At 44.8% G+C, this 286,644-nt stretch overlaps 10 protein-coding genes across 31 annotated transcripts; 5 read left to right on the top strand and 5 right to left on the bottom strand.

Annotated features, from left to right (window-relative positions):
* Positions 1–56,822: 56,822 nt before the first annotated feature.
* Positions 56,823–83,476, top strand: SLC39A13 (solute carrier family 39 member 13). Of its 4 annotated transcripts, XR_014790097.1 has the most exons (11): positions 56,823–56,902; positions 68,431–68,733; positions 71,728–71,841; positions 74,502–74,623; positions 75,452–75,604; positions 76,594–76,683; positions 77,218–77,268; positions 78,009–78,141; positions 78,270–78,369; positions 79,270–80,092; positions 81,003–83,476. XR_014790097.1 is itself a non-coding variant. In XM_084849363.1 (10 exons), the coding sequence occupies exons 2-10, from the start codon at positions 68,466–68,468 to the stop codon at positions 79,343–79,345; spliced, it is 1,107 nt and encodes a 368-aa protein (XP_084705489.1). In that variant the 5' UTR covers positions 56,823–56,902; positions 68,431–68,465; the 3' UTR covers positions 79,346–83,476. The 4 variants fall into 4 exon arrangements, 3 of the variants coding, with proteins under 3 accessions (XP_084705489.1, XP_084705514.1, XP_084705503.1); XM_084849363.1 differs by having other exon boundaries at positions 79,270–83,476; XM_084849388.1 differs by lacking the exon at positions 76,594–76,683 and having other exon boundaries at positions 79,270–83,476.
* A 9,434-nt stretch (positions 83,477–92,910) lies between these two features.
* On the top strand, positions 92,911–112,918 carry LOC146357504 (transmembrane protein 178B-like). Its single transcript, XM_084849306.1, has 4 exons — positions 92,911–93,368; positions 102,399–102,512; positions 103,313–103,450; positions 111,314–112,918. Exons 1-4 carry the CDS (start codon positions 92,987–92,989, stop codon positions 111,556–111,558), a joined length of 879 nt encoding a protein of 292 aa, XP_084705432.1. The 5' UTR covers positions 92,911–92,986; the 3' UTR covers positions 111,559–112,918.
* Positions 112,919–113,484: 566 nt separating this feature from the next.
* On the bottom strand, positions 113,485–124,397 carry PSMC3 (proteasome 26S subunit, ATPase 3). Its single transcript, XM_084849349.1, has 12 exons — positions 124,366–124,397; positions 124,091–124,171; positions 121,923–122,048; positions 120,842–120,946; positions 119,095–119,157; positions 116,966–117,103; positions 116,594–116,737; positions 116,134–116,282; positions 114,769–114,865; positions 114,458–114,603; positions 113,887–113,968; positions 113,485–113,718 (listed from the first exon to the last, which is right to left on the bottom strand). Exons 1-12 carry the CDS (start codon positions 124,390–124,392, stop codon positions 113,608–113,610), a joined length of 1,269 nt encoding a protein of 422 aa, XP_084705475.1. The 5' UTR covers positions 124,393–124,397; the 3' UTR covers positions 113,485–113,607.
* A 5,871-nt stretch (positions 124,398–130,268) lies between these two features.
* Positions 130,269–147,298, bottom strand: RAPSN (receptor associated protein of the synapse). Its single transcript, XM_084849290.1, has 9 exons — positions 147,218–147,298; positions 145,191–145,414; positions 142,557–142,895; positions 140,316–140,474; positions 138,871–138,969; positions 138,640–138,762; positions 136,698–136,751; positions 134,285–134,484; positions 130,269–131,387 (listed from the first exon to the last, which is right to left on the bottom strand). The coding sequence occupies exons 2-9, from the start codon at positions 145,404–145,406 to the stop codon at positions 131,315–131,317; spliced, it is 1,263 nt and encodes a 420-aa protein (XP_084705416.1). The 5' UTR covers positions 145,407–145,414; positions 147,218–147,298; the 3' UTR covers positions 130,269–131,314.
* CELF1 (CUGBP Elav-like family member 1) lies at positions 147,238–205,914 on the bottom strand. 15 transcript variants are annotated; one of them, XM_084849250.1, is made up of 15 exons: positions 205,233–205,342; positions 181,840–181,953; positions 174,974–175,161; positions 172,719–172,801; positions 172,375–172,423; positions 169,830–169,964; positions 169,577–169,656; positions 169,087–169,248; positions 168,375–168,444; positions 167,049–167,177; positions 164,936–165,049; positions 164,596–164,781; positions 163,514–163,657; positions 159,955–160,123; positions 152,081–154,979 (listed from the first exon to the last, which is right to left on the bottom strand). In XM_084849250.1, exons 2-14 carry the CDS (start codon positions 181,908–181,910, stop codon positions 159,996–159,998), a joined length of 1,539 nt encoding a protein of 512 aa, XP_084705376.1. In that variant the 5' UTR covers positions 181,911–181,953; positions 205,233–205,342; the 3' UTR covers positions 152,081–154,979; positions 159,955–159,995. The 15 variants fall into 15 exon arrangements, with proteins under 15 accessions (XP_084705314.1, XP_084705308.1, XP_084705376.1 ...); XM_084849188.1 differs by lacking the exons at positions 152,081–154,979; positions 181,840–181,953 and adding an exon at positions 147,238–147,297 and having other exon boundaries at positions 168,375–168,456; XM_084849182.1 differs by lacking the exons at positions 152,081–154,979; positions 181,840–181,953 and adding an exon at positions 150,908–150,997 and having other exon boundaries at positions 168,375–168,456.
* PTPMT1 (protein tyrosine phosphatase mitochondrial 1) lies at positions 205,513–211,161 on the top strand. Its single transcript, XM_084849334.1, has 4 exons — positions 205,513–205,827; positions 207,365–207,445; positions 207,920–208,111; positions 208,997–211,161. Exons 1-4 carry the CDS (start codon positions 205,591–205,593, stop codon positions 209,237–209,239), a joined length of 753 nt encoding a protein of 250 aa, XP_084705460.1. The 5' UTR covers positions 205,513–205,590; the 3' UTR covers positions 209,240–211,161.
* Positions 209,467–219,815, bottom strand: KBTBD4 (kelch repeat and BTB domain containing 4). 4 transcript variants are annotated; one of them, XM_084849150.1, is made up of 4 exons: positions 219,769–219,815; positions 216,632–217,273; positions 212,032–212,138; positions 209,467–211,031 (listed from the first exon to the last, which is right to left on the bottom strand). In XM_084849150.1, exons 2-4 carry the CDS (start codon positions 217,242–217,244, stop codon positions 210,171–210,173), a joined length of 1,581 nt encoding a protein of 526 aa, XP_084705276.1. In that variant the 5' UTR covers positions 217,245–217,273; positions 219,769–219,815; the 3' UTR covers positions 209,467–210,170. The 4 variants fall into 4 exon arrangements, with proteins under 4 accessions (XP_084705276.1, XP_084705265.1, XP_084705256.1 ...); XM_084849139.1 differs by lacking the exon at positions 219,769–219,815 and adding an exon at positions 218,324–219,450; XM_084849130.1 differs by lacking the exon at positions 219,769–219,815 and adding an exon at positions 219,305–219,450.
* Positions 219,586–239,257, top strand: NDUFS3 (NADH:ubiquinone oxidoreductase core subunit S3). Its single transcript, XM_084849320.1, has 7 exons — positions 219,586–219,690; positions 224,145–224,210; positions 227,950–228,047; positions 228,345–228,494; positions 231,179–231,304; positions 232,869–232,988; positions 238,989–239,257. Exons 1-7 carry the CDS (start codon positions 219,648–219,650, stop codon positions 239,154–239,156), a joined length of 771 nt encoding a protein of 256 aa, XP_084705446.1. The 5' UTR covers positions 219,586–219,647; the 3' UTR covers positions 239,157–239,257.
* A 10,715-nt stretch (positions 239,258–249,972) lies between these two features.
* FAM180B (family with sequence similarity 180 member B) lies at positions 249,973–257,197 on the top strand. Its single transcript, XM_084827697.1, has 3 exons — positions 249,973–250,368; positions 253,580–253,647; positions 255,397–257,197. The coding sequence occupies exons 1-3, from the start codon at positions 250,281–250,283 to the stop codon at positions 255,862–255,864; spliced, it is 624 nt and encodes a 207-aa protein (XP_084683823.1). The 5' UTR covers positions 249,973–250,280; the 3' UTR covers positions 255,865–257,197.
* A 1,430-nt stretch (positions 257,198–258,627) lies between these two features.
* C1QTNF4 (C1q and TNF related 4) lies at positions 258,628–285,123 on the bottom strand. Of its 2 annotated transcripts, none has more exons than XM_084849117.1 (2): positions 284,996–285,123; positions 258,628–260,197 (listed from the first exon to the last, which is right to left on the bottom strand). In XM_084849117.1, exon 2 carries the CDS (start codon positions 260,193–260,195, stop codon positions 259,077–259,079), a length of 1,119 nt encoding a protein of 372 aa, XP_084705243.1. In that variant the 5' UTR covers positions 260,196–260,197; positions 284,996–285,123; the 3' UTR covers positions 258,628–259,076. The 2 variants fall into 2 exon arrangements, with proteins under 2 accessions (XP_084705243.1, XP_084705234.1); XM_084849108.1 differs by having other exon boundaries at positions 285,000–285,123.
* Positions 285,124–286,644: the final 1,521 nt, after the last annotated feature.

Genomic DNA, 286,644 nt, shown 5'->3' with positions numbered 1-286,644 from the left:
AGTACAGGATTCCTCTTAATCAGGTAGTTAAGGAAGAGCTGCTTTTCTTTGTTGCCATACTTTGTTGTTGTCGTATTCAATGATTAATAATAAAGACATTATTATTCTCCAGTCCTAGGCCTTGTCCATGCACAATGTCTACCCTCAGGCCTGGATCCAAAGAACCACATGGCTAGTTCGACGTTCCCAAGGGGGCTTTGACTTGTGTTTCTTCCTTGCGATAGAGCATGGAAAACCTCTTTTAAAACTGAAATGAATTTGTTTATTTGTTTGTTTATTTAATATGCCACCGGATGACAAAAACTTCTCAGGGCAGCTCACACAATGAGCAGTTTGTGATAAGCTGGGCCCTGGGTGTGTCTGCCACTGAAAGGGGAAAGGTCAAAAGTTGCACTTGGTCTGGCCAAGCTTTTGAATGAGTTTAAAGAAGCCTTTTTTTTTTAAACATAAAACTAAAATAAACTTTATATAACTAACAAAAACTGCTAGGTAGGCATAATGAAAACTGCTTACAAATGGTTCACCATGAGTTCTAGGATATCTGGTATCATTGTCTGGTATCTGTAATGGATTGGACACGGTTGAACGAATTGAAACTTCATCCAGACAAGAGAGAGGTGCTCCTGGCCAACGGAAAGGCAAATCAGGGAACTGGGGTTCAGCCTGTTTGGGATGGGGTTGCAATTCCCTTAAAAAATTGGATTGGTCATTTGAAGATGCTCCTGGATTCTCTCTTAGACTTGGAGGTCCAGGTTCTGATGGTGGCTAAGAGTGCTTTTGCTTAGCTGAAGCTGGTGCACCAGTGACACCTCTTCCTAGAGATGCCAGATCTGGCCATGGCGATACATGCCTTAGTTACATCTCAGATTACTGCAGTACACTCTACATGGGGCTGCTCTGAAGACTGATTGGACATTTTAGCTGGCTCAGAATGTTGCAGCCAGGATGTTGACCGGGGACAGTTATAGGGTGCACACAACTCCTAGGTTACCACAGTGACCCCAGCTGCCAGTCCATTTCCCAGCATAATTAAAAATTCTGGTTATGATGTATCAAACCCGAAACAACTTGAGACCAGCCTACTTGAAGGATCACCTCCTCCTGTATGAGCCTGCCCCTTTGAGGAATTTTGGTCAGGTTTTGGACAGGGCCAGCATCAGGAACCAGCATCCACAGACAATGATTAAGGCCACTTGAGGGCCTACTGTTGATCCCTGACTTGCCACTGAGCAACAAGACCTACCACCACCTGTGCTTTCTGTCTTTCTGATATAGGTGGTGCCTCTCTAGCCCTTTGACACTACATGGCCTAGAAAGGAGGGTGCCAGTGGCATCTTAACAGGGACACCCCCAAACCCTGGAAGTGGCCCTGATTTGGGGCCTCAGAACCCCTCATGCTCCTGTACCTCCAAACTTCCCCTCCGCTCAATCCTTAGACTTCTGCCAGATCTCCCTCTCTTTAGTGTGGGATCCTCAGGGAAATGGGGATTGCACAGTATTTTCTGTTTACATGGGTATCTTCCAAGTATATGCCTGGGCCCCTTTACAAAGTGGGCCTTGGGAAACCTGACTTCCTTTGCATAGTTCAGAAGCTCCTCACAGGCTCTGCCTGCTCAGTTATTTGTCAGATCACTATCCTGGGTCAATTTGACTGCATTTAGTGGTATGTATTCAACACAAACTCTGTTCTTCTGAAGGAAGGACATAAGGTGACAGTTATACAGCTGGGAAACTAAGATATTGTAAATTTACTCAGCCTTCTTGCTATACAAGAAGTGACTGCTTTGTACTCGTTTTGCACAACTATGTCCTGTGAGTTCCAGGATGAAGCAAGATAAGGAGTCCTCCATAACCAATGCAACAGCATAAATGTGAAATTAAGGGCTACATTCAAAATGGAAAAACCCCAAATGTTTGGTGCTCCTCCCACTTCTAGGGCCAGTTCACACAACCCACAACCTTTTTCATGAATGAGGCAGTGTGCTGGTGCACACTGCCAGATCACTCACACTGCAAGCAGGAGTGACTAACCCCCAGACCTTCTGTCCATAGTTTGTTTTGCGTTACATGCAGACTGGGAACTCTGGTTTAATTCGCCCCCAACAAGCCAGAGGCTTGTTTTTTTTTCTCTGGCTTGTCAGGAGATACAGGCAGGGCCAGAAATATTGGAACAAGGATAACTGTTTTGGCAGTTGGCCTCTGTACACCACCGCACTGAAGTTGAAAGGAAACACACCCAGATGGGAGCAAAGTCAGGACTTTCAGCTGTAATTCAAGGGGTTTGACAAAAGTGTGGCACTAACCATTCGGGATGTACAGCCAGTGGCATGCACACACACCCATCGTTGGTGGCTCATAAGTAATGGAATGAACCAACATAATTTCAAACTTAAGAATTGCCTTTAATACCTGGATGAAAATCCTTTGCAGTCAATGACTGCCTGAAGTCTGGAACCCATGGACATGACCAAATGCTGAGTTTCCTCCCTCGAGATACTTTGCCAGGCCTTTACTGCAGCTGCCTTTACTACAACTGCCTTCAGCTGCTGCTTGTTTGTGGGTCTTTCTGCCTTCAGTCTTGTCTTCAGTAAGTGAGAAGCTGAAGCATGCTCTGTTGGGTTGAGATCAGGTGACTGACTTGGTCATTGAAGAACATCCCACTTCTTTGCCTTGAGAAACTCTGGGGTAGCTTTTGCTGTATGTTTTGGGTCATTATCCATCCGCAATATGAAGCGGCGTCCTATCAGTTTGGCAGCATTCGGCTGAATCTGAGCAGAAAGTATAGCCCTATACACTTCAGAATTCATCCTGCTGCTTTTATCAGCAGTCAGGTCATCAATAAACACCAATGACCCAGTTCCATTGGCAGCCATACATGCCCATGCCATAACGCTGTCTCCACCATGTTTGACAGATGATGTGGCATGCTTTGGATCATGAGCTGTTCCTTTCCTTCTCCATACTTTTCTCTTCCCATCATTCTGGTACAAGTTAATCTTCGTCTCATCAGTCCAAAGAATCTTATTCCAGAACTGGGCAGGCTTTTTAAGGTGTTTGCTGGCAAAGGCTAATCTGGCCTTTCTGTTCTAGAGCATTAACAGTGGTTTGCACCTTGTTGTGAAGCCTCTGTATTTACATTCATAAAGCCATCTCTTGACTGTAGATGTTGACAATGACATGCCCACCTTTGCAAGAGCGTTCTTGACCTGGCTAGATGTTGTGAAAGGGTTCCTCTTCACCATGAGCAGAATTCTGCAGTCATCCACTTTAGTTGTCTTCCGTGGTCTACCAGGCCTTTTGCTGTTGCTGAGCTTGCCAGTTAATTCCTTCTTTTTTAGGATGTTCCAAACTGTTGTATTGGCCACTCCCACTGTTTTTGCTATCTCTCTGATGGGTTTATTTTGTTTCCTCAGCCTAATGATGGCCTCCTTCACTCACATGGGCACCTCTTTGGACCTCATGTTGGGAGTTCCAGTGAACAGCTACCAAATGCAAATGTAACACTCAGAACCATCTCCAGGGCTTTTATCTGCTTGATTGGTCATGGGATACCCAGGAAACAGGCCACACCTGGCCATGAAGCTGCTTGTCAGCCATTTGTTCCATTACTTATGAGCCACCAATGATGGGTGTGTGTGTATGCCATTGGCTGTACTTCCTGAATGGTTGGTGCCCCACTTTTGTCAAACCCCTTGAATTACAGCTGAAAGTCCTGACTTTGCTCCCATCGGGGTGTGTTTCCTTTCAACTTCAATGTGGTGGTGTACAGAGGCCAAATGCCAAAACAGTTATCCTTGTTCCAATATTTCTGGCCCTGACTGTAGATAGGTCAGAGTTCCTGGCTCGCATATCATGGCAAACAACCTGGGGACACTCTGTGCTAGTGGATGCTACCTTGTTCACGACAACTCACAATTTTTTAAAAAATGTAGGTTGGCATTATGTGTGAACCCGGCCCTTATTTGTAGCTTTACTGCCAAACTAGAAGTATAGGTGAAGTGGCCCTGAAGAGTGGGTGTTGTCTCAGGCCTTCTCTTCCCCAAATGCCAGAAAGTGCAGGGCAAACTTTGCATGGTCAGCTTAGGGCCAAACTAACACCCATGATAGACCTGGTTGTTTAAATATCTAAAGTAGAAGTGGGAGTGAGGTGTATGTGTGTGTTGCTTTTAAGCAATGGGAGAGCACAAGTAAGGGGAGGTGAAGTGTCCCTGTGTCAGCCATTTACCTCCATGTAGCCTGTCCTTACATGTCCTTTTCTTTCAGCCAACTTTTCTTCTGGTTTGGGGATAGGGGGATAGACTGCAGGGTTGTAAGCCATGGATGGGGCAAAGTTTAGCACCCCTAACTGGTACACCTTTTTTGCTTGACAAATCAGATCCACCCACTTTATACATCAATGAGGCAGGCCTTGGTTTAAAGTGGGGTGGGCAATTTGTAACACTCCAGATTTTTTGCCCTACAGCATCCCTCATCCCTCAGCATGGGCTAGGCTGGCTAGGGCTGAAAAGAGTTCTAAGCCAAAACACCTGGAGGGCCACAAGTTGCCCATCTCTGCTTTAAACAAGAGGATCTGCCACCATCATATATAGTTTGGCATTTACTTTAATGGACATAGATCAGGAGATTTAGGGGTTGCTTTCAGGTATCATGCCACACCATGGGCTGTTTTATGAATGAAACTGTCAGCTTACAAACCACTGTTTGTGAGGGACCACCAATCAGGTTATCAAACCAGGGTTTGATGTGCATTTGCCATTATGTAGTTTGCCATTATGTCTGAATTCACAAACTATTGACAAACCACAGTGATGGCCATTGCTCTGTCCCAAGAGGCTGCTAGACCGTGGAACTGATAGTGACATATATAAAGCAGAGTGCCGAGCGGACAAAAAGTGAAAGCAGACCAGCAGCTTTAAACTATGGTTTGTCTGTTCTATGTTTGCAAGGTCAAACCCTCGTGTGGTTCCTTAACTACGGTTAGAACAAACCATGGTTTGGCATGATGTCTGAATTGAACCAAGGTGTCTTTTAGATTATCTGTTCAAAAAAGAACAGACTGAGCAGGGATAATGTGGGTAGCAGAGATGAAGGAAGAAAAAAGCAGATATGAAGGAAGCAGTAGTCCCAAAGCAATGTTGGTTCCCTGGAATCAGAAAGCTGCTTCTTCCCAATTTTTTTTTAAAACTCCGCTAGACTGGGAAAAAACTGTTTTCAGATTCCATCTTGGGCAAGTGAGTGTGACTCAAGGTATATTCCAGATGCTTATAACAAAGGGTGCACTCAGTGGTCCCTCATCAATGGCGAGGCCACACCTAAATCAAAAAGGAGTGTCAAATGTTGAGTTGTTTAACAAGAAAACATGGACCCCAGATGTCTGATATGACGCTGGAGAATCCTATGCAAGCCCTGTATCATACTGACCCAGCAGTGGCTCATTCTGCCCTCCCCCCACCCCTGTATCATTTCTATCGGCTATGTAGATGGGGAATGGGACAGGATTAAATCATGGTGTGTCTGGCATGATGAGAATGAATGCACAGAATCTGATTGCCTCACCCCACCTTCCACCCCAAGAGCTCTATAAGCTGCTGAACCCAGCTGAACATGGAGCTTTCAACCAAGCTGACAGCAGTAGGAATCATGGTTTATAAAAAGCTACCAGCACTGCTGAGCTGGTGAAGAGAAAAGAGGAAGTGATAGCAATGAGAATGAAAAAAAACACACACCCCGCCGCCCCAGTATTGCCTTTAAATAGCCCTGATTCTGAGCTGCTTTTCTTTGGGCTCTGAAGGGCAATGATAACCCTTCCACACCCATGGTATCCAGCTGTCTTGTATGGTGATTCCCATTCCATCTTAGATTCCTGTGAAGGACTATCTGGGCAAGTATAGCTATAGTTCACAGGAGATGGAACCCGTGCTGTTGCTTAATTGTAAACACAAAGTTACCAACATTGTCAAGTGCTCCACAGTGTACTTTGCAATGTCTCAGGAGATTGTAGAAAGTGCACCTCCACTTGTGTGGGGAAACTCAGCCTCCCTCTGCCTTCTCTGCTCTCACCCTAGCCCCACTGCTCTGCACTTCACTGTCCCACCTGGTTCTGTTGCCCCATTCATCTCCTAACAAAGCTGGAGGGCAAGCTGCTTAGTGGAGAGTGCTTTAGGGCACAAGCCGATGCATGTTTAGACAGAAAAATGTCCATAGGATTGCAGCCTTAGGGTTCCTTCACACTGAGCTTTTATCCTGCGATTGAGATTGCTCCTTCATGGAAGATTGCAGGCTCTTTACATGATGCCGTGAACCTCCAAGGCGGCTCCTGCACTAAATGCCCTTTGTTCCGTTTTTAAACAGATCGCAGATAATGAGCTATCAAATTACCCCCTTCTGTTCTGCTTCAGTTTCCTCCATAAAAAGAGTAAAAGTGGCAAGAAGAGGAGCGAGATCAATGAAAGATAATGGAAGACTCAGATACGGGGAGAAGGAGGGGGAAGGGGAAGGGGTGGGGGAAAAGGAAGCACATGAAAAAGGGAGTCGTTGTGATCCTGCATTTAAAATGGAAGAAGAAAGCCCCATTTTAAATGCACAATTTTAGGCTGGTATAGATATGCCCTTAGTGAATGTGGTGAGGAGAAAGTGGAACCACATGAGGTACATGGACAGGAAGTGGGATACTCACATTCTCTCTTTTCTAGTCAGCCAGGAAGGGCCCAGGATAGGACTCAAAACATAGATGGGCACTCAACCATACTAGATACACAGTAAGCTGTTGTTGTTGCTTTTTTAAAACAGCAGAGACTGCAGAGTAAAAAAGAAAAACAGAACTTCAAAGCATTTCACATATAGTTATCACAGGACCAAACTACAATTGGCACCGAGTCCTGTGGAGCTTTCCCCCAGGTTCATATACAAAACTGCTTTTTCTACTGTGGAGACTGTAATCTGAAGCAGAAGACTGGCATGGAGGGAAAGGAACTTTTCAACCCTTTCCCCAAAAATCACATTCCCCAAACTGCTTCTCCCCTCTCTCTTCTGGGTAAAAGAAAGATGGATCTCCATCAGTCTGTCCTCTGTTATAAATATATGCATGGGTGATGTGATGTGTAAGAACATGAGAACATACGAAGAGCCATGCTGGATCAGACCAAGGGTCTATTTAGTCCAGCATTCTGTTTACACAGTGGCCAACCGAATGTTGACGAGGAAAACACAAGCAGGACACGAGTGCAACAGCACCCTCCCACCCATGTTCCCCAGCAACTGGTGTACATAGGCATATTACCTCTGGTACTGGAGGTAGCACATAGCTATTAAGCTAGTAGCCATTGATAGCCTTCTCCTCTAGGAATTTGTCTATCCCCCTTTTAAACCATCCAAGTTGGTGACCATCACTACATCCTGTGGTAGTGAATTCCATAGTCTAACTATGTGCTGTGTGAAGTACCTCCTTTTATCTGTCCTGAATCTCCCACCAATCAGCTTCATGGGATGACCCTGGGTTCTAGTATTATAAGAGAGGGAGAAATATGTCTCCCTATCCACATTCTCCACACCATGCATAATTTTGGACACCTCTGTCATGTCTCCTCTTACCCTCCTTTTTTCCAAGCTAAACAAGCCCAGTTGTTGTAACCTTCCCTCATAGGGGAGACGCCCCAGCCCTGTGACCATTTTAGTTGCCCTTTTCTGCACATATTTATTTTAAATTACTGTTTATTGGCTAGAGCCCATGGAATGGAGGTGTGCGGGTGGACTACAAATTTGAATGAATAAATAAATAAATGCTGCAAGGGTACAATCATAGCCTGCCCTTTCTCTATTCGCCTGTAATAATGTCTGTGCATGCGTAACTGTAACAACTGCATTATCCTTACCTGTTTGCCCCTGTCTCCACTTCCCTCCCCCTGGCGCATTAACAGCATGTTTTGTTCTGCTTGGATAGGCAGATATGTACCTGCAAACATCTTCCCCCAGAAAGGTCTCCATTATCACTAAGCTGACGCTAACGCCGCAGGACTTTCCCCCTCCTTTCCTGTCCCGTGCACTTCCCTTCCTCCTCAAAATCTGCTCCAGATGGTCCCCTAAGCCTTCAGAGCAGATATTGAGGACAAGCAGGGGAATGCAGGCTGGAGGGAATTGTGCCCCTCCCTGTTCCCCTGATATGAGGCGTTCTGCATTAGGCACTACTTGAACACATTCCACAGATGTTTATAACAGAATAGGGTCTGGAGGGTGCTTGCTGCAGTGCCAACTTTGATGGTAAACAGTTCTGAGCTATCCTGATCCTGCAGTGTTGCTGACTGGGAAGGGGAGGAATGTATGCCAGACTCTGAGAAAGAGCCTTTTGTTTTAATCCTTCATTTACTCTCTGTTGATCAACCCTTCTCCTTAAGAAGTCTTTTTCAGTTTGGGGGAGGTGGGGTGGCAAGTGGTACTAGAAAACCAAAAGGAAGGAAGACTTTTAATAACAGTACTCAGTTGTTTTGCGCCAAGTGCTTTCCTTTCTTTTTCTGGCCAATTTCAGTGGATGGAGGGACTGGCCGTTAATATTTTGATGGAGCTGGAGGCCTTTACCACTCCCTACTCTGGGCTCAAGACTGAATATATATCAGAGTGGTTTAGTCACACACACTACTACCCTACATGTCTTTGATACACAGGCAGGTAGCTGAGGCTCTGCACAATCTGAGGTCCAGCTCTGGAATTATTTGGGATATGTGTGTGTTTGGATGATGATGGTGATTCATTATTCCCATCTTGACTCTCACAAGGCAATCATGTAGCTCTCTGCATTTCAAAATCATCAACCCCGCCAGCTAGTCTCCATCAGTCTTGAGAAAACAGGAAGCACCATCGCCACAGGAAGCAGTGGGCTCTTACACCCTCCCAGTGAACTGAGCTGCAGAACCTGTTGCAAAATGTTAAGAGAACACTTGGCAAGCTCCAGAGAGAGCGCACAAGAGTGCATGGGGTGGGGGAGCAATGACAAATCTGCTGACCCACCAGCCTCTGTGCAATTCCAGGCATTGTGTCCCCAGACCCGTAATAATCTATGTGGTCAGGTTGTTGTTGCTTGAATGTGCTTTATTATTAATATGCTCAAGCAGTTGTCGTACATGCCCAGTATATACACTTTAACTGAATTAAAAGAATTACCATTTTCACCAAGCCTCTGGTTCCACTATGATATAAACCAGCCGTCCCCAACCTGTTGTGCTACAGATGTGTTGGACTCCACTTCCCACTATTCTAATCAGCATGGCCCTGTTGACTGCAGATGATGGATGATGTTATCCAACCTGGAGAGGAACAGGTTGGGAGAAGCTGATATAATTAAACACCATTGCTTTAGGAAATTGTTGCTCATTTCCCTTCTTGTATAAACATGAAGGGCATAATTCGCCTGGAGGTTTTGTTACCCAGGCGCCATTGAAATGTAGGGCAGCTGCACAACAGGACCCTTGGCCAGCCCCCATTAATACCAAGGATGCTTTCCAAGAAAAGCCTCTTTGATCTTACCTGGGCTTGAGTTTGCAACCCACTGGGTCAGAGGGTAAAGCAGTGTGCAAGACCGCAGACTCAAGATTCCAGTTGAAACAAATTTGTTGGTTTATTGATACAGAATGCCTGAAAATAATATGCTTTTCTTATAGGAGATAATATTATAAATGTGCATTATTGTGACTAGGCAGGGTATGGCATAAAGAAGCAATCAACAAAACAACAAATCAATATAAATGGTTTAAGAATGGCATAAGTGGTTTTAGAATGTCACTGATAAAGCAATCAATACATAATAAAGTAATCATTTGAAGCAACTCTAACTTTTACATTCCAACTGAGGATCTAGCTTCTTTGTCCTCCCTCCCTCCAGCCCATCTAGTTTTCAGAAAGCATTCCTCAGTTTTCTAGCAAATTTGTATGAAGCCATATTTATCCAGACAGTATAGTGGGGCCAGTGCCAGTGTCAAGGGTAGGCATGGCTGGGCACTTGCTGAGGGCCACACCCCAGTAGGGGCCCACTGATAACAGCCTCCTGGAATTGCTTTTCCTTTTCATCATTGCAGCCTGCTTGTTCACCTGCCTCTTGCTCAGGCCCGGACAATGGTGGTGGTGGAGAAAGAGCAGCAGATACTCACTGGCTTTCTGCCTGTCAGACAAACAAGTGGTAGCAATGATGGGAAAGAGGAGAAAGAGCAAGAGTAGATGGTGACAATGGTGGTGACAAGGTGAAAGATCCATTGAGGGTGTTTTGCCCAAGGGCTCTCAAAAACCTGGAGCTGGCAATGAGTGGGGCATAAGTTCCACGTCCCTTCAGCCCAGACATCTCAGAGAAGAGGTAGATGGAAGAAAAAGTGCCAGTAACTGTAGCAGTAATGGCAGTAATGGCAACAGCAGCAGCAACCCCACATGTGTATCCCAAAACAACTTTACATAGTGATTAGGACAGGGTCAGGGTTTGTTCTTTAGCATCAGTTTTACACATAGCTCCAGAAGTATGCATAAATGTAGATCATGGATGCCCATAATCTATCTGGGAGATGGGAGAATGGGACCAGGATCTTCCAGCTTGACAAATTTTTGCACAGCATTTTTCCATACTTCAACACATTGGTACAAACAGTCCAATAACGTGTATGATTCTTCATTCTCTGAGAACCTATGGTGGTGCCTCTTAACCTATTATTAGTTCAAGTGAGTTATTAAGGCATCACTATCAGTCAAAATACCAAGGTCTTAACTTCAGCTGACATTTAAGATTCAGCCAAACTCCAAGCAGCTTACACAGAGCCAGATTTTTCCACAAATTTTAATCCGTCATGGCTGCTCTAGAATCTGCAGAATGCAGGGGTCTCTTAACCCTAGCAGGGCCAAACCAACAAGGAGCATTTTGGGGTGGGCTGTACCCCCAATTTTTAACTAGTTCTGACCAGTAGTAAATAGCCAGTGGCTCAGATTGTTTTGACTTTAATGTTTAGTTTATTAAGATTTATGTAACAGCATTAACGTTTATGTATTATCAGTCCCAAGGAGAGAAAAAAAAGTCATTGAAAACGAAGCAATATAATATAAATGATAAAATATAAACTAATCCAAGTGCTTAATTTACATTCCTACATGGCTTGGAACCTAAATACCCGAAGGAATGTCTTCTCCCACATCAACCTGCCCATTCATTGGCTGGATCTACACTTACCACCTTTTTTCACTTCCAATGAGGTTTCACCGCCCACCTTTCACACTACGCAGTACTTGCCTCAAATTGGAACCGGAATTTCCCATTTCCATGCTCCCGCTTTCAATACCCTAATATCCCGGTATTTCTCCTTAATGTGCTCTGATTTTCCACCTTCGCTACCATATCCGGTCGTAGTCCCCTCCCCCGCCTGTTCATATATGGCAATGTTTGTATTTCCCTCCTGTCCAATCACAGCTCTCGATGGCCCCATGTCTTCTTCCGGCTACTGATCGCATAGCTTCTTCAGCAGCCCCCGTTTCCTCAGCAATATGCAAAGGGCTGGATGTGCGTGCACTTGTCTGATCTCGGAAGCTAAGCGGGGTCGGCCTTCACAACTTCGAAGCTTCGAAGATCATGCCTGAATTTTTAAAAAAAACACATCGTGGAGAAGCCCCGATTCTGCGAGGATAATGCCTTAATTTAAAAAAATACATCCTGAGTGAGGGATAGGAGGGGGTAAAACTTAGTCTCCTTTGGATAGAACAACCCCCTGCTCAGTGCAGGAAGCCTGATTCCCAGGCAGTCTCCCATCCAACTACTGACCGGGGCTGACCCCGCTTAGCATCCAAGATCAGACAAGCGTGTGCAGGAAAACAGCAAGAAAACAGCACAGTGCTCGAGTGTGAACCGAGCTCGCGCATTCGATGAATGCAACGGGGAAAATGGGTGAGTGTGAATAATCACGTTTTAATGTGAGAGCATTTAACCCAATGGGACACCGAATTCATTGTGATGGCGGGCGCAATGTAGATCGGCCCATTGTGGTCATTTTCAGAGACCATCCTCTGGGATTCTACAACCATCTGGGGTCAAGCAGGTAGTGACTGAGAGAGGACCTTCTTGAATGTGGCACCCTACTTACAGGGCATGCTCCCCAGGGAGTGTAGCTTGGTGCTTACTTTGATGTCTTTTGAACACCATCAAGACTTAAAAATAAAATAAAATCCCAGGCTTTTAACTATTGAGAAGGTTGTTCTAGTGGTGCTTTTCAAATTGTTTGATGGTGGTTTTATGATTTGATTGTTTTTAAATTATTTTTATGTATTGTAAGTCACCCTGGAAATATATTGAAGGGTGGGATAAAATATATAAAACAAATAAATATTCATGAACTCTACCAAAATATAAGGTCTATGTGCATACATTGGTCAATTAGAATAAATGTGATTTCAACATACAAGAACCAAATATCCTGAAAAGTAAGTCTCATATACATATCCCCTTTTACAGTTCTTCTTTATAATATGTTATCCTGTTATTCTCCATTAATAATCACAGAGGTCATCAGGGAATCTCCTCCTCCATGCAAAACTGTGCATTTGGGCATGGATCTCTATCAGGCTCAATGGAGCCTTTTAACCAGTTACTACCACCAAGCTGTTGGCTGGGTGGGCATACATAGTGCTGAGCGCACTACTCTGCACACACAGGCAACTCATACTTTGGACACATATAGTAGAGGATGGATCATACCACAGGATTTAACCAAGGTGGAATACATGGGGGTCTTAGGATTTGTCTAAGGGTGTGTGTGTGTGCCACCATAATCCTCATGTTAAGCAGTAATTTACCTTACAGTTCACAATATTTAGGATGAATAAAGCTCCTTAAGTAGAAGAATATTAGTGGATCCATGGGCAATTTGAATTCAGTTACATCCTCTATATGTGGTACAACGTTTTTCCAATAAGTTTTTTTTATGCTTGTACAGTATGTAGCAGCCGTCCCCTCATAATGTCATCTCCAGTGTAGATTCACACAGTGTTCTCCCCTTTGAGCTCTCTCAATTATATTTGCAGTTACCAAATTCAGTGTTACTTCTAACACCTGTCTGCGCTGTAACAATCTACTGTGAATATCCCCGACCATGATCTTTACTGGAAGTTTTAGAAAAAACCATTTGAAGTAAGGTCTGCTTCCACTACAGACTTATTTTCTTATAACCCCCACGAAATGTGCTTATAGTCAACTCCACAGACTTGATGTCTCCGCTCCAACAGTTATTCACTGAAGGTTTGGACATTTTATTTAATTTCATGGAATAATGTACCACTCTTATTCAATTTTAAAATGGTTTCCCTCTCATCATTTGTAGCATCATTAGGAAAGTTTACCATATTCACTTTCTTTTAAATGTCAGAATGAGATTTAATAGATTGGATCCAATGATGCCCATTCTGTGCAAGGAAAGAGTACTTTTGTTCACTGAAGGGCCTTCGGTCCAGCAGAGGCTTGGGGAGATGGTTTTTGCCATTCTTCCTTTCCCTGCTTGTTGGTTTGGGAGGATTATGCAACACCCTGGAGAAAATTTTTGGCAGGAGCGGGGGACTGCAGGATGAAGGAGAAAAATCACCACAGCCCAACTGATAATGGGTACCAGGAGTATCCTCTCCATGAGTGGAACCCCACTGAAGGGATCTATTAGAGATGGATGGATCAGTCTGAATGAACACATGCAAAACTGTGCAAAACACAGAAACATGGTCTGTGCCGGTTTTGCATGTGTTCATTCATAAATATATTTCCATTCCATTCCAGCCCAGCATCAATTTGCAATTTTTTAAAAAAACCCACAAAAATTCACATACATTTTTAATTTATTTTTTCACAAAATATGTATCTTTGTAAGCACTTTACCCTAAAATATGCATTTATGTATGCATCTTAACTTAAAATATGCATTTTATATGCATTTTGGTATTATTTTTGAGCCAAGAACTGTAATTCAGAGGAATGATCCACATATTAATCCGGGAAATGCAAAACAAAAATGCACTTGGAAATACATACTGAATGAAATCCTCCAGCATCCCTAATTGCTTACACATCTTAGGGCACAATTCTATGCATATTTAGATAGATGGAAGTCCTACAACATCCAGCATTCCCCAGCCAGCATGGATTTTTTTCTGTCTAAACCTGTATAGGATTGAGCCCTTAAATCCACTTAAAATACCCATTTACTTTTCTGTAGCAAAAATACTTATCTGTTTTACTAATGCAAAAATTATTACTAAATGAGGAAATTGCTATTCTTCTCTTTATACCTGTCTTGGGCTTTCAATAAAAAGAAAATTATTGGGTCTTTCTTAATTTCTTGTGGTCTACTTCTTAGTTTTACCCATAGTAACGCCTTCAACGATATTATAATTCTGTTTTGTTCCCAAAAGACTGCTTTACTAGGATGTGGTTAGTAGAAGGATCCTCAATTGTTAATTACACACTTAGCCCAACGAGAGTATTGGGTTATATTTGAAGCCCAAATGAAGTAATCTCTTGTTTGAAGAACTGATAGCATCAAACCAGAATAAATGAAATGAAGGCAATAGGGAAGAATGCTTTCTCCCTGTCTATAACAATTAACCAAGTTAATCATCTGAGGGCAACTTGTTTGCTTGTTTTAAAAAGACTCATCCTGGAGGATTGAGGGAGAGTTTGATTAATAGTGTTGGAAAGGGAGTTATCTGCAGATAGATAGAGGGAGAAAGAGAAAACACATGAAATTAGGAATAGAGGAAGGAAATTAATGAGAATTCCTAGGAGGTGTGGAATACGTTGATAGTGCGTTGAAGTGGTGTGAAGGTAAAAAGGGAATTAATGCAGGGTTTTGTGGATAGAATTCTATTCATCACAATTTTATCCTACCCTTCTTCAAAGAGACTTAGGGTGGTGTACATGGGCTGATCTGCACAACAACCTGCGGGGAAGGTTAGGCTGCGAGACTTAAGGTTATCCTTTCCTCAGGACAACCAATTAGCTTCATGACTATGTGAGGATTTAAACCTGGGACTTCCTAGTACAAGTACAACATGATACCTACTACACTACATTTTCAAGTAAAAGACTCCAGTTGCTTCTTGAATATGAGATGGGCAGTAAGTACTGACCAAACTAGAGTGGAGGAGATTATAATACTCCAAGTGGAATATAGTAAAAAAAGAAGGAATGCTTTAGTTAAGAAAAACTGGAACAATTATTAATCTCAAGGAAAGAAAATAAACTTAGGAAGGGTCTAGATGTGTGAAGATAACAAATAGGGAAGGATCAATGCTTAATTTTAACAAGAAGAATACCAGTGATGGATCATCAGGAATCTGAAGATCCTTGTTACTAAAGACAAGGTTGCATTTACACTGTCATTACCTCATTTTTTGCAACTGAATAGCAGGAGAGAACGTTGTGCAGGCCTACCACATGAAAGGGTTCAGCACAGGTTTGGCTACCCTACCAACCAGGCACTTTGAAAGACAAAAACCAAAACTTAAAATGGATATGTTGAGGGTAGTTGAAAGAACGCTGAAGTCACCCACAAATTAGGGCTGCACGTGGAACTCTCCCTTGTGGTTTCAAAAAACAGTTGCATGATTGCACCCCAGAAATCTTAAGTACGGTGAGTATTGGAATGCAATTGGCTTCAGTAAACCATAAAGGATGTTCCCACCCCTCCTGCCCCCTCAGATATAAAATGTGATTTCCTTGAAGTTATATAAGTGGGTGATGATGACTAGATGCTGAGGTAATATGACTACTTTATCAAAGGACATGTTACCTAGTACTCTTGGCAGTAGCTACATTACTGTTTCCCTTAATTCTGTATCTTAATATTCTTTTCTGCTGACCTTATTTGTCCTTATTTAGATTTGTTCTAGGTAGTTTCCACAGGATCGGATGAAGCATGTCCCTTTGTGTTAGAGCCCTATAACATTAAATCAGGGAATTACATAGTATACATAGTGCTAGTCCAAGACATGCTGCTGCCTGAAACAGCCCAGTCGGCATCCCCCCTCCCCACACTAGTGTCAACATTTTGATAAGTCTTGCTGCACCATGCAGGTACCAGTTTCTGCCTTAATCTATCTGCCTCTCTCACTCTGCTGCATGGCAGGGCTGGTCCTGGCCATAAATTATGGGGAACAACCCAACTGTGGCGAAACAGGCTTTTGGTAGAAGGGAGGAGCAACAGATTGGCTATGTGCCTTCCATTGAAAAATTATGCTGAAGACAGCTGTACCTCCCTCCAGGAACAGATGGAGTGTGTGTGTTCTGCAGCAGGCTGAGTTCTCCTTTTCCTGCCTTCGATTCTCTGTTAACAGATGTCCCTGACTCTGACTCCAGCATTGATTTTCACCCCTCTCTGTACTTCGGACGTGCTTTTGGTTTAACTTTTTTTTAAGGGGGAGGGGGGGGCTCCTGGAACATTTTCAATGTAAGTGTTTCTTGGGTGTTTCTTCTGAGAAAAAAGGGAAACATAGCTTTGAATGGATGGTAGAAAGTGATGTTATGATTGCTATAAGGGCTAGCCAATCAGCATTCTGAAAATAGGAAGAACCAATCATTCCCGAACTCCACTCAGTTTGGGCGTTAGTACATCTGTTCATAAAAGGGTGAGTGAGTGTAGATCCCCAGTGGGCTCATCACTCAAGCTATGTAAATCGGTCTCCGCCTTAAGGCTGGGACCAGACTAGATGTAACACCAGGGAAGGGGTCATTGACTACTGTGCAAAGGGAGGGAAGATTTAACTCTTCCCTCCCTGGCTGTGATCCTGATAAAAATCCCCCATGTGCCTATTATCCTTAGGAAAAAAAGCTCCCACTGGTGCCAAACACCCAGAGATGCTGTCTAATTATGTATCATCACATCTAATTTGGCCCTTTGTCAGTTTCCAGTATCAGTGCATGAGATCACGGCTGAATAGTAGTAGTGGCAGTAGTATTAGTGGTAGCTACTAATAGTGGCTCACAGAAAATAACTATTCAGGGCTCGTGCACACTATCTCATTGCAAATGGCAAATGCAATTGAATTAAATGTATTTGTTTTTATGTATTAAAAATTTCTAGCCAACCCTTTCTCAGTGCTCAAGGGTGCTTCCAGCTGAGGCTTTTAATATGCAATCACCCTGTCATATTCAAGGAATTTACAGGGGTCTAGATGTCATCGTCATCCAGTTGTAATCCATGTTTTCCCACTGCTGCTTCTGTTTTTTTTCTTTCCACAAAAATTCCATTAAAAAAGAAAAGACAGCTGCAAAATGAGTTCTGACAGTTATTTATTTATTAAAACATTTCTATCCCATCCTATCCCCTTCATGGATCACTGTCTTGTTGTGGCAAAGGGGCTTGCATAACTCAGTGAAGCCATAAGCTATGCCGTGCAGGGCCACCCAAGACGGACAGGTCATGGCAGAGAGTTCTGACAAAATGTGGTACATTGGAGAAGGAAATGGCAACCCACTCCAGTATTCTTGCCAAGAAAACCCCATGGAACGTATCACAAGGCTAAAAGAGATGACGCCGGAAGATGAGCCCCTCAGGTCGGAAGGTGTCCAATATACTACTGGGGAAGAGCAGAGGGTATTTCCAAGTAGCGCCAGAAAGAGTGAAGCGGCTGGGCCAAAGCCGAAAGGACACTCAGCTGTGGATGTGTCTGGTGGTGAAAAGAAAATCCGATGCTGTAAAGAACAAAATTGTTTAGGAACCTGGAATGTCAGATCAATGAATCAAGGTAAGCTGGAGGTGGTCAAACAGGAGATGGCAAGACTGAACATCGGCATCTTGGGAATCAGCAAACTAAAATGGACAGGCATGGGCGAATTTAATTCAGGTGACCATCATATCTACTACTGTGGGCAAGAATTCCCTAGAAGAAATGGAGTAGCACTCATAGTGAACAAAAGGGTAGGAAAAGCAGTACTGGGGTACAATCGCAAAAACGATAGAATGATCTCAGTACGAATCCAAGGCAAACCATTCAACATCACAGTAATTCAAGTCTATGCCCCAACCACTGATGCCGAAGAAGCTGAGGTTGATCGGTTCTATGAAGACCTACAACACCTTCTAGAACTGATACCAAAAAAAGATGTCCTCTTCATCATAGGGGATTGGAATGCTAAAGTAGGAAGTCAAGAAATCACCAGGATAACAGGCAGGCATGGCCCTGGTGTACAAAATGAAGCAGGACAAAAGCTAATAGAGTTTTGCCAAGAGAATATGCTGATCATAGCAAACACGCTTTTCCAACAGCACAAGAGATGACTCTACACATGGACATCACCAGATGGTCAATATCAAAATCAGATTGATTATGTCCTTTGCAGCCAAAGGTGGAGAAGCTCTATACAGTCAGTAAAAACAAGACCTGGAGCTGACTGTGGCTCAGATCATGAACTTCTTGTTGCAAAATTTCATCTTAAATTGAAGAATGTAGGGAAAACCACTAAACCATTCAGGTATGACCTAAATCACATCCCTTATGAATATACAGTGGAGGTGAGGAATAGATTTCAGGGATTAGACCTGATAGACAGAGTGCCTGAGGAACTATGGACGGAGGTCCGTAACATTGTTCAGGAGGCAGCAACTCAATCCATCCCAAAGAAAAAGAAATGCAAGAAAGCCAAGTGGCTGTCTGATGAGGCTTTACAAGTAGCTGAGGAAAGAAGGGAAGTGAAAAGCAAGGGAGAAAGGGGAAGATATATCCAACTGAATGCAGAGTTCCAGAGAATAGCAAGGAGAGACAAGAAGGCCTTCTTAAATGAACAATGCAAAGAAATCAAGGAAAACAACAGAATGGGAAAGACTAGAGATCTCTTCAAGAAAATCAGAGATCTCAAGGGAACGTTTTGTGCAAAGACGGGCATGATAAAGGACAAAGAAGGCAGGGACCTAACAGAAGCAGATGAGATTAAGAAGAGGTGGCAAGAATACACAGAAGAACTATACAGGAAAGATCTGAATGTCCCTGATAGCCATGATAGTGCGGTCACTGAACTTGAGCCGGACATCCTAGAGAGTGAAGTCAAGTGGGCCTTAGGAAGCATTAGTAACAACAAAGCTAGTGGAGTATTCTAGCTGAGCTATTTAAAATCCTAAAAGATGATGCTGTTAAAGTGCTGCACTCAATATGCCAGCAAATTTGGAACACTCAACAGTGGCCGCAAGACTGGAAAAGGTCAGTTTACATTCCAATTCCAAAGAAGGGCAACGCCAAAGAGTGTTCAAACTACCGCACAATTGTGCTCATTTCACATGCCAGCAAAGTGATGCTCAAAATCCTACAAGCTAGGCTTCAGCAGTATGCGAACCGAGAACTACCAGAAGTACAAGCTGGGTTTCGAAGAGGCAGAGGAACTAGAGATCAAATTGCCAACGTTCGCTGGATCATGGAGAAAGCAAGAGAATTCCAGAAAAATGTCTATTTCTGCTTCATTGACTACGCTAAAGCCTTTGATTGTGTGGATCACAACAAACTGTGGCAAATTCTGAAAGTGATGGGAGTACCAGACCACCTTACCTGTCTCCTGAGAAACCTGTACGAGGGTCAAGAAGCAACAGTAAGAACCAGACATGGAACAACCGATTGGTTCAAAATTGGGAAAGGAGTACGACAAGGCTGCATATTGTCGCCCTGCTTATTTAACTTATATGCAGAGTACATCATGAGAAACGCCGGGTTGGATGAATCAGAGGTCGGAATTAAGATTCCCGGGAGAATTATCAACAACCTCCGATATGCAGATGATACCACCCTAATGGCAGAAAGCGAAGAGGATCTAAAGAGCCTCTTGTTGAGGGTGAAAGAGGAGAGTGCAAAAACTGGTTTGAAACTCAACATTAAAAAACTAAGATCATGGCATCTGGCCCCATCACTTCCTGGCATATAGGAGGGGAAGAAATGGAAGCTGTGACAGATTTTATTTTCTTGGGCTCCAAGATCACCGTAGACGGTGACTGTAGCCATGAAATTAAAAGATGCTTGCTCCTTGGGAGGAAAGCTATGGCAAACCTAGACAGCATAGTAAGAAGCAGAGACATCACCTTGCCGACAAAGGTCCGTCTAATCAAAGCTATGGTTTTCCCAGTAGTAACGTATGGCTGTGAGAGCTGGACTATAAGGAAGGCTGAGCACCGAAGAATTGATGCTTTCGAACTGTGGTGCTGGAGAAGACTCTTACGAGTCCCCTGGACTGCAAGGAGGTCAAATCAGTCAATCCTAAAGGAAATCAACCCTGAGTGCTCATTGGAAGGACAGATACTGAAGCTCCAATATTTTGGCCACCTAATGCGAAGAGAAAACTCTCTGGAAAAGACCCTGATGCTGGGAAAGATTGAAGGCAAAAGGAGAAGGGGACGGCAGAGGATGAGATGGCTAGATAGCATCACCGATGCAATGAATATGAACTTGAGCACGCTCCGGGAGAGAGTGCAGGACAGGAAGGCCTGGCGTGCTATGGTCCATGGGGTCACAAAGAGTCGGACACAACTGAACGACTGAACAACAACAACAATCCCATCCTATATCACTAAGATCACAGGGCAGCGTACAGATAAAATCAATTTAAACAGTATAAAACAATAAATAATTTAAACACCTAAAAACATATTAAACAAGCTAATACCAGTTAAAATCTAAAACAATAAAACCGTTAAAACAATATGCTAGGGAATGCATTTAGCCCTCAAAGGCTTTGGTAAAAAGTCATGTTTTTACTTCGCGCCAAAACGAGACCAATGTCTGCACCAATCGGGCCTCCAAGGGGAGGGCATTCCACAACTGGGGTGCCACAGCAGAGAAGGCCCTCTTCCACGTCCCACCGTGGTGTATGTCTTGTACTGGTGGGCTGCAGAGGAGGGCCCCTCCAACAGATCTCAGTTCTCAGGCAGGCATACATAGGGAGAGGCACTCCCTCAAATATCAAGGTCCCAAGCCGCTTAGGGCTTTAAATGTCATCACCAAAACCTTGAATTCGGACCGGAAGTGTATTGGCAGCCAGTGCAATTCCTTTATAACTAGTGTTATATGGTTTTTATGAGGTGTTCCAGTCAGCAGTCTAGCTGCTGCATTTTGCACTAGCTGCAACTTCCGAGTGGTCTTCAAGGGCAGCCCCATGTAAAGTGCATCGCAATCGGGAAGTTACCAGCACGTGTACTGCTGTGGCTAGGTTATCTCTGTCCAGGAAAGGCTGTAGCTGGTGGATCAGGCAAAGCTGGCCGCAAGTACTCCAGGCCACGGAGTCCACCCAGGGCTCCAGTGACAGGGATGGGTCTAGGAGTACTCCCAAGCTACGCACCTGCTCCTTCAGCGGGAGTGCAACCCCATCCAGGACAGGTTGCTTACCCAATTCCCAGACTTAGGAACCACCAATCCACAGAGCTTTCGTCTTGTCAGGATTCAGCTTCAGTTTATTGGCCCTCATCCAGCCCATTATAGCCTCCAGGCACTGGTCCAGCACCTTTACCGCCTCAGCCGACTCCGACGACAAGGAGAAATAGAGCTGAGTATCATCAGCGCACTGGTGACACCCCAACTCCAAACTCCTAAGGACCTCACCCAACAGCTTCATATAGATGTTGAACTGCATGGGGGATAGACTAGAATCCTGTGGCACCCCACGGCTTAATAGCCATGGGGTAGAACAGGAATCCCCCAATACCACTCTCTGGAATCAGCCCTGCAGGTAGGAGCGGAACCACTGTAGCACAGTGCCCCCAGCCCCCATCCTGCAGAGCCGATCCAGTAAGACACCATGATCAATGGTGTCAAAAGCTGCTGAGAGATCTAGGAAGATCAACAGGGTAGCACTCCCCCTGTCTTTCACCCAGAGTAGGTCATCTGTCAGAGCAACCAAGTCTATTTCAGCGTCATATCCTGATCTGAAACGGGTCCTGATAATCAGTTTCCTCCAAGAATGTCTGAAGCTGCCCAGCCACCACACGCTCAAGCATCTTGCCCCAAAAGAGGATATTGGCAATGGGGCGATAGTTCTCACACACCTCTGGATCCAGGGAGGGCCTCTTCAGGAGAGGGTACACTACAGCCTCTTTCAAGGCAGCAGGAACCACCCCCTGATAGAGCGAAGCCTTTACCACCCCCTGGACCCACCTGCCAATCCACCCCTGCTAGATCATATTAGCCAAGGTGGGCAAGGATCAAGCTTACATGTAGTGGACGGGACTGATTCAAGCGTCTTGTCCACATCATCAGGCTGCAACAACTGAAACTGATCCCAGGAAACACAACCAGATGGAACACTGGACACCTCCCCAGACTCTGCGATAACTGTGGCATCAAGTTCTGAGCGAATATGAGTGACTTTCTCCTCCAAGTGCCTAGCAAATTTATCACAGCAGATGACCGAGGATTCCAATCCCAGTTTCTCTGAGCCAGAGCAAGATCCCAAAAGGCCCTTCACCACTCGGAACAATTCTGCTGGGTGACATTTCAAGGATGAAATAATAGATGCATAATAAGAATTTTTTTTTGCTATCCTCACTGCTGCATAATAGGCACAATGAAGAGTCTTTGCTAATCGTCGGTCATACTCGCTCGAAGACCTGCACCACCTGCACTCTAGCCATCGTCTGGCTTGTTTCATTGCCTGTAGATCTTCTGTAAACCAAGATGAATTACGGGCTCCATAGCACCAGAGTGGGCACTTGGGAGCGATTGTATCGATGGCCCTTCCCATCACACCAATCCATAGTGAGACCAAAGCCTCAACTGAATTGCCAGCCCTATCAGCCAGAAAATCCCCCAGAGCATTCAGGAATCCATCGGATTCCATAGGTCTCTGGGGGCAGACCATCTTAATCAGTCCCCCACCCCTGCAGGGAGAATCTGCTACCGCCAATCCAAACTTCACAAGGAAATGATCTGACCATGACAATGGGGTTGTTGAACACTCCCCCCCCCCAGATCATCCCTCATCTGCCCAACAGCAAAAACTAGGTCCTGTGTCCTGCCACATGTGTCAGGCCAGTGATGTACTGAGACAGCCCCATGGTTGTCATGAAGTCCTGAGGAGGCCCTGTCAGGATAGCCTCAGCATGGATGTTGAAGTTAGGGATGTACGAAAGTCACTTACCTTTTCGAAGGGTGACATTCGTGGTGGTGAGGAGGCGCTCCGTCCCTCCCCCCGAAATTCTGGCTGGGGGGGAGGCGCTCCATCCCTCCCCCCCGAAATTCTGGCCAGCCGGCTCCGCTCCGCAGGGATTCTGTGGAGCCGCCGGCCGGCTCCGCCAGCGGCTGGACAGCCGGCCGCTGGCTAGCAGGGACGCAAATGGCGGCGGCCGTAGCCGCCGCCGTTTGCGTCCCTGCAGTCAGCCATGATAGGCTACGTAAATGTTTATGTAGCCTATCACGGCTGATTTAAAAGAAAAAAAAATGCGTGTACACAAATGCATTTGCGTTCCTTATTTTGGCACTTCTTAGTCTACGTAAACATTTACGTAGACTAAGACGGCGAAAATTTGCCGTCTTAGTCTACGTAAATGTTTAAGTAGACTAAGACATGCCAAAATAAGGAACGCAAATGGCGGCGCCCATGGGCACCGTCATTTGCGTACATGCATTTTTTTTTCTTTTAAATCAGCCGTGATAGGCTACGTAAACATTTACGTAGCCTATCACGGTGTTTTTTAAAAATCTAGCTGTGATAGGCTACGTAAATCTTTACGTAGCCTATCACGTTTTTTTGTTTTTTTTAACTGGAAATGGCGGTGGCGGCAGCCGGTCAGAAGACCGGCTGCCGCCGCCGCCGAACCACTGCCGGAGCCGCTGCCACCAGGAAGATCCGCCCAAGGTAAGTCCCGCCCCGGGGGGGGGGGCGGGGGGGCAGACCGTTCCACCACCGATTTCAGGGGGCCAAATGCGCTGGCATTCGGTCTCCCCGAGATTCGTGGCAAAATTCTCTGACATCCCTAGTTGAAGTCCCCCAGAACCACTGCCCTAGGGTTCTCCAACACCACCTCTGAGACCATCTCAGCCAGCAAGACTGCTGGGCAGTGGGGTGGGTGGTACACCAGCAGCATACCTGTTCTGTCTCTTTGGCCCAACACAAGGTACAGCCCCTCAAAACTGGTGCTAGGATGGATGAGTTTCCTCCTGAGAGAGATGGAATCCTTATGGATGACAGCAACTCCCAACCCCCCCCCCCTCCAATCTAGGTTGGTGCTACACTGAGTACCTAGATGGACAATGCTGAGACAGATCCACCCTGCCCAGCTCATCCACTCAGGTCTCAGAAATGAACACCAGGTCAGCCCCTTCGCAATAAGCCATGGATAGTAATTGTTTTATTATGGCTGAGCTGGCATTCAAAAGCAGCACCAACAGATCAGAGGGTGGGCTGATAGGGCAACCTAGATTTTGAGGTATGGGGGAAGGACCGAAAGATGGGACAGATTTCAAATATCTGTCCAGCCTTTCCCTTACCTGACATGTCCAGCCCCCAATGCCATACCTTCCTCTGCCCCAGATTACTCCAACTGAGGCACCCCGTTTCTCCCCCCTCCTCTGAATTTCACCTAAGCAAATGTACAACCCTAAAATGATATAAAACTAATAACAAAAGGCCAGTACAGCCAGACAGCAAACCAGGCCAGTATAAAACTATAGCACCAACCTAAAATTAAAACAGGCCTACTCCCCCTCCCCCCTCAAGCACTCCACACTTATACACTCGCATAAGGCTGTCATCCAGGCTACGGCTAGCCTCTCACCCTAGGGAATTGCCCCCACCCCTCAGTGCTCACCTAAGGGATGGTTGGAACTGAGCCTCCCCAGCTATCCCATGCTTTCACCCTGGGATAGCTCACTCATGCAAAGTGTGTGTGTGTGTGTGTGTGTGTGTGTGTGTGTGTGTACACGCACAGTTACTTGAGAAAGGGGTGGTCCCCGCCCCGCAGGAGGGACCCAAAGGGGCATGCCTCCTCTGGTGTTGCCCCTGTCAACTCAGCCAGCCAGCTTATATCCAAGAAGGGACAGGTGGAGGTGGTCAGCAACAGCTGGTTCAGTACCCAGGGGCCTGGTCCTGCAGGGAATGGTTGTCTATCAGGCAGAAGTCCACAGCAGCTCTGTCTAGGCAAAAGTCCACAGAAGGGAGCAGTGCCAATAATAGTGGTGGTGGTGGTAGCAGCAAGCAGCAGCAGCAGGCACTCCCTCTTCACTGGATGGTGGCTTCTCCTCCCTCTCTAGTTAGAGCTTCACCACACCAGCGGGGTGTCTCCACGGGCAATTTGATACAAGCTGGGTGTGTTTGGAAGTTGTTCGAGGCTCATATAGGCTGCCATCCCGCAGCCACCCTGCAGCTTTTCGTGGAAAAACTGGATTTCCGGAGGCTACTTAAAGTCCAATTCTTTTCTTTCAGTTGGGTTCTCCATGCTGTAGTTGCTGTGTGCCCCAACCCCGCATTTACCTCGGGTACGTTAGCCCTGCCCAGGGGTGTGCCTTTCACCATGACCCCAGGTGTGATTCCTGTCCCTGTGTTTCCCAGCATAAACATGTGTGGCTACTCAGAAGTAACTCCCATTGTGGCCAATGAGGCTTGTTCCTGAAATGTGCACTCCTGAAGTTACTGAGATTCCCATGAATCAAAATAATGCAACTATGTCGAAGCTCTGTGTCTTTGATGTCTGCTTCCTTTCTTTTCAGAAGTAACTAATTTTCACCTTTGTTCCTTCACAGCATTGGGAGCTTCAGGGGAAAAGAGAAAGGGGATTAGAAAGGGGGCTGGTTAGAGCCATGGTGCTTCAAGTATTCAGAGGATAAGGCTCCTAAAGGCTGTGAAGCGCTCTGTCGAAGCTGCGTGTGTTTGATGTCTATTTATTTATTGACTGATTACATTTATATCCCACCTTTCTTCCATCATGGAACTCAAGTTGGCTACATGTGGTTCCCAGGTAGTCTCCCCTCCAAGCACTGACCAGACCCAAACCTGCTTAGCTTCAGCAAGGTGGCTGCCTCATGTGCCTTCAGACTATGCCCTGGGACCAGAGCATCTGCTACCTTGCTTCTTGGAAATAATTAATTCGCAGGTTCGCTTCTTCATAACCTCAGGAGCTTCAAGGGAGGGAGAAGTCTTGAGCTGTGTTTCTCTAATGTTTACTTAGCTGTAAGGAAGGACGGGTGGGGTGGGGGAGCCTCTCGCATTGGTTGATCAGCCCCTGCCAGTCTGATGATGTTCACTCTAAACTCCACACCCCATCTGGAAGTATATTACTGTGAAGCAAATTAGAATGGTACGGTGTACTTGTTCGTGGAGCCCTGCATGGACCAAAGCCAATTCCCTGAAAAATCCAGGTAATCCTACATTCTCTTCTCCTCCTGTTGTCATGGAGATCCCCCCCAGGCTAAAATCCTGCATCATTACCGGGGCTTCTGCTTCCAGATTCTTTGTGGGTTTAACATCAGCTCCTTCACATGGGATGGACATGTGCTTCTGGGGGTGGGGGGATCGGGAAGGGTGGTGTGGGGCCTCCCTGCTGCTGGGAGAGAGGGGTCTGCCGCATAGCACAAAGGACAGGTCAGTGCGCCTGCTGTCAGGCCACGCAGGACACAGTGCAGCGTGGCGGAATCTTGAGGAGGTGTCACACTGGGCGGGGGATGGGGGAGGTGCATTTTCTCTATGTTTTATTATACAGCCACTAGTTGGCACCGCCAATATATTGGATTATCTCCATGCTTTTTCAAAGCGGGATAAATGAAGAAAAGCATGCGAGACATCCTGGAGGTTGGCGTTGTCGTCTAAAGGACCCGCAAACTTCTGTGAGTGGCCAATCATGGGCATGCTATAATTGCTTGTGTAAAGAAGCTCTTCGTGCTAAGACCCCTCTGTCTGGAAGCACCACAAGATGGCTCAAATAAGGAAAGAATTTAGAGAAGAATAACTTTTTCTCAGTGACAAAGTACATGCTGGTTGGGTGCTAGGAAAAGGATATATCCTTACAAAAGAAGCAAAATCTTGAGGGAAGATGTGTGATGGTGTGCAACAAATCAGACAGAGAGATTGCCTGGAGTGGCTGTTAGCTATATAGAACCCTCTTTTGAGTTCTGCCAGCTGTTCAGGCTTCTGATTTGGAGCCAGACTCTTGTTTATACTTAAGAGAAATTTATGACAATTCTGAGAGGCTTTCCATTCCAAACTCCAGCTTTAAATAAATGATATTTGTTTTGTATAGAATCAATAATATAGGATGACTGAAATTTTCCCTCCCAATTCCACTAATTAGGCCCTTAACTGCACATGCTTTGGATTTTTTCTTGAAGTTTAATTCTCACCCCACCCACCCCAATTGTCAGCTAGTTTTAATCTGATGCACCAGAAAGTTCCAACACTGCATTCGGACTAGGAGGATGGAGTCTCTTATCTGTAGCTCCCTCTCTAGCTGCCTTACCCTGAAAACTTGACACATAACACCTATGCTATCTTGAACACTAAGACGTTAATTGAAGCACAAGCTTTTACAAGGGTTATCAGTTTTTTCTTGTGTGTATGTATACACACTCTTTCCCCTCCCTGTTTTCTTCACTCATCTGTGCCTATGAAAATTCATTCCACCAGAAAGGTGAGTCTTTGAGGGCACAACCCTATGCATGTCTAGATAGGAAAAAGGTCCTACAACTCCCAGCATTCCCCAGCAAGCATGTTTGGCTTGTCTAAGCATACATAGGATTGTGCCCTAAGGTGGTACAGTATTCTTTTTCTTACTATGGGCAGACAAGGCTACTCCTTTGGATTCCAGCAGTAATACCTTAATTGTATAAAGGGTTTGAAAGTGTACTGCTGATTGCCTCAGTGGAAGGAATTTATCAAAATAGTACTGATCTGTATCACTTAGCCACACCAAGGTTATACAGAGAGCAGCAAATCCCCTGGGGTGTAACAGTTGGTCTGTTCTTAACCTCAGCCTCTTATCTCTCACAGACAGCTTCCAGTTCCTCCCCTTGCCACAAGCATTGTGGCAATGCAATTTCACAGGGGCCCACCCCCAGTGGGTACATACAGGAGGGGATGAGGGCATACAGTGAACGCTATTCACAATTAGACTATTTATTTATTTGATTTATATCCCGCCTTTCTACCAAGAAAAATGGCACTCAAGTACACAGAACAGGCACAGAGAGGAGTGAGACAGGCTGTGGAGAGGAACTGGTTGGTCAAACTCCCACTGGGTGTTTGCCATGATCCACCATTGCAGGCTTTTAAGAAGGCCTTGAAAACATTGTTTTACTCTGGCCTTCTAATATAATTCCTGTTTTTGTTGTTGGTTTTATTAATGGTTTTATTGCTGTGTTTGTGTTTTTATTGCTCCTAATATCAGACAGTTTTATGTGTTTTATTGCTGCACACCGCCTTGGGAGGACTTCTGCCCTGAAAGGCAGCCAAGGAATATTTTAAATAAAATAAATTTAAAAAAACCAAAACTGGCCTATATTGGACCATATCAGAATCTAGGGCAGCCTTCCTTAACCTAGTGCCTTCCAGATGGATTGGTCTTGGCAACTCCCATAATCCCCAGCCAGCATGGCCATTGGCTGGGAATTATGGGAGTTGCAGTCCAACCTATCTGGAGGGCACCAGATTGGGGAAAACTGGTCTAGGGTATTACATCTTTACATGCATTCCCGTTTGATGCAAAGAAATTGGTACACCTGTTTAACAACAGGTGCACAGTGGTCTCATAATAATAAACAAGCCAAATAAACAGGACAGTGGTGCTGTTAAGGCAGGATTTGGGGGCATGAGTCCAGCAGAATGAGGAGGGGGAGGCAAATGTGGCAGGGCTAGCTTACCACATTTTGAAGTAGGTGATGTAATACGCATTCCCATCTAATGGAGGTGTGTGTGTAAGACCATTCTGTCCAGAGTCTAACATTACCTAACTCAGCCTTCCCCAACCTGGTGCCCTCCAGATATTTTGGAATACCCATACTTTTATTTATTATTTATAAATTTATTTATCTTATTTATAGTACTTATGCACTGCTTAATATTCTAACATTGTATTGTATTTATTTTTTATTTTATTTGTACCCCGCTTTTCTACCAAGAAAATGGTACTCAAGGCAGCTTACAATCATAGATAAATAAAACTTGATTGAAACAATAATAAAGTAAATACATGAAGGGTGCAGTCCTATGAATGTTTAGACAGAAAAGGGCCCACAACTGGCTGGGGAATGCTGGGAGTTGTAGGACTTTTTTCTGTCTAAACATTCATAAGACTGTGTCCTAAAACATAACTAAAAACACAACAACAGAATAAAAACAGCACCCAAACCAACAGATCAACTTATATACCAAAGTCCTGCTTAAATAAAAATGTCTTTGCCTGCTGGCGGAAGGACAGCAGAAAGGGAATCAACTTAGTCTCCCTCAATGGGGAGTTCCACAGCATGGGAGCAGTCACCGAGAAAGCCTTGTGTTGCCACCAAACATGCCTCTGAAAGTGGCGGTACTGAAAGAAGTTGTTGTTGTTCAGTCGTTCAGTCGTGTCCGACTCTTTGTGACCCCATGGACCATAGCACGCCAGGCCTTCCTGTCCTGCGCTCTCTCCCGGAGCGTGCTCAAGTTCATATTCATTGCATCCGTGATGCTATCTAGCCATCTCATCCTCTGCCGTCCCCTTCTCCTTTTGCCTTCAGTCTTTCCCAGCATCAGGGTCTTTTCCAGGGAGTTTTCTCTTCGCATTAGGTGGCCAAAATACTGGATCTTCAGCTTCATTATCTGTCCTTCCAATGAGCACTCAGGGTTGATTTCCTTTAGGATGGACTGATTTGACCTCCTTGCAGTCCAGGGGACTTGTAAGAGTCTTCTCCAGCACCACAGTTCGAAAGCATCAATTCTTCGGCGCTCAGCCTTCCTTATAGTCCAGCTCTCACAGCCATACATTACTACTGGGAAAACCATAGCTTTGATTAGACAGACCTTTGTCGGCAAGGTGATGTCTCTGCTTCTTACTATGCTGTCTAGGTTTGCCATAGCTTTCCTCCCAAGGAGCAAGCGTCTTTTAATTTCATGGCTACAGTCACCGTCTGCGGTGATCTTGGAGCCCAAGAAAGTAAAATCTGTCACTGCTTCCATTTCTTCCCCTTCTATATGCCAGGAAGTGATGGGGCCAGATGCCATGATCTTCGTTTTTTTAATGTTGAGTTTCAAACCAGTTTTTGCACTCTCCTCTTTCACCCTCAACAAGAGGCTCTTTAGATCCTCTTCGCTTTCTGCCATTAGGGTGGTATCGTCTGCATATCGGAGGTTGTTGGTAATTCTCCCAGCAATCTTAATTCCGACCTCTGATTCATCCAACCCGGCATTTCTCATGATGTACTCTGCATATAAGTTAAATAAGCAGGGTGACAATATGCAGCCTTGTTGTACTCCTTTCCCAATTTTGAACCAATCGGTTGTTCCATGTCTGGTTCTTACTGTTGCTTCTTGACCCTCGTACAGGTTTCTCAGGAGACAGGTAAGGTGGTCTGGTACTCCCATCACTTTCAGAATTTGCCACAGTTTGTTGTGATCCACACAATCAAAGGCTTTAGCGTAGTCAATGAAGCAGAAATAGACGTTTTTCTGGAATTCTCTTGCTTTCTCCATGATGCAGCGAATGTTGGCGATTTGATCTCTAGTTCCTCTGCCTCTTCGAAACCCAGCTTGTACTTCCGGTAGTTCTCGGTTCGCATACTGCTGAAGCCTAGCTTGTAGGATTTTGAGCATCACCTTGCTGGCATGTGAAATGAGCGCAATGGTGCGGTAGTTTGAACACTCTTTGGCGTTGCCCTTCTTTGGAATTGGAATGTAAACTGACCTTTTCCAGTCTTGTGGCCACTGTTGAGTGTTCCAGATTTGTTGGCATATTGAATGCAGCACTTTAACAGCATCATCTTTTAGGATTTTAAATAGCTCGGCTGGAATACTGTCATCTCCGCTAGCTTTATTGTTACTAATGCTTCCTAAGGCCCACTTGACTTCACTCTCTAGGATGTCCGGCTCAAGTTCAGTGACCGCACTATCATGGCTATCAGGGACATTCAGATCTTTCCTGTATAGTTCTTCTGTGTATTCTTGCCACCTCTTCTTAATCTCATCTGCTTCTGTTAGGTCCCTGCCTTCTTTGTCCTTTATCATGCCCATCTTTGCACAAAACGTTCCCTTGAGATCTCCAATTTTCTTGAAGAGATCTCTAGTCTTTCCCATTCTGTTGTTTTCCTCGATTTCTTTGCATTGTTCATTTAAGAAGGCCTTCTGGTCTCTCCTTGCTATTCTCTGGAACTCTGCATTCAGTTGGGTATATCTTCCCCTTTCTCCCTTGCTTTTCGCTTCCCTTCTTTCGTGAGCTACTTGTAAAGCCTCATCAGACAGCCACTTTGCTTTCTTGCATTTCTTTTTCTTTGGGATGGATTGAGTTGCTGCCTCCTGAACAATGTTAAGGACCTCCGTCCATAGTTCCTCAGGCACTCTGTCTATCAGGTCTAATCCCTGAAATCTATTCCTCACCTCCACTGTATATTCATCAGGGATATGATTTAGGTCATACCTGAACGGTTTAGTGGTTTTCCCAACGTTCTTCAATTTAAGCCGAAATTTTGCAAGAAGCAGCTCATGATCTGAGCCACAGTCAGCACCAGGTCTTGTTTTTACTGACTGTATAGAGCTTCTCCATCTTTGGCTGCAAAGGACATAATCAATCTGATTTTGATATTGACCATCTGGTGACGTCCATGTGTAGAGTCGCCTCTTGTGCTGTTGGAAAAGAGTGTTTGCTATGATCAGCATGTTCTCTTGGCAAAACTCTATTAGCTTTTGTCCTGCTTCATTTTGTACACCAAGGCCATGCCTGCCTGTTATCCTGGTGATTTCTTGACTTCCTACTTTAGCATTCCAATCCCCTATGATGAAGAGGACATCTTTGTTTGGTGTTAGTTCTAGAAGGTGTTGTAGGTCTTCATAGAACCGATCAACCTCAGCTTCTTCGGCCTCAGTGGTTGGGGCATAGACTTGAATTACTGTGATGTTGAATGGTTTGCCTTGGATTCGTACTGAGATCATTCTATCATTTTTAAGATTGTACCCCAGTACTGCTTTTCCCACCCTTTTGTTGACTATGAGTGCTACTCCATTTCTTCTAAGGGATTCTTGCCCACAATAGTAGATATGATGGTCACCTGAATTAAATTCGCCCATGCCTGTCCATTTTAGTTCGCTGATTCCCAAGATGTCGATGTTCAATCTTGCCATCTCATGTTTGACCACCTCCAGCTTACCTTGATTCATTGATCTGACATTCCAGGTTCCTAAACAATTTTGTTCTTTACAGCATCGGATTTTCTTTTCACCACTAGACACATCCACAGCTGAGTGTCCTTTCGGCTTTGGCCCAGCCGCTTCACTCTTTCTGGTGCTACTTGGAAATTCCCTCTGTTCTTCCCCAGTAGCATATTCGACACCTTCCGACCTGAGGGGCTCATCTTCCGGCATCATATCTTTTAGCCTTGTGATACGTTCCATGGGGTTTTCTTGGCAAGAATACTGGAGTGGGTTGCCATTTCCTTCTCCAGTGGACCACATTTTGTCAGAACTCTCTGCCATGACCTGTCCGTCTTGGGTGGCCCTGCACGGCATAGCTTATGGCTTCACTGAGTTACGCAAGCCCCTTCGCCACAACAAGGCAGTGATCCATGAAGGGGACTGAAAGAAGAGCCTCTCCCAAAGATGTTAAGACCCAGGCAGGCTCATAGCCTGGTCCCAAGCCATATAGGGTTTTATAGGTCATAACCAGCAGTTTGACAATCTCCAAGTGGTTCACAGTACATCTGTAATACGGTATAAAATCAATATAAAAACAGTGTAAGAACAATATAAAATAATCAGTTATTAAAATCATTGTAACAAGGAAAAGAATAAAACAAGACTAAAGCAGAGCAGTGCCACAACTCATTACAAGCCAGGGAAAGCCTGTGTCAACAAATCTCAGTCCCAGAACACTAAAATTTTTGGTCAGACAGAATAGTCAGACAGCTGCAGGAAACAGGTAAAAGGCAGCATTTTCCACAGAAAGTGACATTTACTTAAGTTCCGGTTATATCGATGGGATTGAAGCACACAGTTAAGTATCTAGAGCGCACTGATTCAATTTAAGTGTGTTTATCTATGGATTATTTGTTTCTTTATTGAAGCATTTTAACCAATCTCTGGATTGTATGAATCTCCAAGATAGCTTAACAATAACTAAAAACCCACAATAAAAATGGTAAAAAATAATATAGAAGAAACAAAACCATAGCAATAAAAATCCACAGAAGCTGAAACCCACAAACTATCAGAATATCATAACAACTAAGTGCCAGAACAATCAGATAGTCCCCAAAGTCCTCTGAAACAGTAGCAAAACCAGGCACCTAAAACCCCCCATCAGGGAGTGAAGTTAACTTCTCTAGTGAGGGAGTTCTTTCATTGTGGTGCCACCTTTGAAAAGTCCTGAGCAGTCACACACTACACTTCTGGTGGTGGGGGTACCAAGAGCAATTCCTCTGAGGAAGAGCTTAATGTGTGTTTTGGTTCATATGGGGCTTTACCATTTATGTAAGTGCATACCTTATCATAGAATCATAGAATAGTAGGGTTGGAAGAGGACTATAAGACCATCGAGTCCAACCCCCTCATCCTTACAACAGTTTGCCTAAAGCCACCTAGGGAGTTCACAGCGGAGGCAAAATATGAACCAGGGACTTCTTGGCTCACACTCTTAGCAGCTACGTTACACAGTTATGCAACTCTTTTTCTGGTTGTGCTAGCTGAGAGGAGAATCGTATTTTTCTAGCAACCACAATTTGTGGTTTGAATTATGGAACAGGGCAATTTTCCAGCAGCAGAGGCACAACTTGTGCCGGTTATGACATATAAAGCCCTATATGGCTTCGTACAAGGCTACCTGAAAGACCACCTTCCCCCATACAAGTCTGCCCAGTCCTTAAGATCTTCTGGAGAGGCCCTTCTTTTAAGACCACCAACACCAGAGGCAAGTTTGTCAGCAATGCAGCAAAGGGTCTTTTCGGTGGCTGCTCTCAAGTTGCACAATTCCCTCCCAGGGAGGCTAGGTTCGCTCCCCCTCCGCTATCCCTCCCAAGGGAGGCTAGGTTCACTCCCCCTCTGCTATCCCTCCCAAGGGAGGCTAGGTTCGCTCCCCCTCTGCTATCCCTCCCAAGGGAGGCTAGGTTCGCTCCCCCTCTGCTATCCCTCCCAAGGGAGGCTAGGTTCGCTCCCCCTCTGCTATCCCTCCCAAGGGAGGCTAGGTTCGCTCCCCCTCTGCTATCCCTCCCAAGGGAGGCTAGGTTCGCTCCCCCTCCGCTATCTTTCCCATGGCAGGCAAAGACCACTTTATTCGAGGAGGCCTTTGGCCTGTAAGTGGGTCTGTGGGTTGGATGCTGCTTTTATTCTGTAACTGTTATGTTTTAATCGGATTTTAATGTGTTTTATTGTTTTAATCGATTTCAAATTGTTTTTGTGAGCAGCCTTGAGTGCCATTTTTGGGTAGAAAGGTGGGGTACAAATAAAATAACTAGATAAATAAACTTCAGCAAGAAGATGTCCATGTCCCTTCTAACAAAGGAGTTACAATGTTGTGCTGTCTTTCTGAATGAGTAGTTCTCTATGCACATCTTAAAGTGCCCTCTCAGCAGCACGTATACAAAATGGGGTAGGGAGGTGTATGTTTCTGAAGGCAAGATCAGGCCCTCTACTTTTAGACAAAAAGGAAACTCTGAGGGGGAGTGGGAGAAAGAAGATCTCATTCCTCCAGCATAAATAACTTTTCTCACACTCTCATCTCATGATTCAGCATCGCTTGTGCCAATTTACAGTAACAAGGGAGACAAGAGGTGGCCTGTATGGGAACGAGTGTTGACAAAGCGGCTTCTTGTACAACTTCCTCTGGACTGCCTGCTGGGCTCTGTCAAGACTGGGTTAGCTGTGTAGCACAACTTCGGGGGGGGGGGTTGTTGCAATCTCTGTGAGGGCAGGAGTGGACTTGGGCCAAGGATGGGGAAGGAGGGAAGAGATCAAAAGATCGCTTTCCCTAGCCTGATGTGTTCCAGGTCTTTCACTGTCAGCGAAAGAGCGCATTCATTCACCCCCTCCCTTCTGTTATTCATGATATGTGTGAATCTGCTGTCATTAGTTCCCATGCAAAGGTCATTGCTTCTGACCAAATCAAGCAGCTACAAAACAAAAAGGAGCATGTTGGGAGCATGTCATGCATTGGCTCCTATATATCACCTGATGAGATCACTGATAGCATTCCCCCCTCCCTACAAAAAGCTCTCTCTTTTTTTTAAATCCATCTTTTTACCCAAGGCTGTTTATCCACTGTATCTCCTTTCGTTTTCGTCACAGAATTGAGATCCAAGCACTACATGAGGAGCGTATCCTTTCCTGCTTTTCCACTACATAACCTCTAGGTGGCACTGTGGTATAATGGAATAGCACAAATACACAAGAGGCAATTGCACTTTCTTTTTCTTTCATAATTAAATTTTCCCTGCTCTAAACAAACTTGCTGAAAGTGTTAGTTAGACACAGAAGTGAAACTGGAGGGTCACAGTGTTGTCTAAAGAAGCTGTAAACAACTGTGAGTAGGGAATGATGAGCACATGATAAATGCCTTATGTAGAAAAGCCCTATATCTCAGGGGACCCTGTGCTGTGACTCTCAGATTGTGTAGAGTTCATGGCCTGGAGGCTAGCAAAATGTCTTGGGCAATGCCTTCTTCCCATAACTCCAACCAAATCTGCATTGCCCAGGGAGTAATACACCCACTGTTTTCCTTTTTGTCTTTTATAGGAAAATAATACTAATTAATCATTCAAGAAAATAACATGAGTGGAAATCAATCCTCCCCAAGGCAGTTTACGAAGCAATTAAGAGGGCCTAATCAAGGGGCAGTTTATTCAACCTCAGTCTTCCCCCCTCCCAATACATACACATCAGGAAGCAATCAAATGGGCTCAGCATATAAGGAGGAAACTTTCTGGCAATCCTTGTTGGACAGAACTTACTTGAGAGTAAACATTAGAGGATGGCCTTGGTCATGGGGAAGGCATTGCTGGGTAATATATTACTGTGTGTGGAGGGCCTCCATTTTAATTCTGCTTCCTGCTAGTTGTGGAAAGACAAAACCTCAACAGTGTTAAAGGGCTCCAATGTGGAAGCAACGTGGGCAATCATTGCTAGGAAGGCAAGGGGTGAGAGAGCATAGCCTGGTGTGTGATGGGCAAGCTGTGCCATTTTCCAAAAACAACTGGATGTCTTCAGTAGAGAGGGGAAGGCACAGTTTCCAAAACTAGCCAAGAGGCTCCCTGAAGTACAGAAAACAAGAGAACCACAGTGTGTGAGAGGCGTTTTTAATACTGCTTAAGCAAGGTGAAATTAACTGAGTTTTTGCTGTTGTTCATTGACTGTGGTATTCTTTTCTGTTTCCCCAGTTGCATCTATCTCCTCTAGGATCTGGTCAATATTTTTAATCTTTGGCATTCATGTTGACTTGTCTGCTGAAGAACCCTTGAGAACTGCAGATGATTCTGAAATATATTCTAGGGCACACACTGAGCTCATAGTAGCACAGGCCTTGGTTTCACTCCATGTGAACCAGGAATGTGCCAGAGAGCACACCTAACACTCTCCTGCATTGGCACGCTGCAGGAGAAGAATGGGAGGCATGCTATCTTTCAAACAGCCTTTCTATTTTACTATCACCTAAAGCTGTTTTTTCTGTAGCATCGCTTTTTTTAGCCCCATTTATTGTGCGCAGATGGGCTAACACATTGCTGTTCCTCAAGTAGGATTTGCAGAACAATCCCAAAACAAACAAAATCAGAAAATCATATCCCTCCCCCATCAAGTATTCCCAAGGGTGGCCCATCTCACACTTCAAGCCATGAAGATTAGACAGCAATGTATGAAGCTTTGTTCGCCCCCTGGAGACTGCCCCAATCTTCATCTGGAGCAGGGACAGGGAACCTGTGACCCTCCAGATGTTGCTGGACTACAATTCCTATCAGACACAGCCAGCATGGCCAATGGTCAGATATTATGGAAGTTGTAGTCCAGTAACATCTGGAGGGTCACAGGTTTCCTGCCTCTGCTCTAGGCATCTGGAACGGCAATAGCAGCAGTGTCTTTTGTTGAAGGCCCGGTTGATCTCCAGATGTCATAGCAATTTTGGCCAGGCTGGGTTTTCAATCCTCTATTCCTACTACGCAACTTTTCTCTGGTTTAAAGAAAGCTTGACAACTGGGGGTGTTGACAATGGTGTCAAAACTGCCAAACTGATATGTTAGAAAAGCATCATGAGATTTTAAAAAATAATAACAACACACAGGATGCTCCTATGAAATTCTTTTTAATTTTCATTCACCTTTTTCACCTGCTGGAGCTCATATCGCTGGTGTTCAAGTGTTTCTCTTTGAAACCACAGAACAAGTTACTTCTGCTTTAAATGAAAGCAGAAATGCTCAGGCACTTTCATACCCTTACATCTGAAGGTCTGAGCAGATACCAAATAGCATAACGGCATATCTGTGAGGGAGTGTCTACTGAAAAACCAAAAGTATTGGAAGCAGTAGTGAGAAAAGAAAGTACAATGGGATGCAAAGTTTTGTGCACTGGCCTAACTCCTTTCCCAATCATATGGCCCTCACTAACTAGGCAAACCCTATGATTTCCTCGTGACATTCCAGAGGGGTAGCAGTGTTAGTCTGTTGCAACACAAACAGCAAAGAGGGTCATGGTACTTTGAAGATAAACAGATTTCTTGTGTCATGAGTGTTCATGGACAAAAGTTAACTTCATCAGATTGATACTTCTGATGAAATGCTCTCCAGCCCATTTAACCTTATGGCACAATAAATTTGTCTGTCTTCAAAGTGCCACAATAATCTTTCTTCCCATGGTTCCCTTTTTATTGTGATGACAACAATGCAGGCTGTGCATGGGACATTAGCTATTTAAAATAATAATATGTAGACAATCGCATATTTGTTAAATACATATTTCAATACGTATTTTTGAATGTATTTTCTCACAAAATTTCTACACATTTCTGAGAGAGAAATTTGTACACAATTCTATACTTTCCCTGGAGTGCTCTGTTCCTATTCCCTGTCAGTTCTTGTCGACAGGGAAAAAGTGTGGTGAGAGGTGGGGCTTCCTGGATTTTTTTCTCCTTCCATGGATGAAGAAAAAAATCAGTCCTTCCTATTGGGAGGGAAATATTTAGATGACCCCTTGAGCTGGTCTACATTTTCCCAGGGACAGGGGCGTGGTCAGGGGCTGAGAGAGTGTTGGATCCATTGCCTCTCCCACCCCACAACTGGCATGCGCCCAACACACCTGGGCCAGATCTACATGGCAACCAAATGTGAAGTGCTTTCATGTTTAATGTGGATTATCATGAAATCGGCTTTGGTCGGTCAGGGGCACACGAAGCAAAAAATGCGGAGTAAATACTACTTTAAAACCTGCTTTTCACAGGTCAAACTGCACTTTAATCTGCCTTACTTTGTGGTTGGATGGGCGGAGTCCTGCTAGTAGAAGTGAATGTCAGCAACCCTATAGATGCTGCTCAGCCAGTGAGAGAGGCTTGCTCCTGCCCCTGCTTAGGGAAGTTTAATGGATTAAAAGTTTAGTGATTAGTAATGTCAGATAGTTTACCCTACATATTTCCCCCTCACATCCACTAACTGTGAACCAGCAGTATTGAAGCCAAATAGTACAGATGGACGGACAGGCGGATGGATGGGTGGGCTGGCGGGCAGACAGGAGGCACCTAGGTCCTGCATGGAGGGAAAGGGCTGGAATTGCATCCCTCTACTCTGGAGTCAGCGGCAGTGGCTACTACTGCTGCTGTCTCCGCTTCCCTGACCTGAACTAAGCCTCCTTCTCTTCAACCAAAACACACAGGAAAATCACACAAACAGGGAAATATTCTGAAGGGGAGACATGCATGAATCAGAGGCTGCTATTTGTGATGGAAAAAGCAAATTGCTGCATTACTCTGAAGGGGTGATCCAATGCAATTCTGTGATTGGGGAAGCTTATTCCCAGTCTTGTCCATGCTCCCTTGCTGTATTGACCACCCTTTCTCCTTCCCCTATGTATTCCTCAGTTGTAGGTATAGTGCGCAAATGCGAAGTTGCAGGTGTATCGCGACTGCAAATACCGCAGCTGGCCACCCTTCCTTCTTCCCCCCTGTGTATTCCTTAGTTGTAGGTGTATCACACCATTGTGAAGTTGTAGGTGTATCGCAGTAATGCGACTGTGAAACAGCGGCTGCAGGCTCCTGCTATTGGCTGCCCTTTCTCCTTCAGCTCGGTGTATTCTTTATTGTGCACTACAAATAAATGGGCTACTCCACTGTTGTGAATGAAACAGTCCCACTGCAAATGGGGAAAAGGAAAGATGGGGAAGAGAAGGGGTGGCCCCACCCCTTGACCACATCACTGGCAGGTCACAGCAAGGTTAGAGAGCCATGCCCAGGATTTAATGCGGGGAGATGGAACACATTGCTGCGGAACCTCTCCGGAGCTGCATTTAAGGCAAACAATGGAGTAAAAGGACTTTCTGAAAATGTGGCTTTTCAAGAGGGAAGCTGCTGGTTGGCTGTGGATTGGCGACAATGTCATCTGTCACAAAGGACCTCAACCTGATCTCCCTCTGCACTAAATCACTCATGTAGATTGTCTCCTGTTTTCCCCTCTATGAAGTTGGGGTTCCAACCTCATAGAAGGAGCTACCATGGAAACTTCTGTGGTGGCTTGGCGAGACAGGAAGGCAGCTCCAAAATCAGAAAAAACCCTCTGAGGTCAGAGCTATGTCTAAGATCTCAGAGAGTTTTCCCCAAACTCTTTTGTTGGTGTGGGTGTGGCAATTAATCCTATGGTCCCTGGGACATTGTCTAGCAACCATAGGATTGCGGCCTAAGTATTTTCCCTCGTACAGTCGTATATGCATTTTATCCTAATAACAGCATTTTTATACGCATTTTGTTAATTTTTTGATCCAAGACCTGCACTGCAAAATTTAGAGACGTGCGCAGTCCAAAGGATAACTGCATTCTGATCCACACATTAGTCTGGAACGTGCGGATCAGGTCAGTTTGCTTCAGAATGCAGACTGAATGAAATCCTTGAGCATCCCTAGCATGGGTGTTTAGCTTAAAGGCATCTGACACACTGAATGAGTAAACTCAAGATTACACACACACACACACACACACTTGTCCCCCCAAGATTCCACAGTGTAATCTATGGAATTCTACAAGGAGCTGCTCCTCCCCCCGCCCCCAGTGAACACCAGAGATTTTTCAGTATTTCTAATATTATGTCTTGTCTTTTTCTTATCTTTGTGAGCATATTGAAATATATGCAAATAGCAGCCTGAGCACTGGAAATTAAAATTGCGGACAATGCTGATCCTCTTCTTCTGTGTGCATCAACACAGGCAGTTTATGATCGATTCAAACTGCGCTGGATGTGCTGCAGTGCACATATTAGGCTGTAATGCGTCTTATGCTGCCAGCTCAGCTCCTACATGCTCTGCAGAGTGGTTAGAGATTGGACAGTGTTACTTTACATCAACCTTCTTCAACCTGGTGCCTTCCAGATATTTTGGACTTCAATTCCCATCAGCCCCAGCCAGCATGGCCAATGGTCATGAACGCTGGTGGTTGGAGACAGGGCCGGCCCTCCCATGAGGCAGGGTGACGCTCCCACCTCAGGTGTTGGAGTGGGAGGAATTGAACCTGCCCCCACCTGCCCTTGCCAGCTCCAGCGGGTGCTTCAGAGAGCCCCACTAGCTGCTCTCCCATCATGGTAAGACAGCGGCCAGCTAGACTCTCTGGAACAGCTGGCTACCCTCTGTTTTGTCCTGAGGGGATCCTCAGAGTGAAACGCAGGACAAGTGGCTACTGTCAGCCACCTGCTCTCTGGCTCGTGCTGCGAATCCTCTCAGCAACAGCCAAATGGCAGGCAGGGTGGCTGGGTGGGCTCTGCCGAGAGCTGTGCTAGCTGCTTCTTCCAGCCATGTGGCTCTCCAGAGAGCCGATGTGGCGGTGGTGGTAAGGGGAGGGGTGTGGCAAAGTAAGGGGAAGGGAGCATGTAATGAGACAGGGGGAAGGGGGGGACATGTGACAAGGTAAGGTGGAAGGGGTGGCGGTGCGACACGGTGAAGGAAAGGGGGCATGAGGCGGCTGTGGGAAGGGGTGGGGGTATGATGCATCAGCAGCACGTGTGCTGTCGTGCCTCAGGCAGCAGGAGAGCTCATGCTGGGCCTGGTTGGAGTCCAAAGCATCTGGCGGGCATCAGGTTGGGGAAGGCTGGTTTAGGTCAATGCAGTGCGCACTGTGCAGCAGGGGTGATATAAATGTGGGTTTTTCCAACATTCCATCATTCGTTCATAAAGGGGAGAGATTTCTCTTCCCCACTCCCCCTTCCCCAGAAGGAAAAAAAAATGACATTAAGTGAAGATATGTCATACAAAAGTACAGCATGATGGAACAAAATGTAACAATAATTGAAAAATCAAGTGTCCATCATCTGATAAAACACTTTTTTTTAAAGTGCATGTTTACTCAGAAGTCCCCTTAAGCTCCATGGGGCTTACTCTCTGGAAAGTGTGCTTAGGAATGCAGCATTAGAAACTTTCAGGTACAAAAATATATGGAACAAATACAGCAATCAGTATTTTACCCTTACTACTGGTATATAAAAAAACTGAATGGTGTTGACAACTATTTTTATGATCTTACTTGTATGCTGCCCAAGGCATTTACTGCTCTCCCCTTCCAAACAATGCCTTCGCAATCTCTATAGGGAAGATATTCAAAGGGTGCTTCCAGATGAAGCTTTTATGTCAAGGTTGCCCCCACAGAATTTTATGGGAGGCCCAGACAACGAGGCCTTCTAACAAATGTTTGTTATGGTAAAGTTCCATTGACTCAAGTTAGGTTACCAAGGAGGGAGGAAGAGGAGAGCATAGCCCGGGCCAGCCTGCTCCTTTCTTCTCTCCACCCCTGCCACTCAGCAACGACTGCAGTGTGGGCCATAGTTCCTTGCACACACATGGGGCGCTGTAGCTGAATGGTCAGTGAAAGGAAGGGGCAAGAAGGAGATGGCCTGCACTGACTACTATCTCTTCCCCACTCCCATCCAGCTCACTAGGAAGGAACCCAGCATCCTAGTTCCTCCTCCTTCTCTTGAAATAGTGAGTTTAGTAGGCCTCACCATGCAAGGCCCTTACACTTTCTCCTGATAGGTGTAGTACAAGGGTGGGGAACCTGTGGCCCTTGGCCTAATTTCAGAAGCCCTCTGCACCTTGTGTAGGGTGGCCATGTGTCCTCTTTACAGAGAACACTCCTCTATTTGAAGAGCTGCCCGGTCAAATTCCAGACAGGTCACCTAGTCAGAGTCTTCCACATGATGGTGAGATGCACTGTATTTCTATTTGAATTATAATAATGTCTAAATTTGCATTTATACCTATAAATTACTATACGCAAATTATATGCAAATCAATTTCTTCTTCCTCTTTTGTGGTGACCCTATCTGCATGTGATCAGTTCAGACCTCTAGCAAGAGTGATCTGTCTCTTCCCAGGCAGCCCACTTGGCGGGTGAGGAAGAAGGAAAGGCAGAAAAGGGGATGGCAGAAAGAGAAAAGCCACAGACCTTTGACCTACCCGCTTTTGGCTCTTGCCCTGTGTACCATGGTCTTCTGCCCTGCCCACTGTGGATGTGCAGCCGCCGAAAGATTATGGGGGAATGCAGCCCTTGACAGAAAAAAGGTTACCCACCCCTGATGTACCCAGGGCTTGAAACATTGCATGTTACAACTGGAGGAGCAGAGGACTTTGCGTTGTAATGCCAAGGCCTGACATAGTGCTCTGTTTTCTTCCCTGGCAGGAACTTTTGCACCCTGCCCTTTACACATTGGCTGTACCCTAAGCCTCCAGTCCTAAGCATAATATGTAGGACGTGAATCCTGCTGAAAGCAAGGAGACCTACTTGCAAGTAAATATGTTTAGATGCAGGGCATTTCTACACCAGCCTAAAATCCTGCATTTAAAAGGGGGCTTTCTGCTTCCATTTTAAATGCAGGATCACAAGTGACTCCCTTTACACGTGCTTCCTTTCCCCCTCCTTTCTCCTCCTATCTGAGTTTTCCATTATCTTTCATTGATCTCGCTTCTCTTCTTGCCGCTTTAACTCATTTCACAGAGGAAACTGAAGCAGAACACAACAGGGTAATTTGATAGCTCATTATCGGCGATCTATGTAAAAATGGAACAAAGGGCATTTAGTGCAGCAGGGTCATGGCGTCATGTAAAGAGCCTGCAAACTTCCGTGAAGGAGCAATCTCAATCGCAGGATAAAAGCTCCGTGTGATGAAGCCCTCAGGTGCCATTCCACCGCTTTCAGTGAGAGAGGCTGCAGTCCTGTGCCCACTTCCATGGGAGTAAGCCCCATTTAACTCAATGTGATTTATTTCTGACTAGACATGTATAGGATTGTGCTGTTGACTTTTACTAGATTTTGCCTCAATTTTGTGAAACTGTTGTTTCATATTCTTATTGTAAGCTGCCTTAAGGCCATGAGTGATAGAAATGTTAAATACATACATACGAGAAGTACTTCATAGAAGACTATGCTGACATGGGGTCTTTGTGGGAACACATTTGAATAAACAGGAATTTTGGAGCTTTGTAAAAATCCCCATGAATTGATGAAATTGCCATAATTAGCATAGGACTAATTTGGAATTTAGAAAATATTTTTGCTTATTGCTGAGCCATATTTCCCTTAAAGTACTTGTCCAGTTTTACCAATGCTTGAAATGAACTGTTGCATTTTCCCAGATGAAGGGGTTTTAGGCAGAAACTAGACATGCCATGCCATGCCAAACCTCTTCAGTGGAGGAGAAGGATTTAAAATATGGGTGGGTGGGAGGCTGAAGTTGAGCCCTTCACCCACCCCACGGTTCTCTCTCAAACTGCCATTTTAAAGATCCCCCCCCCCTTCTAGCAGAGGTCACCTCTGGTCACTAAGCCCCAACTGGAGAAAAATGGCAGAGAGCTAGAGAGAGTGAGAGAGAGCGCTCAGAGCTTGCCATAGAGGGATGTAAATAGTGAGGACCCCCAAGGATCTGCAGAGGTACTTTTTGATTTGTTTATAAATGATCTGGAATTAGGGATGAGCATAAGTTTGCTGATGACAACAAATTATTTAGGCTGCTTAAAACAAAAAGGGACAATGAGTTTCAAAAGGATCTCCTCAAATGGGAGGAATGGGAATCATCAACATGGCAAGTGCATTACATCTGAACCAGATCTCGGTCTCTTTCCCATCTTCATGCACAGTCAGATGAAATGCATGACGTCATGTCATCGTGCTCAAGAATTTCCTGCTCCCACCAATGGCAGTTAATGCAGTGAAGTGGGGTGGGGGAAATTTGGGCGGTGGTGGCTGCCCTTGGTGCCCACTGTGCCCCCCAGTGCAGGCCAGTAGAATTCTAACCTGATCTCCTTTTCAGTCAGTTCAGAACACCTCACCAAAATAAACTTTCTCCCTCATCACTTTGATCATGTTACTCTCACCGAAAGTCTCCACATTGGCTTCTTATTGTGTTTCAGATCACTTTTTTAACGACTTGCTCCTCACTGGTCAGACTTGACTACATTTCCTTTATTTATAATTGTTTTTACTTTTCTCAAACACACCTCTTCTGCCCGTTTTTTAAAATCACATTCTCCACATTAATGCTCTGCCATTATGCTTCATACGCATGGAATTCCGAAACCTCTTCCGATCTATTTGTTTTCCTGCTTTCATTCTTTCTGTTAAGACTGTAAATCTGTACACAGGGTTCTTTCTTGATTTTACAGCACTTTAAGGCACAATCCTATGCATGTTTAGATGGAAAAAAAAGTCCTACAAGTCCCAGCATGCCCCAGCCAGCATGGCTGGCTGGGGCATACTGGGAGTTGTGGGCCATTTTTCTCTCTAAACATACATAGGATTGCGCCCTAAATAAATATTTTTAAATCTCTCATTTCCAGTCAGAACCTGACTGTTAGTGCCAAAGTATCTACCAACCAGTTAATCTTTCCTGAACTGCCAGTGTAATGTCACAGTTTGAGTCATGTATGTTGGAGCAGCTGTTTGATCTGTCTTTTTTTCTCCCCAAAGGGAGCTTTCTGATCATCACAGATCATAGCTTTCATATTGATTGTTTTCTCCCTTTCATAGTTACAAGAGTGGTTTCAGGACTCTATCCAAGAAAGGTCAGCCATGCTTAAGTTCCACTGAGATTCTCCTTGAGTGCCACTTTCTTTGTAAAAAGGTGAGGAACAAAACAAACAAATAACTAAAACAGGACAAGTTGTCATTTATTTCTACAGGACTTAAGCAAAATTAACTTTCTCTGGATTAGACCTTGATTCTGAGCCCAAAGAAAACCAGGGGGGATACAGAATTATTCCTTTGGATTCAGATGACACCTTTTTTATTTCATCAGCTATACTGGTAGGGTAGCAAGCCTTTGAGTAGCACAGGATCCTCCTCCAGGCAGCAAATAACGTCAGCCTGGAGAAGATTCCTGTGCAAATCAAGAGGTTTGCTACCCGATCAAAATAGCTGATCATAATCTGGACCATTTTAAAATCTCTTTTCTCTCCTATCCCATGTTCCCCATTAATGCAATAAGATGTAGTCAGCTACAGGATTTGTTTACTTGTTGTTCTCCTTGTTGTCGTCAGCCCCAGAATCACTGCTCTGATCGAATTCGGAGCCCACTTCAGCTGTTTTTAAGTAAAAATAGTTGCTAAATCATCTGCCGGAACTCCTACGTCTCACATAGGTTAGCTCTCAAAGTGTACCCAAGCACATTTCTGCTTTTGCAGGAGAGTCAAAGTCCCAATTTAGCACAAGGGGGGATGGGAGGGATAGGAGAGCCTTACTGCAGGAGAATCTTTTATTCACATTTTTCATGAAGTCCAGGGAGAAGTGCACTTCAACCCTGCAGAGTGGAAGTGCACGGCCTTTGGCCGCCGTGGCTGGGCATGATGGGAGTTGAAGTCCAACACCTCTGGAGAGCACCAGGATGAGGAAGGCTGCCCTTCATACTCCACAAAGCCAACTTATTTTCTCCTAGTGACAAAATATTATGGTTGGAGCGCAAAGGAAAATGTGATCTCCTCCTTGCAACACAAGGGCTGCCTGGAGCAAAGAGGCCTGGATTGCCCACAGCAGATGACTTCATAGCTCTTAATATCTGCTGCCCTAGCAAAGGCCCATAGATGGCAATGGGAATTATTAAGGCCTCAGCTGAATGTGGTGCACCAAACTCAAGAGTTAATGCGCTGACAGAAGGTTTGAGGTTTACATCTGAAAAACCAAATATAAAAATAATATGATGAGTAAGACTAAAATTCCCTGCTTGGGTTTCCAAGGGGCAAGCGCTCCCCCCTTCTCCGATGCCGACTTCCCCTTTTTCTGTTGTGCCTTGCAGAGCTGTATCCTGGGATGAGTCAGAGCAGCACAGCCAGGCCAAGGCCTTGCAGTGCTCTGCTCCCACAGCATCCATGGGCTCGCTCCGGCCGCCTCTGGTCCCACGTTACCTAGGAAATCCATAATCGGATCTCCCAATGTTGTCTTCTTCTTTTAAATGAAAAGCAGCTATGGGGAGGGAAACGGGCTGTGAATTGGATCACGGCGCATGGCGGGGGTGTGTGTTTAACCCTTTCCCTGCATGTGTTTTCTCAATCAAAATCATGCCCCATGAGCTGCTATTTGCCTAATAAGGGGAACAAAATATAGGTTCCTTTATTCCCCCCACCTTGGGGGGGGGGGGACAGCAGCTTCAGGGGTGCGTGATGTGATTTTAGTCAGGAAAAAGGTGCATGGGGAAAGGGTTAAACACCAACTCCCTGCCTGCTCCCCCCATCAAATTCACAGCCTCCTAGTTTCATTTCAGGTTTTTAAAAAAATCCTCTATGAAATCCAGCCATGGAGCTTCCATGTAAAGCAGGGGTGAGAAACTTGTGGCCCTCCAGATGTTTTGGCCTGCAACTCCCAGCAGCCTTCACCCACATAGCCAGTGATGTAAGCCAAAACATCTGGAGGGCCACAAGTATAGTTTTGTCATTCAGTTCCTGGCAAGCCTCTTTCCCTTCCTTGGCTTCTGAAAGTAGGCTTTACTGAGTCTGATATTATCTTCCCTTCTGGGAAAGATGCCTATTTTCTTCCCAGATCTAAAGTATTTCGCCTCCCCACCCCTAACAGATTTGCATGCCCTTTTCATAAGGTTTCCCCTTATGGGCTCTCCATACGACTACAAGCTGGTAGCATTATTTCTATTGTACAAAACAATGGACAGTTTGTGCAGTCCTGGGAAACACCATAAAAGCGACACAGAATTTGCATATATCTACCCATACAAATGACAGTGCTACAGTTTGCATATTATGTTCCACTTTGGTCATGCCATTTATTTTCAGGATGAGATTAATAATTCCTTTTTCAACCAGCTTGGGTGACTGACAGCTTTGCTCTCGCTCACCCTGGCGATTAAAAATAACTGAATCCATCAAAATTCCACAGCTGTCTCTGAAACCAACAGAGTGAAAAGACTTAATACAATTGGACATTTTATTATGAGCATTGACATTTTCTAGTCTTTAAGACAAATGATTATTCCATGTTCAAACCTTTCCCAGATTCCAACAGGGCTTGAAAAAGCTGGAAAAAATGCTTTAAAGGGGCATGTTGGGATTCTTTCCAAGAAGGGGTGACTTACTCGAGAAGCCCATTAGATCATGCAAATAGTGTTACCCACTCAAGTCTTGCTCTGACAGTTCCAAGGAAGACAGAAACATTTGAATACCATGTGGCTCCAAACAACATTCAAGATGACAGTATCAATTTATTTCCTTTCATATGTTCTATAATATGTTCCAGTCTAGTTTCCCCATACCAGTAAATTAATTTTATTTATTTATTTATTTATTGCATTTGTATCCCGCCTTTTTTCCTCTAAATTTATTTAACCAATGGTACACTGAAAGGTATTTAAGGCAAGAGGATTGGAAATGGGGACGTGTTGCTAAAGAGGACATGTGGGGGAAAGGGAACAAGAGTTTCAGCAGTGGAGAGCAGAGGACACCAATTTCCAAGGAGCACTTTTTAGCAGAGCTATCCAAATCAGTTATCAACTGTATTGCCTGCACGTGTGTGAAAAGATCAATGCCCTCACTTCATGAAAGTCACTGTCTCCAGGGCAGAGGCTATAGCTCCATGGAAGATTACATGCTTTACATATATGAGACCCCAATTTCAGTTTTGGGCAACTCTGTTTAAATAAAGCAGGGCTGTCGAACCTCTTTCAGCCCAAGGGCTAAATTCGGGTTCAGAGAAGCTCTTGTGGACTACATTCCAGTGGTGGGTGAGGCCAAAGGCAAAAGGGGTGGGACCAAAATAACAAAAAATATCAGCATATTTTAGCTTATACTGCCAGTGACTAAGCCTTCAGAGAGGCATTTCAACCTTTTAGAATGGGGAACAAAACCGTGTAAAAGCCGGGAAAACCCCAAATGGTCAGTGCCTGGGGGGGAAGGGGCTGCAGCCATCTGCAGAACCCCAGACAGCCAGACTGGGACCCTAGGAGGGCTACGTTCAGTGGAGGCTGTTGTCCCGATGTCAGTGGGGCAGTGAATCCGCTCCGGGTTTCAGTCAGAACCAGTCAGAACTGTAAAGGAGCTATCCAAACTGCTTCTGCACCTTGGATAGCTTCTTTAGAGTTCGGACTGGAACCCAGAGTGGATTCACCGCCCCGCTGACATCGGGACAACAGCCTCCACTGGCTAGATTTGGCCTGAGGTTCAACACCTTTGATTTAAAGAATATCAAACAGTTGGGCTTGGAAAGATCCTGAAGACTTGCTGCTAGCTCAGTTAGCATTAGATGAGTCAGATCACCATTCCGACTCTAAAGCAAGCCCTTAATATATGGTGGCTGACATCACACCTTTGTTTACGGGCTTTCTGTTGTGGCACTCTGCCTCTGGATCTCACCCCACACGGAAGCTCGCCGGGCACCATCTCTATTATGTCTTTGATGCAAGGTGGAGACTTTTTTTTAGAGTTCACCCAGGCCTTTTAGGATACGTCATTCTGACTGATGGGTTTATCTGGCTTTTAGTTGTTCTGCTGTTGCATGGTATAAATCCATATTGCGACTGTATTATTTTCCACATTTGTAAACTGCTTTACAAGGTTGTTTAAAACAAATAAACATTTTAATACAAATGACATACATCAGTCATATTCAGGGATCTGGATTTCACCGTTAGTGTAACTTGGCCAAATCCTGGCTACACAGGTGACATGAGAGCATCCTGACCCGTGTGGCTCTAAATATCTTTTTGCAAGCCTGGATTAATAACAAAGTCACAAAGTTGCTCCAAGAAATTTACAGAAACATCAGCTGCTCAAACGTTTGTGGATGCAGAGCTTTTCTACACAAGAAAAGTGTACATTTCTACATTTACTGTGCACTCATGGTTCCTTACTTATGGTTGTTTATGGCTTCCTTAGATGATGTCGTGATCCTCCAGTTTTGCTTCTGTTTTTTAAGAGCATTTTCCCAGGTTTTTTTAGAGCAGGAAATAGGGTCTTATTTCTGAAAGCGAAAGAAAAAGTATTTTCCTACTTGTGTATGTGTGCTATTCTGCTATAGAACAGCACCATCTAGAGATTATGTAGCAGAAAAGCAGGAAAGGAAAAGCTTGATGTGTAGAGCTAGGTTCTCAATCCTGCAATGAAACTGAAAGCAGATACAGTTATTAACAGCCTCGTGTAGAAAAGCTCATAATAAACTTGTAACTCAAACATTGATATATTCAGCATGTTGCTATTACTACTTGCAGTATTTGCGGTCCCTCCAGTGGGTCCATTACATACAGAAAAGCCCAGAAAGAGGGATACAGAGTTCCAAAGCAAACCCTGTATATCCTCTTCTTCCCTCTGAACACTGAGTGGCTCCGAGTGCTGGGAAACTGGTTCATTCAGTTGGAGCTTGGATCTGCAAACGTGCAATAAACCTGGAGACACACAAGCTCCAGGCCGCACAGCCCTCCCTTCTGTGGAATTCTCCCTTCTGTAGCTGGCTGGGGCTGACTGAGTCAGGAATTTGCTCCCTTCCCTACACAATAAGAGAAACACCCGCTATAGTATGTTTTGAACAATACGTAAACATTAAGTCCTTGTAGGCATCAACCCAGGAATCCATTTTGGTCTTTGCAACAAGAGGCTCAAAACCTCTTATCAGGGAGATCCTTCTATCAATTTCTCTTCCTTCAGGGCTCAACATATACCTGCAAACAAATTAGTAATAACCTCGATCAACAAGCCTCAGGCCTCGTGTGGTTGGCTGGGCTGACTGCAGAATCTGCCCCCAATGGGTGTTCATATGGAAGCAGCTTAAGCACACAGCACGTGCTCTGTGCCCTGCTTGGTGTGTGATGCAGATTGACCAATGCCATCTTCCAACGCACGCCTAACAGACAGGAGGCCATCTCAAAGGGACAGTAATATAGGTTACCTTAGAGTAGAGGGGGGCAACCTGTGGCAACTCCCATCTGCCCTAGCCAGTATAGCCAATGGTGATGGATGAAGGGAGATGAAGTCCAACAGCACTGAGAAGGCTACAAGATGACCGCCCCTATATTCGAGAGCTCTGGTGCGATCTGAATTCCATTGACATCCAAGCAATGCCTCCATTTTAGAAATCCCTCACCTTGAGCCAGGACAGTGAAACAATCAGTTTTATGGGTCCAAAGACCCTTCCAGTCTCACCTTAATCACTCCCATGTCTTTGGTACTTTCCTTAACAATAGCAACAAAAGTATAGGTATAATATCCGGAGGTTTTACACTTTGAGTGAGGGCCCACAAGACTTCAGCCCTGGAGCAGGCTTTTCCATGCAAAAACACTGCTCAAGAACATGTCAAGTAACAATAAATAACAACGCTTCTGAGTGTGTGGAGAGTACCTTCCTCTCAGAGCCAGGCCCCACACATATGAGAGTAAGGAGAAGGGGTTCTTCTGAATCAGAGATGCAACTGTCCATGTTGAGATGAATGCTTCATCCCACACACTATCCTCTCTTACTCTTCTCTCACTTTTCAGTGGTGGCATCTCATGACACTCCCTTTGCAGGATCGTTCGCTGTCTGCTTGCGTTGGCCTTTAGACACCAGGTAGAACCCCTGTTGGTTTTCCCTGGCTTTTGATGGCTTCTAATGTGACTGATTGACCCTGCTGCTTATTTAATTTGCTGATGGCTTTGATTTTTTATATTTTAGAATGATTTTTTCACAAAATATTTTCTTGATTTTAAATATGTTGTAAGCCGCCTTGTGAATTATGATGGAAAAGTGGGATATAAATACCTTAAAAAGAGAGAGAGAGAGAGAGAGAGAGAGAAGAAAACAGGAAGGTGTGAAAGGTCAGAGAGATATAAAACTATGTAGATAAATAGTGCCTCCATGTGGTTATTCTATGATATTACAATCCCTGATTTCCTCTTTCTCTCTAAGACTGCCTATAGGATAAAGTAATTTTACAGAAAAACTACATGGAGGGACCACCTAGCTACATGTTTCCTGTGTGGGCCTGATTTACCACATCAGCCCTTCCCCAGCCTGGTGCGCTCCATATGTTTCAGACTCAACTCCCATCTGCCATGAGTTCAATGGAGCTTACCCCTAAGTAAGCAAGCGTAAGATGACAGCCTTAAACTGGTAGTTTAGGGCACAATCCTATGCATGTGTCGACAGAAAAAAAGCCCTACACCTCCCACCATTCCCTAATCAGCAATGCTGGTTAGGAAATTGTAGGAATTGTAGGAGTTTTTCCTGTCTAAACATGTATAGGATTGTGCCCTTTCTCTGGAGCCCTTCAGGCAGTCTCCAGGCCCACCTGCCCATAATTCCTGGCTTCTGTTGTCTTTCACATAGGTCATCCCAACTTGAGGGTCCTTTTGAGGGTAGGAGTGACATAGAAAAGGAATCCCTGGGTAATGAGATGTATATGGGGGCGGTGCTGGGGAGGAAGTGTGTGCACATATGTATGTATCCCCCCAACCCACCACCTGGCACTGTATGGAGCCCTCAGAGCTCAAAAGGTTGCACACTCCTGCCTGACAGCTTCAGAACAGTATAATCGAACCCTGAGCATGAGAAGCCCCAGTGACAAAGCATCTCAGCCCACAGGACAAAAGTCAGCAAACAAGCAAGTTAAGCAACTGTGTAAAGGAAATGTAAGTGAAATTAGTTAATTATCTATTGAAGTACCCCCAGTCACCATTTAAAATGGATAAATAGCAGCTGAAGCCAAAACAGGGGAACAGCTAAATCCTACAGGGGTAACGCCTTACAAACTTATAAGAGAGAGGTAAATATCAGGGGGGAATCCCGCAAGAACTTACAGGCTGTGTATTAACAAAGACCCCTTAGTGGTTGAAAAGAACCTCAGCTGCATATTTTCAGTTAACCCCAAGCTTAGAAAGGGGCAATAAGAGTCCACTTAAAGTAGGAAAAAGTGCAGGCTAGCTTCAGTTGGGGCTCAGTTTAGGCTCAGGCTTTAGGGCTTAAAAAGCAGTTCTTTAAGGGCTGAATCATCCCTAGGGGATGAAAATGTAAATGTTTTCAGTTGCCCAAATGGGATTGTGAAGAGCTCCAAAAGGATCTCTCCAAACTGGGGCCCATCTACATGAGCCATTTACTCCGGGGCTGCTGCGATCTGACGACCTTCGGGACATATGATGCAGTTGCCACTTCGCAGCCTAACCGTGGTTTTCACTGGGAAAATGCAGATTTCCACAGAGGCGTTTTGCTGCAATTTTTTAGCTTGCTGCGGGTTTACCGTGGTTGCTGAGCTGTCTGGCCCTTCCTCGAACTGACTTCACAGTTTGTGGAGGGTGTGGGGTATTTATTTTATTTATTGCATTTATACCCCACCTTTTTTCCTCTTGCAAGGAACCCAAGGCGGCTTACATTATCCTCCTCCTCTCGATTTTATCCTCACAACAACAACCCTGTGAGGTGGGTTGGGCTGAGAGTCTGTGACTGGCCCAAAGTCACCCAGGGAGCTTCCATGGCCGAGTGGGGACTAGAACCTGGATCTCCCAGCTCCTAGTCCAACACTCTTGCCACTACACCACACTGGCTCTCTCTGTGATGCCTTTTCACTCCTCCCCATTCCTCCCTGTTCCTTTGCAGCTGTGCACTAACAGAGAGGTATCCATTTTGGAATGATGGGTAGGCATGTACCTCTCACATGGGCACGCCCCTTCACACGTGCAAACCAACTGCGAGAGTTACCATGCCAAACAGTTGGCATGGTAACAAAGGTGCAGACTACCCACATCTTACCAAAGAGGAACGGACAGACACAAAAGAACCTCTAAAATACAAAACAGCTACTAAAACCTCAAGTGTTGCACCCCCACCCTCATGTGGCTGCACATTTCAATACATATAATGGTAAAAAAAAAAAAAAGCAGTGCGACTGCCACATTTTACTTCGCTTTAACGGCCATGGCTGTGTTCCCACCAGCGTTTCACTCCAACCTGGCTGTGTGGTGAGGTCTCTGTGTTTCCATGACATCGTGGCCATTCAGTACCAGCCCCGCATTTTAACACAGAAAAAACGCTTCTTCTAAGACTGGTTGTAGTCTGACTTTTCTAGCTTACTTCGACTCCATTACTGACCTGTTTCCACAACCGTACTGGGTCCAGTATCATAGTCCTGCCCATGGGGGTGTAGCCCGGCCTTTGTGGGTGTGTTGCTCTGACCTCAGTGACCCAACCCTTTCCTGCCCTGTTTTCTGGAAGTTTCATCACCGTTTTGGAGCAGGATGCTGAGGGACCAACTTTTAAAACATAATTGAAAATAAGCACCAGAACACAGCCGATGACCCCAGTGAAGGGGTGTTTTCTCCCATTGTGCTGAATGAGGCTTGCCCTCTCAATGACCACAGAAATAACAGAGAAGCCCCTCAACTGACAGGGCACATATCAAAGCCCAATTCCTTAAATGCGATTAAGCGCGATCTTGAGGCTTCGGTCCATTGCCTTAGGACGTAACTCCTTCACAGCTTCCATATAGAGATCCTGTGCATTAAAATGGGGGCTGGTTTTGGTCTCTTTCCCACAACAAACCCATTTGGATGGGCAACATGTGGCCCCAGAAAATTTGGCCTACAACTCCCATCATACCTCACCAATGGCTATGCTGGCTAGGGCTGATAGGAGTCATAGGCCAAAATATCTGGAGGGCCACAAGTTGCCCACCACTGCCCTAGAGAGCTAACTTAGCATGTTTATTTCTATTTAATAAACAAGTACCCTGTATTAATCTTTTTGTCCCAATACACCATAAGTATTTGACCTGAAATATTTGAAGGGGAAAAGTAAAGCACACTTAGGGTGCAGTCCTATGCATGTTTAGACAGAAAAAGTCCATCCATCCTGGCTGAGGAATGCTGGGAGTTGTAGGACATTTTTCTGTCTAAACATGCATAGGATTGCACCCTTAATGTGATTTAGGGTGCAATCCTATGGGGACAGGCGGCCGCCTCCGAACTCAGAGGCAACTGCCTATCCAATGCAGGGCAGGAGAAGTGCGGAGGGGACTGTCCCCTCCGCGCTTCAGCCGCCCTGCATTTGCGGCCAGACAGCAGATTTCAGCTGTCTAGCCATGGGAAGGCAGAGCGGGGGAAGGCACATTGGCTGCCGGACAACACATAGGGTGTGTCATACTGGCATTTCCGCCTTCCCCGCCCCAAGACGCTCCCCAGAACACCCCGTTTTCCCCGCTCCATGCTCCTCTTCCGAATGCGGAGTGCAGGGCTGTTCCACACTGCCTGCAATGCAACGAGGGAGGGGGGTAGGTCGGTTCCGGGACACTGATGTATCCTATGACTAGCGGCCATAGGATTGCTCTCTTAAATGTTATATTATGTAGAGTTTTTTATTGGAATATTGTACACATTTAAAGACAATAGCATGTACTTCCCTTACATTGTTTAAACTTAAGGAAAAAAGCTAGTGAAAACTGTTGACACACTAATTTATTTTAGCAACCTAAAGAACTCAACATGATGTGCTGACAACCACTCATCTATTTCAGCAGAGTTCAACTCTTTTCCACTGAGGTTGTTAAAGGACCTTCAGTTTCACTGTGACTGCTTATTAGTTCCATTTCACACTAAGACATATATGTATTTCAGTGACATATATGTGTGCTAAGGATAATCACCTGAAAAACATTAATTACAACTTTGAAACTGCCAAGCTTGCCTTACAATTGGCATACATTCATTTTTAGTTATGAATGTATGATACCATTTTTTTCTGAGAAAAAATAAAGTGCTGGAAAATTTTCTGCCCCACATCACTGGTAGCAGCTTCTCTTGCTTAAGTCACATGCAAGTTGCCTCTGTGAGAGATAGGTGGGAGATGTGCGCTTGCCTGTCACACCACCACAGAATGGAAATGGAGAGCATTGCTTCAGGTTATACAAGTGGGGCCTGCTGCAACAAAACGTTACAGCGTGGCATGCTCCCTCTCCAGGACTCCATTCCATCTCCCACCCCCTTTTCCACCCCCACCCCCGCCAACAGCCAATCACGGTTCCATGCCCACTGAGCATGTCCTGGCATCATTGGGCTGCTTTGGGGGTTCGTCCTCACACACAGTTTTTCCCTTCGCCCTTCTCCAAAAGACATTTTGTGCGTCTGCAAACCATGGACTTCCCCTAGCCTGCTGGTTCCATGAATGGTGACATTTTGTCTAAGATAAGGAGGGCAGCCAGAGAACTGAGATCACTATTAGTATGCATGCTATATAAAACAAGCTGCTTTTCAAATGACTGGGAAAAAATGGGTTACAAATTTGGGACAATCTGGCACAGTGGACAATTTGTAAAACTAAGTTAAAAGCTAGTGAAGATATTTCTGCATTAATGATAAACAGGCCCGACCCTAACTGCCACACTGCAGTTTCTCCTTGCAGCTGCCTGCGCCGCTTGGATGAGCAATTGCTGGAAGAGGCTGCAAGGCACCGCCACTACTGGGTGCCACGGTGGGGAATATTAGGCCTGCTGGAGAGAACGATGGTGGAGACCGTGCAAAGGCTGATGGCCCGCTCAAGACCCAATGAAGAGGGAGCAAAGAAGCCAGTGGAGGCTGGTGGCTCCTATTTCAGTGGGGAGGTGAACCTGCTCTGGGTTTCAGTCAGAACTCTAAAGGAGCTATTCAAGGCACTGAACTCATTTTGGGGATAGGGTCCAGCACTTTCGATGCTCCTTTAGAGTTCTGGCTGGTTCTGACTGAAACCCAAGCCGGGTGCACCTCCCCACTGAAATAGGAGTCACCAGCCTCCACTGAAAGAAGCTACGCTATCGATGAGATTCACAAAGCGAGCTACCGTAGCGCAACGATCCCTGAGACACTTACGCACGTATTAATCTGTACGGCGGAGTAAGATCATTTCCGGTCCCCCATGGTGCCCTGACCGGAAAGGTGTCCCGTTGTTTCCCGCTCCCTTGGTGTCGCTAGGCTATCCAGTGTGCTCTGACGGTCGGTCCCCCGTAGCAGTTACGTCGGAAGTGGTGCGCAGGCTAACGTGGTCCGCCGGAGTGGCGCCTTTTGAGCCGAGGAGGATGGAACCGACGTGGCTGAGTTTGGGAGGCGGAGCTGCGGTTGAAGGGGCGGGGGAGAGTCCCGAGCGGAGACGCGGCTGGATGGCAGGGGCATCCCGGAGCTCCCCGGTGTCACACGGTAATGAACCAGCCCCCTCCCCCCGGGGCCAGGGCCCCCCGGGAGAGAGCGGAGCCACCTCTGGGGGTTGAGGGACCCCCGCTTGTCCGGGCCGGGGCTGCCTGAGAGCGCGCGGCCGGGCTTGCAGCGGGGTGGAAGAGCCCAGGCGAGCGTGGAGGGAGGTGCAGGTGGTGCCCTGAGCCCGGGCAACACAAACACGCCGGCAGTTGAGGTGCCGGAGCCCAGATGGGTCCTCTGATGCCTGGGGTCACCCTCGCTGTCCGCCTCCTGCGACCTTTAAGCATTCGCCATGGTTGCCTTGAACTTCATGATCTCTGTCATTAATTATAGCCTGGTCTTTTTCTTTCTTTTTTCAATGCTGGGCCCTTGAGACCTTGTGGCAGTGAGTTCCGTAGACATTACATCTGGCATGCTGAGTTTCCATTGTATCTGCTTCCCACAGGTGGCACATGGGATTCACGTAGTGCTCTTCTTCCCTCACAAGAGGGAATGGCCGTTGCTGGTCACCAAAGGCTTTTGCCTCCTAATTTGATTTTCAAGAGGGAAATAGCATACATGGCCATAACATAGTCGAAGTTCTGATCCAGGCTACGCATCTGTCAGATTTGGGTGCTGAGATGTCAGCTTTGCATGTATCACATCACATCACTTTTATTTTATTTATTTATTGCATTTCTATATGTCCCAATAGCTGAAGCTGTCTGGGCGGCTCACAACAGTTAAATCCATAAAATACCACACGACCAAATACAAAATAAAAGTTTAAAACTTCTGTATAAAATAAAGATAAAAATAAAAACAAAAACTAGCAACAGTGCAATGATTTAAAAATCGGTAATGGGTTTAAAACAACAGACAGTAAAAGACTAAATTGCCTGGGAAAATAAGGTCTTCACCTGGTGCTAGGAACCAGAAGAAATAGACGACTGTACAGCCCAGTCCTATGGATGTTTACTTGGAAGTTATGCAGTGGGGTTTACTCCCCTGTTAGGCATACCTAGGACTTCAACCGCAGATATTGTCCTTTGTATCTCCTAATCTTTGTTGCCTCATTTTACATCAGTGGTAGTATTAGCACGTTAGTTGAGCCTCTCAAACCCTAGCTGGCGGTTTAGACAAATTTGTGGGAGAGAAGGTTTCAGAAGCAAATTAATGGCTTAGCATATGGAGGATTGGGGCTACATTTTAGTGGCTTCCATGTGGTGGAAGTTTTATGTTTTCTTGCCATCCAGAATTGTGGGCTTTGTCAGAGGTACAATACTGGGATAAGCAACATGGAGCCCATGGAGGGTAAGTCTATCAGTGGTTTTTAGTCATGATGGATGTATATTACTTCCAATATCGGAGGCTGTATGCCTCTGAACATCAGTTGCTGGGGAATATGAATGGGTGGGTGCTGTTGGCCTCATGTCCTACGTGTGGGCTTCCTACAGGTGGCTAGGTGGCCACTGTGTGAATAGAATGCTGGATTAGATCCAGCGTGGCTCTTATGTTTTTAAAAGGGAGTATTGTGGAACCTTAAAGACAAACAAATTTATTGTAGGATAAGCTTCCATGCTTATTAGATGCGTGAAGTGTTACCCTCAGTTGGCTGGTGTACATGGGTATAGAGAAAAAATTGTAAACAGTGGGGTCAAATGGCTATGAAAAAAGTACATTCTGTGACAATTCTGTGTAAAGCTTAACTGCATACAAGATATGTAGCAGTGATAGGTGATTCCCCAATCACCCTAGCTTTGCTTTGTTAATTACTGCAGAAGTGGGACAAGAACCAGGGACAGGCAGAATGACAGAGTAGCTAACTTGTTCAAGTCATATGTGCTTATATCCTTATAAGAAATAGTGTTAGCAGTAACAGTCAACACAAGCCAGTGAGGAAAGAATCCCAATGACTTGCTATGTTTCTCTCTGAACTTTCAGCAGGAAAGCTATGTTGTAAGATTTTTAGAATCATAGAATAGTAGGGTTGGAAGGGGCCTACAAGGCCATCGAGTCCAACCCCCTGCTCAATGCAGGAATCCAAATCAGAGCATCCCTGACAGATGGCTGTCCAGCCTTGTCTTGAAAGCCTCCAGTGTGGGAGAGCCCACTACCTCCCTAGGTCATTGGTTCCATTGTCGTATTGCTCTAGCAGTCAGGACGTTTTTGGCTTCCTGTAACTTGAGCCCATTATTCCATGTCCTGCACTCCGGGATGATAGAGAAGAGATCCTGGCCTTCCTGTCTGTGACAACCTTTCAAGTACTTGAAGAGTGCTATCATATCTCCCCTAAGTCTTCTCTTCTCAAGGCTAAACATGCCCAGTTCTTTCAGTCTCTCCTCATAGGGATTTGTTTCCAGTCCCCTGATCATCTTTGTTGCCCTCCTCTGAACCCTCTCCAGTTTGTCTGCATCCTTCTTAAAATGTGGTGCCCAGAACTGGACACAGTACTCCAGATGAGGCCTAACCAGTGCTGAATAGAGGGGAACTAGTACTTCCCGGGATTTGGAAGCTATGCTTCTATTAATGCATCCCAAAAGAGCATTGGCCTTTTTTGCAGCCACATCACATTGTTCGCTCATATTCAGCTTGTGATGGACAACAATTCCAAGATCCTTCTCGCTTGTAGTGTTGTTGAGCCACATATCCCCCATCTTGTAACTGTGCATTTGGTTTCTTTTTCCTAGGTGCTGAACTTGGCATTTATCCCTATTAAATTTCATTCTGCGGTTTTCAGCCCAGCGCTCTGGTCTATCAAGATCACTTTGAATTTTGTTTCTGTCTTCCAAGGTATTAGCTACCCCGCCTGATTTTGTGTCATCTGCAAATTTGATCAGCATTCCCTGCACCTCCTCCTCCAAGTCATTAATAAAAATGTTGAAGAGCACTGGGCCCAGGACTGAGCCCTGCGGTACCCCGCTCATTACCTCTCCCCAGTTTGAGAAGATCCCATTGATAAGCACTCTTTGAGTCCGATTCTGTAGCCAACTGTGGATCCACCGGATCGTTGTTTCATCTAGCCCAGGGGTCCCCAACCCCTGGGCCGCGGACCGGTCCTGGTCCGTGGCCTGTGTGCAAAACCCCCTCATCTTGGGTCCGTGGGGGTCTGCGGGGGTGTGCGGAGGCAATCCGTCCTTCCCCCCTGGAATCCTCACTGGCCCCGGCTGGCTCCGCTCCACGGCGAGCCCACGGAGCTGCCAGCCAGCTCCGGCCGCTGGTGGACTTCCGGCTGCTGGGACACAAAGTCCCTGTTCTTCAAGTAATAGGCTACGTAAATCTTTACGTAGCCGATTACTGCAAAGAATAGGGATGCAAATGGCATCCGCTATGCGGACGCCATTTGCATCCCAGCAGCTGGAAGTCCTCCAGAGAACCCCCCCTCCCCCCGGTCCGTGGAAAAATTGTCTTCCACGAGACTGGTCCTGGCGTTAAAAAGGTTGGGGACCGCTGCCCACTTTGAGCTAGTATGCTCATCAGGATATCATGGGGCACTTTGTTGAAAGCTTTGCTGAAGTCGAGGTATATTATGTCCACAGCATTCCCACAGTCCACAAGGGAGGTTACTTGATCAAAAAATGAGATCAGATTAATCTGGCAGGATTTGTTCTTGACAAATCCATGTTGGCTTCGAGTCATCACTGCATTGTTTTCAAGGTGCTTCCAGATGGATTGCTTTATCATCTGCTCCAGAATTTTCCCAGGGATTGATGTCAGACTGACTGGTCTGTAGTTCCCAGGTTCCTCCTTTTTACCCTTTTTGAAGATAGGGACAACATTAGCCCTCCTCCAGTCATCTGGCACTTCCCCCGTCCTCTATGATTTCTCAAAGAGAATAGATTTAGATAGTGGTTCTGAGAGTTCATCTGCCAGTTCCTTTATTACTCTAGGATGCAGTTCATCTGGCCCTGGAGATTTGAACTCATTCAAAGTAATTAGGTGTTCCTTGAGCATATGCCTATCGATGTCAAGCTGCAATCCTGCCCCTTCAGCCTGTACTTCGCCTTTGCCAGGAGGGTCATAGACCCTCTTTTGGGAGAAGACTGAGCCAAAGTAGGAATTGAGCACCTCTGCCTTTTCTTTGTCATCTGTTATCATTTTGCCATCCTTATTTAATAGCTGAACCACCATTTCTTTCCTCTGTCTTTTACTATGCACGTATCTGAAGAAAGCCTTTTTGTTGCTTTTAGCATCCTTCGCTAACCTCAGCTCGTTCTCAGCTTTAGCCTTCCTGACGCCATCCCTGCAATTCTGTGCTATCTGCCTGTACTCTTCCTTTGTTGCTTGGCCTTCTTTCCACTTCCTATATGTGTCCTTTTTTGTTTTCAGGTCATCTCTAAGCTCTTTGTGAAGCCATATTGGCTTCTTCTGTTGTCTTCCACTTTTTCTTCTTGTTGGAATTGTTTGTAATTGTGCCTTGAGAATTTCCTTTTTTAAAAGCTCCCACCCATCTTGGACTTCTTTTCTCATTAAAGTCACTTGCCAGGGGACCTTACTGATCGTTGTTCTGAGTTTATTAAAATCAGCTTTCCTAAAATCCAGGGTACGCGTTTGACTACACTCAGGTTTTGCTTCCCTTAGAACCAAGAACTCAAGTATAACATGGTCACTTTCCCCCAGAGTTCCTGTAATTGCTACTTTATCTACTAAGTCATCTCTGTTGGTTAGGATCAAGTCAAGAATAGCCGATCCTCTAGTTCCTTCCTCTACTTTCTGTAGGAGGAAGTTATCCGCCACACAAGTCAGGAATTTCCTGGAGGGGCCATGTTTTGCAGAATTTGTCTCCCAACAAATATCGGGGAAAGTGAAGTCCCCCATTACTACTATGCTTCGTTGAAACATTGGCTGTTTGCTTTTCAAAAGTTTCATCCTCGTCTTCTCCTTGATTGGCTGGCTGGTAGTAGACTCCGACCACCATGTTCCTTTTATTCTTTGCTCCATTAATTTTAACCCAGATGCTCTTGGTGGGCTACCAAGCTCATCCTCCTGTATTTCTGTGCAGAGATATGTATTTTTCACATACAGTGCAACCCCACCTCCCTTTCTGTTCCTCCTGTTCTTTTTGAAGAAGTTATATCCTTCAATTGCTGTATTCCAGTCATGAGAGTCATCCCACCAAGTCTCAGTTACACCTATCAAGTCAAGAAATGAGGAATATATTGGAATATCTGAATTGAGGCGATGTAAGGACACACACAGCTAAAGGGTCTGTAACTACCTGTACCTCCAAGGAGGCTGTACGATGCTGGTGTGTGGTGGGAAGACACAGCGTGTTTTAAACAGTGAACGGCACTTAACATGGTCCTCTTTCAACCAGAAGGAAGTTCACCTGTCGGGTGCCCCATCATCATAGTGCAGGGGTGGGCAACTTGTACCCTCCAGATGTTTTGTGGGCCTCCAGATGTTTTGGCCTACAGCTTGCATGATCCCTCACCATTGACTGTTTGGCCTACAGCTTGCATGATCCCTCACCACTGACTGTGCTAATTAGGGCTGATGGGAGTTGTAGGCCAAAACATCTGGAGGGCCACAAGTTTCCCACACCTGTTATAACGGGTGATGGTATGCCAGTTTGATATCTGCTTCTTTTTAGTATAACTGGCCTAGCATAAAGGGAGACATCACTGAAGTTTATGAATGGTGTGGAGAGAGTTGATCAAAACTCTTTTCCCCATTTTCTCAACAACTTCGGTGAAATTTATCGGCAGTACATTCAGGACAGATTAAAGAAAGTGCTTCTTCAGAGCATATACATAACATGGAATTCATGGCCACAGGACAAGGTGATGACCAGTATTTTGGTGGTTTTAAAAGGGGATTAGACAAAATAATGGAGGAGGGGACTATCAATGGCTATTAGCCACATTGAGCAGGGGGTTGGACTCGATGGCCACGTAGGCCCCTTCCAACCCTACTATTCTATGATTCTATGAAAAACATGATAAAAAAGCAGCTCTGTGTGAGAGAGAAAGTCTTCTCCTGCTTGCCGGATAGGTTCAGGAATGTATTGCTCTCACAAACTGCAAGCAGCATTATTGTTCACTTAGGTGAGTTCATAGATGATACCTGCACTTGCTGAAAAATTCAGAGTGCTTAGGCAATGCTTAGTGATTAGGCAATAAAGAAGATAATTCTGCTTTTCTTGATGCAGAATTAGGATTCCCTGGGTATGGAATTTTAGTGTGTGTTTTTTAGCACAGTCCTACCTATGGTGTCTTGTGCTTTTGCTAGTTTATGATGCAGTGATGTTGGCATCTGATGTGGGCTTCAGGACAGAGTATCAGGCAAGTCCAGCTCATCTATAGAGTAACACTTGAACAAATCCAACTGTGTCTTTCCACGTTCACTTGTAAAATTGGAAAAATGACCTACCTCACAATTATATACATTTATAAGGACTGTAGCACTTTGCAAAGTTAGAGGTAATAGAAAATCAAAATAAATTTAATCTTTATATAATACAGATGGATGTTGTGTTCTTTGGCAGGAACTTGTCTTTGTAGGAATAGAAGAGTTTCTGGATGGGGCAATCCTTGGGGAAAATCCTGGGGTGGGGAATGCTGCTTCGGGTCTCTCAGTGGTGCAGCTACTGTGCCTGGGAGCAGTGAGGCCTTGTAGCTGTTGGCAGAAGGTCAGGATTTCCAGTAGGATTCTAGGCGCTTCCTGCTGGACCTGTAAAATAGCTCTAGAAGAGAGTTTGCTTGTTGCTATTTCTAGTTCTGTTGTGGGTGAATTAGATGACATTTTGTCTGGATTCACTGGCTTAATTAGAGATGAGCCCTGGGCTTCCAGCGGAATATGTCTGTAGTTATTGTTTTTAAACAGTGGCCTGGTGGTAGGATACGAGGCTGGAAAAAATGTTACAGCAGTGTGGTTAGGGCAAAGCTGCTGGCTGTCAGGGGTGGAGCAGAAGAAACTCTGACTCTGTTGCACAGAGCTTGCTGGACTCAGAGCTGAGCTGGACTTTCTGCTGGATTGGATCAAGGCCATTTCTAGACTACACTGGAAATCTCAAGAACGGGAGACTCAGCAGTTTCAGAAATGTCCCATGTAAACCATTCTGGCCTATTTCTTCCTTTGGTCTCTGTTTCTCTTTTGGCCTTGTTGCAAGTTTACATTTCGAGTAGTGCTCCCTGCAGAGCCTACGACATGAACACTGGCATGGGATTCAGTCTCTTGGTGAGAGAGGCATCAGATTTGTCACTGTATTAAACAGCACAATCCTAAGCATGTTTACTCAGAAGTAAGTATTTTTGGGATTACAGCTCAACAGTGCAATCTTGTGCGTGACCACTCAGAAGTAAGTCTTTTGAGTTCAATGGGACTTACTTACAAGCAGGTGTGTATAGCAGTCTTCCGCAAGTTGGTGCCCTTAAGAAGTTTTTAACTTCAACTCCCTGTCAGCCCCAGCCAGCATGTCCAATGGTCAGGAATGATGGGAGTTGTAGTCCAAAACATCTGGAGGGCACCTGGTTGGAGAAGGCTAGTATATAGGGTTGTGGTTGTTGTTGTTGTTGTTCAGTCGTTCAGTCGTGTCCGACTCTTCGTGACCCCATGGACCATAGCACGCCAGGCCTTCCTGTCCTCCGCTCTCTCCCAGAGCGTGCTCAAGTTCATATTCATTGCATCAGTGATGCTATCTAGCCATCTCATCCTCTGCCATCCCCTTCTCCTGTTGCCTTCAATCTTTCCCAGCATCAGGGTCTTTTCCAGTGACTTTTCGCATTAGGTGGCCAAAATATTGGAGCTTCAGCTTCAGTATCTGTCCTTCCAATGAGCAGTCAGGGTTGATTTCCTTTAGGAAGGACTGATTTGACCTCCTTGCAGTCCAGGGGACTTGTAAGAGTCTTCTCCAGCACCACAGTTCGAAGGCATCAGTTCTTTGGTGCTCAGCCTTCCTTATAGTCCAGCTCTCACAGCCATACATTGCTACTGGGAAAACCATAGCTTTGATTATACGAACCTTTGTTGGCAAGGTGATGTGTCTGCTTCTTACTAGGCTGTCTAATTTTGCCATAGCTTTCCTCCCAAGGAGCAAGCATCTTTTAATTTCATGGCTACAAGTCACTGTCTGCGGTGATCTTGGAGCCCAAGAAAATAAAATCTGTCACTGCTTCCATTTCTTCCCCTTCTATATGCCAGGAAGTATATAGGATTACAGCTCAAATAATTCCCCCCTCCCTTTACTGGTGTACCATCTGGAAAGTCTCTTTATCTCTCTTGTTTGTTCTTATGGCATCTTGTTCTTTCAGACTTGGAGAAATCTTAGCTACATTATTCATGCTCCTGACTCTTTACCAGGAGCTCTTCCCAGTTTGGCTCAGATGCCTCCAGGGAGCACAGCTGTTCTCTAGCAAGCTGCTTTTGTTCTTCTCTGAGACAGTTTTGCCTCTAGTGCTCCACTATGGAATGTGCTGTGAGTCAAGCTTTTCCATTCTGTGGTCATGACCTCAAAATGAGTCCCTGGAAATTATTAAAGGGTCACAAGGCGCAATATTTCCCCCCCCCACACACACACACACACACTGTTTCCTTGAGTTGCCACAGACTGGGTTTAAGTAGATAAGGGGATTTTTGTAGGGCTGGTTCACACACACATGTGTGAATATCTATCATCTATCTATCATCTATCTCCCCACGTACTTATATAATGCTTGATGACTCATAGCTGTTACTCCATTGAAAAGCATTGTGTATGAGATGTTCCTGTCCGCAGTCTCTGACCTAGGATGGTTCATTCACACATACAAATCATCACTTCATGCTGCAGTCACTAATGGATGAACGCACACGTGCAAACTGGCTCTAAGCTGTACATGTGTAATTAAGGTTTGGAGTATCTATTATACTTGCAATGTGGATGTGGCACCATTTCTGTTGCTGCCCAGGCTGTTGTTTTTAGGAGGTTATGGGGTGGGAGGGGGAGGGAATTTAGGGAAAGTCAGGGGCAATGCTTGTTGTGTTCATTCAGGGCTCCTTACTCCCCCCCCCCCCCCCCGCCACACAACTTGAGCTCTGTAGAGAATATACTGAAAGAGGTCCTTGTCCCGGTCATAATATATCAAACTACTGACTACCCCTTCTCCACATTCCTCGTTGCTGCTAGCAAGGTTCTGGAGACTGACAACATCATGGTGGCATTCTCAGCATAGAACACCCTTCCCAATGTAGTACCCTCCAGATGTGTTGGATCACAACACCCATCACCCCCAGCCAGCATGGTTGTTAGGCATGCTGGGAGTAATAGTCAACACATATGGAGGGCATGTGGATAGGGAGGGAGGAAGCTGTAGTCCAACAAGTCTGGAGGGGCCCAAGTTGGGAACGGCAGGCATTGGGCTTCCCACGTCCCCAAACTAAGAATGTAATAAGGGTTCTGCTGCTTTTGACTCATCCAGCCAGGACTCTGTCTGCAGAAGTGGCTAGCCAGATGTTTCTGGAGAACTTGCAAGCAGGTGATAGACATGATAAGAAATCTCCTAGTGTTTGTCCCTAAAATCTGGCTGTCAGATGTATTGCTGCCTCTGAAAATACATGTTCAGTTTTTAGCTATTATAGTAAATAACTGTTGATCGCGATCTGTCTACCATGAATTGATTAAATCCTTTTATAAACAGTAATCTTCTTGGAGGAGAAGTCTGTCAAAGTTGTGGTATCTAAAAATAATACTTCCCTGTTCCACTTTACTGCTGAACTAGTAGAGTGTGTGTGTGTGTGTGTGTGTGAGTGTGAGAGAGAGGGGGGGAGGAAAGGATCTGATGAGCTGTGGAGAAATCCTCCATTAGTTTTACACCTTGAGTGTTGCAGAATGTGTTGCCTACCACTAGCTTGGCTTTGGCCCATAGGCAGTGCAATTAGAAGAACACCAGGTATTGCATGGCTTACAGGGAACACATATTGCCCTCATGTCCTGCTTGTGGGCTTCCCTAGGAGGGCTCAGGGTTATTTATATTATCAGATGGGGACATTAGGAGGCATTTTGGTACCACAAGCATCTTAGGTTGAGATGTTTGCTGTAGGCCTCCAAAATTGATTGGCACTGACTGTAAGAAGAGCCGTGCCGGATTAGAAAGGCCTTCTAATCCAGCATTCTGTTCACGCAGTGGCCAACTAGATTCCTATGGTAAGCTCACAAGCAGGATATGAGGGCAATAGGACTCTCCTGCTCATGTTCCCCAGCAGCTGGCATACACAAGCATGCTGCTACTGAAGGTAACATATAGCCATCAGGACTAGTAGCCATTGATAGCCTTCTCCTCCATGAATTTATGTAATCCCTTTTTAAAAACATCCAAATTGGTGACCATCACTACATCCTGTGGTAGCCAATTTCCATAGTTCAACTATGCACAGTGTGAAGAAGTACTTTTATCTGTCCTGAATCTCCCACCATCCCGTTTCATGGGATGACCTCGGGTGCTAGTATTATGTACCATACATAATTTTGTATACCTCTATCATCAGTCCCCTTACTCACCTTTTTTCTAAGCTATACAGTTATAGACACTGTAGCTTTCCTTGTAGGGGAGTTGCTCTAGCTCTTGATCATTTGGTTGCCCTCTTCTGCACCTTTTCCAACTCTACAATATCCTTTTTTAGATGCACTGACCTGAACTGTACACAGTATTCCAAAGCCTATTCACTTTCCCTACACCAGCCTTCCCCAACCTGGTACCCTCCAGATGTTTTGGACTTCAACTTCCATCAGCTCCAGCCAGTATGACCAATGGTAAGGAATGCTGGGAGTTGTAGTCCAAAACATCTGGAGGGCACCAGGTTGGGGAAGGGTGCTCTAATCACTACACCTGACGTAATTTAACATTTTCTGAAACCATTGACTCTGGGCTGGTTTCACATGACCATTCTGATGAGTTTCCAGCTGGGCTGCTGTTCTTGTAGGGCTTGTCGCACTCATGCAGAAGCAAATGGCTAATGGATGTCCTCAGGATATCACCTCAAGCTATCCTGAAACTTTAGCCCTAGTGTAGTCACTTCCCATGATGAACTGGTCAGGTGACCGCTTTACCTCTGATCCCATTGTTGTCATGAGCACAGTTACTCAGTTTGTAGCTTGCCAGAAGAATGGTGTGAATTAGTCTTGGCATGGGTGGAGGAATCTTTCTGGGTCTGATTGGGCCACGTGGCCGTTTTTAAATGGACTAGCCCATGGTCACCCCAGAAAAATCCCCACCTACTCATGTGCTTGGTAGACATGGATACCTTCTGTTTTAGGAAACTGGTTCATGGTTGCACAACTCTAATGTGATGCAAGTGAGGCTCAGTCACAGAAAAGGGACTGTTAGTTGACAGATACAAGAACGAGTAGCCACCTAGGAATTGCAGGACCGTCTCATGTTATGGTGATATTTTTGTGTAAGAAAAAGAAAAAGGTGTAGGTCACCCTTGCTCCATTTGAAGTAAAACATGTAACAACTGAATGGTGGTCAGGGAATAAATTACCTTGAGGGAGCTAATTTTCATGGATAGAGATGGGGGAGAAGCACAAAAAGGTCTAGGACACAGATTGCTCACCTTTTCTCTCTTCCTTGCAGGGATTAACCAGCCAGGCTGAGGCTGCACAGCTACAATGGGGGGGAAGTTGTTTCTCCCTGGAACTCTCTCCTTCTTGTTTCTTACCGTTGCTTGCTGGGCCCATGATCTTCCGCTGAGCCAGGCCACCAGTGGGGCTAGCCCTCACTGCGAAAAGGAGGTTGAGTCCTGGGGAGCCATATTCAGTGAGGAACGCCTGGATGCCTGGGTCTGCTCTCTGATTGGTTCGGTTGTGGTTGGGCTGAGCGGGGTTCTTCCCCTGCTGATCATTCCTCTGGAGACAGGGGCAGCTCTGAAGTCAGAAGGTAGGTCAACCCCTCTGTATATATAGTGTCCCTGAGGATCTCAGATTCCTTTTCTGGCTGAACCTCTCAGCTAGCAATTGCTGGAGGTAGGGCGTATTTTTAATGCAAGAGCCGAGATCCGGCTTGCCCCAAGAAATGCTGTCTGCTGAAACGCAGGGGTAATGCACCCGTCAGGTCATCCCCTTAAGCAAGGTGGGTAGGAGCAGAGCAAATTTTCAGGTCTTGAGAATGAATGTAAGGTGTTTTCTCCAGTGGATATTCTAAAAGAGGACCATTGGCCTTCTTACTGAAATTTCTGAAGTAACTGAAATTCCATACCACAAGCAGTCGAATTCTTTGTTGTTGTTGTTTATTCGGTCAGTCGCTTCCGACTCTTCGTGACTTCATGGACCAGCCCACGCCAGAGCTTCCTGTCAGCCATCGCCACCCCCAGCTCCCTAAAGGTTGAGTCCGTCACCTCCAGAATATCATCCATCCATCTTACCCTTGGTCGGCCCCTCTTCCTTTTGCCTTCCACTTTCCCTAGCATCAGCATCTTCTCCAGGGTATCCTGTCTTCTCATGATGTGGCCAAAGTACTTCAGTTTTGCCTTTAAGATCATTCCCTCAAGTGAGCGGTCTGGCTTTATTTCCTGGAGGATGGACTGGTTTGATCTTCTTGCAGTCCAAGGCACTCAGAATTTTCCTCCACCACCACAGTTCAAAAGCATCTATCTTCCTTCACTCAGCCTTCCTTATGGTCCAGCTCTCGCAGCCATAGGTTACTATGGGGAATACCATTGCTTTAACTATGCGGACCTTTGTTGTCAGTGTGATGTCTCTGCTCTTCACTATTTTATCAAGATTCGTCATTGCTGTCCTCCCAAGAAGTAAACGTCTTCTGATTTCCTGGCTGCAGTCAGCGTCTGCAGTAATCTTTGCGCCTAGAAAGACAAAGTCTGTCACTGCCTCCACATTTTCTCCCTCTATTTGCCAGTGATCAATCAAGCTGGTTGCCATAATCTTGGTTTTTTTTAGGTTGAACTGCAACCCAGCTTTTGCACTTTCTTTTTTCACCTTCGTCATGAGACTCCTCAGCTCCTCCTCGCTTTCAGCCATCAAAGTGGTATCATCTGCATATCCGAGATTGTTAATGTTTCTTCCAGCGATTTTAACTCCAGCCTTGGCTTCATCAAGCCCAGCCTGTCGCATGATGTGTTCTGCGTACAGGTTGAATAGGTAAGGTGAGAGTATACAACCCTGCTGTACTCCTTTCCCAATCTTAAACCAGTCCGTTGATCCGTGGTCTGTTCTTACCGTTGCTACTTGGTCGTTATACAGATTCCTCAGGAGACAGACAAGAGGACTTGGTATCCCCATACCATGAAGAACTTGCCACAATTTGTTATGATCCACACAGTCAGAGGCTTTAGAATAGTCAATAAAACAGAAATAGATGTTTTTCTGAAACTCCCTGACTTTCTCCATTATCCAGCGGATACTGGCAATTTGGTCTCTAGTTCCTCTGCCTTTTCTAAACCCAGCTTGTACATCTGGCAATTCTCGTTCCATGGATTGCTGGAGTCTACCTTGCAAGATCTTGAGCATTACCTTACTGGCATGTGAAATAAGTGCCACTGTTCGACAGTTTGAACATTCTTTGGTGCTTCCCTTTTTTGGTATGGGGATATAAGTTGATTTCTTCCAATCCATTCTTGTGTTTTCCAAATTTGCTGGCATATGGCATGCATCACCTTGACAGCATCATCTTGCAAGATTTTAAACAGTTCAGCTGGGATACCGTCATCTCCTGCTGCCTTGTTCTTAGCAATGCTTCTTAAGGCCCATTCAACCTCACTCTTCAGGATGTCTGGCTCTAGCTCACTGACCACACCATCAAATCTATCCCCGATATTATTATTCTTCCTATACAGATCTTCCATATAGTCTTGCCACCTTTTCTTGATCTCTTCTGCTTCTGTTAGGTCCTTGCCATCTTTGTTTTTGATCATACCCATTTTTGCCTGGAATTTACCTCCGACGTTTCTAATTTTCTGGAAGAGGTCTCTTGTCCTTCCTATTCTATTATCTTCTTCCGCTTCCGCACATTGCTTGTTTAAAAATAATTCCTTATCTCTTCTGGCTAACCTCTGGAATTTTGCATTTAATTGGGCATATCTCCCCCAGTCGAATTCTATGACTCATGTAAATGATGCAAATAAAACAAATGTGCATATGCCTGAGTATTTGGTACAAAAAGGCCAATGTGCTAGGCAGAAAAATGAAGCTCTGCTTTCTGCAGACTTTCTCCTGTACTGCTCCCAAACTGTGGAATGCGCTCCTTCAAGAACTACGATTGGCCCCCACTCTCTTTGCTTTCGGACACATCTTTTCAATTTAGCTTTTTAAAATGTGAAGTTTTAATGATGTTTTAATGTTTTTACTATTTTTAATGTTCTTGTTTTAAATTGTTGTATACCGACTTGATGGCTTTTTAGTAGGTAAGGCAGTGTATAAATGCCAAGGATGGATGGATGGATGGATGGATGGATAGATAGATAGATAGATAGCCGCTTCCAAGCCTATCTTGCATTCATAAGAGCTAGAAGCATGCACATTCACCAGAAAATGAAAGCAGGGTATTGACTTCTGTGTCAAGTTGTGTGCTTGGGTAGCGCTTGCTCAGAACTGTGGGATACCCACGGCCCTGCTCTCTTCCCCAGATGCCAGGCAGGTTCAATCTTGCCTTCTCCCTTTCCTAGCATAGAGGGCCTGATCTCCCTGTGCGCGCATAGCTTTCCCCGCTCCCACAGGTGCCGTTGCCAAGTGCCCCTAAATGGCAGGGACAATGAAGTTGTGATTGCAAGTGGCTTCCCAGTTTCAGAGTTTCCTTGGAAGCAGAGGAAGCATCCTATGCATGTGTTAGAGCATGTGCACATCCCCTTTAGGTTTCTCATGAGTTGCACAGCAGGATGAGACGGAGCTCTGCAGTGACTGACAGCCGTTTGTCTTTCAGAGGGATCCCATCGAATGAAGCAGCTGTTGAGCTTTGCTATTGGGGGACTCCTGGGAAATGTGTTTCTGCACCTGCTCCCTGAGGCCTGGGCCTACACTTGCAGCGCCACCGCAGGTAACACCTGGAACGGGGCAAATGCCTTGAGATCCCAGAGCCAGGCACGGATGGCTGAGGCAGGCTGCAGCCATCTCTTTCCACATGGCTGTGCTGATCACCTGTGGATTCTGCGATTGGGTTTCATTTGGGGTCTCCTTTTGCCCTCTCAGAATGGACACCAGGATGCTGGAACTTGTTTGTTCTGTGCCTTGGCCCATAATAGATATTTTTTTTACATGGTTGTCCTACTTCCGAAGCTGTCTGTCCTGGCAGGGAAAAAGGATCAAGCACAGCCAGTTTGTGTCTCCGGACCAGCCTTCCCCCAATATGGCACCCTCCAGATACATTGGACTTTAACCCCCATCATTAAACATGCCCTGTACATGTTTACGGTAGTACATGCCCTGGTCTCCTCTCGTTTAGACTACTGTAATGCGCTCTACGTGGGGTTACCCTTGAAGACGGTTCGGAAACTGCAGCTGGTACAGAACGCGGTGGCTCGCCTGATTAAAGGCAGCCGCCGGCGAGATCACATCACTCCAGTGCTGAAGGAGTTGCACTGGTTACCAGTTGTTTTCCGGGCCAAATTCAAGGTGTTGGTTTTGACCTTTAAAACCCTATATGGTTCCGGCCCAGCCTACCTTAAGGAGCGCCTCCAGCAGCACCAGACAGGCCGCATAACAAGATCAGCCTCGGATGGCCTTCTCTCTGTCCCATCAGCCAGGACAGCTAGACTGGTGGGGACGAGGGAGAGGGCCTTTTCTGTGGTGGCCCCCACTCTGTGGAACTCCCTCCCTAGGGAACTCCGCCATGCCCCCTCTTTAATGAGCTTCCGTCGTGCATTAAAAACGCTGTTGTTCAGGCAGGCATTTGGGGTGGGTTAGGGTATTTTAGAAAATGTTTTTATTGTAGAATTTTATTGTTTTAAACTGTTTTTATTGTATGTTGTACATCGCCCAGAGTAGCTGGGTGACCGGTCAGATGGGCGATTAATAAATTTAATAATAAAACAAATAAATCATGTCAGGGGATAATGGGAGTTGTAGTCTGACACATCTGGAGGGACGGTGGGTGTTGTAGCCCATCACATCTGGAAGGCACCAGGTTGGGGAAGGCCAGTCCATAGATGCAAGAAAGAAAAATAGAAACCGGGAGAAAGCCAGCCCAGCTATCGTTGCTCCTGCGCCATATGTAATTGCCTCTCTGTGCTTCAGCAGCCAGGGACGAGGAGCGCTGCTGTGCCACACAGCCCTATAATTAGCTGCCTGATTGAGAGAAGGGAAGTCTTCTGACCTTGCGGTGCCGCAGAAGAGCCCGTGAGAGTGGCGCCTGTCCTTGTGTTGCTGTCTGCCTTGAGTCTGCAGGACTCCGCTCTCCTGAAAGCGTTGCCCTGGATGACTCTTCTGGAAAGTGTCTGTTTTTTCTTGGAAGCATTTCTCTGGTCTCTGGGTTTCAGAACTGCATTGCTGCATACCTGCCCATTGTTCTCGCTTGCCTCCAGGCAGCCTGAGCCGAGGCAGGCAAAAGGCATGTTTTGTGTCCTTGGGCTAAGAACTCACCAGGGTGTGGCAGAATGAGCTTTTCTGAGGTGCAGCTTTCATGCCTGTGCATGCAGTTCAGGCAGGCTCTGGGTTTGCAATGGTGAACGTGTGTGGCTGTAGCCTGAGCAGTACGTGTGTGTCTCTCTCTACCCCCCAAAATCCCAGTTTTGCTGTCAGACTAAAGCACGCTGTGTCAATCTAGCACCTCTCCTGCTTGCAGGATTAAAAAAAACGATGTTCTTTTGCAAGAACTGGATTGGCAGGGGGCCAGGTGGGTGAGGGAGTCCAGCGAGAGAGAGGTGGGAGAAGCAAGAGCAGGCATACGAGAGGGAGTTCTGCAAAGCACAGACACTCCTCTGCCTTTGCTGCCCCTTTGTCTCCTTTATTCACTGATTTTTTTCCTGCTGTAAAAATATTTTTTCAACTGAAAGCTGAGATTTTCAGGACCCCAACTCCCATACTAGATAGTAGGTCCCCAGCTTATATGTTAACACTCTATTCGACCTGGTGCAGTGATTGGTTCTCTTGCTACAAAAATGCCGTCATTTGACTCTTTTTCGAACGCGGTACATAACACTTACCTGATCCTTGGGCAATTTGACAAAAAAGGCTGTTGCCTGTGAAAGATATGCTGGCTGTGGGATTTGGGGAGCTGTAGTCCAACACATCTGGAGGGCACCAAGTTAGGGAAGGTGGCTCTACTGGAACACAGTTTGCCTTTTGTCCTAATGAACCAATGGCCTGCTTTGCATGTAATGAGAACCCAGAGTATGGGTTCAGTATGGGTTGTCATTGAACTGTGGGCTGCTGTTACATATGAACCCTGCACTATGGTTTAACTATGGCTTGTTAACCACAAACAACCCAGGAAGAGAGCCCATGATTTGTTGTTGGGTTGTGAACTCTGGGTTGTTTGTGGTTAATCACCCATAGTTAAACCATAGTGCAGGGTTCACACGTAATGATAACCCACGATTCAATGACAACCCATACACAAGCCATAATCTGGGTTGTTGTTAGGGTCAGCATTCTTTTGGTGTGCCTTAAAACTGGGGGAAACAGTCTTGGAAGCCCATGGCAGGAATTGTTTGCTCTACCACTGTCTTTCTTTCCCCCCACTCTCACCCCCCACTCAAGGAAGAGGGCAGAGTTTCCAGCAGCAGAAGCTTCTGGGGCTTTGGGTGATCATTGGCTTGCTAACCTTCCTGAGTCTGCAGAAGATGTTCCCAGACAGTGAAAAGCAAGGGAGCTCCAGCTTGGTGAGTGGACAATGAAAGGTGCACAAGAGCCTGGCATGGGGGTGGGGGTGTGCTCTTTGATCTCAGAAATGCTGCATGAAACTTTTCTTCCTGTGTCCCAGTCTCCGTCGCTTAATGGCATGAAATAAGCTCTGTGAGTGAGGGCCCAGCTGGGGAAGGGAAGGGCTCGCTCCCCAGTGCCCTGCGGCCAGTCCCTGCTGCCTACACAGTTCCACAAGCCATGCTTGTAAGAGGAGATAGATCAGGCCTATCATCTGGAGCTCCACACAGGATTTCTCTCTCCTTGCCCCTCCCCACACCTGTCTGCACTTGGCATAAATTATGCAAATATAGCAATACTTTCTAAAAGGTATTTGCATAATTTATTCAAATTACAAAGTGTGGGTTTTTCAGGATCTTGGTGTGTGTGTGTGTGTGTGTGTTAGGGTAGAGTAGGGAGGCTGGGAAGTCTGGTATTTGTTTTGCTTTTGCAGCAACCTGGGCCTCTGATAATCTGTTAGTGCTTGTCTAATACTTGTGTCTTTGCCTAAGGTAGCCTTCTCCCACCCAGTTCCCTCCAGTTGTTTTGGACTACATCTCCCTTCATTCCCAATGGCCATGCTGGCTGGGGATGCTGGAAGTTGTAGTCCAATACATCTGGAGGGCGCCGGGTCAGGGAAGGCTGAGCTAAGGCACTCCCCTAATTAAATAGTTAATATAGGGGTATCTGGGCTTCATGTAAATTTTTTGTTAGAGTTAGTTCGCTTAGGATAGGGCAATAAGAAGGGCACGAGAGAAGTCTCTGTTTGATGGACCTGGAAAAGAAACTGCCCCTTCTCCGTGATGTAGGTCGGCGATTCCAAAGCACCTGCCCAAAGGATTCCCAATGGGAGGAACATCTCTGTGCAGGAGGCAGCCAGTCCAGCCCAAAGAAAGAAGTTGAGTGCAGCTCAGTGTAATGGGTCTTCTCACTTCCCTTCGCCATCAGCCCGGAAAATCAAGGTAAACCATTTGCTGGATGGGCTTTGGAGGGGTCCGCAGGCCAGTGGCCACAATGATGGGAAAAGCTCTCCAAAGGAAGTTCAAGGCCTTCCCGAAAGCCCAGGTGGCACTGTCTAAAAGAAGGGCTGACATCCAGCTGTGGGTGGGCAGGTGCTTCACTGTTCAGCGTATGAATCTGCCTTGTCCTGAATCGGAACATTGGCTCATCCAGCCCAATCTACTCTGAAAGCTACCGGCAGTAGCTCTCTAGAGAAGTTTCCCAGCCCAGCTGCCTCCTTTAACTGGAGATGCCAGGGACTGAACCTGGGGGTGGGGGGGACCTTGGGCATGCGAAGCAGGGGCTTTCCCTGAGCTGTGGGCCCAACTCCACCTTCATGGCCCATCTGCTTGTTCCTCATCCTTTATCTTCCTTCACCTTGACTGTTTCTGAGGACAATCTGTGCCTGGATCCTGGCAACGTTCTTCAAAAGGTGTTTCAGTTGTGAAAAACAATTTATCTGTGCAATATTGCTGCCTGCCTACATGCAATGTTTCTGTGCTCTTAAAAATCTATTGACCAAAAATCTATCTATCGAAAAATCTATTTTCCAGTTCAGGAGAGGAGAGCTAGCCACCCTGCCCCTCCAGGGGCAAGCCGGGTTGCTGTGCCTCTGACCAGGCACATCTTTTAAGGCTGCGTCTGTGTGCTGAAGCAGGTTAACCCCACCTCCACTGGATTGTTAGTGAATTTGATCGCCACGTTCCTAGAGACTATCACTGAATTTAAAGATGGCTGATTTGCCCTATTACATGCCTCATTAATCATTTTCATGAATTCAAAATAAACTACCTTGGGGATAAAAATTAGCATTCCTCACTTTGTTTGTGAAAATAGCCTTCCTCTTTGATCTCCTGTGTTGCATTCATTTTTACCGTTTGATCATTGGAGGCTCTGTTTTTTCTTCTCTCTCCCTGCCGCCCCCCGCTGCCCTCCCCCATGCCCCCTGTAGATCAGTGGATACCTCAATCTTTTGGCCAACACAATAGATAATTTCACACATGGCCTAGCAGTGGCAGCCAGCTTCCTGGTTAGCAGAAAGGTAAGTTCCCTTTTTAAGAGACTTGCTTGAGCCTTCCATAATATTCAGATGCAAAAAGTTGGTGTTAAAACAGGTCTTGCTCTGTTCCCAAGTATAGGGTTTTTCTAACGCTTCCACTCTCTAGCACCGGGGTAGGGAAGCGGTGGCCCTCCAGATGTTGTTGGACTACAATTCCCATCACCCGGACCATCGGCTATGCTGGCTAGGGCTGATGGGAGCTGAAGTCCAGCAACATCTGGAGGGCCACTGGTTCCCTGCCCCTTTAGGGAACAACCTCAGCTTTCCCCTTCCACATTCTTCCTTAAAATCCAATATTAAAAGCCTTTTGCAATGGAAGTCTCCGCTGATGTCTGTGGGACTCGTTACTGTAGGTGCCTTGAGCATTGAAGCCACCCTGATCCCTGCCCAGGGAGGGTCAGCATCCTCTTTAGCTGCATGCATGCCAAGAGGATCAGGAGGAATCTTGCATTGCTGCGCTTGCCGCCCTCTTCGGCTACGTAGACTGTTTTAACTGCTTTATGTCACTGGCTGTAGGTGGGGCTCCTGACCACCATGGCGATCCTTCTGCATGAGATACCCCATGAGGTGAGTGGGGTCTGTAACATGCCTGCTGGGAAGCTAAACAGAGGCCTTGTCCTGTCAGGGCTTCGTCAGGAGGAGAAGATCTAGGCTGGGACTGGGGAGACCCGAGTTCTAGTCCCCGCTCAGCCGTGAAGCTCACTTGGTGTCTTTGGGCCAGGTGCTGACTGTCAGCCTAACCTGCCTCTCAGTAGGGTTGTAGTGAGGGTAAAATGGAGCCGGGGGAGGATCACGTACACCACCTTGGGCTCCTTGGAGGAAAGGTGGCATCTAAATGAAACAAATAAATAATATGTACGTACGTAACGGTGCCAATAATCATATACTGAACCTTTGCGGCATACCCTAAGCCCCCGCCCGCCCTGCAGAAGGTCTTATGAACTGAATGTTGACAGTGGGCAAAGGCGATGGGAGGGAAGGGATGAATGCGTCCTCATCCTTGGAGCTTCCTTTCAGCCAAAGTAGTGGTGGCGGCGGCAAATGGCAAAGGTTCCGCTTGCCTAGAATCCCTTCTCACTAACCAAAGAGCTTGGAAGAGCTGTTCCCTTCCATGAGGCTAGAACATGGGAGCTAATTCCATGCTCCTTGTCCTGACTTGTCCTCTGGTTAACTCTTGAGGCTGGGAGGTGGCTGTCTGTTCCAGAAAGGGCAGCATCGTAGGTGGTGCTGGTGGGAAAGAGCTCACTTTGGGACCGCCTTCCACTCCAGTACCTTGCTGCTGAACTCCATTTTCTGTGTCTCTGTAGGTGGGAGATTTTGTCATCCTCCTCCGTGCTGGATTTGATCGTTGGAGCGCAGCCAAGTTACAGCTCTCCACAGCCCTAGGGGGAATTCTAGGTGCTTGCTTTGCCATTTGTGCCCAGTCACCTAAAGGGACAGGTAAGACCCTTAGGATGCAGAGGGGATTGGCAAGAGGCCTGAGATCCATTGCATTGTCTCAATTTGCCCAAATGTAGTTCTCTTCTGCCACCTCTTGGTCACTGATGTGTTTCTCGCTGTCCATGCAGGGGAAACCATAGCCTGGATTCTCCCATTTACCTCTGGAGGATTCTTATACATCGCCTTGGTGAATGTCGTGCCTGATCTCTTAGAGGAGAAGAATCCTTGGTAAGTGTGTCCACCATGGTTACTTATGAAGAAAGGCTTAAGCAATCCAGAGAACAGAGAGTCCCGCAGCACCTGAAAGACTCACAAATATATTGTGGCATAAGTTTTCTGGGGTCAGAGCCCACTTCATCAGATACATGCTTTTCAGCTTAGAAAGTGAATTAACTTGTGAAAGTAGAGAGAATAAGGAAAGTTGTGTTTTTACTTTACACAATTACAGAGGAACAAGATGACTTGATTATTAGAGATGCAAGAACATTGTTTGCAAAACATAGGAGCCAATAAGGTTTTCTGGCAGCTATTTTGAGGAGAGACAGGCAGACAGTCCTGAGTGCGTGAGTGAGAGGAGGAATCACCCTTTTGTTGACTTCTTCTCGTCTGTCCTTCGTCAACTAGGATTGGTTTGGAACAGTAGAAGGTGGTACTATAGCTCTCCCAGGAAGCAAAGCCTTCTTTACCCCAGCAGCTTCCTCATGGAACGCTCTCCCTCAGGAAGTCCAAAGGGCTAGTTCCTTGGCGACCTCCAGGAAACAAACCAAAGCTTTTTAAATTAAATTTTGCCAGGCTTTGGGGGTGTGGTGTCAGGTGTTTTCCCCCACACAACCCATGCTCTGCTGTGTTTTGTTATTTTGCCTGTTTCTCAATGGTTTAATTGTTTTTACAATATTTTATTCTTATAAACCAGGTGTGGGCAACTGGTGGCCCTCTTGGCCTACATCTCCCATCAGCCAGCATAGTCAGTGGTGAGGGATCACGGGGGTTATAGGCCAAAAAAACATCTGGAGGGCTGCAAGATGCCCACCTCTGTTACGAACTGCCTTGAGGGTCCTAAGAAGGGTCAAAATAAACCCGAAATAAATATATCTCATGCCTGGTCTTCTGCCCCCCTCCCCTGCCTAGGAACTCTGTGCAACAAGTCCTCCTCCTATGTGCTGGCATCACTGTCATGGTGCTCCTCTCACTCGCTCCAGAATGAATGACTCCTGCTCAGGCCTCCTGCTGCTGCTCCCCAAAGCTGCCTTGGTTCTGAACTGTTACAAAGCAATAAGGGATACCCTTGGATTTGTCTTCATTGTGTGCCTGTGGATCTGGCTGCTGCCACGAGAGGCGAATAAGGGAAGCCTGTTTTTTTTCTTGTGGGGGCAGGCGGAAAAGCCTGGACTCCTTTTCTTGTTCTTAAAGTGTTGCAAACCAGGACTTCCAAAGTTTTGAGAAAAGTAAGTGAGTAGTGCTGTGTGTTTTTTAGGGGTGTGTGTGGTTTTTAAAAAACAATTATTTAAACAAGAAGTAGCAATGAAGAGAGGAGCGGCCTTCGGTGGCATGGGCAGTGTTGCTGATTGGACTTGGGTGTGTGTGTGTGTGCTAGAATTGGTGGGGCAAACCTCCAGAGTTGAATAAAAGGCAAGATGGCAGCATCTGCATAGAGATGAAAGAGTGATCTTCCATCCCAGGCGCAAAGGCGTAGGAAAAAGTGCTCTGAAACAGCAGCAAGATGCCTTTTTCATGATGGTTTTGGGAGCAACATAGGAAGCTGCCTTTTACCTGGTCAGACTGTATTTGTCCATCTACCCCAGTATTGTCTACTCTGGCTGGCAGTGGCTCTTTCTTTCCCCTCCCTGCATTCGGAGATCCTTTTCTGAATGGAGACAGCAGGGATTGGACCTGGGACCATCTACAGGCAAAGCCTGCGTGCTGCCACTGAGCTACGCTCCCTCCCCACAAAGTCGCTTTCCAGATCTTCTGGGAGAAGGTCTTCTCCTGCCTGATCCTCTGCTTCTTCCCAAGCTGGTAACTGATGATCACTTTGGGCTGAGCTGGTCCTTTCTTGGGCTTCTTTCATACATAGGCATTATACTGAAATCAGGATTCACATGGGAAACTTCTGGAGAGTTTGTTCAATAACTGTGCCTCTAGTGATGACCCTTTCTCCTTCCTCACCTTGGGCCCCCAGGTGCTGTAGGACTACTGCTTCCACCATCCCCAGCCAGCATGGCCAATACTTAGCAATGATGGAGGTTGTAGTCCAGCAATATCTAAGGGCCCCAAATGGCTCCTAGAGAGGTCATCATACCCTGCTTTATCTACTGCAGTGGCGCAGCTTAAATTGGGAAGAGTTTCTCATCTTTTCTGGCCATGAGGTAGCTTGAAAGTGGCAGGACCAGCCCCTGTGACACAGGGGTGGGGAACATGTGGCCCTCCCAATATTGTCGGACTGCAACTCCCATCAGCCCAGGCAGGTGGTGAGGGAGGGTAGGAGTTGCAGAGCAACACCAGCTGGAGGGCTGCACGCTCCCCATCCCTGCGGTAACATAGTTTGCTTTCCTTGTGGCTCACTTGATGGGTCCCTGAGGAATGGGCTGGGCCTGCCTTCTCCCGTGGTGGATATGAGAAAATATGTCAGTAGGGAGGTCATAGCTGAGCATACAAAGGCAATGTGAGGGAAAAAGTGTGCTCAGCCCTTTGCTAGGACATTTGGGGAGAAGAGCGGAAAAGGGGTCGGAAAATGTAGGCAGGGATGGGCAATTTGTGGCCCTCCAGATTGTTTGGCCTACAACTCCCATCGGCCCTTGCCAGTATAGCTAATGGTGAGGGATGCTGTGAGTTGTAGGCCAAAACATCTGGAGGGCCACAAGTTGCTCACCACTGGCTTAGTGGGAAAGGCGAAGGAACTATGAAATCCTGATAATGATCGGGGCTGTGCATCTATGCTCATCCTGCACCAAGAAAATATAGATTTCTGCAGCCTGTATACATTTGCATCACCCTTGTTTTCTGTTTCATAACCTTGCCTGCTTTTGCCAGTCAGGAGGAGGGCAAAGAGCTATGCAAGGACATTTGAAGCCCCACCTCAACTAAAAGATGTGTGGCTCAGGGGAGAAGGAACCAGTTTCTCCTTACGCTGGTTTCTAAGAATTCGACGCATTTTCAAGCCATTGTCTTAAGAGCTGCAAAACTGCTTTACAGCGAGAAAAGGGTGGGGGGAGTTGAGATTTTCTGGATGTGCAATTCTGCAGCCATTTCCTGTATTTGCATGTTGCCATCACCAAATTGCACCAGATAAATCCGGAGCCCTGATTGTTACCGGGCGTCTGAGGGGGAGTCTCCTTGGAGTATCTTTGGCAACCCAATGCATTTATATTATAAATCAGGGTCGGCACTGAATTAGAGTCTCCCCCTCCCCTCCACCTCCTCCTTATCAAGGGGTGGAGGGAGCGGATTTCCAGTCAGCTGGTATTACTTCAGCCTGGCATGGTGAAAAGAAACACAGGGCCAGGCAGCTACAGGCACTGCTGCTGCCTTCATTATCCCCATGCAGTGGGCCCAGGCATTTGCCCCACCGTTCTAGGGTAAATGGCACCAGGCCTGTTTTTAAAAAAATACTCCTAAACGTCCCCTGACGGTGGAGATGGCCAGTCTCTGCTGTGTCATGCGTCCTCCCTGTGTGCCCTCCTCAGCGTTTCAACACCATTTTCTACCTGAGTTGCACCAATTGCCTGAGCAGCCTCATCTTTGAATTGACTGCAGCTGTCTTGGAACAAGCAATAGCATACACCAGCCTTCCCCAGCCTGGTACCTTCCAGTTGCCCCAATTCCCCCTCAAAAACACTTCTGGAGGCTGTGCTGCTGTTCCCTGCTCCAGTTTCTCACATGGTTTAAGACTGTAGTGTAGATGCATCGTTAGACCTGAGGGAGGCGTATCCCATGTGTGTGTGTGTGGTCGTGGCAAGTCTGTCTGTCACAGAGTTTGAGAGTGCCTGCTTGAGAATGTTTAAAGGAGAGGTCAGATGGGTTAGGACTGTAATAAGCTCCTGAGGGTTTTTCCCACCCAGTTAGGACACACCTTCACTTCTCAGAGATGGCAATCCTGCGATCATTTCTTTGAGGAATTCCAGTGCAGTCTGTGTGGGGCTCTGTCCTCTGGCTGCAGTCGCTGAGACAGTTGTGTATTGGCTCTGCACTGTTGCACAATGAGTCCATAGGTCAGCCCCACGTGCAGTGCGATGGACGTGCATCTGATGTGCTAGCGGTTTGTGGGATGCAAACTCACCAGAACAATCACTGGGACAAGCACTTAGCTGCAGTCTGCATGAGCAACATCCAGTATTGGGTCACCTTATGTACCACCATCTCTGCTTAAGGAGGGATGGAGAACCACTTATGCAGCAACTTTCTGTTGTGTTACAGTGGGAACAGGGTCTTAGATCTGCTAGAATAAGAACACTGTGGATTTGGTTTTGTTTGATGACTTTAAATGAAGGATGTTTGTCTGTAGTACCCATACAGAGGAAAGTTTCGATCATCTCTCCCACAAAGCAGCGATGAATGCAGCTAATCTTGCTCATTGACTCTAATCATGAAACATGCTGCCTCTCTGTCCCTCCTTCTTTCTCTTTGCCCTTGGAAAGTTGCCTTTCCCTAACAGCTGTTCTCAGCTGTTAGGCATCCAGCTTCAGAAAAGGATTGCTCCCCAAAAGACACCCTTCCTCTCTTAGGCACCCTATGCGATTAATCACTGTTAGGCACTTAGCGATGCCCCAGAACTCCACTCCTGGTCTTGTTTCTGTGTGGACAGGGTTACTAGCAAACCTTCTTGGAGGAGGTAAAAGAGCCATGCAGGGCACAGTAGTCGATATTTTCCAAGAACATTTCTTGTCCTGAAAACTGGTTGGCATCAGAAAGGGGCTTTGGTGCATTCCCGGGATGAGTATACAGAAGCTCATGTTATTTGCATCAGGCTTGGGTCTGGCGTAGGCTGCGAACTACAGCAGGAATTCTCTGCTCACTGTTCAGGAATGCAAAGTGGGTGACATTGACTCATAAATCTGTGAGCTGTTGCTGTTGGCTTGCAGCCCCGGCCGCCTGGACAGAGTTTATAGATCTTGGGAAGCTTCACCTAAAGTGGCCGTTCAAGGGAGGAGGCCTCTGCTACATTTGGCAGCAGCCTCATGGTGTTACGCATAAGATCTGAGGGGGAGCGTGGTTAATATCTCCGCAGTAGGAAATGCAGAGAGAATCCTATTTTTCTATCTTTATTTTGCACTAGCTCTTTTGCATTCTCATTCATCTGTATTGATCTATTTTGCATGGAGGCAATAGAGATGAAATTAAAAACAACAAGAATACAACAATACGTGTGAGGACTCTTATTTATTGGCATGGATGCTTTCCTTTTTTTCATTGTGCTCCAGAACATACCTAACTGAAATATGGCAAATGGTTGAAAGAACTGGCTCTGCCTCTGGTCTGCGATGGGAAAGAACCAAAAAGGCCAGGTGGTCCAACCCCCTGCTCCAAAGCATGATCGTTCACATCTCAGTACACTTTCACCCTCCTTCCCTCCACAGAGCAGGAATTCATCCTGCAGTGCAAAACAGTGCAGAATAAGCCCATTCTGGGGTCAGGCTGCGCCTGGGGGCTGTTAAGAACAAGCACATCTTGCTGGATCAGACCAATATTCCATCTAATCCACTACCCTATTTCAAACTACTGATTATTTGATTTGACTGCCGCCGCCACCAACACCAGGCCTTCCCTGCGGACTTCTGCCTGGCAGACCGCCAGTCCCTGCAGGACCAGGCCCCCAGGTACCGAGCCAGCTGTGCTGCTTCCACCTGCCCCTTCCTGGAAGGGCTACATAAGCTGGCTGGCTGAGGTGGCCTGGGAGAGCCAGGGCCTGCAGGAGAAGCTGCCACCATTGGGGAAGAGGCGTGCCTGCTGCTGCTGCTGCCGCCACCGCCCCCACCACTGCCACCAACACCAGGCCTTCCCTGCGGACTTCTGCCTGGCAGACCGCCAGTCCCTGCAGGACCAGGCCCCCAGGTAGGGATGTCAGAGAATTCAGCCACTGATCTCGGTGAGGCCAAATGCCAGTGTGTTCGGCCCCCCGAACTCCATGGCGGAATGGCCTGCCACCCCCTTGCCCCCCCCGCAGATCCCCCCTGGGGCGAGACTTACCTGGGGCGGATGTTCCGGGCGGTGGTGGCTCCGGCGGCAGCTTTGGTGGTGGCTTCGGCAGCAGCTTTGGTGGCGGCTTCGGCGGCGGCGGCGGCTGGTCTTCCGACTGGCTGCTGCCGCTGCCATTGGCAGTCTTGTCTTTTTTTTTTTTTTTTTACAGAGACGTGAGTAAGTTTTTACGTAAGTTTTTACGTAAGTAAGTGTAAGTTTTTACGTAGCCTATCACGTTTCTGTAAAAAAAAAAAAGGCGAAGAAAAATAAGGAACGCAAATGGTGGTGGCTGTAGCTGCCGCCATTTGCGTACGCGTTCTTTTTTTTTTTTTACCCAGACATGATAGACTACGTAAGTTTTTACGTAGCCTAAAATGTCTGGGTAAAAAAAAAAAAAAGCGTACGTAAATGGCGGCGGCTACAGCCGCCGCCATTTGCGTTCCTTATTTTTCTTCATCTTAGTCTACATAAATATTTACGTAGACTAAGACGAAGAAAAATGAGGAACGCAAATGGCAGCCGCCGCCATTTGCGTACGCTTCCCCCCCCTTACCCAGAGCCCTCCGCGGCCGGAAATCTGGGCCTGGTCTGCTGCTCCGCGGAGCTGCCGTGGAGCACAGCCGGCTTTCGAGGATTCCAGTGGGGAGGACCGGATCGCCTCCCCCCCCGGCAAGGATTCCGGGGGGAGGGACGGAGTGCCTCCCCACAGCGGAACCCGGCGGAGCCAGGTAGGCAGGGTTTCGTACACCCCTACCCCCAGGTACCGAGCCAGCTGTGCTGCTTCCACCTGCCCCTTCCTGGAGGGGCTACATAAGCTGGCTGGCTGGCTGAGGTGGCCTGGGAGAGCCAGGGCCTGCAGAAGAAGCTGCCACCATTGGGAAGAGGTGTGCCTGCTGCTGCGGCTGCCGCTGCCGCCAACACCAGGCCTTCTCCATGGACTCCTGCCTGGCATTATTTTTAAGGGGATTTTGAATTTTGTTTGTTTGTTAATTTCTGGGGGATTTTGTTGTGTTTTTAGGGGTGGGTAGCCTGCCTGATAGGCGGGAGCAAGAGGGCATATGTCCACCTGATGGAGGCAGTGGGGGGACTGTTGGGGGCCAGAACATACCAAGGCTGGGTGGCAGGCGCTGGCAGAGTGCTAGGGGCAGGCCATGCCAGGTAAGGGGAACAAGGGAGAGATGTGTAGTATCTGTCCCCTGCTCCGGGCCTGTCCAGAGCCGAAGGATGGCTGGGGGAGGCGTGACCCCATCTTCTGGCCTTCGTTTGCTGCTCTCAATGCCAGGTCTGTTACCCAGAAAACCTCCCTCATCCATGACATGATCCTGGATGAGGGTGCAGACCTGGCATGCATTACGGAGACCTGGCTGGCCGAGGCTGCTGCTCCAACCCTTGCAGCCATGTGTCCAGCCAGATTTTCGTATGCACAGCAGCCAAGGGCTGGGGATCAGGGAGGGGGAGTGGCTGTTACCTACCGAGAATCCTTGGTCTTCACCAGACCCCCTCTCCGGGAGACCAAGGTTGCTGAGTGCATGTACTGGAGGTTGGGCCCGAAGGGCAGTCTGGGGATTCTGCTCATGTACCGTCCACCTCGCTGCACGACTGACTCCCTGGCTGAGGTGCTTGAAGTGGTCTCTGATGTGCATGTACAGTCCCCTAACTTATTGGTGTTGGGGGACTTCAATGTACATTCAGAGGCCATCCTCACAGGAGCACCTTGGGACTTCATGGAGGCCATGGCCTCCTGGGAGCTGCACCATATTCTAATTGGGCCCACCCATGTAGGCGGTCATGCACTAGACCTTGTATTTGTTTCTAGAGAAGCGGGGGTGATCTGGAAGTCGGGGGTATATCCACCACCCCCTTGTCATGGTCAGATCACTATCTGGTGACGTTGGACTTCTCAGTTCCACAACCCCTCCGCAGGGGTGGAGGACCCATTAAAATGGTCCGCCCCTGGCGTCTTATGGATCCAAATGGATTCCTGAACGCGCTTGGGGATTCTCTGGGGCACGCCAACGGCCACTCGGTCGAGACCCTGATGGGTGGCTGGAATGCCACAATCACTGGGGCATTAGATCAGGTGGCTCCGAAATGCCCTCTCCCCCAGAACAGGGCTCGGACTGCACCATGGTTCAATCCGCGGTTACGAGCTCTGAAACAGGAGGTGAGACGGCTAGAGCGCCAGTGGCGGAAGTCTCGCTCCAAAGACGATCAGACACAGGCTAGAGCTGTATCTTCAGCCTATCGCGTGGCGGTGAAGGCAGCAAAAAAGGAATATTATGCTTCCTCCATCGCGTCTGCAGAGTGCTGTCCCAGGAGGCTGTTCCAAGTGGTCTGGAGCCTGGTCGGTCCTGTGGCTCCTGAACCACTGGAGCATTCTAAGGCCTCCTGTGAGGCTTTGGCAAGGCACTTTGCAGATAAAAGTGATCAGATTAGGAGTGTTACTCTGCACGCTGTGTATACAGTTAGTGAGCAAGAGGCGGCCTGTGGCAAACCGGTTTTGTGGGATCGGTTCCAGCTTCTTCCTCCTGATGAAGTGGACAAGGTGTTTTCATCTGTAAGGCCGACCACCTGCTCACTTGATCCTTGCCCATCTTGGCTCATTATGGGCTGCAGAGAGAGACTGGGTGAGGGGATCAGGGCAGTGGTGAACGCCTCCCTTGAGGAGGGAGTGATGCCATCAGCCTTCAAGGTGGCAGTGATAAGACCTCTCTTAAAGAAGCCCTCCTTGGATCCTCAAGTTCTGAACAACTTTCGCCCAGTCTCAAATCTGCCATTTTTGGGCAAGGTGATTGAGCAGGTGGTGGCGATGCAGTTGAAGGCACACTTGGAAGAAACTGATTATCTAGACCCATTTCAGTCGGGCTTCAGGCTTGGGCATGGGACAGAAATGGCCTTGGTCGCCTTGGTAGATGATATGAGGAGGGCTCTGGATAGGGGTGAATGCTCCTTCCTTGTTCTCCTCGACCTCTCAGCGGCTTTTGATACTGTTGTCCACGGTATCCTCCTGGACCGCCTGGAGGGGTTGGGCATTGGAGACACCGTATTGCGGTGGTTCCGGTCCTTCCTCTCTGGCAGGTACCAGAGGGTAGCACTGGGAGAGGAGGTTTCGGACCAGTGGCCACTCGTGGGGCGCCATAGGGTTCCATCCTCTCCCCGATGCTATTTAATATCTATGTGAAGCCGCTGGGGGCTATCATCAGGAGGTTTGGGGTGCGGTGTCATCAATATGCGGATGACATGCAGCTCTACCTCTCATTCAAATCTTCACCAAGGTTGGCCGTAGAATCCCTGTCCAAATGTCTGGAGACGGTGAGTGGCTGAATGGGGAGGAATAAGCTGAAGCTGAACCCTGACAAGACTGAGGTACTTTTGGTGGGAGACAAGAGGAGGCTGGGGGATGTTGACCTGGTGTTAAATGGGGTACGGCTACCCTTGAAAGACCAGGTCCGCAGCCTGGGGGTCATTTTGGACTCCCAGCTGTCCATGGAGGCTCAGGTGTCAGCTGTGAGCTGGACAGCGCTGTATCAACTCCATCTGATACGGCGGCTGCACCCCTTCCTTCCCGACCATCTGCTCCCATTGGTAGTACATGCCCTGGTCTCCTCTCGTTTAGACTACTGTAATGCGCTCTACGTGGGGTTACCCTTGAAGATGGTTCGGAAGCTGCAGCTGGTACAGAACGCGGCGGCTCATCTGATTAAAGGCAGTTGCCGGCAAGATCACAGCACTCCAGTGCTGAAGGAGTTGCACTGGTTACCAGTTGTTTTCCGGGCCAAATTCAAGGTGTTGGTTTTGACCTTTAAAACCCTATATGGTTCCAGCCCAGCCTACCTTAAGGAGCGCCTCCAGCAACACCAGACAGGCTGCTTAACAAGATCAGCCTCGGATGACCTTCTCTCTGTCCCATCAGCCAGGACAGCTAGACTGGTGGGGACGAGGGAGAGGGCCTTTTCTGTGGTGGCCCCCACTCTGTGGAATTCCCTCCCTAGGGAACTCCGCCATGCCCCCTCTTTAATGAGCTTCCGTCGTGCATTAAAAACGTGGTTGTTCAGGCAGGTATTTGGGGTGGGTTAGGGTATTTTAGAAAACATTTTTATTGTGGAATTTTATTGTTTTAAACTGTTTTATTATATGCTGTACATCACCCAGAGTGGCTGGGTGACCAATAAATTTAATAATAATAAATAATAAATAAATAAATAAATAATTTATTTATTTCTTACATTTTTATCCCACCTTTCCTCCAAGGATCCCAAGGCAGCATACATGATCCTCCTCTCCACGTTATCCTTGCAGCAACCTTGTAGGTAGGTAAGAGGTAGGTTAGGGTGAGAGTCAGTGACTGGCTTAAAGTCACCAAGAGCGCACTCCTATGCATGTTTCGACAGGGAAAACTCCTACAACTCCCAGCATTCCACTGCCAGCATGTCTAAACATTTTCTGTCTAAACATGCATCGGATTGCGCCCCTAGTGAGCTTCATGGCAGGGTGGGGACTAGAACCCACACTCCAGCCACTACACCACTGGCTCACTAGCAAGTGACTTCTAGGAAGCCTGCAAGCAGAGTTAGGAAGGCAAGATTTCTCCCCAGTTGATTGTCCGTAGCATCGGATCTTCAGATCTGTACTGCCTCTGAACATGGAATCTCTCCATTTAGTGATTAAGGCTTATGGGTCTCCCAACAGCTATCTTTCATGAATTTGCCTAATCCCCCATTTTAAAAAAATTAACTCCAGATGATGCAAGCAGGGGAGCTGAGCCACAGGGAAATCCAAACAGAGCCGCAGATGCAGTAGCCAGTTAGACCTTGAATATCCTCCCAATTCCAAAGGCGATACTCAGATATCCTTTAAGTGGGAGAAGAATCCAATCACCCAGGCTCTGGTTTATCGGTGAATTTGAGGTTTATCGGTGAAAGAGCTTGACCTGTTTCTTCAAGAATATTAGTCCTGTGAACTTTCCTTTTCACCTTGAGTCTACCAGGCCCATAATGCGAAGCTAGAGCATGAATGGGTGACTTATGGCCCTCCAGATGCTTTGGCCTACAACTCCCATCAGACCAAGCCAGCATTGCCAATGGTGAGGAAAGATGGGAGTTGCTGCCAGTAACTAAGCCTTCAGGAGAGGCATTTCAGTGTTTTAAATGTGTATGTGGGGGAATTGCACAAAAGCTGGGAAACTGCCAAACAATTTCTGGTTGGAGGAAATGGGGCAAGATCAGGGGGAGGGGAGGGGCCATCTGTGAAACCCCTGAGGGCTGGATTGGGCCCCTGGAGCCTGACGCTTTGTCAGTGGAGGATGGTGGCTCTGACGTCAGTGGGGCAGTGAATTCGCTCTGGGTTTCAGTCAGAACTCTAAAGGAGCCATCCAAGGTGCTGAACCCAATCCCCCAAATATGGTCAGCACCTTGGATAGCTCCTTTAGAGTTCTGACTGAAGCACGGAGCAGATGCACCGCCCCACTGACATGGGCACCACCAGCCTCCACTGGGCTTTGCACCATTATTGTAAAACATCTCTCTGATATCACCTGAGGTCCCCAGCCCCTGTAGTAAAGGTCCTGAATAGTTAGTCATGGAGGAGAAGCTTAATCCCCTTTTAAAAGTCAGCTAAGCTACTGACCATCACCAGACCTTGTGGCAGCAAATCCCATCAATGAATTACGCATGCTGTCAAAGAGTACTTTCTGACCCGAATGCGACTGCCAATCAAGTTCACTGAGAGAGGGACAAAATCTTCTCTCTGTCTCCTTTCCCCACACCTTGCATAGCTTTGTAAACTTCTGCCATTTCCACCCCTCATCCATCTCAGCTACAAAGCCCTGTGTGCTTTCAGCTTTTCTAACAAGAAGCGTGCCCCATCTGCCCTGATCATTCAGCATACTGTTCATCAGCCCCGGGGGTGGGGGGAGAATCCCTTGAAGTCCGGGGTGTTGAACTACTCTTAGTTCCATTTTGGAGCAGCTCTTGGGGGCTGCATTCTAGTGATAAAGGTAAAGGGTAAAGGTGTCCCCAACCAGTCGTGTCTGACTCTAGGGTGCGGTGCTCATCCCCACTTCTAAGCCGAAGAACCAGCGCTGTCCGAAGACGCGTCCGTGGTCATGTGGCCGGCATGACTGAACACCGAGGTGCACGGAATACTGTTACCTTTCCCGCCGAGGTGGTACCTATTTATCTACTTGCAATTTCTTGCTTTCGAACTGCTAGGTTGGCAGAAGCTGGGACTGAAGACGGGAGCTCACTCCGTCACGCGGCACTCAGGTCTCGAACTGCTGTCCTGCCGACCTTCCAGTCTGCAGCTCAGCGTCTCAACCACTAAGCCGCCGCGGCCCCTTCTAGTGATGGGTGGGGCCAAAGGGGAAAAGGGGCCGGCCCCCAAATACCCACCTGTCTTTGCTTAAAGCTCTTGCTGCCAGTAACCAAGACTTAGGAGCAGCATTTCAGCCTTTGGGAACTGGAGGAAAATCTGCAGAAATAGCAGAAAACCAAATGATTGGTGGTTAGCGGAAAGGGAACGATGCCAGCGGAAGGGGCCACGGCCTTCTAGGGAACATCAGAAGGCTGGATTGGGACCCCAGCCAGGTTGGGTTGGGCCCCTGAGGCCGAGGTTCCACACTCCTGCAATAAGTGGAGCCCGTGTACAAACAAAGAGAATGAATGAAAGCATTTCTAGTTCCCAAGGTTTGGCCAATATACACTCATGAAACAATCTCCCCTCCCATGCAGCGGTGAGAATGTTTCAAGGATGCCACCCCACTCTATTAGCCGTGTGACAGTGCAGAGGAGGTACGGTACCCAGAGAACTGCACATGGTGTTTGCTCTCTAGCGTGCCAAGCCCCAAGATTGAACAGCTTCCAGTGTACAGGGGACACTTGTTTTACTTGGACAAGTTTTAAGTGTCTGAAACTAAGCAAATGGTAGTGCTCTTTCAGCTGGGCTATTTTTATGTAAGGCAAAGACATTTTAAAATGCTACATAAACTAGACAGGGTCAGGAAGGGAAGGGCCCTGCCAGTGCTTAGAGGGAGATGGGCCTGTAACCAGAGGGGGCCAGGGGGCCTGTCCCCCAATTTTCTCTGCCCCCTAAATTTTTACAAATAATTACATTTATTACAGATGTTTTAAGAAACCAACAGGAAAGCCTTTGTTTTTCTTCTTAAAGGTACAGATGCTACTATTTGGGGCAGTGCCTTCATGGGATAAGAAGGGGCATGTTGCTCAGATTTATAAAGGCAGCCACTGAAAACACCTGTTGGGTCAACAATGGACTGGGATTTAGTTCTGGCTATACATTCAGACAAAGAATTCATTCTTTCAAATTAATCAGTGCATCCTCCCCCTGTGTGAAAAACGTTGTCATCTAAAAACTAAAGCTATTGGGTTGCTCATTCAGTTCAGTAGTCTTTCTTTTCCCTTTCTTACTGAAATTGTGCTAGAAGTCTCTTATGCTAAAAGTTCATGTGATGCTAAAAGTACTGGGAAGCTGCCCCCTACCTTTTTGGTGACCCCCCCCCCCGAACTGTTAGGCTGGCTATGGTCCTGGTGGGAGAGCACCTGCTGGGCACGCAGCCCTTGGCATTGCCAGTTTGAGGATCCTGATTAGCAGGCCTGGGGAAGCAGCCCCAAAGAGCTGCTGCTGCTGCCAATCAGAACAGACAGTGCTAGACTGCAAGGACCAATGGTCTGACCTGTTATAAGGCAGCTTCATGGGTCACCATCAGTGGAAGCCCTTCTGGCTAGGGTAGTGTGGGGTCACTGCCAGGGCTTGAGATCCCCTTGAAGCCTGGACATACTTTCGTGCCATGACTCTCACATGTGGTGTGGCCAGTGCTGGTTACGCCACGTGGCAGCAGAGCTGCACTCGGGACATGCACAGAAGCACTCTTGTCAGGCCACATGTATGATTTCAGGCTTCCCCTATCCCGACACCCTCCAGATGTGTTGTACACCTTGTACTGCAACTCCCATCCTGGCCATGTTGTTTCGGGGTGATGGGGCTTGCAGTCTAGCCAACGCATGTGGAGGGTGCCAGGTTGGCCAAGGCTGTTGGCTATGGCTTGAAATACAGTGGAGGCTGGTGGCTCTGGTGTCTGTGGGGACGGGAGTCCATTCTGGGTTCAGAGCGGCTTCACAGCCCCACTGACACGGGAGCCACCAGCCTCGAGTTGGGTCCGGAGGCTGAAAAATCAAAGGCGGGAGCTCCTCGCGGGCCCAGTGAACCCTCCGCCCCCCCCCGCGGGCTCAGCACCTTGGACAGCCCCCCTAGAGTTCGGAATGGTCCTGACTGAAACCCAGAATGGATTCACAGCCCCGCCGAGATCGGGACCACCAGCCTCCCCTGCGCGGGCCTCTGCATGCCTCGGAATATCCGCACCGCGGAGCTCCGGGTCCTCCGGAGGCGGGCAGCTCAGTCCCGGCGCCAGACTCCTCCGGCCAGCCGGGCTGCGCAGGAGCTGCCGGAGGGCGGGCGGCCCCTTCTCTCCCGCCGCCGCCGCCGCCGCCGCCTCTAGGGCTGGGCCAGCGGCCTGCCTGGGAGGCGGTGGCGCTGGTCCCGCGCCCCGGAGCCCCGCGGGCCTGCTCAGGCGCGGGCGGCGCTGCGGCCCCCCGGCCGGGCTGCAGGGGGAGCAGCGGCGGGCGGCGGCGGCGGCGGCGGCGGGGGCGCGCGGAAGATGGCGGCCGCGGCTCAGGCGCTGAGCTGCTCGGGGCTGCTGCTGGCCGCCGCCGCCCTGGCCCTGCTGGCCGTGGCCATCGGCACCGACTGCTGGTACGAGACGGACGCGCGGAGGCACCGCGAGCGCTGCCGCGGCTTCGGCCACAAGCGCCACGCCAGCAGCGACCCGGCGGGCTCCATGTCGGCGCCCAGCCCGCACCTGCCGCTCCGCGCCCGCCCGCCGCGGGCCCTGCTGCCCGGGCGCGCCCCGCCGCCGCCCGCCGCCGCCCTGGTGCTGGACGCGCACTGCGGCCGCCGCTTCAACTCCACCGTCTCCGGCCTCTGGCGGCGCTGCCACCGCGCGGGCTTCGAGCCCGAGAGCGAGGAGCTCATCCGGAAAGGTGCGGAGGGCGGGGCGGAGGGAGGGCGGGAGGGGGCGAGCGGGGGCCGGGCCGGGCCGGGCCGGGCCGGGGGTCTCGGCGCTCCCCGCGTGCAGCGAGCCCGGCCGGGGCATCCCGCCGCCGCCGCTGTCCAAGGTGCTGAAACCTGCCGCGCTTCCGTCCCCGCCCAGGCTCGGGAGGGAGAGCGATGCCTCCGGGGGTCCGCTCTTCTGCTGCGCCGGGGAGCTCTCTTGGGGTGGCGGGTGGCCGAGAGCGATTCCCAGCCGGTTCTCCCAGACCTGGTCTCCCCGTTCGTCCTCCCCGTTGAGTCCCAGCGAAGTGCCCGCCATCCAAGGGCCTTTAAGCCATCGCTTGGTGGCAAGAAGGCTCAACAGGACCCGAAGGGAGAATGGGCTTCTCACAAGTCCCTGATCCCTAAACTGGGGGAGGGGGGTTAGCTGCATCTCCCAGGATCTCTGTCATCCCATATGCCGAGGGCTTAGAGCCGCTTCCCCCTCTCTCCCTCTCTCTCTCTCTCCCCCACACACACTCGCACACGCTGTCATCTTCTACATGAGAATAGCCACAACTGTCCACTGTACACATTCTCATCGAAGAACTCCAGTGATCCAGGTCATCCCATGGATATAACTGGCAAGGATTTCTGTGATTGCAACAGTTGGGGCAAGCAATGCTGGTCATAGCTGTGATCAGCTGGTTGACACTGGGAGCCAGTGTGGTGTAGCAGTTGGAGTGCTGGGCTGGGACTCAGGAGACCTGGGTTCTAGTCCCCACTCAGCCATGAAGCTCACTGGGTCATTATGGGCTAGTCACTGACTCTCAGCCTAACCTATCTTGCAGGGTTGTTGTGAGGATAAAAGGGAGAGGAGGAGGAAGACCGTGTAAGCCACCTTGGACTCCTTGCAACAGGGAGAAAGGTGGGATAAAAATGTAATAACAACAACAACAACATAAATAAATAAATAAATAAATTACAGTTCTCCATATGAATTCACTCTTCCTCCTGCCCTTTAGTCAGGACTGCTTATGTGTACACCCACAAAGGATTGTGTACCTAGTTCTTTAAGGTAAATGCCTGATGGTATGCAGGCAGGGGTTGCTTTCACCTTTTCACATGGGTGATGGTGAGGACAATCTGTGTGACCAGGCTGGGATGCATGTTCTGCACAAGAAGCCTCTTACTTATGATATGGGCTTGCCTTAAAGAAAGACTTGTCTGCATTTTCCAATGGCACTACCTGCCCTTTGGGGTTGTGCCAAAGGTTGTGTCCTTAGCGCCATTGTCTAGTTATTTATTTTATTTCTTTACTGCATTTTTTATCCTGCTTTCCAGAAATTAATGTCTCTCAAAGTGGCTCACATCAATCAAAAAGAGAGACAGGCCATCTGCCATCAGGCTCATGAACTGAAACAACAAGACACATGAGGGGAGGGGAGTGGAGGGGAAAGGGGAAAGGAAGCAGAGGGAGATCAGTTTTTCAAGGCCAGAACAAGGTGATGAGCTATAAGGGAGCACTTAAACGCACTCCAGCCAGGCTGATCTTCCCTTATGGTGTTCTTGCTGGAGTAGCCATTGGTGGCTCTTGTTCCTCTGGACGATGGAGGGAGACAGAGCAGGCTTTCCTCTTCCTTCAGCAGTCCCAGGGCAATGGTCAGTTCTGAGCGACAAACCTGACAGATGATGGTGGATGCCACTATTGTCACTAGAGTACTCCACGTCCAGCTGCTGGCCACTGCCAGGGCACTTCTCCTGGTACTTGGGAAAAATGTTTTTGTGGGCGGTCTCTGGTGTGCCACCTTCCGGCATGCGATGCTAAGAAATGTATCTGGTATTCTTGACATGTGTCCAAAAGCTGTATATAGAAAGCAGCTGTTGCTTTACGCTGCTCAAATTAGAAAACTGTTGTCTTCATTGCAAGACATCATTGACTCACAAACCAAAGTTGGGAATGTAGAACTTCTCCTTGGTAGTAGGTGAATCACACACCTCTCCCAAAGGATGTCCTTTACCCATAACCAGGGGTGTAGTGGTAGAGTTTGAAGTGTCGGTGCACATTGTGACAGACCCCATAAGCATGTTCCCAAGAAGAGTCCAAAACTGCAGGCAGCTGTGTTGATCCATGTCAACAAACCAGTTGTAGCAGTTCTCCTCTGCTATAACTGCCAGACCAAACCACCCCAAAATACAGTGCATCACAGCAGGGAACATTATATAGTTGCTGGAAGAATTAATCTCCCCCCTCACTCAGTGTAGAAGTTCTGTTGGTGGTGTGGAAGAAATCTGGGCATGTTGGGGGCATATCAGGGGCAGTTGTAGATTTGGCAGCTCCAAAGCCCCCTCATTCCCCCACTATACCCTCCAAAAGGGCCTGATACTACTCCAGCCCTGGAACGGGCATAATAAATTCCCTCCAACTGAAGTCAAGGGTGCCAACCCTCACCTCCCACCCTGGCTGCCACAAAACAGCAGGGTCGGGTGTGGTGATTGCTCAGCCACGGAATCCCCTGCCCCCTCCAGAAAGATAGAATTGCCTTGCCCAGGATGATTGTTAAGATAGAGTTCTAACTCTAAATATCTTTAATATGTGGTTTATTGAGGTATATAGTCCTTCTCCATTCCTGCCACTTATGTCTGAAACTGCCTCCCGGAATGCCTCCATATAACCACGTCCTTTAGTTCCCTTCAGTCCCTCCTCAAAACTCCCCCTTTCCAGGAAGCCTTTGGAACAACCATCACTCAATTTTAACTAAACCAACCAATGCACATGTAAATGAAAAATAGCATTTTCTCCTCATAGTGCCCTCTGCCTTCATTTGTCCCTACCCCATTGTGGGGTGGGGTAGTATCCAATGCTGCCCATGCATGAGTGGGGCCCACGATCGCTTCCACTCCACGAGTGGCCAGACCCACCGATTCTGATGTGCAAGCAGTGCCCACCGCTCAAGGAATGGAGAGTTAGCGCTTCTGGGGGCAAACCCTGAAATGAGCAGAAAGGCTCTGTTGGCCTGCCCCATTTTCACTCATTTCAGGTTGCCCCTGGAAGAGCTAAATCTCCATTGTGCAAGGGGTGGGCAGTGCTTGCAGAAGGAAATCAGCGGGGCTGGCTGCTCGTGGGCGTTCTCCAGCGGATGCTGCCCAGCATGTCGGTTTTTAGATCGTAAGCCCTTTGGGTAGGGACCTGTGAACCTGTTCTTTGTAAAGCACCACCTACATGGATGGCGCTGTATATGAACAATAGCCTGTGGTTTCTAACTCTGTTGCCAGTATAAGATATAGCTGTGGCTTCTGTTTACAGAATCATTATAAAATAATCAGCTGCTTTCCTGCATTTAATCCATTAGAATCCAGCTTCTGCACATTTATGTTTCCATGTTGATTTTATCCCTTAAAAGGCAGTTCATTTGTTTCATTTTATTAATTGGTATCCTCTTGTATCATGTTTTTCTCTCTCTTTCACTCTCCCTCCTCCCTTCTAGTCAAAGGCTTTCTAGTCTCATGATGTTGCTAGGATTTAAAACAAACTCTGTGGCTCACTCTCTAAACACTGCTTTGAGTGTGTTCCCCCTTATTTGAGGCTTTGTTAAAGGTTAATTCATGCCACACAATAGGGCCACCATCCAATACAGAGTTAGGTGTGTGTAATGTCATGAAACAGAGCAGCTTATGTATACCTCTGTACTGGATTGTGGTCCAAATTTCTTTCTGGCTTCATTTGTGCTCCAAATTGGAAGGCTGCTTGTCTTCTAGATGAGTATGTCTAGACGAGAGCGGAGCTTTTCCGAGTGGTTCGTGGCCTGTTACATTCTGGGCCAGGGAGAGAGATGGTGGAACCCTCGGTAGCACGCTGTGACGAGTTTGCACAGCACTTTGAGGATAAAGTCGCTCAGATTCGTCATGAATTGGACACCACCATTAATGCAGTTCCATTGGTAGAGGCATTCAGAGCACCGTCTGGTCCAGTTTTATTGGATGAGTTTCAGTTACTGAGGCCTGAGGATGCAGACAAGGTGCTTGGCCAAGTCCGATCGACCACTTGTGTGCTTGACCCTTGCCCTTCATGGCTTATTAAATCAAACAAGGAGGGGTTGTCCAGCTGGGTCCAGGAGGTTGTAAATTCCTCCTTGAGAGAGGGAGTGGTGCCTGCTGCTTTAAAAGAGGCAGTAATTAGACCACTCCTGAAAAAGCCTAACCTGAACCCAGAGGATGTTAACAATTATAGGCCAGTGGCCAACATCCCCTTCCTGGGCAAGGTGCTTGAGCGGGTGGTTGTAGGACAGCTCCAGGCACTGTTGAATGAAACGGATTATCTAGATCCATTTCAATCGGGCTTCAGGCCTGGTTTTGGAATGGAAACTGCCTTGGTCGCCCTGTGGGATGACCTCTGCTGGGAGAGAGACAGGGGGAGTGCGACCCTGTTGATTCTCCTGGCCCTCTCAGCGGCTTTCGATACCATCGACCATGGTATCCTTCTGGATAGGTTGTCTGGGTTAGGAGTTGGAGGCACTGCACTACAGTGGTTCCGCTCCTACTTGGATGGCCGATTCCAGAAGGTGGTGCTGGGGGATTATTGCTCTGTGCCATGGCAATTGTGCCATGGAATTCCACAGGGCTCTATTTTATCCCCCATGCTGTTTAACAGCTACATGAAACCGCTGGGGGAGGTTATCCGGAGGTGTGGGCTGAGGTGCCATCAATATGCGGATGACACCCAGCTCTACCTCTCTTTCTCATCAAAACCAGGTGAGGCAGTGGCTGTTCTGAATCAGTGCCTGGGCACGGTAATGGAGTGGATGAGGGCCAATGAACTGAAACGCAATCCAGACAAGACGGAGGTACTGTTAGTGGGTGGTTCGTCTGCCTGGCTAGGTGATATTCAACCTGTTCTGGAGGGGGTTGCACTCCCCCTAAAGGATCAGGTTCGTAGTTTGGGGGTGCTCTTGGATCCAGAACTGTCACTTGAGGCACAGGTGAACTTAGTGGCACGGAGCACTTTTTATCAGCTTAGGCTGGTATACCAACTACGCCCTTATCTGGACAGAGATAGCCTAGCTACAGTTATCCATGCTCTGATAACTTCTCGTCTGGATTACTGCAATGCGTTATACGTGGGGCTGCCTTTGAAAATGGTCCGGAAACTTCAGCTGGTCCAAAATAGGGCAGCAAGATTGTTAACAGGGACTGGCCTGCGAGCTCATATTACGCCAGTACTTTTCCAGCTGCACTGGCTGCCAGTCCATTTCCGGGCCCGATTCAAAGTGCTGGTGTTAACATTCAAAGCCCTTAACGGCTTGGGGCCAGGTTACCTGAAGGATTGCCTCCTCCCATATGTGCCTGCCCGGACCTTAAGATCATCATCAGTGGCCCTTCTCCATGAGCCCCTGCCAAAGGAAGTGAGGCGGGTGGCTACTAGGAGGAGGGCTTTTTCTGTTGTGGCACCCCGGCTCGGGAATGAGCTCCCTAGTGAGGTTCGCCTGGCACCTACATTGTATTCCTTTTGGCGCCAGGTGAAGACCTTTTTATTTTCCCAGGCATTTTAGCATTTTAGCTTTCTAAATTTTTATCTTTGCTGTTTTAAATCTGTATTTTAAACTCCTGCACTGCTGCTAGGTTTTATTGTGGTTGTATTGTTATATTGTGGTTTTAATGTTCTGTATATTTTAAATTGTTTTATTGTGTGTTGTTTGGTTTTAATTTTTGTGAACCGCCCAGAGAGCTTCGGCTATTGGGCGGTATAGAAATGAAATAAATAAATAAATAAATAAATAAGTCTTCAAAATCACTCTTCCCAATACATAGTCATGAGATCTTTGTCATTATTAAGGGTTTTCTAAGTATAGATTCATTTGCAGATCAGATTTTTAAAAGATTTCTTGTCTTAATCACTTCTTCTGGCCTCTTTGGTTCAATCCAGTTTTTCAGCTTCCCTCTCATTTCCCCTAAATTGGCCTTCCTCAACCTGGGATCCTCTGAATGTTTTTGGACTTGTACTTCTATCAGCCCTAGCCAATATGATCAGGAATTCTGGGAACTGTAGTCCAAAACAAATGGAGGGTACGAGGTTGAAGAAGGCTGCTCTAAAGAAGACAACTCATCCAAAGTAGATGAGCTCTTGTATGGCTCACCATGCATGGTAGTCATTAGAGTGGTGTCTCTTGAACTTCTGATGGTTGAGGCACCATTGCAAAAAAGATGAAATATGGAAGCACTCTTACATTTGAAAAGTTTTCTTTTTTAATTAATGATTTTATTGAGTTTTGTTTTTTAGTTTATACCAGGGGGTAGGCAACGTGTGGCCCTTGTCCCCCATCACAGTGTTGAATTCAGAGGTGACAGCAAAATAAATATGTAACTATATACAGAAATGAACACCACCACCCCCAAATTCGAGCTCCTAGCACTACAGAGCCACTACTGAGATGAAATGTGACCCTTTTACCTCTATGGAACCTCCATGGAGCACTAAAAGGCTCAAATTTAAATTTAATCCTTTTAGTCCCACAGAGTGGTTTGCCAGTGAATTTTGGCAGCAATTTGCCATTTTTTTCTGATTTTTTCCAGGTGCCCTGGGGACTGCAGCCCACAGGGGGATCCAGGGGGTGGGGGTGGGGCGGAATGATTTATAATTTATGTATTTGATTTATTAATAAGATGTATATACTACTTAATAAAAAACATATCTAAGTGATCAACATATAAATATTAAAATACATTTAAATACTCTATTAAAACCAATTTCCATTACAAGAACAATACAAATACATTTAAAACATACAATTAAAACAATTTAAAACTACAATAATGATACAGAACAGTACAAGGAGCAGTAAGATGGAGTAGCATATGACTGATTGCAATTACAAGCATGAGAAAATGTCCTGCAGACCTCTCCAAGTTGTTCAGCCCTGGTTTATATCACATAACACAAACAGCCATAGCAACAAAAAGGGAAACTAAGGTAGAGCAAAAAGGGTGAGGGAGAGGGGGAAAGGAAGGGGTCAGTGTTCTTAGGTTTTGCTCATTTGCAAAGGGGTGTCAAAAACAAAATATGCTTACATTCAGCTAGGAATAGTGCTCAATATAGGTTTGCCATGTAGCTTGGTAAGCATATCATTTCTATAATCTACGATACTTCAAGTATGTTGAGCAAGGAGGGGTGGATTGTTGGACTGTCTTGACTTTTCCAGTGTTGTAAAATGACACATTTGGCAGCCAACCTTTCCGTTGTCCTGGGGTAAGTTTCTGTGCACCTGGGAGGTCTCTTATGAATGCTGTTTTATCCATGAATTTTAGATCTGTTTCCAGAACCAAGTTGATACAGACAATGACTTCTGTCCAGCACTGAGAAACAACAGGACAGGACCACATCATGTGTGTTAAGGTGCCTTCTGTATCATTGCACCACCAGCAATTGGAAGAGGGTAGCATATTCTTTTTTAAAAACAATTGTGAAGGGGACCAATATCTCCTGCAGTCATTTCTGCTGTTCAGGTTTTAATGAAAAGATCTGTTTTTAAAGTACATAGTAGTAAGAACGATTTGTCTTTAGAGGAGCTTTCCTCCTGTGGTTTCTGTGTGAGTCACTGTTCTCAGTGTGCCATCTCTGAGGACAGGTGTTCTGTAGCATCTCTGCACCAGGAACAATCCGATCACACCCAATGCAGAGACCTGGAAGAATAGCCTATTCACAGTGGGGGCTGGTTGGAGGAAAGAGGCACAGCTGGTACAGTGAATCATATCATGATCCAGTGGGATGTCTCCTCTGCGATTGGGCACTTCAAGCTGACAGGAGACATTTTTTATTTGCTTCTCATTGCACTGGCCCTATGGCTAACTTCTGCATACAAGGCATATGTGCTACCACTGGAGACCAGTATCTGCCACACAGCCCTGGTAATTCTTTTCCACTGATTTTCCTCAAGCTATCAAAACTGAGGTTTGGGTTTTTTTTAATACTGCTTGTCTAATGTTCATAAAATAGAGATTTTTCCAATTAAAAAAGGAAATTTGCATAGGCAACATTGGATTTGATGTCTCAATATTAAAATAATCAAGATCGAATAAGAAGCTGATGAGAATGTTCTGAAATAGATGAAATTAGCTAGCAGACAATTCAGCACAGTGTTGCCTTGTCCTATGACTGAAGCAGCTGGTGATAAATACAATAGAAATAATGCAGGAAAGAGTAGTTTGAGGATTTAATTCACATCTGTATAGAGCTCTTTGCAAGTGAGGCCAGAATCCTCTGGGGGCATACTAAAGTAAATGGAAAATTACTTGAGCTAGGAGAAGATCGGGAAGGTGTAATGCACTGAAATTATGAGATTTGCAATAAAACCATGCATTGCCAACTTTGTGGTTTAGCTCCCTAATGATTCTCCAGTGCAAAATAACTTTGGAAAGGCCATTTGTGGGCAGATTTAATAGGAGGACTTCATGAATTACACTGTAGACAAGGCACCTCTGTTAACGGTTATGAACTGTGATTCAAGAGGGTCCAAGAGTGAAATCACAATATTCTTCTATGTAATTTTCATCCAGTTAATTTTTTTAGAATCTATTTGGAAACTTTAAGCTTCTGCCCTTTTCTTCCATAGCGGAAATCACCATGTACTAGTGTCCATTGTAACCAGAACCATCAGCCTAGCAAATCTCACATCTAGAATTACTGTTTTTGTGATACAATATTATAAATAATAATGATTATAATAATTCACTTAAGCATTTATATAGCACTTCTGAATATTAAAAAGCTCTTCACATATATTGCCTCTTTATAATTTTTACAACAATACTATAACATAGGTCAGTATAATTGTCCCTATATTGCAGAAGTAAGGCTGTAGCTGACAACCTGAGAAGTGAAATTCAGTGACTTACTGATTTGTAGCTCAGTCTCTTAGCCACCGTACTACACCAGATGCAGAGCAGGCTTAACATAGTTTATGGGTAGTAAAGGGAAAACAGCATCACTAAAGCCTAGCTTCAGATCTAGTGTCTCCATCTGAATATTGTATGTTTGTCCCTTTCAGGAGTCATTCAGCGCTGCACAGCTGTGAAGTATCACTACACCTCATCTTCCCTGCCACGCAACTTGCCTGTTAATATCACCAACACTATCCGCCAGGATGAATGGCATGCCCTCCGTAAGTACCCCAAACACATGCTGAACATCCTCGTATTGGTATTATCAGTAATGACCGAGCATTCAAGGCAATGGCATGTACAGTCCTTCTGAATGCAGATAAAGGGAATGGCATGTTTGAATGTTTCTCTTTTTCAAAAAATATGCATAGGAAAGCTAGTACATCAAGGAGACGTGTAGCCTTCTTCCTGACACACTAGCTTTCCATTTACAGGGTCTTTTTGATGCAGTCGAGCAAGCAAAGAACATTTAATCCCTTCCTCTCCCAACCTCACTATCTGCCTAACCTCCTGGACTCCTTTCTAAGCTCCTTGAGGGCACTTGTCAAGAGGCTCCCCAGCTTGTGCCTGTGACAGCATACCATCATAATGTCAACCATTGGAAGAGCTCATCATGCTTCTGAACACAAGACATCCAAAGGGATTGCCTATTCAAGTGCTTTCTGCCAGAGAGCCATAGGTGATGGGGGGGGAGCTGGGGGTTGGTTCAGTGTAAACAGCTTGCAATACACATCCAGCATGCCAGATTTCCACAATCAGGACCACTTTTCCAAAGTGATTATTTTGTGGACTCTGATTCATTCACTAAAGAACTGAACGTCATATTTTTAGGAAGTGCTGAGGCTTTGCCTTCATAAATGCTGTACATGATCTCACTAATTGGGAGCACTCAGGTCAATCATTTGTGCAAAAGAGAGGCTCTTTTTTTCCTGTAGAGGCCCCAAATTACTCTTCATGGATTGTCTCTCTCCCTTTGTCCATCTCCTTTCTTCCCTGCACCAACATCCCCACCCCTCCTCAGATCTGCGGAGAATGACAGCTGGTTTCATTGGCATGGCAGTTTCCATCATCCTGTTCGGATGGATCATTGGCATGCTGGGCTGCTGTAAACAGCATGAGCTCATGCAATATGTAGCTGGACTGCTGTTCCTTATGGGAGGTGAGAGTTCTTCTTTTTAGTCCAAGAGCCGTTTATTTTTGAGCAAATGCACTTCGCACTGTGCACTCTATGGATTAAATCAAAGCCTTGGTGGTGGAACTGGATTCATGTGACAAGAACACATGACAGGTAGTGTAAAATGTGACAAGAACAGGTAGTGTAAAATGACTGGTGAAACTTCTGAATGACACAAATAAATACATGAAATATAAAAAATGTTGCTTTGCCAAATAATGGTGTTTATCCAGCTATGTAATCAGCAATACATCTATATTCACTGCTATGCTTGCAACTACACAGATCATCTGCTTCATAGGGGCGTGAACAGAGGAACGTACCTTGTTCTGTTACTAGGTGGAGGCTTTTAATAGCTGTTTGATGGTCTGCAACAATTAGCAGATAAGGGTTTTTTTTTTTCAGAATAAGTTTTTAAGCAGCAGCTGGAAGGTCACCTATCAGGGATACTGTAGCAATGGATTTCCTGCATCAGCAGGGGGTTGAACTAGATGGTGTTTATGATAAAATGATAGTTTTTCTTGCTGCAGCACATCTGTAGACTTTTAAAATGTAAAGTATGATTGCCAGCTTTTCAACTCTGCTCCTGTAGCTGTGTCTTAAGCAGCAGTTCAGTATGTAAGAATGAGTAGGTGAATCCTTCCACAGCATGGAGATAACATAGAATCAAAGGAATTGAAAGGGACCTCAAAGATCAAATAGTCAAGCACTGTGCTGATGTAGGAAAACCATTGCTACAGCCAGGGGTGTTGCTAGGTTCTTAAAAGATGCGGGGCACAGGCCCATAACACAAAATTGTGCATCCACACACACACGCACACTAAGTGCACATCTGGGGTGTGTGTGTGTGTGTGTGTGTGTGTGTGGTGTGTGCATGCAGTGTGCTTGCGTGTGTGTATAGATTACATACATACATAGATACTTCCTCTAGCTTCAGTGGTGAGGGAAAGGCACTTAGTCCATGCTCAGAGTTTCTCCATAAATGAGCCCTAGTTTTGAAAACAGACTCACTAGCTGAATCCTGGTGAAGTCTTGGCACAAATGAATTTATGGGGAGGAAGATGCAATCAGAGCTTGTGCATAACAAGGAGGAGGTAGAGAGGAGTTGCACAAAACAAGACATCCGTTTTTATGAAGAGTTGCTGGAGGATGGTAGGATGAGGAGGATGGTAGGATAAACCCTGCACCTATTTTTCTGACATTGGGCAGGTGTAATCTCCTTCTAGGGGGCTACTATGCCTGAAATTATCATCCAATTCTGACCAAGAGAAAAAAAGCTAGTTTTTTTTCTAATTTCCCATGGTAGTCAACAGAAAGCATAAAGACTCATTTTTCCAAGCCTTGACTCAGGTTTGGTGCTGAAGTGAGCTGAGCTGAAGTGGTCCGACTACAAATTGGCCCAAGCAGAAGCGGGATATTTTCCAAAATGCTGAATCGGGGTCTGAGTTGAAGTGGGGTAGGGGGTCAGTGCACATTTCTTATGTATGTACAGTCAGGGCCAGAAATATTAGAACAAGGATAACCGTTTTGGCGGTTGGTCTCTGTACACCACCACATTGAAGTTGAAAGGAAACACATCCAGATGGGAGCGAAGTCAGGACTTTCAGCTGTCATTCAAGGCGTTTGACAAAAGTGGGGCACTAACCATTCAGGAAGTACAGCCAGTGGCATACAAACACCCCCATCGTTGGTGGCTCATAAATAATGGAACAATGGCTGACAAGCAGCTGCATGGCCAGGTGTGGCCTGTTTCCTGGGCACCCCATGACCAATCAAGCAGATAAAAGGCCTGGAGGTGGTTCTGAGTGTTACATTTGCATTTGGTAGCTGTTCACTGGAACTCCCAACATGAGGTCCAAAGAGGTGTCCATGCGAGTGAAGGAGGCCATCGTTAGGCTGAGGAAACAAAATAAACCCATCAGAGAGATAGCAAAAACAGTGGGAGTGGCCAATACAACAGTTTGGAACATCCTGAAAAAGAAGGAATTAACTGGCAAGCTCAGCAACAGCAAAAGGCCTGGAACACCACAGAAGACAACTAAAGTGGATGACCACAGAATTCTGCTCATGGTGAAGAGGAACCCTTTCACAACATCTAGCCAGGTCAAGAACGCTCTTGCAAAGGTGGGCATGTCATTGTCAACATCTACAGTCAAGAGATGGCTTTATGAATGTAAATACAGAGGCTTCACAACAAGGTGCAAACCACTGGTAATGCTCAAGAACAGACAGGCCAGATTAGCCTTTGCCAGCAAACACCTAAAAAAGCCTGCCCGGTTCTGGAAGAAGATTCTTTGGACTGATGAGACGAAGATTAACTTGTACCAGAATGATGGGAAGAGAAAAATATGGAGAAGGAAAGGAACAGCTCATGATCCAAAGCATACCACATCATCTGTCAAACATGGTGGAGGCAGTGTTATGGCATGGGCATGTGTGGCTGCCAATGGAACCGGGTCACTGGTGTTTATTAATGACCTGACTGCTGATAAAAGCAGCAGGATGAATTCTGAAGTGTATAGGGCTATACTTTCTGCTCAGATTCAGCCAAATGCTGCCAAACTGATAGGACGCCGCTTCACATTGCAGATGGATAATGACCCAAAACTGGAAGGTTGCAGGACAGCAGTTTGAGACCCGAGTGCCACGTGATGGAGTGAGCTCCCATCTTCAGTCCCAGCTCCTGCCAGCCTAGCAGTTTGGAAGCAAGAAATTGCAAGTAGATAAATAGGTACCACTTTGGCCGGAAAGGTAACAGCATTCCGTGCACCGCGGTGTTGAGTCATGCCGGCCACATGACGACGGAAGCATTTTTGGACAGCGCTGGCTCTTCGGCTTAGAAATGGAGATGAGCACCACTCCGTAGAGTCGGACACGATTGGCTGGGGACACCTTTACCTTTTAATGACCCAAAACATACAGCAAAAGCTACCCAAGAGTTAATTACAGCAAAGAAGTGGGATGTTCTTCAATGGCCAAGTCAGTCACCTGATCTCCACCCAACAGAGCATGCTTTTCACTTACTGAAGGCAAGACTGAAGGCAGAAAGACCCACAAACAAGCAGCAGCTGAAGGCAGTTGCAGTAAAGGCAGCTGCAGTAAAGGCCTGGCAAAGTATCTTGAGGGAGGAAAGTCAGCATTTGGTCATGTCCATGGGTTCCAGACTTCAGGCAATCATTGACTGCAAAGGATTTTCATCCAGGTATTAAAGGTGATTCTTAAGTTTGAAATGATGTAGGTTTGTTCCATTACTTATGAGCCACCAAGGATGGGTGTGTGTCTATGCCACTGGCTGTCCTTCCTGAATGGTTAGTACCCCACTTTTGTCAAACCCTTTGAATTACAGCTGAAAGTCCTGACTTCACTCCCATCTGGGTGCGTTTCCTTTCAACTTCAATGTGGTGGTGTACAGTGGCCAACTGCCGAAACAGTTATCCTTGTTCCAATATTTCTGGCAACATACATAAGAAGTGTGCATTGACCCCCTACCCCACTTCAACTCAGACCCTGATTCAGCATTTTGGAAAATATCCCACTTCTGCTTGGGCCAATTTGTAGTCGGACCACTTCAGCTCAGCTCACTTCAGCACCAAACCTGAGTCAAGGCTTGGAAAATGAGTCTTTATGCTTCCTGTTGACTACCATGGGAAATTAGAAAAAAAAACTAACTTTTTTTTTCTCTTGGTCAGAATTGGATGATAATTTCAGGCATAGTAGCCCCCTAGAAGGAGATTACACCTGCCCAATGTCAGAAAAATAGGTGCAGGGTTTATCCTACCATCCTCCTCATCCTACCATCCTCCAGCAACTCTTCATAAAAACGGATGTTTTGTTTTGTACAAATCTCCTCTACCTCCTCCTTGTTATGCACAAGCTCTCATTGTATCTTCCTCCCCATAAATTCATTTGTGCCAAGACTTCACCAGGATTCAGCCAGTGAGTCTGTTTTCAAAACTAGGGCTCATTTATGGAGAAACTCTGAGCATGGCCTAGTGCCTTTTCCTCACCACTGAAGCTAGAGTTCATGCAAAAAAAACCCCAAAGCCACAAATGACAAAACATGCATAGGACAGAGCTGCAAGGGTAGGCAATTCATTAGACGGAATTGAGTAGGCACTGTATTAAGCTTGCAGTACCATGCTCACAACTCAGGACTTATTTCTGTGTAAACATGCAGAACATCAAGGTGCAAACCTCCCTGTAAAAGGAGGGAGCTGTGCTGGAATTTCCCTGAGGGTAAGCCTCATTAAACATAATGGGGCTTCTGAGTAGGCATACATATAGGATTGCATAAATTAGCAATATTTATCTCCCCTCCACTGAAAGAAACAAACCAAAAACTCCTTTTTTGTTGTTATTAAAGATTTCTATTCATAAGAACACAGGAAGGTGCCTTATACTGAGTCAGACCCTGGGTCCATCTAGCCCAGTATTGTTGACTTTGACAGGCACAGCAGCTCTACAGAGTTTCAGGCAGGATTCTTTCCTAGCCCTACCCGGAGATGCTGGGGATTGAACCTGGGATCTTCTGCATGCCAAGCATGTGCTCTGCCACTGAGCTACAGCCCTTCCTATTGCTGGATAATGGCAACTGACAAACAAAACAGCCTCAGATTTGTTTCTCTGCAACTATGTGAACCCACTCTTCTCAAAGACTTGAGTGAGGAGAGGGAGAAAAACCAACCCTCTTGTCTGTCTGTATAAAGTCATATACAGTACAGAACTTTTCTTGCTGGCCGAAGAGAATTCTCTTTAAGAGTTCCACAAGATATGCTCTGGGTGGAATAAAGAAGAGAAAGAAAGAAAGAACAGGATAGGGGAAGGAACAAGAAAAGAAGAATGGTGATTGGAAATGTGCGCGGGGGTGGAGGGTAGAGAGACTTCCCTAAGCCAAGTGGCTCCTTTCAGAGAAGTAGTTCTTCAGAGGAATTTAGGAGGCTGTGCAGGGTTTGCAAGGATTGCACCTACTTAAAAGAACTTTATGAGTTGAGGTGGCTGAGGGCTTTTTCTAGCTTTTTTAAAATTGTAGAACCTATTTAAAAGCCCCAGCAGTTTCTTAATCATGATGCCACATAGTCCTAACCCTCCCTTTGGGATTATTTGAGTCCTACAGCTATTTAGGAGAAATTAAAGTGGAGGGGGAGAAAGAAGTTTGTGGAGGCTGACTGGATCCTTTGCTGTACTGAAGCTACTAAACTTCTGCAGAAGCCAAAGGTTCCCGTTTGGGGCAGTAAAATCAGATCCCATGTGAAATACCAGTATTTCACATGGAGCTCTTTCTTCCCTTCTTCCTCTTCAAAATTTCATTGCAGGCAAGCTCCCAACAGTGGGCATTTAAGAGCAGAAAAGAAAAGTAGGGGAGAGTTTTTTTGCATCTCAAAAAACCCCCTACACCAGAGATTAGGGATCGTGGGATAGATTTGTTCAGGCAGGCATTTGGGGTGGCTTAGGGTATTTTTAGAAATATGACGTTTTAATGTGGAATTTTATTGTTTTAAACTGTTGCATTATTGTACATCACCCAGAGTGGCCGGGTGACTGGCCAGATGGGCGATTAAGAAAATAAATAAATAAATACATATATACATACATACATACCACCTAATGGTCACCTTAAACACCTTCTGATTAGGATCTCTAATGCCCTGGGTGACTTGACAGTTTTTACTTTTTGTTTTAGACTTTGAGAAAAGGAAACTTTACACATGGCTAGTGCAAAAGCCACTGGACCTAACTGTCTGAAATGTGGTAGGTTCAGTCATCTCCATAGGGCCGGCTAGTTCCCCAAATTCCATGAATTTATGTGGAAGCACAAAAAAATTATAGCTCTTTACTTTGACAGATTTTCTTGGAAAAAGCAAATTTTACCTATGGCTAGCACAAAAGCCACTAGACCTGTCTGAATGTTGGCAGGCTCATCTCTATAGGGGCTGCCAGTTCCCCAAATTCCATGCATGTATGTGGAAGCACAAATATATATATTTGTGCCAGCTCTATGGGGGCTGCCAGACCCCCAAATTCCATGCACTTATGTGGAAGCACAAAAACATTATAGCTCTTCGCTTTGACAGATTTTCTTGAAAATAGCAAATTTTACCTGTGACTAGCACAAAATATACTGGACCCAACTGCCTGAAATTTGGTATATTCAATCAGCTCCATGGGGGCTACCAAGCCTCCAAATTTCATTTATGTATCCTACAAATTAAAACAGTTATAGCCATTTTTGTTTTCCAATGCAAGTCAATGGAAACATGTAAAAAAAATGGCAATTAGGGCAGCTCAAAAGATCCGGGGAATGGCTCAAAAGATCCGGGGCCCATTCCCAGGTGGGCCACATCCAATGATGCCCCTGGCTACAGCATTCCTGATAGGTGTAGCATCCAGTCTCTGCTTAAAAACCTCTTTAGGAAACACACACACACACACACACACACCCCCTTCTATAACCTACTAATCACTGCAGATCAAACAAATGTTAAAGGCAGTTATAGCAGCCAGTTGAAAAATAGGCAGCTCTAGTTTCAAGATGGAGGAAGAGGAGCAGACGCATGCAAACTGCACGCTCTTCTCGTCTGCGTGGTCGCTCTTGTTGCGGGGATCACATGGCAAAAAGTTATCATGAACGTGGAGACAATCCACAGCCAGTTTCGCAATCATTGCAGCTGTAAAAAGTGCTGCCATGGTCATGTGTGTCCAGCCTGGCTCTCAGGCAAATTCCTTCATCTGGGAGGGATCATACCAAGAAAAAAGATCCCTGGCAGTTCACCTGTGTGAATTGGTTCATGGTTAAGAACCAATAATGTGCATTTCAGATTAGAACAAAACCATCCAGGGCTAAAGCAGAATGCAAATGCAAATAATGCATTTTTAAAAAATTTAAAACCAGCACCAATGGATGTTTGTGCATCTAGCACATTTCGGGAATTACAGACAAATGACTACCCCCACCCCTGACATTGTAATCCTTGGGTCTAAAAGCACACTTGGCCGAGTCAATAGATGTACAATGTACTATGTTATCCATTAATTTGACATCTGGAGTTAGTGGGTAGCAGTTTTGAATAGACCAATCAACGTGAAATGCTGTGATCATTACTATAGGGTACTGGTGACTAGAAGCTAGGGGAAGCTTAGGGTAGTATCTACACGAATGCCTTACATTCATAAGAATAAATATGTCTGCCAGTCTCAGAAGAGCTACGTCCATGTATGTGAAAGAGGACAGAATTGCAGCAATTTTGGTGCTCTTCTATAACAAGCAGTATCTCAATGCCTCATTTCCAGCATTTGGATTGGAGTATTTGATTATCACGTTAAAATTAGCAACCAGTGGCTTTTATTGAAACTCCTGCTCCTAGCAGCAACGTATGGAAGTAGCATAGTCACGTGACATAATGCAGAGCCTCTTTCCTTGGAAGCCTCTGGAAGAGCTGCAGGAAGCATTCTCTAAGGGTGTGAATTAGGTGAAGCTAGAAACACTGCAGTGATTTTAACATCCCCTGATATAACATGGGGTTATATGGGTGTAAGTGTGCACCTTAACTGTCAAGGAAAACCAGCTGATAGAGAAGGATAAGTACAGGCAAGAATTCAAAACGGATTTTTTCCCTGTAGACATCAAAGGCTGAGAAAGGCAAATGAACCTGAACGTGAGCCTGAGTAAGTTTCTGATGTAATGGGTAGGTAATAGTAGTACTGGCTCTGCAGGGTTTCATTTTTGGGTTATTTTTCCCCTGGTGGGCAAACGTAAGAACTGGCAACTTCACAGACATGATCCAGCCCTTTTCAGGCAAGAGGAGGCATTTATGCATTGGCCTTACTTTTCTTTCTCCTCTTCTTCCTCAGGTACATGCTGCATTATCTCCCTTTGCACGTGTGTGGCTGGGATAAACTTTGAGCTGTCCCGTTACCCTCGTTATGTCTATGGGTTACCGGAGGACATCAGTCATGGCTATGGTTGGTCCATGTTCTGTGCGTGGGGGGGCCTGGGACTGACACTTCTGGCAGGATTCTTATGCACACTGGCCCCCTCTCTCAATACCCCCCGGACTGTTGTACAGAAACCCAGACAGGAAAATGGTGCCGTGTGATGAGAAGAATGCAAAAGACTCTGGCAAGCACAGGCCGCTCCAGCAGCAGGTTCCCACCAGTGCAGAGTGGGCATCCGAGATCCATAAAGCAGGGTGGTGCTCACCATGGAACGAACTAAGGGATTCAATTGCTTTGCGGAAGTCTTGGGGGAACACCACCCTTTGATGCTTCAGTCTACCTGTCTGATACAAACAAACTGTGCAGGTTAATTCTTATTCCTGGTTTGCCTAAAGGAAAGTTTTCTGTTAAATAGGGTGTGTTGCTGTAGGATCTATGTACCATTTAAGCTGAATCAGATTCCTGCTAGGAGCAGACGCTGCTGTGAATTCCATTTGGCATCCTATGGCTCCAGGGAACTACATCCCAAGAACTCTTGCGGACCAGTCAGAGGTAAAGGCCAAAGGGAAATCCAGCCAGTCTCAGTATTCTCCTCCGCAGCAGAGACTCGATACTGTTTTAGGTTTAACATAACCCACTGCATTGAAGCAGCTTTTGACACCAGCTTGTTTTGTGGGAGGCTTTAGACATTCAGACAGGGAGGTAAGGAAGTTCTTCCTCTGGACCACTCAGTATATGAACCTTGCCAGTTCTGGAAGCCACATATGCAGAACAGTAGCTTGTGAAGTAACTTTCAAGGTAATGCATAGGGAGCTAGGGCAAACGGCATGTATGACTTGGGATACTCGAAGAATACTTCCACAAGGGGGCAGGCCTCAGTTAGTGACACAGAGCTCACCAAAACTGTTGGCAATTTAAGTTTACAGATGTGTGTAAATAACCTGATTAGGTTTACACACACCTTTGTAACATTCCTGACCATCAGCTTAAATCCTCATGTTCGTTTAAAGGGTGAAATCACAGATTTCTAGCTGAGGCCAGAAAGTGCACCCGGGCTGCCATCCTATAAACAATGCAGTCATAGGAACTGTAAGAGGTAAATTTGAGATTTGGAACCTGTATCAAATCCTTCCAGATGGAGTGTAGAAAAAGTATTTTTGAAGATGTGCACAGAAACTGAAAAACTCAACTGCCCTTGGATGGCATCCTCTTATAATAGAAAAGAAAGCACTCTTTCTTAAAGGGGGTCACAGCCTGCAGATGAAAAAGAAGAGCTGGGCTTAAACTCAGGAACATCAACAATGGTGCTGAGGGGAAGCGCTGGTCTTTCCTCATTGTACTCCTTTTCTTGTCTCCCCAAAAGACTGCACAGAAGCCTTTGTTGAGGGCTGTTTACATTGTATTTTTAAGTGGCATGTAATTAATTACTCAGTGCTAAAGTCAATGTATTCATGGAAAGTGTGATTTTTAAATGGACACTGTATGTTTTAAGAGACATTACATTAAAAGGCTTGGTTACAGTGAGAGGACGGAAATTCTCAGCCTTTTAGATCTCTGCAGAAGAGATCGCCATTAATTTTCTATACCTGTACAAAAGCCACAGCTGTCAGAGAAACCCTGTCATACAGGTAGGAAATACTGCTCATCCCTGCAGCCCGCTTCAGGTCATCACTCCCAGCATTTGGTCTCCTCATCTCCTACATTACAAAGCTTAGTGTGAACACGGGCCATGTTTCACCTGAAAGCAACTACCATACTGGTCCCAGAGCTCAAACAGACTAGTTGGTGCCACGCTCCATCCAGGGACCAATTCAGTATACCTGCTGTATTGGTTCAAATGCTGTTTAGCATTTAAGATGGACATAGGCAAGAACTGGAGCACTATGGGTGGGGACAACAGATGAGTAGCTTTCAAAAATTATCCAGATTTCAACCACACAAGTAGGATTTAACACGTTTGTGCTGCTTGGACACATGCAGGAGTTTTAAGGGGTTAAAAGCATCACAGATGCATCTCATACATGAATAAGGGCACCATCCCACATAATGAATTCTTCATCCTCACGCTCTTGCAATATGACAGCTGCCTCAGTCAAAGCAAATGCTTTATTTTTTCCCATTAGGTAAAAGAAAGTAACACAGTTCAGTTCCAGCTGCTTTGATCCTGGTTTCTCAGTCAAGGCCTCAACAACCAGTTTTAGGTGAGAGTATCAGGCATAATATTGTAGATTGGCTTTCTTTTTGGCTTGCACTTCCAAGATTCCTTCCATGTAATCTTCATGAGTGAGCTCTGTAGCTCCATGCCGCAGGGCAATCATCCCCTGGCCCAATGAAAAAAAGGACAGTTTAGGAAAAGAGTCCTAACAGGTACCCCATAACCTGATACAGCATGCTGCAACTTTCAGGTTGAAAGTACCTCCCCCCCAACTCCTCCCCACCCAAATCAGCACCGGCTGTTGAGGGGAAGCAGCTTGGCGGAAACAACTTACCGCTTCCACACACACAGCCTTGCACTGTGCACCGTTGAAGTCATCTGTGCAACGAGCCAGCTCTTCATAGTTCACATCAGGGCTGCAGAGAAAGGAATTCTATTTTGAAAAAATCTCTACTGGGAACTTCCTGAGAAAACCTTAAACTCCAAAGCCCTGTGAACTTCCTGATAAAAGGAATTAAATTCTTTACTAGAATTTAAGCCAAATTCTGCAGACTGGATAAATTATGCAAATTTGCTTTATTTAATTCTGCATAATTTATTCTGGTTTTGCTAGTTACAGGGAAAGACAAGAAACAATACTGGGTGAAATTTCAACAGGTATCACTCACACAAGCCTATCTTCACAGCCATAAGGTCTAGAAACCTGCTTCAAGAAAAATAAAGCGAAGATTTATAGGCAGTTTAATTCTATGCCAAATATCACACTCTGCACTTCTACTGAATCATGGCATACCACCCTTCCTAAATGTCAGTGTGCACAGAGCCTAGAAAACAAGGATGGTACCATGGCTCATGACATGCAGCTGTTTTCACTACAAACAAGTGGCTTATTTCCTTTGCAATACCTGACATTCATCTTGCGTGAATGGATCTGCATAATCCTGGCTCTAGCTTCCTCATTGGGCATTGGGAACTCAATCTTGCGATCCAGCCGTCCTGAGCGGAGTAGAGCAGGGTCGAGGATGTCAACACGATTGGTTGCAGCAATCACCTGGATGAGGGATAAACACTTTGGAATGGTGTAGACAACAGATTCTGTACTCTGAGATGCAACTGAATCTGTTAAAACCTGCCTCATCAATACGATTTTGAAAGCCACACTGTGACACCTGCTTGCAGAATCACTTCTGGTACTCTTAACTAAGGGCAAAGTTACCTTGACTTGTGTGTTGGGTTGAAATCCATCAAGCTGGTTCAGCAATTCCAACATGGTCCTCTGTACTTCCCGATCACCAGCTTTTTCACTATCAAATCTGGAAGAAAACAAGGTGGAAAGTCAACTTTGTTTACATCATCCCTTGCAGAAATCTTCATTTTACCCTTTGAGATACATGTATAGGCCTAATTCAAAATATTACTGCAGTGGCACAACAGTCAACGAAACAAACCTCTCCCCTTGGTCTGAATGCACATATCCATGGCAACAAACAGAAGCTTGGATTATGTGGGTGTCGCCACAAACATACTGTTACTTCCTATGCCAGCATTAATGGACCAACTGTTGGCACAAATGGCTTTGCACATCGCTTAGAACATTCTTTAAGTGATTCATAAATATTGTTAAATAAATAAATAAATAAAGGTGGGTGATTGCGTCTATGGTGCTGTCGTGAGAAATAAGTGTAATTATTTATTTATCTGTGATACTTTTATACTGCTTAATATAATAAAATTCCTAGGTGGTTCACATTAAAATGTTAAATGCACTTTTTAAAATACATTATTAAAAACAATTCCAATTACAGTAACAGTACAGATCAATACTTAAGGCAACCCCATGTAATCCAACATTCCACATATTGCTGCAGCCATATGGAACTAGCATGGAGGGGAGTGTTTTTTCAGTAGCTACCCTGCATTGGGCTATACAGGACTACAAAAATAAAGTCACCTGGTTGCCACCATGCCTTTAAATGAGTGCTTAGCAATTGGGAGAGAAGAGATGTAATGTTCCTCCTCTTCCATTGCAGAGGGCAGGAATGGCACAAGAAGTCCAAACATCTAAGCTGCAGAGTCGAGTCACTGTTGTAGAAGAGCACGTCCACACGTAAAGTAGCTCTGAATCACGTCAAAACTGGCCCACTGACTATTGTACATGCTCAGTGACCATGAGCTGTTGACTGACTATTCGGGGGAGGGGGAAATAGAACAGAGTATCTTGGGAAAGGGCACGTCAGGCTGGCACCCTAAGCAGAACTTCACACTGCAACATTTTGTTTCAGATCCCACTTGTTGCATTTAATTAGCAAAAGTTCCCTGTTATTATTCTTGCCCAGTTCTGCTATCAAGGCTGCCAGAAGTAGCCGATATTTCCACATAATCCTCTGAATCAGTCCCACACCATACGCTAGTGCTGAACTATACAGACCTCCTTGTCCAACATATGTTCTTGCAGAGTCATGAAGGATCCCATGAATGGTTAAGAACAAACCTTCCAAGGTATGACACAGTTTTATTTGAAATGCTTGAAGGATTTTGGCATTTATCCTGGATCTTACAGAAAAGAATACCAGTATCTCACCTCTTTGTGCCAATGGCATCAAGTTCATCAATAAAAATGATAGAAGGTGCTTTCTCCTTGGCCAATGCAAAAGCATCTCGCACCAACTTGGCTCCATCTCCAATGAACATCTGCACCAGCTGTGGGCCAGCCAGCTTCAAGAATGTAGCCTAGAGGATGGGAGGAGAAAAGGAATTTATATGCAGGACAGTGTAGGTTCTGCCCAACAACAAATTTACTACTAAATACAATATTTTGCATCCTAACAGTCTCAGATTTCAAACAGTACAGCTGCTTAAAAACTAAATATTTGAAGCAAAATAATGCAAATGCACTATTAAATAAAGGATTTAGATTTCTGGCATGGACTACACAGCTATTAAGTAACTATGGAGATCCTAACCAAATACTGCCTCTCTTTCCTCCAAGACAAAAGACTAAGGCAATTCCTTAGGAAACCAACAGCAAACATCAGTCTTACCTTTGTCTGTGCAGCACATGCTCTGGCTAGGAGGGTCTTCCCTGTTCCTGGGGGTCCATACATGAGCACCCCTTTAGGAGGCTGGATACCCAAGTTTTCAAATTTCTCTTTATGATTCATTGGGAGCACAATGGCTTCTACCAGCTGTCAAGACACAAAGAGACAAATGAAGACCTCCCATTAAGCACTGAACCTCTGTGTGAACAAAGAGCTCATGTTTCCCAAACTCCAGGACAGATCATCATCATCTATAAAGCACCTAAAATGTACTGCTATTTAATGTAGATTAAAACAAAGATAGTCTCTGTCTGCAAGGTTACAGTCTGAAAGATAGCTCAATATTTTTTGCAAACAGCAGCCTCTTGTTCTCACCTCTTGGATCTGTTTATCCAGTCCCCCAATATCACTGTACTGTTCAGTAGGCCTCTCATCCACCTCCATGGCTTTTACCCTTGAGTCATACTCTGTGGGCAAGGTCTCCAGAATCAGGTAAGAGTCCTTGTTCACTCCCTGCAGATACAAATCCAAAAATTGGCCTTCTTTACTCAAAAAACCTACCTTCTCAAACCAAAGTCATGTGTTTTGTTCTTGTTGTTGAAACCTTCCTCTGTTACTGTTGCAAATCCACCAAGAATCTGTAACCTAGTGGGACCCATTTACACAGCATTCTGAAAAAAGTGGGGAAGGTGGATGGAGAAAAGTTCCCAGCAGTTCAGGAGAAATGGGTCACTTCACCGTTAAGAGTTATTATTTCAGGGCAGAGCTATTATTTCAGGGCATCAAAAGACCTGACTAATACTGCTGCGTTGTTGTCACTGTGGACCCTTTTTGAAATTAGAAATAAGAGATGACCCTTTGATTATTTTAAGGCAGGAGTTACAACATGGAGAAATGGAACAATAGCCACAGACCTTCAAGAAATAATGCAATCTTCATTTAGATCATAAGAACTAGTAGTTTGAAGTAAGGACCAAGAAAATCATTCCAGTATGCAATATACCAACATTAGGAAAGTAAGCAAGTTACATATCATCCAGTCTCCTTATTGCAACTTCAGGCAGTTCTTTTGTGAAGTGAACTCGGGGTATATGTAAGTATCTAGTTTCTTAAATATGTCAAAGTATCAATTACTATTAAGTACTTCACTCAACAGTATTCACATTTTAAGTGACAGCTGCATTGTAAGAGAGGCCTACTAAAGACTTAAAGCAGTTGGTAAATACAGGATGAACGAAAGATTACCTGGAGTGACAAGAAGATTAGAATCATAGAATAGTAGGGTTGGAAGGGGCCTACAAGGCCATCGAGTCCAACCTCCTGCTCAATGCAGGAATCCAAATCACAGCATCCCTGACAGATGCCTGTCCAGCCTAGCCTTGAATGCCTCCAGTGTGGGAGAGCCCACTACCTCCTTAGGGAATTGGTTCCATTGTCGTATTGCTCTAACAGTCATGTTCAGCCGGAATCTGGCTTCCTGTAATTTGAGCCCATTGTTCTATGTCTTGTACTCTGGGATGATTGAGAAGAGATGCTGGCCTTCCTCTTGTAGCAGCCATATCGGGGGTCAGACTAAGTAGCCTCATGCAGTCTCATGCTTCATGTTCTTGCTGAGCTCTTTCTCCCTTGAATATATTGTTGTAAGCTGACGAGACACAGGAATTCCTTATCTTGTCAAAGGTCATACAATTGTATATCTTGTTCTCTGCTGTTCTCTCCTTATCACGGCTACCCTATAACCCAGTTCTTGTATTATAAACAATAGTGCTAGGAGAAGAAATGTTGAGGACTGCAACCCCACGTGGGAGGGAGAGGAGGAGCCATTTCATATGTGTCACAATGTCAATAAAACCAATGTGCTGATGTATTTCGGGGCTTCTGGCTCTTTGGAAATGATTCCAGCCTTAAGCCCGCGCGTTAAATAATCTCTTTTTCCTTCACTCCGTGGTCTCTCTGACTCTGGGTTCTGCAACACTCTCTGTGACAACCTTTCAAGTACTTGAAGAGTGCTATCACATCTCCCCTAAGTCTTCTCTTCTCAAGGCTAAACATGCCCAGTTCTTTCAGTCTCTCTTCATAGGGCTTTGTTTCCAGTCCCTTGATCATCTTTTTTGCCCTCCTCTGAACCCTCTCCAGTTTGTCTGCATCCTTCTTAAAATGTGGTGCCCAGAACTGGACACAGTACTCCAGATGAGGCCTAACCAGTGCTGAGTAGAGGGGAACTAGTACTTCCCGGAATTTGGAAGCTATGCTTCTATGAATGCAGCCCAAAAGAGCATTTGCCTTTTTTGCAGCCACATCACATTGTTGGCTCATATTCAGCTTGTGATCGACAACAATTCCAAGATTACTAACATGCCATATGAATGCCCAGACAATATCACAGGATATCTCTTTTATGGGTAACCCAGGGGTATCTGTTGAGATGTTTTGCTTCTTAGAAAACAAACCAGGTACGTACATATTTGAGCTGCTCATGCTCATGTAGAACAGAAACTACTCACCACTAGGTCTCCGGGCTTCAGTTTTTCAGCATCAACTAACCCAATCACAGGCAGAAAATAAGTCTGTTAAAGAAAAAGCAACAAATGTCTACAACTTGACTTGGTCTAGGCTCCAGCAAATGCCAAATATCTCCAAATGCCTGTGAGTACAATTTTTGCAGGATTAAAATATACAACAAATATATCTAATTCACAATCTTAAAATCACCACAACAGAAATAGAAGGAACAAAGCGTTCCTCTTTAGAAGCCCTAGCTAAAAAACACCTGCTGATATAAAACTATTTTTTATTCTATCCTTGAAAGGGAGCAAAGAAGGGGTCCGGTAGGCTATACCATGATCTTTATTGTGGTGAGTTTCATGGAATCAGGTGGAAGCGACCATAGCCCAAGGTTAGAGCATACTTTTTGTCGATTCAGTCCCAGGCATCTCCAGTTAGAAAGATCTCAGGTAGTACATACATTTTGGAGAGCTGTTGCCAGTATGGACCAAAGAGCTTATTCATTTATTTATTTCATTTCTATACTGCCCAATAGCCAAAGCCCTCTGGCCAGTTCACAAAAAACAAAAGCACAGCATAAAATAATATAAAACATGAAAGCTTCAAACACAATATAACAGTACAACCAGAATGAAACCTAGCAGCAATGCTGAGTTTTAAAGTACAGATTTAAAACACCAAAGCTAAAAGACTAGGAAGCTAAAATGCTAAAATACTGGGAGAATAAAACAGTCTATACCTGGTGCTGGGAGAAGTACAACATAGGTGCCAGGCGAACCTCTCTAGCGAACTCATTCCACAGACGGGGTGCCACAGCAGAAAAGGCCCTCTTCCTGGTAGCCACCTGCCTCACTTCCTTTGGCAGGGGCTCACAGAGAAGGACTGCTGAGGATGATCTTAGCGTCTGGGCAGGCACATATGGGAGGAGGTGATCCTTAAGATAACCTGACCCCAAGCCGTCAAGGGCTTCAAACGTGAATACCAGCACTTTGAATCGGGCACAGAAATGGACCTGCAGCCAGTGCAGCTGGAAAAGTACTGGCGTAATGTGATCTTGTTGGCCAGTCCCTGTTAACAATCTTGCTGCCCTATTTTGGACTAGCTGAAGTTTCTGGACCGTTTTCAAAGGCAGCCCCACATATAACGCATTGCAGTAATCTAGACGAGAGGTTATCAGAGCATGGATAACTGTAGCTAGGCTATCTGTCCAGATAAGGGCATAGTTGGTATACTAGCCTAAGCTGATAAAAAGAGCTCTGTGCCACTGAGTTCACCTGTGCCTCATGTGGCAGTTCTGGGTCCAAGAACACCCCCAAACTACGAACCTGATCCTTTAGGGGGAGTGCAACCCCCCTCCAGAACAGGCTGAACATCACTTAGCCGGGCAGACAAACTACCCACTAACAGTACCTCCATCTTGTCTGGATTGAGTCTCAGTTTATTGGCCCTCACCCAGTCCATTACCATGCCCAGGCACTGATTCCGAACAGCCACTGCCTCACCTGAGTTTGATGAGAAAGAGAGGTAGAGCTGGATGTCATCCGCATATTGATGGCACCTCAGCCCATACCTCCAGATAGCTCCTCCCCCACGGTTTCATGTAGCTGTTGAATAGCATAGGGGATAAAATAGAGCCCTGTGGAACCCCATGGCGTAATTGCCAAGGCACAGAGCAATAATTCAGTATAAGCCAGCTCCATATAAGCTCATATAAATGACAATGTTTTCTTATCATGCTGCTCTCACCTGACGAGTGGAGGTTTTGATCACGGCACACTTGCCCTTCCTTTGAGAATCAAGGTCAATATTTGCTCCATCTTCCTCCTGGTCATTTGGATCAACATCCAGCAGCTAGAGGTGTAAAGAAACTATCAGGAGTGCAGACACATTGGTCAAATATACCATGATCACAACATATTCCTGGCTTATAGTTATACACTGGAATGAAAAAAGGCACTAGATATTCAACTGCCATTAGTGCTGGTACTGCTTGAAAGGCCTCCGACGTGGTCTTGGCTCACGGCTAGCTAAGGAATGCTGGAAGTTGTAGGACTTTTTTCTGTCTAAACATGCATAGGATGATGCCCTAACATATCTACTGCACAACAGCAGCTAGGAAATATTGTGTCAGACATTCAAGTATGCAGGACAATGAAATGATAACAAGGGCATCGCAGTAATTTTGTTTCTTCGAGAAGCTTAAGTAAAAACATAAACAGACACAATTTAATTTATTTTCTGTATTCTTATACCACCATTCAGCCAAACAGCTCCCTGGGTGGTTCGCAGTAAAAATATATACTAATAACTAGTGTCTGCAAAACTAGCTATTTCAGTATTTTCCCCAAGGTTTTAAAATGGAGAGAAAAAGCCATTTGATTTAGAAATGGAAAGCATGCATGCAGATTGCTGCCTTTGCTGAGAAATGCAGATTCCCCTTTTTGATTACATCTATTTTTCAGACGAACAAATAAAAGGTCAGGGAGAAAGACAAACAATATCATCCTACTCATGTTTACTTGGAAGAAAGTTCCACTGTGTTCAACAGCACTTACTTCCTCATATGTGTATTTAGTATTGAACTGGAAGTCATTTCAAGAAATCTTGTGAAGAAATCATATCAAGTCACTGTCAGCCAAGAAAGGGACCAGCTTATTAATGACCTCATATTTACCTACTCTGTCATTTTTACAAGGCCAGTTTAGCATCACCTCACTAAACCAATTATGGAAGTTGGTCTCCCAAAGCACAAAAGAATCCTCTTACACCCACTAATAAGAAGTATTTATAACAGCACCAATTTTACCATTAAGCATAAAGAACTCACCTCTATGACATTGGAAACAAGGTAAGGCAGGGTTTTATTCACTTTGATCTTCTCACTGTTCTCTTTGATCTTATCTTTCATGGCTTGTAGCTCATGAGTTACTCTCAGCACCTCACTCTTCATGATCTGTAAAGCCCATAGTGCATAAGGGATTTTAAACAATAATAATATATTTATGTTCATGCAAATCTGGAGAGAGGGGGAACGAAACAGAACCCCCCCCCCCAAGGAAACAATTAAGAAAAGGAAGGAGGGAAGTCATTTAGGCATAACAGAAGAAATGGGAAACAAGCTTTGCAGAATTTTTCCCTTCTCAAGAAAGGTTTTGACACAAAATTGTCCTGAAAAGTTTGATGCAGCAGGTCCCTTTGAAAGCAAATGGTGTGTGAAAAGCATATGGATATTGTGCATGCATGTGTGGCATGGGGTGTGCAAGACTAAAAGGCCATTTTGTTTCATACCCACTTCATATTTAGTACACAGTATCTGTGGGACATAGATTGTGTAAACACACTAAAACGGGCCAGCTTTCCAAGCCCAAAGTTAAGCTTTGTTTTAGGCTGTAATCCTAACATACTATTTGCTTAGTAAACAAGATCAGGTTTGGGCTGTAACTCTAAATTTTAGGGTGCAGTCCTATTGAGATAGTCTGCAGCCTCCAAAGTCGGAGGCTTCTGAGTATCCAATGCAGGATGGCCAAAGCACAAAGGCGAACCAGCCGACCTGCATTTTTGGCTAGACAGTCGATTTCAGCTATCTAGCCGTGGCTTCGGGGAGCGAAGGAGGCCGCGCGGTGCATAGGAAGCTGTATAAAGCGGCTTCCGCGGTCTCCTCCCCTCCCCTCTCTCAGGACCGCCCCCTTTCCCCCATTTCTGAGTGTGGAGACGTAGCTGGTGTGGAGAGAACCGCGCTGGCTGCAGGGGGGCAGGGTATGCAGTTTCTGGGAACTGAGTTTGGAGCCCTAGCTCCAACCTTGGTTCCCAGAAACTGAAAAATGCTATGGCCATCTAGACATTGTCTAGCGGCCATAGGATTACTCTCTCCAACACTTTTAGAATACAGCCTTATCCTGAGCTAAATGGCAAAATAAGAGATTATAGCTGTATAATTTACAGAAATAATCCCACCAGGCTAGGACGGATTTGGGGTGGCTCCAGTCAATCCTGGAGAGCAGGTCCAGGTATGTGGTGCTGGGGGACTGCTGCTCTACCCCATGGCCCTGTGGGGTGTCACAAGGTTCTATCTTATTTCCCATGCTTCTACATGAAACTTCTGGGTAAGGTTTGGGCTGGGATGTTATCAATATGCAGATGACACCCGCCCCCCCCTCTCTCGTGTCCATGAGCAAATCCTTGAGAGGCAGTGAAAGTCCAGAACTGGTGTTTGGGAACCATTTCAGAATGGACAAGAGTGAACAAACTGAAACGTAATTCAGGTAAGACAGAAGTACCAATGGTTGGGGTTCAGTTCTGGAGATCTTAGAGAAGGTATCCAGCCTATTTTGGATGAGGCTGTGCTCCTCCTGAAGCAATAGGTTTGCAGTTTGGGGGTACTTCTGGATCTGCTGTTGCTCTTCCAGCAGCAGTGGCCATGACTTCCTGGAGGTCAGACTGAGCCATGATGGTTCAGGCCCCAGTTACTTCCAGGTAGGGCTACTATAATACTCTCTATATACAAAGGGGTCACCCTGGATGACAGTCCACAAACTTCAGTTGTTGCAGAGCAGTAGAAGGACTTCCAGAATGAACTGCATTATGTCAGTTGTATGCTAGCTTCTGGCTACCAATGTGTTTCTGAATTCCATTTAAGGTAGTGGTGCTACCCTTTACAGGAATCCCCTCCTCCCTCTTAAGACTGCTCAAGAACTGGCACCCAGATTGTGTAATATTCTCACCAGGGAGGTTCAGCTGCCCTCTCCTTGCCTGCCTTTAAGCAGGCACTGAAAAGTGTATTATTTCAGCTGGCTTTTTGCCTAGAAAAGCAGAACGACGAACAGGTATGCCAGGCACGAGCTGGTGGTTAACAGAGAAACCAGACAGGCATGGGTGGGACGGGAGAGGTGGTGGTGTGTCTGATGACAGGAACCAAACACAGGGACGACAGGAAAGGGGTGGGGAGACAGCTTGCTAGAGCCATGAAGCAGACGACTCAGTCTCGCCCGGCCACACCTTGATCTCACTGTCCAGCAGGCGGGTACGCTGTACGATTTCTTCCGTAGACATTTTCAATACCTCCTCTCCAATTCCATCCTACGGAGAAACACGCAGTCATGGTAAAAATCAAAGGGAGCCTATCTGTCCGGCCCCAGCCCCTACTCGCCCAGGGCTCTTCCACAGGACGGCCTGAGAGGAGCAACTCCTGCCAGTGCCATGGACGAGGCTACGGTCTCCCCCTCATCTCTGCACCTCACAACTACCAGCATCCGTCTCCCCACTTTCCTCACCTCCGCCTCATCCCAGACCGACGCCATCTTTCCTCGGCAGAATAGAGAAGCTCCGTGTTCGAAACAGCAGATTCCACGCGCTTGGCGGAAACAGCGTCAATGGCGTTTTTCGCCGTCACGACGCCCAAAGCTTTTCTTCGAGCTCAGTTACCATGCCCGCCTTCGCCGCCCTTCTCCTGAGCCCAGCCAGCCGAACGGGACTGTCGAATCTGCCGAGTTAGGTGGAACAGGCCGGTTTTTCCTGAGTCATGTGACCACGCTGAAATTTGCTGAGTGATGGCCATTTCTTAGCTCCATAGCGGTGAACCGGCCGCCATCTTACTTTGGGGCAACAGCGGAAGCCTTGGACGGGTTGTGCCCATAGAGATAAATGTAGAATACACAAGCCCCTCATTTCCACTATGATTTGGGACCTCCATTTTACACTGCGCAGTACGTGACATTTTACACTGCGCAGTACGTGACGTGGAGAACTAAGCGCAGTACGTGACAGCATTCCGGGGGATTAAATTGAGTGAGAGGGCGATAGACATGACAATTGACCTAGGTTTTCCTAAACTATACCCTGAAGCATATTTTTGAATTCGTCTTCTTTTCACAGAGGTGCTGATGACGTTAAATGGTCCTTAGACAAGGATTTGTTTATTGTACTACATTTCTATCCTCCCTTCCCTCCTCTTGCAAAGAACCCGAGGGGGCTTACATGGTCCTCCTCTTTGTTTTATCCTCACAACAACCCTGTGAGGTACGTTAGGATGAGAGTAAATGGTTGGCCTAAAGTCATCCCGACTAGAACCCGGATCCCCCAAGTCCCAGCCTAACGCTCTAACCGTAACACCACACTGGCTGTTTTACTGACAGACCTCTAAAGGCAGGCCTGCAGCAAGTAACAGGGAGGAGAGAGCGTGGAGGTCAAAGGGAAGAGTACACGGTTAATTCATTGTGCCTGAGGGTACCACAAACATGTTTTCAGGCTGTTTAAACACAAGAACATCCATGCCCTGCATAATTGTATATTGGAGCATTGCAGTGAAGACTAGAATAAGGCCGAGTGGGTGACAGCAATTAAAACTTTCATTAGAGATTTGTTAGTCATTATCAACTTGAATCCCTCACTGGATAGTGGAAATAATTATCATAGCCATGGATGTGACTCCCAGCCCAACCAGCACTATGGGAATCTTAACAGTGGACTAAATTAGAGGGTTGTTGTAAGCCGCTATCTCTCAGCCCCCTCTCACAGCCCACAAAAAGCTGTGATTTTTACAACTAGTAATTTCTTATGGCTATGCTTGGATTCCCTCCTAGGAAATATGGAGTGAGAAGGAAAAGTGAAGCTTCTCACTGGCTACTTTTTTGCATGTTAGGTGAGAACTTTAACAAAAAAAGGGGGGGGGTGGATCTCAGTTTGCTCACTGTCTGCTCAAACTTCACCTGTTGAATTACTTCCTGCCTGTCATACAGCTTTAAATGCACAGGAGAACTATGGGGAAGAAACAGTAATGACTTTCCTATGGGCTGGAGGTGAGAGAGAGGGAGGGAGAATGAAATAAGGACCATTGTGGGCTGCAGCAGAGTATACTCCTTATCCTCCTGGAGGGGCCTTTGTCACACAAGCAGGCCTCAGAAATAGGGACCCTAAACCAGAGCAACATTGAAGTTCTAGTTATGATTTTTAGTTTTACTTTCACAACTGCTTTGTAGGTAACCTGTGTCTCCATATACTAAGGAAAGCCTTATTATTTTTTATTGCTGATAGCAGCCTTGGGCACCTTGGAGTAGGAATTTAAATATGCAAGCTAACCTACTGCTAGGAAATAAGATTGCAGGGCTAACAATGCCAACACAGGACAGAGCAGTCAAGTCCAGAATGTGTATTTATAGACTGGATAATACCAAGCCCTTCGAACAAGCAGCATGGCCACTGAAATGAAGCAGCCGCTGGCGCCAGCAGTGCAGTCTTTTCCAACCTGGTGCCTGCCAGATCTTTCAGATTGTAACTCCCAGCATTCCTGACCATTGGTCATGCTGGCTGGGGCTGATGGGAGTTGAAGTCCTAACATCTGGAAGACACCAGGTTGGGGAAGGCTGCGCTAGAGTGACCTGGCCAGAACTAGGGTCATATAGGCCACACTGTTAGATGTTTCTTAATATTTGACTGTGGGGCTGTTCACATGGCTTGTTGACCCATGGTGAGAGCACCATTTTGAATATGCAACCTCTGCTCAAGGGTTGTCCTGTCCTGCAAACCTGGTGAGCTTGGAGTATGTGAGGGTTAAACATTGCATAACCCATGATCTGTTTTAACCCTTGCATAACCCATGCTCAATGGGTTTGCACCTGGCAGCTGTGGGTGTTGCAGCTTGTCATAGGTTATTTGACACACAATGAGCCACGGTGTGTCACCCAAGCTCGGTCAATAACTCATTGCATATCTACCATTGGAGGCAGGGTCCTTAAAAACTAGAGGAACTTGTTAAACATGTTTTCCAGCCAATGTTGCAGCGCAGACTCTACCAAGCAGCAACTGAACCTCTCCATTCAATGGGATTTTACTTCTGGGTAGGCATGTATAGAACTGTGCTGTTAATTTATCTGTGAAAGTAAGGAACAGCAGTTTAAGTTTTCTTAGACTGTAATTAGGCTGTAATTAGAAGTTTAGCAGAACTGAAGCACCTGCTTTCCAGCTCAGAATGAGTTTTTCTGTAATGATACATCATTTGATAGAAGCACTTCTACCATCACATAAACCTTAACTCTGTATCCAGTATAGACTGAAGAGTTATCTAGCTTCTAGCTGTTTTATAACTGCTCATAAAATGCAATCATCCAGTCTTAAAACTGCTACAAGTTAGGGGTAATTTAATTTGACATGTTGTGAGAGTATATTAATTCCATTATGTGGTAATGGAAAAAAACCACACCACCCATTAACTTCAATGGGCTCCCTATTAGAGAGCTTATCCCTATTAGAGAATATACAGTTAATGGCTGCCTATTAGCTACTGTGCAATGTTCAAGGTTATGTTGTTGACATGCAAAGCCCTAAACAATTTGGGACCAGGATATCTAGCAGACCACCTTCCCCTATTATATCCAGCTGACCTTTAAGATCTTCAGAGGTGGTCTTGCTGGCTGTTCTGCGATCTACAGATTGTCACCACATAATATCTCAAAGGCGGGACTTCTTGGTGGCAGCACTCAACCTCTGGGAAACCCTCCCCCATGCAGTCTGGGAGGCAGAGAATGTGGTACGTTTCAAATAACCCCTAAAAAGACACTTGTTCACCCAGGCTTGTAATTGCAATTAATTATATGCTGCTCCATCTTACTGTTCCTTGTATTGTATTGTTATAGCAGTTGCAATTGTTCAGTAGCTTATTTAAATGTGATTTTTAGTATGTAAAAATCTATTTGTGATAGCCAAAAGCCAAGTTAAACCTCCTGAAAGCAAGGGTATCCTTGCACTGAATGGATCCCCCTACCCCAGGGTATTGCAACACACACAACTAGAAAACACACCTGTCTTATCATAAGTATGTCTTAATTATTTGAGAAGTCTCTTCATCACATACCACAAGGCTACTTGTTTATCAGCCTTTCATTGCAGTTACTAAGGGAAAGAAGATTCTCAGTTCTGTTTCCCAGGTGCAATGTAATCCTAAGCATATACTCATAAGCAAGTTCCACTGAGTTCAGTGGGACTCAAGTATGCTTAGGATTGCAGTCTTCGTGAAATGTGTTTTTTGGAGAACTATAAAAGCACAGCTAAGAATTTAGTCTGGCATGCTAGGTGGAGACCATTGTTCAAGACCTCACCATGATGCAACTCTTATATTCACTTATGAAATAACATGTTGGGGGTAGTCCTTAGCGTTTAAAACATGCTTTCAGGAAGATTCCCCACCCCCACCTCAATTTATGATCTCTTGTCATAATATACAAAAGGGTACTAAAAAAAATTAGTGTGTAGAAACAACCGTTTTTTCTATGTACACCAGTTGCTTGGGAACATGGGTGGGAAGGTGCTGTTGTGCTCATGCCCTGCTTGTGGGTTCCTGGTCGACAGCTGGTTGGCCACTGTGTGAACAGAATGCTGGACTAGATGGACCCTTGGTCTGATCCAGCAGGGCTCTTATGTTCCTCCTCCATGTCTAGCTCATTAACAAACCAAGAAGAGCTGGTTTGGGATGGCAGCAAAAAAGCAGATTGTTGCAAAGTCTGTTTTAATTTTGCCTCTGGAGAGCATAAGAAACACACTAACACCCTATCAATCTGACATATACCCTCCTGCACCGGTATTTAGGGTGGCTTGCAGGACTTTTCCCGCTCCACTCAAATGGCTCTTGCATTAAAAAAAATTGCTGTTTTATGTGTTCACATTAACTTCTGCTAACCACAGCATTCACAACGGGGTTAACAATTGTCTGTCTCCTTTTCTTATCTAGATCCATTTCAATCGGGCTTCAGGCCTGGTTTTGGAACGGAAACTGCCTTGGTCGCCCTGTGGGATGACCTCTGCCGGGAGAGGGACAGGGGGAGTGCGACCCTGTTGATTCTCCTGGACCTCTCAGCGGCTTTCGATACCATCGACCATGGTATCCTTCTGGATAGGTTGTCTGGGTTGGGAGTTGGAGGCACTGCACTACAGTGGTTCCGCTCCTACCTGGATGGCCGATTCCAGAAGGTGGTGCTGGGGGATTATTGCTCTGTGCCATGGCAATTGTGCCATGGGGTTCCACAGGGCTCTATTTTATCCCCCATGCTGTTTAACATCTACATGAAACCACTGGGGGAGGTTATCCGGAGGTGTGGGCTGAGGTGCCATCAATATGCAGATGACACCCAGCTCTACCTCTCTTTCTCATCAAAACCAGGTGAGGCAGTGGCTGTTCTGAACCAGTGCCTGGGCACGGTAATGGACTGGATGAGGGCCAATGAACTGAAACTCAATCCAGACAAGATGGAGGTACTGTTAGTGGGTGGTTCGTCTGCCTGGCTAGGTGATATTCAACCTGTTCTGGAGGGGGTTGCACTCCCCCTAAAGGATCAAGTTCGTAGTTTGGGGGTGCTCTTGGATCCAGAACTGTCTCTTGAGGCACAGGTGAACTCAGTGGCACGGAGCACTTTTTATCAGCTTAGGCTGGTATACCAACTACGCCCTTATCTGGACAGAGATAGCCTAGCTACAGTTATCCATGCTCTGATAACTTCTCGTCTGGATTACTGCAATGCGTTATACGTGGGGCTGCCTTTGAAAATGGTCCGGAAACTTCAGCTGGTCCAAAATAGGGCAGCAAGATTGTTAACAGGGACTGGCCTGCGAGCTCATATTACGCCAGTACTTTTCCAGCTGCACTGGCTGCCAGTCCATTTCCGGGCCCGATTCAAAGTGCTGGTGTTAACATTCAAAGCCCTTAACGGCTTGGGGCCAGGTTACCTGAAGGATCGCCTCCTCCCATATGTGCCTGCCCGGACCTTAAGATCATCAGCAGCAGCCCTTCTCCGTGAGCCCCTGCCAAAGGAAGTGAGGCGGGTGGCTACTAGGAGGAGGGCTTTTTCTGCTGTGGCACCCCGGCTCTGGAATGAGCTCCCTAGTGAGGTTCGCCTGGCGCCTACATTGTACTCCTTTCGGTGTCAGGTGAAGACCTTTTTATTTTCCCAGGCATTTTAGCTTTCTAAATTTTTATCTTTGCTGTTTTAAATCTGTATTTTAAACTCCTGCACTGCTGCTAGGTTTTATTGTGGTTGTATTGTTATATTGTGGTTTTAATGTTCTATATATTTTAAATTGTTTTATTGTGTGTTGTTTGGTTTTAGTTTTTGTGAACCGCCCAGAGAGCTTCGGCTATTGGGCGGTATAGAAATGAAATAAATAAATAAATTTTCTTTTTGTCGAATTGCGGGCACACAGCCTTGTCAAGTTAATCTGAAGACATTGATCTATAGGCTGATACGACTTTATTGATTCCAGTATAAATAGTTTACAGAAAGTATAAATATACTGCTGACATCACAATTACGAACAGATCACTGCTTCTGCTTGTGTAACTTCACAATATTATGGCAAAGGAATAAAAACACAAGCTATCTTTCCCCAGGATTCCCCCATTGCACTGCACCCCACCCCTTTGCAGTCCATGAAGCAACTGAATGTTCTGTGAGGCCAGATTAGATGGCATGGATCTCAGGCTAAGGGAATTCAATACTTTGGGGAGAGTCCCAAGTATACACCTGGACATCAAAAGCAGACAAAACAAGAGACATTGCTGAAGGACAGGTCCAAAGGAGACCTGAATCTGATACTCTTAGGTGAGCTCAAAGGACCCTATTTTATATTATAGAGACTGTATTAATTTTCCAAAGCACAGGCAGGGAACTACTGTTAGGCACCCAATATACGTCATGAGAAAGAGTCTAAATCACACTGTCAAGGGGAAGCAACTTACAGCAATATCAAGAAAAGGGTTGCTGCCTCTCCATAGCTATAAGAAAACAGTGCTGTGTCAAACCAAGAAAACAGCATCACATTGTCATGATAATTTTGTTTCTCTTGTGAGGAATGAATAAAACCAAGGTATGGGGTGTGAGTGTCAGAATTGGCCCTGGTGGAAGCTAACCAGAAGCAGCAGAACACGAGAATGAGAGGACTGGGGTCGTGAGAGGCCACACTGAGCAACTCCCTTGAAGGAGCAGAGGTGACATATCGGTTGTGGTTAACTGCTCTTGAGGAAGGAGATGCCAGAGAACTCTTGGCAGGCATCTACAACTCAGATGTGTGGAACATCAGGTAGCAGAGATCTAGGCCCACATGTTGAATCCATTCTGCAGGAGATCCTCTGCCTATACACAGTGGGTTCCCCCTGTCCATATCGTGTACCAGAAATGCTCCAGTGGCCTGCTTTTTGGACACATCAAATGAGCTTTCTTAAATCATGGATTCAGCAGATCACACAAATCCAGGTTTAACTGATGAGCGCCGGCAATTGGGGCAACCACGTGTCCCACTGGTCTGGAGGCACCTGCAGTGGAAAAGACAGTACAGCACACTTTAATCAGGAATCCAAGAAAGGCTCATATTTAAATTGCTAGTCCTTATGGAGGGAGAAGATGTGATAAATACTTCTGCTGTGACTGCCTGTCTGTACTGATAGGTGAGTAATTATTAAGGAGATTTATATCCTGGGTTTCTGTTCCTAATTAGAAACAATGCAGAGAACAGTATAATTAAAAACACCACATGATTAAAACGATCAACAAAACATAATAATAAATACACTTTGAAACTTAAATTGAATTCACCAGTTGGAATTTATTTAACTCTCCCCCCACAAATTGCAGTTCCATCTGTGCAACTGTCTGATCACTTCAAGAAGGAAAACTGCAGTGTGAATATTATTTCACCTGCTGCGACTGTGTTTTAGCATTTGGGGCATGTTTTAATGATGTATAACTATTGCTGCTACAATTTGAGCTCTTAAGCTTTATTAAGCTTCCCAGATATTTAAAAAAGTGATTAGGTAGGGTGAAAGGGTTCCATCCAACATTGCACGAACAGGTTTCCACTCCTGCAATGGGACTTCCCACCTCCTTCTCCTCCCTCTGGCCACCTGCCCAAGTCTGCAAATCCAGAGCAGATTTGGGGTGTGGGGCTGCAGGGGGAGGGGGAATCCATTTCTCCAGCAGTGTCTATTCCACTGGTGCACAGACAGATGGATACAACCCCAATTTTTCCAAGGCTGCAATAGGAGGAGAAGCTGTAGCTCAGGGGTAGAGCCCCTGCTTTGCAGGCAGAAGGTCCCAGGTTCAGTCCCCAGCATCTCCAAGTAGGTCTAGCAAACAATCCTGCTTGAAGTTCACTGCCAGTGTATGGCAAAAATACTGTACTAGATTGACCAATGGTCTGAAGTCAGTATAAGGCAGCTTCCTAGGTTCCTATAATCCTATACACAATTACCTGGGAGCAAGGGCTCACTGAACTCAAGCGGATTTATATCTGAGTAGACATGCATAAGACTGATCTGATAGATGAATTTTTACAGTACAATGTGCAGTTTAGCCCTAAAATAATCTTTTCAGTTTTAGGGGAAGAAGTGGTTTGGTTTTTGATAGTCTGAATTGTGTTTTTTGGGGAGAAATTGCATGCAGTCAAGATCAAGTGGTTTCTCCAGATGTTTTAAAAGTTTTGATGTATTTGTTTTAGTTTTGGTTTTGGGCACTGAATGAAGGGATGTTCCTCTAAAAAATGCATGGTTTTAAGATCTCATACCATGTGGTATGGCTTCATTTGTGATTGACAGTGGTTCTTGTTCAGAAGTTATACTCATGCCTTCTTACATGAAAAATATTTTCCCTATCCATGTGTCCATCCATCTTCAACCAGCAAGCTAAACAAAAAACACATACATTCAGTAAAAAAAAAAAAAGGTAAAATATTAAAATGCTTGAGCAAAAAGAATTATTTTAATTTGGTGCTGAAAAGGAGAGAAAGTTGGCACTAATCATTTCTCCACAGCTCTCTGTGGGGAGAGTAGCACTCTCCAGATATTCAGAAGTGCTATACAAGTCTTGTCATAGCGAGGTGAGAAGAACTGAAAAATTGCAGTCACACAAACGTCAAAAGTCAGCAGTTCCCATTGGTACATTAGTTGTTTATGTGGCACTGGAGGTGAATAGCCTAGGACCACCCAATGCTGCAACTTTGCTGAAACAAAGCAAGCATTCTGTCCCTGGATGGAGAACTCTGGGAGCCTTATGTAAAAAATAAGTAAAAATAAATATTTATAGAAAGAGTATGTGGAACTGCATCAGTTGCCTTCATGGGACAAATGCTACATGACCTACAAACCACGGTTTGGTACCCAGGACTAAAATCAATGTTAAAAATTCTGCTGACTTTAATGGAGTAGTATTGTACTCACTTTTTGTCAAATTGTACACCTATACTTATATAAATTTAAGGCAAATAATGCTAACTGTCTGAAAATTAAGTATGCCTCAAATAGGTGAGATTCATTTTGAAATTGGCTTTTAGGACTAATCAAGTTGTACATGACTATTTAATACTACAGGGTCAAATTTTTCAGTCTCTTGCCGAGTGGTATGTCTGTATTTTTTAATTTTGTCTCACTTTTTGTCAAGGAAACCAAAGCAGTTATAATTTCAAAATGTAAACATGAGAACAAACTCTGTAGGTTGGATCCAGAGATGCAACACAATTCTATGCAAGTCTATTCAGATGTCCATCCTACTGAGTTCAATGGGGTTTATTTCCATGTAAATGTGTATAGGATTGCAGCTCAAAGGTACAATCCTATGCAAATTTAGACAGAAAAAAGCCATGGTTGGCTGGGGACTGTTGGGAGTTGTAGGACTTTTTTCTGTCTAAGCATAGGATTGCATCCTAAGTTATTCAAATTTAGTTCCCACTGATTTCAGTGAGACTTGAGAATAACTTGTCTCACTGATTTCAATGGGACCTAAGCTATGAACATGGGAAACTGCTTCATACCGTGTCAGACCACTGGTCCATCTAGCCCAGTATTGTCAACACAGACTGGCAGTGGCTCTCCAGGGATTCAGGCAAGAGCTTTTCCAGCCCTACCAGGAGATGCCAGGGACAGAAAGTGGGACCTTCTGCATACAAAGCATTCATTCTGCCACTGAGCTATGGCCCCTCCTTAATGAACTTCATCTGGATCTAAACCAGTCTCTTACATGGAATTTTCTTACCACATCCAAAAATTAGCAGATTGAGGGAGGTGCCAGGTATCAGTGGGATCTTCTACAAGGGGATTAATGTTTACTTATTTTTCAATGTGATAACCCTGCATATTAAACCCTAAAAGAAATCCTGATGCATCATTTTGTCAGACCCATCCCTTTGGCTACAGTCAGACCCATCCCTTTGGCTCCTTACTTTAAGTGGAAGACATGTGAGCAGGGCAATGCCTGGAGCTGGTGGTTCTTGTTGCCAATAGATTCGCCACACATGCCACAGTAAAGCTCCATTTCTTCAACACATTCGTGAAACTTCACCACATGGTTGCGAAGTTCCTGCTGCTGCCCCTTTGTGCGATAGATCCCTTCACACAGGCAGTGAATCTTCAGCAGACCAAGCTGTATGGAAAGGGAAGAGGGAGAAAAAATGTCACAGGAAAATAAATGACACAGGACTTCCCAGATCCAGCCATCTGAATTTGTGATCACCAAGAATATTCTCTTTTCTAAGCCTTTTGACACTTTTCATCCTTGTTTTGTCTCCTTCTGCTTCTCCCTGCTACCTCTATTTAAGCAAAAACTTAACGACTGTCAGCCATGTTAGTCTCCTGTCACCGGATTTCTCCCAGCTTTTTAAGAAGTCCTATTATAGCTGAAGAGTGTGTAGCTCTCATGACCAGGCACATCATGCTGCATGGTATGGTCCAAGACCGTCACCTTGTGAAGTGAAAATCGTGGTAAAAATTCCTCTCCTCTCAGGCTCAGTATTTACAATTGCCATTTGTCCTAAACTGGAGAAAGCCATGTTGGCTTCTCAATGTAGCAACTACTAGGATAACCCCATTTTCCTGAAAGTTGAAAAAAAACAGGGCAATAGCTCTTTCCTTCTCTTTCTGTTCATCAAGATAGCTCCCTCCTCCCTAAGGTTGTATCTATACTATCAACGTGTACTGGGTTTATACCACTTTAATTGTCTATGGCCAGAGTGGGGAACCATATTTGATCCAGGGGTCAGATTTCCCCAAGAGGACCCCCACCCCCACTGATTTCCCCATGGGCCAGATGACCTCAGGGGGTGGGTTCCTGCTGGTGATTTTAGGGATGGGCCTCCAATCGCTGACATCATTGGGTCCCTGGTCAAAGCACCAGCTGGAACTCTTCCAGCCAGCCTTTTGGCCAGGGAGCCGGCTTCACTCAGACTTTGGCTTCCCCACACAGGCAAAGCGCAGCTGGCCGGTGAGTGAAGCGTTATCCAGGGAATTTACTTTGGTGGGGTGCTGCGGATTCTTTTAGAGATTTCTAGTCTTGCCTCCTCATGGAGCTATTGTTGCTAGGGCTCCCTGGTGAAAGGACTTGAGTGTTGAACCAGCATAAATCTATTAATGAATATATATATAGATCCTTGTCAAGATTTGCTTTCTTAGCAAAGCATTTGCTGAACTACCATGACCAATCTTTATCTGCTTTCCGACATTACACAACTCTGCCTTATGCTCCAGAAAACATGATTTAAAGACTTGGCTAGTTGCTGAACTAGTATACTTATTTCTTCTGGGACTTCAGCTCACAACTCAGTGGTGCCTTTTCTTTGGCCATCTATTGGCCCCCTTTTCCTAAGCTACTGTGCTCCATCCTACAGAATATTGGGATGCTGTAGCAGTCCTCAACAATTTCCTCATCTGGTGCACATTGCTTCCACCTGCTAATGCCCAAATTAAACCTTCGGGAACAATTCAAATCCCAGACTTCTGTACTGTTGCACCCTACAAGCCCTAATCAAGGATCAGACTAGTGGAGAAAAACTTTAGACTGCTAATACGAGCAAGAGCTAAGGCCTCGGGAGCCTTAGCTCTTTCCTTCGCCTTCCTACAGAACCTGTTAGGCCCCCCACCATTGGGAAGAGCCAGGAGCTGCAGACTGCAGACTCTCTAGCTGCTCAGGTGAGCCTTCATAAGCCACCACGACATTTTAAAAGAATCTTACGTTAATTTTTTTACTTCTTAGCTGCCTTAGAGGCCTGTTGTCAGATGGAAAGATAGGATACAAGCACTTGTAATGAATAGAAGAGAGGCTCCATAACTGGTACAGAAAGGAAATGGGTGATGAGGACCAAGTGGTGGAACCCATGTGCCCTGGGCTGCCACCATCAGAACTGCGTGCTCTGCCCGGTGCTCCAGGATGCTGTGCTGGCCACGCTCCGAGTGGCTGACACAGCTCTCTGGAGCACCCCTCCCCTGGTGCCTTGCTTTATGGACCCCTCAGAGCACAGAATCGGGTGAGGAGTCTCTCTGGGAAGCCCTAATGGCCAGTCAGAAGAAAGAGTGACCACTGCGGCTCTCCAGAGAGCCCAGCCGAAATGCCTTGCTGTGAAGGGTCCTTCCTCAGAGCAAGGCAGACAGGAAAGTGGCCTTAGAGATTGCCTGTGCTGCCACAACACAGGCAGTCTCTAGGGCCACGTCTCTGCCAATGCCTCACTCTGAGGAAGGACCCCTCACAGAGAGGTATTGAGGGAAAGGGCTGCAGCACACCACCGCTGCCACTGGGGCAAGGGGAGAGAGGGGTTGGTAGCCCAAGCAGCAGGATGTCTTGTGCCAGCCCACGAGAAGACTTACCTTGTTGCCTAGTCCCTCCGCCAACTCATGAGCCTTCTCAATGCTTTCTAGTGCCTGTGGAAAATGAAGCAAATTCCATAGCCTAGCACTGCATATTACTGAGAAAGATATATAAAGACCAATGCTTTCGTCTTGCACGTCAACGCATGCATCAGGTGAAAAGGCCATTGTTGTAGCCCGAAATTCTTATCCTTCTACAGATTTGTGTGTGTGCTCATGGTGGATAGTAGGGCTATGCACAGAGAAAATCTTCACCGCCTTTTTGGCTTGGATAAGGTGCCACTTCAGCTTGGAGTCTGACATTGTGCTTTGGCTTGGATCTGAAGTGCAGCCGTGCCTTGGTTTATTTTCTGAAACCTCCAATGTCTTCTTCATTAACTATCAGAGGAAAAATCAACAAATGCTTCTATTTTGGGGGGCTAATCTGGGTATTTGCAGGAACAGTAAGCCCTTTTGAGAGGGTAAATCCTTACAAATTCAAACAAATAGGTCCAGGGTATTTTGTGGTAGGTTAAAATCAGAGGGATTTTTTTTTCTTTTTTAAAAAGGCAAAATACCCTTTCCTTGTTGTTTTATGGACAATTTGCATGAACATGATGTACAAGGTAGAGATGCCTCTAGGTAAATTCTCTGCAATATTTCAGAAGGAGAGGTGCAAGGGTTAGGGCGTTATGAATAGAAAACACTATTTGAGGCTTTTGAAAAATTACTATTTTGTTTTCTGCTCAATCTGAAACAAAGTTATAGTCTTTCTAAGTCTCTCCCAAAAGCACACTGATTGGAAATAAAAGGAGAGCCAGACAAAAAAGTCATTCCGTGACTGAAAACAAGAGCTATCACTCACAGAAGTACCCCTCTCCCCACCTGGTGTTTTCCATTTATGGACAGCTTGGGGAGGTACAAAAATGTATCAAATTGGGCAGGAAAAATAAATAAAGACACCCTTCCAATGTTTTGAAGCCTCTGGACCAGCCTGCTTCACCTCAGTCTGCTTAAGATCTGAGTTGTGTCAGGTCCAAAACAGTCTGAATATCTTTGAAGCAAGCTGCTTCACCTCAGATTCAGGCCTCGCCCAAAGCGAATGCAAAGCCCGTCAATAGCTCAATGAAAAGGTTAACTCAGTGTGTGGCAGCAGTGAAAAAATCTAATTCCATACTTGGGATTGTTAGGAATGGAACAGAGAAAACGTATTGTAATCTATGGTGTGACCACATTTGGAATGCTGCGAGCAGTTCTGTTTGGCTCACCTGAAAATCAGTATCAGAGTTGGAAAAGGTGCAGAAAAAGGCAAAAAGATCAAAGGGCAGGAGCACCTTCCCTATGGGAAAAGTACAGCCTGAGTCATGCTTTTGGTGAATGGAACTGAACAGGAAGGTACTGGTTCTGCCTTTTCATCCTGCCCCTTTTCAGGCACACTAAACCTGAAATAAACCTGTTGTGCATTTTATTGGAACAGGTCATCTTAATGTCTACTGATATCTCCTGATTAGCCCTATGTTGTTTGTCATTTTCCCCTGCCCCATGACAGTAACTAAGTATCTTTGTTCATTTCTGTAAAATGAACACAGAACTGTAGAAATAAAGCAGTATCATGACGATTTGTGTCAAATGTATTTAGACAAATAAAATGGCATGACATCTTCAGGAAACGAACGGATCACTTGATGAGGAAATGTAAGGACTTTTCTTCCCCCAACTGTTCCCCTTTCATTACATCGGTGTCTCAGGGTGTTTTCCCTTTCATGCATCCTGCGCAATTAAAATCAGACCACTAGGACAGGAACACTGGGCTGGTTCAGGCTAGCCACACGTTATTAAAAGGTTCAATGTGGTAGCTGCAACAGCCATGTTATTAGGATTTCCAGGGCAGAATTGAAATGGAAGAGACTGGAAGGGAATCCAGTGTCATTGAGTCACCTCCTCTGCTCAGCCGATCACTGACCTTGTCCAATTCCTTCTGCATCAACCAGCACTTGGCCACACCCAGCAGCACTTGAATCTGTCCCAGTCGGTTTCCAATCTCTGTCATGATGCTCATTGAGGAATCGTAGCGGGGGAAAGCCGTCTGCGGTATAAGAGAGGCTGTCAACCAACCTCCGAGCCTTACAACCCTACCGTCTGACTGCTCTCGCCCTCCACATCCCACTTCATAGGATGAGGTCATGCTTCCTACCTGTACATCTGCACGGCTGCGGTGAATATCAGCAAAGCAGAGCAGGCACTGTGCCTGCAAAGGGCGATCTCCATGCTGAAGAGCAATCTTCATCGACTCCTAGCAAGGAACAAATGAAGTCAGGATTCAAGCTTTTCCTAAAAATCCCAGGGGCTGTTAAGCAGGGATAGGCAATGTGATGCCTGCAGGCCCCACTGCACCATCAGACACCTTTCTTAGTGCTCACCATGTGCCCAGCTCCTCCCACTTTTTATTGTTATTCTTAAGTAAGTTTCTTACTGTAGGCTGGGATAGCTTCAAAGGAAAGTGAAGGCCTCTAGCTGCTAGGGATGCTGGAGAAATCCACCACGGACTCCAATGAGGCTGGATTCCCAAGAATCCGACCTCCAGAATCTGCAGAGGACCGGCACCCCCTCACCTGGCGCATCTGCCATAGTTTGTGGGACGGCTCTCCGGTTGTCTAAAAGGTGTGATAAAAGGTGGCTGCCATTAGCCTCCTGCAGGAAAATTACTGCCATCAATTGCGTAGTTTATGGCATTTGTGGCTGTTTGCACTTCCTTCTACATAAATTGTGGCATAGAAAGCTGTCGTTTATATAGAAGGAAATGTTTTATGGCTACAAATGCTGTAAACTACACAATTTTGGCGTAATAGGCTAATGGCTACTGTCATTAGCTGGTCACACCTTTTAGACAGCTGGAGAGCCACCCCATGAACTATGACAGACACACCAGCGCTCTGGGGAAATCTGCAGTGGCCCCCTCCCGGACCGGACGTTAAGGGATTCACCCATTCCTACTAGCTGCTCCCATCTTCTTTTCCCACGAATGTCTCTGGGCCAGATGTGGGGCTCAGAGACAGTCTTAGGAAATGAAACTGGCTGGTGGCTACAGGCTGAGGCTTTCATCTGCAGCATGCCCATTTTGTGGTGGTACCCAGGATAGTTTCTCAAATTGCCAAATGTGCCCACGGGTCCCTAAAGATTTCCTACTCCTACCTTGTACATCCACCTGAAAGAAAGTTGTACTGTCCTTGCTCCTACCCTGCCCTGAAGGGAGAATCCTTCACTCCCTGAATTATCTCAACAGATCTGCTGGGAGTAAGCGGCCACAAGAGTATGTGAGATACAGGATGGATGTTGCGCTCTTTTCTCAGCAGCCTCTCTTCACACAGGAAGTTGCCTTGTACCAGGTCAGACTATTTGTCCTTTTAGCCCAGTATGGTCTACTGTGACTGGTAGTGGCTCTCCAGGGTCCCAGGCAGAGACGGGTCTTGCTCAACACCTGCTATCTGATCCTTTTAACTGGAAAATGTCAGGGACTGAACCTGGAACCGTCTCCGTGCGAAGCCAGTGTTCTACACCTGAGCAACAGCCGCCCCCACCCCTGCTGCTATGCAGAGACATAACCTCTTCTGTTTTCAGTGCCTCACTACCACCTTGTACCTCACAGCACTCCATAGCATCTGCCAAGTGCCCCAGCTTCCGATAGGCCACAGCCATGTAGAACTGGCTCATCGCACGGTACTTTAGACTCCAGCCCTTTCCATAATCGTTCACCAGTTCAGCTGCCTTGCATGGGAAGAACAGAGCTTTCTCATAGTCCTTGAAAAGATGGGACACCAAGACAGTGAGGCTACTTGCCGAGCAGGAAAAAGCTTGTCAAGGTAAACATGAGAGCACCTATAGCTTGTTTTGCAAGCAGTTTGAAACCTGGGCTCTTTTAGTGGAAGCTCCTAAATCTGCCCTGGTCATATGGTGCTGCGAATATCATGACAAGGAGACCAACCTGACTCCATACATCAGCCGCATGAGCAGAAGCTGCAGGGAACTTGTGTCATCTTTCCCTGCTAGAAAGAATGCTCAGCTCCAGCTGACAGTTGCCCTGGGACTGCATCCCCTGGTCACATCCATTGACCAAAGGACCAAGGGCCAGTGGGAGGCTGCAGTCCATGTCTCCCAAGTAGACCATAACAGCAAGGATGAGGCCATCCTGGCCCCATACATTGGCCAGAGAAGGAGAAGCTACAGGTAGCTTGTTTCACTCCTTCATGACAGAAAGAACACCTATAAGAACTTTGCAACCAAGAACTACTGCTGGAGCTTTCTTCCCCCCACTCCTCCTTCTTTCCAATCCCTTTGACTTTTGTATTGTATCTTTGAGCTTGCAAGCTTGAAGGCAGAGCCAGTCTCATTATTCTTTGTAAGCTACCCTGGGAGTCTTAAAATTATTATTATTATTAGCAGCTTTTTTTTGGCTGAAGAGTAGAAATGCTTGAAGTATGCAGTGGACACTTTTATCACTTCTCTCAACAGCTGTTATAAGTCCCACCATTTCCACAACAAACTAGAAGATGAAACTTGGCAGACTTGTAACTCAAGCTATAGGTAGAAATGGGGAAAATCTCTATGTCTATCCCCCACTGTACATCATCATTCTTCTAAAGACTTTCACCAGACTTTGCAGTGAGTGGATTTTAACTTCAATGGATACCAATCTGGAAAAAGAGCTTACATTTTTCCTAGACTGGATGTACAAATCCCCCAATTTAAGTGAAAATCCATTTTTTAAAGCTCCAAATGTATACCTGGGGGGGGGGGGTGCTAATCCCCCAGAAAAGGAATGTTCTTGAATTTCCCAGAAATGGGGATCATTTTCAGATATTTAAAGCATTAGGAAAAACATCTCTCCTAAACAGGGAAGCATGGGTACTATGCTTGGGATTCATTCACGCAATTGAGATATTATTCAGTTATACTTATTTGATACCCTTCCCCAGCCTGGTTCCCTCCAGCTGTATTGGACTACGACTCCTATAATCTTCCAGCTGGTATAGGTGGCTGGGGATTATGGGAGCTGTAGTCCAACACAGCTGGAGGAACCAGATTGAAAAGGCTGTCCTTGCTTCATTGATGGGTCCTGCACTCATTTGTTCAGAATCTCTAGGTGACAGTTGATTACAGACACTAATCACAGTGTATGACCAAGCTATCGTGTTACAACTTAGTTATAATACAGTGAAAATGATTAGGCACATTCATAGAAATATCAGAATATTTTGTTTTCTTCTTTGGTTTATGTTGGGAGATCCATTACAAATATAACTGATGTGTAATGCGATTCCCGATGCCTCTCCAGGCATTGAGAAAACTGTCCCAATGTACACTGTCTGAAGATAAAAAGACATTAACAAAAAGGGTTAGCAAGCAGTCGTTTTCAATACTTGACACACCCAGATTCAGTTCTTCCCATTGTAGATGGCTCATGGAAGTCTCAGATTTATTTTGCTACAGAGAGATACCCATGTATGAGAGTGGCAATATAGCAGCCATGTCAGAGTTAAATCAGAGGGCCTTTCTTTTAGGAATGCTATTTCAGCAGTCCCAGCCTTGCTAAATAGACAGTGGTGTCCAGATTCTGCTAGCCCTATTTGTTGGCAAGGATTGCTGGGATCTGTTTAGTCTACATGGTTGGCTTCTCACACACTGTGGAGGTGTCCTGAAGGAAAAAATGGTATCTGCCTTTCCGTGGGACACTTCTCTCACCTCAGAGAGTGCACTAAGAAGCCAAGCCATTGTTTGGACAGGGCTTCAGACATCCAGGTGTCTCCAGTTTTTCTTGCGCCCCTCATCTTTTCTTACCTTTGACTGGCACACTCTTCCCATCACCACTTGAGCAGCACTCACCTTGAGGTGGGTGTAGAAATTTCCTAAGCTGCAACAGACACGACATTCAAGCATCTTGTCATCATTGTTGTGCGCATAGCGCAGGGCTTTCTCAAAACACTCCAGAGCTTTCTGGAAGATACTGAGGCCAAGGTAGGCATTGCCCATGCTGAGGCTGACCTGGCCATTCAGTTGCAGGCTCACTGTGGTACCTTGCATGTTCAGACAGGTCTTACAATAGGAGATGGTTTTTTGGAATTCACAGAGCTTCTCATTGCTCCGTGCCAGATTCAGGTAGCTCTCTGTAAGGTAGTCAGGGTCCTCCAGCTCCCGGGCTGTGTCAATCTGCACAACTGCAAACTTTCGGCAAGAGAACAGAACATTTAAGAAGCATCGAGTCTGTTGCTGGAAATCTACTATGATGCATTCAGGGAACTAACTATAAGGGCAATGTATTACAAAACTTAAGAGTTAGTACAGAGGTATCCTACATCAGAGCTGGGCAGACTGCAGGCTTGCGGGATCTACTTCATTTTTTACTAGAACCCTGAGGAGTCAGGTGCAAAATAGTGACTAAGAATTAAGGAACAGGATGCCCCTTATGTACTCATCGACAGGAAATTGTGATCAGTACCAGAATGAAGCTCACATGTTTTGTCACACACAAAAAACCTTTTCCTGCTTCCCCTCAAGCATCCTAACTTCAGAGAAAAAAGCTTTTTAGTTGTTACTGTTAGACAATTCGGAGCCAGACATCTTTGCTGATCGACTGCAAATCACCCAAAGATCTACCAGTAAATCCCCATCTACCTTCTGCCCACCCATACATGTCCTACACCCAGTGTGTGTCTGGGGAAAGCCCAGAGGTTGTGTTTTAAGCAGATATGGGTAAACTGAAGACCTTCTTGACTGAGGCAGATAGCTTTCTCTAATGTAGGTGGAAGGAGCTACTGAAATGGCCAAAGAATGAGACAAAAAATGGGACAACCTCTATACACAGCTTAAGTAATCCCCACTCCTTAGCCATATTACTGTGCACTCCAAATATTCCATTCAGATGGCTGCAGGTTATGTTCATGTTCCTCCAACCCAAGGGTTGCTCTTGAAGTTTCTGCTTGAGGGAACTCCAGGGAAGACCACCAAATGTAAGTTGTCAATGTTGTAACGGTGACCATACAACTCGCTGGTCTCTTCCAGGACAATATGACTGCAGATTCCCTACCCGTATCCTTTTTTTTCATATTTCTGCTCCTAAGGAAAAAATTAAGCAACCCTTTCCACTAGGGTGACAGCAGTATTAGTGTTGAGTGAAATGCCCCTTAAGTTATTCATTTTGGATCATTATCCACTGCATCATAGAACTTTACGTAATTTCATTAAATAGCTGTGCCCCCCGCCCCCCAAATACTACCATAGCCAAGTGTAGATCTCTGGCTTACCCCTCCCAATCTGCGGCTTTCTGCCTTGCAGCTGCCCCAAAGTAATTTGGACGGCCACTTTGGTGGTGGTGGTGGGTGTTTTCCAATTTACTTTTTCGTTATTTAATTTTTACTTGAGTGACATTAGAGATGATAATGGGCAAATGGCCCAAGATACTGGTATAAGCTGTGTGGGTGGGAATGATAGATGTTAAGGGAGGAGAGGGCTTCCCTGTATGACAAACAAGCAAGTGGGAAAGGGTGGATTTTGCTGCTTTGAGCTTTTAGCAGACAAAACACCCAAATACAACTTACTTCTGTGAAATAAACTAGATCCCTCTCTGCTTTAACTTCTTACTGCGGGCTTCTTTACTTCCATGTTGGAAATTGTGTCTTATGTAAAGCAACCCTGGTAACTTCATTTCATCAACAGATATTTGTTTCCCTTCTGCACATCATTATTAAGACAAGGATTTATTGCAGCTAGGTTGCTGATCCCTGGGATCTCATGCTAGACACACCTCCTTTCAACTCTCATTGCTTGTCATCGGGATCTTTTGCCTAGGGTCTCTCCTTAGTTTTAAACAGGTGCAACAACATCCTTTTCAAACCAGTTGAAGTCAGCTTCTAATCTGGATTCAAGTCAAATAATTAAATGCTGTCTTAACTAGAGATGTAGAGTGCTTTGAATGCTTAGGAGAAGTGCTATATGATTACTAGTATTACAGGAAAACCTGGTGATGTACCATTCGGGAATCTGTACCTTACTGGCATCACAGTATAAACACTGGTAAATAACAATAATGAAGGAAGGAGTGCATGGCTATTGTTACTCATACAATTGATGTTTCACTGAAACCAAGGATAGCCACAGGATGTCACCTGAATCATACTAAATCCCTCTACACACAAATAATGCACTGCAAAACTGAACTATCTGCAGGGTAACATGCTATGTCTAGCTCATAACATTCTCAAGAATCACTACTGCAGCTGAGCAATCTTAAGAATTTCCAGGGACTAGAAACCGCGAGTGGAAATTCAGGATGGCAATTTACGAACCTACACAATTGGCAGTACGTCACACTAGCCATATAGCGAAATCCAAACTCACACTATATTTGCAATTGGGCTGTTGGAACTGCTGTCCGAATCCCCATATGTCCACCCCTTTCCTGCTCTGTAGTGTAGTGTAGTGTAGTGTCAAAGAGCATGCATTCAAATCAGATGGCTTTACCTTCAGCATATCTTTGTACCTGCCCATCTCTGAGTGAGCAGTGATGAGACATCCCAGAACTCGAAACCTGCCAGCAGCGTCTGTGCTCTTTTCCAAAACCCTCAACCAGACTTGAAGGGCCTTTTCTGTCTGGTTGGACTGGTAAAGTTGAAGTCCTTTTTCTATCTGCTGCTTTGTCTGGTCCTGACCCATCTCCTTTGTGCTTGAGAGCTTCATATACCAACCTATCAGGACAGCAAACACGTAGGGAGTGGCTGGATGAAAATAAATCGCAACGAAGTCGGAACTAAAAGAGGAGGCTGGATTTCATAGTTCAGAAGTTCAGGGCCCCAGTAGCCCCAAGACGATTCAAGCTGAAGGAATGTCAGTAGGAGGTGGCAAGTACGGCCACCAAGGTGTTAGGGCAACCATCCTAACATTCTAGGCCAGCATCTAGTGGACTGCCGTCGTACCAGAGTGTTCTACAACAACCCAAATCCATGAACAAAGAAGTGGAATACAAAAAGAAGTACAGCAATTGAAAGAAAGAAAAACCCTAAGTGGTTGGAGTGAAATTCAATCGGAATGGCCCCTCCCCTCCATTGGTGACAGCTGTGCCTGCCACTCCTGGTCACATGACTTCACAGGAATGTCAGTCTTGATTACTCCCAAGGTCAGAAAGCAAGCCAGAGCCAGCCATTGTCCTTCCCTGTATGCTGCTTTTATAAATATACCAGAGAAGGCATAATCTGTTGCCGCAATACAATGCAAATAAAACCTTTCTTTGTTCAGTAAACCTACAGTTCCTGGCAAATGTGGTTCAGTGGAAGTGTAAAGTGATGCATGTTCTCCCCCCCCCCCCCCCCGCTTTCACGTATACACTAATTGGATCACGATCAGGAAAGGATCTTGGGAGTTGAGGTGGATAGTTCAATGAATGCATCAACTCAGTGTGTATCAGCTGTGGCGACAGCAAACTCCAGACAAGGAATCACTAGGAAAGGGGTAGAAAAATATAAACAAAAAGCCCGATATTGTAATACCTTTATGCAAACACATTTGGAATATTAGGTACAATTCTGTTCACCCCATCTCAAAAAGGATGTTGTAGAGCTGGAAAGGGGCAAACAAAATTTATTTATTGCATTTGCAATATTATTTATTGCAACTGATCAAAAGATTGGAGTATCTTCCCTACATGGAAAGGCTAACACATCTGGGGCTTTTAGTTATGAGAGACAACTTAAGGGGAGACCATGAGAAAGGTTAATAAAATTATGAATGGTGTGGAGAACGATAGAGGAAAGCCGGCAGTCTCTTGGTGACAATGGGTTGGGAGCAGCAGGAACAGCTGGTGAATTGCTGCTTCTCATTTTACATTGCTCTGGCACAACGCATTTCCACATTTCTTCTCACTATCCCAAGCCATCCCCTAATACGATGCAAAACCCAAATAAACCCCCCCCCGGTCACCTCTGTATCCAGAATTGTAAACATGAATATTTGATAATACAACTGACTTTTTAACCTAAATCTCACTAAGCTGACAGGAAGACCCCCTCCTCAAAGTACTGCTGTTCCTGAGGGAAAACGGGGTGTCATCTGGAGAGACCCCTCCCAATCTATCTTTAAATCTGGTGAAGCCAGGCAGAGTACTAGAAACTCTTTGTTGGCTGATAAGATCCAGCATATGAGGAATGGAATGGGGAACAAGCCATTAGAAGAGCAATGAATTAGGAAACCTGCCAGAAATAGAGATGTGTGGTACCACCCTAATTGTGGTTACTCCTATTTTTGTTAGCACAATTCTGCCATTTTTATACTCTTCAGTTATTGACTAGCAATCTGCTGGAATGAGCTTCTCATGTGTAGGGGAGCAAAGTTCTAGTAGCCTGTTCACAAGGGGCAACAATAGTATAAGGTCTACAGCCTGGGAGAAAGAAAGATGTTCTCCATCCCCCACAGCAGAACAGCATCAATTCAAGTGACAGAACTGCAGAGGTCAGCTTTTTCTATAGGTGGTGCTATGAGCATACAAAGCCTCTTACCACAGTGTGTATAAAACTGTGAACATCTAGCTGCAACAGCTCTGTGGCCATTTCATTGCTATTTAAGTTTTCCTTGGGAACTAGAAGGGAAAAAGAGAAAAGAGGATTACACAAAGCAACAAAGAAAGATGGGGGAAACACGAAGACAGAGAGGAAGGGAATTAAAGAAAAAAGGGGAAACATGCCAAATTATTACCAACTGATTCATGCTAAAGGAGGAATTAGCAAGTCAAAAGGTGCTCCCAAGAGAATGTGGACAGGGGGACATTTTTCTCCCTCTCTCAAAATACTAGAACCCGCAGTCATCCCATGAAGCTGACTGGTGGGAGATTCAGGACAGATAAAAGGAAATACTTCTTCACACGGCACATAGTTAAACTATGGAATTCGCTACCACAGGATGTAGTGAGGGCCACCAATTTGTACGGCTTTAAAAGGTTAGACGAATTTCTGGAGAAAAAGGCTATCAATGGCTACTAGTCTTGAGGGCTATGTGATACCCCCAGTACCAGAGGCAGTGAGCCTATGTACACCAGTTGCTGGGGAACATGGGTGAGAAGGTGCTGTTGCACTCATGCCCTGCTTGTGGATTCCTGGCTGACAACTGGTTGGCCACTGGGTGAACAGAATGATGGACTAGAAGGACCCTTGGTCTGATCCAGCATGGCTCTTCTTATGTTCTTATAGGGGATAGAAGGAATTGAGCAGTGAAAGGAAGAAAGCTATAATGAGCACTGCTGTGGATGCCAATATTTTTTTATATAGCACCTTCAAATTTACAAAATAGGCTTTCCATTTTTATAGTGACCCCAGAGGATCACCAGGGATTGTGACCCCAAACCTGTACGGTAGATCACTATTATTTTGGGTTATATATGGGAGGACTGAAGCTGTGAGAAGCACACAGACGGTATCAAAAATATGCCAAATGATGACCAACTGATTTGTGGTAGTTAGGAATCAGTGAGTCAAAAGGTGCTCCCAATTTCAGTTCTTACAAAATCTAGCTGACATCCAGGGTTTGTGAAAATGTTTATACCTCTGCATGCTTTGTGTCATTTCTTATCCCACCTTTTGGTTCCAAAGGACTCCTGGGCAGATTACAAACCCTTCTAAATACAGTAAGGACGCAATCCTATCTAGATAGGTGGCCGCCTCCGAGGAGAAGCACGGGGGGGGGGGGAATCATTCCCTCCGCGCCTCTCCTGCCCTGCTTTTTCTGCTAGACAGCCGTTTTTGGCCGTCTAGCTGCTGGGGTGTCAAGTGGGAGAGGAGGCTGCTGTATGACACATAGGATGTGTCATATACGCAGTTCCGCTCTCCCCGCCCTGGAAAGTCCCCAGCCCCGCCCCTTTTCAGACACCCCACGCTCCTCTTCCGAGCGCAGAGAATGGGGCTTCTCCGCACTGCCTCTGAGGAAGCGCGGACATGGGGGGAAGTCAGTTTTCCGGGAACTGACCTTGGAGCGTGGGCTCTGAGGTCGGTTCCCAGAGAACAGCATATCCTATGGCCGTCTAGCCACTGTCTAGCGGCCATAGGATTGCTCCCTAAAATATCCAAACACACACACACGCACTTGCCAGCTTGATATATCTAATGTTGCCTGCCAAACCACATGCCAAATAAACCAATAACACTAAGGTGTCACAACAATGTTTCTGTTCTTCATGCTAGGGAGTAGCACAGATTTTTCTTCTGGAATTAACATTTCCTTGTTACCCTACTGCAGTGCATAGCTTTTCCTCAGAAATGTATTTGGAATGTAAAATTTATTTAAGCATACAAAGCAGTCTATCCTAAATATTTAACTTGACAAGCAATCCCCTTACAAATGAAGTACTTGTGATATAAGGAGAGCAACAGCATAGAAACATCAAATACGTCCCCAGGAAAAAAAAATGCAATTTCTCCTGAAGATAATGGTCATGAGCCAGAATTCCAATTTGTGTTTGTTGTGTGTGTGAGAGAACACATGTTCTATGGAACACACTCTGGCCTTTGGTAAGTGTTTGTTTATATAGCAGCGTGTATATGGGTGTTTGTGAGCTTTTGACTTCTCACTACTCTCCTTTCTAGACACTGTTCCTTTCTCAAATAAATTAGATTTGGCCCTGCTCTGCACATGCAGAACTAGATGGTAGACTGCACACCATTTCAGACTACAGAGAAGGGCACTTCTTTTGTGCTAGTTTGTATTTGCATGGAGTTTTTCATGAATGGAAGCACTCAAAAATGTGACACCCCCCATTTGCAGACTGACATGATATGGTCCATTCTACCACCTCAATTTGTTGCACATGTAGACCAGGATAAGATCACCCCAGGATGCAATGCAATATGGCTGTTTGCATATGGTGGCAGTTGCACCTGCCAGAAACTTTGGGAAGGGCTGTAGCTTAGTAGCCAGCCGTATGTTTTAAATGCAAAAGGTTTCAGGCTCCATTCCCTGGCATCTCCAAGCAAAGCTGAAAAAGACCCCTGTTTGAAACTCCAGAGAGCTGCTGCCACTCACTGTAAACAATACTAAGTTAGATGGAATGATTATCAGAACAATGAGGCAGCTAAATTTTGTTCCTATGTTTTTAGTACCATCAAGATTTTTGCTCTGTCAAGAAAATAATTGGGCCAATGCAAACTACAAGACATTCATTTAGTTTAGTGTTGCCTAAATAATGGATTGGCTCCAGGCTCCTGTAAAAACTTGAAATGCAGTTAAGAACCAGATCAGGTTTTTTGCCTCTTTGCAATGAGGCTGGTGTAGTCAGAACATTCCTGATCTCCCAAATCTTCAACAAGAAATCTAAAAAAACAAAGAAAACAACACCTAGGGATGGTAGTCTTCATGGTGTAAAGCTCAGTTTTGTTTATGATCTATAGGGGTTACATGACTTATTTGATGTTTGGCTGGATATTTAAAGCATGTAGTCAAGAGAAGACAATAACAGCATGGACCTGTTATTACAAAGATCCTTGTTTCTGGTATCCATCTCATACAAGCACCAGTTTCACCTTGGCATTAGCATATTATGGACAAAATTATGCTTTACCACCATCTCTCACCGATGGACAAATTGGTCATTCAGTTGCTTCCTCCATCTTCCACTCATTTTTAAGCAGCTGTCCATTGTTCTGCTGTTTTGAGATACAGAAGCCTGCTGTGTGCTTATAACTGCACTGGATGGAATGCATGACTGAATGCTCACCTTCTTGTATTCACAATTAAATTAACAACACTGATTAAAACATTTATAAAGCCTTTTAAAGAAGCTGACCTCGGAGGATGAAAAAATATTAATACTGCAGAAATAGTAAAACAAAAAGACCCTCACTATAAGAAAATCATGGTTGTGTCTCATCTTAACTGTACTTTCCTTTAGGGTATTAAGGCTTATGCTGCAGCTGGCTTCTAAATGAATTTCTGCCTAATCCTCATAATCTCATTCAAGTCATTTTGTGTAACTGAGTCAACTATGCTTTATATAACAGAATGTACCCCCCACAGCACTGAAAGTCATTTGATAAAAGACAACTGGTTTGACAAACATGTTCAGTAAATTGAGAACTTTGTAGTATTTTGAAACAGAAGCTTCAATAATCAGCACAATAAAATGCAGGACATTTCCAGACCTAACAAATTTGTTCTGAAACAGAGTTGCTCACTTGTAGGATGGATAATCGTATTTATACATATATAGTGATGGCTATGAATTGAATGGAACTTCTTAATAAAGATGGGGCTCTAGTAGAAAGCACTCTGAAAGCATCAACTTGGCTGTGGCACTGAAAGAGGCAAATGTAGTATTAGGAATGATGAAAGAGATCAAAACAAAAACAGCAAGTATCACAGTGTCATTATACAGGTTTATGGTACATCCAGACCAAGAATGTGGTCATTGCTAGAGACAATGTGTTTGACTACATATACCCTTTGTCTGAAGCAGCAAAACAATTATGTTATACAGTGAGCAATTCTGACTGCCTCATCTTAAAAAAAAGGATGTAGAAGACCTGGAGAATTTCAACGAAAATGATCATGGGATGAGGCATCTTTATAAGTAAGGGTTTACATAACTGGGACATTTTGCCTAGATGTTTATACGGTTGTCAGAAGATGTTCTCATGAGAATTGTAAGAACACTAGAGTAAAAACGTTAAATTATTCAAAATGAAAACATTCAGTCCACTCAAATAGATAACCAGCACGTTTTAAGAAATTACTGCTTCATATGATGCAAGATTAATCTATGGAATGCATTGCTACTGATGTTACCATGGTCTCTACTATGATTTTAAAACAATTAGATACTTACAGAACAGATGTAGCAGTGGCTAGTAGTGAAGATAGTCAGTAGCCCAATGGCTGTGTCCAAGAGACATTATACCTGTTTCCACTAGATCACAGGGAGGAAGTACATAGGAAGAATACTACCACCATGCTCCACTTGTTTATGAACTTACTTGTGGCACCGAGTGGCCACTGTCAGAATACAGAATGCTGACATGGTGTGTGCACACGTGCATATATGTGCACTTATCAAGTATTCCAACTACTGAACAATCTTTTCAAATGTATGATTGCACCTGATGTACTAGCTTTGATGTGGATTGGCCAACTTACCTTTCAGGATATGGAATAAACCTCAAATAGATAGAAAAGGCTCAAAGAGATGTTAATTTAAAGAAGGGAAGACACGCAAAAGACAGAATATAAGGTATATCATAAACACTGGGGCACCTGTCTGACAAGGAAGACTTTTTCTATCTTCTGCCTGTCACGTTTAGAGCAGTCCTTCTCTCATACTCTAATATTAATGTACCCACATACCTGGCATGTGTAAGTAAGTACAAGTATGACACAGAAAATTCTTCTCAAACAGTTTAATAGCAAATAAACAAAGGGAGGTACCACACTTGGCATATACAAAATGACTTCTTGTCTGTGTGTCTGTGCAATTAAAACAGCTTTAAGTTCCCCAGTGGGACAAAAAGAAACCACACACGAAAGGAAGAAAATTCCTTAATACATATTCACTTGTTCCAAACTTGTAACAAAACTTTCATTTTTAAATCCACTACACAAACTCCGTGATCAGAAAAGCAACATGTGCTTCTGTTTTTTTTAAACCATTAAAGGAAAATCCATAATTTTCTACAGAGTACAACACAATTCCACACAAAAAAAGACATTTTGTTTTGCAAACCAAACAAGAAAAAAGGAACAGCTCAAACAAGATAAAGAAAAGCATTGCTACAACAGAATCACGACTTTGAACTGATTAAATCCTGTTACTGCAGAACAGACTCTACATTTGGTCATAGTGGCAATTTGTTTTCTTGTCACATTTGTGAATCACTTTACATTGTTTTCTAGTAGAAAAGGCAAAAAACTGTACAAAACCCCTAGTGTTAAATACAATGTTTGTACCAATAAAAAAGCCCACAGGTTTGTTTCCAAAATGTAAATTTTCTTTTTAAATTATTCACAAAAAGCAGCCAGAAATAAAAGGCAGCTGCTGCTTTACTGTCTCAAATTCATTAAAACCACCACAGAATAATTAAAACAACCAAAGAAAGAAAGGAAAGAAGAAAGAAAAGGAACATCCAATGTTTGGCATTTTGGTTTTCTCCAGAGATTTTTTTCCACAGGATTCTCCAGAGTTCCTCATGAAACTGTACGCACATTGTAAAGAAATGTATTGGCAAAATTAATCAATACATTGCAGGGTCTCAACCTCCCTGCCATCAGACATCCCTGTGCATTGCGACTGTGAGCCTAAAAGCAACCATCTCACAGCTGTACCCCCAGCTAATGCAGCCATATCCCTTTTCAAGCAACTTTCACCCTCAAAAGGTGATGATCACAAGGGTGAGGGAAAAGCTACCTATGCATATTTATCTAACAAGCATGGAGAACCATTACCCACCCATCTATAGGGTGGGGAATTTGTTTTGTCCCCAATAGAACGAACTAGTTCTATGGCCTAAATAGGTCTCCCATACACCCCTAATACTCCAAATGTTTTGCTTCACACTCCTTCCTCCTGTTGTAGTTCCTTCATAGCTTCCTCACCCTTTTGCCCCTTGTGATTTGGCACCTACCACAGGAATTTCTTGCAGGTGCTATGAAACCCAGTACTAAGTCTCAGCTTCTACAGTAGGTCGTATGTGCAGCAAGGCTGAAGCATGTTTCCCAGAGAAGGATAATCTGTCCTATTTCTTCACCAGGCCAGAAAGAAAAAAAAGAAAAGAAAAAGAAAGAAAGAAAGAAAGAAAAACGGCATGACTCCTTACCCAAAAACTAAAAAAAAAAGTCTCCATAGAGGAGATCCCCCCGCTAAAGCCCCTGAGAAAAGGAGCTGGGGTTGGTACCCTGTTCAGGTAACAGCTAGTAGGCTGTTATATTGTGCTTGTCACTTGGAGAAAGAGCCAGCAGTTTTGTGCCTAGGCTTACAGATTCCTTCTATGGGATATGCAGAACATGCTACTTCAAGTGTAAAGAGTGGAGAGCAATCAAGCTTCCATCCACTGAGATTTAATGGTGTTAAACCTCACAAAGCAAGCCACATATTAAACAAGAGGTACAAATTAAGGCTACCCCAAAAGAGCTTTCGCTCTAATGGATCTTGGAAGCAATATTACTGCAAACATCCCACATCTTTCTGTTGAACTTCTATCCCTGCCGCCACCATCACCACTACCACCACCGGAACAGTGCAATCAAGCCCCCTGAGACCTTTCCATAGCTGTGATGATAGAGCAAGGTGTAGATACTGTGTAAAGCAGTCTAAATGCACAGGAAATGTCCTTACGTGACATATGACCACAAGTCTGGCATCCCCAAAAGGACAGCTTTGAAACCTATTAAATTGCTCAGTTTTTGCACAAACTATAGAAAACAGAGGTGAAGGGTGTATATATATACAAGATTGTGAGGAACACAGCAGGAAACATGCAAAATGTTTACAAGGGCATTATTTGAGTTTTTAAAAGGAAAAAACAAACAAAATCTCACATTTTGCTGAGGAGATTGTAGTTACAAAAAACTAAGCATGCTAGGGTTTAACAAAATACAACACCAACTTTGATTAAACTTTCACTGCAGACAAAGGCTGATAATCACACAGGAAGGAAAAAGCAGTAAGTGCCAGGGCAAAAATGCAGCTACAATCAGGAGAAAGTGTAGTTCAAGTGTTTTTCTGCTGAGGCTACTCAAGTCAAAGAATACATGCTGTCTCCTCAAGCACAGAAAGTAGATTCAGCAAAATGTGACCAGAAGCCTCCTGAAAGTTTTAAGTTGCATCATTTTACTTTTTCCTTCAAAGATTTGTTTTAAAACTAAGCACACAGAAAAAACTAAGCCTAGAAAGTGATTGGCTGTATGTTCACAGAAATACAAATACTCCACGAGGTATGCTAGCAAGGCTGCTCTGAAGACAATTACAAAGAATCAGAATCACAAAATCAAGTGGTTATTTTACGAAGTTCTAGAAAAATAGAATTCTTTTATATTCAAATGCAAGTTTAAATATTCCCCGTCAGCAGTCTTTCTAGCAAAACCAATTTGGCAGCACAAAAAAAGGAAAAAAAAGAAAAGAAAGAAGAAACAAACATAATAAAAATACACATCAGCATCAAAAGTCAACACAAGGTCAAAAGGTGAGAGTTCAAGCATCAGAGAAGCTGAAGAGACAAGGATTTGGACGATGTACTTGAACGCCACATCGACATGCTTTAGGCACAACGATGAACAAACGGCAGGAATCTAGAAAAAAAACAAACCAGAAAGAAGGAGACCCACTGAGTTACACAGAGCAGTACATCCAAACAGAGAGAAAGAGAGAGAGAGAAAGAGAGAGAGAGAGAGAAAACAGGAATGGGCACTGTACAATGAGACCTCTTGGGGAGGGGAGTTGACAGGGAAGGGCAGCACATGCCAACAATGAACAAGTAAAAGTTGAAGGGCGTAAGACACTAAATAATTGTCAAAAACTGTCAGAAACCAAATGGAGGCAGGGGCCTGGGATTCCCTTTAGTCACTGGCTACAGAATGGACTATGGCTTAGTGGCACAGAGATGGCTATGCATTCATCACAGCCCTGAGCCAGGGTCCTTGCTACCTCTGCTTGAGGAAGACAACACATTAAGCCCCCTCCACTAGAAACTGACTTCATAAAATGCGGTTCCGGGGGGTTGTTCAGATTCTTAGAAATGGGAGACAAAGAAGGAATCACTGGGGGATTTTGATGGTTGAGATACTTTCTTCTTTCCTATCATGGGACATTCTTAGGCAGTAGTAGCCCAAGTAATCCATCCTCTTTGTTTCAGTTATTCTTTAGGAAACAAGGAGAACCAAAAAAATGACATACGGTATACATAAGGGACTGAAACCCCTAAGAAATAGGAAAGAATTAAGACTTGATTGCAAGTTCAGACTTGCCTCAGCTGAGCCCTTTTTACTATGATACCTACAAATAAACTCTTTGCAACTCTTTCAATAAATAAATCCTGCTCCCTGACTTTGTGAGGAGGAATTCTGGACTCTCAGAAATTCTACAGTCACTGTTGCCAGTTTGAGTGGAAGGAATTTTGTCTGAAGCAACTTGAGAGAGATTTTCAGAGCTGATAGAATCTCTAATAGAGAGCACAACACAAAAGACATAATTTGCAAGGACAAATACATTTACACATTCTGTTAATGAGATGGTGTACACACACAAAACTGTCTGAGGCAGCATGTGAATACTGGGGAAAGCGTGCTTCTTAGATCTGCCCTAACTTCCATTCCAATTATAATCAAAGATGTATCACAACATCCTGATTTAAATAGTTACATTTCAGCTCAGTGACACTGAGCTATACTGCAGTACTTAATTTTAAAGTTACCTTAGCTGAATTAGCAACACTGGCTTGGATCCAGAGTCTGTGTTCCACAGACAGAAGGGTTCCTTCCATCAGCAGCAGGCTTCTGATCCAGCGGAGTGTTTCCACTGTCCCAGTAGGAGATGAGGTGAACTTCATTTATTCCACTTTCCCAGCAGTCCCCTATACCTCCCCCTTTGGAACAATGGGGGAAGTGCCACTGGAGCCTATGGGAGGAGGGGGAATCGGCAAAAATTGCCTTCCCACTGACATGTCCTGAGTAGAACTTCACTCAAGGAGTGCTCCCACTGGTGGGCGGAGACCCTGGATCCAACCCAGTGCATTTGATGAGGGAAATAGAGGTTTACAGAAGTTAAATATGCCAGGCTAACGAATAGCATCCTTGGGATTTTCATTCTTAAAATGAAGTATACCAAGCAGATTCTCTCTTCCATCAGCAAATACATACATCCACAACCATCAGCAAGACACACACACACAGGTTAAAGAGTCAGAGAAAATCTAGATAATCCTATGGCAAGTTCATCAGCAGCAGTACAGAGTCTATTTTTTCTTATAAAAATACGTCTTTTTTGGAAAGTGATACTTGTTATTTGTCACATTAATGCCGACTGCCTGCAATACTTTTTAGTATAACGTGTCTCCCTTTATTCATTCCAGTCTCATGTCTTCATGAGAACACACTCATTTTATTCTGAGAACTTGTTTTTAATCTAAAATACACTTAAAATTATGTTCAAAGTTAAATATAATGTGATATACGACTATTTTTGATACAGTGCAACAAAATTAGTGAGCTTTTCAATTTGATCTGTTTGTTGCATTGATCCAAACACAGATGACTAATCTGATTTGCCTCAGAAGGACAGCAAACAAGATAATATCCAGCCAAAGTATTGGTTCAAATCTGGAAAAGAAAGGTGAGGAAGGAATACACTAAGCAGAAAAAAAACAAGCATGACAGATTGGATCAAGATGGGAAAGCTGCGTGATATGTTTTAAATAAAATAAACCTCTTGACAATACAGAACCTACTCCAGATACATAATTTATTATGTGTTTTGAAAAACATGCATGGCCAGATCAATACGTCAAGTGGAACTGAGGAGAAAGGCATGTTTTGGTTCAAGTATTCTAGCTAAAGTAATTCAGGGCAGCAGCACCAAAGGCACAAGAACTTTGCCAATATATTCCAAATGTTTTATTTTTGGAATTTAACCTGGATAGTTGTGCTTTAGTAACAGTGTCACTAAGGAAGAGGGCATTCACATGATTCATATTTCTTAGAAAATACTGTAGGACAAATATATGCCCAAGCGTTATCTTGTTAATTCAACAGGTGATTTTCTTCACAGTGGCCATAATGAAAGTGTACAGACAGGTTATGAAAATTGTGGATATTAAATAAAGAGTGACAGAACATTATTCAGAGAAGAGAACATGGGTGGCTGAAAGAGAAACAAAGAAAGGGACAAAGAGAGAGAGAGCAGGGGACAGAGGAGGTACTGGAAGGAGTGACTATAGAGAAACTTGAGCACAGCTTTCCCCCTCCACTGGTTCACAGCATTAATTCTTTTCCTATTTAGCAGTTTGTCCAGCTGCAAACAGGCCACCGAAAGTCAGTAGTTTCAATCATGCACATTGTTGTATGTATGTGTAACACAATCACATTCAGGACTATGCAAACCCTGGTCGTTTCCAGTGAAATAATTTAGATAATAAATATTCTCCACCCTAGAGCAGTATAAAACTTCTATAAAAATAGAAACAACATTCTTGGTTATATCAGGTTGCAACTGAAGCAGCTGCTCCCAACCATGACCATTTTTTTCCTGAAAAGTATATTATTTATAAAAATCCCATGACAACTCTGGAAGCCTCAACACTCCAATGCCTTTTTCCCTAGAATATCAGGACACAACTTTTCCTAGTGCACAAAATTCAATGTATACAGTTCACCTAAGTGTATGCATATGCTTCTGATAGACCCAAATATTCAGCACAGAAGGGTACCATATGCCAGCATAAATGGGAAATTTGGCAGTCTGACTGTTCAACTTTTTTGCCACTGCTGTGTGCGCTTTATAATACTGACAGTTTAAATTTTTAGTATGCCATCCATCAAGATTACAGACACGTTTGCAACAACAAAACTTCCAAATTCACCAGAAAAGATCACGTGACCTGAGACGGATGGCCTTACACAACTTATAAATCTGAGGTTTAATACACCAGGGGACCCAGTCCCTGGTTATATCTGATTCTCCTACTGAACTTTACCATTCCCAGCACATTCTGAAATGGCATTTCAAGCTTGATGAGTCTTGTGGTTCTTCCTGATGGAGTGAATTGGAAGCCAATTTTACTTTAATCTGCTCCCTCCTCCCCTTAAACACCTGATTTCCAAACACAAGACTTGTGGGTTGGCTGGTGTGCTGTGAAAAAGCATGCACATCATATGGGAAAGAGAATGAATCGAGGAAGTAGGAGTACATTGAATCTATACATAACACTGTAAGCTTCCCCATGGATAGAGGTGGCTTTTTGTGACTTAGGGCTAGGTTCTATGCTGACCTTGCCATGGCTCAGGCCAGAATGTCAAAACTTCCCTTTAGTCCCATGCCATCACTGTGTACAAAAAAACCTTTTTAATGCTCTGGCAAATACACATGTGTGAAAAAGTAGGTGTGTATTAGCAGGGGAATAAATCTGACTCCGAGTTATTAGGCATTGGGCTACAGACAATATAAAGGCAGGATCAAGATTCTGTGCAGATTCAGCCCTTTGCATGTAGCCCTTTATGTTTTATATTGGCACATGCACTCAAAGGAAAACTGCAATTAGCAAGATGGCAGTATGTATGAAAAATAAATTTATAGAAGAAAAAAGATCTTTGGGACAATATTATTTTGGACACTCACTTGCAGAAAGTGTGCAAAAGAGAAAAATGCCAGAAATCAGAGCAACATGAGTTTATTTAAAAGCAACCTGTCAGTTTAGGACTAAGGAGGATTTAAGCTGTAGTTTATGACCACTGATGCTTGTCAGTTCAAGCTGTAGAACTGGAGCAGAAGTAACATAGGAAATCTGCAAGATATACATAATCTGAAGCAGATCGTAAGTTAAAACACCTGCATTAAATTGACTCGTTTGGCAGTATCTAGTTTTTTAATGGTTGCTCTTGCTGGATTGTACATGTTTGATCAAAAACCTTCATTGGTTCATTTTGTATGTTGCAACCACACTCACTGCACTATAGAAATGTACTGTAGCTATATCATTACTGCAGTTTTCCTTTAACACACGAATATTTTTGCCCAATTTCTTTCTCTCACACTAGTGAATGATTCGGTATGAAGTCCTCACATAAGGCATTAACTAAGTAAATCTGGGAAAATGAGAATTTGGCAAGGCTTCATGGGGTCTGTTCACTAACCAGCCACCAAGTGGTTTGGATTCAGATCCACCCCCTCCCCCTTTTCATGAATATCACTTGGGGTCTGGCAATAGATCTGTTTTCCTTCTCCTCTTCATGTCTAAGTCATGCAGTGTCAGTTCCAATTGCACCTGCTGTTTTCCTTTCCTCCCCAAGGTGGCTGGCATTGGTCCTCAAAACACACTGGTTACAAACACAGCAAACTTAAAAAAAGTAGAGATATGGCACCTAAACTCCAAAGTAAAACACTGGAAACAAAAGCACAAACTCGTCCTCCATCCGAAGAATTCCCAGTAGAAGCGGCAGCAGAGTCTTCAGGGGAAGATGTGCCAGATAGAATGACATCAATCAGCTTCTGTGACTGTAAAAATACAGCCTTAAAGAGTTTTTGAATCACTAAGCGCACTCCTCCCCAACTTACCAGAAGATCCTTCTCACTCCAGTTCCAGAGGGGAGGGGCGCTCAGTATGGCTTGCTGTCATTCTTAGAGCGCTTGAGCTGTACTTTCAGTCGTTTCATGCCAATCTGAAATCCATTCATTGACTGGATGGCAGCCTGTGCAGAGACTGGATTGTCATAACTTACAAAACCTAAGAGAAAGAAAACACATAGTTGGATCATGTGAAAAAGGTGAGAGTGACATGAGAATACTAGATGCAGTATATTTAGTTCGACAACATCATCAATACTTGCATTTGCACTGTGGATACAAACTATGTGAATTTGTTGAAGTGTTTATAGTTAAATCTTATAATGAGGCCGAAGGTTTGTTTGGTTTTAAAACACAAGTGAGGTCACAGTTTCCTCTATATGATGACTCACGAAAAAGGAGAATCATGTGCTTTTCTGAGCTACAGCCTGTAACTGCAAATGTATTCTCTCACTGGCAAGTTTAATGAAGTTTAAAATAAATAGGGGAGTTTGATCCTATCCCCAGCTGCAGTACTTCCTGCACAAGTCTCTGATTGCACAGTAACAGTAGTATCATATGTGAAGTATGTAGGGAAGAGTTATTGCAGCTGCTGCTAAACAGAAGGGAAATCACACAACAAGTTCAGAGCAGCACTTTTGAGCCCAGTGCAGCCAGGGATGGAGACCACATCCTAGCAAGGATGTGGGCACAGACAAGTGAGCAGTGACCTGGCAGGGTGCTGTGTTAAGGAGTGAACTTGGATGAGAGGTAGCCATTAAACTGGAAATCTAAAATGTTGGTGAGTATAAATACAGAAATGACTGAATTCCTTGAAATAAATGCTTACCAACAGATACATTTTGCAATTCCCAGAAAACATGAATTTGCTCAAGCTCGTTGAGTTTATATTCAGTTGTATCATGAAAAAAGACAACATTACAGCAATGCAATACTGAGTGATATAAGCAACTGAAGTATGTTTTGAAATAGAATAAATACACTCTGCAAGACATGGGAAGATTCTGCTAAGTTCTTCTGGCTATATTTAAAATTCTATCCCCACAATGGCAAAATGCATGTGTTCTCCCCCCCCCCCCCAACAGAGAGAGAGAGAGAGAGAGAGAGAGAGAGAGAGAGAGAGAGAGAGTTAAGCAATGGGAGTTGTGTGCATATAACTGGATAAGAACCAAAGCCACAAGATTATAACACAATGACAAGCAACATTACTAATAATATGAATTAGAACATATATTTTAATGTCTTTATCTAAAGAAAGGTAGGAGTTTGTGAACTTTCCTTCAAGAAGAAATCCCTACAGGAAGCCAGATTCCGGCTGAACATCAGGACAAACTTCCTGACGGTTAGAGCGATATGACAATGGAACCAATTACCTAGGGAGGTGGTGGGCTCTCCCACACTGGAGGCATTCAAGGCGAGGCTGGACAGCCATCTGTCAGGGATGCTCTGACTTGGATTCCTGCACTGAGCAGGGGGTTGGACTCTATGGTTTTATAGGCCCCTTCCAACCCTACTATTCTATGACTCATGCCTCACAGGGTCCCTCTCCGAGAAGTCCTATGACATGTTTTGGGAGGGAGGGCACAAGGGTCTGCTGTAGGGTGGAGGGAGCTGAGAAACTCAGTGCAAATGTAGAACACCGTGCATGGTGCATGGTACTTGGTACTGTGGCCACTGGATCACAGCCAGAGATTAATAGCCAGATGGGTGATTAATAAATTTAATAAATAAAAATAAATAAAACAAGCAAAACTCTGCGTGTGCGATGGTGCTTTCCTGGTCCCCTGCACTGCAGCTCCCCTCCCCCCCAGCTCCCTTTGGAACTGTGTGGGATGGGGCACAGGGGCTGCAGCAAGACAGGGAAATCTGAAGAATTTGACGGGGCTGCCTTGTGCAAGCAGAAATGCCCTCCTGTTTATGCAAGAGAATACACTGTTTGTACAGTTTAGCATTGTAGACAACTTTGTGCATTCTCTGAACCAACAGCGGATACAGAAATTATATAAATTTAGTTAACTGCAGCTTTGTGTAAGTAAAGAAAATACATCGCATATCCTGAGTTCATATTAAGCTAATGCAAATTGCAACATATTGATAACTGACTGGAAAGACATTATACATAAGGGGTTCCAGTACTGAGATACTGCAACTAGGGGATGAGGGAGGGAAGTGACCATTATTAACATGTCTGGATAGAAAGCACTAATGCAAGGCTACGTCCTGCAAAGGTCTCCAATCACAGTGAAGGGAAAAATACAGGCTCATAGTCTTTTAACATAATAGCAGGCCTGTAATACTTGTGATCCACCAAGCCAAACATGGACTCATCAACCACATATGCTCATCTATCAGGTATTCCATACGCCTTCTATTTTTGCTGCCTACCTAGGGCTGGAAAAACCCAAGAACTGTGTTGAAAATTCCATAAAAAGGAAGGTAGTTATTTCTACACGTGGTGGGCCTGTCTGGTAGCAAAGAAATTATGGCACTAGAGTGAGAAAATAACTGAAAGGTTAACCTGGATAAATGTGCCACTGGATCCGTAATACTCTTGTTATCTCCTACTAACAACGTACCAGTTAGGAACTAGTTTTGTACATGATTACTTCTGCCAGAATATATCATGCTAAATACCAGAGAGTATCATCTGTCCTCACAATAAGTGCATAGTAAAACACACTCTACAAATAAGCCATTATGGCAAAACTGTCTATATGAGTATAAAAGAAATTATGTGTTTAATTTATTGCAGACACCCAGATAATTATAGTTACTACTAAGACCCTGTGGAAATTTCTCAGTCACTATCATTTATGATCACACAGATGTTTGTATTTTATACTGAAATGAAAAGAAACCAATGCAGGGTGGTTGTTAAGTATGTGCCAGACATACTGCTGGCAGGTTGCATTCTACTTGGTAAATTCTCAAGCTGTGCAGGCCTGCCCTTGTAACCAAATATCTCAATTAACTGATGAATCCCAAAAGGTTAAAGAAAATGAGTTAACTTTTATTTTTTATTCCTTCATAAAGGGGGAAGACCCACAATTATGTCCAAGCTCTGAGGTTTGGATCTCATTAAGAGGGGCAAAGGGAGAAATAAGTTGCCCAAGTTATTCTACTAATGTTCATGGCATGCTAACACAGAAGTGAAGGATTCCTGTTCTTACGAGCTGTACATTCAAAGGTTAATTTAGGGTGCAATCCTATGCAGATTTAAACAGAAAAAAGTCCTACAACTCCCAGCTATGCTGGCTGGGGAATGCTGGGAGTTGTAGGACTTTTTTCTGTCTAAACCTGCATAGGGTTGCACCCTTCTATCCTGGGGGTGGGGGGTTCTTAAAGAAATGTCTCTTCTCAGGAAGGGTGTTAACATTTCTGCATATCTGATGGTATTAAACAACTATCCTTTCTCTGCTATTTTCAAGGGTCTCCTCCTCAACTTCTTTGCGAAAGCCCTCTCCTCTCTTAATTGGTTTCAGTATTTCTATTCTCCCATTCTGCAAAAAAGTAAATAAATATTTTTTTTTAATGACTTAACCCAACATACCAAAACACTTGCTCAGATTGGTCTGCTTGTCAATGAAAACCTTGGCAGAGACGACATTCCCAAAAGGCATGAACATCTGCAGCAGGTCTTGGTCCCCAAATTCCTGGGGCAGGTGGTAGATGAATAGATTGGCTCCCTCTGGACCTTTAAAACATCCATTTAGAAACAAATATCAAAGAAAGCACAACTCCTTGGGTCTTAATACAGAGTATCAAAGCTCAGATCAAAACTCATTCAGTTCTATAGAACTGGTTCTACAAAACACCAAGAGTCATTAAATTGAAACATTATTTTGTCAGTGAAAAAGCTGTCCATTTTCTCCCAAGCTGGATGTAATAGATTTTTTAAAATGAGTCTTCTCAATATTGGTATTTAAATCTGTCTTCAGCCCATAGGAAAATGCCACATCTAAATACAAAAGCGAAAGAAATTCTGAAAGCTAATACATGGACACAAAGCTAGTTTCACTACTTCTCTACATTCTCAATAAATTCAATGTCTATTGGATCTGGTGTAACTATGGCTAACAGTGTGATCTGTGAAACACGAAATTCCCAGTTCAAATCTTAGATCAGACACAAACTCACTAGGTGAGCCTTAGGCAAACCACTATTCTATCAATTCAGACCTCACTGCAAACCTCCAAATCTGCTATATGACAATAATAGCAGTGGCCTACCACCTTAAAGAATTGTTGTACACATTAAGGAGACTATATATGAAATGCTTTGAACACTTAAAATGATATATAAAAGCCACAATCTACTTTCTCAAAGATCAGGTATTGTTAAGGATGGTTCTAAAGGTAGAATATAAGTAATAAAACTGACTTTTAAAATGAAATGCATCTCTTTGTCCAGTGAAAGGCACAGAATAGTACCTAGGTGTTTGCCAGGAGCCAAACAGAATCATTTTATGGATGAGGCCAGAGAGGGAAATAATATTTTAACAGAATATTTTTTTCCATGGCTTCTACAATTCTAGGTCACTGGAAAAGAATGTTCTCTGTACAGTATCAGGCATAGGGCGCAGGACTCCTACCTCTTCAAAACCAAACCTTCCCACCACTGCCTCCCACCTACCTTCCTTTTGACTTCCTGCTGCACCAATACTCTGCTGCGTTAACAGACTCTGGTTGTAGAGTGTAGGCAATGCAGCAGCAGCATACTGCTGGATCCCAGAGTAGGCCTGAGTTAGGGCCTCCATTGTGCTCCCTGTGCCATTTGATAGGCCACCACTGCCTAGCCCACCATTTAACGCTGCCATTCCTACGCAGAAAAATGGAATAAATGTTTATTAGTGATTGGCTTGTCATCCAGTTTAAGACATACTTTATTACTAAAGTAAGTTGAGACACAACTTTGGTCCAAGCAAAACAGATGGCTCATTCTGGATGGCATTCTTTCTTTATATTGAACTCACCTGCTAAAGAGCCAACATTGAGGCCTGCAGTAGCCCCTGCCAATGTTTGAAGTGCCCCAAGAGAAGCCATTGGGTTAACAGAGGAGCTGCTACTGGAACTGGGTGATGAACCTGCTATTAAAATGAGAGAATTAAACACCAATTACAGCTTTCAACAATATCATATGCCTTACTACCTTCTCCAAAATGCCCAGAAAACGATGTTGAATTAATGGTTTGAACAAGGCATGGTGAGAATACTTTAAAATACAAAAATTAAAATTTAGTAATTCCCCAATGGTCTACAGTTGTGATTTTATTTGGTGTGGCCCCAGAATATTCAGATTTAATGATGTTTCACTTTATTGTATGGAACTCTGAAGACTTCAGTCAGGTTAATCTTTGGGATGCTGACTGGAAACCGTGTTTCATTAGTGCCTTGCATGTAGACACAAAGACAAGAATCCATAAATGTTAGTTTACTAGCCACCCATTATCTAAGGCCATCACCAATCCCCTTCCCTGCATCCTCTGGTATGCACAATGTCTTTGGAGATAGACAGAAGTCTCCCGTGACTAGTGTGTGATAGAAAACTCACTGGAAAAGACCCTGATGCTGGGAAAGATTGAAGGCAAAAGGAGAAGAGGACGGCAGAGGATGAGATGGCTAGATAGCAACACCGATGCAATGAATATGAACTTGAGCACACTCTGGGAGAGAGCAGAGGACAGAAAGGCCTGGCATGCTATGGTCCATGGGGTCACGAAGAGTCAGACACGACTGAACGACTGAACAACAACAAGAAACAGCACTGCTCAGAAGGCCTCCTGCTGTTTCTTACCTGCACGGAAACTACAATGGAAATAAGACCTCAGGGGTAGGGATCTGTGTGATGTCAGATGTCCTGCTTGCCAGAGATATAGGGGCACTTGCCTCTGGTGAGATGGCAAGTGGATTTGTCAATTTGTACAAAGGAAACTGATTTGACAAGAATTTGTACCAGGTTTGACATTCATTTCCTAGGCTATCATCTCAAAAAGGTTGACGTCTCAGTGGCTGATCATGACATACAGAATGAGTTCCTGGGTACTGATCCTTTGCCACACTCTAGTATTATATTTTAGCATAGCTAAAAAAAACTGAATCCAAGAAGGGGCAGTGCAGATTCTTGTAACTCCTATTAAGTTCCACAGCATAAGGCAAACAGGCAGTTAGCAGAGGCAAAACTTGTCTCACCACTGCAACGAACTGGGTCACCAGGGGTAGGTTTAGTTTTCATTTTAATTATGTCCTTAAATAAGCCACTTAATTTTCTTCCATATAAGTGAAAAAGCTGCCATTCACTTCAATGAAAAGAGGTACAGCACTTCACTTGGGGAACTCTGATATAATAAGGGCAAAACTTGCCCCACACTGAGAACAAGTGGCCAGGTTTACACCAAGAACTTCACTGCTGTGTGTGCGCGCGGGCATGTGTGGACTTGTGACACACATACAAACACACACACGGCAAAGAGCTCTCAAATCCGTGCAACTGGAAGACTGCTCACGTGACATAACCTCCTCCTGAGGGTCCTCCACCTGGAGATTTTGAGGATGTGCAGGAGGGAGGGAGGGAAGGAGGGAGGGAAGGAGCCCCCCCCCCAGCTACACTGACTGAAGCAGTTCTGACAATAGAATTACTTCACTGGATTTCACTCATAGCATATACAAACTTCTACCCTGTATATTGAAGCCACCTAAATTAATTTCCCACCACCACCACATGCATGCTGCAGAAGAATGCTTTAGGGAAGCAGAACAAATCACATTCTCCCTGAAGGGTAATTTATGATTTAATCATTAAATCATTGGTAGCTGGCTCTATTGTCATGTGTGAAGTGGCCTTGACACAGGAGTGGGGAACACACAGCCTGCAGGCCACATGGGCCCCCTGCATGGCTGTTTTTATACCCTGTGCAATTGCTGCAGAGGCAAACATAGTGCTTTTGCAAGGTAACAAGGCATGTGGCAAGAGTACACCTTCTTTGCAAGCAGGATCGCACTTCCAGAAGGTTCCTGGGAGCATGATCCTGCTTGCAAACGAGGCATGTGTGCTTGCAACACAGTATTATATCAAGAAATGGCTCTTACCTGAACTAGTGAGCACACTTAGAGGACTGTTGGAAGAATTGAGTGCAGTTGTACCACTTGGCGTACTCTGAGCTGCGCTTGCTGCAGCTGCTAATGCAGCTAGGTTCTGTAACTGCATCGCATTCAACCCTGCAACATATCAATCAATGCACAGTGTGTATGTTCCTATACCACTAACCATTGGTGGTCATCGATGGATCCAGCAGCATCACCACTTAGAAGACGCTTTGGGGTAGAAAACTGAAACATGATAATCACATGCCTACTACCCCTGATTGAAGAAAAAACACTTCCTGACATTCTCACCTATAATTCTGGGATCATTACCAACCCAGGCAACAATGTGCCATTCCATCAGGCTGCACCAGAAGAAGGGAAGCAGGGCCACTCTATCAGTAGGAGACTAGCTGTCTATGGCTGCTCTTTTCCCTGAACTGTTTCCGCCCCAGCTGGTTGTTATAAGAACCTTGTAATATTAAGTAGTATTGGCTGAGTTTGCATGTTTTCCTCCCCCTTCCCTTTTTCTTTTGTAGTGTGTCTTTTAGATTGTAGGACTACATTAGGGTCTATTTTGCTTGTTACTTATCTTATATAAGCTGTTCTGGAAGACTTTGTCAGCTGAAGAGCAGGGTAAAAATGCTTTAAACAAACGGATGTGATTAAAACGCAACTAAAGATTGTGATCAACCCCAAGAAGTAATGAACGTAACCTACATACTACAGGAGTTTTACTCTCCCCCTGCCTTCTTTCCACATAAAGCAAGAACCAGCTATAAGTGCCAAAGATTTTAAATTACTATAACTTCCACATATTATGGAAACAGGGGCTAATAGTAACTTCAGTCTAGAAAAAGCAGCAATTATGATAATTCAGTTCCTTCTAACAGCCCTTCAATACCAATAATGAGGGGTCTTTTCTCACCCTTATTTACTGTATTGATATTGGTTGTTGGCCAGTTGCCCTTTGTTCCCAATTCAGTTTGTCATGTATATACCATCTTATTTTATAAATGGTTATCTTGCCTTTTTATTTTTGTTCAAGCTAGCTTCTTCTCCATTACCACTACCTGTCAGTTCCTGAAAAACTTAAATACATATTTGATTCTTCCTTGATGGACTGTAGCCCCCTTCCAGTTTAAAGCCAAGATCTTTTAAATTATCTATACATTTAATCATATGTTGTCTCTTATAGGCAATCAAGATCAATCTTTGCTGATATTAGTATATCACACATGCTCTGTTAATAACCTTCCATAATCTATTCTTTTTCACTTTAATACTGAACCTACTTTCAGACCCCAAGAAGCATAGGGAGAAGAAACTCACCTCCCATGGGGTGAAGGCTGCCCAGTGTGTTGAGATTCCCAGAGGAGGCGGCTGCTGTCTGCTGAAGGAGCTGTAAATAAAGCTAGACATTACACCAAAAACAAAACAAGAGTGAGAATGAGGGCTGGCTCCAGTTCTGGGAGACACTGCACTACACCACAGCCAGAGCGCCGTCACAAGCAGAATTCCCACTTCTCACGCCATCACCATGCCAAGCTACACACAAAGTATTGGCATTTCCAAAGACTTCAGTAAGAATGCCATTAAAAGGGGAAAATCCAATTGCTCGTGCAACTCCAGGAAAAATGTTCTCCCTCAAATCATGGCTAGTGCGCCACTAATTGTGTAACTGTAGATAAAATGCCCCACACAACAGTGAACACCACACACAAATTAATACCATACTAAATGGAGAAAACAAAGCCTCCTTTCCTTATTTATGCCATAAATGAAAACCTCTAGAAGTCCAGTTCTTACCATGCATGGCCAGTTTCCTCCTTACCAATGTAAGCACGTGAATGCTTTTAACTAACAATTCAGTGACTAGAGGCACATCTTAATTACAAACACTCACCAACATAGCCAAGAAATATTAGAACAAATCCAGAGTTTTTCAACAGAACCTCAGTATGAGGATATTTGTACTACAAGCTATAACTGTTGGTAAATGATTGGGGAATGAATTTGCACAGAAACTGCCAAGTTAACTCACTGCTAAGTACTGGGGTCCAAGTGTGTTCAGTCCAGCCAGGTTTCCCCAAACGGAGGCAGCACTGATCTGTTGCATTTGTTGCTGGAGCTGCTGTGCAATTCGCTTCTGTTCTTTATCCTTCTGGGTATCTGCAAATTTCACTACGATGGGAGAAGAACACCCCTGCAATATAATTCACATAGTTATACCTTTATGCATCACTCCAATACCCTTGAAATAATCTCCCAGCCTCCAGAATTACAACTCAGTTGTTTTCTCTCTGTTTTGCATTTTACGTATGTCATCCTTTTTTCTCATAAATTGGAGACGTGCATGTGCACGCGCAAAGTGTGGGGGTTCAAACCAAGGGATGCCAACAATGGATTTAGAAAAATGCAGTTGTAGGAGCCTGACATTGGACTGAAAACAAAGAATCATCTACTCTTTCCAACTGTAAGGTTTGCAAGTATCAAATACACCACCCCCAGTTACTCAAAGTGACATTTCTTACCTCCATGGTCTGTGCTTGATTCATTGCTTTGATTGCTGTTTGTGCCATAGCTCTTGTCGTAAAAGTCACAAAAGCACAACCTGGGAAGATGATAGGATCAAATTCAGGTTTACCCAAGCAAGAGAAGCTGAAAAGTGGAGAGGGGCATTTCGCTGATTTCAAACGCTTCCCAAGGGGGAGGGCAGAGAGAGGGAGAGAGAAGGAAATCCTTAAAAGGGAAACCAGCAGTTGCAAACCAGCTCTCTAAGCTTACCTCGGCTTAGGCCATCAGGACCCCGTAGAATTCTGCATTCTTCTATCTGCCCAAAGGAGGAAAACATCACTCTGATATCATTTTCATTGCACTTCTTTGAGATCATCCCAATGAACAGTTTCCTATCTTCCACTGCTAATGGAAGGAAGAACAAAAAGGGAAGGAAGTCACTTTTATCTACAATGGCTAAATAAATTCATAAAATAGTTTTCATTTTTTACTCTCCTGATTGAAATACTAAGATTAAGGAGAAGTGATGGTCCAAGTTAAGTTGTCTTCAGGTTATCAAATGTTGGATAATAGGAACTCTGCATGCTTTCCAGACACCAAGGGACAAAAGAAAACATGTTACATCAACAGGGGCTTGTCTAGCTCATCTCCTTGTTGCCCTGTAGCTCCCTCTTCTTACTTCCTTCTTCTCCCTCTTGCCTTTGCAACCAGCACATGCACCATATGCTTCTCTGACAACTAATAAAGTACGTTGAGTTGAACTTCTTTTAAACAGGTTCTAGCCTGCGATTATTGCCTCAAATACTAAATGCTGTGTTGCCATGTTTTCTCTCTTTATAAAAGAACTCTGCTGTAAGTTACACCACTTTTTAGCAGCATACTGTCATCCATCATCATTCTCCAGTAAAACTGCCCAAAGCAATGTGCAAAAAATTGTAAAGCCATATAATAAAAATCATAAATGTCAAATTGGCCTTGAGCACATTGATATCTATATTTTAAAGAATATATGTAGTTTGTAACAAAGAAATAAGAAATTATTACATATTGACGCAGTTCACACAATCACCGCAACCCACCGTGGCTTATTAGCCACAGTGGGTTGCAGCACCTCATGGCGCCAGGTTGCTAAATCAAGCCCCCACCTCGGCTTCCCTACAACAGACCATGGGTTCTGGGTGGTTTGTTAACCACCCCAGCAAGCCACCCTTACTGGGTTCAGACAACATGAGAAGCAGTGCCGGGCAAGGATAATTATGTGAATTAGCCAGCAAGCGACTGGAAGGTTAACAAGCCACCATGGCTTGTTAACCACCTTGTGATCGTGTGAACTGGTGAACGAGTTGGATCCAGGATCTGCCTTCCATGGTCAGAATGGCTCCACTCATAGAAGGTACCTTTGCCCGATTTGGGGGGATCCTCCCTCCCTCCCCTGCCTGCATGACAGTTCACCCCATTCAGCAAGGTCCACCAACCCTCTGTGTAGCATGTTCAGGGAGCTGGAGGAGCTCTGCAGGGAGAAGGGGACAGAGGCAGCAACTTCCACCAGCCCAGTTGCATGTACCAATATCTAGATCCAACCCAGTAAAAGTCCACAGAAAATAAAAAGCTTAAGGAGACTACAATGTAAAAACTCTAAACCCACAGACTTTAAAGAAGTTTGACAGTACCTTTAATATCATAAATATTTGATTAATTTCCCCTTTAACACAGGTGGGTTTTAAAACAGCGGAACAGAATTTCCAATATAAACCAAGCCTGCAACCCTGAACACAATGCACTATTCGAAGAATATCTTCATATGCTGTTATAGGCTACAACCTCATTCCGGAAGGAAATATTTATAGTAATAGAAGAGAAAGTTGTATAACACAAAACAAGCTTGTAAGTGTAGATACAAAACTATATTTTAAGAAGTTATCTTCATTTACTAGACATTAGAGATAGAACAATCCCTTTTGGAGAGCAAGCAAATATATTGTTTTTCTCCTTTTCTTTTAGGATCTGTTTGAAAACTTCCTTTTTGTTCAGAATCTGTTCCAAAACCTACAAGTTCCTCTAAGCCAGGGATGCAGAATCTCAGGCCTGGATGGCCAAATCTAGTCCTCCTGGGGTCCTAACCTGACCCTCCAGGATTCCCCAAATGCCTTGCCCCCCTCTCCTCACCCCACCCTCTTTCCCCCAACCACCTATTATCGTTTGGTCATTTCTTGGCTTTTGTCCAGTTTCCCCCCATTCTAAAAGGTTGAAATGTCTCTCCTAGGGCTTAATAACCGACAGTAAGAGCTTTAAAATGTGCTGGCATTTGTGTGTGTTCTTGGCCCTACTCCTTTTGCCTTCAAGCCCCACCCACTTCTGGAATGTGGCCCCTGAAAGTTTCTTCAAAATGGAATGCAGCCCGTGGGCTGAAACAGGATCTTCACTCCTGCTCTAAGCACAGAAACAGCTTCTCCTCAAGTGAAATGATCAGACAATGTAGCCCTACACTTAGGAAATACGTTTTATTTAACCTTGCAATGAATGTAGCATTTACAGGGCTTGGAAGTGGCTCCTAAACTTATTCTCTCACTGTCCCACACTATTTGCTCAATAGACCTTCTTCAAGGGAGAGGGCTCAGTCCCTTGTAACCAGCTTCTCCTGCCTCTGAAGTAAAGGGTGACAGGGTCTATGCAGTGGGCATAGCAGCAGTATGGGATTTTTTGGTAGCTTGCTCACATAGAAGGGCTTGGCTACTGTTTGTTAAGCCGGAGCAAGGGGCCTTTCCACATAATATACTGATCTTGATCAAAGAAAGCCTTTTTTGCATACACTTACCATTATTCTTTTCGCTGTCAGCTGGCTTCATTTGGATGGGATGGTGCATCTGTGACAAGAAAGTAATTAAGGCCGGGGAAGAAAAAGTCAAATGTTCCAGAACAAAATATCTCCAGCACTCCTTTACAAAATAACCTTATATTCATTTGAAAGCTGTTGTAGTCAGGCAATTTATAATCTCACTTTTAATTATGGTAATTCAGAAGAAAAAGAAGTCTGCATTTGTTAGCAGAACTCAAGGATTTCACATACCCCATCCCAGAAATTTTTTTACCCTGAGTATGGCTTTATGCAGATCAGCTGAAAAACAGAGAAGATTAAAGAAAGAATGCTTATTGTCTTACCCCTGGGAGAATCTTCATGTTATGAAGAGCATTTTGTGCTTCTAGTGCAGCTTTACGGGTATAAAATGTAACAAAACAGCACCCTATAAAGCAAACAAGTTCTGTGATACTTCACATAAGAACTACCTCTTCAGCACAAGTTACTTGATAGCTAAAAGTACATTAGACCAAAAGGTGCCACTAACTAAAATCTAAATCTTTTAAGAATGACAAATGTTTTAATATCTTAACTATACTAACACTCCAGCACGTTTTATACAAGTGACTTGCCCATGGGGTGTTACCCTTCATGTGACAGCTAGCCATATATGTATAAATCACCAAGTTGTCTGTTTGTACAAACCTGAACTAACCAGGAGTTAACTTTCCCTGAATGAAATCACTTCAGCTTTCTGGCTGTAAAGCTATTCTATAAATGTTAAGAAAATGCACAAATACTCTGTAAGACAAGATATTTTTTTAAAAAATTATGGAATGTAAAATACCTAACCATAATATTTAAACACATAGGTGCAGTTTGCACGTATTGACAACACAGTAGTTTAAAAACTGATGGGTTGTCGGGAATGAGTGAGCAGAGCCACGATCGGCTCCTGCTGAGCGTGATGTCCGAACCTAGACCACTGAGTTGTTTAGGGGCTAAACAACCTAGTAGTAAACCCAACAACAAACCACAAGTTATCTGCTGGGCTGATTTGTCCCCAAACAACCCAGTAGTCTGGCTTCAGACAAGAAACTCAGCAGAACCCAGTAGTCTGGGTTGCTGAGTAAAAGTGGAGGAAGTGGGCACACTACTGCAGCGCGCCTGCTCTTTCCCACTCGTGCATGACAACCCATCCGTTTTTTTAACTAATGTGTTGTTGATACATGGCAAACTAGGTCTATGGGTTGGATCCAGAGTTGCACAGAGCAGAACTCTGCAAACGGAATGATCCTGTGGGAGGAAGATGATTTTTATCTTTTCTCCCTCTCCCCTGAAGCTCCCTATACAGGGGATGCTCCCAAACAATGTGTAAGAAGGCACTGGGAGCAGGGTGGGGTGGGGGGTAGAATTGGCAAAAATCACCTCCTTCCCTGTTCTACTGATGGAAGCCTCCACTGGATCACAGAGGCTTCTGTCAGGGGGACACCACTGGATACTACCCATTAAGATTAACCTTCATGTCTGAAATGTGTTTATCAATTAGGTTTAGTATACACATGCAGCCGAATGAGGTGGTAGAATGTACTGAAGGGGGAATCACATTTTTGAATGCTACCCCCTCTTTAAAAAACAAAAAACCCGACCACCCTGCAAGCTGAAAACTAGCACAGGAGAGTCCTCAATATATTAATATATTTTCCAACTTGCAAGGTTTTTTCCCACCAATAGGAGAGCATTAAAAAAAAATTCTTCACACACATGTGCAGCCTGAAGAGTAGAGTGCAGTCTACTCTATAACTTCAGGATCCTAACATCTTATTCTACTGCATGTGTAGACCAGACCTCAGTTTCTCTAGAACACATAATTTAACCAATAAAACTCCTTTGCTGTTATAAATAAACTGCTCATGTGCCTCGTTCTTAGCTCAAGAGATGCTTTAGTTTAGTAACTCTTAAGGGTGTGCTTTTCCCTACAGTCTTAATTCCTGCCTCAATTAGCAGTCCAAGGGTGGACTGGATGAAAGGTCAGAAGCACATACATTTTCTGGCAACTTTCAGCAACTATTTAGGAGTCTTATTTCACACTTTAAGACTGAGTTCTTCAGGACAAAAGGCATACCAATCATGCTGAAGATGTTTCACTGGATGTTAAGTGGACACAGATTGTTTGTGAATCTTATCCAGAAGACATCCAAATGATGTAACATTAGGTGAACTATGCCAAGAATAAGGGACACTCTACACATTATATTTAAGTGTACAGCTACAAATAAGTGAATAAGGCAAACATGCTCAGAAACCCATATACAGGGACAACTCATGGAACCAAGGCTGGATGAAGCTCTCTGTCAATTTAATGGCAAGCCCAGGTTTGCTTCTGCATGTGAGGAATAACTCTGATAAGGCACCTAATGTAGCCTTTCTATAACCAGAGCGTGCCACTGTGTTTTCTTGCTAATGTTCCAAATATGCAGATCATACATAACTCATGACACACAGGTGAAAGCAACAGCACCACACACATGCACGCTTTTGCATATTACAGTGTGAATCAGACACACAATAATCTCAGAACCAAAACTTCCCACTGGGGGAAAAAGAGGGCTCTCACCTTTACTCTGAGGAGGGTTTTGGCTCCTGTCCCGCAGGACATTAATTTCATAGACAGCACCATACTGTTCAAATAGTTCTCGCAAGTCTTTTTCAGACCAACTCCGTGGGACCTGGCCCACAAACATCTTAATGGCATCTATGTCTGGTTGGTCAGGATGATCCAGTGTGCCATTCATTTTCTTTGAGCTGCATGAGTCAATGAGAAACATCTGGTAAGCGTTCTCCTTGGCTGTGTCCTGGTCAATCCTTTTTCTCATATGTTAAAAGTATACTAAAACTAAAAAGTTGTTTAAAAAGTAACCTGATGATTTGACATACTCAGAGAGTGAAAAATCAAAACACATTTTGTCCACTGAAAATCAAGTTATGGGGGGAGGGGATGACCTGGTTCGTAATGACAGACCATGGTTTAATTAACTATGGTTTGTTGAATTGAGGGTTGTTATTACGTGCAAACCTGAAACTAAGGGTTAACTATGGGTTGTTAACCATGAACAACTCATCAAGAGAACCCATGGTTTGCTATTGCGTTGCAAGCTGTGGGTTGTTTAAGCCATGGGTTGTCATTACATGCAAACTTAGAATCATAAGTTGTTGATGGGTTGTTCTGCCAAACTAAAGAGGCAGTGGGGGCAAGAGTGGTTTAAAAAACTCAACCTCTTTACATGCCAATATTGTAGTGCTGCAAAGACATTTGAGAAACAGGGAGAGAGCAAGTAAAGAAGGAGGGAAACAAACAACCCAGGGACTGAGAAAACAAACCATGTTTTGTTCAGTCTAGACAAACCCTGGGTACGACAACAAACCATGGCTTAAATAAAGACCAGTCCAACTTGTCTGATGGCCATTTGCCTTCTTCCAGATATATTTTGTTGTTTTCTCTTCCAGAAAAGTTAGCATCTTGGAAATGGAACATTATAAGTCTTCCATACGGAATAAACATTTACTGCAAAAAATAAACTGGGCTTGGAAGTTGCTAAAAAGTTGGTATACTTACCATTTAATGAACTTAGTAAAAAAAGAAAGATCAAACTCAGAAGCAAAAGTATCTGGTGATGCAGATTTTCTGGAAAATTTCCTATGCAAATTAGGCTGATTTGCATAGGGTAATTTGCATTGGAAAATTTTCTGATGCCCTAGAACAGAGATGGACAACAACCAAAGAACTATTCATGCCATGCTGACAAGAGTGATGTGAAGTGGAAAATTTTCCAGTGCTTTATTTTTCATCTATTTTACCACTATTTGTTTGCTCCATTTCACACTGCGACATATATGTATTTCATTGACATATGTACTCCCTCATATACTTGCTAAGAATAATCACTTGAAAAAAATTAAAATTAACACTAAGATATTGTAGAGCTGGAAAAAGTGCAAAAAAGGGCAACTAAAATGATCAAGGGGCTGGAGGATCTCCCCTATGAGGGAGGGTTACAACAGCTGGGATTGTTTCGCTTGGGAAAAAAGGAGGGTAAGGGGAGATATGATAGAGGTGTACAAAATTACACATGGTGTGGAGAACATGGATAGGGAGACTTTTTTCTCCCTCTCTCACAATACTAGAACCTGGGGTCATCCCATGAAGCTGACTGGTGGGAGATTCATAGAATCATAGAATAGTAAGGTTGGAAGTGGTCTACAAGGCCATCGAGTCCAACCCCCTGCGCATAGTTAAGCTATGGAATTCGCTACCACAGGATGTAGTGAGGGCCACCAACTTGGATGGCTTTAAAAGGGGTTACATAAACTCCTGGAGGAGAAGGCTATCAGTGGCTACTAGTACTGATGGTCATGTGCTACCCCCAGTACCAGAGGCAGTGTGCCTATGTACACCAGTTGCTGGGGAACATGGGCAGGAGGGTGCTGTTGCACTTGTGTCCTGCTTATGGTTTCCTGGTTGGCCATTGTGTGAACAGAATGCTGGACTGGATGGACCCTTGGTTTGATCCAGCATGGCTCTTCTTATGTTCTTAACTTTGAAACTGGCAAGCTTGTCTAATATTATATTTGCAATTGGCACGAATTCAATGTTATTAAGGAACACATGAAATGGAAACGTTTCTGCTCCACATCATTGAAATATCACTCCCCCTAACAGTGATCAGGTGGTAAGTGCTGACAGAAACTGAGCCAAACCAGGGCCTCTGCAAAACAAGAAAGAGGTGTCAACATGCTCGGGTGAACCCCAAGGACTGCAGTAACCTCAAGGTTTACAAAAAAACTTTTTAAAAAGCCTAAGGGCCAAATCCAATGCTGCCCTTGCACACGTAGCCTACCCTGGCGTTTCCTCTCTGCTGACCTGCCCCTTCCAAAACCAAGCATTTTTGTTCCTTTGGGGGCTTGTCCCTGGAAGCACTACGTCGCCGCTCCCCAAGTGTTAGGGGCCATGTGCGGACCAGAAACGCCGGGGCTGGCCTTGTGCAAGGGCAGCATTGGAGTCTGTCCTAAGAGAGGAATGCTTAAAAACAACACCACTTTTACTCCACAACCCATGATTGGCTGTTTTGTAGGTTGTTGAGCGTGATGTACAAACCTGGTCCAATTGGTTGTTTAGAAGCTAAACAACGCAGTGATTAACCCAACAAATTCAAATGACTGAAAATATTTTTTTGACCAAAGCATTAACTTCAATATAACAACAACAAAAAATAGTTTCATTATCAACAGGGTTGATACTTATGCTAACAAGAACAAGTTAGTTAACTGTTATTGTGAAACAATGGGTTGGATTCAGACTTTTGCCTCAATAGATGAAGGGCTTCTTTTGTTTGTGTTGGTAACTGTAATCTACTGGAGGCTTCCTGCTGGAGTAAGCGGGAAGAGCAGTGATTTTTGCAGATTTTTCTTTCCCTCTGCAGCCCCCAGCACCACCTTCCACACTGCAGCTTCTCAGGGGCACAGTGGGCTGCAAGAGGAGGAACTGGGAAAAAGTGGCCACCTAATCCCCTTCTTCCAATGTGAGTGGAACTCCAGTGAGCTCTAGATCCAACCCAATTAATTTAATTTTAAAGCATGAATGGACTTACTGGAACTTTTAATGTGAATAATTCTGAACAGTTCTTTTCTTTCAGATTACAGGGTCAGCCTACAGTTACAAAATTAAAAATCAGAGAACCCACAGTGGCAGTCTTAGCTTCATGGAATATCCTACCATAGTCAAATAATAGGCAGTCAACTGGCTGGCATGCCACCTTATGGATATTCACTGAATTTCAGAGGAGAAGCACTACTCAGAGTACTGAAACACACACTGTAAGCTAAGTATTCACTGAGACTTCCAGGTTCTTTCACTTTGTGGAATTCTGTATAGACACACGGATTGTACCCTACCAGATGTTGCTTCCAGCACAGATTTACTGTTTAGCTCAGCCTTCTCCAACTTGGTACCCTCCACATATTTTGGACTACAGCTTCCATCAATCCCAGCCAGTATGACCAATGGTTTAGGATGGCAGGAGTTGTAAATGAAAACCAAATTGTAGAAGGCTGATTTAACTAGTTCAGTTTGAGATCATAATTAGTATCAAAAAATTTGAGCACCTAGATCACAGACCATGTATGGCTTGCCAAAGCTTTCCTATCGGCCACAAAACCAAATCTATATGGTGGCCCTACAGTCTGTGTACAGATCAGGTCTATATGGCTTCCTCCTTCAGGAGGAGCATGGGGAACAAGGTTGGCAGTGGTATACAGAAGCAAGGTTTATAATAACTATGTGGCAAATATTGCTCACCCCTGCTTTATACAATGCAGGTCCAATACTGCAAAATCTGAAATGTTATGTTGCAATAGCAAAGGAGTGATTTTGGGTATTATACTCTTGCTGTTATTTTTGTCATTTTACTTGCTGTGAACTGCCTTGAGTGCTAAGTTTAAAGAAAGGTGGTATACAAATGAAGTGGCTTGACTACAGTGAATTCCCAACAATTCTAATCTAGAAAGGAACACTGGAACAGTTCACATGATCAATGCAGCCCACTGTGGCTTATTTAAATTACATTGGGTTGCAGCATGTGCTGGTGGCCATTTTGAATATTCAACCCCCAGCAGGGGGTTGCCATGTTTTGTAATGCCATCCATACCTGGGCTGCCAAAAAAACCCTGCCACCCAATTTCAGATGACATGACAAACCAGGACAATGCCCTGCTGGGGATTCAAAATGGCCACTGGCACATGCCATGATCCACCGTGGCTTAAATCAGCTATGATAGGCTGCAGTGATCATGCGAACCCAGTCAATGAGACAAGATATTATTGGAGAACCCTCCCCTACCACAGCACTACCTGTCACACTGTCTTAGAGGACATGCATAGTTTCAATAGCGAGGCTACTTTTTAGCAGAGTTCTTTCCTGTAGAGCTATTTTGAGGGGATGGCATGCCCATTTATTCATAAACCCTATAAATACCAGAGTAATTTTTAAAGTAAGAATTGCCTCTCTTTCAGGCTGCTGCTAACACAGGTTATTGTAAATGAGACAGGATTAATCATGTTTTAATTGTTGTTATCTAGTAAATTTTGTAGACTTGTATGCTAGGCTGCTATAAATACTGCTATAGGAGTCAGTGTGGATATACATTTAACTTGATTGCTGCTACCGCAAGGGACCCACACTTTTCATCCATTAAGAAAAACAGCGAAAAAAGTTCTTCTTAAAGAAGTGATCAAATTTAGATTGTATATAACATTTATTCCCCGTTTGTAGACAGTCCTCAACTGAGATTCCATTTCTCTATGATGTACTCTTATAGTGTCAGCTGAGAATCATAGCACTTATGTGATCTCCATAGTCCCTCAAATCTGTTACCCAGAATTCCATATCTAAAAGAAGAGAACAGTGAGATCACTTAGAATCAAGGAATATCAGAACAAGGTAGATCAGTTATTTTTCAACTGAATAAAATTGGATTGTAATTATGTTTATTTTATGTAAACACTCTTTAAATTGTCATCTCAAAATGATCAAATACGTTAAATTCTAAAATCTGAATTTAACAAATTCAGAACTATTCTGAAAATGTGGTGTGTAGTTAAAAGTGTTGGATTCCTGGAGAGACATCTAGGCCCAAATCCCCACTTGGCTATGAAAGTCTTTGGAAGATCTTGGGCCAGTCACCAACTTTCGACCTAACCTGCCGCACAGGGTTGTCATGAGGATAAAAGGGGGGGGGAGTGACGCTCACTTTTCAACCTGCCAGTAAAGTTCTTTTATTACACACTATCTCCCCACCCCTTTTAAGATGCATTTCAAATTCCCATCTCTGAAGAATAGAAGTGCAACAGGATGCAATAGGACCATTTTTGCAGTTGCCTTAAGGGTGTGCAACTCATTCACTAGGGAGGTGGAAACATGTAATTCTTTACCGATTGTTGGAAAAGGAGCTAGGCTACTTCAACAGGGATTTGAAGTTGAGGGGATTATTTTATTGCTGCTCTTTCAATATTTTATTTCATTGCTGTGCTCTCCTAGTGCTTGATTTATCATGAGGGTATTTCATGCATTGCTAATTTCAGTTTTTTATTTGTTATGTTTGTACTATAAGCTTCTCTAATTTTTTCAGAAGAAATTTTTTTTATTCCTTTGAAATAATTTGAAGCCAATAAATCAGTTGAGAGAAAATAACTTGCCCCTTTTGATTTTTACAAAAAGAGAGGGGGTGAGTTCTATTAGCCACGCGGAAGCCAAAGTAATTCACAAAATGTATTGCTTAGGTATTTCACTGAAATCAGTGGCCCCTTACTTTCACATAGTGACTCTGATACGGAGTCATGGTGAATACTTATGCATGAGGATTTCTGACCTCAACAGCTGACAAGTCGAGCCAGTTATCCCCTTTATTTGTTAGGTAACAAATTCATAGCCAATGTTTTTAAGACAAAATCGTTAACAAGAACATATCCCCAGGCCCTACTGTAACTAATCCTAAGTACATGTAACTGAAACAACACATTCTTCCCCAGTTTATCCCCAATTCTAACTACGCCCCTTCCTTTGTCATCTCTGACACTTATAATTGTCACAATTATTGAGATTGTAAGTTTCCTATACTCTTGTATTCTGTAAACCAGGATGCACACTGATGGTGGAACAACTCTGAGAAATATGTACTAGTCACTTATTATGTATATTTCATTTCTATTCCAGTGCAATGTTATGTGCTGAAGGGGGCAGAAGCAGCCTTCACATAATTATATTTTATGTAAAGCACTTGGGGATCTTCTAGATAAAAATCAAATTAATATATTCCCACACTTACCTGACACCAGCTTATTCCAATGAAGCTAATACCTCAACAATAAACCATGCACATCAGAAAGATGCTTTGATATTCATAACATTTGATTTTGGTCAGTAATTGTTATTGTTGTGTTTGAGCTATATTAAGGTCTCTTTTCACACAGAAAAAGCACAAGAATATGTAAAATTGCATATCAAACATGCTAAAAATGTTAGTTATAAATGGTTACAAATATCAAGCTATAAAATTGCATGAGCAAGTGTCTATGGTATTCCCTCCTAGACTGCAAAGATGTGCCCAATAAAGTGCAGAATTTCTGTTTAGCTGTATCTTAACCAATAAAACATCCCACTCTAAATGAGTCCACAGTAGAACAAGATCTGATGCTGGATGCAATATTTTGGCTACTGTGCCCAATGGAGTTCTTGTTCATAACATATGAACTGTAAGCATATTCCAGGCTCACTTTCACAAATTAACTCTAGGGTCTTGCATGCCTGGTTTGGTTCTTCCTTTAATACATAACATTAAACAAATCCCACCACCACCAATCACCTTCAAAAGAACAAATTCAAAGCAATCAGCATCAAGGTAGATTAGCTATGAAAACAAAATACTTACATAGGACCGGCATTCAAGGAGCAATGATCCACCATCATTTCTGGGAGGAAATCCAACTTAAAAGCAGCCATCACTTCTCTGCTTACCACAAACCACTAATGCTAGATCACTGCCCTGTCGAACCAATTGAACACCACCACTTAAGTTCTGCAGGTCTTAACACACTGATCCACAGAAAAAACACTCAAACCACAAGAACGCAAGCTTGGGCGAGACCAGCAACAGACACCACAAAAACAGGCTGGACTGGGAAAGAAACATGGGGACCAGGATTAAAAACGGGATGTGATCATGTGAAGAGCGACTCAGCTCAGTACACAATGAAAATGCTGATGCACTGGGCTTGTTTTGTGCAATTTTCCCTGGCAAAGCAGTACTGAGTGCACTGTCAGATATACAGAGTGTCAGATCCATGAAGATAGTTGTGTGCAACAGAGCAGAAGGAACACAAACTAGCTTCATAGCTTCCAATAAAGCTCTCAACCCCAAAAGTGTCAATATGAGCCCTTAAATATTCCTTTAGATAGAATATATTTGAAGTAAGACATCATTATACCAAGTTCCTGCTATGAGGCAAGTTAATTTTGTGGGATGATGCAATTTGATTAACCCTTGGCTCAGAGTATACGTAGCTAGCCTCAATATGTTTGGATTTGCTTCTGGGCAAGATTTCCAATCCCTAGACAGAACTTTACTTCAGCTTTGAATTTACATCTATAGACACATCCCAAATGAAAATACCTACAAGTCTCCCAAATTCACCTATGAAAGAAATTGAGCATTTGGAAATTCCTGGCCTAACAAGTCCATTTCTTAATATACTACAACATATGAATAAATCATTAGTAGCAGTTTTCATGGAAGTGCACAATCAAATATGAAATTGTCACAGTATTAACATCCTGATGTGTCACATCCCATATTTTGTCAACGTTCTTTGTCCTTTCGCAAACTGATTTTTTCCCACATTCCTGTAGCTTTATTTCAGATTCCTGTAGCTTTATGACCCTAACACAACATTTACTTCAGATTCCAGGTTTACCACCCTCTAAAATATTGCTGATTAAATCTATGCAAGGTAACTTTCCCACATCTACTATTGATTGTAGATGTCATTGTCCTTTCCCATTATGTAGGAACTGAACTGCCATTTTCTATGTATTTGAGAGGGAAGAGAACCACTACATACATCCAGGAAATGAAAAGTATGCTGCAGATTATTTCACACAAAAGGCGTGCTGGCAATGACAGCCATGTATGTCTTGCATCCATCTCCAGCTTCCCTATGGCTCTCAAAGAGATGGCAGCTTAATTCTATTAGAATACATGTCATATATACCAACAATAAAGCAGCCTAGGTTTAAATTCATTTAGGGTGCAATCCTATGCACGTTTAGACAAAAAAGGTCATTTTTCTGTGTAAATATCCATAGGATTGAGCATTTTTCAGGCATTTTTTCACATTAAGTTCAAGCTCATTCAAGGCTATAGATAGTTCTGTACTATTCTTGAAATCAGCTTTCATATCTGTTGAATGCACTAATTTCCTTTTAGTTCAAATGTGTTTGATTACCTGCTACCCTCCTTTACACTTCCACTGTTTTAGCTCCCTGGCCTGGTTTACTAGAAAAGTGCCTGACTGTATGAGGGGTTATATTTACTGTTTGAATAACAACATATTTTGGAGGAAAACCTAGGATCATATTATCTGTTCTTTTCTAGGACAATCACCACTGATCTGACTTTAACACTGTAAATACTGAGGTGCTCAAACGTATTAAATCTATGTTAGGGGTGGGCAACCTGTGGCTCTCCAGATGTTGTCTGACTCCAACTCGCATCGTCAGCCAGTATGGCCAATGGTCAGGGATAATGGAAGTTGGTAGTCCAACAACATCTAGAAGGCCACAGGTTGAACACTCCTGCTCTAGGGAGAAGGTGAGAACACGGAACAAAATGTTCAGGGGGACTGGAGTAATGCCCTTATAATGAAAAGTTGTTTGGGGCTTTTTAGTCTAGAAAAGAGTAATTGGGGACGTAACACAGGTTTATAAAAATTATGCATGGTATGGAGAATATGAATAAAGGTAAGTTTTTCTCCCTCTCTCATAATATTAAAACCCCGGGGCCATCTACTGAAGATAGTGGGAGATCCTGGACAGACAAAAATAAGTGTTTTCATACAGCTGAACTATGGAATTTGCTACCACAAGATGTGGTGATAGCCACTTGGCTTTAAAGGGGGATTAGAGAAATTCATAGAGGATAAACCTATCAATGGGGACTAGTCATGATGTCAATATACTACCTCCAGGGTCAGAGGCAGTATGCCTCTGAATTCCAGTTGCTGGGAAATGACAGCAGGAGAGGACTATTGCCCTCATTCATGTCCTGGCTTGTAGGCCTCCCATACGCATGTGGTTGGTCACTGCTGGGAACAGGATGCTGGACTAGAAAGGCCTTTGATCTGATGCAGCAGGGCTCTTCACATGTTCTTAACCTCAACTGAATTTTTAACGAAGTAAACATATGTAACATCTTCTCAAGTTAACACACTTTGGTGCAGTGGGATGAAAGCACTACTTTTCTCAAGCATAAGGTTCAATATTTTAAATATATCTGAAAAGATTAAGCTTAAGGATCAAACAGCTAGACAAAGGAATTAAGAGGCACACAGGAATGTAAGGCTACCACATTTGAGAAGTTTTTTGGGAACTTATCTTCTGAACACCTTTTCCACTACACATAGCATACACTCTTTTGAGGAGTGCAAGTCATCAGCTGATGTTGAAGACACAGGGTTCTAAACCCAAAGCTTAGGGTTTATTTATTTGATTTGTACCCCACCTTTTTACCAGGAAAAATGGTATTCAAGGAAGCTAATGGCACTCAAGGTGTCATTACTCTCAAAGAAAAGAGACGCATGAATCATTTGCGCTTCTGTGGTTACATGCAAAGTGGGGGACTGCATTTCTCACCTGTAGGCAGAGCCATAAATAAGAACCTCATTTTGCATGTTAGAAGAAAGTGGAATGAATTACAGCAAAAATGGTCAACCAGTGGCTCATGAGCCACTTCTTGCCTCTGTAGCAATTTTATCTCTGCTCTTGACCTCTGCCCTTCTTGGCTGATTACAGCCAATAGATCTGGCCTGAGGACCTGGATCCAGGAAGTGATCAACACTTCTTTGAGAGGTGGATGATTACCAACCTTTTAAAAAGAGACAGTGGTTTGGCCTCTCTCAAAGAAGATGGGGATAAATACAGAGGAGTTTAATAATTTTAGACCAATGGCCAATCTTCCATTTTGGGGTAAGATGATTGAGCAGGTAGCTGCTGGCCAACTTCAGGCACTTCTGGATGATTCTGATTATCTAGACCAATTTCAATTGAGATTTAGGTCTGGTTTCAGGGTGGAGACTGCCTTGGTCACCCTCTGAGATGACCTTTGCTGGGAAAAAGACAGTGAGAGTGCATTCCTGTTGGTTCTCCTAGACATCTCAGTGGCTTTCAATACCATTGACCATGGTATTCTACTGGGGAGGCTGTCTGAATTGGGAGTTGGAGGCATTGTTTTACAGTGGCTCCACTCCTACTTGGATGGTCAGTTCCAGAAGGTGGTGCTGGGGGACTATAGTTTCGCCTCGTGGAGACTCCGTTGTGGAGCCCTCAAGGCTCTATTTTGTTCCCCGTGCTTTCTAATATCTACATGAAACCACTGGGAGAGGCTGTCTGGAGAGATGGAGTGAAGTGTCATCAATCATCAAATGCAGGTGAGGCAGTAACTATCCTGAACTGATGCTTGTACTCAGTAATGGGCTGGGTGAAGGCCAATAAAAGGACTCAATCCAGACAAGATGGTGGTTTTGTTAGTAGGTAGCTCATCTGTCCAGTTAAGTGGTATTCAACCTGCTCTAAATGGAGTTGAACTCCTCCAGAAGAAGCAAGTTCATAGCCTAAGGGTGTTCATAGATCCAGCTCTGTCTTGCTTGAGGCCCCAGTGGCATGAAATGCCCTCTATCAGGTTCAGCTGATATACCAGCTATGACCCTACCTGGACAGAGATAGCCTGGCTACAGTTATCCATGCACTGGTAACCTCCTGCCTAGATTATTGCAATGCATTATACGTGGGGCTCTCTCTTATTTTTGGAAATAACTGGAAATTTTGAGAAAAACAGAAAAATAAGCAATGCTTATTCTTTTAGCACTCTTTACAGATCTAAAGTCACTTTATTGCTTTAGGACAACCTTCTCCAACCTGGTGCCCTCCAGATATTCTGGCCTTCAGCTCCTATCAGCCTCAGGCAGGATGGCAAATGGTCAGGAATGCTGACCATTCTTGTCCAAAACATCTGTAGGGCACCAGGTTGAGGAAGGCTACTGTAGCAACGTAAAGCAGCCTTTATGTTCCTAAAGTTATATTACGTATAGCTTGGCTTGCTCATAAACTTATCATTGTATTTGAAAACTTTAAAAAGTGAATTCAATTAGTCAATTTGTAATTATTCTCGGAATAAACTATACTTTTAAAAGTTAATATACCAAACATGATAATTTAATGAACAAATCAGGTTAAGCATAACATATTTTAGGTTCCTTGTTTATGTCTGACCAGAGGGAATTTCAGCAAGTAGCACCTGAAACATCTGAATCATCCTAGAAGCCAGAAGAAGCAGGAAGAACTGGACGCAGAGGAAGACAAGTCCGGAAACACAGGACTCTTTAGAAGAGCAACAGAAAGCTGAGGCAGAAGCGGAAAAAACTGAGGCGAGGAAAAATGAAGGAGAGGATACTCCTTGGAAAAGGGTGACAGTTAGGAGCAGAAGAACTAGAAGCCACTCTGCACCAGTGGAAGCAGCAGAACTATTGAACTGTTTTCAGGTACTTGAAAATGAGACTGGAGGACAGCCTGCCAAGGAAGATGAGAGCAAGCAAGAGCTGAAGGTCAGTCAAGCAGAGGCAATATAACCAAGGCCTACAACAACAAGAAGAGTAATAGTTATGGGAGATTCCTTGCTGCGTGGGATTGAAATCCAAGTATGTCATGAAGACCCATGGACTCGCCAGGTATGCGATCTCCAAGGTGGACGGATTAGAGATGTGACTGAAGGGTTGCCTACACTCATAAAGCCCACTGACAGGTATCCCTTTCTTCTCATCCATGTGGGAACAAATGATACTGCCAAGCGGAGCTATGAAGAAATCACGTCAGACTCTGAAGCTTTGGGAAGGAAACTCAAGAACTTTGGGGCCCAGATAGTCTTCTCATCCATCCTTCCAGTAGTTAGAAGAGCGATAGAAAGGGAAAGAAAAATACTCTGCGTGAATGACTGGCTACGAAGACGGTGCTGACATGAGAGATTTGGATTCTGGGACCATGGCTATACTTTCTGGAAGTAGACTGCTGGCAAGGGATGGGCTGCACCTCACAAGGGCTGAGAAGAATGTTTGGCCACAGCATGAAGAACTTCATCAGGAGGACTTTAAACTGAATCTCATGGGGGAGGGAGAGATAAAGTTGGGGGTAAAATGGACGAAGGCTTATGCACCACAATGGAGAGAACAGCTTTAATCGCACTCAAAAATAGTCTTCAAAAACATGTAGGAAGAAAGCCAGACTATAAAGCACATGGTCTTCGATGTCTATACACTAATGCCCAGAGAATGGGAAACAAACAAAACGAACTTGAACTCCCAATACGGGAAGGAAATTATGACTTGATAGGTGTAACTGAAACTTGGTGGGATGACTCCCATGACTGGAATACAGCAATTGAAGGACATAACTTGTTGAAAAAGAACAGAAGGAACAGAAAGGGAGGTGAAGTTGCACTTCATGTGAAAAATACATATCTCTGTAAAGAAATACAGAAGGATGAGCTTGGTAGCCCCACTGAGAGCATCTGGGTTAAAATAAATGGAGCAAAGAATAAAAGGAACATGGTGGTCGGAATCTACTACCGGTCACCCAATCAAGGAGAAGACGAGGATGAAATTTTTGAAAAGCAAATAGCCAATGTTTCAAGGAAGCATGAGGTAGAAGTAATGGGGGACTTCAATTTCCCTGATATTTGTTGGGAGACGAATTCTGCAAAACATGGCCCCTCCAAGAAATTCCTGACTTGTGTTGCTGATAACTTCCTTCTACAGAAAGTAGAGAAAGTAACTAGAGGATCAGCTATCCTTGACTTTACCGAACCAACAGAGATGACTTAGTGGGTAAAGGAGCAATTATGGGAACTCTGGGGGAAGTAACCATGTTATACTTGAGTTCTTGGTTTTAAAGGAAGCAAAAGCTGAACGTAGCCAAATGCGTACCCTGGATTTTAGGAAAGCCAATTTTAATAAACTCAGAACAATGATAAATAAGGTCTCATGGCAAGCAACTCTAATGAGAAAAGGAGTCCAAGATGGATGGGAGTTTTTAAAAAAGGAAAGTCTCAAGGCACAATTACAAACAATTCCAACAAGAAAAAAAGGTGGAAGACAACAGAAAAAGCCAATGTGGCTTCACACAAAGCTTAGAGATTACCTGAAAACAAAAAAAAGATACATATAGGAAGTGGAAGGAAAGCCAAGCTACTAAGGAAGAGTACAGGCAGGTAGCACAGAATTGCAGGGATGGCATCAGCAAGGCTAAAGCTAAGAATGAGCTGAGGTTAGCAAGGGTTGCTAAAATACTTTTGTCAGACACGTGCATAGTAGAAGACAGAGGAAAGAAATGGTGGTTCAACAATTACCTCCCTTGTGGACTGTGGGAATGCAGTAGACATAATATACCTTGACTTCGGCAAAGCTTTCGACAAAGAGCCCCATAATCTCCTGATTAGCGAACTAGCTCAAAGTGGGCTAGATGAAACAACGGTCAGGTGGATCCACAGTTGGCTACAGAATCGGACCCAAAGAGTGCTTATCAATGGGATCTTCTCAAACTGGGGAGAGGTAACGAGCGGGGTACCGCAGGGCTCAGTTCTGGGCCCAGTGCTCTTCAACATTTTTAGTAATGACTTGGAGAAGGAGGAGGTGCAGGGAATGCTGATCAAATCTGCAGATGACACAAAATTGGTTGGGATAGCTATTACCCTGGAAAACAGAAACAAAATTCAAAGTGATCTTGATAGGCTGGAGCGCTGGGCAGAAAACAACAGAATAAAATGTAATAGGGATAAATGCCAAGTTCTGCCCCTAGGAAAAAGAAATCAAATGCATAGTTACAAGATGAGGGATACTTGGCTCAGCAAACTGCTGTAGATCACAAGCTGAATATGAGCCAACAATGTGATGTGGCTGCAAAAATGGCAAATGCTCTTTTGGGCTGCATTAATAGAAGCATACCTTCCAAATCATATGAAGTACTAGTTCCCCTCTACTCAGCACTGGTTAGGCCTCATCTGGAGTACTGTGTCCGGTTCTGGGAGCCACACTTTAAGAAGGATGCAGACAAACTTGGGGATGAGGAGGAGGGAAACGAAGATGATCAGGGGACTGGAAACAAAGCCCTATGAGGAGAGACTGAAAGAACTGGGCATGTTTAGCCTTGAGAAGAGGACCAACGGAAGGTATGATAATGCTCTTCAAGTACTTGAAAGGTTGTCACAGACAGGAAGGCCAGCATCTCATCACCCCAGAATGCAGGACACGGAATAATGGGCTCAAGTTACAGGCAGCCAGATTCTAGCTGAACATCAGGACAAATGTCCCAACTGTTACAGTAATACGACAATGGAACCAATTACCTAGGGAAGTAGTGGGCTCTCCCACACTGGAGGCATTCAAGACAAGGCTGGAGAGCCATCTGTCAGGCATGCTTTGACTTAAGATTCCTGCACTGAGCAGGGGGATGGACTTGATGGCCTTATAGGCCCCTTCCAACCCTACTATTCTATGATTCTATGACACTGTAGAACAAAACCCAAACTGTCAAGAATGTACATTTTCTTCCATATTATGATATGGTGATTTTACTCACATGTTGGGAAATTGAGTGTGCCTTGGAGCATCCCAAACTGTCTATCAATATAAGACACATTTGATCAATAAGTTTAATAAGGAATGGAAGAAATAACTATGCTGAAAATCTTACAGAGGGGATTAAAAAAAACATTTTTCCTCATGGCTTCATTATTTCCAGACATATTATATATCTAGTCCTTCTATAAAAGTCTTACTATATAGTTTTTTTTCATCTTTAATTTGTGTGTGTAAAAAAAAATAACAAAATTCTAATATAAATACTGGTATTTCACACATAGATTAAAACAACTGATTAGCAGTCCAGCAATATATCACATGTACATAGCTGCAACACTGAGTTCCAAATCAAAAAGGCTGTACAAAATACAATACCTAAGTCCTAAATGTGTTTTGACCAAACTGATCCTCATCAGTGGGAAAAATATAAACAGTAATTATAGTCCTTGCTAAAACAATGATTTCATGATGTTAAACTTTTTACATGAAACCTGTAAAGCAAAATACACAAATTTAGAGATACCCGGTAAATGGCTGCTATATATGGAAGGAACTAATAATCTCTGATAAGAATGCTCCAGTCTTTTTCGCTAGCGGGCTGCTCTCTGGGTTATTTGAGATTTTTTTTATTGTGGTATGGTTACATGTTGGATAAACCTGAGAGATTACTGTAAATTAATAGAAGGTTGTTTTATTGCTCTACATGTTTCAGAATGTAGGAGGGTAATGTTCGTGTCCCTTTTTTGCATTCAGCTACCAACCGCATTATGAAGATTACAGACTTTGCATAGTATTTACTGGTAAAGTGATACATTTTTACATTCACAATTTTCTTTAAACCTATTTTGTTTTGCTGTAGTCCCAATCCAATCCAACAATGGCCTCAACATGGATGTTGAAGTCCCCAGGACCACAGTCTGACACTGCTTCTGAGACCACCTTGGCCAGGGAGGCTGCTCTGCAGCAGGGTGGACAGTTTATTAACAGTATCCCCAATCTGTCCCTATGGCCCAACACTAGGCGCAGACCCTCAAACCCTAATCCTGGGTGGAGAGGTCTCCTGGTGAGGATGATGCAATCTTTATGGACCACGGTTACTCCCCCTTCCCCAGCCTATGCCCTCCACCTGGGCACAGCTAAGGTTGACCCTTCCTCACTTGGCAATGCAGGGCTTGGTGAGGCACACCAGGATGGCTCCCTCATCCACACATAAATGAAGTCTTAACTTACTAAGAACTTACATAACTTACTATGAACTTCTGTATATGTTTTGCCCCTTCACACTCTAGATATGTGCCCTGGTTATTTCCTATGCATCCCTTTCTCCTACCAAAGGTCATACGCAATTGGCAAATGTTTGTACACAGTTATGCACGCATTCATAGCCATAAAAACTGATCACATCATAATTCTCATGGAGGAGGAGGCTATCAATGGCTACTAGTCCTGATGGCTATATGCTGCCTCCAGTATCAGACAGTAGGCCTATGTACACCAGTTGCAGATGAACACAACTGGGAGGATTGTATTGCATTCGTACCCTACTTGTGGGTTCCCCACAGGCAGGTGGTTGGCCACTATGTGAACAGAATGCTGGACTGGATGAATCTTGGTGTGATCCAGCACTGATCTTCTCATGTTCACAGCACACCATATTTTTGCAACACAATGACAGGAACCAAGCAGTACATATGTGTAGCGCTAAAGCTTATAGCACAATGAACCAAGTGAACAAGGTTCCTTTCCCCTGTGTTTTGTGAGTCAATATAAGCTAGCACATTAATCCTAAAGAGTCAGCTACCCAGTTAACAAGAATGAGGAGTATAGCATGACCCCATCCAATAGCCACAGAACCCAGAACAGACCGGAGCTTGCTCACCCTGTTCCCTTGCAGGAACTCGATCTTAACTATCAGCTATCCTGTATGTTGCTGCCAAGGGCCTTCACTATCTTGGGGTTATTTGTGAAATGCTTAGGGGATAGCTGTGTTTCTTCTGTTCTTTTTCCTTTCTCTGGTAAATGTAAAATTCTATGTATCAGTGGAAACTGAATTAGGTCCCAACAATAATAGGGTGAAATGCAAATGCAAACAGATATGGAATAATCAGGAAGTCTAGAATTCTAACCAAATGTAACCCAATTTCTGTTACGAACTAAGGTAATGAACTATGAAATGGTGGGTGCAAAATTACAGTTGGTAGTCAGTTAGTATTTTCCAAAGCTATTACATCGAGAACGAGAGTTCTGAGTTAGCCCTTTTATCTTATTTAAGCCATGGAAGTGGAAATATAATAAATATAGGCTTTTGTATGCTAGCTTCTCCATTTCTGATCTTTTAGCATTTTTGGAATTACTGTTTCAAGGCCCATCTGCAACTCAGAGAGCAAAACACCCACTAAGAATATTCATCACGAAGAATATTCATCACGTTTTCAAAGCTTAGATCTCTGGCCTTCCACAAACTAGCTACTTTATCAGCAAGTTACATTCAAAGTTCAACAACACTGCCAGAAACTATAAAGAATCTTGTGGCACCTTAAAGACTAACAAATTTATTCTGGCATATGCTTTCATAGATTATATGCCATTTCAACAGAGTTTATGCCAAAATAAATGTGTTTGTCTTTAAGGTGCCACAAAACTCATGGTTGTTTTTGCTGCAATAGAGTAATATGACTTCTCCTTTGGAAATAGTGACTAGAACTTATCCTTAAAAACATCACCTTTCACTTGGACAAGTTTTGCAACAAAAAATGTTAACTTATGGGTACGAACAGTGACTGGAAGCTCTGGTCGAAATGCAAAGTGAACATAAAGCCAGCCACTCTGCTACCTAGTCTGTATGCTGCATTTGTACCAATGGAGAACAGCTTCATTCTCTGAGGGAAGAGAGGATAATTCAACAGCTTTACCCATACATGGTTGCTGAAAGAAACTAGTAACTGACATGGCCCCTAATTCATATTCATTCAGCATGAATGAACTGCGCTATAGTGCATTTTAAAGTTTTTGAAAATTCACTCAAGCAAAATAAATTTAGTGAAGAAAATGTCCAATTTACATAACCAAGAAAACCAAGTTATCATGAAGTGGTGCAAGGAATTCTTAACAGGGAGAATGTACTAAACACATCCAGATTCAAAATTTTAAATGACAGATGCACACTGTAAAAATTTCCGAACAACAGGATACACAAGTTTCTGTCTGCATGCCATCTCTGATAGCAATTAAATTCACAAAAAAGCACAAGGCATATGAATACAGACACATTCCAGAACAGTGACCTCACTAGTCCATATTAGCAAGGGACAGAAAGCACGGAGGCTGCTCAGAAAGCTTAGTTTAGGTGCCACAGGCATTCTGTCTTTTAGGAGACAACAAAGCAGATAAAGTGGGAAACAACAAGAAAATTGTGCTTCTTGTTAGCATATGAACAAGTTAATGTAGAAATAAAGATAAGACTAACAGCTGAATAATAATGTAACAGTAAAATGAAATGTTTTACAAGGAGTAAAATAAGTAGTGAGGGGTGGTTATTATGTACCAGTACCTCCAGAGGTCTGTAGTGACACATACCACAGTAAAGTGATCTCTCTCTCTCTCTCTCTCCTGTGCACTGGGCCTGTCTCTGCCATGGGACACGCAGCAAGAAAATTGCTATAATAGCAAAACAAGTCAACATGTGGAAGAGAGGAAAATGATGCAGACTCTGGTAGGCTTGAAATATTTGATGGAAATCATGTTCCATCATGGACTTCATGATGGACTTTTCTCATGATGGACGGATTTTAATGGATTTCCTCAACTTCAGCAAAGCTCCCGTCAAAGTGCCCCATGATCTCCTGATTAGCAAACTAGCTCAAAGTGGGCAAGATGAAACAACGATCAGGTGGATCCACAGTTGGCTACAGAATCAGACTCAAAGAGTGCTTATCAATGGGATCTTCTCAAACTGGGGAGAGGTAACGAGCGGGGTACCACAGGGCTCAGTCCTGGGCCCAGTGCTCTTCAACATTTTTATTAATGACTTGGAGGAGGAGGTGCAGGGAATGCTGATCAAATTTGCAGATGACACAAAATTGGGCGGGATAGCTAATACCTTGGAAGACAGAAACAAAATTCAAAGTGATCTTGATAGGCTGGAGCGCTGGGCGGAAAACAACAGAATGAAATGCAATAGGGATAAATGCCAAGTTCTGCACTTAGGAAAAAGAAACCAAATGCACAGTTACAAGATGGGGGATACTTCGCTCAACAATACTACAAGCGAGAAGGACCTTGGAACTGTTGGCTCATATTCAGCTTGTGATCGACAACAATGTGATGTGGCTGCAAAAAAGGCCAATGCTCTTTTGGGCTGCATTAATAGAAGTATACCTTCCAAATCATATGAAGTACTAGTTCCCCTCTACTCAGCACTGGTTAGGCCTCATCTGGAGTACTGTGTCCAGTTCTGGCCACCGCACTTTAAGAAGGATGCAGACAAACTGGAGAGGGTTCAGAGGAGGGCAACAAAGATGATCAGGGGACTGGAAACAAAGCCCTATGAGGAGAGACTGAAAGAACTGGGCATGTTTAGCCTTGAGAAGAGAAGACTGAGGGGAGATATGATAGCGCTCTTCAAGTACTTGAAAAGTTGTCACAAACAGAAAGGCCAGGATCTCTTCTCCATCACCCCAGAATGCATGACACGGAATAACGGGCTCAAGTTACAGGAAGCCAGATTCCGGCTGAACATCAGGACAAACTTCCTGACTGTTAGAGCAATACGACAATGGAACCAATTCCCTAGGAAGGTAGTGGACTCTCTCCCACACTGGAGGCATTCAAGATGAAGCTGGACAGCCATCTGTCAGGGATGCTCTGACTTGGATTCCTGCACTGAGCAGGGGGTTAGACTCAATGGTCTTATAGGCCCCTTTCAATGCTACTATTCTATGATTCTATGTTTTGGGGAAACCTTTTCAAGCAACAGGCCTGGGCTCTTACAGCAGTTGGGTCCCCAAGTAAGTCAGACACCTTAAGAAATCAGGCTGACATCCTCATAAACAATGGTTCAGAATTTAAATTAAACATGTGCTGCCCAGATAACCAGAATCATGAGTGATGGTAGAATGAAGCATGTCTTGAATAAAATATTCCAAGACATCAATCAGTAAGTTCACCCAGGTCTCTGAGAAAGAAATGAATGCATCTTCAGGATAGTACAGTTTTAAACTAAAAATACAGTTCCAATTCCACAGCTACTGTGATGGTTCTCAGAAATATATGAAGGCCAAGTGTATATGGAAAGTACCAAATTCCACATGCTTTACAGTTTGCCAGGGATGTTATGTACTCTGGAGTATCACATTTAATTCAGGACAAAAATCCCTTCGTAAACCCACCAATCAGCCTTCATTCTGAGACACACAGATTGGGTTACCCCTATCTTCGCTTCAACAGCTACACATGACAACAAGCAAGAAATAATCATGCCTTAGGCTGCAGGAGAAAAAATGTTTGGGTGGAAAGATATGAAAGATGGAGAAATAACTTCAAATACACAGTTTTCGAGGACAAAAAACACCAACCATTACAAAAAAGCAAAAACTTAAGGAAACATTGTCAATTCCTTAGAAGACAGATTCCTAATTTACTGAAATATCCAAACTAGTAAAGTCTATGTTTTTCTTCTATGTTTTGTTTTTCTTCTTTGGCATAATGAAAAATATTTCGGAAAAGCCCAAGGACCTTTCAGAAGGCAGAGGTTCTATGGGACTGATGTTGACGAGACGCTGAATCGCAATGACCCATGGATGTTTTTCTAGGTTTTGGGAGCATGGAGAAATCAGAAACCACTCTTGGGGGTTTAGACCTGATTTCCAGCACATAACTACACTGTATCATCTGAAGCATCCACTTGTTCATCTTGGAGATCAGCCAAGCTTGCAGGAAGAGATGTAGTCTGCCCCCCACACAGGGCTGTGCCTGGCATCGGACAGCAGCTGATTTGTGTTGTTTCTTACCTCCATGGCCACCCCATTGTGCTAATGGCTAATTAAACTGATGACCTGGCCAGGGGGCCTTGTACTGTCACTGGTACTGATAATGTGCAGTGAAAGGGCAGTTACGAAAGGACTGCAGAGCTGTCTTTCCTTGCTAGTAAAAGATCCAGAGATTCCCCCAAAACTTTTGTAAGTCTACTTGCCATTGGTGCAGCCAAAGGGTTCAGTACACCACCTGCAGCCATGGCCTTGGCTGAATACTAGAGGCCATCTACTGAGGAATCTGCCAAGAACTCAGCTGCCCTAGCCAGTTCATTGAGTCCTTCTCGAAGGTCTTTGACTGGGATGGCACCTCAGGAATTAAGGACCATGACCACATAACAGATGCTCTTGCAATTCTAGAGTTTGCAGTGGCGGCATAGATAGCCAGCGCTGTTGCCTCATGGAGTCATTTCAAGGCTGTGTCCACCTTGTGATCACTTGAATTGGACAGGGATTCCCTGCCCTTGCTGGTCAAAGAAGCAGTAGTGTGGTGGCAAATTCAGAAGTGCGGGGTCCCTTCATGATAGTCACACCGCCTCACAGCCACCCCCCTTCTAAAATTATACAACCTTGTAAGATTATCCAACACAAATGAGCTTTCAGTCACTTTGTTTGGAGTATCTGGTCACCCTAATTCAGAATTATTAAAAGGTCCATTTGAAAAGAAGACGCGCACACACACACAAAGTCATATCCAGCAACTTGCTAGAAAATATTATTTGGTTAATCTTGGAATAGTAGGGTTGGAAGGGGCCTACAAGACCATCGAGTCCAACCCCCTGCTCAATGCAGGAATCCAAGTCAAAGCATCCCTGACAGATGGCTGTCCAGCTTTGTAGACAAAAAGGTTAGTCCTTTTTAATTCAAGAAACATGTAGTAGTAGTAATAATAATAGCATTTTTATTATTAATTATTATGAAGAGCCATTGCAGCCAGGTGTGACGCAATCCCCATTAAAATAAATGGAACCTAGTCTGTGGTGACCCACAACTCCTTCAAGGCTGCAATCCTATACACACTTATTTGGGAGTAAATCCCATTGAACATAATGGTACTTACTTCTGAATAGACAAGTAGGAGTGCCCTACAAGGCTACAAGCAGAACTACACTCACTGGGGGAGTAAACTAAAGTCCAAATCAGCCTGTCAGTAGCCTTGGATGTAGACAAAACACACTCTAGTGGTGGGTTAGGAACAAACTTTTATTGGAGATATAACAAACTTACATTTCAAGATAAACTGGCTGAGGTCAGCATCATTTGCAGGAGGAGGAAGACAGGAAAGTGGAGGGAGGAGACAAGGAAAAGGCAGAGGGACCTCTCAGAGATCCCCTCCCATCTTGCTCATATTAACCCTTCAAGTTCAGGTTAAGTGACTTATGGCCCTAGTCCCTCCAACATAAACTCCACTGAACACATTGAGACTTGCTTCTGAGTAAACAAACCTAGGATCCTACTGTCAACCAGAGGGGTTGGTTCCAACCCCAGGCCCCCTCCTGTACCTTGAAGGACAAACTTGATGTGCAAACAAACAGCAGGTGAAAACTTTTCACTGCATGGTGCTAAAACATGATCCCCTGCTAACGTCTGTACATCAAGCCCACTAGAATATCTGTCCCATGCACAGCAAGCCCCATACATAAGCATGAGCAACAGACAATGGCAGCGGCAGTGCCGCCCCCCCCGCTCCTGCCTTGGCCAGCAGCAACAGCAGCCCTGAACAGGTGGCTGGTGCTGCAGGATGATGAGGTCAGTGCTGGGTGAGCAGGCACAGAGCAGGGACAGGCAGCAGGGTGGGAAAAGGGTCAGGAAGCTGAGGGGCTGGCTGGGGATGGTCAAGTTGTGAGGCGTGATGGCTGCTCAGGGGGTGGAAGGCGGAGAAGCCGAGAGCTGAGGAGTAGAATAGGGGGTGCTGAGAGGAGGCTGCAGAGCTCCCTCAAGCTCCTTCTCTCGCTCCCTTTGTCTGGCTGGCTCTGCGTGGTAGGCAAGAGGCAGCCACCAGTCGCCCGCACTCCCTTCCTCTGCTCCCTCCTCCTCCTGCCGCATCTGGCCCACAGCAGCAGCAGCAGCAGACCGCAACCCGGCTGGGAGCTGGCTCCAATAAAAGTGCAGGAGCGAAACCTCAGTGCCACCCAGAGCACTATACTACTACACAGATGCCTTGGAGGACAATGCCATCATAAGATCAACCTGTAGAGACTCCACAGTCTGAGTGGGCAGGTTACAGAATTTTTAATGGAAATTATGTCTTGCCTTGCCCCCCCCCCCCGATCTTTCCTCTTCTTGTATAATGGTATTAAACAAATGAGGAAAAGGCACAACTGGGGCTGAAGGTGCATCCTGGGGAAAAACCTCAGCTACTCCTAGCAGCTCATCAACACCATCAGTTTCAGATGGAGTTGTGGGGTGGAACCTCTAATTTTAAAGTTTTTATGGCTTTGGCCAGAATAACCAGAAAAAAAAAGCTCTAGGCTGAACAGTCTGCGCTGGAAGGGAACAAAGTCAGGGGTGCCTCCTTTGGAGAACTCCTGTTCTTCTTGCTCTGAGCCTACTTTGGACTCTTGCTCAATATCAGTGATAGACCCCAAAGGATCCCCTCTGTCAGAAGAAGACAAGCTCTCCCAATGTTGTCTATCAGCTCATTGCTCCTGGGCTCCTTTGGTAGTGAACTAGTGGTAGAGAGCTAGAACAGAGAGAGAGGACTAACTTATGTGCTGAAGAGTGCTGTGACGGCTGCTGGTGGCAGTGCTTGCTCTCTCTTTTTTTTTTTTTACAACCTTCCCTCCCTTTTTGTAACTAGGGAGCAAAGTAGAAGCAGCAGGGGAGGTGGATGAGGATGAAGAATCGCTAGATAATGAAGTGTGGCATGTATCTCACTTTTGTTGACTCCTTTGCTAACTGTTTGGCTAGTACAGCAACTGCTTCACGGACCACCTGCTTGTTTAAGCACAGAATGGCCATTTGAGTCCAGACAAGTCTGCCTGTTGCTGGTAAGCCTGAAACAGCCTCTCCTACTCCCTTGGGCCTGAGGACAACAGAACAGCGCCCTCTATCAGGCTTTACTGAGCCCCAGACATGGTTGCTGCTGCCGCTGCCAATGTAGAGATTTCTTGCATGCAGGAGATCTTTCTCCTCCTCATTGAGGCACATTCCCCCTGCCTGCAGCGTAACTTTACTTGCCACATCCGAAGGTGGGATATCAGGGCGGCTGTCATTAACTCCATAGAGATGATGCATCTGTAGTGGTAGCACAGGAAGCCTTGCCTGACCAGATCCCTGTGCACACTGATAGAACTAGAGGCATTAGGCGACAGCCTCCCCATTGATGAGGGAAAAACATGAGAGACCTGGTATGACTGTGGTCATGAAGCGCTCCCTAAGCCCGCAACCAACAGGTTGGGGTGAGCTCCCATGGGCAACAACAGTCCTGAAAACAACCCCTCTCTCTCCACACATTTTTAATGAGGTAGTGGCTTGAGATGAAAGAGAGAGAGAATGAGGGGAAACGGTGGGGGTTGGGTTGAAAGAGTCCCTCGTTCACCCTGGCAATTGGAGCCCAACGTAGAATGTAAGAAAAACCTAATGTTGCTGTCTAAGAATGGACAGAAAGGTTACAGAAAGAGAAAAAAGACCTGTCCCAAAGAAACTGGGAGCCAACTATTAACTCTGCTCTTCTGTAGGAGGAAGAGCCAAAATGAGAGGGGTTTCCTTCCTTTCCTGTGGGACACAATTTTGATGTGATTGGCCCCGCCTTCTACGGAAGTGGGACTTAACCCTTTCCTCCTTGCTCCACTCCCTGGGTGATGGAGAAATAGACAAATGAACCACTGTCATTCCTATGGAGTAAGTACTAGCATCAATACATTTGGCACTATATGAAAAGAAAAATGAACAGCAATGGTCTTTCAGACCTCTAGAAATGCAGAGCTGTGAGAACACTACCATCTCATCTGTTTTCTAACTGTGCAATGCACTACAGAAGACAATGGATTGGGAAGTTTTTAGCTGTGAACCAACTGTACCTCCTGGTGCATAGTTTCTTAAACCAGGAGGAGTGAAACCAATATAATACAACGATTCCACTGCTCATTTTGGATTGCAAACCAAAGTGTTCTCCAAGGCTAAAGATAAGCAATCAGACCTGGTGATCCTGAAAGACAGATCAGAAGCATCGGTGAATAGGCATGTCTGTTCTTTTGTTCATTCAGAAAGTATCCAATACTGTTTGAGAAACTGAACTGTCTACTGTACAAAAAGCTACTGTATGCTTTTTGGAAGGATTATACTTCCTAAAGCTGCAATAAAAGCCTTTACTTTTAAATTTTAGAAAGAAGTTTTAGCTGAACTTGATCACATAGGGTTGTATTCAGTTTCTTATTTATCCAGTCTTATGTTCATCTCAGCTTGTTACCATATCAGTTTATGATTTTTAAAATAAAAGTCTGCACAAAAATTTGGATATTTTCACTAATATACACATTTTTGCATGCAGATTTTTTACTGAAAAATTGCACTGCAAAATTTGATTTTTCCCCCCAGTTGATTTGGGAAATGTGAATTAGGTATGTTCATGTTGAAAAGAGAACTGAACTACTTCCTCCTCCATCCCTACTATTAACAGACAATATAATTTAAACTTACTCATAGCTACCCACTAGTGTCTTTAGGAGTGGAATGCCAGCCTTATCAGAAACAGTGATCAGTACTTTACAAAGCCATCTTACTGTGATCCACTACCCCCAATGTTAGTACAGGTAAGTAAATGTGTGAACCAGCACTTGTGGACTAGAATGGAGGCAAACAAAGCGAAGATTAATCCAGACAACTGAAGGTTAACCCTGGACAATAGAACAGATGATCTAGAAATAGGGATTCAGCTTACGTTGGATAGGGTAGCACTCCCCTTAAAAACTCAGGTTCGCAGTCCAGGGGTGTTCTTCAATCTGGCTTTGGGCCTAGATACTCAGATGATGGCCATGGCCAGGAGTGCCTTTGGCCAGGTTAGGTTGGTGTGCCAGCTGCACCCATTCTTGAGAAATGCAAACCTGGTCATGGTAACATGTCTAAGTTACATCATGTTTGGACTGCCACAGCATACTCTGTGTGCTGTGGCACCGTTGAAGAATGGCACCGTTGAAGGCACCATTGAAGAATGTCCAGAAACTTCAACTAGTCCAGAATACAGGGGCCAAGTTGTTGAATGGAGCCAGGGTACTTGAAGTATGTTGGAAAGGAAAGGTTCCTCCTGTGCAAGCACTGGGTCATTACTGACTCCTAGAGGGACGCCACTTTCGTTGGCGTTTTCATGGCAGACTAGAGCGGGGTGGTTTGCCATTGCCTTCCCCAGTCGCTTCACTGCTTCTGATTTGTTTCTGGTCCCAATTCAAGGTGCTGGTTATGACCGCTAAAGCCCTGTACGGATTGAGACTAGAATACCCAAAGGACTGCCTTCTCACATACCAGCCTTCATGATTATTAAGATCATTAACAGAGGCTCCCTTGGATGTCACACCAATGTACGCGGTTGTTTGGCTTAGTCTCTGGAGCTCACTACCTAGGGACGCCTCACACACTCTTTGATAACCTTCTGCCAGTGCGGCATCTAGCACATAGGATATGTTTTTACCTTTCCCTGGTATGTTGTCTGACTCTCCGGGCATTTTAGTGTTGAAGCTGCTCTGTAGATAATTTTTATTGGTATGTTTGATTGACTCTTCATGATATGATTTCTTTGTTTTTAAACTTGGTTCTTGATTTTATCTGCTGTTTTTCTTTGATTTGCTTGTTTCTATTGATCTTAGTACCTTTGACTTTTTATGGAAAGGGAGGACAGACATTTTAAATATTATTGGTTTGGACATAAATTAGATCATCTGGCGTTTAGAGGGTGGGTACTAAACACCGAAGTCCAAATATTTCCTTAAATATTTACTAAAGCTAACTAGGTGGCCCTGGACAAATCACCCTTTCTCAGATTATGTTCCAAAGGGTTGTTGAAAAGACAGAAATTATATTGCAATATATTGCAATTTGCCCTGCGCCCTTGGAACAGAGAAAGAAATATAGTGTATCCCTTCAGAAGCACTTTACACTTTCATATACATACTGGGAATGGCAACAAGGACTGATTAGATATGACACATTGAAAATGACCACTGCTTACATGCTAATAGGATAAGGTTAATGCTAGCTGCATTAAAAATATGTATCAGAGTTTGCATTTTTACACTTACATTGCATTTTTATATTATTTATCAATTTCTTAACTACCTTTCAAGACCTGGTCTTCCCAAGGCAGCTTAAAGCACAAAAACAACCATATTAATAAAATAATTTAAATATAAACAATTTAAAATAAAACCAGTTTCAATAAAACCCAATTTCAAGATCAATCAGCAGTGAATAACACACAAAAAAACCCAATTAATTTTTACAATTAAAAGCCAAGGAGAACAAATGAGTTTTTCAAACCCTCTTAAAAACAGCAGTAGATGTGGTCAGATGTATCCCACTCCGGAGGGAATTCCATGTGCCACCAATGAAAAGGCTACCAACCTTACTGATCTTGGTGGTGGTCCAGCAAGCAGGGCCCGAGAAGATAACCATAAAAGAGGAGCAGATACATACAGGTGTAGGTAGCCCTTTAACTAACCTGGACCCAAGCTGTTTGGGTATTAAAGGTCAAAACCAACACTTTGAATCAGGCCCAGAAACACAACCGCTGCAGCTGGTACAGGACTGATGTAATATGATCTGACCATCTAGCCCCAATGAGGACTCAAGCCGTCACATTTTCTACCAGCTGAAGTTTTCGAGTCATTTTCAAAAGCAGCCCCACATACAGCATGTTACAGTAGTCCAGTCTGGATATAACCAGGGCATGCATAAGTGAGGTCAGGCCCCTTTGCCCTATATAGGGTTGCAGCTGACCCATCAACTGAAGTAGATAAAAGACACTCCTGGCTACTGCTGCCACCTGTGTTTCCACTGTCAGTAATGAATCCAAAAGGGGCCCCAAGCTATGAACTTGGTTCTTAAGGGGAAGTACAACCCCATCCAATACCAACTGAATACCTCTAGGTCAGAGGTGGGTACCATGCAGCCTGAGGGTGACGTGTGACCCTTGCAGCTCCCCACCAACCCCTGAAATCAAACTGAAAAAGGCAGCAACAGTTTTATAGCAACAACCTACATAAATATTGTTGCTAAATGCAAACAAATGCATATTTGGTGATGAAGTGGATGTTTACAGAGTTCATAAAAATCCATTTGTGGCCTACAGGGAAAGTAGGCAAAGCCATCTGAAAAGTATTACGGTAATTAACTAACAAAATGTCTTTTGGAGAAGAGGGAGGGTCAGCATTAAAGAACTGCATTCCCTCCCCATTGTATCCATATCAGTGGAGGCCAGTCCCCACAACCTTGCAGCAATGTATCAAGTGATTTTTTTTTTTTACCTTTTTCTTCAGCAGCAAATGTCAGCACTACTTATTTATATGGAAGAAAATAAAGTTGTGCTCAGACACAACTGGGGGTGGGATTGGAGCTTTAATGGAACCAGGTTTTCCTCCTTTTGGCTTCCTCTCCCAGCTTGCACCCCCTCTTCTCTACCCTTCCAACTTTCACCCAAACATCCAATTTTCCCTACATCACAGGGAAGGTGGGGCTGGGGTGAAGGAAGCCCTTCAGCCTTTGCCCTCTTGTCCCTCACTCCAGCCCTTTCCCTCCTTAATCCAGTCTGTCAAGGACTTCCATACCTCCCCCTGTTCTCCCTCCCCCATATGACCAGAACTCTCCCCCTTGCCCTAAGTAAAAGATGGTGCCACCTTAAAGGAAACAGACTGCTCTGTTTGACAGCCAGCAGCAGCTATCATGGGAATATAGAGGTGACAAGATGCAACACAGGAGGTTTAAGATGTACAAAAGATTTAAGTGCTCTCTCTCCTCACCCACCTTGGCAACCAGTTCCCAATATTCAGTTTCTCTATCATGCTCAGAGCAGGACAAGGAGATAATACATTAAGAACTGTGATTTTAAGCATGTGATTTTAATATGTGACGCAGTGAACAGAAATGTTTGAAAGAGCTTCCAACATATCTAAGCTCTAACAAAGTGAAAGTAGTACATTTTAGATTACATAAAACCATGCAGAAAATGGTCTGCCAGCAACACCTCCCATTCACCATCAATGGAAACTGTTCTAGCATGTTCTTGCAACAGTGGATCAGTATGCAATAAAAAGAAAGGGCAGAGACATGAAGTATTTTCTTAGACAGCACTACCCTAAAGGTAAGGTTATAAATTTAGAGAAATTGTGCAGCATTTTCCATACAAGAAACCACAAAGTTAACACTGCATGGTATTGAACTAATCAAAAGAAAGTTATTATTCACAGCCTATATTTTGATATGACCCTATTTTGTATTTATTTGTAAAGTTTCTCTTGTGCCCTTTCCCTCCATTTATACTTCACCATCTTTTCCTTCATCTGTCACACCTCTAAGTTTACTATGCAGTATTTTTCCTCTACTGTCGAACTGCCGCCCGAAACACAACGTCTTATTACTTGTAATACACGAGCTTGACCTAGCCAAGTTGCCAGGAGAGAGCTAAAGGCTTCATTATAAACCAACCAGACGTTTCACAAGTCAGGGGATCGTCATTTAAACTGTATCACGTGGTCAATCTTCTAAAGATTCCGACCTCCTCCTCTTTCTCCCACTCCAGGTCCATTAAATCGCCAGGAACATATCCAGCATTCCCTCACTAAATCGGGATCACTTTACAGCAAGACACGGCCCAGGGTTAATTTACCGGGGTGGGGATGGGAGTGGAGCAGAGCTCTCTAACGGAGGAGACACAAATGTTTCGCGTCAAGCCATTAAGCGGCCTCCAGGAGACGAGCCCCGCCCCCGCGCCCTAGGATGGCGGCGGCGACGCGAACCTGCGTTGCCCCGAAGCCCTGAGGGCAATCTTGTCTCTCTCCCCCCGCGGCAAGCTCCCGCCCCCGTTCCCCAACATGAACCGTCTGGCCTACGAACTCTTCCAGGAAAACTGCGATAGAGAATGAGAATAGCTTGACAATCACTGGCCCCCGCTGAAGCAAACGAGAGCCTCCGGCACTCGCCCCCCCCCCCGGGTTTGGGACAGTCACCGGTTGGGCATTAGACGCTCCGCTCCGCTCCCACCGGAAAGCAGCCCGCGCAGCCCGTCAGTATCAAACCTGGGTGAAGTGGAAAGGGACGGACAGTGTAGCTTCGCCTTCACCGGGAAAGGGAAAGGAAAGCAGTTCAGGTCCCCGCGAGGCCCAGTTAAAGAGGCAGAAGAGTCTTAATAGACGGGGAAAATTCAGTCACGTAAGGTGCCCCCAAAGTGGACGGAGCGCACTCACCGTTGTCTGCGCGCTGTCCCCTCCCTGCCCTTCCCGGGCTCCTCCTGGCGGCCGCCGCCCTCGCCTGCCCCGGGGGATACGCCCGCGCCCCGTTTGGCTCCCTCCGCCTCAGGCCGGTTTCGCAAGATGGCGGCACTTCCGGGAGAGACCATCACAGGGCTGGAGAGAGGCGCAAAAGCAGAGGAAGGCGCGCGCGTGGGAGAAAGAACTGCCCCCCTCCGTTTACAAATGAGCGCGCTCATCACTCCCCCTCATCTCCCCCCTCCCGGCCGGCGCAGCCATTCCAGTTCCATCTTCTCAAAACAACTGAGGTGGTCGGCACAGCCAAGATGCCGGCGCCTCCTCCCTCTTGGCTGGAATGAGCTGCCCCAACGGCCCTTCGCGCCCGCCGCGACGATGCCGTGAGGCCGCGTCCGACCTGGCGATGGTCCTCCTCACCGCACTGGGCCCCGGGGCGGCGCGGCTCTTTTACTACCCGACCCTTCTGTACACGCTGGTGAGGGAGCGGCTGCCCGGCTCGCAACGACCGTGGTTCAGCCGCATCGACCACGCCGTGCTCCTGGGGGCGCTGCCGCTGCGGGGACGATGCCGCCAGGTAACGGGGCGGCGGGCCGCCGGGCTCAACGGCCGTCTCGTGGAAGACAGCTGCGCGGATTACTCACCCCGCTCGTGCCTTTCAGCCGCTCCGTAGTAGAGGAGGAGGCTTCCCTCCTCTTGTGACGCGTGCCTTGCGGGGCCCCGGACTGATCCGGGGTAAATTGGCTCGGAAGGACTACCGCGGAGTGCAAGTGTTGCCTCCTTCCCTTGCGCGTTCGGACGGCAGCCTGCCCTTCGGAAGCGCAAGCTGCAATCCTGCATACGCTTTGTAACAAAGCCCCTGGAGCAAGGCCCATTGAACTCGATAGGGCATACTTCTGAGCAGAGGTGTACAGGATTGCACTGTGCAGTTGGCGGAGCTTTTATGGGGACTGTGAAAGCGATGGACAACGCTTCGCCAGTTTGATTTCTGCCCGTCAGGCTGCCCTCGAAAGGTGCAGGGCTAGCAAAAATGTTGGCGATTATCTGGTAATCTTGTGGAGATGGAGCAATTCTTAGTGAGCATAGGGTTGGAAAGTGGGGCGGGTTTGCAAATTGTACTTACCAATACGAGATCGAGAGCACTTCCAAAGTTTTTATTGTGCAAGCACCCTGCTTTAAACATGCAGTTTTACTTACTGTCGTCGTTTTCCATTTATAACTCCTTTGTGTTTTCCCACCACTTCTTCCATCTTCCTTCTTACCATAAAAAAATCTGAAGAAGTGTCTTTTTATTGGTAGTGCTAGGAGCCCTCCATCTGGAAGCATTCAGAGGATGAAACCTGCCAAGAATGTACAGTTCAGAAGCCTGATCTGATCAGGTCCTATCTGATCCTAGTCTGATCCATAAATCCACTTGGGACTATTTTGGGGTGCTTCCAGGTGGGCAGGTCCTAGCAATACCAGTCAAAAGGCATTATGCAGCTATTCCATATATTTTGTAGTAATAAAAAATACAGAAGCAGCCAAGTGGGCAAACTCGGGAAGGTTACAAACGGAGCAGGAAGATGTCTGGACCCATTATAGAATGCCATGCTTGAGGCAGTGATTGCACACAGTAAAGGGCACCCTAATTTTTGTTGTTTCACATGAAAGGCTGTGCAGCGAGCATGAAGAAGATTCCAAGACGAAGCCCTTTTGAGCTCAACCACTGAGGGCTGCCTATCTACAGGCAAACTGTACTGCCCAGCTGTACCACTGTGAAAATAAATTACTCCAGTGTCACTAATGGTACAGTTTATTTTGTAACCTGGAGCTGTATATTGAGACATTCAATGCCTGGCATTTAAGAAGTTACAACTTTAATGAATTTAGAAATCCTATTAAATTCATGCTGAACATGTTTAATATTAATTTTCATACAAAAATGTGCATACTAATAATGGGATGGGTGGCCTGCCATCACATTCTCCATGCCACCTCTCTGCAAACCTAGTTTGAAGAGATGTGGCCAGTATGGAGTGAAAACGCTGCTGTCAGCCATTGGGGGAGGATGCGCTCGATATTAAAAATAAAGGAAATTGGGCCATGCAGTGATTTAACTGTTCTTCCTGCAGCTGGTAGAGGAGGAGAATGTTCGAGGCGTGCTCACCATGAATGAAGAGTATGAGACTCGCTTCCTGTGTTGCTCTCCACAGGTGAGTCCCCACCAACTTCAGCGTACACTGGAGAAGAGGGATGCAACTGACAACCACCTCAGGAGCTGGAGGGAATATATAAGTATAAAACACAATCTCTTTTGAGAGGAAGGAATACAAGAGAGCCTATCATATACTTGAATCAGAACTGCATGCTATGCAGCCTGATCTATGCTTGTTTACACAGAAGTTATCGGGGATTGCTCCCAGGTAAATGTGCGTAAGATTGCAGCCTTAATTGTGACATCCTATTACCCTTATAGTTACTGTCATCACACTGCCACCTAATGTTCCAGCCTTATTTCCTCTTAGCTCTTTTTTTTTGCAGTCCTTAGTCATCCATTCAGCTTTCATATATTAGTTTAGATGCAGCAGCATCTTGCCTGATAGTTTTATCTGCTCAATAAATGATGGCTGTGTTGTAGTCATCCTCCACTTCCTAATGGCTGATTCTGTTTTCTTGGTTAACTGCAGGAGTGGGAAGCAATGGGAGTAGAACAGCTGCGCCTTAGCACTGTGGACCTGACTGGAGTCCCCTCATTGGAAAACCTACACAAAGGGGTAGAGTTTGTGCTGAAACATCGCGAACGTGGGAACAGTGTTTATGTGCACTGCAAAGCTGGCCGCTTTCGCAGTGCCACCATGGTTGCTGCTTACTTAATTCAGGTAAGAAGGATTCCTATAGACGAAATGGCACCGCAGATGATCATTAGTACATAAATGGCTTTTGTTCAAGGAGAATAAGATGTCAAAATCTTCTGAGACAGCTACTCTGTTCCCAACATGGGTATAAAGCAGGCATGACCCTCCAGATGTTTTGGCCTAGTACTCCCATCAGCTCTAGTCAGTACAGCCTGTGGTGAGTGATCATGGGAGTTGTAGCCTTCCAAATGTTTTGGCCTACAAGTTGCCCTCCCCTGATATAAAGGAACAATATTCTATTTTACTGGCCTTAAATTAGAGGCTATGGCACTTTATTTAGTACTCATTAGGACAGAAAATGACAGTGACTGTCAGATTCTTTGACACTGGAATGGATTGGGGATCCATTTCCTCTTCTTTATTAAAGGTGGCAAGCAATTGTGAATGAAAAATGCTTGCACTTGCAAGCCCCTTGCTGTTTGCAAAGTCAGAAGAAAAAACATAGTTACCCCTAAAATATGGACTAGTAGTACATTATTTTTTCATCAGTTGTAGATCTAGTTTTGAAAACAAGAACTTGGTCTAGGCTTGTATCCATTCATCATTTAGTGATGTCTGGGCATTGCTGGAGCATATAGTCCAAGCAAAATCAATTCTGCTTTGATGACTGAATGGAAAGCAATACAAAAGCCATCCTTCCCACTGCAGGAGCAAAAAAGAAATGATTAAGTACAACTGTTGAGTACTGGGCTGGAATCAGATCAAGGCAGATATCAGCAGACACACAATTCAGATTTGCTTAAATGGGGGACTCCTTTTCCCAGTAGCTGTTTTCCCACTGTATTGTGTAAGCTTGTTAGTTCCCAATATAGCAGGTAAATTTTTCATTTGAGTTTTCTGCCTTTGTAGCTCCACCAGTGGACCCCTCAAGAAGCAATAGAAGCCATTGCTAAGATCCGTCCTCATATCATCATCCGCAGTAAACAAGTTCAGTTGCTAGAGGACTTTCATAAGCGTGTAAGTGTTGGAACTCTTGTACAGTCACAGCAAGAGCTGCCAGAGGGAGAGCACAAGCCACCAGAGACCCAGCAAGGGGAGCACAAGGCACCACAGTATGTTCGGGACACCCCTCTAAAAACACCTGGTTCCTAATGTGGTGGTTTAGGAATGGACCACAGTAGTCTCTGCTACCAATTAATAAGCCTCCTGCGGCATTACAATAAGAGGTCTAACAACTTACCCAATAGGTGAGTATTTTGCCTCCACTGTGCCCTGTCTGCTGTTATTGCCTCTTGCTTGTTTCAGAGCAGTTGCATGGGGACCACTCTTGTCAGCACTTCTTTCTCAAATACAAGCAATTCTGAAACCACAGTGTTGTTCCAGTAGAGGCCTTTATTGAGATTTGCAGCCCAAGGAGCTTACAGTATCAACAGGTAGGTTTGACACTTAAGTATCAGGAAAGGGGACCTAGCGTTGGCACAATGGCAGCAAGGGGAGCTTTGCTTTTCCTGCCAGGTGACAATACAGTGGGGAATAGCGGTCTCTATTCCTAGTACAATCAAGAAAATGGCATTGTTTGTTACTCTCAGTATCTCTAGCTAAAGAGTTGTCTTCTGCAGCTATAATAAGGGAGGGAACCTTCTCAAGTTATCACTTGTGTGGTTGTTGCAGCTCAGAAGGGTGTTTTATACCTTGAAGGATTGCTGCAGTTGTGCACAACCTGCAACATGGGAGCTCTTGAAGATTGTAAAAGAGTTCAGCTACTTTGTATAGGGTTCTTGCTGGTGGTAAAGGGTTTAGACCTAAGAAACCACTTAGCTGTGGAGCTTTGGGACACAAGAAGCTGATCAGCAGGGGACCACAGTGGTAATAGTAATCCAGATGACCCAGACCACGAATTAAGTGCTAGTGAGAACAGGGGTGCACCTACGATGCTGCTGTTTCTGAGCAGGAGTGGGGCAGGCGGGGATGACTCTCTAAAAGTCCTGCGATCTGTCTCAAGGAGCTGGGACAATGGGGTCTATGCATCTCTGATTTGTTTAATGGAATGTCTCCAGTGTCCTGGCCCTGAACTCTTTTTCCCTTAGGCCAACACAAACTGCAAATTTGTAAGTAGCACTTTGAGGCCACTGGTAACGGTTACCACAGAAGTGGCTGGATTGAGTTTGAAGGTGTTGGCATCTCCCTTTTTGTAGCGATCCCGGAATATGAAGATGTTACCATTACAGCTAGCAATTTTCCAAAGGGATGGTACTGAACTCCAGGCATCTGGCAAGCACAGCCGGGTGAAACTATCCAGTAGAGGGTTATAGCACAACAGCGAATCCCCCTCTGCTACTATGAACACCAGGTCCTTGTGCACAGCAGCATGCATGCACCCTGCAAAGGGTAACACGTAAGGCTTCACTTGGCACTTCTCTGTGTTGGTGTCATAGCACTGGATAAGCCGGGAAGGCTTGGTAAAGAAGTCCAGGTCATTCTCCTCCCCACCCAACAAATAAATGACACCATTGAGATTTACACCTGCAGCCCCAGATACAGCTACTTCCAACTGGCTAGTTTCTGTCCAAACATTGTCTCTCACTCTGTAGTATATGATGGCATTCGAGAGGATGTCCTGCAGTGTCTTGCCACCCAGTGAATAGATTGCATCCTTGCTGGGCACAGAAACTAGAGTGTGCTGGAGCCTGTCACGGGGCAGGGGGGCACACCATTCCCAGTCTATTGTGGTGTTGTTGCATTTCCACATGCGCCGTGGAATGGATCCTCCAACAACATAGAGGTCACCGCCATGCTTGCAGGCTGCAGTGATTTGGTGGCACAAGCTGTTCTGACCGCTAATGCTGATGGAGTCATCATCAGCACAGTGCAGTGAGACCGCGAGAGAATGTGTACGAGATGACTCCTTTCCAATCAGATAGATATGAACGTTCTCTCCAATTTCCTATGGGATAAAAGGAACTCTCATTAGCCTTGCATAGTCTTTTTGCAGCAATTCAGTCAAGAGGAGGCATGCTAATCTAAAGTGCAAAAAAAAAAGAAAAAAAAAAAGACCAAAAGTACATTAGGTTTGGGATTTTACAACTCAGGTAAGAACCTGCTTTCTATTAAATTATATCACATCCCTTGGTTTATCACAAGATATTAGACCATTTGCAGTCCATATGCTGGGACTGAAGTCTATGATGACACTTTTATTTCAGACCAAGCACTAGGTGAGATGCCAAACTGTACTCAAACACTTAAATAGGTGCGGAAATACCAAACTAGAAAGTTTAAATTGGGATTTTTATTGATTATTCTTACCTCAAACTAATTGCCACTGATCAGGGCACATTAGCATAAAGGGCCCCCCGTGTTTTCAACTATGGCAACAATTCTAACAGATTACAGCTAAGTGGGGAAGCATTGAGTGGACCAAGAAAGTAAAAAGAGCTGTGCTGGATCAGACTAAAGGCCTATCTAGTCCAGCATTATGTCCCCACAGTGGCGAACCAAATGTCCATGGGAAACCTGCACGCAGGACATGAATACTCCAGTGCCCTCTTGCTCATGTGCCCCAGCAACTGCTATATGGAGGTATACTGTCTCTGATACTGGAGGTATTATACAGCCATCAGGACTAGTAGCTGTATCCTCCATGAATCTCTCTAATCCCTTTAAAGCTGTCCAAATTGGTGGCCATCCCTATATCTTGGGAGGGCTCCTGCCCTTAAAGGCAGCCTAGAAATATTTTAAATAAATAAATAAATAAATACAATGTTGTATAGAATTCCATAGTTTAAGTACTTCCTTTTATCTGTCCTGAATCTCCCATCACTCTGCTTAATTGGATGACCCTGGGTTCTAGTATTACCCACTTGCCCACATCATGCATAATTGTACACACTTCTATCAAGTCTCCCCTTACTTGCCTTTTTTCTAAGCTAAAATGCTTGATGTACCTTTAAACTTGATTGCAGTATCTCTGAGAAACCTGCACGCTCTTCTTTATTGAAGCTAATCCAGGTTTCTATGGCAGCTGTTGGGTTCTGGGAACATGGAACCCCATCTATATGGTTGCAGAGATAAAAAATAGTGAAGTATCCAACTTTCATGGCATAGGTAAAGCAAGTAATCCTTTTTTTTCAACCCATCAGGTTTACGTGGTTAAACAATCCTTTCACATTATTGTTCCTATTCCACAGACAAGCACAGAAACTGTAAGAATGTGACTTACCCAAGAGCACTCAATAAATTCATGGTTTATCTGGGAATGTGACCCCAACTCTATCCACAGGACCAGACTACCTTCTCTCTCTCCTTGCAGTTAAAGCAAACCAAAAGCTTTCATTTTGCCTTGGATAATCTTGGAGAAGGTTTTATACTTTTCTTGTCATACGGTAACTCACTAAGGACAATGTTTGGAGAAGTGCTGCTGTAACATTAATTCTGATATTCTAGAAAACCCACCCACCAATATTTTTGGTGACAACAAAAAAGGTACAAAAAAACGAATCAAAGGTTTCACGCTAATGGGATATTAGAAATAATTTAAAAATACGTAAAAATTGTACTTTTTACTATTATGCAAGTGCAGTCCAGGAGAAATCCACTGCCTGATGCAGCCCAAGTACTCAGCTTTCTAGTTCTCGGGACGTCACTTGCTCCATGGGAAAGCTTGTTTGGTTGATCCCATCAGTGCTTATGATCCTTTTTCCAGCATAAGTTAATAGGGATTTCAATTCTAAAAGTGGGTCAATAGGCCAGGCAATAGAGAAATCTTAAGTTGTTCAGTGTTAATGCTTGCCATAAAGCTTGCTTATTTTTCCCAGGTGTTCCCCAAAATTGGAGTGCTGACATTAATTGTAGCTTAAAGAAAGATTCTGAAGGCATCATTTGCCTATTTCAAACACAGCGTTTCATTATTTCAAAATCTGCCTCAACACAGTTCTTGATACACCATGTAAGAAAACAAATAACACATTACAAATCATGTAACTCATAATTACCCTTGTGGCTGATGATAATTAAACTATCTAAAGTACATATTCTAGAGCTGTACTGAGATGGCTTGATCTGAAACTCCACCATCTGTCTCTATTTCAGTCTAGGAAGTAGTTATTCAGGGGGTGGTTGCCCAATCTCTGCTTTGCTCATCTAGGCTCTTCACAACCTCCACTTGCAGCTGCCTCTTACCTCTTCTCTTCCCCCATTACTACCACTTCCCTTGCAGCTCATTCTGCACCCCTGAACACATTTGTCTTTGATTCAGCAATGGCTTTTACTGGGCATCACTCAGCCAATGTCATGTTCCACTAACTTCTCCTTCTGGCAAAGTAGGAAGGCAGTTTCAGCCAAAGCTGAGCTGAAAGATGAGAAGGCTCCCTTCTTTATACAATTTGTACTACAGCTACCTTAACTGTTTTGCTCCCTAGACGGGTGCAACAAAGCAACATTCCCCCTACACTAGCAAAACAAACCTACTTGTTGCTGTGGGCAGCTCTCAATGCTGGAGCCTCCAAGGAATCCAAAGCCTTCCTGGTGCAAGCCCAGCAGGATGGACAAGAGGGGGGAGAGGACAACAGATCAGAGCCTGAGGGTCTTAATGTTTCCTATAGCAGAAAGAAGTACCTTGCAGTAGGGTTGCCTGGTCTTAATCCTGATTTTGAGAATAGAGGGATTGATAAGAGCTGGTGGATATCAGTCTCAGAGGCTGTACAATCTCACTACCACAAGAGTTTTTGGAGGTTTAAACATGTCTGACATGACAAGCCATGGCAATCTAACCTTCTTGGCCTAGTAACTGCTCATTACAGCCACTGTTTTGTTTGGACATTGGTGATCATGGCTCTGCACTGGCTGACTGGGCACCAAAGCCTGAACCAGCAGAAGTCAGTGGGCAACATCCAATGTTGCAGAAGTGGACTGTCCCTTCCTCCTCTCCATACCCTCAAAGTTGCTCCAGATGGTGCCCCAACCCTCTGGAGTAGATCTGGAATGCGGGGGTGGGGGGTGTTCAGGGGAAAAGGGGAATTTGTTCCATCAGCAGTTTCCTTGCTGCTGCCAGACAGACACAATGGGACAAAACTCAGTGTGTACAGCGCAGCTAAGCTCCCAGGCAGATTAGCACAGTTGTCAACAAGCAATATTCCCTTGAAGCACCTGTCTTCAAAGAGCATGCTACTTTAATTTTTCATTTCTTTTACGTTTTTCCCCCCAACTCAGGTGAGTAATAAAGTATTTTAAAAAGTTAAGATTGCCCAGAGTTCAGAACTATAGATCACCATTTGAGGAACAATGCAAAATTAGCTGCATGTTTTTTTTTTTAAAAAAAGAAAAGGTGGAACTTAATTGTGAAGATAATTTATTTTCACCATATGGGAGAATAACTCACCAACTGATTTCAGTTGAAACTAACTACAATTGATCAATTACTTCCCTCTTTCCTGATGAATAGTGGCTTTCATTTTAAATGGACTAAAGCACCTTATTCAGCACTGATTGCTGCCTCAGAAGTGCATAATGAACCAAAGGATCACAGCTACCTCATATTTTGAGGTACACAAGGCCAACTGAGTTTTGCAGTCTGAGCTCACCAACTGAGTTTTGCAGTCTGCTAGAGTAAGTGCAAGTTCTTAAGTATAAGCCCCAAGCATCCAAAATCCCAATTTTGCCTATTAAAATCCTACAGGCAATATCCAATTGGACAGTAGCGCTAACATTACTTAAGTTGCGCTAGCAGAAGGAACCTCTAGCACAACACCAATAGCGTTAGCTGGTGCAACAGGATATCTGGGGACTACCATTCTGCCAGCTAAGTCTATTGGCACTGTGCTTGAGGGTGAAGCCAGTTTTCCATAGAACCATGAATGCTTTTGAGCAGGCAGACACTTTACTCATGGCTGCAATTACTAAAGTTTGTGGAATGTGTTATCTCGGGTGTCTTGCTTTACCTCTAATTAAAAATCTCACACTGGATATTTCCATACTGATTCTAAAGCAGCCAGATTGTTAAAAAATAAGTGTTACTATTTGAGAATGTCTAGCCATATTTTTCTTTTAATTTTTAATGTTTTTGAAATTTTCTATTTTTTTAATCCCATAGGTCTCTCAGATTCCCATCCTAGTCTTATGTTTTAAGCATACAGTAATTTAGGGTGGAATCCTATACATGATAGAAAAAAGTCCTACAACTCCCAGCTTCCCCCACCTTCATGCAGTTCAAGGTGGCTACTAGTAACAGATTATTAGTTACAATAAAATCCAACAAATAACAAGCCAGCAAATAAAAACAATTAAAAGCAGCAGTAAAAAAATTATCAGATAGAAGGATTACATACCAATTAGGGCATGGTGAAGCACTACAGTTCAGCCTCTAAAGGCCAAAAGCCTTCCTTAATGCTGGAAACCAAAGAGAACCTCCCTAGGCAGGGAGTTCCAAAATGTGTGCACAGCAGCAGAGAAAGCTCTCCCCAATTCAAACCAAACGAGGTTTTGGAACTGACAAGAGGCCTCTGTGGGTTAGCTTAATACATGGGCAAGCTCATATAGGGTCCTAAACTGCATACAGTCATAAAGGTCATAACCAGGACTTTGAATTGGGCCCAGGAAACTAGTGCAGTTATTTCAGCAGAGGGATGTCTTGCAGCTGGCTCCAGTTGCCAACATGGGCACTGCATTTTGAATACGCTGACGTTTCCAGACACTTCTTAAAGACAGCCCCATGGAGAGTGCATTGTGGTAGGACAGTTGTGATGTCACTAGGCCATGTCTCACCATGGGCAAATTTATGTTCTCTAGAAATGGGTGTTGCTGGTGCACCACACCTCATCATAGTTATCGCTTGATCACTGAGGGTCAAAGCCAGGTTCAAGAGGAGCCCAGATTATGAACCTGTGTTTTCAAGGGGAAGTGCTAGCCCATCCCACCCAGGCTGAACCGCTATTTCTAGAATGGCTGTTCGATTGACAAGAAGCGCCTCTGTCTTGTCTGGATGAAGTTTCAATGTATTAGCTCTCATCCATCCCATTACTGACCTCATACACCTGTTCAGAACTTCTACAGCTTCCCTGGAATGTGATAGAAAGGAGAAATAGAATTGAGTGTCATCTGCATACTGATGGCACCCAACTCCCAATTTTCATACCACCCCTTCCAGTAGATGTTAAATATCATGGATAAATAAATGTTTTAAATAAATAAATAAATAAATAAATAAATAAATAAATGAATGTATATGGCGGACAGCCCCCCAGTACTACCTTCTGGAATTTCCCAGTCTGGAAAGACCAAAACCATGGTAAAACAGTGCCTCCAAGTCCCATCCCTGTGGTCCAGAAGAGTACCATTGTTGATGGTATCAAAAGCTGCTGAGAAGTCCAGCAGAACCAACAGGGATGCAATCCTCCTGCTTAGTTCCTAGTGTGGGCTGTATACCAGCCAACCAAAACTGCCTCTGTCCCAAAACTGGGCCTGAACCCAGAATGAGATGGGCCTAGATTACCCATATTATCCCAAAAGACCTGGAGTTGAGAAGCTGTTCACAGTAACCATTCTACCTACCTGAGACAATATCTGTCAGGAGACGGAGAGGAAGGTGCAGAAACTCCTCTGTTTCCTGAAGTTGTGATAAGTATGACTTCGCACAGTGCTTGGCAGCTGTGTAAAGTTCCACATCACTGTGCTGATCAGCCAACCACATAATCTGCAAACAGTTTCTCACTTGCACGGTTCGAGCTAGGAAACGGGAGCACTCCTCAAAGAGGGCAGTTAGTTGGTACATATCTGCTACCTCATAGGTCTCCTGCAAGTCTTCTGCCCTCAACTTTACAGTTCCATGATAAATATAGTCCACCAGGAGCTGAAAGACACTCTCACTAACATCTTGTAACTCAATCACCCGGTTATGCGCCTCCTTCAGGTTGGAAGTGAACATGGAACGAAAGAAGCAGCTCTGAGCTGAGAGGACTAGCCGGTGCAGTTGGAACTCTTTGCCTTCTACAGAGATGGTGACATCAGCAAAGAGTTCATCCTCTAGGCACAATTTCATAATTCCTTGGGCCACACGGCCTGAATGAGAACGGTCAGTGAAAGTGTAATTCACAAAGTAGTTCTCAGTTGAGGAATTTCCGGTTTCCTCCGTTGAAGAACCTCCAGTCTCCTCCAGTGAGTCCATGTTGTTGCCTAGATTTGACCTCCAGCAATCTGAAATGCAACAAGACATTGGAGATGCTTTACTACGGATTTGTGCGATATTGTATCTTATCTAAAACAATCAAGCTGTAGGCTTATATAGTTAAATATAAAAAAGCATGCTACAGGTCAGGAAGACACCTATGTCTGATAATGTAGAAACAGCAGTCAAATTATTGTGTACTTCCTGGTGTGTGCTACTGGACTCTTGCCAGTTTCTTGTATCCCGCACCACCATGACAGTTTCAGTTCCTTTGCTCTATGTGACATAGTGCACTAGGTTTGTAAGACATCAAAAGTGAGACCAATTCTCAAATGGTGGGCAAAATGCAAGGAGCTGGCATTAAGGGTAGGCATGGTCAGACACCTCACACCAGCAGGAGCCCACTGACAAGAAGCTCCTGGAGTTGTTCCTCTTCACCATTGCAACTTGCTTATTCACCTGCCTCTCACTCCGGTGGCAAGAAGGAGGAGCAGTATATGCCACTACTTAGATGCCCACTTGCACTCTGCCTGTCAAGCAAGCACATGGTAGCGATGATCAGAAAGAGGATGAGGAGCAATAGCAGTTGGTAACAATGGCAGTGAGGGGGTAGACTCGGTGAGGGTGTCTTGCCCAAGGGGCCTCAAAAGCCTGGAGTTAGCACTGGTGAGGAGCATATTAAAAATACATCCCAGCAGGAATCAATGGAATTCAGCTAGCCTGAAAAGGAATATTAACAAGGGCTCTGTATGCCTTGAAGTGTGGTTTGCAGGAACCTCGGGAAGTTTCTGTTTTTAAATATACACATACACACTCATTTAACAGATTCCTAGTAAGTAGTCAATGAATAAGTTTTGTGTCAAGATATTCAGTATGGCAACAGCATGACCAAGAGTTGTTTTACTCCACAGCCACAGTCTAATATAGACATAGATATGCTTACATCACCAACTTAAATGGTCACCTGAGCACCAAAACTGAAGTTTTGTATTCTGCCTAAATATGCAGTGAGCACACTACAACTGTAATGTGCCAGGAATGAAAAACATGTATTTTGAAAGATATATAAACTTGTATACCCATGCCAGAGAGGTTGTGATTGCACATTCATCTCTTATAACGCATGAAACACCCCCTAGAGATGATGAATGTCTGTGAAAGAAGCCAATCACAGAAACATGGGCAGATCAAACACTCAGAACAATCCTATCCATCGGTACTCAGAGATAAGTCCGAATGAGCTCAGTAGGACTCATCCCCAGGTAAGCAGTGGTGTAATGGAGTGAGATTTCACAGGTATGTAGCACTGGCACTTTCTTATTAGCATCTGCCGCCGCCACCACACTCCTCTGAGCTTAGCTGCAATCCTCACAGTAGCTAGTGGAGAATGAGTTGTCCCAGCGACAATATACTGTTCCCTGCTGTAACGCAATGTGTTTGGGGGTGGCTTGGTCTTCAATTGGCAATTAAGACCCATTAGCTTTACTAAAGGCCCACTCCTGGTGAAGAGAACTGTTAGAACTGGTTTGCTGCTATGGATCAACACAGCTGCCTGCAGTCCTTTTGGGGCCCTCCTTGGGAGCGTGGCTATGGGGGCTGTCATGGGCGCCTGCACGAGCACCGCTGCAGGGAAGCATGTACAGAGTTGCAATAATGGGCCGGGGTGGGAGGTCGAAACAGGCGGCTCCGGGCATTCGTTTCAGGCTTCTCTTCCCTTCACCGCGCAGCGGAGGCCATCCGCAGCCCTCAGGCATCCGGGCAGAGAACCTGGCTCCTGGTCCAGAACGATCCTGCACCGAGTCAGGCGCCGGGAGATCAACGGGCTCGAGCGAGGGAGCTCAGGCGCCGCCTAGGACCGGCTGCTGATGGTGATCCTGCCCCGAAACGCGCCTCTCTCGAAGGCAACTCCGGAGCGGCCGAGCCCCCTCCTGGCGTCAGCCAGTCCGAACTGCCCCTCCCACTGGCGGGCGGGCAGCCAACGAATCTTCCCGCCCCCGCAACGGGCAGGAACGAGCCCAGAGCAACAAACGCCCCGGCCTCGACAGGCAGCGGCGGCTTACTGGCGGAGGCTCCTCCTCCCTTCATTCCGTCGGCTCGGAACTTCACGCGGAGAACAGTTCAGGGGGATCCCGGGGAGGGCCGCACTTTCCGAGTCCGGTCCGTGCGCTCCCGGATGGTGCCCCGGCCGATCACCCAAACCGTGCGCGCCCGCCCGCCTCATTTCCGGGTCATTTTGCCCGCTCCCCCCTGGCCGCGCGCGAATGGCTGTCAGCGATGGAAGCGTGGTGGAGCTGGTCGCGACGGGCCAATAGGAGAGGACTCAATGGCGCGCATGCGCCTTAGGCGTCCGGTCGATGCCCTTGTGAGTCCCGCGGCTCCGGAGTGGGATCCTGAGTGCGCGAGATGTTGGGGGCTGCGCTGCGGCTCGCCCGCGCCGGGCTGAGAGGTGAGCCTCCGCACGGGCTCCCCCTTTTTGGGGAGTAGGGGCGACCTTTCTCCGGTCTGCTATAGCTGTGTCCGTTACCTCTGATGGCGAGGGGGTATCCCGACTGCGGTCTCCAGTGGGCATATGGTTCCCCCTCTCCTAGGGCATCCCGGGAGCTGTAGTTCTGTGAGGAGGGGGAGGGACCATTAACAGAGTCTTTTCGGCGCCCTCACCAAACGACAGTTCCCAGCATTCTTGGGGGTGAAGCCATGATAGTTAAAGTGGTACAAAACAGACATGCCCTTAGTCCCTTTGGCAGTGCTTTGTTCTTTTCAATGCTCTACGTTTCCTCCACTTGACGTGTCCTAGTTTAGAGGAGAGTCTATATGTTGTTCAGTCGTGTCCGACTCTTCGTGACCCCATGCACCATAGCACGCCAGGCCCTCCTGTCCTCCGCTCTCTCCCGGAGCGTGCTCAAGTCCATATTCATTGCATCGGTGATGCTATCTAGCCATCTCATCCTCTGCCGTCCCCTTCCCCTTTTGTCTTCAATCCTTCCCAGCATCAGGGTCTTTTCCAGAGAGTTTTCGCATTAGGTGGTCAAAATATTTGAGCTTCAGCTTCAGTATCTGTCCTTCCAATGAGCACTCAGGGTTGACTTCCTTTAGGATGGACTGATTTGACCTCCTTGCAGTCCAGGGGACTTGTAAGAGTCTTCTACAGCACCACAGTTCAAAAGCATCCATTCTTCGGCGCTTGGCCTTCCTTATAGTCCAGCTCTCACAGCCATACGTTACTACTGGGAAAACCATAGCTTTGGTTATACGAACCTTTGTTGGCAAGGTGATGTCTCTGCTTCTTACTATGCTGTCTAGGTGTGCCATAGCTTTCCTCCCAAGGAGCAAGCGTCTTTTAATTTCTTGGCTACAGCACCGTCTGTGGTGATCTTGGAGCCCAAGAAAATGAAATCTGTCACTGCTTTCATTTCTTCCCCTTCCATATGCCAGGAAGTGATGGAGCAAGATGCCATGATCTTTGTTTTTTTAATGTTGAGTTTCAAACCAGCTTTTGCACTCTCCTCTTTCACCCTCAACAAGAGGCTCTTTAGATCCTCTTCGCTTTCTGCCATTAGGGTGGTATCATTTGTGTATCTGAGGTTGTTGATAATTCTTCCGGCAATTTTAATTCCGACCTGTGATTCATCCAACCCGGCGTTTCTCATGATGTACTCTGCATATAAGTTAAATAAACAGGGCGACAATATGCAGCCTTGTCGTACTCCTTTCCCAATTTTGAACCAATCGGTTTTTCCATGTCTGGTTCTTACTGTTGCTTCTTGACCCTCGTACAGGTTTCTCAGGAGACAGGTAAGGTGGTCTGGTACTCCCATCTCTTTCAGAATTTGCCACAGTTTGTTGTGATCCACACAGTCAAAGGCTTTAGCATAGTCAATGAAGCAGAAATAGACATTTTTCTGGAATTCTCTTGCTTTCTCCATGATCCAGCGAATGTTGGTGATTTGATCTCTAGTTCCTCTGCCTCTTCGAAACTCCGCTTGTATTTCCGGTAGTTCTCGGTTCACATGCTGCTGAAGCCTAGCTTGTAGGATTTTGAGCATAACCTTGCTGGCATGTGAAATGAGCGCAATTCTACGGTAGTTTGGACACTCTTTGGCGTTGCCCTTCTTTGGAATTGGAATGCAAACTGACCTTTTCCAGTCTTGTGGCCACTGTTGAGTGTTCCAAATTTGTTGGCATATTGAGTGCAGCACTTTAACAGCATCATCTTTTAGGATTTTAAATAGCTCAGCTGGAATACTGTCATCTCCGCTAGCTTTGTTGTTACTAATGCTTCCTAAGGCCCACTTGACTTCACTCTCTAGGATGTCCGGCTCAAGTTCAGTGACCGCACTATCATGGCTATCAGGGACATTCAGATCTTTCCCGTATAGTTCTTCTATGTGTTCTTTCCACCTCTTTTTAATCTCATCTGCTTCTGTTAGGTCCCTGCCTTCTTTGTCCTTTATCATGCCTGTCTTTGCACAAAACGTTCCCTTGAGATCTCCGATTTTCTTGAAGAGAGCTCTAGTCTTTCCCATTCTGTTGTTTTCCTCGATTTCTTTGCATTGTTCATTTAAGAAGGCCTTCTTGTCTCTCCTTGCTATTCTCTGGAACTCTGCATTCAGTTGGATATATCTTCCCCTTTCTCCCTTGCTTTTCGCTTCCCTTCTTTCCTCAGCTACTTGGAAAGCCTCCTCAGACAGCCGCTTTGCTTTCTTGCCTTTCTTTTTCTTTGGGATGGATTGAGTTGCTGCCTCCTGAACAATGTTACAGACCTCCATCCATAGTTCCTCAGGTACTCTGTCTATCAGGTCTAATCCCTTAAATCTATTCCTCACCTCCACTGTATATTCATAGGGAATATGATTCAGGTCATACCTGAATGGTTTAGTGGTTTTCCCTACGTTCTTCAAGTTAAGCCGAAATTTTGCAAGAAGCAGCTCATGCTCTGAGCCACAGTCAGCTCCAGGTCTTGTTTTGACTGACTGTATAGAGCTTCTCCATCGTTGGCTGCAAAGGGCATAATCAGTCTGATTTTGATATTGACCATCTGGTGATGTCCATGTGTAGAGTCGCCTGTTGTGCTGTTGGAAAAGAGTGTTTGCTATGATCAGCGTGTTCTCTTGGCAAAACATTATGAGCCTTTGTCCTGCTTCATTTTGTACACCAAGGCCATTCTTGCCTGTTATCCCGGTGATTTCTTGACTTCCTACTTTAGCATTCCAGTCCCCTATGATGAAGAGGACATCTTTTTTTGGTGTTAGTTCTAGAAGGTGTTGTAGGTCTTCATAGAACCGATCAACCTCAGCTTCTTCAGCCTCAGTGGTTGGGGCATAGACTTGAATTACTGTGATGTTGAATGGTTTGCCTTGGATTTGTACTGAGATCATTCTATCGTTTTTGAGATTGTACCCCAGTACTGCTTTTCCCACTCTTTTGTTGACTATGAATGCGACTCCATTTCTTCTAAGGGATTCTTGCCCACGGTAGTAGATATGATGGTCACCTGAATTAAATTCGCCCATGCTTGTCCATTTTAGTTCGCTGATTCCCAAGATGTCGATGTTCAATCTTGCCATCTCATGTTTGACCACCTCCAGCTTACCTTGATTCATTGATCTGACATTCCAGGTTCCTAAACAATATTGTTCTTTACAGCATCGGATTTTCTTTTCACCACCAGACACGTCCAGAGCTGAGTGTCCTTTCGGCTTTGGCCCAGCCGCTTCACTCTTTCTGACGCTACTTGGAAATTCCCTCTGCTCTTCCCCAGTAGTATATTGGACACCTTCCGACCTGAGGGGCTCATCTTCCGGCATCATCTCTTTTAGCCTTGTGATAAGTTCCATGGGGTTTTCTTGGCAAGAATACCGGAGTGGGTTGCCATTTCCTTCTCCAGTGGACCACATTTTGTCAGAACTCTCTGCCATGACCTGTCCGTCTTGGGTGGCCCTGCACGGCATAGCTTATGGCTTCACTGAGTTACGCAAGCCCCTTTGCCACAACAAGGCAGTGATCCATTAAGGGGAGAGTCTATATATCCCAAAGAAATGTACAGGTTGTGTGGTGTGTGTGTTTTTTTTTTTAATCCACACTTTTTAAACCAGGTGGCTTCTCTTCTGTGGAAGTTAAGAGTTCAGTCCTCAGTTTTCTTTTCTACAGAGAGAGCTACTTCGCACCCTTAAAACATATCTCCATAAAAGGGTTCTCCACGTGGGAATTAATGTGCAATTCACATGTGCAGTCATCGCTCATTACAATCAATACATAGGTTTTTAAACTAATTCCTACATCAAAATGCCTTGTGTGTAGGGATTTGTAAAATGTGAAGCAGGCCTAAGTTATAGCAAGTGTTTTGGATGAGCTTTTTAGACATTTAAATGTTAGTTTTGTGTCTGTTCAGTGACTTCATGTCAAGAGAGAAGACTAGCAGGTAGGAAGAGACCTAGTAGATAATCAGTTTCAGGCCACCACCCTAGACTGTAGCATCTTGGCTTTTATCCAGTTGTTTCCTTCTGCCAAGGGAACAGACATTGCTGCTGGATCAAATTCCTCCTCCTCCTGCAGCCCCTGGTTTGTCCCCCAAATCTCCAGAGAGTTGGGGGACCCACTAGTGTAGATTTGAGAAGCATGTGAGGGGCTGCAGGAGTAAGGAAAACTCCTGTTGCACAAGTGGAAGTCCGCTCGCATAATGTTAAACCCTTGGCTGCCATCCTGTTCACAAGTTGGGCTGCTTAAATACCACTTACTTCTTATTTACTATTCGCTTAGCAACATATATTTTGATGAAATCCTTGAAACTCATTAGAGTACATTCTTCATGGCATGGTTGAAGCCACTACTTTGTGGAAAAGATAACACTCTTTCCCAGTAAGATGATAAAATACAGGCAACTTATCTTTCCCCTCTTTATAGCTGCTGGGTGCCCTGCAATGCTGTTGCAAGCTCGGTTTGAAGGGAATACTGCTGCTGAGACTCGGCGTAAGTCTGACTTGTTTAGCGTCTGAACAACTCCTCATTTACAGTATAATAAGGACAGTTTTGTTAGGTCAGAAGTATGTATGACCTCAAGGGCAAGGAACCTTTTTCAGTACAAAGGCTGAATTCACATCTGTTGGCATGGGCAAAGGCAGAGTGTGAAGGGCCAAAATGTGATTATTACCAATGTTGTTAAGCCTCCTCAGAAGAAAGCAGGACAAGGCTTCTGCATGTCTTCCCAGAAGTACACAGGACTGAATCACTCAGCAACCCTTTCAAATAGTATCCTGATACCCGGTCTCTGAATGTCAACTAAAAAATAAGCACAAGCAGCATGTCTACTCAAATATAAGCAGGTCACATCTGCATGTCTACTCACAAGGAAGTAGGGCAAGCCACAGAAGTAAACAGGACAGAATCACTCAGCATTTTCTTCCCAAGACCTGCCTCCCCTCTCTGGCAGGGAAAAGTCCTTCTCTCTGATCAGCTGCTGATTGGAGAGATGAGAGCTTTTCCCTGTATGAATACTGAGAAAGGGAGCCTTTTTCAGTGCTCAGCCAAGGAAAAGTTCTTATCTCTGATGACCTGATTTAGAGGTGGCAGGGCCTGGGGAAGAAGTTGGCAGGCTGGATGGGAAGCCCCATGAGCTGTGTTTGGTGTGCAGGCCAGAGGTTCCCCATCCCTGTTCTACCTAATCCAGAATCCCAACTCTAACGATGGCCAGAGTTTGATATTAGAGAGGACATTCTAAGGTATTCTGTCTCATTCACTCTTAAGATCCTGGTAATCTAGTTTAGAGCAGTGGTTCCCAATCTTGAGTGTCCATTTGTTGTTGGACTGCAATTCCCATCACCTCTGATCCTTGGCTAGGGAGGCACTTGGACTGTTAGATGACAATAGAGTCAAAGGAGTACTAAAGAAGGACAAGGAGATTGCGGAGACGCTAAATGAATTATTTTTATCCGTCTTCACTGCAGAAGATATAGGACAGGTACCTCTGCCTGAACTGATGTTTTCAGGAAGGGAGTCTGAGGAACCGAAGCAGTGGTGACAAAAGTAGTGGTATATAAATATTGTAAATAAATAAAAAAAATAAAAGATGAACTTTCAATTTGTATTGACAAATTGAAAGTTAATAAATCACTGGATCCAGATGGTATCCATCCTAGAGTTCTTAAAGAACTCACGTATGAAATTACTGGTCTTCTAACCAAAATATGGAACATGTCCCTCAGATCAGCCTCTATACCAGAGGACTTGAAGATGGCCAATGTAACACCAATTTTTAAAAAAGGATCCAGGGGGAATCCAGGAAATTACAGGCCCGTTAGCTTAATGTCTGTTCCAGGTAAATTGGTTGAAAATATTATTAAAGATAAAATTATTAAACGTATAGAAGGACAAGCCCTGCTGAAAAAGAATCAACACAGCTTCTGCAAAGGTAAGTCGTGTCCCACTAACCTTTTAGACTTCTTTGAGAGTGCCTGTAGACAGGGGTGATCCAGTAGACATTGTTTACTTGGACTTCCAAAAGGGTTTTGACAAAGTCCCTCACCAAAGACTCCTGAGCAGACTTAGCAGTCATGGAGTAAGAGGACAGGTCCTCTTATGGATCAGTAACTGGTTAAATGACAGAAAGCATAGATTAGGAATAAATTGGACTCGGGCTTGGACTCAATGGTCTTATAGGCCCCTTCCAAACCTACTATTATTTGATACTGTTCTATGAAATGGTAAATTCTCCCAATGAAGGGAAGTAAATAGTGGGAAGTAAATAGTGAAAATGTTAACCCAGTGTGCGGCCACTGTAAAAAAGGCAAACTCCATTTTAGGCATAATTAGAAAAGGAATTGAACATAAAACTGCCAATATAATTCTTCCCTTATACAAAACTATTGTGCAACCACACCTGGAATACTGTGTCCAGTTCTGGTCACCACACCTCAAAAACATTATTGTAGAGCTGGAAAAAGTGCAGAAAAGAGCAACTAAAATGATCAAGGGGGCTGGAGCATCTCGCCTGTGAGAGAAGGTTACAACAGCTGGGATTATTTAGCTTGGAAAAAAAGGAGGGTAAGGGGAGACGTGATACAGGTTTACAAAATCATGCATGGTGTGGGGAATGTGGATAGGGAGACATTTTTCTCCCTCTCTCATAATACTAGAACCCAGGGTCATTCCATGAAGCTGATGGTTGGGAGGTTCAGGACAGATAAAAGGAAGCACTTCTTTATACAGTGCATAGTTAAACTATGGAACTCGCTACCGTACGATGTAATGATGGCCACAAACTTGGATGGCTTTAAAAGGGGGTTAGACAAATTCCTGGAGGAGAAAGCTATTGATGGCTACTAGGCTTGATGGCTATGTGCCACCTCCAGTACCAGAGGCAATGGGTTCCCAGTTGATAGCTTTTTGGGCCGCTGTGTGATCAGAATGCTGGACTAGATGGATCCTTGTTCTGATCCACCAGGGCTCTTCTTATGTTTTTACATTGGCCATACTGGCTGGAGGTGATGGGCATTGTGATCCAACAACATCTTGGGACCTGGAGTTGGGAACCATTGGTTGAGAGGCACCCTGATTTTGAGACTATGCCTATTACTTGTTTTGTTGATATTTAGTGTTTACTAGGCTTTATGTTACCTAGCAGGTATGCACTGTAGAGATTATCTACATGAAGCTCTACTGTCGAGATTATCTACATGAATAATAATGTTTCTAATAGTGACATAGTGCTGGTTTGACATTCAAAAAGCCTCAGCAGAAAAACAACGGTAAAGTAGCTATATGCCGTCTAATCATATCTATAATTATTTTGATACTTCTTTCCAGTGTGACTAACAGTCTAATTGTTAAAATGTTTACTGGAAAACAAGTCCCACTGAGGATGAAGGCAGATGACCTTTACCAAGTAAAGTATTAGCTTTGTGGACGTGTAACAAAGTGGAAAGCTGGTGGCCTGTGGCATCTCTCTGTTCAGGGAAGAGAGTTTTACTATTTTCCTGGATTTCTGATCAGGTGCAGATGTTTGATAAAATTCTGCTCACATGTGGGCAGGAAGACACTACAGCCAATTAGCTGCCCATATGATTTTATGTTTACATTGATAAGTTACCATGGTCATCTATATTGACACTACAAATCTGCAGTGTGATTGAGACACACACACACACACACGGGGCATTCCCTGAATGCATTGTGGTCTCTTTCATGGCCTTGACTCTATTAACTTCCTCCTAGAGTTTGTAGATATGCTAAAAGATTGTGTCTTATCAGGAATAACAGCAAAGCATGTTGTGGCTCCTTAAAGACTTAACGCATGACATAAGCTTTCATAGACTTCAGTCTGATTCAACATAGGTTCAACGTGTTATCCTGAGTTGCAAGTATATATAGACATAGTTGGGATTGTAAACAGTGAGAACAGAGGAAAATGAAATGCAGAAAGTACAGATGGTAATAATTATCATAGAATCATAGAATAGTAGGGTTGGAAGGGGCCTATAAGACCATCGAGTCCAATGTTATTAGTTGTGCCCAGTCACAAACCAGTAGTTGGTGATAACAAAGGCATCCTGATATTGGTAAGCTAATTAACACATGTAGTGTGAATTTTAAAAGAACAGTCTTTGATTACAAATTGTTCTCATCCATGTGGTGTTTCAAATCATTGGAATAGCATGGAGGTTGCTTTGGATGTGCACTGTGCTTTTTTTACCACTATGAACTTCCTTTTCAGCTACTGTAAGACCAAAGGATGAAGTGACACAGAAGCAGCTGTGTGCCTTTGGAGAATATGTGGCTGAGATTCTGCCTAAGTATGTTCAACAAGTCCAGGTGGGTTCCTACTAACCCTATCATTCTGTCTTAAAGCTACAGTGCGAAGTACCAGACCTCTTTTGGAAGGGAATGTGTGCTAGGCTGAGCTGGAAGGATGCCAGAAAGCTTCTTTCTCTGCTCTTATGCACCCTGGGTTGTTGTTGTTGTTTCCTGAACCTCTTTCAGTTTTGATTAGATTATTTGGAAATTGTTATATTGATTTGATTGGGACTTAAACCAAAGTAAGTGAGCTTAGGATTGCAGCTTTTGATGATGTTGATCTTTTCAACATGGTACTATTTCTCTTCATATCAGGTGACATGTTTCAATGAGCTGGAAATCTTAATTCATCCAGATGGGGTCATTCCAGTTCTCACCTTTCTAAAAGACCACACAACCGCTGAGTTCAAATCCTTAGTTGATCTGACAGCAGTTGATGTTCCATCTCGACAGAACCGCTTTGAGGTAGGAGCTGTTCCTCAAGATGTGCTGCAAAGAGGATACTGAGTCTTCTAAGAGCAAAATGTAATCTAGCCCTCATATAGCATAGCTAAACAAAACAATGAGGGTATCCCTCTAGCTTTTTCTTATGCTAGTGCTTCCCTTCTGTTGCATTATTCTTGCTGGCCACTAGTTTCTGTGCTGTTTCTGGATTATCATGTCTCCTAGCTGTTGTGACAAGCATGCTGTCTTAGTTTTCTTTCTGCAGGTCTGTGTAGTCACTGATCCAGAAATAGTTGTCATGCCTAACATTGTGCACAGTGTGATGTTACTGACATTTGTTTAATGAGAGAGTGCTGTTGCTTAAAGTTCCTTGGTCATCAAGAATTATCTTGGGGAGCACAGTCCCTTTTTTTGGAAGGTGCTGTAAGATGCTGAGCTACTTCTAAAAATACCTGAAAAGGCATTTGGTTCACAGTGTGCAGTCTATATACTGCTTGTCCTCTTAAATGCAATTGACAGCCCTTTCCAATCCATCTGAATTATTTCTGCTTTTCTTTTAGCCTAGGCCATGTTAAAATACTGAGTGATATAAAATGTCTTAATAGGTCAACCTAATTGTAGCAGTTCAAATTCTTATCTGGCTGAAAGTCATTTAAATTATGTTGAATCGGTGTAATGCCATATCATGCTGGGCTATATTTGTTTAGTTTAAGCTGGTATTGCATTTCTGGATATGCAACCACAGGCTTTGACAAAGGAGCTCTTAACAAATCGGTAATTCTGGGGATAAACCAGAGAGAGGGTTCCACCCTTAAAGACAGCCTAAACATAATTCTAGCTAGAGACAGACAATCATTGCACATAGCCTGTTTCACTATTTAAAAGCAAGACCAATTTTAAATTATCTATGGTTTCTGTATACCAAAGTAGAAAAGTGGTTTTTTTTTTGGTCACTTAATGGCCATTCTAAATTTCCAGAGGCAGTATCCAACACCGCTGGTCTGCTTACGCTATTGAAGTACCACTAACATAAGTGACCTCTGGTGGTACGTTAATACTGTAAACTGGTGTGACAGGTTTCCCTAGCAAACTCATTGCACCAGCTTACACTATTGGCATACCGCTAGAGGTCAGTTACGTTGGCAATACATCAATAGTATAAGCAGACCAGCAGTGTTGGATGCTGCCCCAGGTATCCACCTATGTAATATCTATAGGAACTATCATCCCAATAAGCAATTTCAGTTAGCTACACTTTTGACAAGTGAAGAGCATTTGTTCCCTCCATTTACAATTCAGGGCACACTTAGACAGCTTGTTTTGTAGAAGGTGTTTTCTTCTCTCAGATTCCTACATTTTAGGGTTTAACAGGTTCCCTTCCCCCCCCCTTTCCCTCCCCTTGAGATTTTTTGCACTGAGACAAGTAGAATTCTGCAAAACCCTTCTGTTTCTCCTTGTACTCTCTAAAATTTTCTTTAGGGTGAAACAGTCTAGGAGACAGTGCAGGCAGGGCATCACGTTGTGAAATACCTAGAGTGGTGAGCTCTAGCTCACTTCCCTTTTGCGGGTTGCATCACAGGGCTGCTTTTCAAGTTTCAAGGGTAATATCAGACAACACATAATGGTTTTACAACTGGAGCACTTTCAGAATTTACATTTGATTGGCTTTCACTTTCCAGGATTCTCATCATATGTTCTTTTTTCCTTAGAAGGTAGTGAACGGTTTAGATTTCATAATTGAACATCCTGTAGTAATAACCATGTTGACTGTTCAGTATGTTCCAGACATTCATAATCCAAGGTGCATATGTTTAGTGAGGCAGCAAGAAAACGGGTTGCATCCAAAGCTTCCTGTAACAGAGCTGGAGATCACTCAAGCTCCTTTATGCAGCAACTCCCTCCTTCCAAAGTCCAGATGAAATACCTTGGTAGTATTCCTGAGTGGTTAGGCTACATGGGGAGAGAAAAACATCTCCCTGGGGTCTTGGTCAGAAACTTCCCAACCACATTAGAAGACAATACATGTTTATTAACTGAAGAGCTTTTACAAAGACAGAAGGGAAACAGATGATACATTAGACAGAAAACAAAACCTAAACTTTTGCACTATCTATCCTGCTTAAACTCCACACTTATTCTCCCATGATAGTCCCTGGGGAATGCCTTGTGATCCTCCAAGTAACCAAGCATAGGATTGCACTGTAATCTGATTTTTGTTTTTAAATTAATATCATTCTGAAGAAGGGCTTTATACCAGGACCTCATTGGGCTTACCATAATAAATTCCTCTATTGGCCCCTAATGATGGTTTCTCCTCTTCATTTTTTTTCTCCATTTGGTTGGTTGGTTTAACCATTGAGAAAACTGAACATTTTTGACCAGGCATCTTCCAGATTAAGGTAACAGATATTTTGAAACTATCTTTTACATTTTTCTTCTGAATGGTGCTATAGAATCTTTACTCTTTTTCCCCACTGTCTGACTGTTTTGGGTCAGTTTCTCAAAATCTCAAGTTTTGTGTTGAGATGAGGCACATTATGGTTAAGGAAGACAGATTTTGAATGAAAGAGCTAAAAATACTGTGTCCTGTTGTGGCTTTGATAAAATGGCTGTACTATGATAATACTGGAAATAATCTTAACGCTTTCTCCTTCCTTTCTGTAATGTGAGAAAAAACATTCCTGCTGTTTACCTTTCTCCCTTAGGTTGTCTACAATCTCCTGTCCCTACGCTACAATTCCCGGATTCGTGTGAAAACCTATACTGATGAATTGACACCTCTTGATTCAGCAGTCGCAGTGCACAAAGCAGCAAACTGGTATGAAAGAGAGGTAAGCACCAGAGATGTTGACATTTGGGATGAGGGGAAGAGTTGGTTTCCTTTCCAAACAGAATGAGAACACATGATTTCATTTGAGATGAACCAGATTCCTGTGGCTTGCGTTGCTTTAAAGGTCCTGGTGGTGCTTCCAGTTTTCTCTGTGAACATTCCTTATTTGCAGAGCTTGCATTCTGGCCCTTGTAGTCTAGAGAAGACTCGTGGGCCTTCTAGGAATTGGTCAATGCTCTTCCCTCCCCATTTTTTTTTTTATATTCCTTGCAAATGTTCTTGTTGCAAGGAATATACTTGAGGAATAACTTATTTTCCAATTTGTGGATTAGCTGTGGTGTGGCATATTTGGTGGTGCTAACTTATGTCCATCCAGATCTGCAACATCTATGTTAACTAGATTTGGGATCTAAAAATCTCCAACTTGTACAAGTGAGCATTTTAAAAACATGTGATGAAAATACACTCTGGCACTTACATGTAATTAATTTTTTCCTTAACCTATTTAACATGCAGACCTTCTGCTTTAGTGTTGCAGAACCCAGAGTCAGAGAGACCACAGAGTGAAGGAAAAAGAGATTCTTTATTTAACGCGCGGGCTTAAGGCTGGAATCATTTCCAAAGAGCCAGAAGCCCCGAAATACATCAGCACATTGTTTTTATAGACATTGTGACACATATGAAACAGCTCCTCCTCCCCCTCCCGCGTGGGGTTGCAGTCCTCAACATTTCTTCTCCTAGCACTATTGTTTATAATACAAGAACTGGGTTATAGGGTAGCCATGATAAGGAGAGAACAGAAGAGAACAGCAGAGAACAAGATATACAGTTGTATGACCTTTGACAAGATAAGGAATTCCTGTGTCTCGTCAGCTTACAACAATATATTCAAGGGAGAAAGAGCTCAGCAAGAACATGAAGCATGAGACTGCATGAGGCTACTTAGTCTGACCCCCGATATGGCTGCTACATTAGCATATCTAGATTATTACTGGAGGAGTTCATGTATGTGATGTGGAGGAGTAGAAAGCAGGCTGGGGATTATTCAAAGCCACACTTGGGTGCTGCTCGCCTCAAGCTCCCCATCCCCACCCTGGTCCTTTTACCTGGGCCACTTGTTGTGATATTAAATTTACCTTCCAAGTTACATGCAGCTCTTTATCAAAATAGAAAGGTATCCAATTCCCATCTCATCAAGTGTTCTGCATAACTTGGAAGCTTGCAATTGCTTTCATCAAGAGAAGTTGGTCAGCTGGAACTGGACTGATAATTCTGGGATTCTTCATATTTGGCTTAGAAAGCACTTTGTCTCTGTTATTGCTGGGAATTTTACTTCAGCTGAATGACTGACGCTCTTCTAAATCTCAAGCATCTCTGAGTTTGAGCCCCAATTGTTGCCTTGCCTATCAGCAGCCTCCACCCCTCCCATGCTAGCAATGAATGCCCCACATTTCATTTGTGAGGTCATACTGAAGATCATAGAAATCAGACCAATGAGCCAGGAGCATTCAGTCTTTAAAGTCAACACGCTTAACCATTTACCTATTTGATTCCCACACCTCTAGGTCTGGGACATGTATGGAGTGTTCTTTGCCAACCACCCTGATTTGAGGCGAATCCTCACAGATTATGGATTTGAGGGTCATCCCTTTCGGAAGGACTTTCCTCTCTCTGGATATGTGGAGGTATAAACATTTGTAAAAGCTAGACACAACACAACTACAGGGTCTTTTCATAGCTTTGCATATGCAAACTCTACGGCCATAACATGGCCCCTTTTTATTCTGGAAAATGGAAAATAGAACTAACTGTGCAGTTTCATTCTGGTATACAGGCAGGAGAGCAGGCAGACAAGGGTTAACTCATCCTCCGATTGGAAGCAGGGCCAGCAAGTTTGATGTCCCTTCTGAGAAGAAGGCTTATCCCACATTCGGGACATGGTCTCATCCATATGAACAACTCCTAGAACTACAGTATAACATGCAACAATAAAGTCACTGCCCAAAGAGGGCTATTGAACAAACAGCAGAGAAGAGAAAACATGAACAGAGAGGGCACCCCGACTAGACTGCCACAGGGTGGAACCATGCCAAAGGCAATACTGCTCCTTTGCCCCTGCCTGTATTCCACCACTCAAACAATGGATGGGTCTGCCTGCTCTCCTGCTTTAAAGCCACAATGAAACTTCACAATAAGGTGGACTCCCCATTCTTGGTCACAGGGCAGGACAGCAGGTAAGAAAGGGGTGTTCAGGAGTGATATCCACATCCCAGAGGATTGAGGGAAGTAGAAGAGAACTGTAGATTTAAATGTCCTGCTGAAGGATCCTCCGGACTAAGGAGGGATCTGTCAAGACAAAGGCACCAGTGGAATAGTGCAGCGGGTAGGCAACCCACTGCTCATGGGCACTAGTGTACCCCAAACACTTTTCTTGTTGCCCTCCAAGGTGCCCTACACCTCCTACCTAGAAATAAAATAACACCTTACTGGCTGTTGGGATTGCTGTGAAATAGGTTTCTGTCAGTGCTGAAAACTTTGGGTTCAAAGGAGTTGTTTAGTGTGTTGGGCGTCAGGCCCCACCTCTGCCTTGTACGCAGTCTTTTGGGCAGGTTACTTGTCCTTTGCTACACCTCTAATGGCAGCAGCCATTTTGTGGTGATGTCCAGGACAGTTTTTCAAATTGCCAAATGTGCCTATGGCCCAAAAGGGTTGCCTATCCCTGGTATGGTGCCTTACAAAGGTAGAAGGGGTGGATCAGGTGGCCAGCCTAAAAATGCCTTCTAGTGGAGTATTAGTGAAGATGAGCAAATAGCTGCTCCCTGGACTAAGTGGGTAGTCATCCTGGGAGGAGGGGAATGATCCCCTGATGTATAGACAATAGAGAAACTATTTGGAGACCCACCTACTAATAGTAGATCTGGTGACTTTAAAATCTTGGAAACATGGCTTGAGGATACAGATATGCTATATGTACTCCTCTGGCCTACAAATGTAAATATAAAAAACCTGATGGTTATATCAGAGTTTCTCTTTGGAGAGAACTGGATTCAAGCAAAGTTTGGCAGGTCCTCAGAGGTTCAGAAGGAGGGCCTAACGAAAAGTCCTGAAAGTGGGGAACCTGTGGACAGATAAGTGATGAGTTCCTAACAAAATGTTTAATGTGAGGGTAAGGTGGTGGAACAGAAAAATGTGATTTAGCTACCCAAAATAATTATTGAATGTAGCGACTTGTCTCTTAAGACTATTGGGTGCCAAGCCCTCGGTCAGGCCATCTTGGAGAAAGGTTAAGATGTCCAGAACAGAGGCAGAAGTGGACTGGAGCCATTTTTTTCCTGCACTATCTGTGGATGACTTTCTATGTCATTTAATAAATCTTGGAAATAGAAGATATGCATGAGACCAGAATGGTGTTAATTACTGTCCCTCCAATCCCCTCCATTTTAACAACTGCTTCTGTTCAGTTTCTGGGCATAAATGCATGACCAAGCTGGAGTGGATGGTAGATTGAGAGAGAAGACCCAGTGAAATCAGAAGGCGCCCAGGGGCCAAATTTCCATTAGGTCTGAGAATCTTGGTCTGCTAGGCTAGATGGGGCCACCAGGATGATTTCCACCTAGAGGGACCCTCAACAGAGGAGGGGAGGGGGAAAGGTATATAGGATTCTGGGCAGTCACCATAAAAACAGTGAATAAATCACTTTGGCTCTCTGTTCCTGGAATCTGTAGAATTGGACCATTCTGGCATTCCATTTGGTCTGCTTGATCACGAAGAAGAGATCAACAGTTGGGAAGCCCAGGTGAAAAGTAATCTAATGCATGCAAATCACTTTTCCCCCAACTGACTACTTAGCAGCTTAGCCAGCCTGTCTGTACCTTGAGGAAGCCTTGAATGTACTCTGCAGAGAATGACAAGAAATTGTCCTCTGCCCAGTGGGGCTATTTCTGAATTTAGCCTGCTCATTCTAGTGCCCCTTTAATTTAGCTTTAACTTGGTTCTTGTAGAAAATTCAACAGCAATGATACCTGCTGCCTGTCTCTTCTCTCAGAGCTTCTGCCCGTTACTTATTTTTGTCATTTGCTCCTAGATGAATCTAGCGGTGTTGCTAGAGTAACTGTTATCTGATCCTATGTTGTGCTAAAGATAACCACTTATCCATGGGATATGATTGGTTATGTCTAGCTACTGCTTACAGTAGAAGCATAATCTGTCACCTGCCTACTTACCTGGGCATGTTGCAGTTTCCCCTGAAGAGGCAGTCAGATGGATAAAACATAGGGCCTGTTGCTGTTCCGGGAATGTGGGATTGTACTGTGAGGCTAGCACAGGTGAGTCCCCGGCACTTCAGGGTACTTTAACACAACATATTTTCCAGACGAGACGGTCCACTGCAGATGTATCCAGTTTTGCTTGGAAGATCTTGGGGACAGAGACAAGACAGCCCTTGTATTAGGGCTGCAACCCGATAAAATATATTTTAACTGTCATGAGTTTTAGCTGATTATCTATGTTAAATTGACATATAAGTAAAAATATTCCCCAATTGAGAGGAATATTTTGTTTTTAGATTATGCACATACATCTTGCAGCAGGCATCTCAAAAGAAGCATTCTTCCTGCGTGTGAGAGAAGGGAGACTGCCTTTTTTTAAGATGGTGCTTTCCAGATGCGGTTTTAATATGTGCTTGTATTAAATATATAGAGATACAGATATTTAAAATCTGCTGCCCAGTAACCAGGGCCATTCTTTGAGGCTGCAAATCCTATACTATGCCTATATCTGGGAATGAGTTTCAGTGAACTCAGTGGAGCTTATGTCTGAGTAGATCTATGTAGGACTGCACTGTAAAGGTTTTTAATCAGTTACAAGTTGAAGCCTGACCTTGTCTTCCCTGATGGGAAAAGATCACTGTGGGGAAGTGAGTGAGAAGGACTGGATGGGCAGGGAGTGGAGGAGAAGGAGGCTACTTGATATGGTGGGCATGGGCACAATTACTGTTTATAGAGCTGGCTTGAAACTACCTACAGATAAACTCAGCCGTCACTACTTGGCCCAGGAGTTAAGAAATACAATGTAACAGGTGCATTCAAGTGCAATGGCACAGGTTGGTTTGCTATGAGCATGAGGAGGAATGAGCCTTGGGCTTGCATACTTCCTTTATCCCTTCCTCCACACTCGAGGGGAGGAGATGAGAAGCTTCCTATCCTGGTTAGTGGCAAACCATAGTTTGCTGTGGTGTCCAGAGATGGCCAGCTATGGTTTGCTGCTAACTATAAGCTTCTCATCCCCTCATGCATGGAGGAAAGGGCAAGGAGAGGAAGGAGCATACAAGCCCAAGGTTCATGCCTGTTTGTGCTCAGAACAGCAAACTCTGGTTTGCCAGTAAGTCTGAACTGAGTCACCGTACGCATGTCCCACCAGTCTTTTTCACATATTCCAGAACTCTGCACCATAGTTTGTTCCAGTCTCTCTCATCACTCCCTATTCCAGTCATTTGCTGGCTTCTAGAAAATTTTACATTCACTTTTAATATTGTCATCCTAGATTGTATGCAAATTTATTAAAATAGTGTGAAGCTGAGGATGAGTAATGGATAAAGAAGAGGAGAAACATTCCTCTAGGTGATAATAAGGATTTGGTCTCTGATGAGAAGGAACATAAGAAGAGCCATGTTGGATCAGACCAAGGGTCCATCTAGTCAGCATTCCGTTCACCCAGTGGCCAACCAGCTGTTGACCAGGAACCCACAAGCAGGGCATGAGTGCAACAGCACCTTCCCACCCTTGTTCCCCAGCATCTGGTGTACATAGGCATACTGCCCCTGGTACTGAAGGTAGCACATAGCCATCAAGACTAGTAGCCATTGATAGCCTTTTCCTCCAGGAATTTGTCCAACCCCCTTTCAAGGCCATCCAATTTGGTGGCCATCATTACATCCTGTGGTAGCGAATTCCATAGTTTAACTATGTGCTGTGTGAAGAAGTACTTCCTTTTATCTGTCCTGTATCTCCCACCAATCAGCTTTATAGGATGACCCTGGGTTCTAGTATTAAGAGAGAGGGAGAAAAATGTCTCCTTAGGCACATTCTCCACACCATGCATAATTCTGTAGATCTCTATCATGTCTCCCCTTACCCTCCTTTTTTCTAGGGATGGCAGAGAATTCCGCCACGGATCTCGGGGAGGCCGAATGCCAGTGCATTCGGCCTCCCGAAATCTGTGGTGGAATGGCCTGCCCCCCCCCCCGCCCCCCCACGGATTCCCCCGGGACGAGACTTACCTGGGGCAGATCTTCCGGCTGGCTGCGGCTGCGGCGGCTGGTCTTCCGACCGGTTGCCGCTGCCGCCATTTGCAGTTTTTTTTGTTTTTTTTTTTTACACACGTGATAGGCTACGTAAGTTTTTACGTAGCCTAAAACGACTGGGTAAAAAAAAAAAGGCGTACGCAAATGGCCACCGCCATTTGCATTCCTTATTTTGGGCCGTCTTAGTCTATGTAAATAATTACGTAGACTAAGACGGCAAAAATAAGGGGAACGCAAATAGCGTCCACTATGCTATTTGCGTTCCCCTTATTTTCGCCGTCTTAGTCTATGTAAATATTTACGTAGATTAAGACGTCAAAAATAAGGAATGCAAATGGCGGCGGCCGTAGCCGCTGCCATTTGCGTACGTGTTTTTTTTTTCCCCAGAGCCCTCCGCGGCCGGAAATCCGGCTGCGGACGGCTCTGGCCTGGCTGGGCCTGGCTGGCTGCTCCGTGGAGCTGCCGCGGAGCACAGCTGGTTGCGGAGGATTCCGGGGGGGAGGAATGGAGCGCCTCCCCCTCCGTCCAGGATTCTAGGGGGAGGGACGGAACGCCTCCCCCCCCATAAACATAATCCGCGAACAGGTAAGTGATTTTCGTACATCCCTACTTTTTTCCAAGCTAAACAATCCCAGCTGTTGTAACCTTCTCACACAGGGGAGGTGCTCCAGCCCATTTTAGTTGCCGTTCTTCACTTTTTCCAGTTCTACAATATCTTTTTTGAGGTGTGGTGACCAGAACTGGACACAGTATTCCAAGTGTGGCCACACTGGGAATACTTTTGTATAGGGGCAGTATGATCTTGGCAGTTTTCTCAATTCCTTTTCTAATTATGCCTAACATGGAGTTTGCCTTCTTTACAGCAGCCGCACACTGGGTTGACAACTTAATTGAGCTGTCCATCACAACCCCAAGATCTCTTTCCTGGTTGGTCACTGCTAGCTCAGATCCCGTCAGGCTATACTTGAAGTTGGGATTGTTTGCCCCAACGTGCATCACTTTACACTTGCTTACACTGAACTGTATTTGCCATTTGGATGCCCGTTCTCCCAGTTTGGAGAGATCCTTTTGGAGCTCTTCACAATCCCGTTTTGTTTTAACCACCCTAAATAATTTGGTGTCATCCGCAAACTTGGCCGCTTCACTGCTCACGCCTAATTCCAGACCATTTATGAACAGGTTGAAAAGCATTGGTCCTAATACAGATCCCTGTGGAGACATTTATTGTATTGGCCAAGAGGATTTTTTAGGAAGATTATGGTGATGCAGTGCTAATCCGCCTGCATGGATGAGGGGCAAAAATGGCTCTTAAAATCTGAGGTACGTTTTTGTAGCCAGCCCACGTAAGTCTTTGCCAGTGTTAACACTTTTTGTCATCCTTCAGGTCAGGTATGACGACGAGGTGAAACGTGTGGTGGCGGAGCCTGTGGAGCTGGCGCAGGAGTTCCGCAAATTCGATCTGAATAGCCCCTGGGAGACTTTCCCTGCTTATCGTCAGTCTCCAGAAACCTTGAAGATAGAAGCAGGAGAGAAGAAAGCAGATGTGAAATAATGGCAGGAAGGAGAGGAAACTAGGAACATTCCCGTGTCACCGCCTTCCTGTTTGATCTCACTATTTATATGTAATCAAATATCAATAAAACTTGATGTGAATCTTCTCTGTCAGACATGTTGGGGAAATGCAGCTGTCAGTCTGGTTGTGAACCATGCATAAGGTGAAATTAATTTCCAACTTTTTTCTCATCAAATCCTTAAGTCATTGAGTTTGTGGAAGAGCCTTGGGGGTTCAAGGTAATGATGTGTACAAGGGAGGCAGAGGGAAGATGACAAAGACACGAGTAAAAGAAAATGAGCACCACGAGAGTAATGTATTCACCTTCTCTTCAGGAGACAAACAGCCGCAAAGTAAAGAATGTATGGGAAAGAGGTCTTCCATGCTTTGGGACTATTAACTCTTTGCAAGCACAGAGTCTCAATAGCCCATAGGCAGCTAAGGACACCATTGTTCGAACCTTTTCCTTTTATTAAAAGACTCCGTCCTTGAATTATAGAGCACTCTTTGTAGCGGTAAAAGCTGTACTTCAAGGGGTTGTTTTTTGACTCTTAAACAACAGGATTCCCAATTTCACTTTGGAACTGTCCATCAATTGGACCGTTGGGGCTGTTTGTGTATCTTGAAATAGATTACAGCTGTGACCATGCAGCCATTCTTGTAGAAGGAGCACTGGTCCAATAGCCCCTCTTGGGCATCAGTGAATATGTGCTATTGAGAAATGCTGTGGGCACCAAGTAGATACATGTTGGAGTCCTCTCCTGCCCCACATCTGCCTGTTTGCATGTGATTTTTACCACACGCACCTGGCATTATTCAATGAGTGTGGAGCATAAACAAGGCTGCTTCTTAAAAGTGGAGCAATGAAAGTTGTGGAATAGGTGTTCTAGTTGCCCTTCTGTTGCTAAAAATATTTCGTACAAAGGTTGAACTGGGCACTATGCAAAAGTGAGACTTAGTATGTAGTGGGCTTAGAATTTAATGCTACAGACGGGGTACGATGAAAGGGAAGAGGAGTGTGAGCTGGTGACTGGAGAGCCCTGCAAGCAATGGATTTCTTTCTCCATGGTTTGAGCCCAGAGCAATGTCTGGAATCCAGATGTTTATGTTTTGCCATGTTCAATGAGCATTGCTTAGAAAGCTGCAGCAATCTGGGATTCCTGAGAGACAACAGAAGTTATGCCAAAGCTCAATGCAGACCTCTGAGCCACTTGAATTGGACAGATGTGGAGATAATCAGCCACAGGATGCTTTTGGCTTTGTCTCTGAGGGTGTGGGGTGCGAGAATCTTCCCAAACATCTTCCCCTCTTGTAGATTGCATGGAGTATTTCCTATTTTCCTTCCAATAAATGTGCACCTTTTTTTTAGATGCAGATCCCCTTTCCTACACTTAACATAACTGATGAAACCATTACAGGAGTAAGAGGGACCATAATCTTCTCTAAAGAGATTCACTCTTAAACGTATTTTTAAAAAGATGCTTCCCTTTCTCCAGAGCTCCATGGGGGGCATTCCTTCACTTTGGGATGGCACCTCCCTCTGGTCCCCATAGACATGAGTCGATTTGTCACTTCTCCAGGGGGAGGAGCCACCCTGCCCTCCCAGACTGGCTCTGTCTAGTGAGCCATGAGGTCAAGTCTTAACAGCCCAGCTTTTCCATTGCTTTAGGCCTAATTTTTCCTTTCGCTTTTGATTGTATTCCTTGGGCAGCTAGTTGTTCCTCCCCGCCCCACCTCTCCTTAGCAGGGATTCAGCTTCATGTAGCTTCCCCAGAGGTGGACTCCCAAGCAGCCGGCCTCCATTCAGCTTGGAAGCTGGCTGCCAGAGCACACGCTCACCCTGCTGCTTTTCCTAGGCCTTTTTCACTGTGGCTTCAGAACAAGCAACAGCTGCAGAGGCCAGGAGGATGGCTGACTATGCTCTGCTCCTCTCCCTTCCCTCTCTATAGGGCAGGCAGAGAGCACTGAGCCCCGATTGCTCTGCTGGCCCTCTCTGCCATGGCAGAAAGAAGCCCCATTCCTGGATTAGGCTCAGAAGTCTCCGTCGAAGGCCGATGAGGCAGAGACGGGCCTGACAAACAGGGTGTGAGTTTGGTGCCCAGAAGGAAAAGCGCGCTCCTTGGCACCAGGACTCGGAGGTCAGTGTTGCAGGCCCACCTCCAGTGCCAGAACTTGCGGAGATAGGGGCCACGGCTCAGTTTGCAGCCTGAGTTCAGAACCTTGTTTCCCTGCAGGTTTCAAAGTCCCTACTGGCAGGGGGAGGGATACCCCCAGGGAGGGATCTTCCTTGGCTTCTGTTTCTCCCTGTAAAAAGAAGGGAAAGAAAAAGAAGCATGACAGATTTAGGCGGAGGTCTTCCCACAGCCACAAATGCGACTGAAGATCCCCCTCTATGTCGCATGAGGGCTCCCCTTTGGCATCCATCGCAAGGGGTTCAGCTAGCCCTGTCCCCTCCTCCTCCTGCTCTGTCAACAAAGTAAGGAAGAGAAATAGGCCCGAGAAGGCAACAAGCCCACTTAAGGCCTAGCCGGGGAAAGCAGTAGTAAAAGGCTTAAACTTTCTTCTGTTGGGGATGAGTCTGACTTAGCAAATAGTGGCAAAGATGAAGGGCAGCTCTCCGAGACAGAGCTTCACCCAGTTCAAAGAGCAGACTGTAATCCAGAACTGTTCACTGTGCTACCGATCAAGGCCTCTAGGAGACTCCAGCTTTCTGGGGACACCACTGTACCATCTGAAACCACAAGCGCCACAGTGCAAAAAGGGGATAAGTCTGCCTTCCCTCAGGCCTCTACAAAGCCTATGACGGTCCCCTGCCCCATGCCTTTGAGGAGGCCTGGAAAGCAGAGTGGGCCAACCCCTCCAAACCCAAGTCAGTCCATAAACTGGCAAATAAACTCAACTCCCCTCCAAACGGTGCTATGGATTTGCTGAAGGCCCCTGTGGCAGATGCTCCAGTGGCAGCACTCCCTGTGCGGCCATCCCTGCTGATGGGGAGGGGAGACCTAAAGATCCATGTGATAAACATGCGGAGGCAGCACTCTGCCGAGATTTGGCCCAGAAGCTCCTAATGTGGGCAGAGTCCTCCCTCAAGTCCATCTCAGCAGAACATCTAGGGAGTGTCCAGTCTTACAGCAGATTGGTTGAGTCAGATGTCTCTCAAGGAATCCGAATGGGCTCTAAACCCTCAAATCTTTCAGATCCTAACCAGAAGGCTCGGAAAACCATCAACGGATCTGTTCGCCACACCACACAATGCACAGGTTCCCACCTTCTTCTCAAGGTTCCCATGCTACGCGGCGGCAGGCACAGATGCTCTCATGGAACTATGGCCAGAAGGGCTACTGTACGCCTTTCCTTCAATAGCACTTCTTCCTGCTGTCACGTTCCTTCATCCTCCCCCTTCGCAATCAACACTCTCCAAGATGCCAGGCTTGCTTCAGGCTCACTACTCTATTAGTTAAGGACCAGGTTCCTTACAAATGCAAATTCTAGGAAACTCTCAGGCTACAAAGGAAAGGGCTACTCCATGCAATTACGAATACCAATAGAGGAGCTGAAGTGGAAGTTAGAGAAGTTGCCGGCAGTTTGAACAAGAACTTCCTGGCCAGACTAGTTTAGAGGGGATGCCCCTCTCTTACAGTTGCTCCCTGCTACGTAGGCTATCACGCATAGCCAACCTGGAGGAATCACAGAATAGTAGGGTTGGAAGGGGCCTACAAGGCCATCGAGTCCAACCCCCAGGAGAGTCTGAGTTCCACCTCTAACTTTTCCTGCTTCGCTCTGTGATGGACCCTAGAATCCCTCAAGTCACGCCCCTCACTCTCCTCCCTCCCTCGACACCTGGGTTCTCATGGAAGAGGAAGGGGGCCCTCTCCAGGCCGAGCCATCTGTGTGCCAAGGTCTTGAGAAGAAGGCCTTGCCATATCTGAGCTCACTGGGGAGGGAGCCTCCCCCTGTTCTGGCTGTTCGCATTCTGAATCTGAGCTGCTAGCTATCTCCATACACTCAGATTCATTCCTGACACCCAAGGTGATATGCAAAATTCAAAGAAGTTCAGAGGAAGTCATCCTGGTGGCTCCATATTGGCCCAGGCATCCATGTTTTCTGGAATTGATAAACATTTCGATCCGGGATCCATGGCGACTGCGCAGCAGGAAGGATCTGCTTCTCCAGGGTCTTGTGCTGCACCCAACATCCGGATCTCTTCCAGCTAGCAGCCTGGAGGCTGAAAGGCAGTGGCTGTTGAACCTGGGGTATCAGGAGTCTGTTCTTAAGACCCTTCTGTCTTCCAGACAAAGTTCCACTAATAGGTTCTATAGTACCACTTGGTAGGCATTTTTGGTTTGGTGTCAGAAGAATGATAGATCTCCAGCCCCTGGAGGGGTACAAGAGGTGTTGGGTTTTCTTCAGGCAGGGCTGGATAAGGCTCTAAGTATGAGTACAATTAAGAGGCAAGCAGCTGCGCCAAGCAGCATGCTGGGGATGCAAAGGAAGTCCTCCCATTTCGTCTTACCTGCATCTCAAACGTTTCTTTAAAGATGTGGCTCTTCTTAATCCCCGAGTTGTACATTGCTTTTCTACCTGGAACCTGAACTGGGTTCTTACAGCACTGATGGATAGTCCATTCGAACCCATGGCCACGTGTTCTTTTAAGGTGCTCACTCTTAAAACAGTCTTTTTGGTGGCTATAACTTCAGCAAGGAGAGTTTTGGAGCTAGGAGCCCTCTAGGCTGATCCACAATTGTATATTTTTCATGATGATAAGATGGTGCTTCATACTGAGCCTTCCTTCATTCCTAAGGTTAACTCTGCTTTCCATAGATTCCAGGAACTTCTCTTCCATCATTCTGTCCTAAGCTGGTACATCTAAAGGAACAGAGTTGGCATAAATTAGATGTGAGAAGGCCATTGAGGTTCTGTTTAGATAGGACCGCTGCCCACAGGGTTTCTGGGTCTTTGTCCGTTTCCTTTGACTCTAAGACCTTGGGGGCTAAGGTGTCAAAGTCTTCCATTTCTAGATGGGTGAAAGAATGCAATGTGCTGGCCTATCAAACTTTAGGGAAGGACCCATGTGGGGGGATCGCTGCTCATTCCCTGAGGGGGGCATCAGCGTCTGCCGCTTTTAAGGGAGATTATCCCATCTTGGACATATGTAAGGCAGCCACATGGGCATTAGTTCATACTTTTGTTAAGTGTTACAAAAGTGACACTGCTTCTTCGGCAGACGACGCTGCTTTGAGGTGCAAAGTGTTGCAAAAGGTGCTGGCGCATTGAATGCTGGTCCCTTCCCCGCCCTCTTGATGTAAAGCTTTGTGATGTCCCAAAGTGAAGGAATGACCTCCGTGGAGCTCTGGAGAAAACAGAATCTTTCTTACCATGAATTTTTGTTCTCAGAGCTCCACGGAGGGCACTCTGCCCACCGTGCTAGGGGTCCAGCATATTATTCTGTTAAGGAGGACGAGTTTGGGGTGGTTATGGCTGCTGTCACTGCCGCATATGTGGGGAGGTAGGCAGGGATTCCTGGGTTGTTTCCTGTTGCTGGCCGGAATGCTTGCTGTTTTTCTTTGTTGGTTGGTTTTTTAAACTTGTTTTCAAGTTGATCATGTTCATATATTGTTGTTGTTGTTGTTGTTGTTGTTGCCATTGGCATAGGTTTACTTTTTTCCCCTTTAGTTGTGGGGTTGAGGTGTTTTCCTCTGCTCTACCAGTCTGGTCTGGAAGAGCAGGGTGGCTCCCTCCCTGAAGAAGCGACAAACCGACTCTGTCTACATGGTCCAGACGGAGGTGCCATCCCAAAATGAAGGAATGCCCTCCGTGGAACTCTGAGAACAAAAATGTACGGTCACAAAATTTCTGTTTTTTCAGATGATCAGGAATTTAGACTAGATTTAAATGTGAACACAAGCCCAAGGCACTTGGATTTCAGCAATGTGGTGAAGGTTAAAAGCAGGGGTGGGCAACCTCAGGGGCTCTGGGGGCCATTTTCACACACACCCTGGGGGCACACTCTGCAGGGCGCTGCTCATTCCACATGATTTGTGGGGAAAATGCGCTGTTTGCAGCCAAAATTCAACAGCAAACCGCTATGGTGTGCTCAAAGGGTCAGATTTAGTTTGAGAACAAGCTTAATTTGATCTTTTTAGCACTCCATAGTGCTAAAAATGATGATCACCCCACCACTGAATTTGGCAGCGCAGGGCTGGGGGCTGCATGTGGACTACGATCCTCCTGTTACCCACCCCTGGTTTAAAGCCCACCTCTAGACTGTATACAATTCATCTAAATGTCTAGACAAAAGTATAGGCGTCTATATAAATTATTGACCCACGTGGATTTGTGTATACTTACATCTGTTTTGAATTTAAGCATCATATTTTTCTCATCCAAAGAGTAGAGTCTGATAGGATTCGCACATAATGGTGGCAAATCGTGGGTTAACTAGTGTGTAGTGGGACACACACGCCTCAGTGTGTGCGTGCTGCTGCTTCTGCTTTGTATAATCAACCTCTGATTGGAGGTTGATTTGTGACGTGCAAACCTGGATACTGTGGTTAATTGTGGGTTAACCCACCGTTAACGTGCAATTAGTTGTTAACCCATGATTAACTCATAGTGTCTAGGTTCACATGCTATGAATCAATCTCCAATCAGGCTGATGGGAGGTTGATTTTGCAAAGCAGAAGCAGCACACGCCAGGCATGTGCCGCGGCAAATCTTCAGTTAATTAACCCATGATTTGCCACTGTTATGTGCCCACTGGCCATTGCTTCACTTCTATTGCCTCTCTTCCTAGTGAGGAGGAGGAGGAGGAGGAGAATTCAGGCCAAAGGCTTCAAAACTGAGAACGACTCCTTTCAGTTGGAAGAAAGGGTGAAAATGTAGTTGGACTGGGGTACTTGATTCTTTTTGCAAGTATACACCAAAGTATTAATGAATGAGAATGAGAGAGAGAGAGTTTAGAGAAAAGAACAACCTTAGCTATAGTGAGCTAGAGATGGAGCCCTGCACTCTTTCAAAAAATATTCTTGCAGAATTTTTAAAATTTGAAGAAAGGAAGTTCACTGTATGGAATTAGATGCATTGATATGGATTTGAGTTTTCAAATTACAATATGGGCCAGAGCTGCTGGCTTTTCATGCTGATGCAGAGAAAAACTTTGGGAAGTGGGTGTGTTGTTACCCAAAGCTTTGTCTTTCTCACAGTGGGAAAAGTCACACACATTAATTCCAGATTCCATGGAATTATAGGTCTTGAATCTCCCATAATCCTATTTTATTGAAATTCGGGGATGGAGGGAATGCCACAGAAAATTCCTATGAATGCATGGACCCATTAAAATGGTCCGCCCCAGGCGTCTTATGGATCCAAATGGATTCCTGAATGCGCTTGGGGATTCTCTGGGGCATGCCAACGGCCACTCGGTCGAGACCCTGGTGGGTGGCTGGAATGCCACAATCACTGGGGCATTAGATCGGGTGGCTCCGAAACGCCCTCTCCCCCTGAACAGGGCTCGGACTGCACCATGGTTCAATCTGCGGTTACGAGCTCTGAAACAGGAGGTGAGACGGCTAGAGCGCCGGTGGCGGAAGTCTCGCTCCAAAGACGATCAGACACGGGCTAGAGCTGTATCTTCAGCCTATCACGTGGCGGTGAAGGCAGCAAAAAAGGAATATTATGCTGCCTCCATCGCGTCTGCAGAGTGCTGCCCCAGGAGGCTGTTCCAAGTGGTCCGGAGCCTGGTCGGTCCTGTGGCTCCGGAACCAATGGAGCATTCTAAGGCCTCCTGTGAGGCTTTGGCAAGGCACTTTGCAGATAAAATTGATCAGATTAGGTGTGTTACTCTGCACACTGTGGATACAGTTAGTGAGCAAGAGGCGGCCTGTGGCAAACCGGTTTTGTGGGATCGTTTCCAGCTTCTCCCTCCTGATGAAGTGGACAAGGTGCTTTCATCTGTAAGGCCGACCACCTGCTTACTTGATCCTTGCCCATCTTGGCTCATTATGAGCTGCAGAGAGAGACTGGGTGAGGGGATCAAGGCGGTGGTGAACGCCTCCCTTGAGGAGGGAGTGATGCCATCAGCCCTCAAGGAGGCAGTGATAAGAACGCTCTTAAAGAAGCCCTCCTTGGATCCTCAAGTTCTGAACAACTTTCGCCCAGTCTCAAATCTGCCATTTTTGGGCAAGGTGATTGAGCGGGTGGTGGCGGTGCAGTTGAAGGCACACTTGGAAGAAACTGATTATCTAGACCCATTTCAGTCGGGCTTCAGGCCTGGGCATGGGACAGAAATGGCCTTGGTCGCCTTGTTGGATGATATGAGGAGGGCTCTGGATAGGGGTGAATGCTCCTTCCTTGTTCTCCTCGACCTCTCAGCGGCTTTTGATACCGTTGACCACAGTATCCTCCTGGACCGCCTGGAGGGGTTGGGCATTGGAGACACTGAATTGCGGTGGTTCCGGTCCTTCCTCTTCGGCAGGTACCAGAGGGTAGCACTGGGAGAGGAGGTTTCAGACCCGTGGCCACTTACTTGTGCGGTGCCACAGGGTTCCATCCTCTCCCCAATGCTATTTAACATCTATGTGAAGCCACTGGGGGCTATCATCAGGTGGTTTGGGGTGCAGTGTCATCAATATGCGGATGACACGCAGCTCTACCTCTCATTCAAATCTTCACCAAGGTTGGCCGTAGAATTCCTGTCCAAATGTCTGGAGATGGTGAGTGGCTGGATGGGGAGGAATAAGCTGAAGCTGAACCCTGACAAGACCGAGGTACTTTTGGTGGGAGACAAGAGGAGGCTGCGGGATGTTGACCTGGTGTTGAATGGGGTACGGCTACCCTTGAAAGACCAGGTCCGCAGCCTGGGGGTCATTTTGGACTCCCAGCTGTCCATGGAGGCTCAGGTGTCAGCTGTGAGCCGGACAGCGCTGTATCAACTCCATCTGATACAGCAGCTGCGCCCCTTCCTTTCCGACCATCTGCTCCCATCGGTAGTACATGCCCTGGTCTCCTCTCGTTTAGACTACTGTAATGCGCTCTACGTGGGGTTACCCTTGAAGACGGTTCGGAAGCTGCAGCTGGTACAGAACGCGGCGGCTTGCCTGATTAAAGGCAGCCGCCGGCGAGATCACATCACTCCAGTGCTGAAGGAGTTGCACTGGTTACCAGTTGTTTTCCGGGCCAAATTCAAGGTGTTGGCTTTGACCTTTAAAACCCTATATGGTTCCGGCCCAGCCTATCTTAAGGAGCGCCTCCAGCAACACCAGACAGGCCGCTTAACAAGATCAGCCTCAGATGGCCTTCTCTCTGTCCCATCAGCCAGGACAGCTAGACTGGTGGGGACGAGGGAGAGGGCCTTCTCTGTGGTGGCCCCCACTCTGTGGAACTCCCTCCCTAGGGAACTCCGTCATGCCCCCTCTTTAATGAGCTTCCGTCGTGCATTAAAAACGTGGTTGTTCAGGCAGGCATTTAGGGTGGGTTAGGGTATTTAAAAAAAAAAATTATGGTAAAATTTTATTGTTTTAAATTGTTTTATGGTGGGTTGTACATCGCCCAGATTGGCTGGGTGACCAGTCAGATGGGCAATTAATAAATTTAATAAATAAATAAATAAATAAAATGGCTGCTGAATCTGATTATAACAGTATCAAATCCATATTAGTGTAATACCTTCATTGAGTCAACCAAAAGACCACAAATATTGTGCAAGCTTTCAAGATTGCCAGATCTCTTCATCAGGCAAGAAGGTAGAAAAAACAATTTTGGGGGGAGGGGGAAAGAAGGGAGAAAAAATCTGACCTGATAGTGAAGTCAGAGTGTCTGCATATTCAGAGACCCAAGATGAAGTGGAGGGAGGAGAGATCTGCAGACATTCAAATTAGGTTCTACAGGTCATGTGATGGTTGGACCTGCCGCTGCCCCTAGGACTGCTGGAAACCAGAAAGGGAAAAATGTTGGATCCCCCATTTTGGATATCTAAAATCCAGCTGTTACTCAGATGTGTTTCCATTCTGGGCAAAGCACTCTGGCCTCTTTTAACAGTGGATCACAGAGAGAGATGAGCCAGTCTTTATATTATTCAAGCTGGAGATAATTTAGATGCTGTGCTAGGTTAAAAAAAGAAAAGAAAAGTCAATTGAAGCCAAATTGGGTAGCTTTATCTAGTAGTTGGAAGGGATGAAAAACCTCAAAGAATGAAGAGGTTTTTTGTTTTCGTTTTTTGCAATTATAATAGGTTTTGAAAAAGTATATTCAACTTCTTAGAAGTGGCTGTCCAGCGTGGAGAATGCTGGCTGATGGAGAAGGCTGGAGTGGTGTGTGTGTATGTTGGTTCTATAGGTCACTGTCCAAAGCTTCCCCGGCTAGACTAATGCAGTCAGTGGAGCTCCTTTAGTGTTCTGTCTGGTTCTGACTGAAACTCGGAGTGGATTTACTGCCCCACAGACATCAGAGCCACCGGCCTCCACTTGATGCAGTAGAGTTGAAGAAGTGACCTTTCTTTTTTCCAATTAATGTGGTCTGGAACCTGTGGGGCCTGCAGACACTTGCCAGCTCCACCCTCCTACAGCATGTAAGAACTGCTCTTGTATTTTAAGGCTGGAAAGCTTATGTTGCAAGAGCAAAGTGAAGCCAAACTAGCTGCAGTCTGCCCCATTGTCTTCAGGTGGCATCAATTGGCCTTTTAAGGAGGCCTAGTTCATGTCTACACATATTTCAGATCCTTGGCTTTTAGAAGCATGTTTCTTCCTTTTTAAGAGCAATGAAGCTGGCAGCCTTTTTGGGAAGAAGAAACAACAACCAGAGAGGCTTAAAATGGTGTGCCAAGAATAAAATAAGGAACAGCCTAATGCTCCAAGTGGAAATAAATGGGACTTGCATTGGCAGAGCACTTTGAGTATCTGAGCTGAAGCCTTCAACTTTTTTCTCTTTTTTTTGGCGTTATGATGAAAACTACCTTTTAGGAACTGGGAATTCAACAGCAAGCCCATCCCAGAGCTGGAATTGGAGTGAGGAAACTCTTCCAGCACTGGCTTCTGGGATTGAAAGGAGAGGGGGAAAAGAAGCTACAGTAAACAACATCAGCTTCGCCCAAAGTGTTTATCTGCAGAAGGCATAAGGGTTCTTCCCACCATGGATCAGATTCTCCAGCTGTGCTTGGGAGCCTGTCTATGGGCATCTCTGGCTCTCAGTGTGGTTTCTGGATCCCAGAGGCAGACAGGTAGGAAGTGCACCTGTGTTGGGGAAGGCTGCTTTGCAATACATAGCCAAGACATTCCTGCTATTGTTGATGCAGTTGTTCAGGCTAGGCTAGAGGGGCTGGCTGTAGATCTACAAATATTATGTGCCTGTGTGCTAGTAAAGGGTGTGTCATTCAACATGAAAATTTTGGTTTAAGCCGAAGAAAGGGTTGCTGTGCCATCAGTTTGGCAAGTGCATCCTATCCTACAACTGTAATCACTGGAGGATACACTGCATCCACCAACGTTCTCCCTTATGTGCAAGTGTTTAAGACGCTGTACACTTGTGCCAAATGGACCCCAGCAACCTTAACGGAAGCAAGGAAGGGAACCATCTTTTTCTTTCCCAAAGGCACACCTTTTTTTTCTTTCCGAAAGGAGCATCGGTGCTTTTCACATTTTTGTGACGAAGTTCAACAGATGAAGCTTTTCCCAGCTTGGGGATCTCGAGCTGGGGGAATCTGCATCTGTGGCTTTTCTGCCTCTTGCACAGCTCTAAATAATGACACACAGCCTCTGAAAAAGTATCAGACTGAGGAAAAGGAGCCTAACCTTTGCCATAGCCTATTTCTAAACATGTGCACACACGCATGGACCTACTAAAGGCTTTTTCGTGTGCTTTCTTGGAAAAACTATTGGTGACATTGACTTATCTTGTTTAATATATAGAATAAACATCAACTTGCACGGGACACTCCTAAACAGCTTTTTCCTCTCTTCTAGAATGAATACTATGTTAGCATCAGCTGGGAATTTTCCAACAGTCTTAAAACATAGCTAGTAGATCTGGGAAACCTGTCAAAAGCAGATGCTTTGTGAGATACATATTTTGGCAATTGTCTGTTTTCTTTCCATGTACTACTTCTGATAGCTTCCATTCCTGCTCTATTAACAGTGGCTGAATATTTTTGGACTTAATTTCTGTGTGTGTGTGTGTGTGAGAGAGAGAGAGAGAGAGAGGTTTGTGTGTGTGCGCGCGCATTTCACTACATTTTAGTTGCTGTTGGTTTGATACCTCCCTCTCCGAAGAATGACTTTGAATGGATGGTGGCAATATAATTGAGTTGGTAAGATATAGAATATGAAGCAGGTGCAGTGCTGCCAAATTCTGTATGGGTGAGGGGCTCTTGTTCGCCTTTAAGGTGCCACAGTGCAAGAAATTTTGAAAATCAACCTTTTAGGGGTCTCATACATTTTAACTGCCATTCAGCTATTAAAGGTATAGCTGTTAAAGGCGCCTCGCAATGCCTGCCACTGGCAACTGTAATTTTTTTTAAGAGGGTGCTTGAAAGTCGTGTGGACAAGTTTAATAAAGCAGATGCCTGAAGCTACTCCACTTTCACAATGAATTGGTTTAGTTTTACTTTATTTTATTAGAATATTTATATCCTACTTTATGGCCCTCAAGCTGTCCTGGACTATGTATTAAGGAAAAATAAATGCCGCTCCAAACCAAGCTTAATCCAAAATCACAGACATCTGGCTTTGATCAAAGAGCCAGCAGCCTGGGTGGAGATGCAGTTTCCAAGCAAAAATGCACAATCTCATCATTCTCTAAGCAACTTCTACAAGCTTTTTTTTTTTTTCTTCCCTGGGGAGATTGGAAAACTGGAAGCTGTTTACATTCAGAACAGCTACAGAAATAATAGACATTAATACTTATTATAGGGACCTCTTAGCTTAATCTGGTAGTTCCAAAGGTGAGTTTCAGAAAGTCCTTTTCTCCAGCAAGCATGACCTGAACTCTGGCTCTCTGCTGTGGGTTAGGTATCTTAAGTTTTCTATTCATCCTCTGTACCAAAAATGAAAACACTTGGATCTGGAGTTCCCACTTGCTCTTTGACTCCATCAGTATCCAGAATATTTCACATGGGTTACTGCCTGCCTTTGGATTTCCCAAGATTCCACTCCAGACCTGTTTCTATATGAAATGGCATGGGATATACTGGACAGAGCCAGTGTGGTGTAGAGTTTGGGGTGTTGGACTATGACTAAGGAGACCCGGGTTCAAATCTCCACTTGGCCATGAGACTCACTGGGTGACTTTAGGCCAGTCACTGACTCTCAGTCTAACCTACCTCACAGGGTTGTTATGAGGATAAAATAGAGAAGAGGAGGATCATGTATACTGCCTTGGGCTCCTTGGAGGAAAAAGTGGGATATAAATGTAACAGATAAATCATAAAGACAAAGATGTAACTTCTCTTACAGAATATGATCTGGCACTGCCTCTCACAACCCCCAGCAGAATGGGGAAATTGGGTACAATTATACTGGATGCTGGCAAAAAGAGAGCTTGCAACAAACCTGATATCATCTAAGTAGCTATGTCTATACCTAGATATTCATACAAATGAATTGTTCTAGCCTATGGGTTGTAACAATGAAGTACAAAAGCAGAGCAAGAACAGTAACCACAGAACCAGCTGAGTAAGAGTTTCCATAGAATACATAAAATGACTGGATAAGCTGTTGATGTAACTGAATACCCCAAATTAAAACAATATACAACAGCATGAAACTCGGGGACTTCTTGACCTTAAAACAAACTGCTTCTCTTACTGCAAATTGCATTCTTAAGGACAAAACATTTCCAAATGGTTTCTGCAGTCATTGCAGTAAGCCTCAGGAGTTATATCCCTACAAAGTCTTAGCTAAAAGTCTACTTGGGTTCCCAAAAAAGGGCAGACCTCAAACGAGATTGCCTATAGGTACCACAGCCCCTGAATCAGGCCTTAGTCTGTACAGGGTGGTGGTGAGGATCAAGTTGGAGTATTGGATAATGAGGTTACTGGCAGAAAGAAGCTTCCATTCATGTGTGAAGTCATTCCTAATCTGGCGGCTCTCAAGTCTGTCAGTTTTTGCTTTTCACTTATGGAGCTGAGGAAGCCTGAATGCATACAGGAATAATACCTCATAGCAAATAAACAAGGAAGAAATAGGATTGTGTCTCTGGGTTTGTGTAATCTTAACGGATTGTACCACTGCTTTAAATATCACACTATAACAAGTTTTATAACTGTGTGATTTTTTTATACCTCACATTAATGTCTAGAAATCCATCAAACAATAAAAATAAACCAGATACAGCAATGTATGTGAAATGAGATGGGTGAAGTGATATTGCTTACTGAAACGTGGTAGTTGATTGGGTTGTTGTTATTGTTGTTTTCCATTACTGTTGTTTTCCAGATGAGCAACTTCACCTCAGTGAGTTTGCAGATACAAACGGGCGGGAGACTGCTGACATCCTATTAGAGGTAATTTAAGCCAAAGCAATACCTTGAGGAAAACGGATGAGGGAATCCAGCCTTGCCCTGCGGCATGGAGCTGCCCTTTACAGAGCCCCAGCTCTTTCCCGCCATCTTTGCCTATTAATATGCCACTTCCCCAACCTACCCTGCCAGTACCATGGCAGCTCCAGCCTCTGGATCTACAGCTGCCCCAACCAGCCATTTTGTTGGGCCCAGGAGGAGGAAGTGGTGCTGTTAGGTAATTTTAGACTCTGGATGTAATGGTCTTATGGCAGGTGGGGGTGGGCATGGTTCTTGAAATGGTAATGTGTATTACCTCACTCACTTTAAAATGTGATAAATCAGCTCTGCTGCACTAGGGAGCCTTCCTCATTCTGCTGTGTGGGTCCCTGGACTTTTTCAGGAAGTAGAACTGTGGCCGAGAAGTCATTGTTATGATGCAACTGCGCTTTCTCTAGTACTAAGGAATGTGACTAGGCTAGGTGTGAAGATGACTGCCATGTATCCTGGAGAGGCAGCAGCAAGAGGTCCTTACAGTGGCTGGCTGGTGCTACTGATGCCTGAAGCAAATATGCCGGGTGCTCTATGGCAGGGTTAGGCAACTTGTGGCCCTCCAGATGTTTTCCCTGCAACCCCTACCAACCAAGGGAGGCTCAGAAGGTGGCAACAATGGAGACGGCCTTCGCAGGGGTGGCCCCCTGGATACAGAATGAACTCCCCACTGAGGCCCACCTGGTGCCAACGCTGTCATCTTTTTGGTGCCAGGTAAAGACCACCCCCTACTCCCAGGCATTTAATGGTATATGATGGGGCATCTATGTCTGCTGTTTTTGAACAGGTCTATGAAGAAAATATTGTTTACTTAAATTGGTTTTAGCTGTTTGCATTGTTTTAATTTTTCTGTGTTAAAAATTTTAGGCTGTTTTTACTATGTGTTTTTGTAATGCTGGTGTATTTTTATAAATTGTTGTAAACCACCCAGAGAGCTTCAGCTATGGAGTGGTATAGAAATGAAATTATCATTATCATTATCAACAACAACCCTAGTGAGGACAGCCAATGGTGAAGGATGTTGAGAGCTGTGGCCCTGCAGATGTTTGTGCCTACCCCTGCTGTATGGGCTAGGGGAGCATGGTCCTCAAGATTGTTGGGTCTTTGATTTGTGAGGCCCCACAAAGCTCTGTGTTGTTTTCTTGGCTCTTCAGTTTTTACAGAGGGAAAACTTCACAGCACCTTGTTTACTTTACTAAGGACCTTAGCTTCACTTTTACTTCAGCTCAGGCATCAAAGCTTCAGATGGTATAATTGGATTGGAACTCCTGAGAAATACTGCCTTCTGCTTTTCTAAACTATGGTCCACAAGATGGCACCCTTTGGCTCTTTCTGCTCATTAGGGTGAAATAGCTGGCTGTTCTGTAGGAAGGGGAAAGGATCTGAACTGGAATCATGTTTATTTAGTCCAACCTCTGGTCCAAAGACAAGATTCTGCATCCTTCTTCTTGCCCATTAACTCTCATGAACCAATCTTACCTGGACTGTAGAGTGCTACAAACAGAGAGAAGTATCCAAGGAGCCTTATGCAATGTTTAATAGAACTTTAAATGGTTTCAGGAATAGTTTAACACAATCCAGCTGATTCAAGCCACATGCTGCAGCAGATGTCAGTTTCCACCCTCCGAATATGGAGATCACTTGGAGCCCAAACAGGGAAAAAACTGTCCACTGACAGTCACGTTTGTACTCATTCTTTTTCAGATACTTTGGGGAGGGATTGAAATTATGGCCAATGAGACAATCAAGATTCAGGATGAGGAGCTGGCCTCCCTGCGTCCCGCAAAGCGGTTACTCCAGAGCCTCCAGCATGAGATCCCCAAGCACCCAGCTGGGATTGAGGAGCACCTGGACTACCTCTCGCAGTTAGACACCCCTCTAACTCCAGAGGAATTTGAGCAGCTCATCTTCACCACCGTTTACTGTGCTTACCAGGTTCGCTCCATCCAAGGCCTGGAAAAAAACCTCTGGATCAACCTTTTCTCCCAGCTGGTCGTTGAAATAACCCATGAGCTCTGCAAGCAATTCTGTCCCAAGGAATCTATGGATTCTGTTAGGCTTCTAGCCTCCAGGCCTTGGCAGGAAATGCCTGCCTATATTAGTGCACTGAAGAAATTCTATCGGTCCAGCCTAGCCATGACCCAAAGACACCAAGGTGACGTTCATGCATAAAGGACAGATCTTGGTCCTACGACTCTTTTATATGCACATTCAAATGTGAAAGGCCTTTTTAGGTTCATGAATGTCTGTAACATTTTCTGGGAATGTGCACAGAAATGTCACCTTTCCTGTTTTGTTTTCTCTAGTGTTGTAGGGACCGCTTAGCTATTTTTGTGGGGTTATATGACTACTAGCTCATTGTTCAAGGTCTAGGACTTCTGTCACTGATTTTTCTATAGGACACCTGCATGCTGACAACAACCCCCTGGCATTGTTTCTGGTCTTCCCCATGGCAACCTGCTTGTTCACTCAACTCTTGCTCTGGCCCAGACAATGGCGATGGTGGTAAGGAGGAGCAGGAGACGCCACTGCCTGTTTGCCCAGTGCCTTTTTGCCTGGCAAGCACGCAAGTGGTGGCAACAACGAAGAAGAGGAACAGCTGCTGATGACAATGCTGATGAGCAGGTCGGCTCACTGAGGGAGAGGGGCCCATTGAGGGTGCCTTGCCCAGGGGCCCTCCAAAGCCTGGAGCTGGGACTGGTTAAACTCATAGCATTACATGAGGACCGCTGCCTCCTTAGAACACTCACCTCCAGGGCATAGGTGTAGCCCTGAAAACAGATTATGTCCACATATAAAGACAAATTGTACCACTGGAATTACCACAGTTTGAGAGAAATAGACAGTGGCCAAGCATCAAAGATTCCTCAACTGGAGCTTGTCCGTCATTTTTGTAAAAGCTTCCTGCTAGGTAGACAGTTGTTGCATTGATGGAACAGTTAGTTCTTTTAATAAGTATAGGCTGCTCAGAAAAGAGGCTAAAGTAAACTAAAGGATGCACTGGGATTTCTTCCATCTTAGTATTTCTTCTTGTAAAATACAAATGACTGCAGGTGTATTGTGTGCAGTCAGTCTGAAAACTCCACTGCGTCAGACAAAGGTTAGCTCTACTATGTTTGCCATCCAATACATTTGAAGGAAGGGGCAGGGATTAGCAGGTTTCCTCTACATACAATTTTAATCTCTCTCATGAGCATTCCAGCTTGCTTGGCTTCATATAGGAGCAGGAGATGCTTTGTGTGATAGGAACTGAGCTGTGTGGGCATTGTAACTGTGATATCAATGCCTTGCGGGAGCTCAATTTTGAATGTATCATTAAGAATGTGCCTTCAGGTAGGTGTCTGCATGGGATTAGCTGATGTAACTCATAAACAAAAGAGGCTAGGGTGTTGCATATGTTCAACCGGAAACCTGCTGTAAACTCTAATGGTTATTTTAAAACATGAATATATAAACATGTGTATAATCTGAACCAATAAATGTCTCTCTGTTGCTTGCCCTTTTCACTCAGTCATTCATTAGTGTTTTCACATAGTACTTTTAATAGGTACCTGTGCCAAAATATCCCAGTTCTAACCAAGCAAATGCAAAAATGTGTTGGTCAGAATAAAGTATGCCAATTAACATAACTGTGCAGGACATAGATGCCCCATCACCTAAACAGTGAAACACCACTGCTTTCAGGCAGCAGAAGAATATACACTGCAGAGGAACCTGGTGAGGCCGGTCCCTTTCCATTGCTGCCACTGTTAAGGCGCTACTCCAGGCAGCCACATAGGATTGCCCAGCGATGGAATGTTTGGCTTCAATTTCAGAAAAAAAAAAAAAAGCAACTCCAGTGCCTATTAAAGTGTATACTAATGGTTTGCTTTGGAGGCACATCACCTCACTGCTGAAGACTGCTACTGCCAAGAGATTGTCATGTGAACGACCCGCATAGACACACCATAAGCTTGAACTGGTAGATTAAAGGTGCAATCCTATGTTCATTTAGACAGAAAAATGTCTTACACCTCCCAGCACTCCCCAACCACCATGGCTAGCTGGGGGATGCTGGGAGTTATAGGACATTTTTTCTGTCTAATGGTGCATAAGTCGTGCCCTCATCTGCTAAAAAAGTTGATTAATCAGTGGGGACCAATTCTGATTGCTAGGCCAGTTAAGGGTACACTTGTTTGTTTTCCATAGTATTTTGGTTTTGGGTAGCTAGTGAAGTAGATAATGTGGGGAAATTAAAGATATTTCCTTTTAACAATCAGTGGTAGACAGCTTTTGTTTATTAACTTCCACTTCAATATTTATATTGAGGTACTAGCAATACGTAAATTTATGTAAATACAATCAGTGCTTTTCAATTGGTTAAAATGCCGATGATCAATCAGCTGCATATTCTCTAAACACTGATAGCTCTAAAACAAACATACTATCCTTTACCATGAATTGGTAGGTGAGGCAGCCAGATGCTCTTGATCTACCACTACTAGGGATGTACAGATTTTGTAAAATCCATTCCGTCTGTGTTTGGTGCATTATCAGGTACCTTTCGTTCCATTGTCTGCTCATTGATGGAACTGGATTCCCCCCCCCCCAATTTCACGAATTGCTCAAATTCGTATTTGTGCATATCACACTTACGGAAATGTACAGATCCCCCCGCCCCCGCATATTTTCATGCTTTAGCCTATGGTGGAAATGTGCATTTTCAGCGGATTTTTTTTAATTTTATGTATTTTTCTACAACTAAATTTGTGTAAAATTCTGGAAAGTAAAAAATGGTCCGAAAGTCTGCAAAATCTGTGCAACTTGGGAAAAGCCGATCCACTCTGCTATCCACTGTGCTATGGGTCAGAGTCATAGAAATCCGAACTCATTTGATTCCGTTGTGGATGTCTCTGACATCCCTAACCACTACATCACACACACAAGCAAATCCAGTACCTTTTGTCTCAGGCTTTATTGAGTTCATTGTTCCATTACATTTGTCCCTCTCTCAGGATGTTTGTTTGCATTTGCAGAGGATGTTGTTAACTCCCAAGTGCCTTGTACAGAGGGCAATCTTTCATAAGCTCTTCTACCTTTTCTGTAGCAGTTCCTTTATTCACATTGCATTTCACTGCTTCTACTTCCCCAAACTACCTCAGGCTTTATGCTTAAATGGAACAGCAATAATGAACAAAACACACATACCCCACAAAGGTCATTCTATGGATGAAGGGGAGAAACAACAATGGCTCTGCAGGCAGGACACAAGCGTGCAGCATAAGGAATGCACTGGACATACAATGGCATGCTCTTAACACTGTCATGTAAATGATGACCTCTGTCCAGGACCTGCACCAGAGTCTGCTGCATCTTGACTTCTCTTAGGCTTTCTGTATTTATGCTTAGAGCCTTGACCCTGGAGACTTGTTGGCATCTGGAGGTGGTTTTGGTTTAGTCTCAGGGTAGACAAGGAACCCAGTGAAGGTGATGTACTTGCCATGGTTGCTATAGGCACCATAGCCATCATGCTGGTGGCTGTAGAGCCAGACAGTATCACCATATTGCAGAGGCAGCATAATGCTCTGACTCTGCATCTCACGCCTCTTGGAGTGGTTGTCATCATAGATCATTGCTTGGACCTCATTGTGGTTCTTCATCAGTTTCACGGACATGGTCTTGAAAGGCATCTTGCCAATGGTGAAGGAGAAATAGTAGGCGCCTGGAACACGACATGTGAAGATGCCACTTGAGAAATTGAAATCTTTCCCAATGTTCACAAACTCTGTGTCAAATGTGATTGGTTCATGGTGGGTTTGCTTCTCATCTGTCCCCAGGAGGCTTTCAGAACGGGCAGCAGAAAAAGCTGAGCGAGGATCCTGTGATCTGCTTGGCTGGTCGGAAAGCAGGTGTCTTTCTGAGACTTCATTCTGGTTGATGGAAAGTTGCTGAATTACATGAGGGGGAGGCCCTGAAGGTTCTCCTAGCTCCTGGGAGCCCACAGCATTTTGAAAATAGCTAGATGTGTCTGGATAGATGAGGTACCCATTGAAAGTTGTATAGGGGCCCACGTTACTGTAGAGGGCATACTTGGGATCTCCATGTAAGCGCAGCCATACTGTGTCACCATAGTCCAACTGCAGCATGGCACTCTGGCTGGCCACCTTCCGCTCTTTACGGTGATGTTCATCGTATACAATCGCTTGCACCTCATTCTTGTTTCTCATCAGCATTACTGACAAATTTTTCTTGGGATACTTCCCAACTGTGAAGGAGAAGTAATAGGCTCCGGGGATACGACATCGAAATAACCCAGCTTTGGGGTCAAAGTCACCACCAATGTTCACATAGACTTTGTCAAAGGTGATCACCATTTCAGTGCTTCCTTCCATGCTGCTGGTTCGAGCAACGGAGAAAGCAGACCGGAATTCGGTTCCAGAATCAGCAGGGAAGCCGTACACAATGGAACAGGCTACGTGGCATAGGAAGCCAAACAAAAGCCGAGCTTTCAGTTGAGTCATCATATCTAAAAGAAAAAAGAATGGACAGTTCAGCTGAAGTATTTTAAGACTGCCTTCCACATTGAGAGTAGGCTCAGAACTGTAGCTCTGCACACTTGAACAGGAACAGATGATAAACAGGAGTGTAGTATTTGAAATCCCGGTGCCAAAGAGATTCTGTGGCAATCCATAAGGCCATTCACAGCTGGTAGTAGCAGCTCAAAAGACTAGGACCAGACTTCTGTGCAGTTACTTGGGAGTAAGCACTACTGAAAACACAATGGGACATAATGCACAGGAGTAAACATGCACAGCCTTGGGCTCTAAGTCTAAAGGCACATCTGTATGCACGCTTCTCCCTCAGCTCAGCTTTGGCTATTAGCGTTCCTGGTGGTTTTAACATTATCTGTTGATGTCGGAAAGTGTGGTGCAGGAAAACCTGGACTGGCACCACAATTGCCTTCATCTGAAGCTGGGCCACAACCAGTGTCAGGAACGGGGAGGCAGTGGAGACTTTTGGGGTCAGATGTGGACCCAACCATTGAATATGTGTCTGCAGGGAAGCTCTCATGGATATTGCTTTTGTAACCAAGCTTTCACTGTCATAACAGCCACATTGTATCTTATATTTTTTTATTTATTGTCCTTTTTAACTAGTATTTGTTTTCTTCCACCTAAACATACCATTGAGCTCTCTCTCCTCCACCCTCCCCTCAGTTTTACAGCAATTTTGTCTTCTTATGTGCAGTGTATTCTTTCTTTTTTTAAAAAAGGAGTGCATGTTGCTGATTCAAGATGTTTTGTCCATTTAGGGCAATGAATCTGGGAACTCTTTGGATGTCAGGATTAAATCCCATAAGGTCATCAGTCAAAGGGCTGCTTGGGTGTCGAGACATGGATGCTTTGTCCTGATTATCAGGATGGCAAGGCTGAAGCAGACAAGTGCATATGGAGCTGCTGAGACAGGGGTGTCTCAATGAAATAAGAAAAAGGAAAAGGATAACAGAAATATAAAAAAGATCTTCCTAACAATAACATAAAATCTTTCATCACAGGAGGGGATCGAAATGATGGGATAAAAACAAGACCATCTACACTACATGTAGACTACAGTGAACAACTATGGCCCACAAGAAACACCGACAAGATGGAACTTAATCCATCCCCCCTCCCCCGTGGTGATACTTATGATTCTAATGGCAAGAGGCCAAAACATGATCTATTGGTGCTTTCTGTCTGAGAACAAGCCTGGCAGTCACTGCACAGCCGTGAAGCGCCTTTCTCTGTCCTTTCTTTGCTGTGCTCATTAAAACATCACTCAATCTGAGAGCTCGATGGCTGGGGTCTCCGGTCTGCCCTGTCTGTCACTTCAGAGCTGTCCCACTGCCAGATGGCGAGTCTATAATTCAGAAGGCTCTTTTGTGGGAGCTGAAGAGTTTCTAAGGCAGAATACTTGTATACAGGAGATACTACAGAAATGATGGGCTTACGGTGTGTGTGTGTGTGTGTGTGTGTGTAAACTCAGAGGCATGAATGAAGTGAAGAGTGTAGACTACAGGTGTAGGGATCTTTTCTAGGGAGACATGCAGACAGGATGAAAAAGACTGAAACCTGATTTTCAGTTCTACTTGCCCTTATTCTCAGGCCTTTATGTCAAATTCCAGATCTTGCTTTAACAAATCTGAACTTATTTATTTTGTTACATTTATATCCCACTTTTCCTCCAAGGAGCCCAAGGGGGTGTGTATGTTCCTCTCCTCTCCCTTTTATGCTGATAACAATCCTATGAGGTACGTTAGTCTGAGAGTTGGTGTCTGGCCCAAAGTGAGAGCTTCATGGCCAACTGCAGGCTAGGTTCTAGCAGGGCTTAGAACCCAGGTCTCCTGAGTCCCAGTTCAACACTCTAACCGCTACACCATACTGGCTCTCTGAACAGATTAATCTTTTGCCTCAAACAGCAGACGTAGTGTCAGAAATAGAAGGAAATATGAGATCCCTGTTATCTAGCTCTGCTGCACACTCAGGGCCAACCCAAGATATTTTGCTGCCTGAGGCAAAGGACAAGATGGTGCCCCCTCTCATTCTATGTACAAAAGCTGACTGGACTGGCAGATGAATCTGTCTTCAGCAGTAATGAGGGGACAGTGTTCTCCACTGAACTTGAAGGCAGCAGGCTAACTTAGGGGGTGCAGAGTAGGCTGCATGGCACCCAGTTCTCTCCTTGAACACCTTGCTGCTGCCTCCCAGCATCTGACGCCTGAAGTGACTGCCTCACCCTGCCTAATGGTAGGGCCGGCCCTGTGCACACTGTATGCATTTCCAGGCAGACACCTCTCATGCAATGCCTTTGTACATCCACTGCCCCAAAACTATGATGATGATCTCTACATGAAGGACTTGTCTCAGCTGTCTAGTGCTGACATGTTATGGAACAGTGAAGATCATGCATACAGCCAACATATTTGCATTCATGGAGCCAGAAAAATATGCCCTCACTCGATGCTGCTTGTTTGTACGTTATGTCTCTTTCTGCAAAGCCTTGCATTTTAGTCTTTATATACATAAATGCTTAAACAAACATATATTTATTTAAAATATTGTTTAATTTTTTATTTAAAGAAAGTGTAGGGTTGAATCCAGATAAATGTGATCAGAATGCCTCTCCTGCATCAGGGCTTTCCCCTTCCTCACTCTCACTGTGCCCCCTTGTGCCTCTTCCCTGAAAAGGTGCTCTTGAAGGTTGGGGGCCCCTCTAGCGTGGTGTGGAATGGACTACCGGGGGGGCTGCAGCAGGAGCAGACAGAGTGGTGAAAATCAAAGGGGCAACTTGTGCAAGTGGAAGTTCTTCCCACTTCTAAAAGGGGTCCTCTGGATCCCAGCGATAATCGCTGCACTGAAAGGCAGGCTATAACCTTCTATCCAGGCTTTCCCAACCGGGCAACCCCCATAATCCCCAGCCAGTGCAACCCTGCTGGTTGGGGATGATGGGGACTGTAGTCCAACACATCTGGAGGGCGCCAGGCTTGGAAAGCTTGTTCTAAACAAACCATAAATAAAATATAACAGGTCCGCTTGAGAAACAAATGTCTCAAAGGAGGCTATACTGAGCTTATTTCTTACACATCTCAGCAGCACCACTGGGCTGGAGCGAGGGGCACATCGTATGGCCCTCCAGATGTTTTGGCTGACAACTCCCATCATCCCTCACCATTGGCAATGTTCGCCAGGGCTGGCCAAAACATCAGGAAGGCCCCAAGTTGCCCACGCCTGGGCTAGAGGAATAGGTATACATTTCAGGCTGGGGACAGTAAGGCAGACCCAATGATCCCATGAGTATTATTCTGTTCATGGAAAAGGAGATTCTGGAGCCTGCTACTGGGAAGGTGAGCACGTGGTTTTTGCTAGCTTCCCCATCCCCTACAGGTCCTGGAAAACCTGCTTCAGAGCACTGAGGGATCCACCAGGACAGCTTGGCAGGTGGCACAGGGGGCGGCAGGGGAAAGGGGCAATTGGCAAAAACAGCCTCCTCCTCCCCTTCCAGATTTCCCTGGAAATCTGCTCTAGATCCACTAGAAACAGGGTGGAAGGAGGCACAGGGGACCGCAGGGGCAATTAGCAACAATGGCCTCTTCCCTTGTGCCTCCTCTGGACTGGGGCCTTTGGATCTAACCCAAGCATGATAAAGAGAGTGAAAAGTGGTGTGAGAAAGGTTTTGCTTCCCAATGTATGACCAGATGTGTTTTTGAAACAATACAGAAACTTGCAAAATGTTTACCAGAGGTGAAAATAGGATGAATTTACACATCACAAAGAGCAATCCCTTTTTCCAAACTCTCTGCAACATGCCCTGCCCCCCATCTGTCTCCTGGCTCAGCCCATGGGTCCTTAGTTCCTTCGAATATTATGACCACAAGATCACCCTGAAGCCCAGGAGAGCTGCTGCATCTTTGTTCATGCTCAGGCTGAGGATGACAGGAAGGGACTGAGCTTGACAGCATTTAGTCAGCTTTGTTCCAAAGCATGTCTTATTTTCTGGGACAGATTCACTGTTTCTCAGAGAGGCAGCTGGTAGCTGCTACTCAAAGGGGCTTGCAGGCTTAAAGACCACTCCATTGGATGTGACCAGCTGACCCCCTGGTCCCTCCAGCAACAACAATTGCCCTGTTACAGCCTCAGAGTTAATTTCTGTGTGAGCAGGTCACTATGGAAATGGCTACATTTAGCCACTTTGCAGCAGTTCTCAGCTGAAATGGCCATTTAGTTTCATTCTAAGCATTTCCAAATAGCCAGAAAATTACTGGGATATTCTCAAATTCCAATCCCATTTTCACAAAGTTAGGACATCAGAATGGGTTGATCTTTTTCTCTATCAATAGATACCTCACCAGAAATTGAGGGGAATATTGGGTCACTTTTCCTCTGTATCTTCTGTAAATACCTATATACATTTTAGCCACACAACTCTCATGAAATGTCTTTGTACACCTGCGGTTCATTCATCTGAGCTGCAGAATTAGTGTTTTTTGCATAATCAAGTAGGCTTGTGGACCACATGATTTGGGTGTTATGATAAAGATCGAGCTGTCACTTTGCATGAAACACCCAAGAAGATCAGAGGCAGCAGGAGAGAATTTGGAGTTTGCACAGCTTTAAGCTCCCCCAGGTTAAAGGGCTCCTTTGGAGGTGCAAAGGGTGGCCCAAAGGCTGCAGCCAGCATTGTTTATATAAGTTCACATTTTTTAAGTACTTTGGGAAAGGATTTCAGTGAGTCTGGATGATAAATGAGCTGATGGGTTCTCTGTAAACCTTATTAATTAATTTAACTTATCTGTCAATTGTTAACAAATAACTGTGTTTATATGGCTGAAGCAGCTGGAGAGTAGCTCAATGGTAGAGCCCCTGCTTTGCTTGTAGAAGGTCCCAGGTTTAATCCCCGGCATCTCCAGGTAGGCAGGAAAATGTAACCCTGGAGAGGAACCCTGCCAGTCAGTGTCAGCAAGGCTAGATGGGCCAATGGCCTGACTCATTGCAAGGTAGCTTCCTGTGTTTCTTATGTTCCACATGTGATTTGTTTTATTGCTATTAAAACAATAAAACAGCCAGCGTAGTGTAGTGGTGACAGTGCTGGACTGGGAGCCGGGAGATCCGGGTTCTAGTCCCCGCTTGGCCATGGAAGCTCACTTTGGGCCAGTCACAGACTCTCAGCCCAACCTGCCTCACAGGGCTATTGCTGTGAGGATAAAATGGAGAGGAGGAGGAGAATGTAAGCCGCCTCGGGTTCCTTGCAAGAGGAAAAAAGGCGGGATATAAATGCAATCAATCAATCAATCAATCAAAAAAAAATAATAATGACCTGGAAGCCAAGAGTCAAAATATTACCAGCTTACACACTGAGTCATTAGTTTCAGCCTCTTTCTAAAATTAAGCATATCACCATTGTTTAGCATGAGGAAAAGAAAATATCAGTAGTATCACGCTGTCTAGAGAGGATTTTTCTGACATCTAGCAAAATCAATACAGACAATGAAGGAATTTATCTTTGCACTGATGTTCATGGTGTTAGAACTGCAGGTGGTATCCAATGAATCCTGCAGCTTTGGAAAGGTGAGCCTTTTTCTAATTATGTAGGCCAGATCTTACTCGAAGACACACCACCATTCTAAATTTGTATCTGGGCAGTGCAGATGTTCCACAAGCACAAGGCCTTTAGACATATGGCTAATGAATTAGACCTATGAATCAAATAAGATGAAATGTTTGCTAGCATAAAACTGTCGCTGAACAGAATATTGTAAGGACATTCCAGCACCTTGCGAGCTGCATAAGAAAATCCTGGTACTTTCTAGCTGGCTGCACTGTAACACATCGCTTTCACCCTAATGTCTAAGGACAGCTGCAAGTGCCTCAATTATATGAATAATCAAAAGCCTGTAAAATGAGCACCCTGCCCACTCTGTGGTTAGCAGCGATATGATAATGCTTTTTCTTTGGTTTGCTCAGGTATTGTATGCTGCCTGTTCCATTCACTGGATTCATGTAACTTGTATGAGATAATGACACGGGGCAGAATCCAATGGGGTGCTTATGCCCCTGCTGATTCCTTTCAGCCCCACTGATTCCCTCCTGCAAGCACTGGGTCCCGCCAATTCTGTTGTGCGAAAGGGAACCAAAAGAGATTCAGTGCTTCCTAGGGGAAGCCCCAAAATGAGTGGAAATGCTAGTTTCTGGAAGGAAACAGGTAAATGGGCCCTGTTATGTCAGCTCAGCTGACCTGCCTCCTTCCAGAAACGAGTGTTTCTGCTTATTTCGGGTTGCCCAGGAAGTGCTAAATTGCTGTTGCACAAGTTGTGGGGGCCACTTGTGCAGTGCAACTGGCTGGGCGGAAGAGATTCAGCAGGGGCGGAAGCACCCTGTTGGATTCTGACCAACGTTTATGATTTGGGTAAATTATCACAGGGGAAAAATCATATCTTAAAGAGCAGAATCTTTTGAAACTAAGGATTTGTTCATGGCAGAAGATTTTCTTTGCCTGATTGCTGAAATGGAGAAAGAACATCTCCCTCTGCTCACCGCTGAGCACCATGGGAGCATAAAGCCTCAATAATGTTTCCTTAATATATGAACTCTGTTGCAAGGACCAGTGGTGGGGTATTCACTTGGAGGCTAGAAGAAATTTTGCTTAGCTTAAGGCCAATTATATAGCTGCTATCACCATCATCATCATCACCATCATCATCACCATCATCATCACCATCATCATCACCACCATCATCATCACCATCATCATCATCATCATCACCACCATCATCATCATCATCACCATCATCATCATCATCATCATCACCATCATCACCATCATCATCTTATTATTATTATGCCAGCACCTGTTAAAAAGCCATCAAGACAGTGCACACCAATTTAAAACCATAAAACCATAAAAAAAGAATGTTAAAAACACTGAAAACATTGGGCCATTTAAACTACACATTTTCAAAGGCCAAATTGAAAAGATGTACCTCTACACCTTTTCTAAAAGCTAATTGTATAGAATCACAGACTAGTAGGGTTGGAAGGGGCCTATAAGACCATCGAGTCCAACCCCCTGCTCAATGCAGGAATCTAAGTCAAAGCATCCCTGGCAGATGGCTGTCCAGCTTCATCTTGAATGCCTCCCTAGGTGATTGGTTCCATTGTTGTCTTGCTCTAACAGTCAGGAAGCTTTTCCTGATGTTCAGCTGGAATCTGGCTTCCTGTAACTTGAGCCCATTATTTCGTCTCCTGTACTCTGGGATGATCAAGAAGAGGTCCTGGCCTTCCTTTCTGTGACAACCTTTCAAGTACTTGAAGAGCGCTATCATATCTCCCCTCGGTCTTCTCTTCTCAAGGCTAAACATGCCCAGTTCTTTCAGTCTCTCTTCATAGGGCTTTGTTTCCAGCCCCCTGATCATCTTTGTTGCCCTCCTCTGAACCCTCTCCAGTTTGTCTGCATCGTTCTTCAAGTGTGGTGCCCAGAACTGGACACAGTACTCCAGATGAGGCCTAACCAGTGCTGAGTAGAGAGGAACTAGTACTTCCCGGGATTTGGAAGCTATGCTTCTTGAGGGAGTGCATTCCATAGTTTGGGGGCAACACAGGAGAAAGTCCTTTCATGCGTGCTTAACAAACAGGCCTCTATGGGTAATATTACCCTCAAAAGGGCCTCTACTGTAGATCTTAATACTCAGGCCGGTCCATAGCGAGAGAGGTGGTCCCTTAGATAGCCAGGTCCTAAGCCCTTTATGGCTTTAAAGGTTAAAATCAAAACCTTGAATTGCACCCAGAAAGCAATTGACAACCAGTGCAGGTCTTTTGGAACAGGTCTAACATTGTCCCGATACTGTGCACTGGTTAGCAGCCTAGCTGCTGCATTTTGCACCAATTTAAGCTTCTGGATACTCTTCAGGGATAGCCCCATGTAAAACACATTGCAATAGTCTAAACATGATGTGACCAAGGCATGGATAACCATTGCCAAGTCGGACCAATGTAGGAAGAGTTGTAGCTGGCACACCTAGCACAATTGTGCAAATGCAGTCCTTGCCACCACCAGCACCTGAAGATCCAAGGCTAGTGCAGGATCAAGGAGCACCCCCAAGCTACAGACCTTCAGGGGGAGCACAACTCCTCCCAGAACAGGTTGAATCCCAAACCCTGAGTCAGGCTTTCTACTTACCTATCTCCATCTTGTCTAGATTTAACCTTTGGTTGTTCACCCTCATCCAGTCCATTTTCAAACCCAGGCAATGTCAAAGGTTTCAACTGCTTCCTTGGTGTTAGGTGACAAAGAGCAATAGAGCTGGATGTCATCAGCATATTGGTGGCACCTTACTTCAAAGCTCTGAATGACCCCTCCCAGCCATTTCATGTAAATATTAAACAACATGGGGGACAAGATGGGACACCATAGGCCAATGACCATGGAGTCCAACAGTAATTGCCCAAGCACCAGCTTCTGGACATGGTCCTACACAAACGAGCAGAACCACTGCAAAACAGCATCCCTGAGGCCCAGCCCTGCCGGGCAGTCCAGAAGAGCAAGCATTGTTTGAGGGGCACATAAGTGGCAATTTACAGGGTTTCCCAAATACTGTTTCCAGAAGGGTAGTCATATTAGTCTGTTGCAGCAAAAACAACGAAGAGTTTTGTGGCACATTGAAGACAAACCAATTCATTATGGCATAAACATCTGTGGATGGGAGTCCACTTCATCAGCTGCCATCAACTGTGTGAAACTGGCCTAGTACCACTATACTATATTGGGTCTTTTCTTCTTTTTTTTCAACCTATCTTCTGCTTCCAAGTCCTAGAAAATATTAGAGTAGGAATATTCCAGACAATTTGTGCATTGTAACAACAATGCATCAACCACATGGGATGTTAATGTTAATATGCCACAGCTGAATGAGCAAATTCTCAATGAAAAATCTTAAGTACTGGAGTCTAATTCCTCAACTTCAGTTTGTCTTGTGCATTCAAAATAAATTCTTTCCAGCAGTTGCTCTGCAGCTTTCTGGTCCCAGAGAGACTCTCTTTTTCATGTTAGAGATTTCTTCCTGTTCTTTGCTGGTGGAAAAAATACACTTTGGCTCCTTTTGGTTCCTGATTATCTTTAACTTCTCCCAGAGCTCCCTTTGATTGGAAAGGTCTCATACCCACAGAGGAAAATGTGCCATCTCCCTTATGAGAATTTGAAATAACAAAACAAAACTGGTTTTGCATTCAGAGACTTTTCTTGGTGTCAAAGCCCTTCAGGATTTACAGTGAACATAAGAAGAAGCTGTCTGAAGACAACCATAATGCTTCCTTTGTCTTTACTCTTCCTGTGTCCTCATGTGGATTCAAACATTTTTTCAGTTCATGTCCTATATATGACAACTTTCAGGTAGAAGATCTAACACTTTAGGCAATTAAGGGTGCCATCCTATGCATGTTTAGACAGAAACAAGTCCTAGAATTCTCAGCATCCCTCCAGCCAGCCATTCTCACTGGGGAATGCTGGGAATTATAGGAAATGTTTTCTATCTAAACATGCATAGGATTGCATCCTCGAAGTCCAGTTCTATGGCCCAACATACAACACCAATACCATTGATCCAGGGTTCCAACGAGGATTTGATCCAAACTTCGCCTTCCATGAACACAAGGGTTCTTCTGCCTAAGGAAGGTTTCTGATCCAGTGGAGTGATCCCACTGATGGAAGGCAGGGAGGTGAATTTTGCCTGTACCCTGTCCCCCTGTAGCCCCCAGTGTCACCTCCTACACTGTTCTGGAGGATTACCCAGCCCTCTGAAGCAGATTTTTGGAAGGTGCAAGGGGCTGCAGGGGGGAGGAGGAACAGGCCAGTATCACCATCCTCCTTTTGTTGGTGGGAACGTCCCCGAGCAGAATTGCTTTCATGGGAAACTTGCACTGGTAGCAACAAAGTCTTGATATGCTGGAATTGGGTTTCTAAAGTGGCACAGCAGGAAAAATCAGCATCATTATTGGCAGTTACCTGTTGCCATGGTGAAATTGTATTATGCAAGGGCACTTCATCGTGCAATCATGGGGGGTTGTTGAGGGGGTTGATGTCCTTTCCACATGGCATGCAGCAGATATAATCTTGCACATGGCTTTCCTGAAATTAAGGGTGGTATGTGACCAAGCTTAAGTATCAGTTTTATTGTGAGGGCATTTGCCACTGTTTGAGTGCTGGAGATAATCTAAATGTACCTGCTTTGACTCTTATCTGACCATAGTTTCCCCATAAGTATTATAGGATACAGATTTTTCCTGGAATGTTCAAAACAGTGTGTGGGACACCTTTCCTTTTTAAGAAATATAGGGAATATATGCCAACGCTATTATTTAGAATTCAAATTTCAGACCAACTAGCATTTAACATGCCGGAAGTGAGCTTTGGGGTTAATAAGCATACCTACTGCCCAATCTGCTCCGCATCTTCCAAGGGTTCTGTGGGCCCCAAAATGTCACTGTACCAGTTGAAATACCTTACTCCCTGGTTGTTTTATACCCAAAGGTAACATGGTTTTCATTTGCTGCTTCATTTCTGGAGGGATTTCGTAACATGAATTTTACCTACAAGGTCAATCATCTTCATACATACATACATGAAAGTGTTTGTTTGTATGTCCTCGATGGACTTGAAAACTGTACATCCGATTGCTATGAAACTTTTAGGATTTGTTCTACTTCTATCTGGGATGGTTTTAGGTGTAGTGAAAATTTCATCCGCCATCTTGAAACAAAATGGTGGCCGATCCAAATTTTTAAAGATGTATAGCTTCAATACCATTTAATCGATTTCAACCAAACTCAGCATGATGATTCAGCACTGCAGTCAGCAAATTTTAACCATACAAGAAATTGCATCTGCCATCTTGAAACACAATGGTGGTCAATCGAAACTTGAGAAAACTCACAGCCCCATATCACTTGATTGAAATAGTTTAGCATCAAATATTTGTCATTCATGTTTCCGCCTGGGTTGCCTCTGCACAAATTACATTTAAAGGTGGGAACACTGATAATGCTTTTGCACAATTTAAGTCCCCCAATGTTGTGCAGTGGGATGCACCTTCAGGTAAAGAGCCTGAGGTCCCACGTGATTGAAGCCTCTGTTTTAACTGGGTGTGCTGCGGGTGAAACTGTATTCCTCTCTGGAATTCTGATAATTCCTTCAGATTATCTGTTTGATTTGAAACAAATACAGTTTCCAGTTAAACTCTGCTTTGCTATGACTATTAACAAATCATAGGGGCAGTCACTGAAATTTGCTGGTTTTGTAGGATACCTACAAACAAATTGTAATTTGTTTGTAGGGATCCAAAAAAGGGAATGGCCTGTTAAATGTAATTTATTACAATAGACTATGTGGCATTGCCTGGTTATACAGAAAAGCACTATCAAATTAATAGCAATTAGTAAACAAAAAGTGAAATTGGCTGAAAAGTAATACAGGTAACCTTTTCATTTCTTTTACATTGTACACCTATCTTCATCAAAACAAAATTTACCACTTAGCACACAATTCCAGGAAGAAAGGGATAATCTGAATCTCCTGCTCCCTGCCCCTGGTCTAGTAACAATCTCCACTGGAACTGGCAGTGCCCTTTGTGTGGTTGTAAGTTTCAGTTCATGCCACACAAGCAAAATCTGCCCTCTGGAAGAACCCCATGTTTCTTCTTCCATGGGACCAATATGCCTGTGCAGGGTCAAACTACATTGCATGGGAGATCTGTGATTTCTTTCTTTTCAGTGAAATGCATCTGCAGGGGACTGTCAATTTGATCAGAGCAGCTGGCAGGGGAGAAAGAAGGCTGTTTAACCCTTTCTTCCTGTGTCATTTTACTGATCAAAATGTCGCCCATCCCACCAGTTGCTGTTTCCTTAATACAGGTATATAAGACACATGTTATCTCCCACACAATATGCAGTTTGGCTCTTATATACATTAAGCATATTTGTCTGGGTTTGTAGCATACGGATGGCTTTACTGAAGGATTGCTAAGAACATCTGCAGCACTTCTACCCATGTGCTAGTTGATACCTCTTCCTAGAGATACTTTTTGCTCTTAGCCAGACAAAAGCACCAGTTCTTTTAAGTAGGTCTGATATGATTTCTCACATTGTATGTTACCCTTCCTCAAAAAGCTTAGGGCAGCATACCTGAGGTGATCCCATGTCCACAATGACATCTTGAGGTAGGTTAGATAGAGAGATTGCGATTTGCCCAAAGTCCAGTGAGCATTTCATGGCTGAGCAGTGATTAAAATCCACATCTCTCCATGTTCACCCACAATGAGTGGTTGTTGTTGTTGTTGTTGTTTAAACATGTTTTTTCAAACAGAAACTGTTTATAACATGGAAAATAAATTGTGAGAATAACTGTTATTTTGACATGTGTCATTCCAAAATATAATGAATACAGACCATTTATTTATTAGGTTGGTATATTGCCAAACGGGCACCTACCCTCAGGGTGGTTACAAGAAAACAACAACAACAAAGTAACAGAAATTACAGTAATAAAAGTATCAAAATAATACAGTATTAAAAATTAAAAGCATTAAACAATATTAAAAATACTGAGAAGCCAGCAGTAAAATTAATAATCAGAGCAATAAATTAAAGATTAAGTGCCTGCTTAAAGAGCATGGTGTCTAAATGTATACAGTTAAGACGCCAGATAGGTCTCTCTGGGAAGGGCATTCCTTCCACAGACGGGGCCCCAATTATCATTTTGCTATCTGTCTTCTCTTATTCTAACATAGCTATTGAGTTTCATCATGCTATCCTTATTTATTTATTACCCCACCTTTCTACCAAATAATAGCACTCAAGCCATACCAGACTTCCAATGTACCAGTCGTTTTAAACAGGAACTCCCTTTCTTTCCAACTAATGTTTTTTGCTGCTGTATGTAAATTAACAATAATGTCTCAATTTCAATCCTCTCCATGTTGTTGAATTCAACATTCTCTCCACTAAACCAGACTCATTCTTATTAACATATGTTTCTCCCAGTGACACCCCTTTTAGTATTCAGCCTTCAAAGTATGTCCAAAGCATCTCAGCAAGGCTTTTTCAACAAAGATATTATTTCATCATTCTCTTCACATGTGGCTAGTTTAATGTTGTCTCTTTTTTCTATTGAGAAATATGGCAAGTATGCTCTAGTAAGCCAGTATTTTAATACACACAACGCAGATAACCTTTGATTGTTAATATTATCAGTAAGGATTTTTGTTGCCAACTTAGCATATGATTTTCACTTTGTATTCATGAGAGAGACTGGCTTCCATTCCCGTAAAAATATAATAAAGTGAATGAACTTGATAAGCATAAGACATTTCAAAGATCACGCTACCCATTGTCAGGCTTATTCTGGCCACAGACACCCCTGCATCCCTCTAACTGCAAAATTATTATTTTTAATGCTAAAAAACTTATTCTTTGGAATCTTTAGTTTCTATTTTAAAAGGCAGTAAACCTAGTAGAACTTTCATTCCGAAGATGATCCTTCATGTTACCCTGATTACCATTTGAATCAGTGATATCTGCTGTAATAGGAGGCCTCAACATATTGGCAGAACGTTAATTCATGATTTGCTACTGCAGCAAGTGTCAATTGATCATATGTGCTTCAGTCTTTCAAGAACCTGGGTAAGGTACAATGTGCAGTTAACTGCCATCATGTTTGTCTTCATAGGGAATGAAAAAGTCCACATTTAGGCTAAAATTCTATGCATGTTTAGACAGAAAAAAAATCCTACAACTCCAACAACAATGGCTGGCTGGGGAATACTGGAAGCTGTAGGACTTTTTTTCTGTCTAAACATGCATAGGATTGCACCCTTAAATGATTTTTACAGGTCTTGCTTATACGGACAAAGTTGCAAATGGATTTTCTTCATCTGACAAATTCCTCAGCTGCCCTCCAGGAAACCAACAAACTAAAAGCTAATCACATACTCTTTAGATCGCAATACTTTCCCTTGGCAACTTGTATGTAGAACACACACACGCACACCACCTGAAACCTGAAGTTAATGTCATCGACTTCGCACACCTTTTGTCAATAAACACCATCCATAACTACTTTTCCAGTATAGGACAAATATCCCTTCATATAATTTATTAAATGAATAATACATCATTAAATGAATAATAAATCAACCATTCCTTCATGGCTTATTAAATCAAACAAGGAGGGGATGTCTGGCTGGGTCCAGGAGGTTGTAAATTCCTCCTTGAGAGAGGGAGTGGTGCTGGCTGCTTTAAAAGAGGTGGTAATCAGGCCACTCCTGAAAAGCCTAACATGGACCCAGAGGATGTTAATAATTATAGGCAAGTGGCCAACATCCCCTTCCTGGGCAAGGTGCTTGAGCAGGTGGTTGCAGGACAGCTCCAGGCACTCTTGAATGAAAGGGATAACCTAGATCCATTTCAATCAGGCTTCAGGCCTGGTTTTGGAATGGAAACTGCCTTGGTCACCCTGTGGGATGACCTCTGCCGGGAGAGGGATGGGGGAGTGCGACCCTGTTGATTCTCCTGGACCTCTCAGCAGCTTTCGATACCATTGACCATAGTATCCTTCTGGAAGGGTTGTCTGGGTCGGAAGTTCGAGGCACTGCACTGCAGTGGTTCCACTCCTACTTGGATGGCTGATTCCAGAAGGTGGTGCTGGGGGATTATTGCTCTGTCCCTTGGCAGTTATGTTATGGGGTTCCATAGGGCTCTGTTTTATCCCCTCTGATGTTCAACATTTACATGAAACCGCTGGGGGAGGTTATCCGGAGGTGTGGGCTGAGGTGCCATCAATATGCAGATGACACCCAGCTCTACCTCTCTTTCTCATCAAACCCAGGTGAGGCAGTGGCTGTTCTGAATCAGTGCCTGGGCATGGTAATGGACTGGGTGAGGGCCAATAAACTGAAACTCAATCCAGACAAGACAGAGGTACAGTTAGTGGGTGGTTCGTCTGCCCAGCTAGGTGATATTCAACCTGTTCTGGAGGGGGTTACACTCCCCCTAAAGGATCAGGTTCGTAATTTGGGGGTGCTCTTGGATCCAGAACTGTCACTTGAGGCACAGGTGAACTCAGTGGCATGGAGCACTTTTTATCAGCTTAGGCTGGTATACCAACTATGCCCTTATCTGGACAGATAGCCTAGCTACAGTTATCCATGCTCTGATAACTTCTCATCTGGATTACTGCAATGTGTTATACGTGGGGCTGCCTTTGAAAACGGTTCGGAAACTGCAGCTGGTCCAAAATAGGGCAGCAAGATTGTTAACAGGGACCAGCCAATGAGCTCATATTATGCCAGTACTTTTCCAGCTGCACTGGCTGCCAGTCCATTTCCGGGCCTGATTCAAAGTGCTGGTATTAACATTCAAAGCCCTTAACAGCTTGGGGCCAGGTTATCTGAAGGATTGCCTCCTCCCATATGTGCCTGCCTGGACCTTAAGATCATCCTCAGCGGCCCTTCTCCTTGAGGCCCTGCCAAAGGAAGTGAGGCGGGTGGCTACCGGGAAGAGGGCTTTTTCTGCTGTGGCACCCCGGCTGTGGAATGAGCTCCCTAGAGCGTTCGCCTGGCACCTATGTTGTATTCTTTCCTGCACCGGGTGAAGACCTTTTTATTTTCCCAGGCATATTAGCTTTCTAGACTTCTAGCTTTGCTGTATTAAATCTTTATTTTAAATCTCTGCATTGCTGCTAGGTTTTATTCTGGTTTTATTCTGGTTGTATTGTTATACTGTGGTTTTAATGTTTTATATATTTTATATTGTTTTATTATGTGCTCTTTGGTTTTAATTTTTGTGAACTGCTCAGAGAGCTTCAGCTATTGGGCGGTATAGAAATGAAATAAATAAATTATTCTTCATAATTTTCTAGAGGAGCTCCAACTAAGTAAGCTTTATAACACTTATTCTATTCATTCTAATAACAAGCCTGTGAGTACTATCATTCCTCTGTCAAAGTTGGTCAATAACCTCTGAGGAAGGCATCTTCCAAGGTCACTCGGTGAGTATGGCCAGGAGAAATTTGGACTCGGGTCTCACAAGTACAAATCCAGTATGCTCTCTGCTGAACTCAGTGACCATCTTCCTAATACTATTAAGCAGGTTTGCCCTGCTGATTCCTGGAATCACATTTGGGTCAAATTCAAGTCAGAGATACAAAATAGGTAAAATTATATAATTTATGAGACCAGCTTCTCTTACTGGAAGAATAACTGGATCTATGGAAAGATACCACCTTACCTGCTTTGTATTTCTGATTCCTGTGCAGCAGCTACCACCCTTTGTAACCGGATTAGGGAAACAGGTGGGGGCAGGTGGGAGATGTAACACATCTTTTTCTCTTGGAGCACTGACACACTAGGCATGGCTTCTACATAGCTTGCATGGATTCTAGAATAGCTGTTAAGTCCAAGCAAACTTTTCCCCCTACAGTCATCATCAACAGTCCCTCTTGAGACCTCATCTGAGGACAGCTGAGGCAGGGATTCTAGCATTTGACAAATGCCTGAGACCAATAGGGGGATCACGATCACCACCATCGAAGTGAGATTAATGCCATCTCTCCCTACTTCTCTCCCTTAGCCTTTGCAATCAGTTCCAGCCCTTAGACAAATCTCTCTGCTGCTGAGCTCTGTGATCAGCCCCTGCTCCTGGCTGGGTTATTCCTACTGGAAGCCTCAATCCTTTGATCAGACACAGCAAGGATTTTTCATCTTGTTTCTTACTTACGAGAACATGCACATTTGCAAAGGGTAGGCGGGGGATAGTGAAGGACTACTGAGGTATCAGAACTGGCATGTGAGAGAACACACACAAGTAGGTGTGGGGAAATACCAGCAGGCTGCATGTAGATAACTGGACAAGATGAGCATTCCTGAGTAGCAGTGCAAAAAGATGACTGTTGCATATACCTGGATTCTAGAGTTGCAACACTGGCACTGCAAGACCACAATCTGCAGCCTTGTGCTAACAGTAGGACTTTCTTGTACTGCCCGTGAAGCCACTGGCTCTGTGGTGGCTGTCTCCTGCCCCCAATGTGGCAGGGTGCTGCTGCATAAGGTACTTGCATCATGCTGCCAGGAATGACAATGAAGCAGGTCAAGAATGAGAAGGCTGGATCCCCTTTAGATCTCTTGTATAACATCTTGTGGGCCTTTCAGGTGGCACCTGACCTGGGACAACACTGTTCTGGCTCCACGTGAGATGACAGAGCTGTAGGGAAGGTTTTCCTGGTTCTTCCTTGCCAGGGATAGGCTGCTACATCTATCATGGAACCATACGATTGGGCTTTTAGATAGCAGTGTGCTTCTCGTTATAAGGGAGCAGTCAGCCTTTCTGATTGCTCCCTAGGAATCTGGGATCTTTGAAATTTCTAGGGCAACCAAGAAAGCGAGGGAGATAGAAACAGTTGTGAGAGTGGGCATGAGTAAAGTGCGTGCTCATGGAAGTGTTCCATGCACACCCTGTCATGTATAAATGCAGTTACCATGGGAGCTGGACCATCCTCATGTAGAGTGATCAGTGGCCTGGACAGGTGCATTACTGACATACTAACTCTTCATGCACATGGTCCAACTCCTGGTAAGTGTGTTGATATGTGACAGGGCATTTGTGGAATGTTAACATGGGCACAGGCTGTACCCATGGGCACTATCCTGTCTTTTTTGGTCCCTTATTATTATTATAAGTCTTCACTTCTAAGAACTAAAATCTTCTTTACTTTGTCTTCATGTTTAAGGACTGAACTATTCAAAGGATGAAGATCCACCTACAGCTTGCCACACTACTGCCCTGTGTTACAGATATTTGTTTTATGTAGGGAATGTTTCCAACAAAGGGTAGGTTCAAACCAAATAGAAACATACTAAGCATCATTTGCTTTGGGCTATGTTATGGTTCATGTTAGAAAGAACTGGGCTTTTGGAAAGCAGTGCTGAGGAGTTCAGACTTTAGCTTCTTGAGAGGGTAGACTGGATTCCAGTGAATTCAAAGCTAGTGCAGGAGAAGCATAAGAATAGGATGGGAAGGCAGTAGGCATGTACGAATCCCTTACCTTGTTCCAGGTGGGGGTGTCCGCGGTGGGGGGGAGGCAATCCGTCCCACCCCCTAGAATCTTCCACGGCTGGCTCTGCTCTGTGGTAAGTCTGCGGAGCTGCTGGCCAGGGCCGGCCGCTGCCTGACTTCTGGCCACGGCCAGTCTTCGGACGCAAATGGCATCCGGCATAGCGGACACCATTTGCGTCCCCTGCCTTTTGCCATGATAGGCTACGTAAATCTTTACATAGCCTATCATGGCAAAAGGCAGGGACGCAAATGCGTCCGCTACGCTGGACGCCATTTGCATCCGAAGAGAAGCAGTGGTGGATGGCGGAGGGCAGCTGGATGGACCGGACCTGCTGACGACCAGGTAGGGTCCATCCCGGGGGGATTCCACGGGGTGGCGGGGGGGGGGTAGTCCATTCCGCCACGGACTCCGGGGGGCTGGATTCTAAAGAATCCGGACTCATTAGAGTCCATGGCAGATTTCTCCGCCATCCCTAGATGGCAAGGTTCCTATATTCTCTCTTATCAGATGTCAGTTGGCTAAGCAGTAGTAAAATGAAAAAGAAAACAAAACTCAACATTTTGAAATCTGGCATGTTTCTGACACATAAGCTTGTCGAATTTAAAAGTAGGCAAATAGCCTTGAAACCCATAAAGGTCTGGTTTTCATAGATTCATAGAATAGTAGGGTTGGAAGGGGCCTAGAAGACCATCAAGTCCAACCCCCTGCTCAATGCAGGAATCCAAGTCAAATGATCCTTGACAGATGGCTGTCCAGCTTCATCTTGAATGCCTCCAGTGTGGGAGAGCCCACTACCTCCCTAGGTAATTGGTTCAATTGTCATATTGCTCTAACAGTCAGGAAGTTTTTCCTGATGTTCAGCCGGAATCTGGCTTCCTGTAACTTGAGCCCATTATTCCGTGTCCTGCACTCTGGGATGATTGAGAAGAGAGCCTGGCTTCCTCTCTGTGACAACCTTTCAAGTACTTGAAGAGCGCTATCATATCTTCCCTCAGTCTTCTCAAGGCTAAACATGCCCAGTTCTTTCAGTCTCTCTTCATAGGGCTTTGTTTCCAGCCCCCTGATCATCTTTGTTGCCCTCCTCTGAACCCTCTCCAGTTTGTCAGCATCCTTCTTAAAGTGTGGTGCCCAGAACTCGACACAGTACTCCAGATGAGGCCTAACCAGTGCTGAGCAGAAGGGAACTAGTACTTCCTGGGATTTGGAAGCTATACTTCTATTAATGCAGCCCTTGGCCTTTTTTGCATTGGCCTTTTTTGCAGCCACATCACATTGTTGGCTCCTATTCAGCTTGTGATTTACAACAATTCCAAGATCCTTCTCGCTTGTAGTATTGTTGAGCCAAGTACCCCCAATCTTGTAACTGTGCATTTGGTTTCTTTTTCCTAGGTGCAAAACTTGGCAATTAGCCCTATTACATTTCATTCTGCTGTTTTCTGCCCAGCACTCCAGTCTATCAAGATCACTTTGAATTCTGTTTCTGTCTTCCAGGGTATTAGCTATCCCACCCAATTTTGTGTCATCTGCAAATTTGATCAGCAATCCCTGCACCTCCTCCTCCAAGTCATTAATAAAAATGTTGAAGAGAACTGGGCCCAGGACTGAGCCCTGCGGTACCCTGCTTGTTACCTCTCCCCAGTTTGAGAAGATCCCATTGATAAGCACTCTTTGAGTCCAGTTCTGTAGCCAACTGTGGATCTACCTGATTGTTGTTTCATCTAGCCCACTTTGAGCTAGTTTGCTCATCAGGAGATCATGGGGCACTTTGTCGAAAGCTTTGCTGAAGTTGAGGTATATTATGTCCACAGCATTCCTACAGTCCACAAAGGAGGTTACCTGATCAAAAGATGAGATCAGATTAGCCTGGCAGGATTTGTTCTTGACAAATCCATGTTGGCTTCAAGTAATCAGTACGTTGTTTTCAGGGTGCTTACAGATGGATTACTTTATCATCTGCTCCAGACTTTTCCCAGGGATTGATGTGAGACTGACTGGTCTGTAGTTCCCAAGTTCCTCCTTTTTGCCATTTTTGAAGACAACATTAGCCCTCCTCCAGTCATCTGGCACTTCACCCGTCCTCCATGATTTCTCAAAGAGAATAGACAGTGGTTCTGAGAGTTCTTCTGTCAGTTCCTTTATTACTCTAGGATGCAGTTCATCTGGCCCTGGAGATCTGAACTCATTCAAAGTAATTAGGTGTTCCTTGACCATATGCCTATCGATCTCAAGCTGCAATCCTGCCCCTTCAGCTTGTACTTTGCCTTTGCCAAGGGGCTCATAGACCCTCTTTCGGGAGAAGACTGAGCCAAAGTAGGAATTGAGCACTTCTGCCTTTTCCTTGTCATCTGTTATCATTTTGCCATCCTTATTTAATAGCTGAACCACCATTTCTTTCCTCTGCCTTTTACTATGCACGTAGCTGAAGAAAGCCTTTCTGTTGCTTTTAGCATCCCTCGCTAACGTTATCTCGTTCTCAGCTTTAGCCTTCCTGACGCCATCCCTGCAATTCTGTGCTACCTGCCTGTACTTTTCCGTTGTAGCTTGTCCTTCTTTCCACTTCCTATATGTGTGCTTTTTTGTTTTCAGGTCATGTTGAATGGCAAATTTTGAGAACTGAGTAACAAAATCCTACAATGAAGCCTGGAGTACTGTAATCTGCCCAGAACCTTGGAAAGGAAAGATAGGTTAAAAGTAAAAATATTTTAAAAGAATTAATTGATAGCCTTGCTGTTAATCTGCATTTCTCTAAGCATAACCAGGATGCGTATTTTTCATGTATCTACATACAGGTTCCATTATGCAAGTTGGTACTCTAAGAACTCAGCTTTCATATGATTCATATATTCCACCTTGCAAGGCTGCACAGAAAGGCTTGGTAAATGTATGGGCAGTGTCTAATGAAGACTCAAGTCCTTTCCAGATTATTTCTTTTTTCTTGGTGAGGATGCAATCTGACTGTTGTGCACAGTCCAGACAACATTTTTCTACAGTGTACAGTTCTGTTTCAGTGAAAATTGCATTTTCCAAGTCCTCAAACAACAGTATTAAGTTACTGAGGAAGTGTGATCTCCCAGTCTTTGCAAATGCAAGAGTTGTGCGGAGAGTGATTGTGCGAGTGTTTGCAGCTATTAGATGGTCCCTGTGACATCACCACGGCAACATGTGGCACAAAGCCATTCTGTGAGTTTTAAATGTTAGCCACTAAGCCTGCAATCATACACACTTACCTGGGAGTAAGCCCCATTTATTTATTTGTTTGTTTGTTTATTGAATTTCTTAATCGCCCATCTGGCCAGTCACCCGGCTACTCTGGGCGATGTACAGCAATAGTTTTGAAACAATAACATTCTACTTTAAAACATCGTATTTCTAAAAATACCCTAATCCACCCCAAATGCTTGCCTGAACAACCATGTTTTTAATGCGTGGCGGAAGCTTATTAAAAAATTCTATGGGACTTACTTCTGAGTAGACACATATAGGATTACACTGTATGTAAGCTTTATTTTCTTAGTTCTTCCCTTCTTACATTTGAAGGCTGTACACCCCCCTCTTCACCAACTGGGCACTAAGAAGTATTATTTCCATTGCAAATTCCCCTGCCCCAGATCCAACCCAGATTCTCTGTATAAGCCCTAAGAAACCAGAAAAGGACTATGGTGCCTTTCAGTAGGGCTTCAGTGCTAGACCAGCACTGTGTCATGCTTGCAAGGGCTACTACTTCTTCTGAGCCTCCCAACCCTCACTGGGCTGGCCCTGCCATTAGGCAAGTGAGGCAGTCATCTCAGGAAGCTGAGCTGGGTTTCCACGAAAGGGCAGCCAATTGATTACTGTTGTGTTTTTAGTGCTAGGGAGGGGGAGAAGTGCTTGTGGGATTTTCTGCCACAGGTGCCAGAATAACTTGTCCGGCCTTGGATGCTATTCACCTTTACTACAGAGGGAGCATTTGCAGCTGTGCCTCAGGCTGGCCCCGACCTTCCTTGGTTCCTTTGTCCCTTCCTCTCTTGCTTTGTTTCCCATCACTCACCCCTTCACAAACTTATCAGGGGTGAGCAACTTGTGGCCCTCCAGATGTTTTGGCCTACAACTCCCATCAGCCCTCACCATTGGCTATGCTGGCTAGGTCTGATGGGAGTTGTAGGCCAAAACATCTTGAGGGCGACCCCTGCTCCAAATCAATTGAACACCAGAACTGAAGAAGTTGAGTGTATTTGCATCTATTTAACTATATTGCATAACTGATTCAGGACACCAAACCTGGATGCCAGGATCGTGTGTGCGTGTGTGCGCGCACGCATGTGTGTTTTATGGGTAATGTGTGTGGGAATGGTGCATGAAGAAATATGATTAGTTATTGGTTTAACTATTATACAATCAAGATGTTACGGTTAACATTTCAGACAAATAAATGAACTGACATCTATGAGTACTGATAACATTCCTTGGTTTGCCCTGAACTCCAAAATTTCAATTTTTCATTCAAATTCATGATGCCAGCAAATATAAGACTTGTAAAGGACTGCGAGTTTTGTAGGTGTTTTGTTGTTACTTATTCCCTGTGATCATGACATGCCATTAATATTCACAAATGAGTCCTGAGACCTCAAAAGGATGACTAAGGTAGACTTATGTGTGATTGCCCAATGGCCTCACACTGAAGTGCTGAGATATTTTCCTCCCAGAGTTTTTGAAACTGAGACCCTTGGTGTACTGTATTCAGACTGGCCCAGATTCATTTTCCTGTATTAATTAGCCCTTATTTCTTTGGTATGGGTATAGAAATAAAGACAGGTGCCTATCTGGCTAAATGGGATGATATCCTCAAAAGCAGAATATGTTAAAATGTTGTTACACACCAGCTCCCTGGAGAAGAGAAGCTGCAGGAAATTACTGTAGCACCAAAATGAATAATTGAAGCAAAGTGCATTCAATATGTGCATAAACACAGAGGTCAGGGTGCAGCCTCCTAACCAGCTGGCAGTGCAGAAACTCACAATGAAAGTGCCAGATAGATATCTTTCTCAGGAGAAGCTGACCCACTTTCCTGGGAGCTTTGAGGAGAGCTGGGGAAGTGGTCACAGCAAGGACCGTGGCAACGTAATACTAGATTTGGCCAGCATCTCAATCAGAAGACAATCGTTTTGCAAAAACATAGGGTGTGGAGGAGGGATGTAACCCAATTAAACAAGAACACTAGCCCCAGGAACATCCCCTGGATTTAACACTCCCCTTGTACTCCTTACTTGCTGAATGGTGGCCATGTGTCTTACTTTACAGAGGACAGTCCTCTAATTGAAGGACTGTCAGAGCACAGTCTTCTGTTTGAAGACATTCTAGTTTTGAAGGACTGTCCAGTCCAGGTCCAGTTTAAAGATACAGAAGTGTGAGCAGAGGCCTTTGAGTTGCCCATCAACAGCACCTGGACAGCTGGCTGAGCAGGCACCTGGTCATACTTTCCCTTGCTATGGTGAGATGTATTGTATTTTTTAAAAAATTATAGTATTTCTAAAAGTGAACCTATATACATTAGTGTGTACACATTTTATGCAGATCTGTGCCCTCTATTGCCCTCTTTTTTGGCAATGCATTTCCTCTTTTGGGGCGACGTGTAAGTGGTCACCCAAACAGGGCTAGGATCTGATGTGTTTACCCACAAGGCACACCTGCTGGAAAAATTGGCCCATCGGATGCCTGCCTCCCTCAGATTTCGACTCCAGAGACAGAAGAGGATCTCTGCGGATCCCTGCGCTCCTTCCCAGATCATCTTGTGAGATTGAGGCCGAGATTCTCACTGTCACCACTGCCTTCAGGTATTTGTACCATTCTATAATTCACCAGCCTGTCTAGGGTGGCTCTTGTTATAACCCTAGCCCCACAAATAAAAAGCCCACAGAACTATAAGGGTTCTGGGAGACAAGGCTGGAGAGAAGATGCTATTCCACACTAGAATGGTGGAGGCCAAGTCAGCAGCAGAGCGACACTCCGAGTCGTGCATTGTCAAGTATCTCAGATTGAAGGGATGCCTTTAATTTTTTTTAAGCAACAGAATTCACACTTCCACGCAATATAGAGATGTTCACCCCACCCCCACCCCCTTCAGCAAGCATAACTCTGAAACATCCCTTATTTTTGACATTTTGATATGGCAGCTTCCCAGATCAATGACAGGAGTGGGGAAGACGATACCTGGAGAATGAGTTACCTGTACGGGCCTTCGGGTGAGTGAGTGGAGCTGACCAAAACAAGCTGAGGACTAATCGTGCGTGTGTGTGTGTGTGTCTGCGTCCCTGTCTTCATCGCCAAGATTCTGTATTGGGCTTACGCCTGCAAGCTCCACCAAGACCTCATTCTAGACCAGAACAAAGCTCCATAAAGATAGATCATGCATCAAACCGGTAATCCCACCTGCTCCTGAATTCTCAAGGACCCCCGCCCCCCTTTCCCTCTTCCCCAGTGGGGCAGTCCTCTCCCACCCCCGCCCCTGCGCAGAGGGAGAATGCTTCTGACAACCTCCCCCCCGCCACATTCACCATCCACCCCAGAAAGCGACCACTGTATCAAAGGGGGTGGGGGAGGGAGAGGTCGGAAAAGCAGCCCCAAGCCGCCTCCGCCCGGGTCTGGCCACGGAGGCTGCCCGGGGAGCTGCGGGAGCTGTTGATGCTGGTGGGGGGCGGGCGAGCGGGCGTCTTACCTACCTCCTGCTGAAGCCGTCGCTCGCTGTCAGGTGCTGGAGGAGGCGGGAGCGAGCCGGCCGGACAGCTGCTGCTTCCCGCTGCCTGGAGCTCTGGCTGCCGCCGCCGCCGCCGCCGCTCCCGCACTGACAGCTTTGAGGCGCGCAGACGCAAAATCCGGCGCAAAAGCAGTGGCCGAAGGAGGGGCCGGACGGGGGAGCCCAGGCGGGCCAGCGGCGGGCTTGCGCCCTGATCAGCCTGGGCCACGCCGCTGCTAGAGACTCGTCGGAGGTGGTTCCTCGGGGCTCTTTCCCAGGGCGCTGGGAGCCCATTTTTCTGATCCCCCCCGCCCCCCTCGCGTGGGCAAGCACGACATGCGGAGATTCAACAGGTGCAGCTTTTCTCCAGCGGCGGGGAGATGCAGTCGTGGCGGCAGCGGCACCTGCTGCATTTCTGCCTGTCAAAAGCACAGCGCCTCTGAGGCTGGCCTTGTCCTGAGGCAGAGTGAGGCGTGCGCCTCAGGCAGCCCGTGCTGGGCTGGAGGAAAGCGCGGGGCCAGGCAGCCCGCCCTTTGCCCCCAGCGAGCTTGCTGCCTTCCGGTGCAGTGGAAGACGGTGGCCCATCACCAGTGCCCAAGACAGAGGCGGCGGCCAGGCCAGTCAGCTTCTTTCTACGGAATGGGTGGGGCGCCATTTTGTTCCTCGCCTTCGGTGGGCCCTGCCAGTGGGGCGGGGTGAGCGAGCGGGAGCTGTCCTTACTCTCTCCCCCTCCAACCGCAAAGCAAGTAGTCTTTATAAAAGGGAGTAAGTTCAAAGCCTCGGCACCCGCCACAAACTGAGCTGTGGGGAAGCTAATCCTGGGGAAAGCTGGAGCTGCTATATCCCCCTGCACCCCCCTCCCAACCATAAACACAAAATGCATTGTGGCTTAAGGCCAGTAGAAATTCAGTGGTACAGGTTCTTCTTCACTACATTAAAATTCCTGCCTTGTCAATGCAGCTATTAAAGGCACTGCAAGACTGTCAGGGAGTCAAAAGGGTGGCAGACTTCCATTTGTGTAACAGGACTTTTCCCCCTTGCAGCCTCCATGCACCTCTCAGCTTATTCTGAAGGATCCCCCAACCAGAGCAGATTTGGAAGTGAGGGCTGCAGGGTGTGTGTGGAAATAAGTCATCTGCAGATAAACCCCATTGGATATAACCCTCTATGTACCCATACCATTTAGTTTTGGTCAGCATCATTGACAGCCTACATGCCTCGTCTTCCTTTTTAACTGTCCTATCTCCTTGCACTGGCTTTGCAATAACCCCCACCGTCAAAGAGTATTCTTTGGCCATCAATTTAAATGTTATTGTTACATATTTTGGAATATAAGTTTTGAGAGGTATATGTACAGATTGTGGGTGTTACTCTGCATGGGCATGAAGAATGGATAACACTTAACTTGTGATGTGCAGTTGTCTAATGGTGATTCCGTACTGTACTCTGAACCTTCAAAGATATTGTGAAGATCAGTTCAGTACACCTGAACCAAAGAGTCAAGATATCCAATTAAACATTTGCCAGATCTTCCTTGAGAACAAGTTCTTCAGGTTGCTGTAGATTTGGGTGTCAGGTATCCCCGGCATCTTAAGGAGAGAGAAAGAATAACCTAGATCAGGCTTCTCCAG

The sequence above is a fragment of the Heloderma suspectum genome, chromosome 1 (genome assembly GCF_057233095.1).
Source record: "Heloderma suspectum isolate Gila_16-S chromosome 1, 16-S_ref, whole genome shotgun sequence".
NCBI lineage: Eukaryota > Metazoa > Chordata > Lepidosauria > Squamata > Helodermatidae > Heloderma > Heloderma suspectum.
Note: the sequence above shows the minus strand (reverse complement) of the source record. Positions and strands in the feature narration are given on the sequence as shown.

Bases quoted from the DNA above. Each gene is read 5' to 3' on its own strand.
- SLC39A13 (XM_084849363.1), top strand. From the start codon at position 68,466: ATGGGGGGGAAGTTGTTTCTCCCTGGAACTCTCTCCTTCTTGTTTCTT. The intron at 75,605-76,593 runs GTAAACCATTTG...TGCCCCCTGTAG, and splicing joins CATCAGCCCGGAAAATCAAG to ATCAGTGGATACCTCAATCT. The intron at 76,684-77,217 runs GTAAGTTCCCTT...CACTGGCTGTAG, and splicing joins GCTTCCTGGTTAGCAGAAAG to GTGGGGCTCCTGACCACCAT.
- LOC146357504 (XM_084849306.1), top strand. From the start codon at position 92,987: ATGGCGGCCGCGGCTCAGGCGCTGAGCTGCTCGGGGCTGCTGCTGGCC. The intron at 93,369-102,398 runs GTGCGGAGGGCG...TGTCCCTTTCAG, and splicing joins CGAGGAGCTCATCCGGAAAG to GAGTCATTCAGCGCTGCACA. The intron at 102,513-103,312 runs GTAAGTACCCCA...ACCCCTCCTCAG, and splicing joins GGATGAATGGCATGCCCTCC to ATCTGCGGAGAATGACAGCT.
- PSMC3 (XM_084849349.1), bottom strand. From the start codon at position 124,392: ATGGCGTCGGTCTGGGATGAGGCGGAG. The intron at 114,604-114,768 runs GTAACTTTGCCC...TCCCTCATCCAG, and splicing joins AACCCAACACACAAGTCAAG to GTGATTGCTGCAACCAATCG. The intron at 113,969-114,457 runs GTATTGCAAAGG...CTTTCTCTGCAG, and splicing joins TCACGCAAGATGAATGTCAG to CCCTGATGTGAACTATGAAG.
- RAPSN (XM_084849290.1), bottom strand. From the start codon at position 145,406: ATGAAGCTCTCAAGCACAAAGGAGATGGGTCAGGACCAGACAAAGCAG. The intron at 138,970-140,315 runs GTACAAGGTGGT...GTTCCTTGCTAG, and splicing joins ATGCTATGGAGTGCTGTGAG to GAGTCGATGAAGATTGCTCT. The intron at 138,763-138,870 runs GTAGGAAGCATG...CTTATACCGCAG, and splicing joins GCAGCCGTGCAGATGTACAG to ACGGCTTTCCCCCGCTACGA.
- CELF1 (XM_084849232.1), bottom strand. From the start codon at position 181,910: ATGGCTGCTTTTAAGTTGGATTTCCTCCCAGAAATGATGGTGGATCAT. The intron at 172,424-172,718 runs GTAAGACAATAA...TTCTTGTCACAG, and splicing joins ACATGAAGATTCTCCCAGGG to ATGCACCATCCCATCCAAAT. The intron at 169,965-172,374 runs GTAAGTGTATGC...TCCTTCCATTAG, and splicing joins TGACAGCGAAAAGAATAATG to CAGTGGAAGATAGGAAACTG.
- PTPMT1 (XM_084849334.1), top strand. From the start codon at position 205,591: ATGAGCTGCCCCAACGGCCCTTCGCGCCCGCCGCGACGATGCCGTGAG. The intron at 207,446-207,919 runs GTGAGTCCCCAC...GGTTAACTGCAG, and splicing joins TCCTGTGTTGCTCTCCACAG to GAGTGGGAAGCAATGGGAGT. The intron at 208,112-208,996 runs GTAAGAAGGATT...CTGCCTTTGTAG, and splicing joins TTGCTGCTTACTTAATTCAG to CTCCACCAGTGGACCCCTCA.
- KBTBD4 (XM_084849139.1), bottom strand. From the start codon at position 218,351: ATGTGCAATCACAACCTCTCTGGCATGG. The intron at 212,139-216,631 runs GTAGGTAGAATG...GCAACCATATAG, and splicing joins CCTGACAGATATTGTCTCAG to ATGGGGTTCCATGTTCCCAG. The intron at 211,032-212,031 runs GTACATCAAGCA...TTTATCCCATAG, and splicing joins TACTGCAATCAAGTTTAAAG to GAAATTGGAGAGAACGTTCA.
- NDUFS3 (XM_084849320.1), top strand. From the start codon at position 219,648: ATGTTGGGGGCTGCGCTGCGGCTCGCCCGCGCCGGGCTGAGAG. The intron at 219,691-224,144 runs GTGAGCCTCCGC...CCCTCTTTATAG, and splicing joins CGCCCGCGCCGGGCTGAGAG to CTGCTGGGTGCCCTGCAATG. The intron at 231,305-232,868 runs GTAAGCACCAGA...CCACACCTCTAG, and splicing joins CAAACTGGTATGAAAGAGAG to GTCTGGGACATGTATGGAGT.
- FAM180B (XM_084827697.1), top strand. From the start codon at position 250,281: ATGGATCAGATTCTCCAGCTGTGCTTGGGAGCCTGTCTATGGGCATCT. The intron at 250,369-253,579 runs GTAGGAAGTGCA...GTTGTTTTCCAG, and splicing joins TGGATCCCAGAGGCAGACAG to ATGAGCAACTTCACCTCAGT. The intron at 253,648-255,396 runs GTAATTTAAGCC...ATTCTTTTTCAG, and splicing joins CTGCTGACATCCTATTAGAG to ATACTTTGGGGAGGGATTGA.
- C1QTNF4 (XM_084849117.1), bottom strand. From the start codon at position 260,195: ATGATGACTCAACTGAAAGCTCGGCTTTTGTTTGGCTTCCTATGCCAC.